A 236350-nucleotide genomic window follows, 5' to 3' on the forward strand; every position below is an offset into this window, starting at 1 on the left:
TCAAAAGATAGGCCTTGATCCTAATCAATGGAATGCTGGGCCTATCCACGTCGCCACAGTTCCCGTTGCACGACTTCCCACTGAAAATCGTGCAGCGTTTTTACTTGCTTGTTTTAGCGTTTAAGCACTGTTTTCACTAATTTCACTTTAATTAATCTAGTTTTTGTTCAATTTTTAATTTTCTCGCGCTTTTTTTGGTATAAAAAGCTAACACTTTTTCTTCAACTTTTGAATTTTCTCTCGGGAGCGGCGGTTTCTAGCGACACGGGTACGACTGTTTCTGAGCGGAGCGCGCGTAGGAATCGATGATGATGGTTTTTTTTTTATATGGCTCCCGTTATTGGGAGCCTCTCGTACCCCCTATCTGGTGTGGGACAGGGACTTTTTGTTTACATTTATTTTATTTTTTCACATACTTTTTTTTTCTTTCTCTTCTTTTATCGATGATGATGGTTTGCATGTCTTCGCCTCGGGGAATGTGTGTCAAGTTGAAGTTTAATGAACACTCCCACAAAATATGCTTACCACGATTGAGGCTAAGGAAAAAAATATCATGACGAGCACTACCAAAAGTTGAAGTAGCCAAATATTGTATGATTTGAGTTAATAATTTGGAAAAACGCTCCCCTACCTCCTACCCTCAACAACATTATTTTGTAACGACGGCTCGTTGACCTGGGATGATTTTGAGCTCGAGCGTGAACAAGCTATAGCTAGAGGTACGGAAATTTCGCAAAAAAAAACCACCAATTTCGCATTTATATTTTTCAAAATTTAAAAATTTCGCATAAATTTCGCATTTATATTTTTGAAATTGTAAAATTTGGGTAAATTAGGTATTTATTAAACAAAAATACTTGTTTAGTAATTTTTTACAAGTCATAACATAAAACAATTTTAATTAATTAAAAGATAACATTGTGGAAATTTCAACATTTGACTCCTTAAGCGTCGTTCTTCGGTCCGTTACGACGACATTGTATATGCTGTAGAAGCGTTCAGCGTCCACGCTGTTGGTTGGACTCCAAATACTCTGTAATGCTGCTTCAGCAAAGGACGGAAAGTTGCATTTGACAGCCAACAATATGTTCCTTATATTGGGGTTTTCATTTATATTAATAGACCGAAGAATTAACCTATGAAAGTGCGCATGCCCATCAATTAACTTATTTTGAGGAAATCCTTGGAAAAAAGGAATTTTCGAAAAGCTTTCCAGCAATACGTTTATATTTAATGTGGTTGAACTTGCAGCTGCAGATGGGGAAAACAATTGGCTAATGTGAAAGAAAGCCTCGTTCGTCTTATTTAATTTCATGTGAAGAGAAAGCTTACTGAAACTTTTGTCGCTTGCTGATTTCAACATAGTTTTCATTGTCTCATCAATTCCTTCATAGTCCTTAAGACAAACGAATGTTACAATATTGGCACATCAAAATATTTGTGTCGGACACATACAGACCATCTTTCTTAAATTCTAGTATTCTATCTGTCAAATCTTTCTTAGGGCGTCCCATTTTAAGAGCACAAAAAAAATATTTTTGTAAAACACTTGCGTGCCTAAAGCGTTACAAATGAACACTGCTCGAGTGCTCATAAGCAACATCCCCGACTCGAGCGATAGGCAACGAACAAGAGAGACTCAAAAGCTTTCGTTCTGTCGAGTCAGTTCGTGTCCAAAAAGTGCGTCGACCTTTTCGTCCAAAACGAACTTCACTCAAGTTCAATTGACGCGAGTCGCGACTCGGGCGATACGATAATAATTTAATAATCCATCATACGAACACTACCATATATTTCGCATTTATTCGCATTTATGTGTAATTTTCGCGTTTATTTGCATCTATTTCGTAAATACGAAATTTCCGTACCCCTAGCTATAGCCAATAATAACAAATCTTTGGAACTTTATTTACCACGATACCTATCCGAACCCGTGGACTCTGCAAATATCATTTGGCCAGCAGTGAGAGTCCGGTCAAAAACAGCGGTACCTGTTTCGTCACGAAGGTATGAAAATGTCGCCAAAATTCTGTAGTTTAATTTCTTCGCTTTATTTTTAATTGTCAGTGGAGATGAGAGTTAGCTCATTTATTTCTATTCTAAAACCCTGAAAGTTAATTGTGTGCATTTTATGTAAATAAAATTAAAAAATAATTGTGTTTCATGTTGTCGTTACACAGCTGCCGTTAACAAATGTGTTGATTCGTTTGCCATTAAAGTATTTATTCGTCTTATTTTGTTTTCAGAACTTACTATACATGTTATAGTATTACAGAGCTATTTAATGTTCCGATTTTCACGACTTGTGTGCTATATATAACAGTGTTCAAAATAACGACAAAAGACCAATGTGGATTATTCCTAGGGCTGGTATGTCTTTAGATAGTAGCAACACGAAGTTTGAATTAGAAGTGTGTATATTCATTCTATTCTATCTATTGTTTTGATGAAGTTAATGCTGCCAGGCCATTACAGCTTCATCGGATATGAGTTCACGGAGCGAAAGAGTCCGTCCCTACATTTGGCACTCTAATGGAGGATGAGGCAGCTAAGACGAGGATTACCTGGTATTATCAGTGTTAAGTATTGACGCAATGTTGCCTTTGCTCCAATATGGAAATCCAATTGATTCTATTGCTTTGTTACTAATAATTAACGCACCAACGTAACTTATTAATAGAATTCAATGCAATCAGTGTTATTCTTTTTCTTCTTTAAAGAGTACAAATCAGACAGTGTATGTAAGTTAAAAAAATTGTTATTTCTAGCTTTAAGTGAACTATATTGTAAACATTCTGAAATATATTGTTAACCTTCCTGTACCCGCGCTAAATAAAATAAAATCTAATCCTCTTGAGGTTCATTACTATAGCAATAAGAGCAAACCATAACCGCGTGTTCCAAACAAAAATATTTTTTGCAAGTAAGGCAGTTGTAACGCGTTTTATGGTATTTTTTCGAACTACAAAAGCTACAACGACCTTGGCCTAAGTTGTTAGCGGTACCTGATGATTCGGGTCCGTCTAGTTTGCAGATTTCAGCACACGTTTGTCGTATCATTCTCGGTAAAGAAGTAGTTCGCGATAAAGCGCGGACACTCCCGGCGAGTAATACGCGACCGAGAACTGGAGACACCAGAAAGCTTCCTGAGACTACCACACCCGTCTGTCCAAATTGGTGTGGAGTTCTCATGCCTGGGGGAAAACGCAGAAGACGTCCAACTTGCCACTGCGGCTACCGATCTGGCAATTTACACCGACGGCAGCCGCATAGATGACAAAGTGGGTGCGGCGTTCTGCGTCACGCGGGACGCCGTAGAGTTAAAGACCAAAAAACTCAAGTTGGGAAACTTCTGCACAGTATACCAGGCAGAGCTGCTGGCATTGATGTATGCGACAGGGCATGCAGCTAGCGGGCCGCAGAAAAGAGTAGCGATCTTCAGCGACTCATGGTCCGCCCTAGAAACGGTCGCAAAATCTGACACCCTCCATCCCTTAGCGTGCAGTATAAAAGAGAATGTGATGGATGCGAGAAAGAAAGGAAAGAAAGTGAAACTGTACTGGCTGAAAGCGCACGCAGGGACAGAGGGCAACGAGAGGGCGGACCAGCTGGCTAAGGATGCAGCCCTGAAAAGTAAAAAGAGACCAGAATACGAGAGATGCCCCATCTCATTTGGCAAGCGACAGCTTAGACTGGACACGCTTAGCGAATGGGATAGGAGGTATGCGCAAGGATGTACGGCTTCGACAACGCGGATATTTTTCCCTGACGTAAATGTATCGTATCGCGTTCTACGAGAGATTCAGATGGACACAGTCTTGGTCCAAATGTTCACGGGGCACGGGTGATTCTCCGAGTACCTGCACAGGTTCAAACTCAAAGAGAGTCCCTCCTGCCTTTGTGATCCCGCGGTGGACCAAACTGTGTTGCATCTGATCACCTGCTGTCCCATGTATGGAAGAACGAAGTTTGAATGCGAGATGGAGCTGGGGGTCGACATAAATAGGGACAACATCTCTTTTATAATAAACGACAAGCAGCGCCGTCCCATATTTTTAAGATTCGCATCAACAGTAATTAAAAATTCAATCAGTAGAAATAAGACTAAATAGAAATAAGCGGACTCAAAGCAGTTAAGTAGGATAAGTTATTATTGGATGTATAGATATAAGAGAAGTTAAGAATAAGTACGAGGGTAAATCAAAAAATTCTTGGAATCAATATTAAAAAATGCAAAGATTTAAATAATAATATTTTATTTTTCTACATAATCTCACTCCAATGCAATGCATTTAGAATAACGCGTTTCTAACTTCCTTATTCCTTGTGAAAAAAAATTATTTTCTTGACTCTCGAAATAGTCCTCTACGGCAGCTATAACCGCGTCATTATCGTAAAATTTTGTTCCACGAATTTCCTCTTTTAATTTTGGAAATAAGTGAAAATCACTTGGGGCTAAGTCCAGAGAATATGGTGGGTGGTCAAGGAGATTGAAGCCAGCACAGCGGAATGCGTTGAGCGCAACTTCCGATCGATGAGCAGGAGCGTTATCTTGAAGGAACAACACGCCTAACGACAGTTTTCCACGACGTTTTTCTTTAATCGCTTCACGCACTTTCGGGATTAAATTTGCATAATAGGGTCCAGTAATCGTCTGGCCTTTTGGCATGTAATCAATAAAAAGGATTCCTTCACTATCCCAGAACACAGAGGCCATAACTTTGTCAGCGGTAGGAGCAACTCGAAATTTCTTAATGGATGGAGAGGATGGTCGTTTCCAAGACATGCTTTGTCTTTTAGTTTCAGGATCAAAATGGTGGACCCACGTTTCATCCATGGTGACAAGACGACGGCAAAAATTATCCGAATCACGCTGGAACATTTCGAGATTACACTTGGAAATTTCCAAACGTCGCTTTTTGTATTTGTCGGTTAACATTCGTGGCACCCATCGTGCAGACACTTTTTTGAACCCCAGTGAATCAATTAAAATGGAATGAACGCTACCAAAAGATATCTTTAGGATCTCAGCTATATGTTTTATAGTCATTCTTCTGTCTTCCAAAACCAGATTCTCAACCTTTTTGACATTTTCTTCTGTAACGGAGGTTGAAGGCCGCCCAGAACGCGGGTCATCTTTACAGCTTGATCTACCTCTTTTAAATTCAGCCACCCAGTACGCAACCGTAGAATAGGGTACAGCATCACCCTCTAATGTCTGCTGAATGTCCAAAAAAATTTCCTTCGTAGACATTTTTTTCAAACTGAGATATTTTATCACCGCACGTAACTCACTTTTATCCATAATTTTGACTTTTTAGCAACTCGTTGCACAAAAAAATTATTACATGCGAACGAACTGACAAAAATAAGTGACAGTTTGCATAAATATAGTGTGATAGACACTCTTTACTTTGAATATCGAACTTGATCCAAAAAGATTTCATATATATGCACTTCTAAGAACTTTTTGATTCACCCCGGTTATAAGCACAAAGTTTTGTATTGTATAAGGATAGACAGATAAGAAATAGTATTAAGCGTAGAATTCATATATAAGAATAGAATAATAAAAACATGTAAATAGCTAAGTTAGCTTAAATAATAAGTGTAATATAAATTGGAATTAATACTATAAGCATATTAGGAAATAAGCAAAATAATTAGAAACTAATTGTAACAGAGCCGACGGTGGGGGGTTTTAGTCAGTAAAAGTCTGACACTGCCTGGGCCCTCCATTCCCAGGCGTCCGATAAGGATCCCCACCCCCCCCTCCTAGAAATTGTTAACTAGAATTAAAAAGGCTCTGACCATGTTAGAGGTACTTTTGTATTGTATAATTATAAAAAAAAAGAAGTAGTTGCCGCCCGTCTCCTCAACTGCGCGTCAATGAGTTCATACGACAGCTTTTCCAGTAAAATTCTTCTTTCAATTTTTTTGTCAGGATTATTTTTGTTATTATATTTGTGAAAATATAATATGTGTATTAATTCCTGTAACATTCATCAAGCTATAAAAAACGGAGTCACCTTGTTGTTCGGTATCAGTATTTCTTCTCTTACTTCAACGTGATCTTCCACCTCGCTGTCATTTTCATCTTCGTAATCTGTATCCTGTCCAGCTTCATCCAGCATTAGTCTTATCTGCTCCTCATTCATTATCACGCCCATAAACGAAGCTCTAAAACAAAAATATTTTTTTTTATATATAGCATAAATACTCTGAAATATCACAATAAAATTAAGGTAAAACTATGGTAAAAATGTATACGAGTAAACTTCTTTACAAAAAATATGCAAACTATAAAATAAATCTACGAAAATCATGAAAAATAAAAAATATTACTCACCAAAAATAATCTCATAAGGTCTCTGGCACCGAATGACGCTCAGTTCACCCAAATGTGGCCCCCACTCAAGGTCACACGTCACGTCAATTTCAAGGTCGTATCAAATTAGGCAAGTACTAGAAAGTTCATTAAACTAGCATTATTCGTTCTTTATTTAAAATCGAAAAATCATTCTGTCGGTCTATCAGAAATGCGCGGGTATAGGAAGGTATAGGAAGGGTATAGGAATAACAAAGTTTAACTTTTGAAGCAAAGATCATGTAACATTTGAGTTAATCAGTAGTTTTATCAACATCATTTCTGATGTAGGACGATACTCGACACGGGCTTTCAAATTTGACCATAACTTTTCAGATAGGACCTGTTGGAAGCGACCTTCTAATTTATAAATCTGCTGAGCTTTAATTGTCTGTTCATCTTGTAGCTGTTTAGTTCTTAGTTTTTGAAAGTTAACCTGCAGTTTTTACTAAGATTTGCTCACATTTTACGTTAATCATAATTATTTGTATGTATTTTTAATAATGTACACTGTCATTTAAGTGTTTTTTTTGTACCTGATAAACTATTTTTTAAGTGTAAGTCGAGAAGGGTAATAATTGTACATTAATATTATGTACGAATTAATTTTTTGCACAATTGCTGTCGCCACCATACATATTACACTGTATAACACACTACACTAAGACTACTGTCATATATAGTGTAATCTACAATCAATTTGCTTCGCATTTATACGGCATGAACTTTAGGTTCAAATAGAAAAACAATTTGGCGACAAAGGCACGTTGATGTATACCGAGAAATCGAGACCCAACACATGTAAACACATGTAACCGAACCCGCACTGGCACCCAGGAGTCACCAAACGGTGCACGGCCCCCACTGGACGGGCACGTCCGCTGCCAACTACGCTCCAGCTACTGATGTCTACCAATTCACATCACTACAGAGTAACACCGATAGCGAAACACGGTCCCAAGCATATCGGCCTCTACCTAGGACACCCAGTCCTACCCATGAGTCCCCGAAACTCGGGCACGGCTCCCGTGTAAATCAGGTAGGCCCGTCGTCCTAGGCTATCAGCAAAAAAAAAACGGCCGGATCACTGATCTGGAAGGGTCCTCCACACTCGCCCCTGCAGACCCGCCACAACCACCATCATCTCAACACGGTCTTTAATCTATCTCTCGATATACATCATCTCATAATACAATTCAATCTATCAATGGTTTGGCCAACTTACCCGGGTGATAGGTAAGCACTAACCAACCGTCATCGTGCAGGAATATTACCACGTGAGGTCTGTGACCGATTTACCAATCGATCATAGCACAACACGGCTCCACCTATGCACTTCTCACGCGCGCACTCCGTGCGCCAACACATCCTTCACCAACGCATGTTGGTTACTCCTTCACACGCGCACACTCCGTGCGCCCACACATGCCTCATCAGCGCATGTCTTATTGTCCTTTGCACGTGCGCACTTCGTGCGCCCACACATGCCTCACCAACGCATGTCGTCTTTATCCTGAAAAATACTCCCTCCGTCTTCCCGAATAAAATTCGGTCTGTCCAATAACATTTCGTCCTTCCAAATATAAATTTGGTCCTTCCCGAATAAAATCGGTCTCCCTCCTTTTTTACATCTTGACAATCTCCCCTATTAAAAAGAAGTAAAAATCGCATGGCGTTTATACATTGTCTGGGTGAGAAAAGAGGTTTAATACATTTAATTACACTAAACATGCGTCCGAAAAAATCGCGTATTTCGCGACAATTGCACAAAGAAATTATCAGACGGTGAAAATCATAAAAGTTATTTTTTTCGATCTCCATTCACATCGCATTATTACATACGGGAATATCTTACTACGTGTTAGTACACTTAAGTTTACTTTTCTTATAAAACTGAGATCTTAGCTAAGGAAATGTTTTTACATAGATTAATTGGTCAAATTCAACGAATAGCTAATTAAAGTTGAGACAAATGATTGATCATGGAAAAGTGTTCCGAATTTTCCATCGATTGTTCGCTAAATGTAGATGAATTGAAAAACTAGATCAAATTCTTGTTCGGTCGACAGAACATATAAAAGAATATAAAATTGTTAGTACTTTCGAAAATCAGAGGTACACCCGTATCAAATAATACTCGATGAATAGTCATGTGATGTACCACCCACGTCTTCATTGTATATTGATCGGGTAAGTGTAAAAATAACCGTACCTAGAAAGAAAGGTGCACTGGCTGGGCGCGGGCATGCGCTTTAAAGGCCTTACCCGAGCAGGTATCGTGCTGACGCAACATTGATTTATTGAGGAAAAATATAAATACATGTTATTATAGTATCAAATGTCTGTTCATATTCTAGGAATTCTACGCGATAACAATTAACACGTGAAGTCTTGGAATAATGTTATGCGATAATTATCTAATGCTAAGATCTAATTCTAATATGATTCGTGTAAAACCTAGCTGGGTATAGCTGGGTTTTAGACGCGGTTTGATTTATACAAAAATAGTAGAACTGTGAGATTTAGAAATAGAACTTATAGAAACTGCAACTAAGTTATTAATAAAAGTATAATTAAAATGCACCCTCCACACCCATAATTTTATTATATTACTTTCAATATATGTGGTCGTGGGTTCAGAGCAGTAGCTAATTTGGAGGGTAATTGTAGTTTGATTTAACATCAAAATTCAAGTTAAATAGATTGAAATATTTGAGATCCGCAGAAGAAATAATGTCACCGACGTAGCTCAAAGAAATGCTCAACTCTCAACCAGCTTCAACAATCACATCGATATCTAAAAGGTGTTGCAAAAGTAATGTCATAATGTGAACGTGATTTAATTTTTAAGTAGGGTCCAAATGTCAATGTAGCTTTGAAATTTATGATGTAGATATCAGAAGTTTTACGAATGACATCTTTTTGTTTTTTAATTAATTAATCATTGAGCTTTCGATACCATCGCGATAGACTAACAAAACAGTGGGCATGAGTATGGATCAAATAGTCTGTAGGAGTTTCCGTCATCGTCAGTGGCGCATTTGTTTTTTCGGTATAATCAAATTCCAATATTTAAAAATCAGTACGCGTCAATCGGAAAAATTAACTGTTAAGCTTCTTCTTGATCTGGACTAAATACAAGAGTTAATCGGCTTAAGGTATTATTTTTAATTTTTTTTTAACTATCATATTGTTTTCTTTCATTTTTACTTTCTTTTTACAACATTTATAGTTTTCTTTAGCAAGATTTCTGACTATGAAGCTTGGTTTGTTTTACGCTTGTATCTAAACACCATTCTGAAACTAAGTACAAAATGAAACAGTTAACTTATGCACAAGGTGGTTAGCGTATCCGCTTTGCTTTGAGGCACTTCTTTCGCAAAAAACTAACTTTGCTTCATTTTAATCTACCGGCTCAGCGGAAATAATATTTCTGATAAAATGTTAAAACATATTTATGTCGTTACAAATACCCATTTTAATAAGTTTATAATGAAAAAAGATAATGTAACGTACAGATCAAAAATCAAATGTAAAATAAAACTTTTCCGGCACTACGATATATATACCGTGAATTGCAATGTTTAAATAGCCAAGGCGTCGGCAGAAAGGTCACGCATCATGAGACCGCGACTTGTGCGCTTCGGGCTATATGGGTACTTTGCCCAGGGTTCCTCTAATACTGCGTACAATTTCTACTTACAAAGAGGTTATACTCGTAGGTTTGTCAAATCCAAGAGCAATGCGTTGAAAATTTCAACTATAAGAAGAATTATATTTGGAATTGTGATTGCATCATTACCGTATTTACCTATGATCTGACCAGATTTAGAAAGATAGATCGAAATGAGAACTATCGTCATCATCATATTAGGCATAAGCCTTTTTCAGGTTTATAGAAGCGGCGTCCAGCGTCTTACGGTATCTTTAATAATGTCGTCTGTACACCTCGAGGGTGGACGTTATTTTAAAATATCGATAGTGAACAAGATTAGATCCGATGAGAAACCTAACTCACTGACGTAGCGCGAAAAATTTTTCGTATGAAGTAGCAGTGGGGGACGGCCGTTGGGGTCGAAAGGTTATTGAGTGGCGATCAAGTGGGTAAGCCACCCACGTTGTGGACTGACGTTTTACTAAAGGTCTGAATTCGCTGGGTTCGGGCAGCCCAAGATCGGTCATCGCAGCGATCTTTGGGGGTTGCTTATGTCTTGCAGTGGGCGTGACCGTCTTTCGACTGATATTATGAAGAAATAATTTACTTCTTGTTAAAAGTTTTTTGTTATAATGGTAGTAGTTCCTTTAAATACAGTATAAGACAGTGTAGTTCCTTAATTAAAGACATGAGAAAATAAGCGTAAAATATTTTGTTATAAATCGCGAACTATTACCAAAGCGCTGTATCGTGGTATAATTTCCATCGCACGCATATATTATTTAGATGTAAGCGTCAGTTAAATTTAGGTCATGTAGAGGTGCATTATTATACAGATAGTGTCTAGGTTTAATAGGTAGGAAGGGAAGGGGTGTATGAGTGGGAGGAAGTGAGATGCAATATTTATTGCGCATGTTTCATCAGATATGATCGATAGCGCAAGGTTTCTCGGTATATTATATTCTCTATCTCTTTATTTTATCTGTGTATTTATATGCTTATGGCAGCTCTTTGTTCTAATGTATTCAAATTACTTAAAAAATTACGGAGGATATAATTTACGAGGCATGCTAGTTTTGATAAAAACCTAAAATTAAGTAGCAGAAAGAATCCGACGATTGTCATGGCCGCGAAAGTCGCTGAATGCGGGCAGCGCAAGATCGATCATCGTCGTGATCTTCGGGAGAAGTATGTGCGTTGCAGCAGGCGTCTATCGACTGACATGATGCTGATGATAAGGGAAGACAAATAAAAAATTGTTTATAGTTTTTCAAAATTATCCGTTCATCATCAGTATATCATACTGTAAAGTAGGTGACTCGAAAATGTCACACCTGCCATAGTCAAACATTCGGTTGATTCATTATTCGAGTGCTATGGCGCGTTGTCATGATGAAGGGGAATTCTGTTGCATAAGGTTCACCTTATTTTTGAATTTCCCTCAAAGGAACAGACAAATACGCGCTAGCGAACCACACTGTTTATACTTGCCTCCAAGAGCAGTTGTTGCATAGTAGGCTGGCCGACCAAAAAACTGCTTTCACACTTTTTGTCTACGTTTTTCCACTGGTAATTTTTGAAAGCTGTTTAAGGTAATAGTAGTAGTAATAGTACTTTGATGGTCTTATTTTATTTTCAGGATCATATATAATTACATATATAATTATATATATATATATATATATATATATATATATATATATAAATGTATATATATATATGCACACACACACACACATATACATATATAATGTCACGAAGGTCATATAATACAAGTTGAAATATCACGTCTGTCAACATGACGATCAATTTCAACTTGTTCGAACTGTGACGTCGGTCATAGTCTGAAGGTTTAAGTTCGGTAGTTACAACCAAAATATTTTGAAGAGTCATAGCAATTCCAGTAGTAGCTTTATCACCATAATGGTGATAAACTACAGGTGGAAACCCTGGTCTAGTCGAAAAATAATTAGCAGTCGTTTTACCGGTGCATTTATTCCCTGGGTTTACGTTTTTACAAAAATTATAGTTCTTAGTACGGACTCTTCCCTAAAAATATTTTTAACGCATAAACAGGATGATAGGTTACAGGCCTAAAAGTTTAAAAAGAGGTGGATGGCATATCTTATTTCATCATGAAAAAGCTTTAAAAACTTTTACCTATAAACTTAAACCGTACCTAAAAACTTTTACCTAAAAGCTTATACCTATTTTCAGTGATCGTGCATAAAGTTATCATTGAATTAAGATGCATTTTTTACTGGAATACGACAAATATTGACAGGAAGTTTTTAAAAAAATTCGTATTTCACATGTTTGGCGCCAAACATTTATTACACTGGTTCCCGCGGCTATTACAATCAGTGTTTTTTGCAAAATAGTGTCGGAAGATACAACGGAAGATTGTTTCTAAAAAAGATAAAAGGTAAGTGTAACATTTTCTTGTTATAATTTTGATAATAATTGTGTATTTTGCAAATTACTTGGCGTGTTTAATGTAGATATGCATCAACAATATTTTTGAAATAAAATATTATTTATATTATTATGATTTTTTTCTTTATTTTTCCCATAATCTTTATAAATTTTCCTATCCAATTTAATTTATTCGGAAGTAATAAAAAAATTCATGCATTTAAGGGTTAAATTGTTACAGATGTCATTTGTTACCGATGTTAAATTGTTACAGATGTCAAATTGTTACCGATGTTAAATTGTTACATATGTCAAATTGTCACCGATGTTAAATTTTTACAGATGTCAAATTGTTACTGATGTTAAATTGTTACAGATGTCAAATTGTTACAGATGTCAAATTGTTACAGATGTCAAATTGTTACAGATGTCAAATTGTTACCGGTGTTAAATTGTTACAGATGTCAAATTGTTACCGATGTTAAATTGTTACATATGTCAAATTGTCACCGATGTTAAATTTTTACAGATGTCAAATTGTTACTGATGTTAAATTGTTACAGATGTCAAATTGTTACAGATGTCAAATTGTTACAGATGTCAAATTGTTACAGATGTCAAATTGTTACCGGTGTTAAATTGTTACATATGTCAAATTGTCACCGATGTTAAATTTTTATAGATGTCAAATTGTTACCGATGTTAAATTGTTACAGATGTCAAATTGTTACCAGTGTTAAATTGCTACAGATGTCAAATTAATATAGAAGTTAAATTAGTACTTTTCTTTAAAATATGACGGGTGATGTGTCTATCGACCAAATGTGGTTCAAAATCATGTTCGGGCATGTTTCTGAACCTAAAAGCTTAACACAAAAATATCTATGAAATGTAATTTGTTTATTATGTCATTACTGTAATATTCTTTAAGTATTATGTCTTACCTATTATTACACACAAACTCCACGTACTCTGGACGTACATCAATGACGACAACCTGAAATAAATAATACATTTTCAAGTTATTACTTTAGATATGGCACCACTGATGTATTATGGCTAATATTTTTTTAAAAATTTGTGTTATTAGGAACACACTTATCGACCATATACAATATTAATGTTACAAATACAGGTAAAAGTCAAAACTATTGTTTATTTTTTATACGGTACTGTAACACTTTTTCCTTCATTTATTCATTCTTTTTGTATTTAATACAGCTCTACTGTATAGTGACTTGAAAGATGACAACAGCCAGAAATAATGTTTGCTAATATATATTTTCATAAATTGCAACCCCAAAAGCTTAACGTTTTATATAACTACCTTGTTACGCAGCAGTTTAAACATATATTATTATTATAATTATAATTCGAGCACTCAGTATTGCCAGTTGTTTGGGACGAAAATGCCCAAAAATCGTTATCGAAACGTTCATTAATGCCTCGGTGTTTTCATTATCAAAAATAATATTTCCTACAAAATTTTTAGAATGAAATTTTAGTAAAATTCATTTAATTTTCCATTGTCAAAATTATAATAATTTTATTAAAATTATTGCTTATTTAAGCAAAATATTATATATCAAAGAACTTTTAAAATTTGTTAAAACGTGATGATACCCACTACAATGTTTTGTCCCATTCACATACAGAAGTAAGATTTTAATCACGTTAACTTTGTCCGGCGATGTACTAATTTTATCATTGTAATAATAAACTACTTTTTGTGTTTATAAAAGGAAAACATGATATGATTGTTACTACTGGAATATTTTATTACGTTTCTGATATACGCAGACTTGTAAAAAAGCTTTTAAACCGAATTTAAAAAAAATATGTTTTGTATTAATCGACCAAAAAACTAATTGTAGGCAAAAATGAAATAGGTTATTGTTAGAATATTCATTGAACTAAAAAACGATCACGTATTTTTAAATTTACTAAGCAAATAAACATGTAGTAAAAATTATTTCTGAAGAGATCTTTTGAGTTATCGCTTTTGTTTAAATTCGTTTACAAAAACTCATAGGGACTTATTAAATAAAAAATTGCTAAAAGTTATGCTTACCTAATAATAAAATAAATACTTCCACAAAAATTGCAGCAACATACAAGTTGAAAACTTCGAAAAAAGGTTTTAAATATTTCGCATATAAGACTAAAAAAAAAAACAAATATATAATTTCATTTATTTATTTGTCACTAAATTTAAAACATTTAAAGTCGATTACAAATATTATTAGTAATTATTAATAAATCTCTATTTCAATAAACGCAATGCACGACAACTTTAGACTAAAAATAAATATTGTCATTAATATTTAAAAAGAAAAAAATGAAAATAATATCACAAACAGTAGTTGAGTATAAAGGCTAAAAACGAAAATTATGCTTATGATTTGTTCAATTAGAATTGCATTAAGGCGGAAAGCTCACAGATGCAAGTTCATGCATTCTCTAAGATAGTCATTGAGGATTTAAAATTGTCCAACATTAATATTGATATTAAACACAAAAGGGCACTTACAGTAAAGCTTATTAATGTACAGGCTGTCGATGGAAAATGGAAGAGTTGTTTGCTCGCGACTAAGAGATATCGCTTCGCACATACTCTGCCCAACAAGCGTGTACAGTATGTTCATGTGCAGTCAAAATATCTTAAAACGCAAATATATCTATCATTTAAAAGAAATTAAAATTAATTAGGGAGCATTACATTAACATTGCCCTAGCGCTAAAACAACAAAATAAATATTTGGTTTTTTACGCGCCACAGATAAAAAGGCTAAAATTTATAATTTAAAATAAAAATGAGTTTTTGTTCATTAAAAATGTATGAATTACATTAAACGTTCATAAAATTAAATCGAAATTTGTCATTTATTTAATTCTGAATGACAAGTGTTAAAAGATTAAAAGAAACAGCTGTTCAAATTTAAAAAGAATATTCGTAATTTCATTACGTACATATTCGAAGAGTAAGAGAGAGGGTAAAATTTGTTATCTACTAAAATTGATGTAGATGTAAATTATTTAGTTTAGTTTAAGAACTAAGGCGCGGATGTCGCTGCGCTACAATAAATGTTATTCATGTTTTTAATATTATTTGATAGAATCTATATAAATTATTCGTATGTCAATTACCATTACATATCGACGCGAGGATCTCAACAATATTAATGATTAGAAGGTCCATAACTAATAAGAGATCTTTATCTTTGTTAAGATAGTATCATTCTGGCGTTCAAGTAATATAATTTAGTAAATATTAATTTTGCGTAGCGCATGTTTTTTATTGACAATGTAGGCGAATACATTCTAATTGCGCGAACGTCGCTTTAGGAGAGGCGCGCGCAGGCTTTTGGGCGCGCGGATCTTGCGTCGAAGTTGGCATCAGTAGTCCTGACGCTGCAGAGCTACCGACGCCTTGTACAAACTCTCCATCATGAACGACAGGTTCTGCGAAAGCTCATTCACCGGCCGAGTGATGGCTACCATTTCTAAAACAAAAACAATTGCCTTTATTTAAAAGATACATGATCATTATGTGAGCCGATAGACGCCTATTACAAGGCACATTAAGATCATCACGATGTCAAAAAAGTGTTTAATAAGAATGACAGTTATCAAATTATATCTCATCTAATATTATCATGGCACTACACTAAAATTACATATTTCATTACTTTAATAGTAAATTAATTAACAGATTCGATTACATAGATATTTAATTTTATTAACTCAATATTATGATTACAATTGAAAGCTTCTCGAAATAGATATTAATGAAAATAATCAAGATTTAGCCGTAGGGCGTCCACAACCGGACACAGACATTTCCATAGTGTACATACCATACCCAATATATGGAAAGGATTTTATTATATGTTTGTGTTACATCGCCAGAAGTGTATTTAAGGAGAAAGTGAGTAAACTTTCTACAATCGCCCGTTTATGGCGTGTGTAGATGACAGAGTGCGTTGTTACCGGGATGAGACTGCGCGAGGCCCTTGCAGTAGACGTGCAGTAAGCTGGTCACGTCGTCTTCCGGCAGCTCGCCGCGCTCCAATATACGCTCGGCGTTGCGTTCGCGAACAAGCGCGAGCGCTGCGGCCCACCTACAAACAACACCAATGCATAAGCAAACACACTACACACTCAGGTTTACATTACATGATTTACAAAGAGATAGCGATTCAATTTTATAGTAAAAATATGTATGTGTCAAGCAAGCCATTAATCTAGAAAAAGGTCCTGCAAAATAGTCATCCCAAAAAAAAAACAACAAGCGTGTTCTGTAAAGATTGAATAAAAAGCTTGGGTTAAGTTAGATGGACGATATCTCCAATCATTGTGATAGCACCACGAAGGTTCTAGAGGTATCGTGAACAGCCCATATCTTGGGACGGGCTTAACTTGGAAATACCGGAGTCTATCGAATAAAAAAGGTTCCTAATGGAGATAACCGGAGTCACATCATACTGTTACAGCAACGCACAACGGTCGACCGCGGGGGTGGTTTTAGTGGGCAGGAATGTAAGAATGCCACATAACTCTGTCCTACCTCCAGAGGTAGGTAACCTGAACATTAAAATGTTCCTAAGAAACAAAAGAATGCGGGCGATGATTCGACGTGGTCTCGAAGAATTAAAAGGTTAATGGAGTTACTGGCGTTTCTCATGTATCGAAGGTGTTCACGGAAGTGGTTTTAGTGAAAAGAAAAGGAATCGGAATCTTGAACATTTAGATTTTCGCCCCTGAATTAAATATAGGCCAAGGATGGTTTGATGTGGTTTCGTAGTGGTCTAATAGTTACCGGAGTCGTAAAGTAGGACTTTTAGTATCCTAAATAGCCCAGTCTTCCTCCTGTTAGCAGGGTATATTTGGAAGTAGCTCCTTCCGACAATCCAAAAAATATAGATAAGTACCTCTGTCGCTGCATGAGATGTGCAAGGCGCGCGTCGTCATGCGGCGCCGGGGACTGATCGCAGACGTCTGCCCACGACTCCGGCACGCTCGCGGTGAGCGCGTTACGCACCGCGCACACCGCGCCGCTCATCTCCACGCCCTGACAACAAAAAGCACTTCATAAGCACCACCATACTTTTCGTATTTGAGCACGTACTGTTACGCTGCCTGTGATTTATATGTATAAGCGATTTACACGTATGGAATATAAAGAAATTCACCCTGTTATCGAGCGCGGCGTGGTAAACAGCAACAACCATTTTGTTGTTGGTCTCTAGCAGTAGCAGCAGCTGAAAAATTAGCTTATAGAGACTGCGAGCGGTCTCTTCTCCTCCGCGTGAAAGCTCTAGCATCTGCAAAATGCCCAAAATTATACATTTCATTACATTATACCTTAAACACGTGATGAAGTAAAAACACTATTGGTTTGTTAGTGTTACGTCGGCCCTAGCCTCTTGAAAAGTAGGTACAGACCGTACCTTACATGCTAATATATAATGTAAATGCACAGGAGACACATTCATAAAGTAAGCGGGATTATAAAGGTGTAAACGAATAGTTTTCATGAGCAGTGGCGATATTATATGAATATTCTTCCAACTTAAAAATTAACAAATCGCGGAGCTTATGGACAAATAGGCAACGGTTCCACCGAACGAGTTTATAGAAGTATTAGTGACGGACCTCGAGTGCGTGCTCGCGTCGGTCGAAGTAAGTCTCGAGGTGCTCGTTGATCTCGAGCGCGGCGAAGCGCACGGCGTCGCGCACGCGAGGGCAGTCGGCGGACGCGGGACCGGCCCACAGCAGCGGCGGCTCCTCCGCCGCCAGCCGTTCCACCACCGCGCACAGTTCGCCCGCGCCGCCGCCCGACAGCGCGCCCTCGCCGCACACCGTCACCGTCTTGCACGTCACCTCCTAGTGCACGGACGCATGCTCATTACAACTCTGAAGCTCAATCTTTTAAAGTAAAGAACAAGCGACCAGCGCACCTTGAGTACGGTGTGCAGCCGGTGTACGAGCGCCAGGGGCGGCAAGTGTGCAGCGTGACGCAGCAGCGCCGCGACGGAGCAGCGCCACGCGTCGCGTAGAGCTGCGCTCGCACCGCCCGACGCACTCGCCGCGCTCGCACTGCCCCCGCCGCCCGCACCGCTGGCCGGCACCGGCGTCACGTCCCCGCGTTCAGCTGCAATCGCACACATCGCCCTCGTTACATGCACTCCTATATACAATCACATGTTCATACAGCAGTCGGTATACAAGATCGGTCATAGGTTTGAAAGCCTTAAAGCTTTTACACGACCAGTCTGTATAGAACATGATTACACATAAATACCGGCAGATAGTAAACATTGATTAAAAAACAATTATTTGAAGAAGAAACCATAGATTTTAGGATTGGGTGTATTATATATTAAGTGACAACAAATGTCCTATACATTAACTCTTCTTAGAGTTTTTACACACGTAACCAATCAACTTGTACAAGCGCAATGCGGGATTACTCACTGATTGACATAGCCATGTCAAACATGTCTCTAAAAAATGAAAATAATTATAATTCTTATCTAAGATGTAATTTATTTAGTACATATGTAAGCTATGCACAGCATTTTTTTAACATTACAGTCTTATATTGTTATGAATTTTTAAACTTCATTCGTAATTTAGAATAAAATACACAATATCGCAAAGCAGATTAGAGGGGTTACATGTAATGTAATTTTAAAAGCAGCGCGCGTTGTAATGGGATCGTCGCCAGTTCGACCGTAATCATTGCCGGAGGTGTGAAGTGCAATTAAGTAAGAAAAAAAACAAACTGACCGTCGGGCTCGCCGCTCGAGGCGCTAGAGAACGAGTGAGCACGGGGGCGAAGCGCTAATTCGTGTGAGGGCCCAGAGTCGCCGTCGCCTCGGGCTCCGCTGGACTCCTCCCAACCGCCCTCTTCGTCCGATGAGTCGTCATGTCCCTGCCGAATTAATTTTGAAATACATCACTAAATGACTTAATTTTAGCAAGTAGCGTAAGTAAATGGTATAAATGTCAAATGTATTTTAATAAAACTATACTTGACAATAAAACACATTTTTTAAGCCGATAGACGCATACTACAAGCCATAGGTCAACAAGTAAAAATATTTTTGGAACATAAATTGTATTTACACTTTGTACAAAATACCGAGAAATGTTGGAATTGACTTTATTATGACCTATCTGTACTTTTTAACGAGAAAAATACTTGTGAAGTATAACTGCATAAAAAAGAAAAACCTAAACGTATTCAGCTTAATCAACAGTTAACGAGAAATTTGTAATAATGATTGAAAAGTTTATTTAATAAAAATACGGACATTTATTTAATGAAGTAATGAGGAATTTTCACATTTTATAAAGATTTTATTGAAAGATAGCAATATTAACTCTGCCCGGCGTCTAGTATCAACCTGACTTACGGAACAATCATAACCACCATCATTTCTGCCGTATAGGACGTTCACAAGTGAACATAGCCTCTCTCACTCCATCTCACGGCGAAACTTCGAGCATACACCTCTCTTGTTGTTCTCTGGGAGACTTTAGTCTTCACTGGGCTTCGTTAGCCTTTTCGCCAGTAGGCGGAGCATAACGCTTGCTATTCAATAATTGTTCATCTGAAGCAGTAGCCACTTCAAACGAGCAATTCTTCGTGCTTCGTAGTACAGAGTAAGTAAGACTGTTTTTATCTGCAACAACAATAATACATAAAGGTACACCGAAGTGAATGGTGATAACTGACCTGCTTATGGTGGTGATGGCGCGAGCGATGCGGGGGTGGGCTGCGTTCTGCGACGCCAGCCTCCGGGCAATCCTCGCTAGGGATGCGCCTACGCACGCCCCAGTTAAAGTTGTCCGAACTCTCGCCCTACACCCATCACATTTTTATATATTGATTGATTGAAAAACATAATTGATAAGATTTTCGATTATTCAGGGTATCTGGTATGGTTTATGTTTTCAAACCTAAATAATAAAATGGCATTTTTGATATTACTATAAAAGTACCGAATGATAAAATAGAAATACGGATTTAATTTTTAAAGAGAATGCTATCCAAATGTCTTCTTCTGTCGAGTTGCACACACTGTTCAAAACGAAGCCTTGTGGTCTGCGCCAAACGTTGCAGTCAACTTGGTTAAATTTAGGTAATTTCTCGACGGATATTTTCATTTCAATTCACAAGAGTTCGGATATTGTTATTGTAAACTCTCTCTTGAAGAAAGCCCCATAAATAAATCCTCTGGAGTTGGTTAAGTCGGGTGACCTCGGGTGGCAATGAAATATCCACAAAGCGACTGATCAATTTTTGAGGAAAAAGTTCCCGAAGCAAATTCATCGAAGCTCTGGTTGTATGTCGCACCATCCAGTTGGGATCGCGTGTGATGATTACAATAAATGAACTCGCAGGTTCCGCAAAAAAAAATCCGTAATCGTGCGTCGATAATTTTTAATCTAGTGGCCACGAGCATTTAAAAAAAATAATGGTCCAATGATCCTATTCGTGAATAGGGAAGACCAAACAGTTACTTTGTCGCAATAGGATTTGTTGTTTCAGTTGAGGATTGCGGGTTCTTGGAGACGGCAGATTTGCTTGTATACGTAGCCGTTTAAGTCAAAAGCTTTGTCGCTCTAAGAAACGGGTTTTACAGTGCAAAAACGCTCGTTTGATAAAAATTTCTACGAAAACGTTTTATGCAAAATTTTTAGTCACTTTCTTTCACTTCTTGCACAATTAGAATTTAATAAGTTCCATACTTCAGACCTTTTTTTGAAAGTTATGAATAGGTACTCTTGGAAGTCTCGGTGAAGCTGCTTTTTTCCGCATTGATAGCCGTAGATTTTCACGAAAACTGCTTTCAACTAATTCAATGTTTTCGGGAGGCTTTGAAGGTCAACTGAGCCCTGGCCGAGGGCTGTTCATAACCAAAGCAGTTATGAGGAATCTCTGCACCCAGAAACGAATGAATTTACATTCAGACCATTACTTATCCGTTAGTTACGTAAGAACCAAAATCTTTAAAAAAGCCTCGTCGTCGAACGTGCGATGCTCTCTCGGCCACTAAAACATAGTGACTGAGAAATCTAATTTCTTCCGATTTCATCACCCCCTTCCACACTGTTTATTACTATTTAAAATTTGAAACATAAATTTGCCACCAGACGCCCTATACAAACCAATGTATAGATTAAACATTAATTTTATAATAAATAATATACAAGGTTACTGGTTATAGGCTAAAAATCCTTAAAAGGTTGAATATATGACCCATTTGTTCTCAAAATAATTATGGTACACTCTACAGAAAATGAATGGTTTTAGAAAGCAAATAACGTAATAATAACATATTAGGAGCAATTGTCAACTCAAAGCTTTACCTCGATACTCTCGCTCTCGTATTCTAGAAAATCGAAATCCTTGAAGACGCCGAAATGGTCAGTGGGCGGGGCGCCACCCGACGGCTCGTTACCGGGTGTTCCAGAAACTTCCTCCAAAGACGACGCCATAGAAGACTCCCGCTCTAAAAGCTCCGAGCTCTGGCTGAATATTACCTGACGATTTCACAAACGCTATTTAAAATTGATTCACAGATATAAAATATAAATATATATTAAAATAGTAAGCGGTTTCGGATGCATTTCTATCAATTTTAACACAGGAATGATAAAACAATAACAACCAAACAACTTTAAGTCATTACGTTTTAATTGTTTTACAGTGTGCTAACAGTCGTGAAAATTAATAAGAAAATTAACTTTAATTTTAGTGAACATAAATCTAGAGATTTCTAATTTAAGTCTGTTTTAAGTTAAATCTTAAAATATATCTATTTAAAACAAAACTTTTTTAACATTTAAAGTTGCACCAGTAAGCGAGGGTGGGAAGGGTTGAGATGCAAGTAAAAGTGTGTCTAACTACGGTCTAGTGTAACACGTCACGTTGTCGACTGTGTTGAAATGGTTTTTAACTCTTGTGAAGAGTGCAATGTTTATAGATTGTTAACGATTCTCGAACAGTGAGGTGTGTATAACTAATGGCACGCAGCTCGAAAGTAACGGCTTACTATTCCATATGAGTATTTTTTTAGTTATATGTCATACAAGAATTTTTATTTTGAATCAATATATGGTATTAAAACAATAACCATTGCGCAATAATGGAAATAAATGAACAATGCATTCATCTGTTGAGTGTACAACAGTCAAGCCATAGGACATGAAGACAGACGTCAAAAAACATATGAAACACACTATGTAACACGAAACGAATCATGAGAAGCTTGTAAGCGACACAAAGTCCTATGGTATTCACGGTGAGAATGCAATGCGTTCTGAAACAAATCTCGTGACGATTAACGAATGTGACACTCGGGTAGACGCCAGTAGCGAACTCTCAAATATGTTTACTATTCGAGCACTGTTATAGCGTAGTGTTCGTGTGTGCGTAAAGCGATGCGACATAATACAGTATGTTGCGAGTTACCTTAGAACATAAAGTGGTTATTAAATCGTCCTATACGCAGCGATGGATAGAAATTTAACTTTAATTATTTTCTGTTTATGTGTTCACGTATGCATAGACGCACATGTAATATATGAATCTCTAATGCTTTTCACATATCTTATTTGAATATAATATTAAAATACAAGTCAAACTGAGAGGCATAGATGCATTTTACTTACAGATGGACTTTTGGGCAGACCCACTCTTTGGCCGCAAGTGGTTAAGAGGTTTACAAGGCACTCCCGAACACGACTCTGAAAATAATAGACAATTTTAATTATATTGTTGTATTTTATTAATGAAACTTTAAGCTAGGTACAAAAAGAGGTATTACAAGTTTCCGCCTTTGACTGCTTTTAGATTTGTGTGATATATCTATGTATTTTATTTTTCATATATAGGCATACAAAAAGATATAATAACATATAATACTATGAACAGACACAGAATAGTTACTCAATAAGACAATGTTTAACAAAGACTTAATTACAAACAAATAAAAAATCGATAAGCAAAGAAATCGTTCGATTGACACCAAAAATATAAAGTTCGAATTCTTTAATCAATTCATTAAATGTTCGCAGAGCACACAAAAAAAAATTAATTTATTTGTTCAATTAGTTTTATCGGAAAAACTATAACCCCACGAATAACACACTGTTACATACTTAGTTAAATAAGGTAATAATAATTAAGATATGTACCAGGCAGAGCATCATATTGACAGAATAAAGCAGACTAATTGTTATACCTGCGACATCCAGGGGCGTTTCCATCCGGAGGCGAGGGCGTCCGCGGGGGAGAGGGAGAGGGATCGGCGCGGGGATGCGGCGTTCTGCGGCTGCGTCGCGCCGCCGCTGCCACCGCGCTCCCCGCTCTCCGGTCCCACTACCGTCGACGCAGACCCCGAGCTCGACGACCCTACAAATACATCGCAGCTTTCAACAATGCTTTATACGTTAAGTTCCAATCCGGTGAAATTGTAGTCCATGAGCCTTGGTATTCTTAAAAAGGTTTTAGCATAAGCGCCTTGCACCCTCGTACCTGCGAAATCTGCACATGCTTCTGGAGCGACAGTATAAGCTAGAACAAAAAATGATTCCAGCTTCTATCAAAGTAGGCATTTTGATTGAATTTTGATTCGTCAATTATTTTTACTTTATCTGTAGCTACCAACGGCTTGATACTTAGTTCGGTTGCCAATTTTAAATAAAATTTGAAATAGTTTCATGTATACATAATAATAACAATCATGAAAATGAGTCAACAAACCAAAGCCAGTACATTTCGATCAATAAAGATTTTATAGCTATAATAAGATATATTTAATAGTATACTAACACATTCATTAGTAATAATGATGTAAGATTCGTTAAATAATATTATAATTTACAAATCGATTTTTATCACCATTGTCTTTAATCACACCCGTAACTTTGCAACGTGTTTACCTACCGTTATCAGAACTTTATGAACCCTACGAATGTTAAGGTGATGAAGGAGCACCTTTATCTTGCGTGGCCGTGGAGGCGTTGGACAATGAGCTTGGTCCCGTGGCCGGCTGGCTGCCACTTTTAGGTAAGTATTTGCGACCGATGACGGGCGTCTGCGAGAGGTCGAACGTGAAGTCCATGGTACGGCCGGGGAGCTCCTGCACAAACAAACGCCACACTCATCTTCATACTACTTTATAATACTTAACTACAGGCAAGAGATATCGTTTCTGTTGATTAACGAGAAAATCATCGTACGTGCTTCTGCTGAAATGATAAAGATTATAAAATGCGAAACCTAAGAAACGCTATAAATTAATTCGGCAGCTTACGTTTCCTAAACACAAATTATTACAAACAATTTCATTATTTCTATTCCTTGCGTTTTTAATTATGTATCAATATTCTATACCGAATTTATATGCACATAAATTACATAAATGTATATTAGAGGGAGCTCAGATCTAAATAAATTATAAAAAAACATATTGGTGTCTGAAAATTTGTTTATAATAATAAATAAAACTAAGGTTTTGACAAAGTTATATAAAAAAAGAAAACAATAAAGGCAATGTCATTTGTTAAATACTTTGTCACTAGGGTCTGTCTCTGTCTGTAGGGTTTGAACTAAAATCTTTGTAATAATTTAAAAAATCTTTTTTAAAAATTAAATTATATATTCATATAATAAGCCCAAAATTGAATAAAGAGTTTGGCCAATAAAAATTACTGTGGCAATTATAATAAATTTTATTAAAACCTAAGCTATTATATAAGTACATTGTTTGAATGTTAATGTTTTAACTTATTAAAGTATCTAATTACCTCCCGGGTTGGATTTTAAATCTCACATTTGTCGTCTAACTGTCTATTTGAGCTTTTCCTAATGCTCTACTCAGTAAAATTAACGCATTTAAGTTAAAAAAAAACGGTAGTTTTCACAAATGCTTCTGTAAGATAAAAAATGGCCATGATTGTTAAGTATGTTATTTTAATCACTTACCTTTTTGCCATGCAGTTCAGTATCGAGAATAGAAGAGGCATGGTTGTCCCAATGCGGTGGCACCACCAGCGTGGAACATCTCGTAACAACCAACTTCAAAATCTTCATCGCTTCCTTGTAGTTGTTTCCGTCTTGCTGTGTAAAAAAAGTGAAAATAAGTAATACTTACAAATATATTAGTTATGCTTATAAATAGTAATAAAAGTGAAAAAAATTATAATTTTTTAATTAATTATTTGTATTATTTTAATTAGGTGCAATTTATGAACAGTTATAAAAATGTTTATAATTCCTTAAAAATAGATTATAGTGAATCCTGTAAAATTTTTGTTGTAATATTTAAATAGTTTTAAAGAATATAGATTTAGACATATATAGATATAGACAAAATATTGTTTTGGAAATAACTTAAAACTTTATGGAGTCATTATTATTTTAAATTTACTTAGAGGTTTTGGTCTATTATTGTTGTTGTTTATCGTGATCTTCGTTTATAATAAGTCTTAGAGACTTGAAATTTTGTGATAATATTCCATAAATTAAGGGTCAGGTAAGGATGTATTTTCCCGTATGAGTTTTTTTGTACCAGCCTGCTACTACTCACTGGCTGACCACTTCTGTAAGTGTTCGCTGGGGGACGAAATAGTGGGAGAAACTCTAGCAAATTTTAATATAGTTTGATGGGGGGGTAGGCGTCCATTTTGTCTTAGGACCGAGTGGTGTTTGTATGTACCGGGTGTGATTGTATTGTATGTAGCGGTGCCTATAATCAGTGACTTAGTACATTGAGTGGCAGAGTCAAAGTAACGGAATTTTAAGGAACAGCCATGGTAGTTCAGTTCACGGCAGTTCCAGGTCGGCATACAGGGCTTCATTGCGCATGTGTCATGGTATGCCCGTGGTCTGCGGATGGCTCGAAGGACATCTAGTGTATGTATGTTTGAATGTATTAGGGTTTGTGACGTATGCATACGTCGATAAACTTGGCCACGGCGCGCAGTAGGTCCGCGTTGACCGGCTGCGCCGGCGGCGCATTGAGCTCCACGTAGTGCAGCATGCAGTGCAAGATCGAAAGCACCGCCGGCTGCAGGCTCGTCGCCCCCTGCACACAAATACAGACACAAAAATATTAAGTATTACAGAGATGAAACTTTTTATAGTATCATAATATACAAATACAACATTTGTTTTGCTATTCTTTATCTAATGTTCTCTTGAAATATAGAATGGCTAAAAAAATTGTAACTTTTTTGTTATGAGAAATATACAAACAAATGGAAGCGGAAGCAAAATTCTTTAATTAATCAACATATACGTTTTTGAAGACATTTACTATAGTAGACTATGTATGTAAATTGTGGTAGTTAAGGAGTACAAAATGATAGGACTTAAAAAAGTTGTATTTTAAATACAAGTAATTAATAATAAATTGACTAATAATTTAAGTTTCGCCATTTATGTATTAAAAATACCATTTAATAATTTGATATATAGCGAAATAGGGTTTCGGTAATGAATTAAATGTGAAAAAAATATATACGAAAGAAATATTTAAACTATAAAAATGAATCAGGGCTATATATACCTTTTCTAAGACCTCGACTAGGAAAGCGAGCATCTGAAGGGAGAGATGCGAGTAGGTGTCCCACAGGTATTTGACAACGCATTTGGTCCACTGGAAACTCTCCTTGCTAAACGTCCGTCTCGAATATAACGTCATCACCGTACCGAGGTTCTCTAATTTCTTGCTCTTTTCAGCTGTGAACTGTTTGGAAAACAATAATGGTATTTAAATACTAAAAATTAATAAAATAATTAATTAGGTCTACGTTTTTTGCTAAGTCTAACATTGACGTATTCTAGTTTCATTAATGTATGAAAATAGAAACTTTTACATGGTGATTGGTTATAGATGTAAAATCTTTAAAGGGGTGAATATATAGCGTCATCTGCTGCCAATTAATGTGTGGTATACTTTATCCAAAAATCATTAGTTTTAGGAGTAACAAATAAAGTAATGATAATATAGTACAAAAAGCATTTTCAATGTTCGGATTAGTTTAGATAAAAATAAACTGTCAATAATTTTCTTCAGATTTCGCATTGCCATAAGTCTTATGATTGTCGCAACTGAAAAAAAATTATAATGAAACATTTCTGAATGATCACTTGATATGATTTATATCATATATTGTATGATACACAAATACATCAATATATAAATCATCAATCTGGTCAATAAATGTTATAAATCATATATATATATATATATATATATATATATATATATATAGACATATGATTTATAACATATATTGACCAGAAATAGAGGTAAAAGCTTTATAGCTTTATGCTGACAAATGAGCTAAATATTTAAATCGTGATTTATGTTGATTTTTTTATGAAAAAAGTACATTGTTACCTGCGCGATATGACACGCAGCTCTCACGCAAAGTTCGTTGGCGTCCTCGTAATGGAGTAGCATATATGGCAGCAGCGCCACCACGGTCATGGGAAAGGCAAGCGACTGGGTGGGATCAATCACTGGGAGTTCAAGTAGAGGTATCATATCAGCAAGGACACCCACAACTGGCTCGTAAGTATTCGGATGAGTGCAACCCTGAAAAACAATAGAATTTATAATTCTTTATGGTGATTGTATAAATATTACAAAAAAGTAACACTGACTATTACGTGTACAAATAACGTTAAAGCTTTTTATGATATATGAGTGTAAATATCATAGACGGAATGTATCTTATACATTAAATAAATTCTTTATTTTAAGATCAATTGGCCACACCTACAGGATAGACCGACTATTTAGACAAGGTCTTGAGAAGTTGCTTGATGCGGGTAACGTAACACCGGTCATTTTGCTGATCTTTGAGGGAGGCTTCAGCCTTGCTGTTGACGTCTAACAGCTGACATGATGGTGGTGAAAAATGATACGATAGTGCCTACAAAGCATATACATATACGCCCGCAGCTGAACATGGACCACACCCCAGATTTCGAATAAGACCACTAGGAAGGAATCCGCATTCTGGGTCCTTAACAAAATCATCTGTCTATTTTGCTGGTTGTCAGCCATCCATATTATTTGAATTGTATTAACTAAGCGGCGAAGTCCTGAAGGCGACGTACCTTGAGCAACAGGGCGTGAAGCGAAGGTGCCGTGTGCGCCTGTGTGCGGTCGAGACGTTCCCGCGCGTCGGGTCTGTCGAGAGGCAAGCGTGCCATCACGCGAGATAGCAGCCGCACGCCCAGCAGGAACTCGTGCTCATAGTCCGACTCTAACAGCGATGCTCCCACCCAGAACAGTGTCGCGAGGATCGTCAGCTTGTCGTCCTGTGTTTAAAACGATAATATTATAAAAGCTTCCATGGAGCGTCGCGCTTAATCAATCTAAGAACCTTGCTTCCCAATCAGATGATATTTTAGTACGTAGGGAAGGTCCGAGTCGATGGAAGGCCAACTAGGAAGCCGAGCATGGCTACTTTGAGAGAGGTTTTAGGCTAAGCACCCACTAGGAATCAATATCTTCTTTCTTGTTGCTCACTTGTACCTCATTTCAGAAGATTGTGACTTTCCTTGGAAAGTTTGAGGTACAATATGTTCATTTTTCATCTCAACCGGTCTTCGGCGACGTGCATTGCTTTATCAGCCAATGCGGTGTTAGGCGTGGTTCGGACTTGATCCGACTAGGGCTGTATTCTCGTGGGTACTGTAAAAAGTTTTTCTATTGTAGCCGCTTCTACTGGATATGTTACCAAAACTAACAAATATCCGAATTAAACATATAGTGGAAAGGCGAACCAGACACTCTCGAGCCCTATCAATATATATGCGCTGCTTCTATGAGCAGTCCACAGAATAAGCAATAATGTAAGCTAGGTAAAATAACTCATACAGGCTTGATTTTTTACTAATTAATTTAAGTTGAGCATTTGCTTAGCTGTATACTCACTTGTGTTGCGCTGTCGCCGAGCAACTTAAGCGACTGCGCCGAACGAGAACGGCATAGATTGGAACAGCCTTTGGATGAGTCGCTACATGGCCGAGAACGGTCTGTTACAAAGAAGACAATTAATTAACTACTTATCATTATTTAGCGATACACAAGATTATCTTTCTATATATAGGAAATTTTGATATATGTCTCGTCACTACTATAACGACTCGTCACTGTATCTCTGGAACCATAATACTTAAAGTCTTGTAATAGGGTAGAAATTTTCTTTTTGCCGAGTAGAGGTCAGCTAAAAAATTCAACCCAAGGTTTTAAGGAGCCGTTTATTAAGTTTGCGGAGCAAGCAGGAGACAGCTGGTTATAATATAATATTTTAAGCCAAGTCAGGTATGTCGAATGCTCCTTCGTGGCCCGTATACCTAGTCCCTTAAAGCGAGCTAAGGGCTATTTAGAAGTTGTGAATACCATTGTCGATGATAAAAAAGAGATATTGAATGGAAACAGAATAATGCTTATACTGCTGTTTGGCACATGGATGCTTATTATTAGTTTTTTACGATTAGAGATAATTTTTTGTGAGATTATCCTTAATCGACAATAATACTGAAACAATTGGATAATGTAATGTTTTTTATGGTCCCTGTTGTTGGGAGTTCTCGTACTCCCTATTTTGTTGTGGGACAGGGTTTGATATTCTTTAATGATTTTTCACTTTCTTTCCCTTTTATTTCTGTGCTCTCCTATCATTCATTCTACAATTTTCTATCATTCTTTTTCATACTTATTTCCGTTCATCCATCGTGTCGTTACTCAAATATCACTGATCCAGGTTATAACACATTTCTTTATCTTAATTTATATTTATATTGGGCTATTGTACACTCCTATTTTATATGATTCTTTACGAATTATCACTATTTATCACAGTTACAGTTATTTTTATTTACAAAAATTTATTAAAATATAATGTTTGATAAGACGACAGTTGAGTTTACATGGTTCTAACGAGATATCGGATTTTAAAGTTTTTGTAATGTTTGTCAAATTATCATTATTATGTTGTTCACTGCTTGATATGGGCATCTCTCATAGATTTTTAACAGGACCGGGAAGGGGCGGATCCTACACAGCATGTTTAACAGAAAATAATGTTTAGGTTACTCCAGTTTCTTCTTAAACTATTTAGTAACGTAAAAATATTATAATGAATGTTGTTACTGACCGTGTGGTTGTTTCTCGGAGCCGGAAGGCGGCGCATTACTCTTGCGCATGCAATACGACACCGAATAGCTAGTGCTGCGTGTATGGTTATTCACGCAACCAACGCACACGCCCGGAGATCGCTTGCCTGCCATGAGCATTAAATACGATTTTAAATGCTATGTCTTGTCATAAAGGAAATAAATATTATCTTACGTAAAACACTACATCGTCAACAACATCCAACATAAGCACGTGGAGCTGAATTGCCTGGAATTTGTAGGTGACCTTCTCCTTAAAGGTGAGGTCCCCAATATAGCCTATAATCGAGTGGGGGTGAATTATCAGACAAGGATGATGATGGGTATGGTCAAAATGGTGTATATTTCTATTTTCTTTATATGCCCCCCCAAAATCGTTATTATTATCGGTTGTGCGCTGCCCACACTACAATTGGCGTTCGCTGTAGGTGATCATTGCAAACACACTCTGCACATATCATCACGAAAGCCTATGTAACACCCCATGACCGGTTCTACACAACCCGCATACAATGACTTCCGGCGACTAATTATGCCGCGTCTACCGGCTCATGATCGCCCATGGCTCACCCACTGCCACTTTAGACGAGAAATTTTTCGAGCTACATCGGAAATCTTGGTTCTTCTTCATATCACCTCACATTTAATTCGATCTCGCAGTGAACTACGAGTATAGTCGTCTCCCTTGCTCTGCTTGCTGGATGACCTTGAGCTTTCTTAAGAGGTCCACTCGTAAGCGACCACCTCTTTGATCCTTATCTTCACTGGCAATACACGTTGGTCAAAATCTTCGTCTTCAAACATTACAGCATATTTGCAGATTTTAATTCAAATTGGCGCAAGAATGATTTAACACAAAACTATCGTCATCGTAGTGGCCTGCATCACGGAGCGTGGACCTTATAATGAATTATAAAAAAGAAAAAAAAAAAACAACTCACCCGCAGCAAAAGGACTTCCATTAGGTTGTTGGACACCATCCTTGTTATTCAAATTAGGAGTAGATTTGAAAATGTCGCGCATGTAGTCAAGCGGTCTGAAGTTAGACTCGAGCGAGTCTACAGCGGCCTCTAGTGTAAGGAGGAGTTCGGTGACGTATCCTTGCATGTCTTCTCCTTGTTCTGCTACTGTTTCGACGAGGCGGGACAAAATGTCGGTTACCATACGTCCCGTCATTGCCACACCGATGAAACGGAATACCTAAAACATAACGATTAAATGGATTCATATCACATATTAATTTTTTACCATTTACATGATCTGTTGTGTATGACAAATGAAGAATATCAGAAGTGTCAAATGAATGTTGGTAGAAATTAGTGTTAAATTAATTACAGGCTAATATTCTATAAATAATAATAAAGATAAGAGGATCGAGGGAAGGAGGTCACTATTTTTATGACAAGTTTATATCAAAGTCACCGAAGTACCTCGGAGACGCGACTTGGGTAAGCCCTAAACTAGGTGGACTGACGACATAGGCACGGTCGCGGGAAGTAGCTGAATGCGGGTAGTGTAGAATCGGTCATTAGGTGTCGATAGGCTGTCATGATGTAATGTACAGTATGTTTGCATTGCCCACCTGCAGCGAACGCCCAGCGTAGTGTCTGGAGGGACATGAGAGGCCGAGTTGTAGAGCGGTCTGCGCCCAGCGCTCCGAAACCAGCGCATGCGGCAGAGATTCCCTGAACACGCGCAACGCGTGTCGAACTAGAGTTGCCATCTGCTGACAGCTGCGCAGCGTCCATACTGTTAATAAAATTTATTTAATTTAATCCATCACAAAAAGCAAGAAAGAGATTATATTCTTTTATCCAGAATGCTTGCTCGGAGATTGGGAATACCGCAGGACATCTATATTCATAATTAATATACGAGTAACTGTATGGTTTAAAATAAACGTATTCATAAAACTATTTCTAATATCAATATTTATGAATCAATAGGAAAGGCCTATTTCCATAGCAGTGGACGTTATATGATCAAAATGATAACATGATTACAAATTGTTTCCTTAACAAATTGCTCACGCGAATACATCTAGGATAATTTAAAACATTTCGATATGCGAGAACCGAATGGGCAATGCTTCGGCTATTTAAAATCTAGACAGGAGTAGTTGGATAGTCAAGAAAGTTGAATTAAGTATAAAATTAATATGTTGTATCTTTTCACCTTCTTATTAAAATCATCGGCAACATTTGTGACTGTACCTTATGCACCTTTAAACTTGAGTTACTATGTGTAAACCATTTTATTTTTCATTTTGTTCGAATACTTGCAACAGTTAGCTACTAACACATATGAGATTTTCTGCTACGAGACTAAGAATCCAAATTAAATTAAAACTTGAGTTTTTAAAACGAATTAGATGTGGAATAGGGCCTAGGGAATGAACGGTAACAGGTTATTAGTGAAATGAACGTACTTTGAGTTAATTTTTGTCCTAAGACGTCGTATAAAGTCGATCGTATAAGCATAAAGGTGATATGTAAAAGTTTTTAGTTGATCGAAATGTTCCATACATTTCGATCAACTAAAAACTTGCTTTGTTGAGTCATCAAAGTTTGTTAAATTTCATCTAAAAAGCGAGTTTCTTCGAACAGTGAGTTTCTGGCCGGCTCTTCTCAGCAGATTAGTACTTCAAGCCGGTGGTAGCAGTGACAACTTATAATGTTAAAATAATTTACAATTCAAAAATGCATGTACAAATAAAGATATTTTGAATTCATACCTTTAGCAGTGATATCTTCGTATTGCCATAGTGGCATATGTGTCGGCCTGTTAGCGAGATAGTGTACGAGCGACTTGATGACGTCAGCAACCGGCAGTTCTGCCGGTTCCGCTTCTGCAGGCTCGGCTTCGGTCTCGGCGTCTCCGGTGATGATTACTGGCAGCGAACGGTAGTTGTCTGTTTCTGCTAGTAATTATTCAAAAATTTCAGTAACAACTTTTCTTAATTTACTTCGTTTAGATCACTGTTTCCTGAAGTGGTACAAATGGATCCACAAGGGTCTAACGTAGACTGAACGGGGGTTTAAGTTTGCTTATCAAAAAAATCATAATTCCCATATTAAAATTTGTATGCGGAAGTTTACGAAAATTTATCTGTTTTTGATGGCGAATACATAAAATTTTTGTTTTTACTTTATCCATCAATGTAGGCAGATAATATTTAATGAAGCCCAGCGACTTGCATTTTCCATATTCAATACAAAGGCGCCGCAGCCGTGCGCAATGCTTTTTATAATTAATTAGTAACTAGCGAAACAATCAATTCCAACTTTTTTTTTGTTTGAAAACTAATTCGCGGTTGGGACTCAGGTACGATCGCAAATTTGACCAGTTAGATGATGATAATTTTAAAACTATTGTATCGAGTTTTGGGAGTATAGTAGAAATGTAGGTGCTATGTCTGGAAGAAAAAAAGTCTGGGAACCTCACGCTTTGTCAAATATATATAAAATTATATATTTCTTGTGATGCTTTATTAAGTTGCCAAATATTTTCATAATGTTATGAATAATATTAAAACATTGTCATTTTATAACGTGGAAATCGTATAAATACGAATACGAGGTTAATTATTATTGTATGAAACAATGTGAGTACGTTTATTTTTTACCTTCAGGTGTGACCTGTGGATCAGAGCTGAGGGAACGCACATGAGCACGAGGCGAATGCGCGCACTGCGCGGGCTTATCGAAAGTAGCGTCCGGTTCTGCAATAGGCACAAAGAGATTTTTCTATGGAAAGTTTGTTTTTAAATCAAAATTAAACAAAACACTGTTTGACAGTTGGAAGATAGCCTAGCCATGGAAGATCACCTTTGGACTGATTGCTTCCACGCTTTTTCAGAGTATATAAAAATTTATATTAATTTAAAATTATGTGACAGGTTTTTCATAGATCTGAGGCATTTATCACCTGAACAGGTTGTATATTTCACAAAAAAGGGATGTTATCTATTGTATGTTGAATAAATGTTTTTGAATTTGAATACGCCCAATCAAATGATATTGGTCAAACGTGCACCACGAACGGCGGACCAATGTATATATTCAATCATGTATACGTTGGATCTTTGATCAAAATTTTCAATCACAATATGTCAATTTGGAGAGTCAATTTTGTTACACAGTTTGCAGAATTTAAATTACAGGACTGCAATCTTTGACCGCTGATATATAAATTGTACCTTTAAAATAACCTTACAAAAATAACTACGGTTTTAAATCGCGATTGGACCTACCAGTTTTTTTTAACATTATTTTAATGCTCAGAATTAGATTCCAAGTGTTAAAATAGCAATAATAATCGGAAATTTTGCAAGAATTTTTTTCCAGTAGCTCTTGAGTATTTTATCGGAAACAAAATTCTAATTGCAAACTCCATAATATCAATTCAAAAACTTAACTCATATTCTGAGAGCTAGATTTTTCAGAAAAAAAAAGGTTAACTTCGCCTCCATTCGGATGATATAATTGTACTTTATTAAGCGATGCATTGCGGCAGAAATTTACGACAATCGATTGCAATAAAGGAAGGTATTGAAGTTCTATAGTCCCCATAAACCGCTGGATAGTGTTTTATTCTATTAAACGAGAAGATAATAGACCTATAGTGAAATATATATTGTCAACTTTTTTCATTATGATCACAATACTCCAATTATGGCATAATTTTTAAGGTTAAAGAAAATTATATATTATCATCAGCATTTCAGCTAAAGTACGTCCACGGTTGGAAATAGATGGTCTCGTAGATAGCCAATGGGACCCGTTGGAAGCATCCTGCATCCTTCGTCTTCTAACGACATTCAGGAAACTAATAAAAATGTGTATGTACGAGTAAATGATTTTTCGATAAAATCCTTTTGTTTTGTTATCCTTGGTCATTTTAAACTTTTTTTTTGTAACTATAAATATTATTTAGAAATCAATTTAATAGATAGAACCTTTTTAAATAAAACAGACGGTTAGTGGATGACAGTAATAGAAGTAATCAAACAAAACTTTATCCATATGTACCAGGGACTCGCAGGTCGTTGACTGCAGCTTGTCGATACTTTTTCATTAATTCATGTCTTTGAGTAGCCGTGCATTTAAAATTAAAGAAGAAAGTACTGCGACAATTTAACTACAATTTATTAACAGATTTAAAAATCCCTGACAATCTCATATTTAACCCTTATTCTATAAAATGAAACTAAAGTTTCCAAAAAATTACAGAATTGGACGATATTTCCCATAGTGATGATTGAGTCCGCCATAGCTACAAAAAGTGGACCGTAACGAAAATAAAACGATAGGAATATGTATGCCCTATTTTATTTATATATTTACATAATAAAAAATAATTGGTTTACAGTGGAAGTGTAAGCGTCAGTGATACCCGTCAGATTCAAAATTGCTAAAAGTTATATTTGCAATAAACACCTTTAGTACATCGATATGCAAGTTCCCAAAAGGAACATTGAGATATATGTTAGATAAATTTGTAAATATTTTATTATAATTTTATTGTATACCAAAACGTATAGGTTTGTATGTTTATCCGTATTAATATTTTGTATTTTTATATATCATATATTAAATCTCGTTCTACGTTTTTACTTATTCGCTTTGGCATACAATACATACTGTGAATGTCGTACACGCCTTTAATAAGCTGGTGCATCAGAATTTTTAAATTCTTGTAAAGGTTAATTGTATTTAATAAATCTGCGTTAGGTGTGTGTGTAATAAATGTAAATAAAAATAAATAAATATAAATGAAAAATGTAAATATAAATAAATAAATATAAATACTTATTTTATTTAATAAATTGTAAAATACGTGTGTTGCAAATAATTTTTCATGGAAATGTATTATATAAATTTTATAAATAAATTTAAAAATGTACAAAAACACATACGGGTTTATCAACGACAGACGTACATGGTTACAGACAAACGTGTCGAAGACAAAGATAATGTTTCTTAACTTTACAAGGAAATAAGGGATTCTTTCGGTTACTTTATAATTGAGGTACGCACATATAAATGAGTTAGTAATCTATATAACAATAAGATTGGCGGAATTTTAAACATATCTTTTTATACCTATTCCTTTAACGACACAACGCGAGACTAGGTTTGCGGTAGTAGCTTACGAGGGGAGTTTTAATAATAAACGGAAAAAGAATTTATTCAAGAACGAACCAACTCGATTAAGAGAGTGGACAAGTTAATATTTTATATGTAGCTATTAAACCTAAGTTTAGTTTAGTAATCTGCCTATAAGCGAATCAGTACGAATCGCTAATACCTCGCACTGATTAAGAGTTAAATTTTTACTTTTGGTGAACAGTTTTTGTAACGAATGTTGTTTCTCTAAACGCTTGTATACACCTCGGTAGTCAGATATATATGATTAAACTCCCTATTTTTTATTGATAGCCTCGTCAATTATGTTGAACATGATTGAATGTTTCCGACACCGCAGAAGAAATAATCACACCAAAGATCGCAGAAAGTAAGTCACTGGATACCGGCAGCGCAGGACTGGTTGTTTTAGCAATATTTGTGAGAGACCTATGCCTTGCAGTGGGCGCCTATCTGCTGATATGGTGATGATGACGACGATGAATTTAATGAAGATGCAAGTAATGACTGGATTCTTACATTATTATCACCGGCAGACAACTTAGAACAGCTAGATTCGATTGATTTAACTCGTCATTAGGTCAAAATATAGTAAGATAAACAATAAAAATTGACTTACCGGTAAAGTTGTGTTGTATAAGTGGTAACGGTGGTGCAGCGACAGTTAGACCTAACTGCGCAGATCGGCTGGCGAGCAGCGTACGAGCTACCGTCAGGTGGTCATGATGAGCTGCCACAGCCACCAGTAGATTCAGAAGTAGTTGACGGCAATGCTGGTGAACTATCCACCTGTATACAAATAACTACGTAAATAAACAAAGATTAAAAAGACAGAAGGGTTTAAAGGGACCTATCATTTAATTTCTATTACATAGGATATTTGCTTATAGATATAGTAATTTTAAAGTAATGAACGTATAACTTATTTGTTTTCAATAAATCTATGGTAGTGCCCATCCGAAAATAAATAATATATAATGTAATAATAATTAAGGAGGAAGAGACGTTTTCAAAATCCAGATTACTACGCAATAAAATAAGTTATTGTTTACTATCTCTTCCTTTAGATTTTGTAAAGTCAAAAGTTAAGGGTCTATCGCGTTCCGCATTGTGGCATAGAAAAGTTAAATTAATGTCATCATTCATTCAAAATTATACTTTATATAGGGAAGTAGGTGTAAAATAAAATAGAATAGGTCAGCACATCAGCAAGCAAACAGTTTCCAAAGCTTTTACATCTAAAATCAATCAACCAGTATGTTGTACCAGTGCTATACATATAAATATGTATATCTGCAAAATTACTCTTTTACTAAATATTTTTTTTTTGTAAATTACTTATTTGGCTTTTTATTTCACAGGAGGAATTAGCATATCATAAAAAAGGCAAAAGAAAAAGTACAAATGCCTTATTCATCATAAATAGTGATTTGTCCCATACTTCTCAAAGTATACTTATTTTAAAGTATAATTTTTGGATGGTTATCGTTAAAATGCGCTTTTAGCGGAAAAAATGTTATAATGACGTTTTTATTCATAATTTAATATTTTCAATAGCTATATATCGAAACGGTAACTGAAGAGTAGTTGCTTTGATCTTCTTTACCTATAATAACTTTTGTTCAATATATTTTTTCATGTTATTTATACTTGAATAAAACTTACTATATTATTAGGAAACATTTATTATTTTATTACCTTGTGTGATCCATTCCGAGAAAGACTATATGGAGCATGAGCGGTACGTGGATGGACCAGTCGATCTCTACACCATCGAGCACCACGTCACAGAGCAGCATCACAGCGACGTTGCATCTATTTACGAACAAATATTACGGAATCAACATTCCGCTCCTAGTAATGATGTATGAAAAAAATTTGGACTAATAATACATGCATAAATATACATTTATAATCCATTATATCTAAGTATTGACGTTTCCAAGATGAAAAATAAAGATTTTTTCATGGTTACATTGAAATAAAAAACGAATATTTTTGTATCAACATACTTAGATTAAGTGACGAACATTTAAAGAACTAGCTAGGGCATACGTTATGTAATTTAATAGTCCTATTTAGAAAAAACAGAAATTGGTTGACTAGTACTTTAGTTCTGCAAATAACATACTCAGTTCGCGGGTGCGTTTGTCCCAAATTATGTAACCTCAACCCCACTGTCAGGTGCAATTATAAAATCGTAGCCGAGTTCTATTTGGCGAAAAGAGCATTGCTACCAAATTTCATGCATCTAAGCCTTATAGTTTAAGAGATACCGTGATAAGTCAGTTTATAAGTAGTGAGGACAATACAAGTTCAAGTATTGCGAAGAACTTTCGCAGTTCGTGGGTTCAACATTGGGCAAGCTGTGTAAATTATATAATACTAGCTGTTCCTCTTCCGCTTTACTGAAGCAGCCAACGCCGCCCCAACCGCATTAAGAAAATGTGCAAAACTTTAGTTGTCCTCAACTCTTGATAATAATACTCCTATCAATGGCAAGTCTAACCCTCATGGTCCAAGAGATACAGTGCACTCATTAGCACATAGGTGGGAATATCTTATATAGATTACCACTCATAGTCACAGACGGCCAAAAAAAGCGCGCTCTGAGAAAAGACTTGTGCCTAAGTAATGAGAACAATACAAGCCTAATAATAGAATAAAGAAAAACTTTTTATAATATATTTTCTTAGGTTTAGAAAGTAACTAACCTGTGGAAACCTGATATAGGTTGGTTGCTGTCTGGCAAGTATTCCGTGAGCCGTGCGAAGTATCCCCCGTACTCAGGCATAGGAAGCGGCCGAGGTTGAGGGACATCCACTCTTGGCTCTAGAGGTGTCGCAGGCGCACTTCCGGTAGGTGTGGCGTGTATTTCCGGACCCAGCCCCGTCTATATTACCAAGTGTAGTTAAAATACAATTAGAAATAATACCTTAATGTATAACTAACTACTGCCTCGGAAGAAATACCATAAACGTACGATATATATGTGCAATAGAAAACACATAAGAGGGGTGAAAATTTATTATTATTTATGGAATCACAGTAAATAATTTCTTTTTCAAAAACATGAATTTTATAAAAAATGCTTGCCTATTTTTAAGAAACCCTCACGGTGCAAATTGTCTATGCAAATAAGATCTATGAACGCAAAATTTTTTTTTTTTGCTTATTCTAAGTAATGTATCTGTGTTGTATCGCGTAGAAGTGATTGTAAAGAAAAGATGACATAATTTGCAATGAAATAGAACAAATCTATGCGGGAGGCATACGTCCAGCACTGGTCGTCCTGCGGCTGGAATGTTGATGTTGACGATGAATTTGCAATAAATACACAATTTCACAAACAGCCATTATAATCTTTACTAATTTATCAAATTTGTTGTTAGCGAAAAAATAGGTTTGAAATCTTTGACATCATTTTTATAAAGAAAATTACAAAAAGATTATAAGATAAATGTGAAAGGAAAGTCTCCAATAACATGATTCCTTTTGATCATCCATTAAAATCGCCAATACTATTGAAGTGAAATAATGTAACGAAGAAAGTTACAGAAGAAACTCTTAACGAGATAATGGCTCAGATTGCTCTAAGCAGCATACCTATTTTAACTTTGTTCAATAACATTTCTCTCTCACCAGATTTAAGTTTATCTTTGTGTAAGTTGTTATTTTTACATAATAATCCTATAGATAAATCTCTATTTTATATTTATGTTTGAATCTTATAATAAATTTATTTATAAATGGTACAAAAATGTTACAACAGTAGATACTATTATGTAAAGTTTTCCGTTAAAATAAAGTAATATAAATGCCGACGGAGAATTGAAAATGGTCGACTAAAATCTAATTATGAATCTGCAATCCATTTCGAAATGGTCAACAAAGGCCCCCACAAATAATGAACTTACGTTCTGACGATTGGATTGAATAACTGGCAATATTTGTTATTAAACATTGTGTTAACGATGACTGAATAAAAACTGTCATTTTTACACATTTCTAATCTGAGACATGGCAACGCAACTACACGGTAAGGCGTGCTCTAGATGATCGTAACCGAACGACCTTTTTTTATGATTTGCAATCTCACGGACAGTAGGCTACTGGCACTAAATTTAAATTTGAAATCAAATGGGTTGAGTACATGGTTGCAGAGTTGTCGTTTGTGAATAACTACTTTCATATGTATGGGGTAAATAAGTGTTGTAACGCAACGAGTTAATAGAAGCGAAGAGTCAATTCGATGCTACTGCTCAGGTGGGAGATTTCGTTTAATATTTAACATGTGTTTGTGTCACGTCGAGTTGGAATAAATGATTTATTGATAAATAAAAACAATATGGGTTATTACATTGTTTGTCCGTAGGTTAGACAAAGCCTATTTATCCTAATAACTAGGAAATGCTATGCTAACTACAAAACAAAAATTAAGAAATTCTCTAAATATATTTTGGTTCTAGATTTTTACAATTTTAAAAAATGTTAATAGATGTCCCTCTATATATCACTTGGGAAGTATGTAGTAACAAAAAGACGAGCAGTAATGTTGAAATGACTATTTGCTGTTTGTAGAACACCAAAATTACTTAAACATTCCATAGAAATTTTTATTTAAACAATTGTTTATTAAAGATTTGTCAAGAACCGCATGAATGGATTTGAAAAAGTAATTAAGAAAGATCTCATAAAACTAGTTTGAGCTAACTAATTTTTAAGCCTAAATGGAGAAGCTTATGCTTCTGCAAAAACGTAACTATCTGTCCTTTTCCCAACCAAAGTCGAATACTGACGCATGTACATGCACATTGAATTAATATGAATTGAATTAAAATATATTAAGGAACTCTTCGTCAAACTGTATACATAAGAACTATCTTGTCAACGGGTTACCTACTCATATGATATTCAGAGCAAAAAGGTTCATTAAATCAGATACATCCCAGTTCGCATCAAGAACTGTATAATGCTTGCAGAATTAAGTGGAAAGTGTCCTCAAAATATCCTTGTCAATCACGAACTTCTTTCAAATTCAGGAATTAATCTTGCAACGACGCACTAGCGACGGAACAAGATGTTCACAGTCGAAGCATTTTTTAATATGATTATCTACATGTTTAAAACAGGTTAACTTCTTTTCAATTTTAACTCGAAGTCATCGAATAAAGTTGTTTATTTTGCACAAACTATTATTACCAGAAATATTTGTTTTATTGACAAAAGCACGAATAATTTTCGGAATTAACAAAACATTCTAAGCACACGATACGTTATAATAAAACAAGGAGAAAAGTTATTTACTTTCAAACGACATATATTGTCGTACTTTGCAAGAACAAATATAATTAAATGTATCGCATAAACACGGCAGTCACTACAATATTTTTAGCATCAAATAGTTTTACATCTTTAACAATACCTACTGTTACGTGACTTCAATAGTCGGATTACTAGGACTAGTATTTAATACTTTCGCATTAAAAACACTTCTGAATTAGATTGTTTTAACATAAGTTATTATTTAAATAGGTTTATTCATTAGGTATACTTTTCTATCAATATTAGTAATTTATTTAGAAAATCATAATTCATATTATTGAAACTGTCTTCCACGTCAGTTGCGAGCACGGTTAGTTTGATTTCAGGAACCTGTTGTAAAAGGCGCCCAGCTCACTAATTAGGAATACCTATTATTCCACTTTAACAGTTGCCTGACTTCGCCTATAATTGGTTAGCTTGTTATAATAGTATTGGCTTGTCAGGGATTGTTGCACCAGGGTTAATATTATTATTAGATAATATGTTATTCATTGAATATTATATTTTAATGCAACATATTTTTTTACAAAAATTTTAATACGGATACTACAGAACAAATACCTTTTTGGAACATGTAATGCTAACCTTTATGGACTTTAAATATCTTTTTGAAAAGTTATTATTACGAGGAACTCATTTACGCTTTACTAATTTTTTTTATAATTACGTAAACAATTAAATAAATTACTTTTATTTTTACTGTTCCTCTCCACTTCTTAAATCTTTAATCATTTATTAATATTTGGCAATTATTTAACAACAAGTAAATTATTAAACTTCATGAAAATGCAAAAGTTTTTTAAGGTAGGTTTTCTTTTCACAAGCGGGTTTTTTCGTAAAAAAAAACCAAAATCTTTCCCGTGCCCGTGCCCGAAACCATTAATTTTTGGATAGAACATACTATACATTAATTTTCACTTTTCTTGACTTTAGACGGTTTCTTAAACATCCTCTTTCTTTGTACGATGGATTGAAAGTACGACAAAAGAGCCTCATGGTTATTTACAATCAATTATACTTTAAATTTAAAACCTGCGAAAATATTTCTGGCATTATTGCAACTTTAAACAAAACAATTTTTTAATAATTAACACATAAAAAACCCGGCCGCCTATGACCTTCTAAATTTAAGACATTTTTAAGATAAACACCCAACATCAAAAGAGATAAATAATAATTGTACCAACTGTTCCGGAAGAATATGACTAAACGTACGGTCTTAAGAAAGAAAGCAGATTCGAAAAATTATTGCCTTTTAATAATTGATATTTGTCCGAAATGTACGAGTAAGTTAAGGACTAATGCATTTTTCCATACAAGACTAGATTGAAAATATACAAAATCACCGCCGAGGTGATTGAATGAATTGAATTAAATTTTGCATAATCTAATCGTCAAAGTACACAGAATTTTACTATACAAGGTAGCAACACGTAAGGACTCATCACCTTCGCAATTACTTCTCGTTTGCTCAGTAATTAGATTAATTACAGCGCCTCCCCTCAAATCACATCACCGCTTGCCTTGCATAGCGCTTGCCTTGCACACTAGTCTTTAGCAGGGTGCAGGTAAAGGGGTGTACCGTTATATATTTTAGATAGTTCATAGCTTAATACAGCTCTCAATTATACAATTTTATCTTAAATCATCACCGTCATATAGATATTGATAAAAGATCATTGCAAGGCATAGGCCTCTCTCAAAAATCGCCACAATGACTGGTGCTTTGCGTGATACAGCGTCTTCACGCGAGTTTGTCTATGTCGTCGGTTCACCTAGTGGGGTCCACATAAGCCGCATCAAACGGCCCCCGGATGGACAAGCGTTATGCCACACCGACTGCCATTTCAGACAAGCAATTTTTTAAATAGTTGTGTAGATGCCGTTCTACCGATCTCTTCATTACTGATTCCATCTTGCTGCTAAATTTCGAACATAGCCTTTCCGTTACTCTCTGGGTAATCTTGAGCCTTCTAATGAGGTCCGTAGTAAGCGACCGTGTCTCAGATCCGTCATAACTAGCAACATACTTTATTTGTCAAAGACCTTTGTCTACAAACATTAAGGTATTTGTTGATAAAAGATGTTTTTCAGCTTAAGTTTATTTACATTTATACAAATACTATATATAATTTAGACCCTACCGCAAAGACCCTTATTGTGAAGCCCATGATAAACGACATTGCAATATTTTGACGTGAAACTACGGAGCTCTCCATTGTTGCCAATCTGAGTTGGATTCGGCGGCTTTTTCTTGTAGTTCAACTTACCTAGTTGGACGGTTTGATCTAGTTGTAAACACAGTTTCGGGCACAGTACATCTTATGCTGGACATAGATATTTTAAATACTATACAATGAATGTTTGATTATAAATGTCATCTTACCGGAGTTGCATCGCCGTCGGAGGGTGGTGCGGGTTCCTCGTCGGCCGGCGGGGTAACGCAAGGCGGTGCGGACGTGCGTTTATCTTGTACTCTGCCGCATGAGTTTTCAGACACTTTCCCACCGCTACGACAAAAAGATACATAAAAATATTTATAATCGTTAAGATTAAAATACCAACCATGTTTAAAATATAATATATATCATTAGAAATCTAGGTACAATATATAACATAATTCGTTGTCGACTTGTAACTCTTTTTAGATGCCAACAATTTATATTGTTAACAATGTATCTTTACTGTTGATCTTTTCACTGAAATGGTGGTTTATATCGCGGAGTTTCGGGTGGTTACAATCACGTTTGCATAAGAGAGTTGCAATTCTAAAATTACGTTTACTTAGCAAACTTATGTTTTTTTTTAAAATTAGGTCTACTTTCAGGATTTAAATGTGTCATAAAAACATATTTACACGATATTTCCGCGATGAATGGTGTAACATGAAGAATAGCGATGTCATTTTTTTTGTTAAGAATTTTTGCATCTATCAATCGTAGCTAGGAGTTCCAAATTGTTACTGTTGTGATTTAAATCTCTCGGTGAGATTAGTATGAACAGGCTTGTCCAAAACATCGGTATTAGCACATGCTAGTTTCTCCCCGTTGTTTTTTTTGTACAGTTTATTAACTGATAGTGTTTTATTTTACGTAAAATAAAATTAAGGTCGAAGGGATTGACGGATTTCTGAGGATAAGTTTATTTATCTTGTTTACTTGTCAATTATTTATTATATATATCAATATTTATTAAGCTTTTGTACATTAAAATACGCCAACAAAATAGAAATCCATATAAAAAGGAATTCTTAATTTCCATGGTCACGACTAAAACTTAAGAACGGCTTTACAGATTTAATATTGTTTTATAAATTTCCTAATACATAGACGGTACTGATTAAAAATATATGTGGAATTTAAACTTTTTTTTTAAACCATTATTGAAATATAAACTGAAATATGTTACATTATTTAAGGCAATTACCTCGCAATAGAAAGTCGACTTCATGAAATAGAAAATATTTTTTTGACAAAGTTATTTCTGTGTCATAAATTGTTACATTAGGTAATCTATCAGTAAAATGTGAAAAGAGAAATCAGATTTCTATTGGAATTTTTATCGTACGTAAAATTGTAAGTAGATCAAATTTTTTGGTATTTTTTAAGGTTAAGTATGTATTTGGTATGGCGAAAGATCACACGAAACAATGTATGCAGCAAAGTATAAAACGTACAATTAATGAACTTTAACAATTTTTGAGTACATATCATGCACAATCTGCTAGATGGTTTTATGTGCAATATGCACACAGGCAGTTTACATAGCCGGTAAAAAAAAGAAAGTAATATAAAACAGCAGCAAATTTTTAAAAATGATTCATATCCATGAATCCATAGAGGGAGTTATAAAAATACCTAAAAAGTATCAACATCATTTCAAATGATTGGTAAAGAAGTAAGCAGCACGTACAAAATATCTTTTTATTTAGAGTTATAAACAGCAAAAAATATTTTTGCTTATACATTACAACTTCCACGACGTATTTAGTTTAATCAAATTACTCACCTAAGACGAAATAATTATAAGCGCTTCGTCTGGCGAGATCCGTAATATACATTACATCAATTCATTGATCCGCATTTCAGAAACGACGCCTTAACTACGGTCAACTTTTCAGACAAAACTTTAGCTAATACTCATTTTATTACTTGTAAACAAAGTCATTGATTACAGATGTAAGAGCTTACACATCTATTATAACCTATTACGCTGTTTAGTAAATATAATTACTAGTAGGTTTTAATTGTCTGTTAATATAATTAAAATGTAGAAAGAGATTATTTTGTATTTAAATTGCTGAGAAGGAAAATTTACTTACTATGGTATATATAACTTTTTCATGTTAAGTCAGTTCTAGACGTAAAATAAAAATAAAATAGTGTCTGAAGCATCCGTAGGATGTAAGACGTAAACAATTTTGTCTCACCGTGGCCGATGCACATTTAAAGGGATTTAAAAGTCGAATTTAAGGTAAGGTTGTTTACAACTTAGTAGTGCTGAGGCGAAAATTGAATTATTAATAGGAACGGATGCAACTCGCAAATAAAAATTCAGACAAGACACTGCAAGGTAAATTTTTAAAGTTTAAGGTAAAACATAAACGTTGTTGTAAAATAGACGTTGACAAGTGTTACACGAAATAACTTTAAATATTAGTGAAGCGTTTTTTTATGTATTTTAGGCAGCATATGACAGGTCTACGGAGAAAAATAATGCTATATTAGAACACTCCTGGTAATTTTATTTAAAAATTTTAGTATTCTATATTTTTTTATCATAAGACGTTTAAATTACTTAAAATATACCAAAAAATATAATGACGATTTTTGGTGCGGTGTAAGCCACGAAAAGGCGCGTCCCAGTCTGAATGTGGCCTGTTATGTGTAAATACTGAAGACATCGAAACCTAATAGAGTTTGTCACGTTAATTATATTTATCTATGAGCGCTGGATATTGTTCTATTATTTGAGTTACTCGCTATATTCAAGTATCGGCTGTCATGCCGTCTGGTAACCGCTTTAATGCCCGGCCACGAGCTGTGCCCACGTACAGAGAATTAAATAATTTGTATTATGAAGACAGTATTGTTACAGAATGTAATGTTTTATTATTAACGTCTCGAATCAACTTAATGTTTAACTTATGCAGGACATGTTTGTAATGGCCAGTGATATACAAAGATTTGTTATAGAAAATTTTACTTTACACAATATTTGAAGTCAATATCTTTAGAATAGTGTTGCTTCTCAGTGGTTGTGTAATTATATACATTGTCTGTACGTTGCTACCTGTAATACACGCTTTAATATTGGTGTAAAGTGACATCGCGACATTAAACTGAACTTTGAATTTATAAACAATCTTATATGCTAGTTAATTTTGTGGGTTATGCAAACATAAAATACTCAGTAATAAAATTAAGCTGGGAATAGTTTTGAAGCGTTTATATAACATCTTACAGACTAGTTTTAGATAAATCTGTATGACTGTTATCATTTTTTTATTAAGTGGTGTTATATATGAAATGAAAGGCTTCAGGTTTTCTTTAGCAACACAAAGCCGTTTCTTACAAATCGCGAGGAAACTTTAAGCACTAAGCCTCCGTGTTTCAAGGCCTCTATGACTGTATTATAATAGTAGGCGTGTTACGTGGTTTATACATTGCGTGAATCCGAATTTTCGTTATAAAATAATGTTCTTAAATGCGTGTCTCTCAGGTTGTCAGAGCAGATTTAATGTTTTCAGGATATAGTTGTTAAATAGTAAAATCGTTGTTTGTCCCAATAAGTTAGTTTTTTACTATGCCGATAATTTCAACAATGATAAATCATCAATACACAATGTGAAAATTCGTGCACGGAAAATATTTTAATTTTAATATATAATTTGAACAGAAACTAATTAAAAGAATTCTTTATATTTACTTACTTTTAACTAATAATAAAACTCTTATAGAGATCACATCCACTTTAATTACTCAATGGCAAGAAATAAATAAAAATGAAATAAAACATATTTTTAAACTACACCCCAGCTTACGTTTTTCTTTTAAAAAAAATAGTCAACAATTAACTTCTAAAAAATACAAGCATGAAAATGGCAACTGAAGTAATTGCGTCTTTAGAAAATATATCATAAAGAAGGATCATTATACAAGCGATTTCCAATGATATGTATAAGGGGAAAATTTATAACAAATTTCATTTGATCTACGAGTAAACACGATAGGTATTTCTAAAGTTAACTGCCATAATATTAGCTGGGCCCCGGCAACGATCTACTCTATCTACTCTTCATTGAAAACTTAATCCCCCTCTTGTGCATTTTTCTCCAGTAACGAAGTGATTTTATCCAATTAGACTTGCAATATTGAAATCTAGCATTAAAAACACGACATAAAATACGCATTTTACAACGTTGCTGCTAGGAAAGTATAAAAATATTTTGTCTGACTCATTTTAAAAGGTGTAACATATTGTAGAGTAATCAAATGATGAATTTGTTAGCAAACGTGCTTTACATTTTTCTTTTTAAAGCGTTTAAACATATATCCAAAAAAAAACGTACATAGGAATACCGATGTTGATGTTGAGGAGAGTTACCAACAAATTCAATTTTACACGCGCAAAAATGGATATGAAATTATTTATTGAAGTACGAAATCATTTTAAATGTAGAAACACCACTTAAGTCATTGTATAGTTATGATAATGGTATCGGTGATTTTAGATGCAAATATAAATTCGATAACAAATTAATTATCCTGCCAGTACAATATCTGATTCCCGTGGATTTGACTATTTATTCCGCGCCGTGTCGGTTAAAGCATCCACGACTAACCTAAACTCAATAATGTCTTTTTGAACCGTTTAGTAAATTTTTCGTTTGGTAATATTAATAATGTTCTGCCGTTATTGAACAATTCAAATAATAGTTTAGGAGTAAATTCGAATAATAAATTCACTAAATTGTATTTTAATTTATTGCATATAAATGTTGATGCCTTTAACAAACTAGAGCTTCTTTTTGCTTAACACTATTTACCATGAGTGTACTAAATTTAAAGTTGTTGTATTCAATTATTCTGACACAATATTAGGTCATAAAATATTTTAAATATGTATTAGTGAGCGATAGGTAACAGGTTTGGATAGATGTGCACTGATCGTGATCAAAGTAGAGCTCTTTGATGTAGCCCGCAGCTGAGCTTCGTGTTCCAAAGACGACATTTTCCAAGAATAAATCTAGTCTCAGCCGATTTAACCTATATTCAGATTTAAGTTAAACACAAACTAATACATTGTACGTTGTTTTATGTATACGTTACCTGTGAATTAACTTTTCTTTAACTATTTGACTAGGCATTTTATGATATTCGTTTAGTAGTAATTTCTTTTTTCATTTCCAACTTCATTAAAAATCTTGCGAAATCTTTCAAGGAATCTAGTTCATTATAAAAAAAAAAACTCGAAAAAGTGCATGAGCTTCATTGTTATTAAATTAAAACTGGATCGATCGTTTTCTTACGACAACTAATTTTAATAGACGTACCAAGCGATAAGCACTAAATGTTAAATGTAGGCACTAAATGTAAGATGTTAATTAATTTAGCGTCTGTTAGCCCTATGACGACTTCATTGTAACTGCAGCCTAGAGAGAACGCTTTGTAATTAATGTTGATAATTTCATAAGGAGGATAACATCCTGTTCTCGATATTTACATGCATCCACTGGGGGGCCACCGCGTGTATAATACTTATTTATGCCGGATATATTTTATACATGTTTAAAGCTAAATTTTTAAAAAGCTTTACTAAAATAAATTGTAGTTTTCTTAAATCTTGACTAACATATTTTAGGTACGGGTCTGTGAAAGCAGATTCCTAATTATAATTATAGGCTACAAACGAAAATAGCTCTTATCTATATAAAAATACCTAACAAATTGCAACTTTGTAAGTGAGTTTGATATTTCCGAGGGGATTTAATATCCATTCAATTGATCTGATGGAAATCTGTACAGAAATGAAAGTTATCATTTTAAAGTTTTAACGACCGCCTCGCTGGCTATCGTTTGATCTTTCTCTCACTCAATAATAGTAAGAACGATAATTTTAATATCATAAAACACATTCGACACATGACATCGTCTGTTTTGTAGAGTGAATTCGTCGTAATAATACTTTGGACTGGTGTGAAGTGTTAGATGGTACTAAAAAAGTTTAGCTACGGACAATTGAAACCAGTGTAGGTTAATTTTGTAAAACGTAATATAAATAAGATTTCACATGGAAGCTGATACATCGAGGACATTTCTAGCTGATGGTACTGGGGTTCAACTTTGCGAGGAACAGGAAGTTTCTTTTAAAAAATAATCTTTATAATAGCTGCCTGAAAACCAAGAAGGTGTAATATGGTTGTACCGCCCAAAGCTAACATGCAATACGAGAGGATAGAGTGGCACCGGGAGATATTTAAATTTAAGACGTACATGCGTATTAATTTATCTATTACGATGTACATACTGTTATCACGAAAAGTCTCTTTTGTAGGCTTTGTAGGGCCGCTAGTAATATTATTTAGGTAAATGTAATTCCACAATACTGTAAAGATAATATTCATACACTATACTTGTACAATAAAAGAGTAAAACTATTTATTGTGTCTTACGTGAACAGAAAAAATTAGACACAATTCATATCTAGTCCGGGAATTTTACAGCGTTGCCTAGTCTCTACTAGGCGAGTCTGTAAAAATTCCCACGGCAATAACGAAATGAAATATCAGACGTTAAACTACAGCATGTATTTGAACATCGACGGCTACTTCATTTGGCATTTTCGGTGATGTTATAATATAATAATCGCAACTGAATGCGATCTTTATACTCGTCTGCGATGTCCATAATCCACAATTTTGTTTCTTATTCACGAATAACCTAACCTCACGATGTTGAAGATAAAATTGCACATGGCAAAACTAATTATTATCCAATGATGACATTACGTCGAGAAATGGACGTATATGGCATAAATAATTAATAATGATGATGTTAATATCATTTCACCTCGGGTATGTCCTCAGCAACGATACTGGAATAATTAAATTTTCTTTAAATCTAAAACTAAATCCACAAGGTTCTAGAATTAGCAAGGTGGTAGGCGGAGGAGAAACGTCTAGGAGGGATGAAGAAATGTAACGTGATCTCTATTTGATGGAGTGACGATAGCAAAAATGCAGCCGACTGTGATTGAATGAAAACAGCAGAGAAATGCATGCATACAGAAAAAAAAATGTGTAAGCTTACATTCAGCAATGAATTCAATTAAGTTATTACATACTATATGTATATACACTAATAAGATATATAATTTTATAAAAATTGTAACATCTTTCAGAAGTGTATTTCGTATGTTGTATCTATCTACATGGCACAATGTAAACTAGGCAACTTAAATTTACACGAGAAGTATTTTTTTTCTAGAACAACTTACTTTTAACATAGCATATTAAAATGAATAGGATGAAAGAAATGTATTAAAAACGAAATCCAAAAGAAACGAAATTAATATAGACAGAGTTTTTTACTTTCGCTGTAATCGTTCAATAATTTATATGAGTTTCATGGTTTGCGGTCGCAAAAGACCCATAATTACGACAAAAGTAAATAATCTACATATACCACATAATTTGGACTTGGAACAGGTATATTATTTATTACAAAGATACTGTTTATTTGAATGAGTGTAAACTGTGAAAAACAAAGGTTTTAATAATGAAGTTATAGTTTATTAAAAATTGTGATGTTGAAGTGTGTACAAACAGAAGGTGATTATTTTAATGACACTACTCTAGATATCATCATCATTTCAGCTACAGGACGTTCACTGTTGGACTTATGTCCAAAGGCTTATATGCCTTTCCTGATAGATTTAGAATAGAGTTGTTGAAGGCGGCCCATGCATACATAGTCTTCAGGCAACCTAAATAATGTCGTCAGTCCACGACATGACTCCAGCGGCCATTCGTTCTACATGCTGTGGTGCGGTCACTGCCACTTCAAGTTGCAAATCTGCTGGACTAATTCAGTTACTTTAATTTCGTAAAGAAATCCCTGGCATAGCCATCTAGTTTAATTGAAAGTAGACATTTATCTTCCAGGCAATTTCAGTCAATCAAATTATTGCTGGCAGGGAATGCCTGTAAGGTATTAAGTCGGCCATTATGCAATGTATAATATATGTGTAAGATTTTATTGACACTAATATTGTCAGTGACAATTACCTGATATTAAATAGCGACCCATTGTTTACATTAACGCCCTTTATAATATTCGCAAAGATATTAAACTTATACTCTAGATGCAACCCGCCTCCAACTGGCCTAACTGAATTCATTAGGTAGGCCTGTGTACAGAATTGGACGTCATACGGCTGAATGCAGATTATGTTTTATAAATGAAAATAATAACAATCAGGGTGACTAGCGTAAGTAGGTCATTGATTCTTCGTGTAAATAATATATCACCGTTGCTGACAAACCTTTATGGATAGATTGAAGGTCTAATAAGGCTAACAAGTATAATAAATATCTTTCATTTTGATGTGTTTATCGTTTTTTTTCTTTATATTAGCAATTAACTTGATATGTAGAATATTTAAGTGTTGTCGTATTTCTTTATAATATGACGATGCAAGGATTAATATATTAATAAATTCTACAATCAAATTAATGATTTGTACAGGAGAGATACACAATTTTTGTTCCGTAAATCGTCGTTCGTTCGCACCCTTCGCATGTCCAGTGGAGCGGGTAACTGCAGATGGCTGAGAGGGTCTAGATATTGTCAGACACAATGAAGGCAAGTACAACGAATTATAACGCAATAACACGATGCACTTTGTACCGCTCAGGGTCCGTGTTACAACCATGTGTTTATAGCACGTATTTATTGATATATGAAATGTTTTTTTATAAAGTTACATTTTAATATTTTGAATATGAACAAAATGTTTGTCTATTATATAATAAAACTAAAACATATTTACAACGATTTTTAGAAAATATGTTTTAGTTCAATCCATACAATTATTTTGTTTCTAAAAATATGCAATTTATGCTACAAAAATTCCAGACAAACCTTATCTGCACTGCTCCTTATTGGCACTAAAACATTACAGCAAAACTAAGTACGTTTCACCGGTGTGAAAAACTATTAATAACCTATCAATTCGTTAGATATATGTCAAAAATAAGATAAGTCTCAGTTAATGTGCAACACTCCAGGTCTAATTTTCTCGTTTCGCTTATATTCACACGACATAGATATAAAAAACAAACATTTTAAGGCTACTCGCATTATTTGTGTCATAATAACTAACGCGCTATCTTTATACCCAAAGGCCTTTAATTATAACGGAGTACTCACCTGTTTTTAAACACATTATTTGCATTAAATCAAGATCACAAACTAAGACGCACTAGTCGCACGAAAAAGCGCTAAATAAGAACTGTTTATGTTAAGGGAGGAAAATAACTAGCTGTGTCAAGGAGCCACGCCCTATAGTTACATGCCCCACAATGTGGAAGGGGAAGTTGGAGGGAATTCTGTTGCAAGGAAATGCAGATTTGGGGTGTGATGCATGGGCTATTTATTGGGGAAACTAATAGTGTTATAAAACTATTTGACCATGGATCAATATAGATTGACGTCGTGAGCAAGGTTCTTTGAAAATATTGTTAGAGTATTAAGTTTATTATAAGCATATTTTATAATTTTTATCTTTAATTTAATATTCTTTATTGTAAACGCTAAGATACATTTAAATAGTTTCATAATAATAAATAAAAAAACACAACGGGTGATCTTATCATTAAAGGCAATCTCTTACTGACAACCATGGTATGGAAAAGGTAGAAGTATAATGTAGAATTGTTAATGAAGAGCGACCAGATGGGCGGGTGACGTGCTCGTATAATGTAGTTGCAAAATGTTTCAACATTAATCGATAAAAAATATTAAAAATGAAAATTAAAAAATGAGAGTTCATGAGTACACGCGTTTTTTGTGTGTTTGTGTATGTATATATCAGTATGTATTTATCGTAGGGATGCATGTAATAGAAAAGAAAAAGCAAGTACAAATGTCACAGTATGTGTTGTGGGAGAACCTGTATACTAATATAGTCATTAGTAGTAGTAATTAGTATTAATAGTAAGTATATAATAAGACACATAGTAAGTAGTATTAATAGCAATATAGACATATGGTGCAAAAACGACATGAAGGATATTATAATCCTTAAAGCCCATAAATTAATAAGGGGGGGGGGGGTGTATGTTTGAAGCTTAACACCTTTAATAATGTTCTTTGGACGCACTCTAGGCGAAACAAAAGATTTTTAAAGGCATTTACTACTAATAGTAATAACAAGTAGAATCAAGACAAATGCAGTAGTAAGAGGCGCTAGGCAAATATTTACTTACCACGCTTTAGATGGGTCCTCACCGCTGTGTCTCTTCGTATGAATGGTGCCTTTTTCAACCGGCGCAAGTTCTCCTGTTCGACCAGTGGCGTCCTAGTTGGAAAGACGATGTTCTTAATGTCATCTAAGTTAAGTTTAAGTCTAATCATCATTTACATATATACGCTACTGTTACAACGGTTACGGTACTTGGCCACTAGCAATTTGAATCTAGTAGCGATTTACGTACTACAAGTCTAAATAACATTGCGAGGTATTTGTTATGAAACTTTTGTTTACAGAATGTGTTTGTACCTGTGAGCCAGTACCAGGTCCATCGCTGTGACCAGAGGTGGCTTTTCTCATAGAGGTAAGTCGATAGAAGGGCGGCGTCTCAGTGCGCTCGATGAGGCAATTGAGCGTTTCCACGGTCTGCAATTCTGTCATCATCTCATCTAGAAGGCGTTCTGGTCGTGACCGTGCCAAGTACAGCACAACTCGCTTTGCCTACGGAGACATTGACAAATTAGAAATACCATAATGTTTTAATCTAAAGGACATTAAGAATTACGTTTACAACTGTTATTTGCGGGTAAATAAGTTTTTTTATGCTACTGCTTGTTACATTAAAAATCCAATGAAATAGTAACTGTTCTTCCTATAAAAATCATACAAATACTGGGTTATCACAATGAGTTGCGTAAAGCTGCAAAAGATATTTAAATAATTGCCAATAAACAACATCAGAGTTGTTAATAACCAAATTAATAAAACAAGTACTTTGAGAGGGGAAAAAAAGTTATTATTTTTTCAAAAGTTGATTATGCAGTGCAAAACAATTAATGTGAAACAAATACAAGTCGTACTCCGTCACGAAATTTGCGAATTTAAAAGTAGCCTTTTGGATCGTAAATAAAATCTTTTGTTAATTAAAACTGCTAATAACTTAACATAATAAGAAAAATTGATGACTTTTTAATTCCTAATACTTACATAGGGTAGAAGTTCGTTAGGAGCCATTCCAGAGACGATGATCAGGTACCGAATTATGACCTTCAAGTTGTTCGGCCAACAAGCACATAGTGTGGACCATAGTTCCTCGATCTCCTTTGGATGATTGTCAGAAAACTGTATCGACAAAAAACATGACGTGCGTTATTAGACTTATAAAAAGTTGTAATGCGACATCAATAAAATAACGGTATTGTATCCATATTGAATAACATTAAATAATCTTGGTATTGTCTAGTTGCTCTGTTTTTTAATAAGTTTTTTTTTTCATAACTTCCACTATGATGGTATCTATTGTGCATCTTTTGCATCTAACAGAAGCAGCAAAGTCAGAAGTAACTGAAATGCAACAAAAACTAAACTTTCTACAACATACTGCCACCATAAAAAATGTTTCACAAAATAGTTCAAAGAATTCGAAAAGTGCAAACATTAACAACAACTACGCAAAGTACTGTTTCGCGAAATATTATTTTGGCTATCATTTTATATATATATATTGTTGGTATCCATTTTGACCGTGAAGGTGGAAATTGGGGTGCGTCAGCCCTGCTACCCCTTTACACCCCGTCACGTACACGACCTTGAATCGACCCTCAAAACACAACCGGTAACCATTGTTAAAAAAACTTACCCTCCTAGCTGCGTATTAAAATCTACATCGACTTAAATTCATTACTATGCACCAAACTTCAAACTTTTAAATTTAAACGAGAAAATTATGGAGGGTTCAAATATATCTAAAATATAGATAGACAACTTAGCTTGATTAATATCCATCCGTAATGAAAAAGGGAGTAAACCCACTATTTCATAAATTTTATATTCAGTTTAGGTGGCATAATAATGTCAATGTGAATTATTTAAGATAAGTAAGGACGTATTTAATAGAAAATATGGTAAGCAGCAGTTTTTGTTGAGACATCGTTAAAAGTCGATCACGGTGTTTGAATCATCATATCAGCCGATAAACGCCCTAGATCCGCCCTAAGATCGCTACGATGACCGGTCTTGCGCTGACCGCATCTAGCGATTTCCCGTGACTTACTTGAATTTACTTAAAGAGTATAAATGTAGACATTTCCAATTACCTAAAATTGGATTAATAGAACAAAACATACGATTTTCAATTTTCAAAGGACTCTTCATTATAAAAAAAACGTCATTTCATAGAACTATGTACTTTAAAATAATTATTTTTAGAAATCCGTACAAGTTACTCTCTTGTAATACAGATTCAACTTAACGGAATTAAGTGTACCCATTCATCCGACGTTAAGTGCGTTGTAATACGCATTTATGTAAATTAATATCTCTTGGGATTATTGCAGGTACAGAGTTATCGCGTCGACTCGCTCGAATTCACATCTACAGACGGTTATGAAATAGAGTCCCCTATCCAGTTATATTATCTAGCTAATGGGTTAACATTGAAGAATTGATTAATGTTTTAAAATTAACTTCTTAGTTGCATTTATGTCACAATTACTTGTCTAATTATTAAAAAAAAAACTACATCAATGACTCGACCTGGACATGTTTTATTTAACTAATACTTTCGTCTTATAGAATCATTGAAATTGAAAAGTCCTATAGTCAGCTCTAAAAATGCTTAACTATACTTTGACGATGAGAATAATCCTATGAGGTGGGAAAGTTTCGTTAATATCAAACATTTATTGTAATATTTATTATATAGTACATACGATTCCTTAGACTTGATAATATATCCTTCTCTGTACATTTATTTATACGGTATTTAATTAGTTATATATCAATGAGATTTTAAGGACAGTAATATGAAATACCGTCAATTAAATTGCGTGTTGTGTGTGCCATCCAATAGGGAGAGTAGCAGATTTATGTCTCATGATGTAACATCAAACCGTCTAACACCTGCATGCACAGAGATGTAATCAGAGGTAACGCACTCCTGTGCCACTGTAAGAATAAAGATTAAATATTTCTTCGCATTTAGATAGCTTTTTGGAAGTCAATGAACAATAGAATCAATGTACAATCCCTCTGTCATTTTGTTGCCTGCTCAATATAATACGAAGGGTAAGTGTAGGTACTTCATGAATGAAATCAGGCCTGTTCATTGTGCATAAGAGGTGTCAATCATCTAGCTTTCGTCAGTCCAGTAAAATGAGCACTATGAGCATCTTCCATAGTGTCTAAAGCAGATTAATTCCTGATTAGCTATTAACTAACATAACCAAAACATTTTAGTTTCAGTGATGAAGAGCCCCTTGCTCAAGTCTTACGTTAAAAGTACAGCTTTCTTAATCTTCTCCATGCGTTATAGTGCATTGACTGCAGGCTCGAGCATTTAGCTGGTATTAGATAATAAGAGATGGCATATAAGAGCCTTCCATGTTGACGTGATTTTTTTACGGATAGGGGATAAAGTCAATTTGCAGTTGCCGTGGTTGTACGTGTTTGTGCACCTAGCAATGACTAGTTTATCTAGTGTGGGTGGGCCATCCACGCCACCGGAAAATTTTAGGCTAGCGGAATCTTACAATAGTTTTCCATTGTTATTTCACCTGCCAAGTTCTTGTTTTTCTATAATCGGACCCAGGATGGACAGCGTAGACGTGAGATGTTCAAAATATTTCAGGTTCAGCTAATGTGTTTCATCGATACTCATTCAAAATTATGGCCCGAAACCCTTTCCTTCTTATTTATGTACTTACATGTAATATTTTATTAAGAAATTTTAAATAAAATAAAAATATCCATTAATATTTAAATATTCTGTACTGTAAATCAAATCAATTGAACTTTGTTTCTGAAGTCTCAAACTAATTGTCGTCGTACTACGCCTTTGAAGATTGTTCCTTATCCTCTTTAGAAACGCTTCCATCGTGCATCTTGTGAGGAGGGATTTATATACGTAATATACATTTACATAAACTGTCGGCGTTTAACAAACACAGGAACGTTATTCGCATGGAAGGATCGAATTCACGAGATTTCAATGTGCAGCTGCGCTGTACGTGTAGTTTGATACCCACAACTCTCTTCGATAGAAATAAAAACTGCAGAATTTTCCGCTATCCGAGATTAATATTTCGCATCGAGGCAAAGTTTAATAAAAATATTTCGTGTAAAAAGAAATATATATTTATTTTGTACGATTGTTTAAACAACTCTTTTGAACTATTCCCCATGAGAAATAATTCGATTATTTTTCAAATTTGAAACGGAAAGGATAAGCTATATTGCCTCCAGACTTTGTTAAAAAAGAAAAAATCGTTCGACTTTTATATACACTTACATTATTTCAACCAAATCACATAGGAAAAAAAGTTCTTCGGAACGGTAATACAAATTGTTGTCAAAATAACCTTCTTTTGAATAAATGCAAAGCTTTTTTTTATATTTACATTCACGAATAGAAATAATATCATAATATCCAAACTAGTTGAGTACTTAAATCGGAAATATTGTGGATCGAATCGATCCCGTTAATATGGATCACTGTATTACTGTCCGTCGTAACAATGAACTGTTGTAAATATTGTTTTATGGATGGCGATGGGGTGTGGTGGGTCTAATACTATGTGCCGTTCGTCAGACGTCAGCCGCACGTATCGAGTAGTAACTAGAGGACATAGAGATAAGTTCAAATCCGATGAACGCAATGAAAACTTACAAGCACGTGTAAAATTCGTATTCAGTCTTTTTCTATTACCTCTTTTAGTTTCAAATCAAATAATTGTTATAATTCTTACTGTTCCAATACAGACGAGACGTACACATACGATTTCTGAAATCTCGTTTTATTGTTTATCATCTGTGTATACTAAGTATTTACACATCCGTTTCTGTTTAATAGCGATATTATAATAAAGTCGTATTATTATATCTGAATAAATATTTACGACGTTAGCTAATTGCTTCTCTATCATTTTTATTACGTGAATTGTGATTGTAGTCATTTGTGCAGTACAAAGTTTTATATTGGTTAACATATCTTTTTAAAAATTAAAATCCAGCCCAAATATATATATAAGTCCTAAGATGAGGTCAGGTCAGGTCTTAAGTCTATATTACTCGGCGCAAACTAAATGCTATGATCAACTAAGATCTTTATAAGTTAACCAATGTAATCAGGGAGCTGGTTTTGGCCAATTGTTTTGTGGAAGATTTATCTTTTTAAAAGTAATATATCTTATAGTCACTTTAGGAAGAAATTTGGAGCCCTGCAAATTTCATTCTAGCGTGTATGCTACCAAGGCTACTAAAAGTTTATATGTTAACTTATAGTAATGTGATTATTAATACATAAAAACCGTGTGTAGCTTTATTACATATTATAAATCAGTTTCGAGAACATGTTTTAGATATTTATTACATAAAACATTCAATTCTCTTGGTTCATTGTTTGCAGACATTATTTTATGTGTAAATAAATATGAAAACTAATAACGTTAGCTATACTCTGTATATACAAGATATTATGAAGAATGTTTGTTACTGCTTATAATAATATATGTTACTACCATAGTCTTATAATTACTCTTATATCTATGTAAAAGATCTAGAAGAAACGTTTCAACTTTATTCATATTCAAAATTAATCTCTAATTTCGCATGGTGTAATTAATTCAAATAATGGTAACTCTGAATATAATAAAACTGCACCATCTAATAAAAATCCTCACACTCTAAATACACTTTTCCGTGGTGTTATTTCGTTCATATCATGTTAAATAAAACTAGTCTTTTTAAGAATTTAATTATTTCAAACAGTCCAGTTAATTGGATTGGAAAAGCGAGAAATACATTTAAAAAAATTAAAATATTTATTTCCTCATCAAATATGCCATACGTAATAAAATCGTGTAGAGTCTTTTTTCATAATGCATTATGAGACTTACTTGAGCATAGTAGGAGTAATTGAATTGGTGTACGAGAATGTTTTCTAAGAAGAAATCGAATTGGGCGTATAATTTATTAAATGAAAACGTTACGAGACCTTTAGTTTTCTCACAAAGCGCTATCTCAAGACTACTTAAGTGCGCGAGACGGTTGTCAATGACGTCTTAGGTACACGATGAGCACCTATTTAATGACGTTTACATTACAAATGTCGTAGGTGAATCAGGTTATTGTGATACATTAATAAAAATTACTATATATTTTTAGTACGGCTTTTATCAAAAGGTCCGTCTTATTAAATCGATAGAAATCTTTTTATTCAACCTTAGTTATTTAATCCTTTCGCTGCGAACAGCGCCTTTTGGCGCTTGGCTATAGACGCTTTCTCTCAGCTAACAGCGTACATTTGTTATACATTATCGTGTTAATAATTGCAAGATCATGGTCATTAATTTGTTGGTTACCAAAGCGATACCTGCATACGCTTCCTGTGCGGATATTTTGTCACATAACCAAATACAAATAAAAAAAATCAATTTTTCCCCATCAGGGATAAATGGCTGAGAGAGTGATTCATTTTTAGGCGCTTCGCAGCGAAAGAGTTAACAGCCGCTAACACAATGACAGTATTATAAATTTAATTACATACATGACTTTTGTCAAAATGCCATCGGTAATTTGTACCTGAATTATTAAAAATCGCAACTTAATAAGCACAACAAATTGACGGCGCTGGTAGTTATTTTAGATTAAAAATAGGAGGGGGTGAACACATAACCTTAAGGTGCATCGTGACATGCCAACCCTTTTGCGGGGCGCAATTACGAGTACGTCCGAGCGAGTATGTTAGGTCGGTTTACTCTTTACTATCTTGCTTTTTATACATTATTGTTTGCTTTTCATACGGTAAAGTTGGAAAACCGTATATGATATCATAAGCTTTGAGAGTCGTTATTGCATGGGTTTTGTAATAAATAAATAAAAAACTTGTAATATTTGTGCCCGTGATATTAACTGAGCAGCCCGACTCAACTGAAAAAAAAATGGAAACAGTCGAAGGGAGGATGTAAACTTGCAATTAAAAGTTTCACGGACTTTACTCTTGAATGTTGCTAACACTTCTTCACATAAATTAAATCATCCAATCACTAAGTGCATATTAAAAAACAATAAAAAAAAAACTTCAAATCTTTTTCAAATATTCCTATTGTGAACTAAATTATTATCAACTATCATCATCACTACTCAATGAAGGCCTGCCTACATCACTTGGACGGTTAGAAGCGGTCTGCGCCCATATGAATTAATAGGACATGAAAAAAAAGCCCGTTTATCTTATTTGTTTAATGTACAAGTAAATCACAATTTTCTTCTTCTTTACGTTTATTTTAAACGACTTGGAATGTTAGTGGACCACATGAGATTTCTTATTAAGAATGACACGTATGAAACTTTAAAATCAATTATACCTTGTAATTTCATTCCATCGGAGAACATTGCATATAATACATAAATCTAAAGGTTTTGTTATGAAATTGCACGTACCTTAGCTGTGACGTAGAACAAGTTGTTGAGTACCATTTCTGTGGCTTCTGCGGAACCGAGACCTTCTCTCCTAACGCTTCTGCCGCCTTCCGCAGCGTAATACTGTCGAAACATTAAACTCGTTAAAGAGTTGATTAAAATTTAACAAAGCTTATAGATACAGAACTAGTAACAATATTTGACTCTTTATCACAAAATTATCAATACTACGTGGAGTAACCAACCTTATAATCGAAACATTAGTTCATTTACAATTTGGTAAAACAAAAAAGCACACCTACGTTATAACTACGTAACGGCTTATTTAATCAATAATAAAATTGAATAATTACATAGATTAATTTATTTTTTGGAAAAAAAGATTGGCCAGTAAATTTGGCATACCCACGCTTCGCACCAAATCTTCTCGTTGCTAATAAAACTCTTGGTAGGTAATATTTGTTACGTGTTTGATAAAATTCATTTAGACAATAATGTAATAAATACAAAGTCAATTATCGTTTTAGCTCTTTTGTTTTCTTTTCTGCAAAAGTATGTAAGATACATTTGTAATGACGAAATTGTATTCTTTACGCAACAATTAATTACTCGTAGAACGATTTCCGTTCTATTGTGTCTTTTTAATGCAATAAAAGTGCAGAACAATTAGGCCGATATTTTAAGAAATTGTGGATATATCAACAGTTTTCACGATTGCGACAATTTTCATTGTTCAATACAATTTTGAGTGTTATATATACATAAATATAGGAAAATATAAACGAGAGCTTAAATAATGAAAGACTAAAATAAATATTAATATTTATTTCAAAATTACAGTGAATTTTGTTCTTTAATTAACCATTTTAAAGGTTCATTATCTGTACACGCGTTACTTTAATCCTATTACTACGAATGCTTTTGATTAAGCTTAAAATCAGTGATGTGAAGTGAAATAACATTAATTACTAAAAACTTAAATATTTTTCTAGTCATTGAAAAGATTTTTTTTATGATAAGTATTGATTTCCAATCGAATTAACAGGTGCAAATTCAACAGTTGCTTGTACTTGCTTGTATTGTATCAGAATATTAAGAAACTTACAAAGTAAAAAATTAATAAACATCTTCCCATGGTCATAATAATATATAACAGCAAATTAATGCTGAAGTCTCTACGTTTTTAAGTGTAAGCTAATGTTATAAGGAACTGGTGTCAATACAATAACAACCTGTGAATATCTAGGCTCATAATTGTGAGGGATTCTAGAAAATGACTAGGATACCACGTAGTCATGATAATGAAAACAAAACCATAAGACAGGGGACTTGCCTTAATTAAAACAATCATAAACATACTTCTTAAATTAATCCTTAAAACATTTTGATTTTAAATTTTACAATAAATAAATGTAAAAATGGTTACATCACTAATTATATAAGCCATATCGGCAACGTATTGCACGGACACTCAATTATCAATCATACGATATGACAAACAGATACGAAGATCAAATAAAAATTAAATTCATCTCTGTGTGCATATTTCGGTATAGTTATATGTACATACCGATATGCTGTAGTTGTGTTTCCATTACCTTGATACTACACACAAAGGTGAATAGTTATACATATTTCGGATTCCCACAAACAGTATTTGCGCTGCTAAACATTAAGCGATTGAACGCAAGCCTCTCCCAAAAGGGGTACGAATCGAACCACCATAAACTTCATTAAGGTCGATTTTTATGGCAAGCTTGGGTTGTATTTGATACCAGTACACTATGTGGCACTTTTATTATTTTTGTTTTAACATTTAGATGTTATGGGATTTTTTCAAATTTAAGATGTCAATATATTTAACAATGGATCATAATAAAGAAATCAATTTGACTTAAATTATATTTCAAAAGTTTAATAATAATAACCCTGTTGAAATACATAAAAATATTATAAACAAAGTCCACTGGTTTCTCAATTATGGCATTAAGTATTTTGGAAACTAATTGCTGTTCTTTACAAATCCTATGCATAGATTTTCTATTAATAACTTCGCGGATCCAAGGGAAATTTTTGATGCCGATGATAATGAAAGATACATTACTATGTGTTCCATCAGATAATAGTGCAAGAATTTAGTAGCATCAATAATATCTATTTATTTCGTCATGTATGTATATTCATATCAAAAAGGAAAATATTTAAAAAAAATGTTGTTAATAGTTTGTTTTTCTATCTATATGTGGTATTTAAAAGGTCATCGTGACCAAAAATCATCTTAAAATTAATATATGCTCTAGTTTATCATCAACTTCTTAACTAATGAATAAACAGTTTGCCGATTCTATTAAATAATAGTATTTCTGATATAACCACAATAATTTTAGTTTAAAATTACTCAAATAGAACGAAAAAGTACAAAGGATTATTATAGAAAAATTAACATTACACATTTGGTAAGTATTTTAATAATTATATATACTTAATGAAGTATTTAACTGATTGTTAAATAATATATTGGAAGCATTGTATCGGAAAGAAAGAAAAGGTTAGCGCAGCCTTTGCTTGCTTATTCACCGATTGATTGTGTGAAAGACTTGTAACTTCGCATATAATTTAGTTCAAAAATGCGGTTGCTACTAGATAAAACTAAAACATCGCCATTTCATAGCATATCATGTAGATACAATAAATGAATAATAAGGAATAGGAACAAAATTAAAGTGAAATGTAGAAAAATTCTGAACACAGACATTATTGATCGGTTTCCTGAAAAGGGTACTTATTTCATTTCAGAGAATATCTAGAATTTCGTCTTCGCGCGAGTTCTTAATACGTATCTAAAATTAGATTTTTTTTAGTAGAAAAATATGATTTATGAATAGATTTTTTTTAAGCGTTTGTATTATTATTTTTAAGATATATCTGATATCGCGTTTGTATAAACCTTCAAGACTGTATTTGGTCATTGTAAGTGGTATTAGCTATTCTAGTCAAACGTCTTTCAATTACCCTGGTATTATTTGCTGCATGTTAGCTAACGGAAAAGGTCATTTACGGTACGGAAATTTTATAATATTAAGTTTTTAATAAAAAAAAACGAAGACCGAATGATATAATATTAGATTGTTTTGTACTTTTCTAAGACGTAATATAATCCTTATTCTTATAAATATCGTTTAAAATTTGTGAGGCTCTGGCTTCTGAACAAGTAAATTACGTTAGTTGATATATGTATAACCTAATCATTTAGAAGACTAACATGCCATCGTAATAAAAGAAGTCACGATCAAAGGATTAGGTAATGTACTCGTAAATCAAATGATGAAATATTCTATCTACATCTTCATAAAAAATATTTTATTTTACATAGAACGTATTGATAATATTCAGTCCTCTAACGAGAAATCGTTTTGAAGCTTTAGCACGGTATTACGCCGTAGCTATTATGTGTATTCGTAGAGCCTCTTGAAGTTCATTTGAGTTGAACTTACAAGTGTGAAATGTCTGTTAATAAAGAAAAATATGTATCGCTACGTGCTAAAAATTATTTTAACACATATCGTGATTGATACAAGTAGGTGATATGAATTAAATGAAAAAGATAGTAATAATTAAAACAGTTTTATAATTTAAGTTGGTTCTTTTAAAGTAAGTTATTTGTCGTTCGTTTTATGGCAGCATTTCATCATTACAATGTAAGTAAATATAAAATATAATTTAGGGCAAAATATTCTACGTTTATTATATTTTGTTACGTAAATGAAACCTTTGATCACAGTACTTTAACGATCCTTACGGCAAGAGTCGTACGTACTTTCACGAAAACGATTTAATATTTTATGCTACGACTAAGGAGCCATGCTTTGCAGTAAGAAAAGGGTTACTTCTCAATGTCTGCATGGACTTTTATGCGTATTTTCAAATTTATATTCATGCAGTACAAGTTTGAAGTGTCTGTCTACAAGAATCTCGCTTCTAGAATTCATTCGAATATTGGTTCTTTCCATGTAGCATGTTGTTTGCGAAGTCGAAGATGTTTTTAATATTAAGATCGCAGACGTGACGCATTATTATAATATTTATTTCTTTAAATTAAAAAGTGATTTAGTAACTGAGAGAACTGAATTCACGTTTAAATGGATTTTACAAAACTTTTGAGAATTTCAACTCGTCAATAATTTGATTTCTGTAATTTCATATGTTTCTTAGTTTTGTTTGGTTTAAGTAAGAAAAAATTATTACGCAACACAATATAAATAGTCCCCGTCAACGAAACGTGACGACCTCATACTGTGTTTATTGTTTCCCCAATTGATGCGATATTACGTTTTGTTACCAATTGGTCGTCATTAACGATTTATACAGTAAATAGGATATCTGCAATCTACCGATCATAGATACTTTTTAAGTCGTACAATTTAGAAGGAAATAGTAAAGAAAATATAGATGCTTAAAATGTTTACACAATTGACACACTGTTATTGTGAATTTCTATAGTTCAAGTCTCATTTGCGACGTTGATCTTATAAACCTTTAACAATAAAATAAAATGTGAACATATTGTTATAAATGTATATGTTCTTAAAAACTATTATACAGTAAACGAGTTTTTAGATTCTAGTATGGTTATGCTTATTATTTTTCTTTTCCTCGTCAGCTGCTCGTTTTCCTTCTTCGATTACGTTTCAAAGTAGGGCACATGCTACATGAGGAGTTTCTTTGTAATTACTGAGACGGCCATTTTTTTCATAATTATAGGAGGTTAATTAAAGGTATTAAATACTCCAAAAATTTTAGAGTTACGAAAATCTTATTTTTAATAAGGTTTAACAGAATTCGAAAATTTTACTGACTGATTGCATTTGACAAAAACATAAGTAAATAGATATTCATAAAATGTCGCCTACGACATTTAATAAATTTCTTATTATATTAGAATCTAAGCTCTAGAAACTCTAGACTCATTTAGAAAAATCAATATAGATTTCATAGCCCTAGTCCCCTCTGTCTTTACAGCATCGGAATGATATCAAACTACAGATGTAATTAAAATAGATGAGCCTTGGAATATGAACATCAGGTATCTGTTTGTCTTCAATCCCTCTTATCAACTTAACATTGTATGTCTTAGTTTTAACCGGGGCCTTAAAACGGTACATTTACAATACATATATTATAAAACATTTTTCAAAACTATTTTAAATTTCATGCATCTAAAAAAAGTTGTATTCTGGTTATATATAAGTATACAGTGAATTCTGGTTACATAACCAAAACTGGTTACTTTAAAATTACATTTGATTAAAAATAACAATGAATTAAATAGTAAACAAGTTGAGTTCCAAGTCTTACCTGAATGTAAGAAAGAGGGTTGGCAGGTGGCACGTTCGGATCCATTAGTTCTATATTTACTAGCCATGGTAGAAGATACTGTAGTAGGAGCTGACGGACTTCTGTTCTAGCTGTTTGAAAACGTGCTGTTATTTCTGTGAAAAAATAAAACCTTTTAACCGAATGTTGAAATATTAATAGACGTCATTTTAAGACTTTGTCTTTTTTGTTAGGTTCCGCAAATGATTTTTTCTATCGTTTTCTGTAATACCAATATATTACATTAATGCCTTATATAATTGATTTAATCGATCGGAAAAGATTCCTTTTAAAGTTAATGCAATAAAAAAATGTCTGTAAAGTAAATTTAAAATCTTGAAAATGGTCGGGTGTTATTACGAGTAAGCATCATTGCTGAAAAAACGTTCTCATTGGTAATACATAGACATTTCGCATTGGTGTAAATTGTGCAGAGCAATCAAAGTACCATAGATGTTATTGGTGTGTATGAAAGTAAAACCCATATCATATTGCGTCGTCTTTTCAGCTTTTACATAATTATCTGCTAGTTAAAGGTACAACCATACGTTTTGCTTTGCAATTGCTTTCTGATGTCCTGTAATAGGGAAATATTCTTCAACTACAGATTAAATTGCAATATAGCACATAAAACCATCAAATATAGGTTGCTATTTTAGTAAGTAATTATTAGTAATATTTTGAATGAATAATTTTTACTCAAATGAAGAATAAGTTGACCTCAATCCACAGAATTTAGAAAATGTATCTTAAGTTATTAGTTTAAGAGCGTAATCTTCTACTTCAGAGATAAAGATGAGATGAACATACCAATCAACTGAAACCTTAGACTTCGAATGTGAAAGACTTCGGGATTTACCCGTCTGCCGTAAGTCCAGTAGTCGTTTCTAGGCAAGAAATCGATTCTGACGCTCTAACTTGTGGCATAAAATCTAGTTCGAGTATTAAGCCTTCTCGTCATTAGTAAAAACAATATTATTAACTATATACACAGGAACTGAATTATTATTAATAATAAATTTGGACAATCGGTTATGCGTTTTAAATGAACGCATTAATGTTTAGGGTAATTTTATCGACTGGCTTAATACTGTACTGTGGCTGACAGCGTCCAGATGTTGCAAATTGAGCAATATTATATTTTATATATATTTAAAAAAAAAGTGTCAGCATTAATTAATCAATTGAAACACTGTGATCTACATTCAAAACACGATTTTAAATTGATGGCCTGTTTAATTCCGCTGCTCTTTGAGTTGTTGTCCATATGTAGCGTCCAAAGTGGATAATTTCGGTTAACATCGAGACTGGTGACAATTAATATTGTGAATATTTAGTAATAGTTATTTGATGAAGTGCGTGATTTATTTTAGAAATGAGTTGATTTTTACTTAATATTTTTTTATGTTACTTGCTTAACTAATTAAACTAAACTTGTATGCCTTATTAGGCATACAAGTTTACCTTATTAGGTAAGATTTCAAATTTAAAATGACAAGAAAATATTGACCTTTGAAAGTACTAAATTGAAAGACTACTTAGAGTAGTCTTTCAATTTAGTTGCCGACGGACGGACACAGATTAAATCTTTGCGTGAATTAAATAGGAAGTAATAGTGATAAATTATTTTAAAAATTTATGTATTGCGTAAACCCTTGAGAAGATACAAAACGAAAGAAATTAAAAGATTATAATAACATTGTTAAGATTATTAAAACCGTTTTTTATTTCTTGTTCAGTACTATATTTATTTTACACCAAATACGGCTAGAACGAAAAATACGCTCATATAAATAAAGCACTAAATAATGGTAATACAAATTTGATGCTTTATAAAAGGAATGAATTTCTTTCCAGAACTTAGAGGTGAAACTTGTAAGTTTTCGAGTTTAAAGTGATCGTACCGACATCTTTGATTGTAAAAAATTGTGGTCTTTGTAGTAAAAATTTTTAATGTTCGCTTGTTCTTGAGAAAAAAATTATTTAAATTTAAATTTTGTTATTAAAACAAAATGTTCCTTTAACATTTTTTTTATAAATTTAAACTCATTATTACATATTTTAAATAGAGGAAATGTTCAAATTGTATAATAAAGCTAGTACTGTAATTAATAGCTAAGATTTTCTTTTGACCTAGACGCTCGACTGTGCAATATCCAATAAAATTTTGTAAGCAATTTAGATCTGCCACTGGGGAGATATAAAACCAACATTAAAATATAAATTATAGAAAAAGTATATCTATTGAAGAATTAAAGATTGTCGATGATCACCCAGGAAGCTAATATTTTTGTCGATCACACTTTAAAAAATTGTATTTTAAAGAGCACCAGTTCTGAGTATCCCGGCTTTTTTAGCAGAATAGCCTTCCGAGCCGGTGGTAGGTTATTGTGAAAACAATATCGCCGACATTTTATTGTTGATTCGAAAGTGCTATTTGAACAAAAATTATTTTGCTGTATTGCTATACAAATACTTCATTGTAACGAGGCACATCTGATGAAAATAGTCTCTGAAGACTAAACTTAGAATTAGAATTAAAGCTAATTCATCCGTTTCTGTAACTTCGCTATGTACTATAATGACTACTGTGCTCAAATATCAAGGTAACAGTTGCATTTAAGGTCACGTTTATTAATAGGAAATTGGATTTCCGATATAAATATTACAGTATCGTTAATTATCCACTTGAGGTTGAAAGAAAAAAATCGATATCAACATTTTAAAATATTAATTACTGAACAGGAACGAGGGTAGCATTGAGACGATATTGTACGTCTAATTAATCTGGTAATCCTATCAACTGCGGTTCCCACAGAACTGGAATGCAACGATATTTCTACTCAACGATAGAAATAACCGCTGAGGCGGTACACTCACGGCAGTTCCCTATTGGCAAAATCACAGTGGTTCATGCAGAGTAATATGGCACCTTACCATAAGTATTTATAGCAAAAATTATTATTTTATGGATTGGTAAATCTGTTACTCCGAGTACAGCTCAGCCATTATTTGCTAATAAACTTATCGTTGCTGTGTCTCTTACTGAAAACCGTCTAAATAACGAGAGTAATAATCAACTTGTCTGCACCGCCGATGTGGCGCCTGTGTATTTTTTTTAATAATACGCTTCAAAAAATAGATAAATGCTCCGAAATAAGAAGCTGGGAATAATTACTTCCATTCTTAATTGTATGATTGCTAATTACAGTGTAACCTAGTCTCTATTTTTCTTTTAATTACATGTTGTTTTCACTCTGGGAAAGGCGTACACTTAGGTTACTTTCTTGGGTATATTTTATTTATTGTAATGTGTCATTGGCTATTTTAATGAACTAAATAATCAGTCGCAGAAGGCCCACTGCTGGAAATAATAGGCCTCCTATCGACCTTAAAAACTGTTTACCTTGTGGGTTAAAGTACCATGCTGGCCAGTCAGTAGTTGCTACTTTAAAACCTTAAGGCTCCAGCGCCTATCTATTCTGTGTGATATGAGGCCTCTCAGTTGTCACTTTACCTAGTCAATCCGCTTGGTCACACAGATGTAGGTAACTTCCGTTTGTCTACGGATCTCGTGATTTATGATTCGACCTAGTAGGGAAATTCTGAGTATAGATCTCTCATTGGCTCGTAGGAGACTGCGAGTTTGCCAATGACGTCTAATTTGAGAGGCCACGTTCAGTTTAGACTAAATACAACTTATATCATAGACTTTTTTTCCAATTGCATTCAACATTTCCTTATAAACAACACAAAGTTAATGGAAATTGATACTTAGACATAGACATCGATTTTTAAACAAACCTATGTAATTAAAATATTTTCAAATATTAAGAGGACGCCAAAGAAAATCTTTTTCAGTTGTATGATTTTATTATTCAGCCTTTTATTATGATATGGGGAGGAATTTAAAACAGTTTTTATTCTAATGTTAAATGATGATAATATCTTGCTAATACTTCTCTTCAACGCACCCACGTAATATTTGACCGGAAACGTTGAAACGGGAAAACTATTTTGCGCCTTTACTGTATATATTAATACCAAGGAACGAAGTGAACGATAAGAAAACATGTATAAGCGTCTCAACGTATGTAATGCATTGGCTTAATATTCTTTTAAATATTATAACAGTATCACAAGAACGTTATTTTTATAATTCTACAGAAGATTCCACATCAAACAATATTCAGCCGGTACTCCCTTGCAAATTTAATAAAATTTTATGGAATTTAATTTTTCTTTTTCACGGAGATTCAATGTCAATAATAGTGCACACAGAGATACACGTGTAAAGGCAATATTCAATAAGGTTCTTATTAAAATTGTTAATATTTTACATGATATTGTGTAAAGCATCTGTTTCAAAACTAATCGATCTAGTAGTATGCTATAGAAATATAGTATTAATATGACATAATGTAATGATATAATCTAACTAAATAATACTCTTATTTAGTTAGATTCGCTCAAGAATAATCTTATGTGTTTCAAGAAAATCAAAAAAATACCTTTAGAGTTACAAGACATTTTGAAAAAAGTAAATGTATCTTAAACTATTAATGATAGAACCTGTATAAAAAGCTAACAAGTTACTTTTTATTAAATGTTAACCTTATATTATTTTCATACACTCTTTAGTTCCATTTATGTGAACTTAAACATAAGTAGAGAAATAAATTGTTTTAAGGGTACTTTGTAGTTTTGGTGTAGACGAAGGCTTTGTTATTCTATTTATAATTTACATACTCTTCGTGTTTGTTTCTTCGTAAAATAATTGAATTGAGAAGCACTTTGCAGTGTATTTATTTACTTAAATTATACTTGTCTACCCTGCTTTACTTTCACTCAAGTCACTTAACACAAATTTCATCGTTACATTGTTTATCTATGTGTTGGATAATAGGCATAGTTTTTTTTTTGTTTCGAATTGTGCTAACGTTTAAATTAACTTGTCTCAAGATCTCGTGTTTAGTAGTACTTTTGACTAAACACATACTTATGCTATTTTTGTTTTGATTTTTTTTTGAAATGTAGCTTCTCTTGTACTATCGCTAATTAATTCGCAACAATAGCAGTGTAACTACAAGCGAGAATCACCAGTCGGGTACTTATTGAGCCATACTAGTTTTGTTATAAGAACTTGGGAAATTGTAAATTCTGGCGTATCATCTAATGTTGTCTATAGAGAGAAGTTGGCAAGCAGAAACACAGTTTGGAATAGTATTGTATGAAATTAAAAAAAATATGCGACTCAGTAAAGTAAAGCGTATCTTTTACAATTAGTTGTCTTCGTAGGTAGATATCATTGTTAAAACTAATAAACATACATAAAACTAACTTCATTGTTAACGGGCGTTTTTTCGAAAATGTGCACATTGATTTCTGTTTTCTTATATATACAAGGTTATAGTTAAGTCCGGGAAAAAAAAAAATTTTTAATATTTAAGGGATGAGTTACCAAACTCATTTTTCATTAAATTGTACCTCAGCGTATGTCACAAAAGAGCATTTATAGCTGGACATATCGATTTTAACATTCGAACAAATCCTGCCAAAATCAATTATAATTTATTGCCAATTAGGTTGAAAGCAATGCATGTAACGTGCGAAATAGTGAAGCCTGTTTTGTAAAATAAGCGCAGTAGAATTCTCTTTTGTAGATGTATTTGTAATTAACTGTATAATATATTTCTATGTAGGAGTTGCCATTGCAATTTATATAGTTTGTATCGCAAATTTAATTATAATGTAACATAACTAGGAAAGATTCTCGAGGCGTAAAGGGAAATCATAAAAGATAAGCGGGGCAGACGATTTTCTCTATTTAAAATGTAAGCCATTTATATTAATTAATTGCCATCTGTATAAATGGCATATACTATTACATATAACTCTCTTATTACTTAAATATTTGAAAATTTGTTCAGTGCATGCTTATTTTACCTCGTTATATTAAAAATCGCGTGCAGACTACTTCATACCAATCCTGTTGTAAATCTATGGGGTAGGCGTATATCCAGCAGTGGACGACTTATGTCTAAAATGTAGATGATGATGATAATTATTAATTGGGATAATTGACCTGAGAACATTGGCATGGTGAGCTCCGGATGCAGCTGCGATAGTTGCCGGGAGAGGTACAGCTGAGAACGGCAGTAGGTCGTGCAGAGCAACACGTCCAGAGTGCCTCTACCTTTCTCTGAGCCTGCTAAGAAAAAAAAAACAAATATTAAATATAACATTCCAGGTTTCAATTTGGAAGTATGACATATTAATTATATTAAACAACAGAGTGCTTGATAGGTGTGAAATTTATCCTTTCTTTAATAATTCAGATTATTGTAAACGTAATACGAAGATTAAATCAAGTTTACACATAAAATAGCAAAAAGAGATTATACTTCCCGTTTAGCATTATAGAAATCATGTTTTTTTTAACGCTATCTTATATAAAAATATCAAAATTGATATTATCATTGGTCTTTGGGAGACTTTTAACCTTATTATAAGGCATGTCGTTAACGACCACGTCTCGTATCCTTATGTCGTCACTGGTGTGGCAACCGTGTTACTGTGCTCCATCCAGTGGTGTTGCCACGAAGCGATTGCAGAGCGCAGAGCCGTGTGTGTAAGCGACGAGCAAACACTGGCAACACACATTGATCAAAGACTTTCTTTCTCAGACATTGCGGTATTTTAAAAGAGAAGATGTTACGGACTTCCCGAACGCCGCCTTTCCCAGTTGGATTCGACAAGTGATCTCTTTTTCGAAGTTGCATTTTCAAGCTGAACGGTTTGGTTTTCCCGTCTAAAATATAAACGTCTATAACTACGAGCGTAGCACCTCCGACTTGAGTAGGCATGGCATCAACTTAGTCTTGTCCATATTTATTTCAATGCCTACTTGTCTGGAGGCTTTACTGAGGTCATCGAACATTAAACTCAGGTCGTTGAGAGAGATTTGCGGACAAGAAACCCGACGCCTTCCTAGGTTAGATCGCTCTCCTGGACGTAGAAAGAACCAGAGTCCTGGATTTACCTGACTTATTCTGCCCTCTACCTCTTTGTGGACTATGCACAATCCTGAGATACCTCAGTGTCACCTGTTTAACACCTTTGCAACAGCTTCTCCTCAGACCGCAAAGTCCTCATGTTGCCAGGGCCAATCTTCGGTGAATATGGTAATTCTTAGCACCTCTTGCGCCGCTGTTGTTACCCTAGTTCCTACCGCCAGGAACAACGGATCCGCCGCGGACTGCAGGCTAATTCCTTTGGTGTGCGATTTATTAGGGGGATATCATAGTTTGGTGTTATGGTATGCACAGGACATTGATGCTTATCATATGGATACTGATTTCTCTGTCGCCCTATACGACACTCACGGCCAAAAATCGGATGGGCCTATTCTATGCCGGACCCACAGGGTAAATTAATTATTGTAATTTATGTAATTGTAATCATTTTACTTATCAAGTAAATTAAAATTGTTTATGGTATGCTACATTTATTTAAAAAACGTGTAATTTTAAGCGACTAAAAGCGTTTTGCATGTACATCACAAAGCTTATTTCATTTTATATGAAGTCTAAATTAAAATAAATGCTCTTTGTTGTGGGAAATAATTCGTTGAAAGCTATTTTAAACTTTATTTTTCAAAGAAATGGGAAAAAGATTGAAAATTCAAATGCACGTGTACAATGCGGCGGGAAAATCACATAGGGCGACATCAAAAGAGACTCTGGTATAAACTAAAATTTTTCCAACAAACGAAGACAAGAATTGAATTACGTGTAGTGTTCCTTAAATATTCATTGTATATTTTTAAGGCTCATGTCGAGAAAAAAAATTGGAATATATAATAATTTATATAATATTTGGTCTAATTAACACTTAAGCGACGTAGAATGGTCGACTAAATCCATATATATAAAACAAAGACTTTGGGTTTGTTACAACATTTATAACTCGAGATCTGCTGAACCAATTTTCATGGTTATAGATTCGTTGGATTTGTCTCCGCCCCGAATACAACTTTATATGTGTAATGAATACTTAATCATTTCAATAAATGCTCATATGTCAAACATTTGTTGTCCAATCCTGTTAAACTGTAACAACTATTCATGTGTGCGTTCAGAAATTTATTTTAGGTAAAATGTCTCGAAAGTTCAGGTACTGTTATATTTGTTTGTATTAGACATTAATTTGTGTAAATTATTTATTAATTTAATATTTTATTTTCGATAATAATACCTAAGATTTATTCTACGGGTTAATAAAAGTGTTAACGTCTTTTTACAGGTTGTCTATGATTTTTCTTGATAAGCTATTGTGTATGTCTCGGAAGTTCAGGCAGTTATTATATTTGGTTGTTTTATGAGGTTTTGTGCGAGTGCATATTCACTATTACTATTAATAACAATGCCGCGTCCTAGACGATCTAATCTTTCCCAGCGGAGCCGTAATGCAATTAGGCAACGGAATATCGCCCGTCAATTATCTGATCAAGAACGAGAAATTGCACGAGAAGAGCACCGCGTTAGTATGGAGCAAAGAAGGGCCTTAATTCGTGCTTCTCAAACACAAGAGCAAAGAGAAACCCTGAAACGGCTAGGTTAGAAACGAGAAATCGTCGAGCTTATCGTACAGATGAACAGAGGAATAATCTTTGACGTGCAAGAAGAAATGGTTCAAGAATTGATTTGAATCGAGCAGCGTTTCTATATGATGGCACCATCGACTACAGCTTGCATCGTTTAGTTTGCATTGGTCCAATGGATGTTGTTTGCCAGCATTGTGGTGCATTGAAGTTTGCTGGTAAAACGCCTGGTTTGTGCTGTCCCGCCATTGATGCCACCAGAGCCATTGCGTTCCCTGCTTTATGGCGAAATGCTAAAATCACGACAATTTCTAGCGAACACTCAAAAATACAATGTATGTTTCCAAATGATTTCATTTAGGACGGAAGTTAAAAAAGAACACGGATATAATCCGACATTTAAGGTAATTTACGTTAAAAACTTTATTTTCTTTGATTGTAAAAAAATCTGGAATGTAGTTTGTTAGATTTCTGTATTTGTCTCTAAAATAAAAATGGCATGTTATTATTTAAAAAAAAGTATTTGTAAATCTAACTATAACTATGGCTTTGGCTTTACAGATTCAATGCCAGATTTGCCATCGCTTTGGATCATTGCAACCTATTAAAGATGCACACCGTAAATTCTTGCAAATATACTTCATGAGCAATATGAACAACTTGACCGGCGTCAAGGGACCAACACAGCTACGAAAAAAGCAATTCTCCAAGATTTGCAGCAAATGCTTCATGGACATCATGCATTGGTCAGGCTTTTCAAGGCTGCTTTAGAGCTCATGCCAAGTGATGACTATAAAGTTGTGATCAGAGCAGATAAAAGACCAGCTGGAACACATGAACGCACATTTAATGCTCCAACAATCGATGAAGTGGCAAACCTGATTGTTGGTGAAAACTTGGAAACACGTACTTACAGGACGCACTATAATTTACTGAGCAACTATAAAGAATATATTAAACACACCGTTCATATGTGGCGTTACAATACCCGCTGATGTTTTGGCAAGGTGACGTTGGACATTTTAATATGAAAATGGATAATCCATTGCATTCAATAAGTAAGATCAATATCATTGTTTTCATTTTAACTTGATATATATTTTATTCTGTTTGCTTTTGGTACCCAAAAAAAGTTGTAATTCCTAATTTAGTAGAGAGTAGCTATAAGAGTCGTGTAAGAGTCTATTCATTACATTTACATGTAATCCGAAATGGATGAAAATTATTCAACTACTGCTTCCCGGACAAACATCAAGTGATCGATACGACATCATCGCACGTGTTTTCAAGCAATTTTAACGGCTAAAAATAAAGATGTAGATGACCTCAATTTTATAATTCAAAATCAAATCGTAGGTACTCTGTATTCATTCAAATCTATCGACTTACACAGTCGATAGTATATACAAACGAGGAAGAAGCTACTAATTATCCAACTGAATTTTTAAATTCCTTGGATGTGTCTGGTTTACCACCGCACAATTTACAACTGAAGATTGGCTCGGTAGTCATCATGCTTAGAAATTTAAACCAACTAAAACTGTGCAATGGAACGCGTTTGGTGATAAGAAAACTGATGAGCAATGTGATTCACGCGTCGATACTTAAAGGAAAATTTAAAGATGAGGAAGTTCTTATTCCAAGGATTCCGATGATCCAAATAGATATGCCCTTTGAGTTTAAACGAATTCAATTCCCAATCTGCACAACATAGTTTTCAATCATTTTTTTCCGACATGTGTTTGAAGTCTTTAATTATTATTATTTTGTAAATTTTATTTCTCATTCTGTATATATTCATCATCATTCATCATAATAAAATACTTTTATATTTCTATCTATATTAATATTACATTACATTGTATTACGTTCATCAAAGCCTAAATTAGTTCAGCTAAAAGATAACACGCCATTCATTGACTGTTAGGCGGTACGAAGTTCGCCGGGTCAGCTAGTATTGATATATACGCACACACTCTCGTTTCAGTGTATTTTCGAATTTAAGCCCTACCAATAAAAAAAACTCTTACAAGCGAGGAAATAGGAATTTAAAATATGGTTTTCCATAATCTCACAAGCGTGTTGTTAGTGAAAGTTTTCAAAAATATTTATTTTTTAATTTTAGAGTTTTTGCATTATTTAAAAATTGACAACATATTACATAGCCAGAATACGATGTTTTTCGAGAACATATTTTCATGTGATCTTAACATACTTGTTAATATTATTACTACGAAATCATCTTTAAAAATAATCTATTATTACATTTTGTGCGATTTTTTTTACATGAAAAGTAGCGACGATCACCTTATGTACGGGTATAGTGGACACAACAGCATGACTTCAAATAACTGATCCTTGAGACGCAAGATGGTACTGATTAGGTAAACTTATATCGCTACTTAGTAACTTGGTAACCCACTGTTGTTAAGCGAATATATAAAGAAGATAAAAAATATGAATAATATAAATAGTTCATTTTCAAAAACAAATATAAAATATTTTTAGGATGACCGGTAATAGAATTAAGTATGGCTTTTTTATTATTATTTAAGCATAGTTCTAGAACAGTGTTTAGCAGTTTTAAAGCTTGAATTGAATTTTAGAGCTAATGAATCAATGGGCTCGTAATTAGCATGGAAACAATAATCGTTACATGCTATGTAATTAATTCTAAATGTATAATAGTAATTTCAAAATAAACAGTGAAAATAAATAAATTCTCACCAAGTTCTTCCACAAAATCGATTTTGTTTTTATTTGTAAATTGCTTTTATTTCATATGAACTTATTTTAAGAAGTGGTATGATCGTTTCTGATAATTCTCTGACTTATTGCAAAAAAAAATTTCAAAAAGTACATTTAGTTTAATAAAACAAACATAAAATATAAAATTAAAGAGTTGTTACTTTTCACTAACTACCTATATCGTAATTGGTTAAAAGATATATTTATTATTCTAAGTTATATAATTAAGAAGTTTTCATTTCAGCCATAGGACGTCATATTAGACATAGGGCTTCCCCATTGATTTCCAATAAGACAAATTGGAAGCGGCCTAAATAAAATATACATGCCTAATGATTACAATTACAAAACATTTTAATGTATTATGTATAATTTATACTATTCCTTCCATAAATACAAAACCTACTTCTGATTGGAAATTTGCATATACGAATGAAATTTTATACCGGGTCGTCGACGTTTCCAGGATAATGAATAAATTTAAGAATAATATGATTCTGCTTATAGTTACGAAAATAAAAAACTACGCATACAACTGTATACAGAAATTATGTCTGTCTCTTTCTAAATCAAAATAAAGCCTTTACGTGAAAGTAGATGCGCACTACGCCGTAGTAACGGCCTTTACAACCTACGATCCAATCCGTGAAAATAGGCGGCGTTAAGACACCACTACAGATCAATCGTGTATACATTGTAAATTTGTTGAATAACTATTTACAAAAAGGAATTAAAACCTTGCCCTCATAAAGATATGGAAGAAAATTGAACATATTCGGGCGCGTTTCCTAGTGAGCGTTGCATTTGTGCATCGTGCAGGAGTGTGGAGGTTTGTGCGCCGACGAGACCCGCCGCCCTTATAAAACAGCCCTCGGCGTCACGGCGGCGGCAGTTGTCGGCGGGAAAGCGAGCCAGCGGGCGGGCTTCGAAATGACGACTTACCCGTTCAAAAATAATATGAATTTGGGGGCCGAGGAAACTTTGTCGGATTTAAATAATACATTGAAAACGGATCAAAATCTTTTCGATAGGGTAACGGAACAAGTTGCTAGTGCTCTCAACATATATTACATCCCGGTTCTAATCGCGCTTGGTGCTATCGGCAACCTTCTGTCGGTGTTTGTGTTCTACAGAAGCAAACTGCGCTTCCAGTCGACGAGTCAGTATTTATCGGCTTTAGCGGTCTCTGATACGGTCTTCTTGCTGCAACTTCTACCACCATGGCTGAACGTCGTGCATTTTTCGGGCCTGTTTCATCAAAGAGGGTTTTGCCAATTTTTTGTGTATATCTCATATGTGTCTTGTACTTTGAGCGCCTGGATTGTTGTTGCTTTTACTATCGAACGATTCGTAGCTGTTCTCTATCCACTCCAACGTAACTTCGTTTGCACTGTCCGACGCGCCCGATATGTGATTGCTGGAATTGTCCTCGGTTCTCTGCTCTTAAACATCCCTGTGCTCCGATTTGCGATTCCGACTTCGAATGACTGCAACATAGATTATGAATATCTTGTGCATGCCGCACGCTTCAACTTAGTTGACACTGCGGTATCGTTCACAGTCCCTCTTGCAGTCATAATCGTGCTGAATACGTGGATCATGATAGGGGTATGTCGCTTTGAACGGGCTCGGCAACAGCTCATGAATGCCGAACAAATCGTTGTGCTAGGGAATCGCATTCAACAACCCATACGCCAAGTCGGTTGCCCTCGGTCCCAACAGCGAGTTACGAGAATGCTCCTTATCGTGTCCTCCGTCTACGTCTGCTTGAACCTGCCCGCTTACACCTTACGAATCATCGCCTATGCTTACAACAAGGTGAGTACTACTTACATTTAACTTTTTTTTTAATTTCATACCTAGAATATTTTTCGCAAATATAAAAAATGTCAAGATAGCGATTGTAATTGTGTTTAAAATAAATAATGTTACTTTTTATTATATCGTGCATTTGAGTGAAATATTAAATTTCTATGTGGTTATAATATCAGATCGGGACCACGTTTAAAAACTTGTGCTAAGACTATCCTTAACAAAAGCTTTTTAATGACTCTGCGGGAAATGTAGAGAAATATTCCGGGTAAATATGTAGACAAGAATTAGGAGCCATGAATACGACATACGTTACCTAGGTAACGCATTACAAGAAAATATTGTGTGCGGATTAAGATGTATTTTTAAAAATGAACTGTTATATTGATAAAATTGTTAAATCTTAGATTCGAAGTACATTATTTGAAAAAATATCCTGTTAATATCAAGTTCGTGTTAAAATAAAATGTTAAAAGTTAAGTAATGCAGAATTACGCTTAATTGTTTCTTTGTTTAATACTTTAAAAGGTACAGTTAATATTGCGTTTCAATTACTTGCCCCGGCTTTGAAATAAATAACAATGAGCTAATTTTAAAATCTACAAAGATTCTATATCTATAACGGTTTTATTAAAAATTAAGATAAATGCTAACTATCATTATCCAATAATTATACATCCAATTTTACATTTAGAGGTATGTTTTACATTACTATACATTAAATTACGATTTAATTTTTCGCTTGCATTAAATTGTAATAAACTCAATTTTGTATTGTTAAAAATGAGATAAAAGAATAAGATAAAATGCAGTAAAAACACCGGCGATACATATTATTTCCAAATAATTATTATTTTCGCAAACGTGTAAAAAAAAATTTATGACAATTGATGATAAGAACCACACAATTTATTTGTCTCGTGCGGGTAATTTTCAGCAATACATTTAAGAAATTATCACTAGTGATAATAACGCATCTAAGCGTGAAAATAATCCATCTTGTAATAATAATAACGGATGTAATTATCACCAAATAACTATTTTCATTCTAATGTTTATAACTAGCAAGCAGTTATTACAAAAAAAGTATATTATAATAAATATTACACAACCAAAATCCGAAAGAAAGATAACTCAAAGCAGCTTTTATATAAAATGTTGTTATCCAACGTTTCCTCTTTTCCGTTTCAGTATTATATGCTTATATATATATAGAAGCGTTTCTGTCTAGGTACTAGGCAAGAGGTGACGAAGTTAATATAGAATCTGTGTACGCCATCTACGTTCGACATATTCTTATAAAATGTATTCGCCTTCAACTGTATTGCATTCAATAGCTACATATATATTCCGCGGTCATCAAGGACATTATTCCAAAGCCATTTGAGGTTAAAATAATTTCAGCATTTCTCTCGGGACGCTTGAAGTAGCTCAGTGTGTTAGCGAAATTGGTATGTTGATTGTATTTACTGGCCCTGGCCTATGTTTTTGCAAATATGTCCTTGATTGAAAGTGAAGGCAGGGGAAGATTATATAAATGATACCGGAGCTATTATAATAAATTTTTAATTATTCTAATATACTTGTGAGTTAAATAAACCTTATTTTTTAAGCGATATATAGTTCCAACTTGACCTCAGATTTAATTATAAATGTATATGCTTCATGGATTAATTCATATCCCGCGATTTAATTTGTCTTTTTTGATTAGAGCTGTAAACGGTATGCTGTTGATTTTATAAAAAAAATATAAATATAAAATTTATATAAAATCATATCATCATATAATATATATAAAATCTATATATGTAAATATATAAAATATAATTAATAATGTTACATAATATATAACAATTAATTATATAATTTAGTATATTCTCTATTTCTTTAATAAAGACAGTTTTTATTTAAAAAAGCTTGGCTCCAAGTCGAAGAAATATAATATTAGGGTTGTTTATTTAGATAAATTGCGCAAACCTTTTAATATACTACTTGTTTTTATCTATCGGACTATTTGACGTGAATATGAAATTATCCATTACAGGAGGAAAATAACATTGGTTACTTAAAATAGTATATTTTGTCATGTGAAATAAAAGCACTGTGAAGCCACCGGTAACTCTAATCTAAGGATTTAGCACTTAAACCAATGTCATAATCAATGGTTACGCCATTACTTTTACCGGCTAATTTTAAATTTAACAAAGCCTTGGCATCTTTTTCAATAAACACTAACTATTTACAAACATAGTCTACTCTATATGACGCATATATTACGTTATACATCTTTTTTTTTAAATCATAAACTAGTGTTGGAGAATCGGTTCGTGTATAAAATAAGTTTAAAGGAAATTAACGCTTGCCGACGGAAAAGTTGTTCAAATCAGGAAACTGTTGAATGGAACATTTCGATTTCAAACCTTGGGGGCGAGACACCTGTTGATCGCGCGCTACTGTACGCTACTCCAGACGCTACAACGGACTGTTTAGAGCGAAAAAATCAATCTCGTTCGCCTTTTTCTTAAGTTTAACTTTCCTCCAAGTATGATTTTTATTAAAATAACAAATAAAAATTTTAATTTATACATTAAAGTCAATGAAATGTAAAGTTTCGAAAGCAATTGTGTTTTTGTTTGCTGTTTTTGTGAATAAAACTTTCTCTTATATTGTTGTAAATATTTACAATAAATTGTTTTCCCCAAAACAAACGTTTATAAATATTATAAATGAAATGGGAAAATAATTTTTACTTGATGTAAGTTAGACAGCCTGCTATACGAGCTCTAGCGGCGTCACGCAGGATTAGGAGCAATTAATCTTGAACGAGATAAAGAATCTCTTGATTAATTTAGGAACCTTTATTATTAGGTGACAGATATTGGTAGAACCTACAAGCGTCCTCTTGGAAAATATATAAAACCTAATGACTTGATTCTATAATAATTAACTCTGAACTATAATTTATACTCTAAATTTTTAAGGACGAGTGAACGTTAAAATGGTTACAGAGTATAAAACAGTAAACAATTCCGGGAATATCATCAAGTATACGCGAGAGTTAACTTTTTATTAAATATTATCCTGGTAAAACGCAGAAAGATGATGCTGTAATAGAGTTATGTAAACTGAAAAACAAAACGAACTTTGTCTAAAGAGATGACTAAAACGCGTCTGAAGTCTCGTCTGTATAAGAAAAAACTTATCGCGCGATCCTTTTGTTAAAGCAAAACAATGGTCTGATTTATATATAAACGATAACGTAAATATATCTTGGAACATGAAACAATAAACCATCATAATGAGTTTTAAACATCATACCTGCATTTCGTAGCTCGTTTTAAGTAAGGATAACTTACTTTTGATTAGTCAGTTATTACACTACAAATTTGTATTTTTTTATGTGAAGCAGATTAACCTTGAGAAGACTTTTGCAAAAATTTATGAAGAACATCTTGTTGTCTTTGTAATTAGATAGTTACAATTATAAGGGGATATTGCTTTCGCGTCAATGTTGTAAAATGTAGCGCTTATCGATATTCTTATCGGAAAATATGGTGAAGAAACGACAATAGCCAACAAGATGAATTAGTGAATTTGATTTTTCATCGTGATTTGTGAATTAATGCATTTATCGTTTAAACTGGCAATCGTTTTTCAAATTATTCTAATTATAGCTCGACTAAATATTTTAAATGTGATATTATTCGTTTCAATTTCACTAATATTAATGAAAAGTAGATTTGTGATATAGTTTGTTCAAGGGCATAAGTTAAGCTTTGAAAAAAAAAACGTATTAACGTTGTCTCGAGTAGTTAAGATACGCAAGTACTATTCGATGTTTTATTACATTTAATTTCTTAATAAAATTAATGATAATAATCTAGTCATTGCATCACAATACGTCTATAAATCTATATAATATAATATCATTAGCAAAGGAGTTTTTGTTGTCGCAAAATTCATACTGGAACTAATTTTCCCATTTTATTTTTCTATGATCTTTTATTTTGATTTTAAAAAATGCAGAAATATGATTTTCTGGGCAACAGGGCGATGGCGAGAGCGGCGGTCGTTGGGCAACTTTACAACAAGTGGCGCTGATTTTCTTCAACACCAATTTCGGCATCAACTTCATCCTGTACTGCTTGAGCGGGCAAAACTTTCGACGCGCTCTCAAAAACACAATGCCGAGGTTCGGAATTAACGCCCGACGGGCCTACGCCGCGCGCCGAGCTCTATCATCTCACCCGGCCCGTGGAAGCAATGTAACAAGTAAGTAAAATAAAATAAATAAGTTTAATTCACATTGAAGTTAATAAATAAGCGTAATTTATGTGGTGGTTAACAATATTGGGCTTTAACCGCTACGGCGCTGCGGTGTTATTGCTTTGGAATTAGAGATAAGCGTTTCATTTCATTAACTTGTACTATATAAAAAAACTTTTTTTAATCCTATCATATAATGATGATATTTTATCTACAATATTAAATGCGTATAAACATTTCGCATTTATTGCTTTACGGCGACTTTTGACAGGGTTGAAAAGTTTATGTATGTATTTATATTTCGCTTGCGTGATTAACAAACTGCATATAAATTAAATGGATCTTCTTTCAAAATCGATAAAAATTATATGTGTTAAACTACAATCGCTTTTATTACATACTACTCAGGATTTTTTTATTATAAACTTTAACTTAGCAAATCAACATTGCGTTATGGATTTTCGTTTCCATAAACCGATATGTTTGGTTTGCTGCAAATGTTTAATTACTTAAAGGGCGGTGCTGGATTTTGTGAAGTAATGGCGGCATAATTTTTTTTTAAATATCCTCTTATTATTAACGTATATATATTGATATTTTATGTCACTAAAAAAATTATCCTTTTTAAAAATATTTAGATATGTTTTAAATTCGAATGATTTAAATAATTATTGGCTTTTAATGCTAGAAATAGCGTGATGGCTAGAAATACGTCTTTACTAACATTTACGTAGCACAGTGACAGGTCACGTAGCTGTACGAACAAAAATAATTTCTTAATTTAATCTTCTTTTCAATAATGACATTAAAGGCAAGCTCTACACAAATATAATGTAACATTATAAAGTTTATGCAAACTTTATAATGATGATCATCATTACTACAGGCAAAGGACGTCCACAGTTGGACAAAGGTCTTGCCCTTTGATTTTTAACAGGGCCGCGAAATTTATGCATTAGTAACTTCACAAAAAGGGACAAGGGAAATGAGAACTTCATTATCTTATACAGCAATTAACCGATACGTTAATAAACATCTTATATTAAATATTGTTTAAGAAATTCTTTTGAAATTGGGAACGAATTCTTCACTGACTAATAACAGTTCTCGGGATTTCATCAAAGAATTCCCTTTTCAATGCTTGTTATATTATGATATTGCCCACTAAAATCCGTGGCATCGTAATTGAGCATAGTCCTTAACTGAACTAAAATGAATATAATCGTTTGCAATGCGATTGGGTACATGTGCTTTGCATGCTTTGCATCTTATCATACAAAATGTCTATATTAAACATCTCTTCTATTCCTTACACTTGTTATTTAATTTTTTTTTTATTTTATGATTTTTTTTACATTATTGTCTTGATTTATTTTGTTTTATTTTATTATTTTTTCATTTCTAGACCGTAGATAATAACAATTCCGTGAAAGAACGCATAAAGAGGGAAAATCTCAACAATAACTTCATAAAACTCTACTAAATTAATTGCCAACGTCGTAATGCATGTACGCGGTGTTTGCAAAACCAACGGAGTTATGGTAAGTTGTCTGCCTACGATATTATACATTGACTAAATAAAATTATAAAATCAAATTGAAACATCAAAATAAAATGATAGGCTTACAATAATACTTTCTGTTTTGTTTCTTTTTTGTTTTGTTCAAAGCCATGTTTTCTTTTAATTATAGTTATTTTTATATAATATACACTGACATAAGCTATTGTAACTCGTGTGAAAAGCGCAATTTATTCAAGACTTATTTTAGTATATTACCGCAACGCAGTGATATGCGAGGTACATTAAACTTTCAAGAATATTTTAATGACCAAACTTGCCTGCGCTATACGTAGCTTATTAAAAAAAATACAATATTTCAGAAATCAATTTCAGTACACACCCGAGTCACTCTGGCCTGTAAAATTTTAAGTTACGATCAATGATTAATATTAGTGACGCTTATCGTATAAAAAGTATATTAGCAATGTGTTAGAGAGATATTAATTGGCAATTTTTTCTGACCCATCGACTCGGTGTCGTCTGATTTTCAGACACGTAATTTAACTGGTATTAAAGTAGCTTAAATTTTCCTTAATTTTTTAATTATAAATTGAACTTCGAGGTTCACGTTCGTCAAATATTTGCGTAGCGGCGACATAGTAGTATAATATTAAAATAACTCTTCTGTCAGTTATTCGCTTTTCACAGCAGTGTAAAGGATATTTTACGACGCGTCCTCCAGTGCCAACATTTGCATCCCGTCGCATTTAAGATTCCGACGAGAGTGAGGCCACGGCAAGCGTCTACGGAAGGCCAAGGCCATAATGTCGTCTGTGCCTACATGATCCCTCATGCATTACCTTTGCACACGTTACATTTTAACGAACGAATACTATTGGAAAAACTTAGTGTAACATAGCTTATATGACTTTTATGTAATACGAAAGTCTCTTAGGAATAATTGTAGATATATGATGGAGCGAAGTGTTCCTTGTACATTAATTATGACACCTGATTATTTGCTCAAATAAACATAAAAATAGGAGAAACATAATAATATTGACTAGTTTATTTTTAAGTTACTATAATTAATTCTAAATAAATTCTAGTCAAAGTTATCAAAAAATTTTAATAAATTATATTATTATTATATCGAGTATCGGAAAGACTACTAAAAAAACGCTACTTTATGGCAGTCGCATTTTTGAGACATGGGGAATGCGAAAAGCCAACCATTTAAATGCGTTTTGAAATAGTCTATTTACGTTGTAATAAGTATGAACTGAGAACAAACAAAGAGATAAAAGCAAAGGAAAACGACCTAACAATATTGCGATCACAAGAAATATACGCTTGAGATTTTCAGTGACTCTCGGAGCATACAATTTGTGTTGCAATCATAAGAATGGAGAGGAACTTACACAGTTCTACGAAATCATATTTTCTCCCTTTTTTTTAAAGAAGTGTTCGTATCGTATATATAAGTGTTTAATGAAAATTAGTATAGTTATTTAGTTATATTATAGTTATTATATAGTAATAGTTTATTATATTTTAATTTATTGTGTAATATAGTAATAAATATTGTCTTTTTGTTTTAATGTTTTTTTTTTTATTTGTAATTTTAAATTCCTTTTTTATTATAAATTAAGTACTTACACTTATTTCGTATCTACAGTTATGTATATAAGCAAAATATTACGTTTTCTACATACAGACATCATAAGTTACATCACGAATGAATAGTTTGAATATTTGCATGAGAAATGTTTTATTACGTATGTTTATTTATTTACCGGAAAACAACGGTTTAATGTAATTGTTAAATGTTATACTTTTATTTACTTCACTAATTAAGAGAGACGTAAAAACGTTTTCTTTATTTTATTATGCTCCGTTGTTGTTAACCAAATTATGTGAAAATGACTTTTGTTGCAAGTTTGTTTTCATTTCGCTTATATAGCTTATTAAGAACTCTGTTATCTATAGTTATAACATGTTAATGCATTTCAAAGCGAAGTTTATATCAAAAATCACCAAATAGTAAAAATAGTTCTCATAAAATTCGATTCATTTGTTTGTAAAAGCCAATCAATGGTTCATTTTACATGGTTTTATTTTAGCACATAGCGTTTCTATAAATTAAAGAGTTGAATTGAACAGTAACTGAAATTCTGGGCTAAATACATGATGAAGTCAATTAGAGTAGTTTATTTTATTTTTGTCAGTGGTATCCCAGCGGTAAAGACTAACACTTGAGATAGATTCACACTTTGTGCATTTGTTATATAGGATAGCCACTGTTTACAGACAAGTTTCCAGAGGATGGGCAGCAGCGTCCTCTGCTTACAATATTACTACAATGCAATTCCCAACCCGCCTGCCAAGCGCGTCGATTATGATTTATGTTATTATGGTGGGCGCGCCTATGGCATCTCATATATCATCATATAAAGATGAAAATTTTAATTTTGACCAGTCTAGTCGGTATAGAATTAATTAGTTTAGTTCTGGTATTTTTAAATATTTTAGGTGGATCAATTTTTTAAAAAAAGTATTCAGATTTCTGCCTAACGGTACTAATATGGCGACAATATGGACAGACCGTCTAGTTGGGCCATAGATACGGTTCTGAATACGAAATAAAAAAAGTTAAATTGGTGCTTAGGAAATAATTTTAGAATTATAGAACTGCAGCCGTAAACTATTATTGCGGTACATCATTTCATACATTATACTAAATTAGGAATTGGGTAATGACATGTTTATGATATCTGAGTCATAAGTATTTTTAACAGTGTTTCGCGATTGTTGAGACAGCTACTAGTTTATTAGAAAATCGATCTAATTGTATTGTTTTTTTATGTCATTTAGTAAATCCTGGATGTTTCTAATAATTTTCATTTCTTAGAATAACTGTTACAAAATGAAAATATTAAAAGTGTTGTTTTCCTGTATTATTTTTCTAAATTGTGTCTATTCCCAATGCAGCTAGTTACTTATTTTATACAGAGTGAATTGTTATAGGTGTAAAAATTTTAAAGGGACGAGTGCTCAGCTCACATGTTAAAAAAAAAACTTTTAGATCAATTTCCAATTACTCTGTATAAGGAAATCACTCGTAAATATATTACGTTATTTTTTTCGGCTAGTGACTTCAGGCAATACAAAGTCTACTGGGTCAGATAAGAAACAATAATTAATTTTATATAGTAATCCGAATTCAGAAAATCCTTTTTTACTTCATATATACCTTTAGCTTTTACACCTATAATCAGTGACCCTGTATAGAATTTTTTCTAAACTAGTTTAATGGTGTGAAACTTTAAATTTAACGATGAATATTCACCGTAACACTAACACAATACTTGGATTATTAAATATTGTCAATAGTTTACGCTAAGGTGTGACTTGCACAACTATTAGCGCTTTACCCGCTATTCGAATAACGCGTACTACAATAATGTTGATTGTTATGAAACTATTGTTTATTAGGTCTATTTCATGGAAAATTAAAACAGTGTTGGAGTAGTCTGAAAGTCCTTTTTCTGATGAAAATATAGACAAAAGATTCCGTTTATTGATCTAAGGACAATAAAGTCCACCCAGACTTTATTGTCTATAATAATAAAGTCATTTTTATCTTTTAGCTACATTCTTGATAAACTTACCGTTGACAGTGAATTCAAATAATTGTAAGAAAAATAGAAGCTAGTTTTCGTAAGCGACGATGATTTACATTACCATTTAAAATCAGACTCACGTAATAAAGCAATAACATTTATATGTGATGTTTAAACAAATAAATCGATATATTACTTGTTATTATATTTCTTTATACCTAAGTTTACATTCTGGATTACACCTGTCTGTTTAGATAAGGTTATGAACTGTAATAATTTACTAGCGTGCCGAAGATTAAAGATAATGCCATGTAATTACCGTAGTATACATTAGTATGAATTTATAGGTATTTCAAGTAATAATGAATTTATCAATTAAAAAACTTTGCGGTTTTGTAAAAACTTAAAAAAAAGCATTTGAAAATTTCAGTATGACCATTTGAGCTAAATGTATTATACTTCGCATATCAGTGATAAGATAATCGCTTACAGTCACACAGATTCGTACGTGAATGGATATTAAGCCATTTGTAGGATAATTAGTCTATGAGTGCAGCTAAGATATTTAACATTTTGTAGCAAAATAACAGATAAGGTAACAATAAAAATTTAAAATATATGGGCAAATGAGAAAGCTAAATATCTATGCATCAAATGAAATCGTTAACCACAACACATTGCAGTTAAATGTTTGTTTTTGTTGCGGTTCAAACAGATCTAATATCTATTTAAGAGAAGGGGGAAAGAATCGCAGAGAACAGAGGGTTTGTAGTCGCGTGTATTTGACATTTTAATTACAATACTTTTAGCCGAGATGTGTAAAAAGCAGTTGCCTTGTGTTTACTTTGATTTAGTAATGAAGTAGATTCCATTACACGATTTAAGAGTTAGCACCATCTAGGAATTTGTGGATTCTTTTTATAAATTTAAACCCAACTTATCACCCATTTCTTAATTTTAAATTTTATAACAATTTAAAAGAGATTCCTATCATCATTTTCCTTTGTCGTGATGTTAAAAAGACTTCGTTTTAAAGAGAAGTAAATCTTTGTAGTAGCCCTCAATAAGTATAAAGTGTTATTGACTCAGTTCACAAATTTGTGTACTCTTAATCGAATGTTTGCGAGAAGGGATATTGATCGACAATGTGAAACGTCTCTTTTTATTTGTCATAGAGAATGATCTGGCGATATACAGGATAATCCGTTATAGCTATTAAAACTTTGAAACAGTCAATGTATAGCTCAATTTCTGTCAATTAATAAATGGTGCACCATATTCAATAATCATTGATATTAGAAATAATAAATAATGTAATCTTATAATTCGAATAACTACGCATTAATTTTTTTTATTGTTTACTATTTGTTCCTACAGATTTTGTACCATCTGAAGTAAATGCCTGTCGCATTTCTATAGAAAAAATAATCAAACATGTTTCAGATTGATCACTTTACACGGAATGATTTGAAGAAGTAAAGACTTCAAGCTTTTTTCAAATATAAATTAATGCTTTGCCCCTTTAAAACTTTTACACGTACAACCAATCGCCTTGTACGAAGTGGCAACATTCACACTTAGAAAGAGATAAAATTATCACTTAGAACTAGGCCGCATACCATTATAGACGATTCAGAATTAGTGACTAAAAAAATTCGATGTTTCTTATTTAACATACATTTTGTATTGTTAATTTGCAACAACCTTATATAATTGCGCGCGCAAAAGTGCTAGTCATCTCTCAAAAATATGTGTACGTTGAGATGGCAGAAGTTGTTATTGACCGAACGTGGAACAGATAGCTTCTCGACTGCCCGACCCCATCCGGCCGCGTATTATTTCAAATGAGGTCTCTTTGTAAAATAGTATTTCATAAATAAATAAAAGGTTAAACACGGCTGTGTTTTATATAATTGAAAAAGAATTTTCATTTGTAACAGCAATATATTTGTATATATATACTACTACACACATATATACATATATATGTGTGTGTGGAGCTCTGCGGCAAATATAAAAGCTACAATAACGAACGATATACTCCCGATTTTGTAAATATTTTCTTTTATTATGATTGCTAGTTTCATAATGTATATTGTTGGACTATTTTTTAAAGTATTTACGCTTTTTATAATAAAAAATTTACAAGATACGCCTCTGCTAATTGGCTTAAATATCTGTTGGTACAAAATAAACGAGGGTTTTTGTACAAGTTATTATTCGAAATAATTGAGCATTAAGTTTCTTTTCACAGGAAAAAAAGGATTGATCGATTTTTTAATAAGAGAGGATTATAATTGAAGGTCAAATTTGTTCGGCGCCACTAGTTAAGTTGTACTCAAATTTTCAATATCTTTACTCTAGGCTCGGTAGACTGCTCCTCTGATCCCCTATTAAGTAACAGATAAGTTTGTTAATTGTCTTTCGCGAGCTCTTGATATTATGATCCCTCTATCAGAGAGATCAAATTGCAGCCGCCGGCAGCCAGGAGCTCTAATCGCCGTTATGAAATCCATTAACTTATTGAAAAACGGCTAGTATAAACCAATATAGACGTAGAGTATAAACCATGGTAGACTAGTTTAAGTCAGTTGATATTATGTACTGATGAATCATTAATAGGTAACTCTCCGGCCTATGTTCTAGTAGAAGTGCTTCATTGTTTTATCTCTGTCATAATTGAACTGTAATCTGACATCAGTTTTTAGGTTATCTTAATTGTTCTATTAAAATTTCTTCTTGGCGTATGATTTAAAACTACAAAACAATATGCTTCTATCACATGTCACTATACACAACCTGTAGACGATCGCTACGCGTTTTAACCTCCGGGAAAATAAAAGTAGATGTTAAATGTTGAAACTAGCGCTATATTTTTAGACAAGTCATAGATTATTACAAATCCGCGAATTTTCAAACATGTGTTGAAAATTTAAAGTAAACAGACTTTTCTAGATTTTATGTTCAAGTAATATAAATAATGTAACTTTACGTAGACAATGAATTGTGAATAAAACAAGGGTTTTGTCCGCAGCTTCCTTCATCAGTAACTGTACCGAAGCAACTAGCAACTGCGGCGCTCCAGCAGCGACCTCTACACTGCGCCGTCGTCACCCTCAGCGTTACATCTCGCGGTGGACTTTTGACAACAGTCGGCAGCGTCGCGCGCAGGGGTACAGCTGCGGCAGCCCCGAGTCGATTGAGCTTCGTGCAGTCGATCCAGGTCATCATCGGTTTCGAAATTTAGACCAGCCACCAGGTGACCGGTTACGTTTTCATCATAATCACAACCACCGGTTTGGTTATTCGGATCCACCAGTAGGCGATTATCGTTTTCGTAGTTCAGATCAGCCCGTAGATGATTATAGATATCATACTACAAATCCGTCACAAGGTCATCATCGTCTTCGATCCTTAAATCCGCAGTCAGATAATAGCCTGCACAGAAATGTGCCGGCGGAAGATGACCGTTTATATCCCTTAGATTCACCAATAGGTTACCGTCGCTCTCGTGCTACAGATCCGCCAAGAAGTAATAATCGTTTTCCCTCTGCCGATCCATCGCAAGCGAATTATCGTTTCCGATCTTTTGATGCACCTCCTCGGTGTATACGTCATCCTTGAATTTCTAAATCTTTTTTTTCCTACCTTGAGTAGAATAAACTTAATTTAATACGTAGATCTGTATAAAATATTTTATGTCACTGTAATAAATTGAAATTGTACTCTTTTACAACGTGGTTTAAGGCACTAGTTAATATTAACCTGTTTTAACAGTTTTCTGTAACAGGTAACCAACACTTTACAAAAAGTTTATAAAACTTTTTAAATTTGTGATAAAATTATAGTTGAGCTCCATAGAGTAATTGTAAATTTGGTGATCGTTTCAGTAAATTTAAATTAAGAAAACTAATGTAGCTACTAAGTCGATGTTATCTGTTAAAGTTCAATGAGAATCCTGTTAATAATAATGAGAAAAAATAAATCTATTAACTATTAGAATAGAATTCAAATGCTTCCTTTCTAGAAACACCGTTATTTAGAACATAAAACATACTACTCTATAACATTTTACTATGTTTTCATCCGTAATCAGTCACAAAACTATTATCAGATGTGTTAAGTGACATTTGGTTTAATAGAGCAGGGTAACAACCTTTTGACAACATTGACAAATAATCATATTTATGTTTAGGAAATTTAAATGTTGAAATCCGTAGAAAATACAAAACGTTATATTACTGACATTAAGTATAGTTGTAATTTTTTAACATTTTCATGTTTATTTGTATACATTAGAAATTATCGTAAAAAGCTGTTATAGCTAATCTGTCTCAACATCAGGTTTTTGAAAAAAAAGGCGCTTCACTGAACAAACCAGGATCTATGAAGCCTTAAGGCTTTATTCGGAGTATCAAATCTCATTAGACCGATTTCTGATCGCGAGTTTTTCGTATATTAACCAAAATTGTTACATTCTTGTTGTACACATATGCACCAATTACGTGATATTTACAAATTCACGTCAGAAGTCAAATAAGCGGGTGTCGCGTAATAAATATCTTCATAGCTTCTAATTTTTTTTTTTGAAAGAATCAATGTGTATACAAACATTTGCAGCTATTATTTAAACGGCATTAAATTTTGTTGACATGAAGTTATTTTTTTTAATAATTATTAACTAAATTTGATATAAAATTCGATTTAATAAATTGCCAGTGGGCTGATGAATCGTGACGCTATTCCAGAAGGGTTTCACTGGCAGCTCTATTTTATAGATAAAGACTGAGTATGGAAATATATTTAACATTATAGCATAAGGTGAAGAAATTTACGTTCCACCACCTAGTTTAAACAAAAACTCGAATAATAAATTAACTTTGTATATTATTGGATGACATATAAATTTGGAAAAAACGAAATAAAAAATAGTTGACAGGTTATATAAATCAAGTAGAGTTACTTTAAAGACAAGGAATCCATTTGATAAAACCTTTCTGTATTTCAGTCTTTTGTAGAAAATAGCTATTCAAAAAAATTTTTAAAAAATGTCTGTTCCGATTGGACTGTTATAAATTTTTCGGCCGTAAGTGCTCTACTATCTATCCACGGTAGAGTAAATATTTAGTCCATAGACAATCCGATAGATATAATGGGATGGAAAAAAGGGCGAGGTGTATAATATGTCACAAGAACCACTTCGTTTCATCGAAAGTAAACAATACCGTTCATTTTTAAATTCTTGCAGAACTCATTCTTATTATAACCAGCAAAATTATGATAAATATTTATTTCTACATAAATCATTTAACGTGATTTCATGAAATCAACGCGTTTTATTAAAGTAAATTGTACTCAGTGATATCCTGTACGGCTACAAGAAGTCAACATGTTATACGATAGGTTGCTTTCAATTTTTTTAAAAAAAAGAATTTTCACATCGATATGGGGGATTTCGATAGGTACATAAATATTACCGGTTTTATTTTTAAATATTTAATTTTCGAAAATTTCGTTCGAAAATTGTTTAAATTGTCTAATCGGGTGAATTCTTAAAATTTACGCTGTAAATCACTGCATTATTTGTCCCTCAACTTTATTTTTAACCTAATTTCTTAGAATATTTTTCTAGCCTATTATTATGTTCGGTTTTCGACATTTAATGGGTAAATATTAAGGTCATCTATAATCCGACAAGTAGCAAGAGGTGGGGGAACGGGGTGGGTAAAATAATATTACTGGTCCCACTTCTTTCTTTCGGATTTATATATTACTCAAGTTATTTTTGAAACTTTCGTTCAGATAGTATTTAAATTTTTAAATCTGGATAATTATTAAAAAGTTATGCTGTAAATTACTGCATTAATCGTTTTTTACATACCTTATTTTGCACAGTTTTTTAGAATACTCCGCTAGCCTATTACGTTTGATTTACGACAGTTAATGGGTAAATATTTAGGTCATCTATAATCCGACAAGTAGCAAGAGGTGGGGGAACGGGGTGGGTAAAATAATATTACTGGTCCCACTTCTTTCTTTCGGATTTATATATTACTCAAGTTATTTTTGAAACTTTCGTTCAGATAGTATTTTATTTTTAAATCTGGATAATTATTAAAAAGTTATGCTGTAAATTACTGCATTAATCGTTATTTACATACCTTATTTTGCATAGTTTTTTAGAGTACTTCGCTAGCCTATTACGTTTGATTTACGACAGTTATTGGGTAAATATTTAGGTCATCTATAATCCGACAAGTAGCAAGAGGTGGGGGAACGGGGTGGGTAAAATAATATTACTGGTCCCACTTCTTTCTTTCGGATTTATATATTACTCAAGTTATTTTTGAAACTTTCGTTCAGTTAGTATTTAAATTTTTAAATCTGGATAATTATTAAAAAGTTATGCTGTAAATTACTGCATTAATCGTTTTTTACATACCTTATTTTGCACAGTTTTTTAGAATACTTCGCTAGCCAATTACGTTTGATTTACGACAGTTAATGGGTAAATATTTAGGTCATCTATAATCCGACAAGTAGCAAGAGGTGGGGGAACGGGGTGGGTAAAATAATATTACTGGTTCCACTTCTTTCTTTCGGATTTAAATATTTTCCTCTTAATTTTCGAAACTTTCGTTCAAATATTGTTTAAATTTCAAATCTGGAAAATTTCTTAAATTTACGCTGTTTTACTAGCACTGCATTACTAGTTTTGCTATATATCTTATTTTACACTTCATGTCATAGAATACTTTGCTATTGTATTTATATTATAAGACCGTTATTCGGTAAATATTTAGCTCATTTTGTTATTATTCGATAAGTATGAGGAGGTGCGGGAATGGGAGAGGACGTAGCATATTACCGGCAGGTGGTAATTTTCGAAGGATTTATATTTTAATATTTTAAATTTAGTGTATTATATAAGCATGTTTGACAAATTATTTGGTTAGCTTACGTGCAATTTGTAAATATTCTAGTAAAACTGTAATTGATAAGTTATAAATTATCGCATTAGTAAACTTATCCTGATATGAATAATAATAAAATCAAATTTAATTAAAACACAACTTATAATAAACAAAATTCACATGATGTGTTTAAAAACCCGAGATGCAAAAATTTACATAACAATATCATTACGGGATTATTTGTTCATATCTACACAAATGCGATAGTTTGAAAAAATTATTGACATTGTTTACAAGTCACTAAAAGCCCGTCTATTTCTAAAAGTAGATTCTGATGTATAGGTATAAAATAATAATTATACTTAGGTTAAATAGTATATGGCAAAGTATTAGTATCTGTTAGATTGAGATTTGTTTAAAGGAGTAATTTACTATTAAGAGGATACATAAAAATTATCGGTGCGCTTAAAGATTAAGATGTAAATAAAAACTTATATCGAACGAGGGCTGTGGTTAAACTAAGTGTAGGATATGTGCGAATGTTTCGTACGATCTTCTTTCGGTATGTTTGAGAGTAAGTACAGAGATATATAAATTCTTTTAGTTCAAACCATAGTCACTGTGCAGTTACGATTGCCTAGCTAATCTTAGCTTCGCTTCAGAATAACAGTTTATTTTCATTAATATTATTATATTATGTTACTCATCTGACGAATGCCTGATCTGTAAATACAAATTTTGACATATCTTTTAGGTTGTCTTATATGTGTCAGGACTTTTTTTTAATATTAATAACACTATCGAATTATTTGGCTACCTTCCGCTTTTCTGCCTCATAACAATATGAGATAAATTACGTTATCTGTTATTTTAAATGCTCTCTACCATACTAAACAATCTGACGAAAACGTATGTATAAAAATTGAGTAAGGTTTCGTTTATCGTAAATCCGGTAAATTTCAAGCACAAGTGATAATGAGGTATGTTCATACTGTGTACTCATACTTATTTTTATTATGTACACTATTTTATCGTACAGTTGCTTTTAATTGTACTTCTTTGTATCATAATTATAAAAAAAGTTTTTCGTAAATATTCACATATATAATAGCAGTAAATGGCTTCACGGAGCTTAGTTAATGTAATTAAAAACTTAGAAAGCTACATGAAAAACAATGTATTTTAATAAAATGGCATGTACATACATCAAAGACTGGCACGACATTTGACAATACAAATAAAATCTCTTTTTGGGAATTATAAAACACCCATTGTGTATATAATAGTTTAGGATAAACGGTTGCAAGCTATCACGAGGTAGAAATTTGTACATTTTTTTATTGCCGAACTAAAACAGTTCAAAATAATTAGTAACGTTTTATTTATCACGTTTATTTAAAAAAAACCGTACAATACTAAGGACATTTGTGTTCAGGTTTAAAAATAGAATTATTTTTTAATTTATAACGTATTACATAATATTTGTTTAGCGACTAACCACTTGTACTATAGTAGAAGCGATTAGTCGCGATACATGCGATCACATTAGTAAAGAATTGATTGAATGAGTTTTCAATGTTATGAATGAATGATTAAAAAATACATTAGATTAAAAACTATGCAAGTTAGATGTAATTAAGATTAATTATTTAGGTATTCACAGTAAGGCATTGATCACTTGGTGGACGTTTGCAGGAAATAGAGGCCTGTTTTAAAAACGCACGATCACACATAACTTTATTTTAACCTATCGCTCTCAATTTATCAATGAATGTGTCGCCTTTGTGTAGTGTCCGTAATATTCCTGCTGTACAATACGATTAATACGCTTTTAGGTTTCATTAATAACGAAGTACCTTGTAGTAATAAAATTTTAAAATAGCAGGGTAGTTATACACCTATATAGTTATATACATATATATATATATATATATATATATATATATATATATACATATATATACTCACATATATATACACATATATAACTTAATATGATAACATGCAACAAATAAAACAGTAAAGGTATTCATTTAGTTTATTTATAATTTTTGTTTTCGAAATCATGCGGCGTTCACAGTGCCTTATTGTGATTAAGCAAATGAATGACTGAGTGTACAGAATGTGTATAAAAGACTTCATTCTAAATGAGATTAGATTATATAAATTTAAGGTAGTAGGTAGGTAGGTATTTTGTTCAGACATATTTTGTTTGTTTTTCAGCCCATAGAACATTGCAAAGCATAAACCTTTCTCAAAGATATCTAAGTTTTCCATGTGGGTTGGCGATCGTAGTGTGGAACGTGTTTGTGAGAAGTAGCAATCCTATGTAACTAATGCACAAAGTGTGAATTAAATAACATTGTAATCTGGGAATCAAAATCGGGACCTACGATCGTAACAAATCTCAGTCCCTACCGCCATTTACAAACATATTTATTCATATGAAATACTTTATTACATCGTGTCTGGCTATGTATTCAGAATCCAATTTAAATTTCCAAATATTGTAAAATTAAAGCATATTAATCGTTACTTTTCTGTGTTAGTTGAATGCAGATATGTAATATATTAACATTATTGGAAAAAATAAAGAATGCACCGTTACAGTACAATCATGGTTAGATGTAAAAATCTGTACATATTTAAGAACTTTTTGCCTTGCTACAAGAGGATACTGAAAATCTGTCCTATTCTTAAATGATTTGTTCTGTATACAACCTTTTAAAATTTCAGCACGCGTCAAAAGAAAACTATTAAAATTGACTTTCCAGAGACAAAAAAAAATCTGCTTTTCGTGCTATTTGCAAACAGACTAATAATTTTTTAACTATGGTTCCAAAAATAAACTTTAATCGTTAAGTAAATTATAAAAATAGTAATTTAAACTGAAAAAATAAAGATATAATCGAGTCAAATTAATACTTATTAAGTTAAATATAGGAAATCAATCAACTAGAAAGAGCATGCCCAGTACAGAAAAAAACTAGATTTTCCCAAGACTCTTTTTCCATCTCTCTTGTCTTTTCCTCACACAGATATCTATTTATGCATATAACAACACAATAGCTTACCCTTGTATTAACATATGTATCTATGAGAATGTTTGTGCGTTCCAAATGGCCCTATTGTAGGCTTTATTGTTCAATTCTCTATAATTTTTAGGTTTTACTCTGAATTAAAATTTTATTTCGTCGAAGCTTATAATTTTTTTTTTTAGGTTTTGTATATTTAAGTTATCAATGTTTTATGTCTCAATATTTTGCATAGTCTGCGCAGTTAGTATATGTAGTGTAAGTTAATTAAGAATTTTATTGATGTATTAATTTACATCTCGCAGTGTAGAGAATTCTGCGATACTAGATATAATGCATTTATAAAATAATACATTTATAAAATAAGTTGTACATTTGAAAAAAGAATGATACGCTTTATAAGTATAGTTCACGTTTGTCGTACGTTATCTCCACTTAGTCGTAGTAACTCAAAATATTTATTAATGTTTGTAAGTATTATAAAGGAATGATTATGAACTAAGGTCATTTATACCTAGTGATACGGTTTATATGCTCAAAAATTTTTACTACGTATCAATTATTTATTTGATATCAATCGATGTAGTCATGGAATGCTCTTCAAGCACTTTCGGCACAGCCGAGTATAATCTTTAACAAAACGTAAAAACATATATAATTAATATGAAATATGGTGTTTAAATCTGCTGATCTACAATATATTTCGCCTGTAAATATATTACGAAATAATACTAAATTTTGTCTGTACATATTGTCTGTATATATGAATAAGCAGGGTTCTTCACAATGAGCATATAATGCCTAAGCTTATTGAGTCTAATCGTAAGAATTATTTTAAAAAAAATGTGTCACTTCTCCATATGTCTTACTACATCACTGTTTTTATGTTTCGCAGTGAAATTTCCCATTGCAAGTTAAATTTTTTATTCTAAGTTAATACTTCAGTCTACAGTCATGACGAAGAATACAACTCTGGCAATCAGCAAAATACTTTTTTAACAAAGTTTTATTTATCATTATTACTGCTTTCCTCATAAATCCGTAAATAGTGTATCATCGTGTATAGGATATAAGATGTAAGCTTAGAATGTTGTAAATATCGATTTATTGTAAATATTTTTTTTTTATTAAAAATTTAAAATTCATAATTAGAAATTAGTAAAATATCGTCAATATTAAATATCAACCTATTTTAAAATATAATATATAAAACATTTATATGACTAAAGGTCTATAATTTACAATTAATATTAATTCTGTATGTAAGTAGTCGTATATAAGACATAATCGATTTTATTAGTGTGGTAATACATTACTAATATTCAAAATATTATAGTAAGTGTCTTTAGTATGACCTGTCAATAAATTACATCGAATCACACTAAAATAATTTTCAATTAATTTTGTAATTTTTAATTTGTTTTTAACCCATATTGAATTCTAAAAGAGTGATGTAATATTTTCTTTTTTTTTAGTTAGGATTGTAATGTGACTTATAGAACTATTATTACCATCAATATAGTTAATTATTTAAAAAAAACCTAATTATTCAATTTCTTATTTATTTTTTGATTCTCTCTTGAGTAATATAAGGAGAAACCCCATGCGCATTAAGTTTCTATTCTTCATTTCACTTGTAACGCCGATGATATTATGGAAATATTTTGTTAACAGTGGCACTTCAGTTCTATCATTTGAATTTTTCTTTATGGAGACCTATTTGTGTGAATCACCTTTTAATTGTAATGTTTATAAATATACGTGTAAATTGTAAAACTAAGACTAAACTCGAATGTTTATTTAGTGTAATTTTTGTATTTTACTATGATATATTTTGTTAGTATATAAGCACTTCAAAACTAAATACTGTAGCATATCATTGTTACGAAATAATTTTAAATAACTTTTGGAAAAAATTGGTTTGGAAAGTCTTTCATGGAAACAAAAAGTAAAATTAATTGAAATAGAAAATTTATTCACACACAAAACTGATGTGAATGTGTCAATTTGTGCAAAGGACCTCGGCAAAGTATACATAAAACGATACTTCGGTATTTTCCTGTTGGGATAAAATTAAAAACGTAAAATTAAGGAAAGTTTTGAACAATGTATTTAAAGTATTTTTAAGAACATATAGGCATAATTTAAAACAGCTAAAAAACCATCTTGGTATTTGTTATTATTGTACTCATTTCTTTTAATCTGTTAGTATATATCTATTTTTCATATTGTTATAATAACGTCTATGTCATTTTTTTAAAGGTATACACTAGTTTTGTTAAAATTATGTATCGTGTATTATGTATCATTATAGGTTATGCAGAATTTCAAATATATTAAGCATTTATATTTGGTTAATAATTGATATTATTTATTGTTTAATCGTAAAATTAAGTAATGACGGCATTGTTAAAAATGTTTTAATTTTAATTATATCATTTGCAATAGTACAAGTGTTGTTATTATTCATTTTACGTAATTAACTGTTGGGATATTTAACATGAAATAAAACATCATTTTAGCCGTAGGATGTTGAATGTTTTTTTTTTATTATTTTTAATGTCTCCTATTTTCGGGGACCCCTCGTTCATCCCTATCTTAGGAGAAACAGAGTCTTTTTAATTATTTGGATGTCCAATGCTGGACAAAGGTCTACACCATAGAGACCTTACAAATATTTGTATCACGTAAATTTCATAATTTTTTTTACTGAGCTATTCAACGCAAGCCTTAATCAGGCAAACCAAGCGCCCTTCACTTCTTATTACTTTACACTACTAAAAAGTAATTATTTATTATAATAATTTTCTAACTCTCGATCATATCGTATTTTCTACTTCAAAATTATGACTTGTAATTTTGTTTCTGCTTGATCTTATCGGGGAATATTTAGTTTAACCTATGTTCAAATAAAAAACTTTAATATAACTAATTCATTTGTCATGATGTGCGATAAAGAGTTTAATAAGAAATATTTGGGGTTCAGTAGCTCTCAGGAAAAATAGCGCAGTTATGTTATGGGTGTCGTCTTATATGATGATAATAATAAATTAGATAATTTTGAAATATGAAACAGAATACCTTTATGAAATTTTAAAACAATCTTTTCAAGTTATCTATGATTTAAATTTATGTTAATGGGCGGGAACAATATGCGCCGTTCCGCTGCAATCAGTTCACTTACTTGTGTTAGGCTTTATGTGCTATGACATCTATAAAATTTCTCAACGCTAAACAATAAATTACAGATTTTAAATAAAAAGGTATGATCAATAATGATGCACACTACGTAAGGTTAAATAATTGAAAAATATTTTTTTATTAATGAGTAAGTGTTAATTCGTAATCTTAATCGTATATGATTATATACCCTCATACATTTTAGGCTAATAAAGCATACTTAATATGGATAATACATGCTTCTAATATTATAGAGTAATAAACGTGTTAGTTATTTAAAAAAATAGATTATTCACTTATATACCTAATTTTGTTAATTGTTTTTATATTTTTTATAGACTTGAACTTACACTTTCCAGCACTACGCAAGTATGGATATCTCTATTACACGTCAAATAAAAAATTAAATGTCAATCACATATCAAATTTTATTATTACATATTAAAATTAAAGAAATAACATTAGTATCTTAAATGGCATTTTTCTATTGTTATTCTTATAGGGAACATTCGCTTGAATTGGAGAGGAAGGTAAATAATACAATTTTCAATGTTAGGAAATAATATCAAAGAGTGTAAAAATTGCTTGTGTTGCACAAGTCCCGGTGGAATCATAATGAAATTAGACCTCTAGTACTAGTGTCAATTGGCTATACAGTTTAAGCACAAGGACCTAAATTGTAATTCAGTTTTTATAATATGAGTACTAAGTTTTACATATATTTACATTAGTAACATTTACAACTACTTGCAATTGTTATTAGTTTTAGTAATAGCGTAAACACCAGTGTTTCCATGTGGTTTCCTCAAAATATAATAAATGAAACTAATAATAATATTTATAGAAAAAACGAGGTAATAAAAGCAGCCAAACTTTTTTAAAATAGGAAAAAAATCTACAAATACAATCGCTATTTGACAACGTATTTTAAGTCGTAAAGTTTTCTTTAAGTCTCAAAATGTTTTAGATATTGAGAAATCGCATTTACAATGGTTAACCTAGGTTAGTGCAAAAAGCTTTTGATGCACTATCACTCACCGGCATCATCGTCAGCTGGCAGAGGGCCCACGGTGCCAAAGAATCGCTTGTCGAGGAGCTGAAGTAATTGGAGCGCACTTTCATGGACTGGTGCTCGGGGGCATCCAGTGCACATTAACGTCACGTTAATGATGGCTGTATAGTGGTCGCACGGGTATTCCCTGTTCAAGAAAAACAAATATTAATACACAAATTCATAACTAAAACAATTATCTCGCATTCTCTAATCGCAACTGTAAAAGCTTTCGGCTATTTGCATCAAAATATTGGTCAATTATATTAAAGATTCACGTAACATTATGCGATGTGTAGATTGTTAACACCACGCATTCTCGGAAGTATATTTCGTTCGAAAATCGTTGAAATAAAAAAAAAATTCCATGAATATTTATTTCGATATTTATTTTACTCAGTATAGACACCTTAATATTTCGAGATATATTTCACATTCTTATGTAGTAGTTCTCAAGCTATAATAACAGGCATTCTTAGCATATCTCGAATAACTTTCATCTTTAATAGCTAACTATCTAATATACACTATATATAGCACAGCATAGCTCAATAAAGTCTAAAAAAGACACCAGTACCACACGTCATTCTGGACGTTACGAAGTAAACTAGCTGAATAATAATCTTTTTTATGATTTAAATTAAACTAATGAAAGGCTACAGTCCATCGTCGTGGTACATCGTCTTTTTAGTCTAACCTAATCCAAATATACATTTACAGAGGCGATATACCATAATCGCCTGGCTTTGAAGGCGAGTTGGTGATCGCGTTGTAGTACTAAGGTATACAGAGGACGCTGCTTTTTGTTTCTGATGGTTTTGTATATCACAATTTTGTTTATTGAATATCACAAAAAAGTTGCATTAGATATTATTTCTAAAATAATAGAAATTATTAAATTAATGAATTTTTGAATTCGATACTTATAATCATTATATAGGAAATTTAAATCATTTTAACTAAACGCAGTTCATTCTCGTTAGCGGATGTCAAGTTGACACAACTCCTGAAATGGGTCACAGCAACAGGCTATTATTTTACCGGGTTATTTTGCTAGCAAAATAACAGCAGCGACGGAGAGCTTAAAACTTTTTCTATATAAAATTATACATAAATACTTTAAAACAATAAAAACGTAAAGATTTTTATTGGTGACAAAACGAGCTTTATGTGCTGTCGTAAAATCGATAAGCTGTAACAATTTTTTTTCTGCGTATTTAGCTGTGAAAATTACATAACTTAAAATAAGTTCGTGCTCTTAATTACATTATACGGAAATATGTGAATATTTCTATATTATACTAGCTGATCCCGCAAACGTTGTTTTGCAAAAAATTTTTTTTTAATTTTCAATTAAAAATAAGTGTTGATCGTAGAGGGGTGAAAATTTAGGGTTGTATGTATTTTTGTATGTTGTATCATAAAAAAAATAAAAACAAAAAATTTCGTCAAAAAAATAAAAAAAAATTTAAGGGTGAACAACCCTTATCACTTAGGGGTATGAAAAATAGATAGTAGCCGATTTTGGACCTACTTAATACGCATATAAAATTTGGTAAAAATCGGTCAAGCCGTTTCAGAGGAGTTCAAGTTCGAACACCGTGACACGAGAATTTTATATATTAGATTAATGTATTAGAGGACGGTTGAAGTCCATGGATGGCGTTTATGGGGCCGGTGTGATGAAAAGTGTCAGAGATTTTTGTAATTTTTGTATTTTGGAGTCGAACTATGAGTCTCGTGACTAGCCTCGTAAATAAAATGCTAGTACTAAGTTTAATAATTACATAAATTAAAAATTAAACATTTAATAATGTGGCTGTTATCATTACTTGTCTTCATTGCAATTAGGATTTAAATTAAACAACGTGTCGGATACGTAAAATACACATGCGCTAGAAGCGCCACCATAAACGAGTGTTAATGACAGGTGTTAAATTTTGACACCAAAATTGAAAATGTGTCGTGTTTGAACGGAAAATTATGTTATAGTAAAAAAACGATTAAATAATAATGAAACTACAAGATAATATAAATAGTCGGGGTAACCGCGTTTTAAAATCGCGTAATTGTTCAAAATTAATGATTGTAGAGAAGATACATATTATTTAAACACTAGATAGTTAATAAGTAATTGTTGAAAGGAGTACGAATTAACCATTTCGCTTCGGATCACCTGAAAATGAATCGCTCTCTCAGCCGTTTGTTTATCCATGATACGGGCAAAATTGATGTTTTTGGTTTGTATCAAGTTATGTGACAAAATATCCGCACAGATAGCGTATGTAGCTATCGCGATGGTAACCTACAAATTAATGGCCATAAATGCATGATCATTTGCTGACACGGGAATATAAAACAAATGTACGCTGTTCGCCAAGAGAAAAGGTCGATAGCCGAACGCCAGAAGGCGCTGTTCGCTGAGAATAAAATATCTTTTGTCGAGCGTCAAAAAGCGCTGCTCGCGAAAGCGAAAGGGCTAAGGACAAGTATTGTATTGTTGCTAGGTATAAATAACACAAAGAAGAGAACTTTCTCGCTTGTGCCGCCGGAGGGTTCTGATCGCACAAGACATTGCTTCTCTGTTAGTCTAATATAAGAATATACTTCAAACACTGTGTTTTATTGGAAATTTGTTGTAATGGCCAAAATTATGTAACGTCAGAGCTTTAAAGAAGCTTTAGCGTGCACTTTTTTACATTGGCGTCGAAATCTATCTCAGGAGATTCGCTTCGGGCAGCGATATAATATGTTATGCCAGTTCGGGAGGACGACAAGTTCTTCAATGTCTAAGACTGTGAATCAGTGTCACTTATGTGAAAACCAATGACAAGATTGTTGAGTAAGAAATTTTGGCATCGTAAGTAAAAACTCAGATATAGATCGAAAGTCCATCTCAAAGTTCTAGTCTAAGTGACCTATGCATACTGACGATAAATGCATGTTTCGATCGTTTCCTCTTACATATTTTCACGTGTGTAGGTTTTTCTATCGCTTAGTGTGTCGTCTTATTTCAAAGGCATAGGTCTAGCTAAGAAAGTGAATTTTTGTATAATTACAAACAGACATTTCACGCGAATTAATTTTTAAAAATTTCAACGTTAACTGTTACGTTAGTAACATTAAAAGTTTCAAGAACTGGCCGGAATAATTAATATTTTAAAATTCAAAAATAGAACTCCAATAATTTTTACTGATTACAGTGACATCATTTTAAGAAATTGGCGGCAGCTTAAAAGTAACGTTTTAGTTGTCATTTCGTGAAAATTTGAATTTTCCGTTCTTTGGTATATACCCTTATTTTAAAAAAAAGGTAAAACATACTAGCATATTTGTTGCCCTGTTGTTTTCAATAAAAGTTTGTGAAAAATGTCGACGTAGCAGCACTCGGTCAAACGAACAACAAAGACAACGGCAGGTGTGAAAAACATTTAAAAAATACCTTGTGGAGTATGGTTTTATAAATACGGTGGCTGTGTTTGAAAATGCCGTGAAAAAACCCCCGCTAAGCCGGATAAGCTCATTTACTAACCATTGCGAGAAGCAGTGGGCCCAGTGGAATGAAAAGACGCGGAGATTGCCATAGGTATTATTTTTAATAAATATATATACGTATTAATTTTTTTAAGAAAAAACAACGAAATATTCATAAGTTGATATTTAGTTTAATTTATACTATTCTAAAAACTTTTAATATCATCTACTTCTGGTTTATACATATTTTTCCTGCAACAGCACAATGTATTTCTAAACTGGTTTGAGACGATTCTTTATATAGGGCAATAAAGTAAAAAAATTACGAACTGATTTTTTAACTGTGCATGCTAAATAAATAAAATTTTATGTAAACAGAAAACGATGTCAGAAGGTCATACTAAGTAATAATGTAAAGAGCTATGGCGACGACACTTGGGACAAGCGAGGCCATAAATCATTATTCATCTAGTGATGTCTTTGTAAATTTACTTGATTGTCTTGCGGCATTAATATAACCAATAAATCAGCAACGAAGAGGACTATTTAAAAACACGCACAAACTTTACATGAAAGAAACCAAATAAACAAAGTCACTGACTTTTACCAAACTCTCGATATACCTTTTGAGAAATATTAGTTCTAGTAACATACAGAACCAACCAAGTCATCAAATATTAATAAACTTTAACTTTATGAATCAATATTATAAGAAAAAGTGTATAACATGTGTTCTTAATATTTAAGGACACAACATTGGAAAAGCTTTTCTTAGTATCATCTTTCCACATTTGTAAAATGATGTTTCTTATGCAAGCAATCGATTTACCGAGTCCCAAAAACTTGGTAACAATCAGTTATGGGATATGGGAGACTGTCGTCACTTAGCAGATTGGTAGGGCACTCCTCGGGTAATATCAATATTAACACGCCTACACAGCTCAAGCGATCGGCTCACCAATAAAAGACAGGTGTGTACAAGTTCTCAAGACGAGTGTATACGAAAGGAGTTCAACTAAAGCTTTAAGTTTCTAACATTCTAATATAATGTTTGTTCCAAATATTTTAATATTGTACAAAATCTTTTTGTAATGTTGTAATGTTAAGATAAAAGTTAAATATAGGAAATTAATGACCCTGTGAAACACAAAGTGATATAACCTATCGGGAACGATCTAGATGTATATGATGGCAGTGTGACTATAACAGGTGTACTGAATCACAATTTTTATAACGGCGAGACAAAAATAATGTAATGTGAATTGTTCTCTAAATATCTACGTGTTAATTTTAAAATTAAATTGTGGTTTATAATTCTATAGTGCTTAAGGATTGCTAGTTGCGATAGTACAGAGCAAATTAGAATACCTAAAAGTACATTCTGCAACTAATATAGATGTGCCTAGAAATATTGTAGGATGATAGGAGACTTTTATCCCCAATAGTAATGTTCCCAACATTAAAATGCTAGTATAAATAATAATTAATAAAAATACATGTATGCCTTGCTAAAGGCGTAAGACCAATGTGTTTTTAATAAATATATAAATTATAACTACATAACCTCAAAAATCGACCTGCAGGATAACTAGCAATTATTCGGTAACAATGTAATAAACACTTGCTACTAGTTTGCTTTCCAAACTTCTTTACTAATAATTTGTTAAATACTGTAATCTATCCTATACTACGGCTGATAAGTTCATTAATTCCGCGCTATAGGAAAACGTGTTGCACGTACATTTCCTTATAATGCGCTCATGTTATCCCATGTTACTTGTTATGTACAAATGATACACGTTTAGCTCTATTAAAAGCAGACTTAAATAGAGCATTAAGAAAAAAGCTATGTTATGAACGAAATATATACGTTTTATTAAGATCAATCTAAGAGCATTATTTAGACGCGTACAAATCGTTATTAATATCACAACAAACATAAAACGTAAATATAAGCACTGTGTTAAAATGAGGGCTATTTTATAGTTCAGAATGTATACGTGGTAAATAACTACTACAATTAAATAACTCTCGTTGGTATATTGCGCTGGCTGAGATTTTGTACAGTCCTAAATCCCAGCAAACTGAATTCTACTTGGCGTGGGGTGAAAGACATGTAGTTTGCATTAAATTGTTGGGTGAAGCATGAGCGCCACATACAGACACGGGGCTTGTAAATTTGGGGAGCGCATAGAACTTTTATTAGATATTCGTTACCGAAAAACATCGTTCACGTCACTAAGAGGCTTCCGTCATACGTTATTTGAATTCTGATTTTTTATTCATATATTTATTTATTTGAATAGCTCACTTGCTGACAAATGAGCTGTTCTTTTTTGAAGGTAACATGCCACTAACTTCTGTCAGTTCGTAGTCTGCAATATTAAACAATAATTAATTTTAATATGTTGTAATTAGAATATTGAAAACTCTTTTTCTTACTATGACATCATTACGTTATTTATTATTTTTGAAACCATTAATTTTTTGATTCCATACATTAATTGAAAATATCCCTTAAACTTTGGTTTAATCTTGCGAATCTTCTAAAATTTAATAATGAACATTGATCGTCACACGACTTCGATTATTAAATAATTTCCGTTAAGTTATGGCTCGCGCAACTGTAATTTTATACACGAATATAAAAAATTCATTTAGCTTAAACATTGTGTATAGAACATTTTCAAGTTATCACATCTTGTTATCATTTAATAGGAAAGTTCAATAGCTTTCGGTTTGATTGAAAACGAAATCATATCAGTTTTAATTCTTTTCTTGAGGTTTGGTAATATAAAGTTAATGTATCAAAAAACACCTCCATAAACATAAATTATTTTGTGGTTTATAAGTAAAATTTTAAAGTACCAGGTACGTGATACAAAATTACCTTACAGCTGCTGGACGGATATGAATTAATATTTCATATTTTAAGTATAAAAAATTCATTTAAGTATAAAATTTCAAATAAATAAATAAACAAATAAAATAATCTTACAGTTAAAAATGATGTTCTAAAAAATTTTTATTTAGTTTCCAAAATGCTCCATTTTCTGTATTTCTTTGTGTCATTCGTTCATCATCAGTTCTCGTTTGGTTTTTAATACAACTTTTACCTGTAATGTATTATTTTATTTTATATGAGAGAACTAGAGAGAGAAGTAATTTATAAAACAATAAAAACAAGATTGCTACGAGATATGTTTGAAGAAGCTAATATTACGCGTTTAGATATACTACTAAGAACAAAAAGAAAAACGAAAGAAACAACATATTAATAATATATTTTCATTATACTGAGTTCTTTTTTTTTTCAAATAAACTTAATCGTAATTTGTTTATTGAATGTAAACAATAAATTATTAGATAATAATGATCGCTCACGTGAAGTTTCACGTTTGCCATCCAGCCTTTTTTCTAATTTAATTTGTAAATTGAACGAGTTAAATCTGAATGATTCGCAATGGTGAATAAATATATATAACTTATAGTATTTAATATTAATTGGACCGAAAAAGTAATGTCGTTTCTGTCGACATATTTTACAGAAACACCGATTGATTTTTACCACCCCGTCATTGTAAATTTGTACACTAGATGGCAAATGGTTGTTGATAACGAAGATGAATATATTGTTACCCCTCATAATATGTTATAATGTGTTCTATAACTGTACGATATAATGTATGCTCATGAAATAATGTAAACTACACAGTATGTTTATTTCTGAAAACGAACACGCGACTTTCACTCGACTTCCTTAACTAGAGTGCCCATACTAAATTTTACATTATTACTATGGTACAATAAACATTCAATAACTGAATATAACATTTTCATAATAAAGTTGTGGATATTTCAGTTTATGATCATATCGAATCATTCGATAGATAAAAAAAATTATGTATGATGTACGTCGCCATTATTAATAATTAAATGAGTAAGTTCCGCAATCCACCTTCCCAAGTTTAGATTTTCTGATATTGATTTTCTGATATTATTTATGATTCATCAACTAACACACGGTATTAGTTCTATAATGTTATTATGTATTTCTCTCTATTTACAACTAGATATATATTTAAACTGAATAGTATATTCATGACCTCAGCACCGTCAAAATAAATAATGTTAATATGATAAACATAACAATTCAAATAATATTTTTTTCGTTAAAGGATTACAAACTCTAATCAGAAATAATGCTTGTTAAAAAGTGAGAGTGAAAATAAGAAACAATATTTATCTCGTAATTTTTTTTTGATATTACATACTTAGATGTCTAAACAGGCAGTTGGTTATAGATGAAAAAACGTGTGAATGCAATGTGCTGATAATTATGTCGGAAGTTTTTATGTCTCGTCACTTTGAATGTATTCAAATCTCAATTCAACATATACATATTTTGTGTTTCTAACTTCTGTTGCTAATTATGATTGTTCATCTTTATTCGCTCGGTTTTATACAAAGCTTAGGCTGCAAAGTAAAATAAAACAAATGTCCTATACCAGGAAATTTATGAAAGTAAGGCAAAGTGAGGTAACAATGTGTAGAATAATCGATTACTTACTCTCCATGGTAATTAGTCATTATACTAAAATCGTACAGAAAACCGAGTAGAATGTAAGTTAAAAATATAGAGAATACATATATATATATATATATATATATATATATAGTGAGATGAGTTTTATTTCGAAAACTATAAGAAAAAGTTTACATAATTTTCGTAAACTCAATGGCATAGACCATTAGCCATAAGTATATTTACAGTTAAGGCCGCGGGAAGTCACTGGCTACGTGCAGCGCAAAATCTCTCATGGGAGACCTATGCATTGTAGTGGACGTCTGTCACCTGCATAATGATTTTAATAACATTAGATTTACCAAAAATACAGTTTGATTTTTAAAGGATTTTTTCGTCGAATTACGTTTTACCATTTGCCAGCTATTTATTATTTTATTTTAAACTATGTGACGTTGTAGTTAATAAAATGGATGGGCTAATAAATTTATTCGTTTTATTAAATAAACATGATGATGCGTATGATGCGTTATAGTGATTTGATCCATAACCTTTTACATGTCGTAATACTAACCATTAAGTGAATATCCTGCCGATACTGCCAATCTATTATTTTAATCTTTATGAAATACGAACTGACGTTAACGACTAGCAGATCCGATAGACGTCGTCTTGTCTCTGCTAGGATTAATCAATGCGAAATTTTGTGAAAAAAAAATCAAAATGTTTTTGATACACAACATTGTTAGGTTGATTTTCCGATGAGTATATAAACTTTGTTTAAGCTTTTTCAACAGGGGAACGGGTGACATACAAGTCGCCATGTGAAAACATTCAAGATTTTCGAAATTTTCCATCCAAGGTTTTTGTAGTGGGTATAATAATGACACCACACACAAAAGTTCAAAGTTTATTAGGGTTGCACAACACGAGTTAATATACATATTAGACAATAGACAAGCGGTAGCTGCACATGGCAAATTAGAGGCAAGTTAAAGCAGCGTGCGCTCCGTAGCAAAGTAAGTCTTAGACTGATGTGGCGAAGCGCGCGGGCGCATAACACGGCGTTCAGGTGTTATTACGTCAACCTTCGTCTCTAAAAGTAACCTTGCGCGATTCCGTTGCATCCGCGGCCATTTGATGAAATTTGTCACATTGTCACAAATACTTAACGACTGTCCTTGCGATTTATTTACGGGGATTACAAATGGGCGCCGCACTGGTATTGTTTTCTACAAAAGCCTTTTAGAAGTTATATTGAAACTTATAAAGAAGTTGAATGACAAGGGAAAATATGAAATTTTTTATGCGAGTGTATAGGAGATAGATGAAATGTGAAATGTATGATTTCGTGTTATCGTGTAAGTATCATTGGAATTACTTTTAAGTAAAATACAATTATGTATTGAAATAATTGTATTTTGATTACAAAATTCATTACATTTCATCAAAAAAATAAAGAGTATGATCGAAATAAATGTCATACAAATTACATTTTGACATAAAAAGTCCAAAGTTGTACTAAGTGTGACAGTTATTTTAAACAGATTATAATAGCTTACAACTAAACCATTGTATCTTAAGTGTGAAGTTAATTTTTCGCATCAAGTATTCGAAAACGCGAGATACTTTATATCGTAAAATTTCCAGTTTACGATATAAAGTATTGACGAACGAGCGCTCATTATCTCAAAGGTGAAGTTTTACATTACAAGTACAAACCAGGCATTTGTGACCTTGTTAGTTTCACATTGCGAAATGCACTTCCCAACGAAAACTTAGCAATAAATATATACTTAGCGCCGTGCTACGGTTTTACGTGGACGTAGTCGATTACTTTGGTGCACATTACAGCTTAACTTTGGCGTAACATAACCTAAGCGTCAAAAAACACATAAATTTTTTTATTGCTTTAAAAGAGCATTTAATAATATATATAGAACAAAAATAATTTATAATTCATAGAGATTCCTCTTTGGTAACAAGTTAAAATTACATAAAGCTTATTATAAAATTTATAGGTATAGATAAAATAGTGTTTTTGTTTTAATAGTAACATTGTGCATTACAATAAAATCAATGACTTGGAAAAGTCCAATAGCCTTTTCACTATTTAAAGCAATGTCGCCCCTATTACATGGAATTGAACCAATTGTACAATTCAATTGTCACGCCATCTCTACTTAATAACGACAAAAAAAACACTGCATCTGAATACTTTTTTTTATTTTATAAAAAAAGCGACAGATGCCTTGGGTCTTAACTTTTAAAAAGACGCGGTAGAATTTATTAAAAAAGAGGAATGCCTTAAATATTTTTTTGAGCATTTTTCGTCGATAGAGATTTTAAAAATATTATACTTGACCGATTTGAAGCGTAAGACTTTAAAATGGTCATCTCGACTAGACTTGCTATTAAGATAAGTCTATATAAGAGGATTTTTTTCGAAGCGGAAGTGTCGGAGTACCATATTCCTACCTATCTCCGATAAGGATTGATACGACAGCGGCTGAGATCAAGATAGACAAAGATTATATGCCGATCCAATGGTCTGGGTAGAACTTATATGTACTTTCACTGGTTCTTCATGGGTCGAAGATGAGACTTAATGAGATGCGGTGCTTGTTCTGGAGTACCTATAATGATATGTATGGCCTAAGTGCGTTTGTTCTAGAAAGTTCTTACGTCGCACTGTCTAGTTAGTGTTGAAGGAACAAAGACTTTTACGATTAGAGGACATAGCAACTAATAATTTTGTTGAAAAAAGCCGTGCGTATCAAGTCTCCAAATTACCAGCGGTTCGATGCTCATCTCGTTTTGCCTCAAACACAAAGATTTCATTTAAAATTTTCCATCCAGCAGAAATAAGACAGCAACTTATCAATTATCCCCACAAATTAAAACGTGATCTGAACAGAGCGCCAATTTTCCAAATTCGAGTCGAGAATTTGATCTCTTAAATAGACCACTTGATTACATTACTAGGAATTTATTTGCTTATTAAAATTTATAATTATTATTATATTTATTTTCATTTATAAGAGGTTTTTTTTTTTTCACTGAGAAACACACAAAATAGTTTTGGTAATCTAAATAAAGCTGTTTTAGAAAGCATCTTCTGTGGATTTTTTTGGATTCCTCAATTTAAGAATTCCAAGGGGTCTGCTGTTACGCCAGGTACTGACGTTTATGTGTCTATTGACTATTATTTGATCAATTCCGTATTGCTGTCTGAATACATAGCTCTTATAAATGCTCTATGTCATTTTTACTGTTAAGGCTTTATTTTAGGTAATGCAATTACGTTGCGTCACTCGCAAACATCACATGAGTTTACAAGAAGCACCTGGAGAACTTTTTACGTCAGTAGATAGAGATGTCGATTCCTTTCAGCGGCTTATCAGACCAATGTTAATTGACCACTTCCTTGCATTGCGCTAATTTAATCGTCCAGAAAAAGTACATTTGGCATCTAATCAGTTCCGTTTCTTTTAAGTCACGGAGAACTGTTTAGCTCCGATGATAACACAAAATTCAACAGAATAAAAATATGTTGGATCCAACCAAAATTCCTTATAATTTTCTTTAAAAATCACCGATTCGTAGGAAAAAATTAACAGTTATTATACACGATATTTTATTGCAATTATGGCAATTCTAACATCGACACCAGCGCAGGGTGAGGGTCAAAGGATATGGCGTGGGACGCAAATTAATTACGGACGTTCGGTATACGCTACAATAAATTTATAATTCAAGAGTCGTGTGGCAAAAACAGTTGCAAAAAATATTAAAAATAATTTGGAATCGAGTGTTCGATTTCCCATCATTCTCCGGACAGGAGGCAGAACCTTTAATAGAATTTTATATCCTACCAGTAATCGAAAATATTATCTAACGTAAATCACGTCTAAACAAACATTTTTAAGTTCCTAAAAGATTATGGCAGACGATGAATGATGTTTTGTTGAATAACTTTCATACGTATTATTTTAAAAATAAATCTGTTTTTGCGTTTCAACAAACTCAACGAATATAATTACATTGTGATAATAAAGATGATCTTGCTAAGGTCGTTGGAAGACGCTAGACGCAGACCGCTTCCTATAGGTCTTATTGCAAAATATATGGAGGATACTTATATCTTAGCCTAAAGTCATCCTTTAGTAGAAATGATAACATTCTGCATTTTGTTCATGGAAAACAATACAGTAACATTTGAAAAATTGTATTAGCGCCATCTATCGTAAAAAAATACAAACACAGTCCGATATGTTGATATAATATAAAAGAGAAAATAGAGGGAGTCGTAGTGACATTCCAACAACGTAATAATTGAACAGTATGGAATCACTTTAATTCCGAAAATTACAAATAAATCATTACTGTAAATAAGCTGTTCTCTCATTATTTTTTATTGACCTAAGAAATATTTACAAACATTTTAAGTAACGATACAGATCATATAATATTAAATGACAATAATTTTTGTAATATTATGCCTTACTTATAATTTAAATTATTATAGTAATTTATTAAGAATGTTATAAGAGGCTTTGTTCCTAATGAAAAATAAACACCGTGTACCTGATGGCAAGTGCACATAGCAAAACATATTACTCATTATTCAGGAAATTAATAATTAATTTTGTTCACGTTATGTTTTTAGTTCGATATTATTTATGTCTTGCTTTGCTGCCCAGACGGTATTTGCAGATTTCGTGGGTGCGAGGGGGCAGGAAGCTGAGGAGTTTTTTCGTCTAACACCTCTTTTAATGTAGCAAAGCACGAGGGCTCCCTAGGAACTCCCTAGGAACAGGATACTAAAATTTCACCGCGAGGCCACCGAGCTCTTAGATCGCTTCGGTGGACGCTCCATAGAGTGATTAGACTCAAGGGTACCCGCGACGGAAAATCAACTTGGGCTGTGACTCATGGATAATAACTGTGGAGAACTCCACACCAACTTGATCTGACGGATGTGGAAGTTGCAATGTATATAGATGTTAGGGCACTCGACTCAACAGGTTCATCGTTATCATTCCAGCCGTAAGACTGCTGCTTGACATATATCTCCTCCAAATGCAACAACCGATTGCGATGCGGCTTGGATCCAGCGTGTTCCGTGTTAAAAACATTCGAGGGTTCAACGACTTTCTATTATTGGATTTAATCAATGTTCACACAAATTCTTAATTGACACGTAATTCCTGCCGGTCTTTTTATACATAATACAAAAAACTCAGTTGTCATTATCATTATCTCTTACCTTGCGCTGAATATAGTTGCAAGTGCCATGAAGCAGCCATCTGCAACACGCGGTGTCCCCGTGAAACATTTGTCTACAGTCCAATCTAGTAGTGGACCAATGTCGGGGTTACAATCCAACAGCAAAACAATAGTCTCCCGTGCCAGTTCGTAGACCTATAAAAAATATTACAGTTAGAATCGAACATAATACTTACATAAATACAAATAAAATATAAGAGTAATTTCCACCTATGTCTATACTTATCACAATATCTCTGGCATTTAAGACACTTGAAATTTTGTAAGAATTATTTCTCTCGGGAAATAGAGATCAAAGATCATTTTTTGTTTAAAGAAATAATGGATGTGGCTTCGATGGATTACTATATACCGACCATAATCGCTGTATTGCGCGATATTACAAAAGGATAGGCAGGATTGTCGTCCCACTAGCATCTAAATACTTTTTGTAATAAACCTCCAACTTTAATAAAACTTGCAACTTTGAGTAAATATGAAAAGGAATTATTTAGTCCGGCTATACGTTTTTCAAAAATTCTTACTTCTGTTTAAAAAAACTATTATGAATATAAATACCTTATCGTTACTAGAAGAGAGCATTTCACTTAGCCATGGATAAAGAGAGCCGTCTTCAGCGAGCGTAGTCGGTGCGAAACACGGGCCGCAACATACCAGCGCACTCATCGCCTAAAAACAAAAATTAAATTTATATTGTAATTAGTTATCTGTAATAGTCTTGTTTTACATACTAGGACAATAATTTTTCCTTTGAATAAACAAATAAATATAATTAAATGAAAAACAGATGTCATAAATATTACCTTAAGAGCAGAGAGGTTCAGGCGGTCGTCCACTTCGAGCGGAGTTTGTTGTGGTTGTGTGAGTAATGATCCGAGGTATTTAGCTAGGGGACCGCACCAGCCGGCAAATAACGAAAATAAACCCTTGCACAGGTCTTTCTTCATTAGCGTTCCGTACATTTCCACTAAACAAAACAAAAATATGATTTTAAAAAGTACAAAATTAATGAGAGTATACAAGGTGCTGCGTAGTATTATGGTGGTACTGAAAGCACTGTATCGCAGCTTAGGAGTGTGAAATTGTGTATGTAGCGGCCCGCGCCGTGGCTCCCTGGGGCTCTTGAGCTTCGCTAAACAGAGGTTAAGGCTAAACGTCTTTTGCACCCCTGCCTCCTCTTACGGAATCTACAAATGCCACTTGGCATGTCACGCTTCGAGGAAGGTTGACTGAAGGAAAGAATCGCACCATACCATCTGCCTGGCTGCACGCATAGCTATGGCAAGTTACAAAAGGTTTCGCTAGCACTATGGCTGTTATAATCCTGTAATAGCAACCCAGAAGCTATTTTGGCACCTATGAATCGGAATGCTAAACGTATTTCGAGTAGTTTAGTATGTAATGTTACGACCCAAGTCGACACTCCCGGGGGAACCTTGTGGACAATTACTGCAAAGAGCCTCCATTTCTCACCAGGCGAGACCGTCGGTCATGGCGTACCATGAAAATTCAAGTGGTTGTCTTATTTATTCTAATAACTTTATTAAAGAAACAGAATATAAATATATATTACTCGGAAAACTTTTGACGAGTGCCGTTACGAAGTCGGCGAAAGCGAGACGTTGCTCCCGAGCGGCCGGTGCATCTTTCTCTGCTTCCACTTCAAGACACTGCCGCACGCCGTCCAAATATTCGGTTATTGATGAATGCAAGACTCCATTTTCAAGCGCGAACGGGCTACATAAAAAATAACAATTTATATAAAAAATTTCAATCAGCTGTTTTGGGACGCGGGCGTCTTGACTTTTTATACGCAGTAATAGTAGTAATCGGTTATGCCAACTACCTGACATCATTTTTCTTCGATCTTTGTGGAAAACACATTTACATGTACTACATTATATATGTTTTCCTAGTACATATTGGTTCAAGACAGAATCGCATATAAAGCTTAAATGCCAGTGTCTTTTTTTTACGAATTACTTGTAATAAAATATTGAAAATATTATTTATTTTTTCGAGAATTGCACTGCAAATTAATTGCATAATTTTTTGTTATATCCTAGACCACCGCCGCTACTCTTCAAATGCAAATCCATTTTTTCCATTATTATTATAATTATGAATTTTTCTATTGATATATTATAAATGGTTAGTACTGATGAACAACAGATTAAAACTAAAAATCACATTGTTAATTGGAGCATTGTGCAGTTTTCTTTTTAAAATCCCGCTGAGAGTTATATTAAGGTACGTTATAAAATTAGGGAAAAATGTGTCTGACTCCCGCTAAGTAGGTATTAAGCTACGCAATAAGTGAAACAGTGTTTATTTTATTACCTGCTAGAGAAGGTATTTCGCTGCGCTATAACAAGCAGCATCTTGTTGAGATGGAGGCGCAGGGCGTCCCTTCGACGACGACGACGCATGTTCTCCTGTTTGCGATCTACGGCTTCACGCAGTATCGGTATAAGCTCTTCGAATAAATCTCTGTAAAGAATGCAAATAATTACACTCTTGCAGTATGTAAAATAAATTTAATGAGACATTAGCTTTCGAAACTTTTGTTAGTTAAATGTTAATGTCTAATAACACAATCTCTGAGAATATAATTTTGATATTCATTAAATTTACAGTAAATCGACGACACTTTTGTGTATATAAATTAAAATTTGAACGTTAAAACTAGACCCTTACAGATAGTTTCACGGGTTTACCTCCCTTAATACATGGGCGTTCGCACATTTTTATCTGTGAATTCTGCTGTGAACACAGCATATGTAGCATTTAGGTTGAGGAAAGTAAAAATATTATTATTACAATGTAAGTTATCTATATCTCGATATAAAAGTTTCTTTGATCAATTTTTCTTTTTAGGACTCGAATTTTACTACTTTTTTTCTTAATCTTCGTTCCCGTATCTTAAATCTATGATAGGGACTTTTGTTTCAATCATTTTCAGTATATTTTTATTAGGAGTTCTCTTTCTGTCATCCTTCACAAGTTCTTACACTATATTTTCTTGTCATTCTTTACATTCTCTTTCATTCACAATCCTTTCGCACAACGCCTATTTTTCTTCGCTGTTTTTAGTATCACAATTCATTTTACAATTTTTTTTTGACCTTGTTTACTATTTCTTAACTATTTTTTTTTGTTACTCAACCTTCTATTTAATATTTGTTTATTTTTATTATTTACTTTTTTTATCTATAATTTTCTTTATTATTCTGTATCAATGTTTTAAATATTTGTAGCGGCGTTCTTTTTTTTCCATTATGGAGGCGATGGTTCCGCTTTCCATCCTTACTTCCAGTTCTAATTCGCATTCCTATTTTTGCAATGTTACCGCAGCCTACGTGGCATTTGCAGATTTTGCGGGTTCAAAGAGGTTGTAGAAAAAGAACGTCTGTTAAGGTAGAAAAGTTCCAGGGCTCCCGGAGGAGCCTCATTGCAGGCTTCTGCTTACTAATATTTCACTGGATTGAGTTAGCAGCCGAGCTTTTAAATTCTTTCGGTGGTCACTATTTTTCTGTCTTAAAAAATATACTATTTTTCTAAGTGATACGTTATATTGTTGGAATTATGATTTTAATGATTACTAATGTATAAAATAAGCTAAAAGTTGCCATAAAGTTATATAACAAATCTTACTTAAGAGCATCCGAGTTGATGTGTCCGCAAGCCGCCACCGCCGCGTCCCGTACTTCTGGAACTTCACAGCGAACCAAAGGCACGGCCAGCTTATGCAGGGATGTAGGAGCCGCCACTGCCCCGCGAGCTTCACCGCCACTGCGCTCGCTCAGAGAATCCGGGGACGAACTGCGACCATGGTTCGATATTAAATTACACTGTAAAACTTACAATATTAGAAATAATAACAAAAACACAATGTAAGGCATGATGGCGGGATCAAAAACAAAATTAAACTTTAATTTTCAACTTAAATTATATAAAACACATTTTAACATTTATTAGTTTCAAATGTGTTGCTTCATAACTATCATTTATAAATTTTACTTATAAAAAGGTATTCGAAATTATCAATTTGTAAACTATTTAATTTCATTGTTCTCTAACTTTTATGTAACAGAATTAACTCTTATTTTATTATAATTTGAGCTATTTAATGCGATTTAGATTAATTCGAAATAGGAATCAATAATTTATGATATTTAGCTGCAAATATTCAAACAATATCGTTACGACAAAACTTACTTTTTCATCAAAGCTGCTTTCACGTTTCGTTAAAATAAATACAGAACACATAATTTTTGAATGTGTGCATAGATGATCACTTTTTTTCAATTCATTACATGTTACAGATAATAATGCAATAAAGTTCGTATAGCAAATTGGTTATTTATTAAGATATTTTTTTTAAATAACACATATATTGCCTTATGTACATACAAACCTTTATATAGTAAAGCCCTTTTTCATCTACTGCTTTTCTACTTGGCGATTAGTTCATAAGAGGAATTAGAAAAGAAAAAAATTTTCTTACTCACACATAAAGGCAGACAATGGTAGTTTGATATAGGACAGCATTAAATTTTTAGGCAAACATTGTGATAAAATTAAACATAAAATGCAAAGAGAAGCTAAACACATAAATCAAGATAATAACTTCTATGTTAATTATAACCAATATTGTAAAGCAAAGATATGGAACAAATGTACAAGAAGCATTTTTATTTCCATATAAAAAACAAAAACCACTATGTATACTGAAAAACTGACTAGCGAACGACTCAAAATCTAAAGTTTTTACTATATGCAACTCTTTTAACAAGTGTTAATATCAAATTAATAATCTTAATAATCTTAGCGGTAGTTATATTCATCGTTTTTATTTATGTACTTAAAAAAATATACATATAAACATTCTTACATACACACTGTCATGAGTCCTTTCAAAGTTCTTGATAAAATCATTCAGAAATGAAGGATATACGTAGAGATGCGATAGTTGAAACTGCGACAGAATTTAAGAATTATTATGTCTTTATGATACTCCATGCGTTTTTAGTGAATACCTCTAACTACACATTCCAAAAATTAACACTAATTTTAATATTTTAATTTACGCGCAAAACAGTTCGAAATCGAAAGATTTCCCGGTGTTAAGATAAGCCCTTAATAAGTAGAGAAACGCAACAACCGGTGAATTAAGAATCTCCCGATTTTCAAACGGGTATAAACGATGACCCTTACTTCTCCCAATGTTTACCATACACTTTGTCATTCACAAACAATTAGAACAGGTAAATTAGGCGACTACGATGTGGGCGCTCACGTTAAATGGTTATGCTTTGACAACATGTTGACGTACACCAATTGGCCATCGGCAAAACGAATACACAGCCTGATCTAAGTGCGATTGCGAGTCACACCATTCTACTTAAAATTAAGAACACATGTTTAGCGTTCATGTTTATAAGATGGACACTAGCTGTGCAGTTTACCTTTGCGTGATATGATGAATGACAACGAAACAGTGACTCATATTGAAATATAAGCCACTGAACAACCAACAATGACATGTGCTATCGATTCCATCCAATAATGTCTTCGGACAACCTGACACGATAAATTAAAATGGCATGGTGCATGACTGATACACGTAAAAGGCGAAAAATGAAGGTAGATGAGATGGAACCGAAACACGACAGAGACAATGATGGAAATCAAATGCGACGTGCACATAGCGAGCGACGATTGGCCACCTCGTCCGTTTGTGATGCCTGTGCGCTCGGGCATAGCTCAAGGGCAGCGTGAAGAAGCCGCTGGGCGCGTTGAGGCTCTCGCTCGACGAACTGAGGGCGGCCACTCCTATCCATCCCTCCGGCTCCGTGTTACTGGACAGAGGTTCACATTGCGCCTTTTCGCCCTCACAACATCACCAAGACCAACTCCGCGATACGACACCATCGGCAACAGTCAGCAATTCACTCTTTTGCTTCCTATCTTATTACATGTTAAGCAGACACAATAAGTACAAAATGTAAGTCCGTTTAATAATAATTAGGCTCATATGTATCCATCAGTAAATACAAGTTTGCAATTTCATACGTACCATTGTTCATTTACAGCGTGATTAACGCCGTGAATATGTTATATAATAATGATAAACATTAAAAATCAAAGAGTTGTATAATTACAGTAATGCACAAAACTAATTAATAGTTTTGTGCTTTGTCTTAAGTATTAGGGTTCATCCAAGCATGAGTAAACAGTACATGCGACGTTAACCTTTAAGGTATATATGTAGTAGTAACGCAAATGCCTTAGATAACAGATAAGATTAACTTTTATCGAGAATAATTATTGGGATGTAATCAAAGATTAATTGTTAACACACAGACTCGTTCTCACACATTACAATAACAGCAACACAAGATCGCTACACGTTTCAGCACAACAAATCAGCGTCAGAATATTATTAAAAGAAATACTTTACTGCCAATTATAAATAATTGTATTGACGAGACTGATCAAGCCAAGTTCATTTCAATAATCAATAGTGAAAATTTTGATACACTAATTTCTATAGAATGTGACGGAATGCATTACAAAAAACGTACAAACTACCTATGTCAATTAAGATAAACAATTACTCCGTCTCACTCAAAGTATATGTTGTTACATTTTCTTTCCTTGTCTCTGTGTGTGTTTTTACCTGAGGCTCAGATCAGGACTGGCGCAGCGCATGACCGGGCTAGGTACAGCCGGCACCACTAGATAGGCCATCGTCATGTAGTATTTCCAAACCTGGTTACAACACGAATAAAATCAATGCATTGTTAAAAAATACTTAGAAGAAACTTTTTGCCAAGAACAAGGCCTCCCCCAAAGATCACCACAATGACAGCTCTTTTGCCGCCTGCATTGAGCGACTTCACGTGACATTAACTATGTCGTCTATCCACCTAGTGTGGAATCTGCCCATGACGCGTACGGGCGCGTGGTCACCACTATAGAACTTTTGGGCCTCAACGACCATCTGTTACACGAGCGATGTATATTGCTGATCCAACTGCCACTTCAGACGAGCAATTTTTTGAGCTACGTCGGTGACCTTGATTCTTCTGCGGATCTCTTAATTTCTGATTATATTTCATCAAACAAACTAACTAAATGTCAATATAATTACTACAAGTCATTCTTATTTTACTTTGGAAGACTGAAAATGTATTCAAATCAGTTAATAGATATTTACTTTTATAAAAAAGCGACAGTGGTACTCACTTGCATATATCCGTCTCTCTCCTTCTCTTTCTCTGGTTTTCTAGGTAAAGCTGGGGATCGCGACAGAAGCGATGCTCTATTATCATTGATGGGTCTGAAAATATTCATTAATTTTCTTAAAGAATTTGTAATAAGATCGTATAATTCCCAAGAATTCTAACTTGAATTTTTAAGTTTTTAGCAACACTATTAGGTTCATTTGAAATGACAAAAAATGAAAATTGTACCTATTTTAACAAACTCATTTCCAAATGTAAAGTTTATTTCTTGTTATTGGTACTTACGCAGGCTCTATGACCGTGTAGAGAGCATGTATTCTAGCGTGTAGAACAGGCCACGCTTGAAGAATAGTGGCGGGGCAGCGAGCAGGCACGCGGCTTCGTTCGAGAAGGCCGTATAATATCACCTAGAATCGATATATATGATTAATTTTAAAAAAAATCACAGCAGTGTTTATAAATTTATAACATTACTAGCATTACTTGCTGTCTTATTTTTCCAGTTTTTACGCTGCTGAGTCCTAGTTCATCATCATTATCATTTTAACTGTAGCAAAGCATTGGTGTTCACCTTCACCAATTAAACTACTCTTCCTCTATAACAAAATTCATCATCTTCTATATATATCTTTTATTAAATTAAGATGTTTTATAAATTACCTCCCAAGGATCGGCGCCATTAGTCGCACTTCCACTCCAGCTGTTCTTGGTGGATGTGTCGTCATGTTGGATACCTGTGATTTTTAGTTAATTTAACTTAATTGTTGATTAGATTACCCATTGGTGTGATAAATCAATATTTATAAAAAATGTACTAGGCCATTTAAAAAAAAATGGCATAAAAATCTGAAAGAACTACACAAATGACTATAAAAAATTCTTTACGCAATACGCTTGGCGCTTATATACATCTAGCCAAATTTTAAAAATAATATTTTTTTATGTGCCCCACCTGCAGTCCACACTGTATGGCTTCGTTCTGCAATCCAAACAAGGTCTGGCTGACCAGCAGCAAGGATGGCCTGCTTCTCAGTAGGAGGTAACAATGGCAGACATTTCTCAGCGAAATACGGCACGTGTTCATCGGCAACATCGATCAATGCTGGCTCGTCAAGTGTCAGTTGTAATTTTTCAAGAAGATATTTTATTTCTCTGTAAAATTACTTCATAATTGTATACCACAATTCTTACTCTTAAAAAAAAAATTTCATCTTGATATAAGACAGTTATAATGATGACGATAAGTTAAAATACGTTAGTTAATAGGGAAATTTAACTGAACTCATGTTGATCATCAACTTATTATTTATTTATTTTTGACTCTACTTTGCGTAGCAAGGTGTTATAATTGTGGAAGCAGGAAGAAACTTCACAATAACACAACTTTTATTAAAGTTTAACATAGATTTATATAAAATACACTTTATCAGATATAACCTAAATGAAATCAAAATAATCAGACAAAATCACTACCAAGAATTTTTAACATTCAAATATCAGTTCATTGAACAAGTTTTTTCCTTCAATTTATTTTTGATACGCGTTTTGAATTTTGTCAATGGTATTCCAAGAATGTTTTGCAGCATTTTATTTAAAAAAAATCTGAATCCGTTTATTACGAATGAATTATACAGCCAGGTTTTCATGGTGCCTTATAAATACACTATGGATGACCTCTATTTTTTCAAATTAATGATTGTTGTAAATATACAAAATATTATCTAATACATATTATTAGGCCACTGTAAGAATAATGACTTCTTTAAACAGATTTCTTGAAGAGATTTGCGGCCCTAAGCCGTATTTTTCATATTAATTTACTTTTTCAATAAGAATGCGACAGGCCAATGACTTCTGGTAGTACAAAGTCTGCAGTGACAGATAGTAAATAATAATTAATTTTAATATATAAACTGTATTTAGGAAAAGCTTTTCCTTACTTTATTATCATTACATTATTTATAGTTTCTAAAATCATTGATTTGTGAAGAGTGTGTACTATACATTAATTGACAGCAAATGACTTTGAACTACTCACTTACCCTTTTACATCTATTTATAGCCCAAACACCATAAATTAACTTTCAATTTTTTGTTTTAAAATTCTTTGATTAGTTTTAGCTATACATGCTGCTAAACATTTTTTTTAAAATCAGAGGATTACAAGTATTCTTTATCTATCATTAAAATCTCATCATACCATATCCATTAGTTTTGTATACATGAATTAATAGGTATGTGATCTTTCACTTCTTATTTGATTTCACTTTGATCTCAAAAACAATTGTATTTATGTATTTAATAAAATGTGTAGGCTTTTACCTCAGGATATGAACAGCAAGTCTCCGCGGATACGACTTGCACTGGCACAGCATCACCAAACCCAAGGCTTCTGCAGCTCTGATCACAGAAATCAATGGCTCAAGCTTCATCGGAACAGTTGTTACAGTGGTGCTAGGTTCACCATTCTTCCAGCTTGTTATTAGTTGGAGAAGCATTCTAAGACCATTCTCTACTAATTGAGGTGATGTATCCTAAAAGTATTTTCCAGAATTAATTTTTAACAGTTATTTACCTAACATAACATAGAATTTATAAAGATTAAAACAAGTACCATCGTAAAATTAACAAACAAACCTGTACTTCCTTTGCAAGGAACTGTGTGAAACCGGCCAACACATCTTGCCTCCATTCGGGGAAATCAACGATAAGGGTCTGGAGACTTTGGAATGAGAGGCCACGAAGTTCCTCGTCCATATGTACCGTCAAGCGGCATAAAAGATCAACCAGTTCATTGGGGCTCATTCCTTCCGGGATTAATCTGTGGAAAGGAGTGTCAAATTTTTGAATTTATTACAAAAACAGATTACGAATATTTCCTAACAGATACTGACCGTGGTATGGCAGCTACGCATGTTCTGAACAAATCGATCCTCGGTTTCCTCTCCCCAGTGTTAATCTCCTGTTCTTTGGTAACGTTTTGAGTGTTGGTTAACATAAGCGGCCTTCCGTAGTGTGCGTCTAAAGCCCTTAGAATTTCTACTAACACTCGCCGTACATAGGGGAAATACGCACTCATTCCAATCGACCTCGCTGTCTCGTCGGTCAACATCTTATTAAGGAAAGTTTTCTTAACTCTTAAAGTGTTACCAGAAGGTAAAGTGCCAGAAGTCCTAGGCATTGGCGGTTCGCCCTCCTTCTGTTGAAGACTGTCAGCAACAACCAGAAACGCACGGAGCCCGATAGACATTCTTTCAGGAGTCAATATTATCTTGATTGGCCTGCCAACCATTAGTAGATCAAATACTATTTCTCTCATTGCAAAATCCAGTCGTTCTTGTGCAATGAACTGAATGATTTTTACAAAAATATTTAGCGGCGTATCACGTGGGACTACACCTTTAGACCCTTTAGGGAATAAGGAGTTGACAATGCTTTGCAGTCGCGATTGAGTTGCTGAATTGCTCTCACATTTTATTCTTATCATGTAAACCCAGAGAAGACGATAAAGTGATTCTGTAAAACATGAATTTTATGTAATTTATTTGTGACTATTTTACTATCATAAGCATAAAAAATATTTCGTCATTATATTAACATAATGATAGTTTGATTAGAGAATAAAAATAGCAATTTCAACATTTAAAATAACATTCAACTGTTAATTTTTAAAAGACAGAGTAAAACAATTCACACTATTTACCTAGAGCTACTCTACACATTTTTGGATCCCTGTTCTTCAGATGCGACAAGCACATGGCTAGAAAACAATGCCAGTGGAGTAGAAAGAATTGTTTCTGCGAGACGCACAGTAAGCAAGTGACTAGGGGAAACAGCGCTAGACGATGCTTCGACTTCGTGCTTGCATCAAGAGTATGACTATACAGCATCTCTACAAAATTTTTGAGACATGGCACATTCACTTCATTTTTCACAGTCTGAAATTCAAAGAATATGCACTTTAGGCTGAAAAGAATACTGGTTAAAATATTGCTGCAGAATACCAAAAATTTTACTATTTAGTTTCAAATTTCTACAATTGTTTACTTTTTATGTTTTTCAAAATAGTCTCCTTGACTATTAACAGTATTCAATAAAAGTTGGGACTGTAAGGATGATAACTTAATTGTTACTCAATTGTATGTTTAGTTGAATATGTTGTTTTGTCTTAATTAAAGAAGAGTAATGCTTGAACATTGTTCCTGAATTTTTCCATAACAGCAGCGAACATACAATTGTGTACCAATCTGCTGTTAATGTGAAGAGTTCTACTATCTAATGTTAACATTAATTTTTTTTTTATATTTCTGGACCATTGTAAAAACTTACAGAAAAAAGTTATAGGTCAGGAGTGGCCAAGCTCCATTATAGTTCATACCATTGTTTGAAATTTGAAATTTTTCGCGAGCCGCAATTTAATACGCATTTAAAAAACGCAAAAGAATATTCTTTTACAAAAATTATATTTATTTAAATTATATGAGAAAAGTGCAAAATATGTGTATTGACGTTAGATATAATGGCACACATATGACAGCCCTCCTAATAATACTTAAGATGCCGTTTAGTTAATCATGATCAGTCTTTGGATTTCGCTAATTTTACGCAGAAATGGTAATTATTATTATTCATACAAGTAATTATGCTTTCCCAAGAGCTGACATAGATTATATAAATTTAAATAATGAAATATTTCGACAATCCATCGGAGCCAAAAATGAAGATTCAATGAGTTGCAGTTTGGCTACCCCTTTTATAGGTAATGATTTTATTGTAATTTGGGTATTGATATTATGTAATAATAAATAAGTGAATTATGAAACTAGTTATGAATTAAGTTTTAAAATTTTGCCTTTTACAACATCAAACTGAGTGTGGTGTGATTTTAAAATCATACCACTCACTTCATAACCAACTCATCATAAAAAGGTCACTAATTTGTAGTATTTAATACAATATGAAAATAAAATTTAATTACAGCTGCAACAGGCACTAAGATCTCAACGAAAAGTCCAGCGAGAGCATGTCGAATGTCCTTGTCTTTGACTTCGAGAAAGTACTGAGCACATTCTTGCAGAAATTGAAAGGATGCCTCGAACTCCTCAATTGGTACCATTTTGACTCGAAAGAACTTCATTCCCATCAGCAAAGATATTATGCTCTGAGTTGTGTGCGGTGAAGGCTCGCGGCTTTTCAGTTCCTGTTGAAATAACAAAAGGAAATAGTTAAATTTCATTGCAAAAATTTCATTTTCATGCAGTCCTTAAATCTTTGTTCTTGACATTAGAACATTCACATATGCCATATATATACAAACATACAATGAAGAACATTAAATTTTATACTTTCAAGCCATTATACAAGGTCTATAAGTCTATACTTAGAAACATGGTAATTTTTTTAATCAATATAAAATGTTCATTTTACTTCCATGATTTTAAATAAAAACTGACCTTTAGTTCTGCAGTGAAGCGTTTCCGTACAGAAGCAAAACGTGACTGTGCAAGTACCCCAATCACTTCAGCATAGAGGTCTGCTATGATGTGTACATTTGCCGCATTTGGATTAGATTGCAAACTAGAAATCAGAAATTTGATTAATTTAATATAAATGTATAATAATCTAAGAGATACCTAACACATAGCTATTTGTTGTATAACTATATTTAAAATGATTGCATACCCTTCTTTGTAATTAAACCTCTTAAAAGCCAGTGTTTCAATATAATGAACTAGATCTTCATGGCCTGGGTGAAATGGAAGTTGACGTAGGACTTCAATCAAGGCTAGGCAAAACAAGAACTCCACAGCAAGGTCACGTCTTTCAGCCTGTAACTCCTCACAACTACGTTCCACAGTTTCTGTACCGGCACCACTCCCTGATACTATGTATATAATGCTAGAAAGGAATTGAAAAGAATTTTATGTAGGAACATACATACCAGAAATAACTGTCTAAAATTGCTTTTTGTTTTGTTTAGGAGAAAGTACAAGTAAGCCACAGAAAATTTAGCAGCTATTTTGAGCAATAATGTAATGAAATGTGTTAGAGAGATACATTTATTCATGTCACAACAATATAGGTATTTTTTCACCTTTTGTTGCGAAGATCCTGATGAGGTTTCTTTGTCTGTTCATTTAGTTGTGGGGAATCGGCCATTTGACGCTCAAGCCATCCAAACAGGGCTCGCAACAAAGATGGTAAACAATGCTCAGCAACAGTCCCAAATGCGGTAAGAATTTGATCGAGCTGTGGATCTTCACCCCTTTGTAGAGTTTTGTTCAATGGCTTTTCCTGGAAAGCCATCATGGTATTAATTTAGCATTTTTAAAATATGGTTTTCTTTTGTTTGAAATCTATTCTGTTAGTGAGTTACCAGTGGTTCTGCCATAACAGCTTCCATTTTTCGCTCTGCTTGCACAGTAAATTCAGTAAACAAGAGTCTCATAACAAATTCTCCAGGTCGAAGATCAGAGTCTGATGGCAATAAAATAGGACTTTTGTGTGGACCCCAAGGCAGCATGGATCCTAAAAAAAAAAAATTTTTTTAAACAAATTGCTGTGTATCATTTGACAACTGGTTAAATTTGTCATTTGGATGCAATAAAGCGTGCAAAAAATGCCAACCTCTTGTTAAAACAATGGATGCCAAGGAATTACGCCAGTCATTAGTTGTCAAAGTAGGTGCAGAATGGTCAAGTACTGTTTGGGAATTATTCACACTGATGTCATTGCTATATGGTAACTGAGCTTCACCATCACGTCCTCTTGGTTCTGATATAATGCTACCTTCAGACTCTGCTTCACTAGACACCATTGAAGATGGAGGTTCTTCTGTTCCTAAAATAACAATTTCAAAAATAAAAACATAATTTTCATGATATCCTTAGTAATTATTACATTTTAATGTATGCAAATGACTTTTATTTTACCTGAACCATCTTCTGGATGGCCATCAGATGGTACAGTACTCAGCGAGTCGGTTTCCTCAGATGTATTCATTTTCACCTTTTATGTTTCTACATAAACATTAAACTGCAACCAAATAAATAATATTTTATAAAAATAAATGTGACAGGTTTAATTTTTTTTCCAGTTAAACCACCAGTAAAACAAAATAATATCTCAAAATTTAGGAGCAATACAAAAGGATGAGGAATTTAGTAATAGAGAATTCTGTAATATTTAATGAGAGCTTTTAGTATTGACAAATATTATCAAGAAAGTTTTCAAATTCAATTCAAATGCAAGCACTTAATCTATCATATTGTTTTTACGTTCGCTGGCCAAGAATTATTTAACATTAATTCAATTCGCATAAAATAAAACAAAATGTGTACACAAACCTAAATAAAAACAGAAGCAGAAGCAAATCAGGTGTGAATTGATAGAGCAAATAATTCTCTTAGTAGCAATATGCCTCCATGATTGTAGAAAATATTTATTGATCTCATTACATAAGTATGCATTGTTCATTATTTGTACAATAGCAATGGTTTTTTTTATATTAATTGCAATCATACAAATTGTTAATAGGTCACTCATAGGCTTGAGCCCAGCATCTGTTTCTGCTAGCTCATTATTGATGAAGCTGCACAAAGCCTGAGCCGTCTAGCATTCTAATGTCCATCACATCAATTGTAATCACTCACTAGGAGTAGAATAAAAGCATGAAAATTTTACAACAAACTTCTTTCAATAATATTTCATTCGTTTATTTTAATTATCTCATATTCACCTAAGGCAAATTAATGATTTGCAAAAATAGTAGCTTTATATTTAGAGAAAGTGTTTAACATTTAATACAAGGTAAAAAGCGCTGCAAGCACAGGCGTTTATATTTTCAAAACATTAACATGTCAAATATAGCAATAGATCGTATATTATTCAGAAGACATGAAAAAAATGTATACAATAAGAAAATAAAGGACATTAGTTACTACTACGTAGATACGCACTATTGTAAAACATTTATTATTAGATAAACAACGCCAGCAGTGCTAAAAGTAATCATTTTATTGTTAAAGCATTGAAGGCAATTATCGTATAAAATCTAAATTTGATAAATAAATTGGATGACATAGAGTTTACCTAGCTTTCTATTTCCTGGAAAATATTTCACAATTACGACTGCTCTTCATTTTTCGTTACGAATAGTGGTAAAGAGTGCTTTTAAAAAATAATACAAATATTTTTTCACTGTTACTCAGCTCTGTTTAACTAATAATTTGGTATAATCTCATTTGACATATTCAAAACTCAACCAAGTATGAATGTCATCTACAGTTGTTACCACATTCATGAACTACGGCAAATACATTTTGATCGATTAATACTGTCGAATGAATATGTTCCTTTACATGCAAAAATATACATTATATATAGAAATATCAAAAAGATCCTACGAATAAATTTAAAATTCATATTCGTATTAAAAAGAAAATTATCCCAAAAGTAATGAATTGGTAATACAGATTGAGAAGTATTTATAACTTTATTTATTCAATATTTTACTTTATTTGTTAATTTGATTCAGTAACAGAAGCAGTTAAAAAGTAAACTAAAATAAATTAAACAATAATATGATTTCGTTTAGTTTTAAGTTCTTTGTGTTGTGCCTAAAGTGTTTTGCTATAAAATATAAATAGCAAAAAAATCTCTGATATGTTACTATTTTGGTTCCTATTTTTTTTACAAATCTAATTGTTTTAAAATAATTAATCTTTAAAGACGCCCGTACCCAGTATTTGTACACAAAATGATTAATTTAATTTAGTGAGGATATAAAAATGAAAATCGAAGTTAAAAATTATGATTATATACAATTTATTCCACTACACGTACATTATTTAGGTACATATTTCATTAAGATTCTTGCACGTTAGGACATAATCTATGTGTATAATATGTTTTAAGTAGTAGAGCACAAAATTGTATACTCGCGGATCTTCGTCCCGCAAGCCCTGACACCAATATAGCCGTAACCACGTTGCACGGCTACCAGCACCAACTTCATTCAGAATAAAGAAGAATGTGTTTTATAGAATCGATACTAAGTTATAATGGAGACCATGTATTTTAGATTTTTGTTGCTTTAAAGGCACCAAAACTGGAGTTATAACATCGATTTCTTTATAATATACATAGCAAGATCACAAGTATTATTAATAATGCAAATTTTGTAATAATATTTTCGTACAGTATAGATTTAATTATAATTCACTTTCTTACTATATTTTTGAGTGAACTTTATTGTAACGAGACCAAAATGATTGCACTGTATGCCAGCATATTTCTGCCAAGATGTTTATAAAGATATAACGATGTTTGAGGTTAATTCATTTTTTTAAAATCTATTAATCATTTTATTCATGATAGTTTCATTCAAAGGACTATCTCTGAAAATTATATCTTCAATGGCTGTGTGAGATTCTCCCTAGAGCAGGAAGTAATAATATCACTAAGTAACGCGTATTATAAAGATGTAAATGAAAAATTTAACTTTTATTTCTTTGGATTTCGGTTGACGATGGCGCAGTGTTGCTCCTACAGCTATATTAAATTATTATCGATATCTAAGTATCGATATTAACTCAACTGTTAAATCAATGTTAAGTAAAAGCTGTAGTCATTTTAATATTTTTTCACTAAGTCACGTTAAATATCGCTATAATTATATATAAAAAAATTTTTCGGCAATATACTGAGTGGAAATAATTCATTAACATATTTAAAATCAATTTTAGAACTAAATTTTTGCTTTCACCTGTCAAAATACCGATTAATATTTGAAATTCTTCACTTCAGCACACAGTTTTTTGAGTATCTGTTGATTTATGATCTGCTGTCTGCTGGCTATGAATTTTGTTGACAATCTGCCGTTTGAGAGATTCGTAATGTTTAATTTTTAATATTATGAATCACTTGAGCTGATGACCTGCAAGCTAGTAACGCTGAATTATTGCACTAATTTGTTGAAATAGTGTATGAGAACTATTCGTAGTTCCTATACATTACTTCAGCGTGATTTGCTTGCTGATATGTCAATAATTAGCCGTATCAGCAAAAGCTGCTATTGATTGCATACTGTATTACTCCCAATAATGCCTCAATATCTTCACAATACTACGAAGTATACAACTTTATCTCGTTATAGTAGTAGTAAAATAACGTGTTTTCAAAATTTGGCCATTTGAAGATATGTTTTCTTACGCATTTGTAATGTCGGCAAGTCTTTGCGGATTATAGGTTAAGTTCAATTAAATGAGAGCGATCGATATTGTTCAGCGAGTAGGTTTTAATAAGCTTTTTAAGTGATAAAGAGTTGACATTTTAGTAACCATATCTCTTCACATTTTTTTTCTTATACTTATCACTTCTAACATCTTGTATGTAACAACTTGAAATGTGTTTTCGTGATATGCACCTACAATCATACGACTTGATTTTGTAGTTTCTCGGTGAGGTCCTAAGGTTAGGAAGGTTGGAAAAATAACGTAGTTAAAATGAGTTATGTTCTTTTCGTAAAAATAATTACTTTGTTATTTAAAATATATATTAGCATTATCGTATTGATTTTGATTGAAGTTTAACATTAAGTTCTGCATCTTGAATTGACCGTGATCATGTTGTATGAATCATTTTCATAGGGAGTTGATTAAACTCTATTTTCACGAAATGCGCATATAAGCTTAAACCATGTTGCAATAATTTTTTTTGTTGAAAAACTGGATGCTTTCATGATCGAAACTCGGTGTCGCGTTAATGGAGTATATTCCTAACTAAGAAAAGGACTAATATATAGCTACTTCCTCTATGTAGCAGTAGTCGTACAATAAACTATATAAAAATGTAATAACGGTGGTAGTTGTGTATTCGCATTGTTTGCCGCACGACCATTTATCAGCGGGCTGGCGGGCAGTGCACTTTATTGTACGACTACTGCTACATAGCGGAAGTAGCTATATATTTGTCCTTTTCTTACTTAGGATGGACTTCCGCAAGGTAACGCCTGAATCTATTAGATATATATTCCTAATCTCATCCATCTGAAGTGCAATAAAGATTGTTGTTGTAACCAGCTATGTACTTTACACTAATACAAAGACTCTTGGTACCAAAACTGTGGAGCTGGACCTTTTTGGAATACAACATCTGCCTCCAACAGATGATTGACTAAAGTGGATAATGTAAGTAATGAATTCTAGGATATCGTCCTCGAAAGCAAACTTGGCTTTACACCAAACGAGTTAGGGACAAGGCGGTTTTTGTAGATCCGTCTATCACTCCTGATTAACAAAAATAGTGAAGTGTTTCTTTTCTATATGATAATCGCTACAACTCGGTAGATTACCTGACAATAATATACATGCATGTGAATTCTTCTCCTCGTATCTTCCATAAAGTAGACAAAATAGATTCATGCGCTGGCAATCACAGCAACTTATCCTAAAGTGGCAGGTGCAACTACGTAGAATCCGTTCCAAAGACCAAACCTCTTTTCAGAGACCAAGACTCTTTTTCGAATAACGTAAATACTCTAGTGGGTTTATTAACGTCATAACACATATGAGACGTTCCCTGTTAAACAGGGGCCTCCTCGGGAGATATCTTATATGATACGTAAGAAGCGGTCTCCATCCAGCATCTTTCGACGACCGTAATAAAGTTGTCTGTCCGCCGTCTGGGTGGACGACCTTTGCTGCTCTTGCCCGTCCACGGTCTCCACTTCAGAACCTTGTGGCCCCAGCGGGCAATTAGTTCTGCATGATATGTGGCGTAAGGGAGTGCGGAGTCGAAAGTGCCGGAATAAATTGAGCAGATTTAGAATATCACGAAAACAGGAAGATATAGACAAACAATCATATTACATTCCGTAATGCCGACACACGCGGCCGCCATTTTAGTTGCATTAGCAACGCAGACCGAGTGGGAGTTGATGTTAGGTTCTTCCAGCGCCACATAGGTAAATATTTTCGTTTCGATACTTTTTGGTCGCAATATTTTGTGTTTTTAATATAGCAGTTTTAGTATTTATATTGATCATTTATCCTAGTTTGTTATTATACAGTTTAATTTTAATGTTTTGAACCGGGTGATTTTTATATGAGAGATAAAAAATCTCACTTTATAAACGGGATAAATATGCCGTTCGTGCGAGGCTGCCAGTCCCGCATAACCAACCCTTAAGCAACCTTAATCGTTTTATTTTTGCATTTAACGTTTATTTGTGTTTACGTGGGAATTTATGAATTTATGAAAATATCCTTTGACCTGATACTTTATACTGCGCTTGTTGTTGACACAATGAGGACATACAAGCGGATAATGCAAAGGAGAAACCAGTACTCAAGATATTTTGCAAAGGGCTGCTGATGCAGTCAGTGCTCTCAAGAGCCTATCCCTTGCTGATAACAACAGAATCAGCTGATAACAACAGAAGATAAACGTACAAAATTTTCCACACCATATCTAATAAGACCGCTGCCTAAAGCTCCTCCGATTAATTGAGCACAATAAAGGACGGAATAGACAGACAACTGTTAAAATGAATTATCCGGAAAAAATGGTAATAGAAAAAGAAAGAAAGTGAAACTACAAAGTTGAGAGGAAATGGAAAAAAAAAGATAATCAAATTAAAAAAAAAACACATTAAGAGAAGAGTTTTGGAAGACGACAACGATGACAAAGATGATGGAACATGAATGGTACTGCATCACATGTACATATTATACTTATTCAAACTCTGTACCTGAAGAAAAATGGTTTGTAGGCCGAGAACGTAACCAATAGGCCGATTTGAAATGTATAGAATACGAAGAAAGCTTGACATTTGTTTATTCTAATTTCCATCAGGGGAATAACTAGTTTCTTGATTTCAAAGAATTTCAAGAAACTGAGGAAGAAAATTTATTTCTAACAGTATGTTTAAAGAGGGATTTTTTTTCTATTATAGTCCTTAGAGACTGATATTTTTAGTAAATGTTCCCGTTTCCATTAACAATAAGTACAAAGTATTGATTAAAAATATGATTTAAAAGTATCAGATAAATTGATTATTATAAAATAAAAAAAAAACTTGTAAATTCTACATTAATTTTCATTCATCTAAAACTCCTAACATTATCAACAGTACAACCGACCTCAGCGACGTCACAACTTACCCCAAAGTGGGGTTGGTAGCGCCATACCGCCGCAGTATAAAAAAATACTTTCTCTTAAAAACTATTGAAAATATACAAAATCTGTAGATAAAAATATATCTGTAGATAAAGTTTGTATTAGTAAACAACGATGATATAAGCTGTTGCTAGATGCAACGGGCACTTGTCCTATATGCGGGTGCATCTAGTAAATCCAACAGGATATTGTTTGATGAAACTCGGTCATAGGCGCAAAGTGTCCATAGGTATACATGCGCCCATAATACTACAGGCGTCAGGTTGGAATTTTTCGCATTAGTTACGTGAAACAGATTGTGTACCTATATAAATCTATAATAAAGCTGGATTTCGCTTGTCGCTTCTGGAACTAGGTTAAAAAAATTAAGAGCGACAACTGTCCGCATGAATGGATCGTGAATAGGGCTGAACAAAATACCAATAAGCCGATAACAATGTTTAAAGGTACTATAGATGTAATTGAAAGACAGAAAAAGAACTGACAAGGCATACACTTAGTTCCAAGAAGAGATATCATTGTATCAATTAAATACTGTCCTAGAGCTCTGAATACGTAATATATTGCAATATCTTAATTTAAACTTCGAAAATGATGTTGTGAGTTCGTTAAAATGCATAGTATTTGATATTAGAGTAAATAATAACAAAGCAACTGAAACTGCATGATTTAAAACTTATAATATTACTTTTTTATGATATTTATTTCCTACATGTACGCTAAATGTTAATTCTATGATATCGTTATATCTCTTGAAACTCATAAATGTTAATCCATACTTATAATCTCTTAAAAAATAAGAAAATTACTGGTCGATAACAAATATTTTTTTATAAATTTAGTTCGTTACGTTAATTAATGAAAGAAACGCTTATAGCATATTTTAGTTATCGAATTCGGAGTACAACGATGTTTGTATCAAGTGAACAAGCCGGTGCGAAGACGGTTGACTAGAATTGTCAGCCAGTTTCGTGACGGACCGCGCCGAGAACGGGTGTGTGATACAGATCTTTTGCGCTTCAAAGACATGTAAGTTGAAGCCATACGAACCATTATACCTATTGATACGCTGGAGGTTCAGCCTCATCCGCGCCTTCAATCGAACTTTTTAGGGCCGCGGCGCACTCTGCTCTAAACCAGTTTTCGATAGGACCGGTCATTAAATTATTTCCGTTACAAAAAAAGATCGTATTTTAATACAGATACAACTTAGTGTCTGTAGACAATTTCTAGTAAAAGTTTATTATTTAAGCTAAGTTAATATTTGGAAGTAAACTTTTTTAGCATTCGGAAATTTCTTTGATTTGTCTAAATAATTATTTAGTTTTAAGTATTCAATTTTAATTCTTTATTTATTTTCTAACCAGTAAGTCGCAAGATGTCGAAGAAAAGTAACTTAGAATCTGCCACGAGCAGTACTTCAAAGGGTCCATCGGAGTCCACGCCACTTATCACTAAAGGGGTAAGTACAATTAATTTACTTACTTTTAAAGTTACCTCGTGGGTTTTGATGAAAATATTTGTTATTATTATATGTATTATTAATAATAAGATTGTTTAAGGTTTTATCTTACCAATATATAAAAAAACTTAAGGAACTTCATTTTTAAAGGTTGATAATAAATAGGTCAATAATAACATCGTTCAAACCTCTAGCCAAAAATTTATTCGTATACACGAATTTTGCGGGTGCCTGTAAAAAACTGCCCTTGCATCGTCTTTCTTCTTAATTAGCTGGGAAAATGGGAACCATTTTTGATGTGGTGTATATATATACCGAAACTATTTATAATTGTAATTGACTAAAAAACAAAAGCAGCTACCAACTCACTTCTAGTGTTTGAGTTCAAATCGGCGTTATAATTTGATTTTGAACGTGATATAATAAAATATATATAAAAAGTCTTGCGGTTATATTGGCCAGAAATATGAAGCGTTCTCACGTGGGAGATTAATACAGTTTAAACATATTATTTGTATATCAAACTGAAATTGAACTAAACGGAATATATTGAATTCTAAAAAAGAAATAAAAAGTTAAATCGTACTTGTTTTTTATTCCCATCGTTTTTTATAGTTTTAATTAAATCATTAAAAATATATAATGTATAATGTAACCGCGTGGAAATCAACTGGTTTTGTAGCAGCTATTCAACTTTCGTACAGCTCTGAATTGTAATTGCTTTGCTGTTACGTAAACATTTTGAATAAAGTTGACTGACCATTAAATAATAATAACACAACGGATATTATTCGTTCTTATCCATAATCCGCAAAAACTAAAGTGTCTCATGTAAAATTGACATGTTTATAACCCGATGGTGCATTAGATGAAGGTAGTGGAATAATGCAAAAATGATAAAAAATCGCGGATACACAAAAATTACGAATCCTTTAGCAACGAGCTTCCGAAGTGAAGTTTTATTCCGCTCATTTTGCGTCGAGATTAACTTTAATCTAGCCAGACTCGAGAAATCCCAGTAGACAATAGGTGTCGTCGGCGTTCTCGTGAAGGCAACCCGGTGAAGCGAATATTTCATGAGAAGTGATCTCTTCCGGGCATGTCCTGCACAGCTAACTGTCCGTAACTTTTAACGTAAACAGATATTTGTTAACAAGATTATCACTAATCAAGGTCCCTGTCACTAGAGGCGTTCGTGGTCACGTCCGCTGGAGGAAAGTTTTGGATAGCATGATATCCTAAGCATTGCCTCCTATGCTTAACGGCATTCCTCATGGCCTGTCCATAGTTCAATGTCTTGACTCCTAGTGAGCTCCGGTATGAGAGATTTGGCCTTATCGATCGGTAGTAAGGCTCTGGTCTGTGAAAAGTATAAACCCTAAACTTTAAAATATAATTTTAACTGCTTTAAATTACATAAAATTTTTGTATAACATATACGCGATATACAGGGTGATCGCTACGTATAAGCTATATACAGGTGTATAATTTTTAAACAAGTAAACATTAGCATTTGTATGCAAAAGTGTGTAATGTAATGCTGAAATATTTGTCGTTAATTTATTTTTCTTATTGGAATGCGACAGGAAGACTTTTGGCAGTAAAAAGTCTACAGGGACAAATAGTAATACAATAATTATTTTGGAAACTACCACCACATTTTCTTACTATTTTAATATATCATTCATTATCTCTGAAACCATTGATTTTTGAATAGGGTGAACCATATATTAATTGACAGCAAAGGGGCTTTACATTAACATCTTCTAAGGTTTTTTTTTATCTATAACCTACCATTCTATATACTCGCACTATTCTTATATATCGTTCTTAGATTACAATTGGTAATATTTTGTGATACCGTCGTTCCATAAAACATGACAATTTGGACGTATCCTTTATGTATTTTGCATAATTCGCGAACAGAAAAACAGATTCTTTACGTCAACAGTCTGGATCACAAAGTATAATTTATCGACACCCATGTCTGATGACTTTTTTCTTGACATAAAGGTACAAAACAGTCTTTTTTTGTATTTTCAATTGTCTGTCTTCGAATTATTATAGTTACTTAACTTTACCCTCGTTTACGATACAATAACATGGATGTTATGGTTTAATATGTATGACTTTTGTGTTTTTTTTTTATCAAAACCTGTGCCATGCTCGACATTTCTCTATAACAATGATTATACGAAACAAGGCGGTATGAGTTTTCTAAATATCAAAAACGGAATTAAAACCAATGTGGTGATTCCAAATAGGACTGACAGCACAGACACGTGGTTTCTCACATCGGGCCTCAATGGCAAGCTCACGTGGAGAGGATTTCACTGATTTAGTGGATTGCCAAGTTAAATGGTAGTGGACAGGCTACTTAGCGCGCACAATAGATGACCGTTGGGATCTTTAGAATACGGACTTAAGATCACAGACCAACAATCAATAGGACGTCTACCTACTAAGAGGAAACACAACATTTTTAAGGTGGAGGACGATCCTGGATGCAGTCCGCTTCCAAAGCGTTCCAATTGGAAATTTGTGAGGAAGGACTGACTAACGTTCAAATCATGTGAGAATTATACTCATAATTTATTTTCATACTTTTATAATTTTTTATAGAATCCACCTGAAGACAATGGTTCTGAAAAAGTTTCTGGTCTCTCGGTTAGACAAGCAACTCTGCTGGTGGCTGGCGAGATGGCCGGCAGTGGAGTACTGGCGCTTCCTCGTGCCTTAGTTAAAACTGGTACGTATTGGTATTTTTTTAACAATGTTAAATAAATTGTGCATAGATCGGAGAGAATAGTATTATTTTATATTTTTAAAATTAAAATAAAATGATTTATACGTACATTAAAGATTAACTTTAAAAATTTACTAAGGATTGTTCAATAGACTTAAAAAACAAAACATCCGTTCCAGAATGGAAATTCAGCTATAAACAGCGATTGCGTTCAAAAGCAGTTGTTTATGATATTAGTTTACAGAAAAGTATAATTGGACTCCTAAAGCGCAATGTTTTTTCAACACTCACGTTTTGCTAAGTAAGGGTAAGCTTTAGACATGAGAATAGCCCACACAAACATAATAACAAACGTTCAATACAAAGTTCAAGGTCCATTATTATTATTCCACCTTTTTACCTGAGAGTAGAATCCTTTATTTTACCAGGCTGCGTTTATTTTAAACAAATTATCTTTTATTACTAGTTAATTGAATTCATTTTTTTTTGAATATTATATGTGTTACACTTGTGGCGTATAATATATAATAACCCTAGATAAAATTATTGTAAATAAATTTCGAATTTTTACACTATTATTATTATTTCTTATAAGATTGTAATTTTATACATTTTTATATTAATCTGGCTCTAAATTAAAACGTAAACCAAGTGTGTGTCTTAACTAACAAATTATTCTTTAGTTTTATTTCAGTCTTCCATTTTTATTGTCTTCGATTGATAAATCAATATCTCTAATGATTTTCCAAGAAATGGTCATTCATTTTTCATCAATAATTACGAAAATCATTAACTAACATGAAGATATTATTTCAAATTAATTATTAACGATAAATTGTATTGATTTGGGTGTTTAATAAAATATTTACGAATTCTTTTTATTTAACTTAATTGAAATTAGCTAAGCTATAATGTTAAACATGCCTCAGCGAACTATTTTTGCTTTTAGCGAATAAACTTGTATTGATTTGGTTGACGTTTAATGTTTTTTAGGTTTTAGAATTACTTCGCGGTGTTTTTGTTTACACTTGAGGGCGGTTTTGGTTACCTGTTTATTTTGGTTACCTGTTTATCCAGCCTTATCAAAAATGTCTGTGGCATGCACTCTCTCGCCTGTCTTTTAGTATTATGCTGCCCACTCTTTGTTCATAAAAAAATATAACATGTAAGACACACAACTACATAAATACGTGTAACGATGGATTTATTCACAACGTAATTTATAAAATGACTTTAATTTGTAAACGGTTTGTATTACATTATTAATCAAACATAAGATTAACAGCCTGTTTGAAAGTTTTGATGGTTTTGTGACAGAATTATTTAATGAAAGATTTAAAATTTATAGAAAGCTCTGCCTCAAAGTGTTTGACATGCAAAAGGTTCTACTTTCTCTTGATTTTTAAGACACACTCTTCTACCTTGATTTTTAAACAATCGTTATTTAAATTCGATTACTTTTGTTGTATAGATTTTTGTTCTATTTAATAATAAGGTTTACTTTTTGGCTTTGCGTTTTGGTTTTCATGTAAAACAAAATATCGTTATCTGCCGCAGTCCCGATCTAGTACAATATAGTTTAGGTTTACGGACAACTTTATTTGTTATGAACACACACTGAGAAGAAATGTTAAAATTAATATTAATATTAAGGCGCATAAAAAATAAAAATGTAGTTGCACATAAGTCGGTTGAAAGAATGAAATAGTTTGTACACAAATCAACCTATGCGTAATATTACACCAAGTTTAGTATTACTTTACAGCGAGTTACTATATGTTGAAATTGTTTTACTTTTTCATATTTATAAATGCTGTTTCAATAATTTAAATTCAATCTCCCTTATTTTGCTATTCGAGAAAAATCTTAACGCCTAATATTTCTATGTCAAGTTTTATGATAACATTCTAATGATTTAAACATTAGTTATTTTTTATATTTTGTCTCAACTTCTTCAACAAGTTGGATAGAGATATTAGATTAAAACAAGTCCGACAGCACTGTTATGCTAAGTAGGTAGGTGTAGCTATATCGGCATAATGACAGTATCTATAAAAATATGCCTCTTATACGTTTCGCCTCGTTCAAGTTAATAATAAATTGTTTAGCAGAAGATATACTTCAGCAATCGCGAGTAATATAATAGATATCACTAACGTCGTATTGTATTAATAAACTCTCGGTCTAATAACAGATTACAATATAATAGTCCTTATTTGTTTCGGATTTCTTATTTACAATACTTTAACACAAAGATTACGAAGTTTGACAGAATATTAAATGAAAAATGTTATAATAAGTATAAATACATTAACGATTTCTCACACCAATAGATTTCTTTACGAGATCGATCAGGAATAAGGATCCGTAGGCAAATGAGAGTAACCGATATAGCCCAGCGGATTAGCAACTTGAAGCAGCAGTAGGCAGTCCACATAACTTACATAACAAATGCGCGCTAGGGCCTCGAAGTTCTGGTGGAAGCAACAGACCGGCAAACGTAGTGTAGGATTCTTATCCACAAGGTAGATAGAAGACCTTGTAAAGGTATTCGAAAAATGTCTAATGTAGGCTGCTTTCACCTGTTATTATTAAAAATTAACATGGGAGGCCAATATATCATTGGTCACGACCTACGGCTGAAGTGGGCCTACGGATGAAGCTAACCGAATCAAGTTGCATTTAAATATACATATTTTAATTGCGATAATCTCTGACTTAGCGGTTAATACATCGGACCGCAAAGCCTCAAATATAAGGTGTACAGGCTATCAATTTTCATGTTTGCGTAGGTGTACTTTTACTATCGTTTCAACAAAGTTTTACGTCAAAGTATTCATTTCCAGGTGAAATGATTGATTTGGTCACTGTTTTTTCTATAAAATGACACAATATTGTAACATAGTTCGTTGTAGTTGTAGTTGTAACGTAGTTAGTATTGTAATGATAGTTCGTTGAATTGTTACATAAACATTAAATTTTTAACGATATTTCCGGTTAAGGATTCATATTTAAAGAGAACACATTGACTGTGCAATAATTTTAGTTTAGATTAGAACATTCTAGAAGCAGAAGTATTCAATATTAATTTGATTAAAAAAAGTTGATAGAAGCCATCAGGATATTTCATAATAATGTTTAAGCTCTTTAAAACAATTTCGAAACTCTTTACATTATTAATAATTAAAATTTTACGTATATAGTGCTAAGGTGCTATCTACATACTTTTTTACCTGTAAAGATTATTAAATTGCGCTTACTTTCCATTTTTCACCTTGTTTACTTAAAATAGATATTTCCAAAACAACACAGATTTTTACCTATATATAACCTAATAGATTCTGTTCGAAAATCCATTTATATATAAACGTTTATATACATATGTTGGAAGTAAGGTAAAGCATTGGCTTGTATATTTTTTTTGGAATAAGGATTTATTCATTCGCTTTTATTATAAACAGCTTGTTAACCCATTCATGTATTCATTGTATAAATGAATGCCAAACCATGCCTAACGCAGTTTACATTATATATTTAAATCATTGTTTCTGCTTTAATAACAATTACAGATTTGATTTATTTACTGACATTAATATCTTACGTCTCTAAGCTGTTAGTAAATAATTAAAAAGAAAATTAACAGAAATCTACCTTCGAGTTAAAAAAGCAAGTCTTAAGTAAAACGTGTTAAGTCGCACCCGATGAAGCCCCAAAGTAATTTGAGTATAATATTGCATTTTGTCCTTCACTAACATCTATAATATTCATTCGTGGACGAAACCGGACAACCTTCGGCATAATGTTTCGGTCATGTGCACGCATGGTAGATAAGCTTTATTTAATAACATTAGACTAAGAGAAATTAAAATTATTCAACATAGGCATTTAAGAATTACATTGCTACGATTGCGAATAATTTTAGAGTTTTAACGTTAGCGTTACTTGCGAATTGTATAAAAATTAAATAAATAAACGATGGATGTCATAATACATTATAAAATGCAAGACTTAAATTTAAATTTATTAGTATTAGTAGAGAAAAAATATATTAACAATCATAACATAAATTAATATGTACCTCGTAACAAAATTTGTATTTATTTATTAACAAATAAATATTTGAGAATATAAATTGTAATGATTGTTAGCAGACCTAAATAAATAAATAAATTTAAAGAAACCAATACGCTGTACCGTTTTATTTAAAGATGCATCAATTTAATAAGTATAAACATAAAATCGAACATTATAAAGGCAGATATAGAAAAATCATAAACTTATTGCATCGCATATGTCAGAACATGAACGCTGTGCATGTATATTTATAAGAAATTTAAAAGTTTTTTTATTATCTAATAAATCATAAAAAATATGGCCATTTCGAAATAATAATAAATTGAAAAAAATCCATTTTAGGCTGGATTGGAGTTCCTATCATTGTCTTAATGGCAGCGATGGCTGCGTTCAGTGGAAAGCGACTGGGCGACTGCTGGTCCATTATTGAAGGTCGCGATCCCGAAATGAGAAGCAGGAAACGAAACCCTTACGCTATCATCGCCGACCAGGCTTTGGGAAAAACATGGAGGTGGTATTCCTTATCTGATTTCTTTTCTCCTTATACTTTTTTCTATATTAACATACATTTTAAATACTTGTAAACAAATACAATAATAAAATGTCTTTTTAAGAAAAATAGTCTCTTCGGAAAAAGTTGTTAAGATGCATTCGGAAGATTTATCGTCGTGATCCTCTAATTCACAAATAAAACAAGAGCATTAAAAATAATAGTGAATATAATAATGATCTTCAGTAAATTATTGAAGTGACATTGTTTTAGACCAAAAGGATTGCATGCAATGAATTCATTACCATATAGTATTCATTGCCATCATAGTGATGACAAGCTACGACAAGTGATCTAGATGACAGTGTGATTGTGTTTTATTAAAGATTGATACCCCCCTTACAAAGATTACAAGTAATAAATAACGTAATTACTCTATAGTAAGAATTATTTTCCAAATTCGGATCATTGCATAATACGAGTAAAATAATTATTGTTTACTATCTATCCCTGTAGGTTTTATACCGACAGAAGTTATTTAAGCTGTAATTCTGTATAGTTAACACGTAATTAATTTTCAGCGCGGCTGTGTCTTTAGCGATCATCGTTTCTTTATTCGGAGCAGCTGTGGTTTACTTGCTGCTGGCAGCTCAGATAATAGAGGAGGTGTTTCTATCTCTAGTGCCTACTGTTAGTTTTTGCATCTGGTATTTGATCGTTGCGGGAGCCATGACTCCTCTTATGCTTTTCGGCACACCTAAGGATTTCTCGTAAGTATTATATCTTTTATCTCCTTCTCGGCATACTTGTCATACACGTTAACTAGCGCAATTTTTATTTCAAAAATGTTCGGAATACTACGGTCCTCGGTCTTTGATTTTTTCTTAAAACCTGTTGGTGAAATGTTGGACAGTACAAAGAATGAAATATTTAACCTTTACTTACTTAATATTGAATAAACGATTGACATTATGACAGATTACGTAATTGTAAGTATTGAATTTGTTATAAAGTGATTATAGATATAGTTATACATTTATTCACTAACCGATGATTGTGGGAACTAAACTATGCGCCGGTACCGCTTCAGAATTTTTTTTTGATTCCTTAAGGGAGGACTGTGTTCAGTTAACCACGTCCTTCGATTGAAATGCGGAACGATGGTGATTGTTTCTTTTAAAGAAAGTGTCTAAGGACATAATAAACCACATTTTACAAAGTCCACATAAACGCTAGATGTTTTGTATCCAGAATATCCATTTAACTTTAAACTTAGACTAATTCATAAGGAATTACACGTATTAATAATCGTAATTAATATGTAATAGCTCAATTAAATAATAATTAATAAAATACTTTAATGAATGTTCAATTTGTAACTAAGTTTCGTCTCTTTATGTATAAAATTGCCTCCGTTCGCTTCGAGTGTCCTGGCACCGTCTTCTGAGGGTGTAATTTCATAACATCCAACAGGAATATTCCTACAGTTTGAAGTTAGCATTAGCTTAATGGTACTTAAGATAGCGCAATGGGTCAATACATAAGTGGAAATCTCTTGTTTGTGTATAGATAGATAGATTAGAAAAGAAGACCGCTTAACAAAGTTAACACAATGGCCCATATATTTGAATAAAGCAGACTATTATGGCAGAGATGGCATGGAAAGAAGTAATAAAATTAACGGTGGAATCTTGAATATATTTGTTACTCGTGGGAGTACACTTCTACATATTAAAATTTCCTAACATTTAGCTCCTTGTATGATAATATTTATAATACATAATCTTGTTCTTAATTTACTCTCGGATGAATAATTAAACATATGCGAATCTCGCATACTATTAAGATATAGAGAATATTGGATAAAACTGGTCCTCCAGGTAAAAAAATACATCCTAATATCAATTTATCAGAGTTTTTAAGTTATTGCTAAAGATATATTAATATTGAGATTTAAAAATAATAATATATTCACAGCTTTGTCTAAACCTATGATTTTATTAATAGATCTAAAATGTTAATTACGGTAAGGTAATAAATAGATTATTTTATTTTATTTTAATACCATGGAATTACGCAAAAGTCCACTTAAAAGATGAAAATGTCAGTTTTAAAAATATTTTTTCACACAAGTTTTTAAATCAGAACCCTAGAATTCATAACTAAAACTTGGCAAATACAAATGTGCTATACTTTCTACGCTTTTATATTTATTTTAAAAACGACGATTAGTCGTCTCTTGATACCTTATTTGAATATTTTTTTGCTGCTTCTTATTTTTATGTAATTAATAAATTATATAATGAATCAATTAAAACGAACAACTCAAAATGAATACTGTTAATACACTTTCATGTTTATTGGTTTTGTGGGTGTATGTAGATATGTTGGTGAATTAACTAAATTTTCATTGTGTTTGGTACAAAAAATGTTTGTTTATTCGTGTATATATACCGAAACGCATGGATTTTCACTTAATTTCTAGTTTTTGTCGATACTGTTTTTTAAATCAATTACTAGTTAATCAACGTAATTGCTTGTACAAATTTTTACCAGAACATGAATTTATAACCGATATAGTATCACAATTAGCGGCTCTATTTCTTTGCTTAAAATATTCAATTCGAAATCTACGATTAAAACGATATAAACAATTTCATTGCAGGTTTATAGGAGTGGTGGCATTCTTTTCGACCTTCATCGCGTGTATTCTCTACATCATCCAAATGATTAACGACTCAAAACCGTTTGTATTCCGCTGGGGTATCCACGGTTTCCAGGACTTCTTCCTTGCTTTCGGAACTATCATGTTTGCCTTTGGAGGCGCGTCCACTTTCCCTACTATCCAAAATGACATGGTTGACAAGAAGAAGTTTAGTAAAAGCGTTCACTACAGCTTCTTAGGTAAGAAAAATAGCGAAATAAAGTATTATTTGTGTTTTTTTCACTAATAAATCAAAAATTATCATGCGAAACGTTCAGTGGTAATACAAGATTGAATATTGGTGCCTTATACATATGTTACATAGCAATTGCGTTCGTCACCTTTGGATATTACATCTCTTAATAAATTAATATTTACGTGATTTTGAGGCTATGTATATATATATATATATATATATATATATATATATATATATATATATATATATATATAACTTAAAACTGAAATATAACCCTTTGTCCACTGTTTATTATTAATTTGGATGCATCAAGTGTAAAAGTAACATTTCATGTCAGGAGATAGGATACTATAAATTAATCTTTTATTAACATAAACTTAATCCATACTTAAAAAGACAGGACAATAAAGCGATTCAAATAGGCTGTTGTTTTTGTAACGTGATAAAAATGTTATATAAGTTAACACAATTATAGACGTTTTTTACTGTTTGCAGCTATCCTTGCTTTGTACCTGCCGATTGCGATAGCTGGGTATACTGTATACGGCGAGTCTGTGGCGCCCAACGTGGCCGGCTCTCTTTCTGCCACTCCACTAACTCTTGTAGGAAACATCTTCATGTCCATCCACCTTCTCTCCGCTTTCATTATTATCATCAATCCCGTTTGTCAAGAAATGGAGGAACTGTACAATATCCCTAGAGGTAAAAACACGTACGAACACGTTTGACATGCGAACTTTAAACTTAAATATATTTTTGTTTTAAAACTAATATATTTTCAGAATCTATTGGTTACCGCATGCTGGTTCGTGTATCCATAATGGCTGCGATCATGTTCCTTGGCGAAAGCGTACCTCGTTTCTACACCATTCTGGCACTGGTGGGCGGAACGACAATCGCATTACTGACTTTCGTGCTGCCTTCATACTGCTATCTTAGCCTTACTAACCAACCTCCTCAACAGGGACAGCCCGCTGTGTAAGTTGTACAAATTCATAAATACGAATACAAAAGCCTGCACGACGAATAAATACAAATATTTAATATATTTATAAAATTTTACTATTCGTAGTTTATTTAAAACAGTTCATCTGTGAAAATACTACTAAATTGCAACGACTTCAAATGCCTCGTACTGAAATTATTAAATCATATCCTATTAAGACAAGTTTCAAACCAAATTAAGTTGTTATTGGCTGGAAGTATCACTATTAGGTAAATGACATGTTCATTTGTCATATCACAGTATAGTTTTAAAAAATGATTAACTTGATTAACTGAAGTTTGTTGAAACAGGTTGTCCAAATAAGCCCAATTTATATAAAAGAGGTATTGAATTCTGGGAGATAATTACTAATGAATAATTAATAAACGATTTTTTAAAATTTCTTCATGTAATCTGAGTATATATTTGAAGAAAACAAAAGTTTTCGTCGTTGCGTAAGAACTTCAAGAGAAGAAAAGCTAAATAACAATAGTTTCCAAAAGATGGCGTTATTTGATATTTTACATTTGAAATAAATATATATAGACAATTGAAAAAAAAAATGGTTGATTTCTTTTTTAAAAATATAGTATACAGTGTTGTTACGAAATCATTATTAGGAAATGGATGTTGTGAATGTTACTTTTTATTTTCAATATATATATTTTTATTATGGAATATTTTTTAAGATGTATATGCCATTTTTATATTTTTGTTATGCTTACAGAGAGGCGGAAGGTTGGATGAAGTTGATATGTTGGGAGATAATAGTAATGGGGGTACTAGGTGGGGCCGCGGCTACGTTTTCTGCTATAAGCGCCATCTTCAGCACTTCTCAGGCAACTCCGTGTTATTTGAAGTAGATTTGTCTTATGCACGTTAGTTCATAATGCTTCCGCTTGGAGACTAAAGTATTATAAATTAATACTTTAAGTCTTTTGTTAGCTTTTTAGGCATTACTTTAATATTGTTAACATGTTAGTGTTTTAACAACTTTGCCATAATGTTATCATGTAATTTTTTTTTGGCTTTTTTAGCTATGAAAAGCCAAAAGGTAATTTAAGTTCTTAATTTTTAGAATAAGGTTTGATTTTAGCATTTAATTACACTTTGCTTTGACTTTTTTCTAAAGTCACTTGATTTATTTTAATAATAAAGCATTTATAATCTTTGATTGCAATAAAAGTAGATTCTTGTAATTATTTGTTTTATTTTACAACTTCTGATGCTATAAGGTTTGTATTTAATTTAAATACAATACATATATTCCTTAAATTTTAACTTGCTAAGACTGACGAAAGAAGCTGGTAGCAGGCCGCTTTCAACAGGTCTTGGAAATCTATGGAGGTTGAAGTGGATGTCCTGCCACTGAAAATAATTTTCTTATAATTTATTAATGATATAAATATAATAATATTTATATCATTAATAGTAATTTATGAATGATAATAATAATCACACTATAAACATATCGTAATTTACATTATAAAAGTAAAATGGTACGAGAAACGTGCTGAAAAAATTACTTTACAGAAAAATTCCATCCTAAGCCATTCAAATCGACATCTGCGTTTCTAATTTTCGATCAATGAAAAATTAAATTATTTATAGAAATTACAAGGCATATAATAGCCTAGCGGTGAAGAATAAACGTACGTTTTATGACTTTTGATGGTAGATTGATTCTTCGACGAAGTAAGTTAAGTAAGTACCTATACTCCTTTGGCAAGACCCTTTTAACTCAAAAAAATTCAAAAGAAGTAAGGGCTATGCGTTTTCAATTTATTTACAAATGATCAATGCAAACTTATAGTATAAAATCAAGTAATAATAATTATCGGTGACGCTTATGTACATGATGTAATTATCATTTAACTTATGCGCTTTAACATCATCCTGCTTAACATAACATTGCTTTGCGGGTGGCAACTTCGTAAATTATTAATAATAAACAGCACAGATAATATTATATTTAGAATTGTTTAATGTCATATGGGGGCAAATTAAAATATGATGTAGCTAATCGTGCGTCTTGGTCAGCTAGTCACGATTATGTTAATGAAAGCTATAATAATAAATTTAAGTAGCAAGACTGTACTAGTACTTTGCGTGAGAATTGAAACTACTCGAGCTGGTTCCGGCCATGTTGTGGACTGGAAGCTAAGCTGCCTTTGCTTGAATTTATAATAATGCAAGAAGAGGCCACATTGCCCGTTAGAGGTGAATGAAGACTACACTTTCTTTCGAAGCTATCAACTGATCATTATTCTCTCCAGTTGCTAAGCAATTTGTTGGGCTGTGTGGTAGGAAACCTTCCTTGCCTGAATTAAGTTTGATGGAGAAACCCAATACCAGATTTAAAACGGGTGGTAGACCCTCGTTTGATCTTTGCATAGAAAGTTTTAAAGACTTAGGGGAGCGGAAGGGGAGACTGTCTTTTTTTCTATTTGCTATTTTTCTATTTTCTAGTTTCAAATAAAAGTCATGAAAGAAGAATTTATTTGTTTAGAGCTATTCTAGCCTGATGTGATCGAAATAGATTGGTTAATAAAAAATAAAACAATTCAACCAATCGACACTGCCTTTCTCGTGTTGTGATTACCTTCTCATCATGAAACATGAAGCGAATGGAATATTTCTTCAATCCTGAGTCAATACTTAAGTTATATGAAACTTATATGCCTGATATCAAAGTACGCCAGACAATTACTCAGTACTGTCGAGATTTCAGTTTTCGGAATCCTGAAATAAACACTACTTCATAAAATGAAAACCTACTCGGTTTATATTTAATGTTGGCAATTACTTTTGGGCGGCGAACAGATCTTGTGTGAAAGATTATTTAGTAATCTGTCTAAAATGTGGAATAAATTATTAAAGACAACTTACTTATAAACTTATTATTAAATTTAAATAATTTATCTATTTATTTAAAATGTTTACATGAGCCGTCCACACATGTTCTTAAGAGATAATGTTGAATTAGAGTTCGTGTCACATCGAGTCATTGAATATTTGTTATCTATTGACTCTCGACGGTGGACGGGGACGGTAGGATATCTTTGGTAGTGTAAAACGTTTACGGACCTATCCACAGCTAATCAAAGAAATTAATGTAAGTTATTTATTCCGATTAGTTATTTATATCATTGTTTAATCGAAAAATAATTTAAGTAAAAACTATTTTAATTAATAATCGCATGAGTTTTTGATTTCCTTTAGATATGTTTGTTTTGGTGAATAATTGGTCACATTAACTTTCGGTAGCAAATATTAAAAATGGCGATGAACAGCGTTCTTCGTGTAGTAACAAGAGCCGGCCGTTCCAGACTTGCGTCTAGCTGTTGCAGACGAGCTCTGTACAGTACTGAATCTAAAGGTAATAAATTAATTCAAAATTGCTTCGCGAAGTAAAATAACTGTTCTTGTTAAAAATGATTTCATTCTTTAATTATGTTTATTAGTTTGTGTGGTCTTATAATTAATTAGTACTTATTTCTTCGAAAGAAATGTATGAAATGAATGCGCCATCTCTTCTGATGTTAGTCACTTCTTAACTGAGATGTTACGACTGAGTTGTATTGGATTAGAGTAACCCGAACCATTTAGATTTATCAATTGATAAAATGAAAAAAAAGCAGCCTTTTTATTTATATTACACACTCGAAACATGTAATAGTAGCCCTAAGATTTAATTTCTGAAATTATTTCCTGTTTGGAGAGGAGATATCTTTAAGATTTTACATCATTATAATATAAGTATTAATAAGATATTTGTTAAATTTTATAAATTTTAAATATAGGTTAATCGAATTAGGTGCTCGGAAAATAGTAAATCAGGGCATAAATCTTGCGCAGTAGTGCTTTGTTTTTATTAGCACATATACAGTTCGTTATATCATCATGATTACAGCCATAGAACATCCACGGTTGAACATAGGCCTCCCCTATAGATTTCCAATAGGATTGATTGGTGGCCTGCATACTGTCTTCCGAAGAGTGTAACAAGGTCGCCTGATATATGTTTTCGACTCATCGTCTTCACTGCAGATGCATGAAGCCGTCTTCTCTCCATTGAATAAATACTGAATATGTTCATCAATAACTAAAGTCAACTAAGCAAGATTATCTAAGTAATATTCGGTAGTGTCCTCACCGCATACGTGACGCATTTGGTTCGAGTATTTCGTTATACTGTTTATACGCAATACAATAATTATTCGCAAATGCTGCAATGCGATTGTTTGATAATAACACCATAATAATTAATGATGTTTTAATAACCATTTATTGATATATAATTAATTGATTAAGTAATTAAACCGTCCAATAACATAAGTAATGCTCATATCTCGATAAGCGTTATTACAGCAGAATTGTTTAGTATTCCATGGTTCTAAAACTTTTTTTTTCCAATTTTAAAAATTTTAACGGAGCCTATTATGTACATTTTCAATAACAAGAAATATAAAACTGTTAAGTTTCTATTAATAAAATAAATATAAGCATACATTAATTAAATATTTAAGGTTTTTTAACATTTTGGTTACAAGGTAGTTAAAATGTGTTTTTATGCTCGGATAAAACTCGTGCAATTTACACGTCGGCTGCCCGCTATTTGTTTTCATATGAAAGTTATTTGAAAGAATATAGTTACAAAAATATGCTTTTCTGTCTAATGTAAAATATAAAGTAAAATAACAAGTTATTAATTAAAACAAGTGGGTCAAAAGAAAGGGTAAGAAAATTATCAATTGTTGTAGTATTAGTATGTTACTATTGTTTGACAAGCCTACTTTTGTCGTGAGTGTATGGATTGTAAATTGTCTTGCGCGGGTTTACTGGAATTTGGTGGATGTTACATACATATAAAGAAACCGGATTTTTCCCACCAGTGAAATATAATCAAAAACCTAATTTACGGATTTTTGGCCATTGGCTATGGCTACTTAATGAAACTCCGGTGAGTTTCATTTAGTTTTTGAATCGCCATTTGTAAGCAATGGTTACATACATTACAGAATCCGCGACCCGTAATCGTGAGTAGCAGGTTTAAACAGGTTACCGCTGATTGAAATTTTTAAGTGACACGTTCATTTTAACAAGCGCTTTTAAATATTATGTATAACGATTTATAATTGCCTCGATTGTGTTATCACGGAACAGAAAATTCGGTACTGATTACAACTTGCGCAATGGTTGTCAGCTTCCATGCTCCGGGTTACGGTTTTATCAGAACGAAATAGTATTTTTATTATTACATATTTCATAAACATTAGCAATTGTTGCGCCATCGTTAATGATTTTGTTCTACAAAAACCCGCGGCTTCGTTGAAAGTTCAACAACCACATACAGTTTACATAGTAATACAATACAAATACGTATACGAAAAGTAACACAAATATGAAGTACTTAATTTTAATGTGTACACTATTCAGGCAACATTAAATAACTAAATTTAGTCCAAAAATTCTAAAGCCTATAACGGGGGTGGCCAAACAATCGCGAGCCACATTTGGCTCTATTAACAATTATTTTTGGCTCCGATTGATTGTCGAACTATTTTATTATTTAAATTAATATTACCTATGTCACCCCCAGGGGAATCAGACCAATTACTGGCGTGAGTAATAATAATTATTATTATTTCACCATAAAATTAGCGAAATCCAAACACCGATCATAATTAACTAACCGACATCTTAAGTATTATTCAGAGTGCTTTCATATATGTGTGCCAATGCTGATGTGTACGTCAAAATCTTCACCGACACTGACGCCGGTGACTACCGTGGTCATGTCACAGACTTCAATGCCGACGAATACACCGACGCCGAAGCCGTCGCCGTCGTCACTATCGATGCCGAATTAATTGCCGACGCCGACTTTAACTCCGCAATCAATGCTGATGTGTACGCCAAAACCTACACCGACGCCGACGCCGGTGACAACCGTGGTCCCGTCACAGACGTTAACGCCGACGAATACACTGACGCCGAAACCGCCGCCGTCGTCAATATCGATGCCTAATTAGTAGCCGACGCCGACGCTAACGTTGACTCAATACTGATGTGTACGTCAAAACCTTCACCGATGCCGACACCGGTGACTACCGTGGTCCCGTCACAGACGTCAACGCCGACGAATACACTGACGCCGAAACCGCCGCCGTCGTCAATATCGATGCCGAATTAGTTGCCGACGCCGACGCTAACGTTGACTCAATACTGATGTGTACGTCAAAACCTTCACCGATGCCGACACCGGTGACTACCGTGGTCCCGTCACAGACGTCAACGCCGACGAATACACCGACGTCGAAGCCGTCACCGTCGTCACTATCGATGCCTAATTAGTAGCCGACGCCGACGCTAACGTCAAAACAATGCTGATGTGTATGTCAAAACCTTCACCGATGCCGACACCGGTGACTACCGTGGTCCCGTCACAGACGTCAATGCCGACGAATACACCGACGCCGTAGCCGTCGCCGTCGTCAATATCGATGCCGAATTAGTAGCCGACGCCGACGCTAACGTTGACTCAGTACTGATATGTACGTCAAAACCTTCACCGATGCCGACACCGGTGACTACCGTGGTCCCGTCAGAAACGTCAACGCCGACGAATACACCGACGCCGAAGCCGTTACCGTCGTCACTATCGATGCCGAATTAATTGCCGACGCCGACCTTAACGCCGCAATCAATGCTGATGTGTACGTCAAAACCTACACCGACGCCAACGCCGGTGACTACCGTGGTCCCGTCACAGACGTCAACGCCGACGAATACACTGACGCCGAAACCGCCGCTGTCGTCAATATCGATGCCGAATTAGTAGCCGACGCCGACGCTAACGTTGACTCAGTACTGATATGTACGTCAAAACCTTCACCGATGCCGACACCGGTGACTACCGTGGTCCCGTCAGAAACGTCAACGCCGACGAATACACCGACGCCGAAGCCGTTACCGTCGTCACTATCGATGCCGAATTAGTTGCCGACGCCGACCTTAACGCCGCAATCAATGCTGATGTGTACGTCAAAACCTACACCGATGCCGACACAGGTGACTACCGTGGTCCCGTCTCAGACGTCAATGCCAACGAATACACCGACGCCGAAGCCGTCGCCGTCGTCACTATCGATGCCGAATTAATTGCCGACGCCGACCTTAACGCCGCAATTAATGCTGATGTGTACGTCAAAACCTACACCGACGCCAACGCCGGTGACTACCGTGGTCCCGTCACAGACGTCAACGCCGACGAATACACTGACGCCGAAACCGCCGCCGTCGTCAATATCGATGCCGAATTAGTAGCCGACGCCGACGCTAACGTTGACTCAGTACTGATATGTACGTCAAAACCTTCACCGATGCCGACACCGGTGACTACCGTGGTCCCGTCAGAAACGTCAACGCCGACGAATACACCGACGCCGAAGCCGTTACCGTCGTCAATATCGATGCCGAATTAGTTGCCGACGCCGACGCTAACGTTGACTCAATACTGATGTGTACGTCAAAACCTTCACCGATGCCGACACCGGTGACTACCGTGGTCCTGTCACAGACGTCAACGCCGACGAATTCACCGACGCCGAAGCCGTCACCGTCGTCACTATCGATGCCGAATTAGTTGCCGACGCCGACGCTAACGTTAAATCAATGCTGATGTGTACGTCAAAACCTTCACCGATGCCGACGCCGGTGACTACCGTGGTCCCGTCACAGACGTCAATGCCGACGAATACACCGACGCCGAAGCCGTCGCCGTCGTCAATATCGATGCCTAATTAGTAGCCGACGCCGACGCTAACGTTGACTCAATACTGATGTGTACGTCAAAACCTTCACCGATGCCGACACCGGTGACTACCGTGGTCCCGTCAGAAACGTCAACGCCGACGAATACACCGACGCCGAAGCCGTCGCCGTCGTCACTATCGATGCCGAATTAATTGCCGACGCCGACCTTAACTCCGCAATCAATGCTGATGTGTACGCCAAAACCTACACCGACGCCGACGCCGGTGACTACCGTGGTCCCGTCACAGACGTTAACGCCGACGAATACACTGACGCCGAAACCGCCGCCGTCGTCAATATCGATGCCTAATTAGTAGCCGACGCCGACGCTAACGTTGACTCAATACTGATGTGTACGTCAAAACCTTCACCGATGCCGACACCGGTGACTACCGTGGTCCCGTCACAGACGTCAACGCCGACGAATACACCGACGCCGAAACCGCCGCCGTCGTCAATATCGATGCCTAATTAGTAGCCGGCGCCGACGCTAACGTTGACTCAATACTGATGTGTACGTCAAAACCTTCACCGATGCCGACACCTGTGACTACCGTGGTCCCGTCACAGACGTTAACGCCGACGAATACACTGACGCCGAAACCGCCGCCGTCGTCAATATCGATGCCTAATTAGTAGCCGACGCCGACGCTAACGTTGACTCAATACTGATGTGTACGTCAAAACCTTCACCGATGCCGACACCGGTGACTACCGTGGTCCCGTCACAGACGTCAACGCCGACGAATACACTGACGCCGAAACCGCCGCCGTCGTCAATATCGATGCCGAATTAGTTGCCGACGCCGACGCTAACGTTGACTCAATACTGATGTGTACGTCAAAACCTTCACCGATGCCGACACCGGTGACTACCGTGGTCCCGTCACAGACGTCAACGCCGACGAATACACCGACGCCGAAGCCGTCACCGTCGTCACTATCGATGCCGAATTAGTTGCCGACGCCGACGCTAACGTTAAATCAATGCTGATGTGTACGTCAAAACCTTCACCAATGCCGATGCCGGTGACTACCGTGGTCCCGTCACAGACGTCAATGCCGACGAATACACCGACGCCGAAGCCGTCGCCGTCGTCAATATCGATGCCGAATTAGTTGCCGACGCCGACCTTAACGCCGCAATCAATGCTGATGTGTACGTCAAAACCTACACCGATGCCGACACCGGTGACTACCGTGGTCCCGTCACAGACGTCAACGCCGACGAATACACTGACGCCGAAACCGCCGCCGTCGTCAATATCGATGCCGAATTAGTAGCCGACGCCGACGCTAACGTTGACTCAGTACTGATATGTACGTCAAAACCTTCACCGATGCCGACACCGGTGACTACCGTGGTCCCGTCAGAAACGTCAACGCCGACGAATACACCGACGCCGAAGCCGTCGCCGTCGTCACTATCGATGCCGAATTAATTGCCGACGCCGACCTTAACTCCGCAATCAATGCTGATGTGTACGTCAAAACCTACACCGACGCCAACGCCGGTGACTACCGTGGTCCCGTCACAGACGTCAACGCCGACGAATATACTGACGCCGAAACCGCCGCCGTCGTCAATATCGATGCCGAATTAGTTGCCGACGCCGACGCTAACGTTGACTCAATACTGATGTGTACGTCAAAACCTTCACCGATGCCGACACCGGTGACTACCGTGGTCTCGTCACAGACGTCAACGCCGACGAATACACCGACGCCGAAGCCGTCACCGTCGTCACTATCGATGCCGAATTAGTTGCCGACGCCGACGCTAGCGTTGACTCAATACTGATGTGTACGTCAAAACCTTCACCGATGCCGACACCGGTGACTACCGTGGTCCCGTCACAGACGTCAACGCCGACGAATACACCGACGCCGAAGCCGTCACCGTCGTCACTATCGATGCCGAATTAGTTGCCGACGCCGACGCTAACGTTGAATCAATGCTGATGTGTACGTCAAAACCTTCACCGATGCCGACACCGGTGACTACCGTGGTCCCGTCACAAACGTCAACGCCGACGAATACACCGACGCCGAAGCCTTTGCCGTTATTACTATGGATGCCGAATTAATTGCCGACGCCGAAGGCAAGAACGTCCTCGAAACCGACGCCAATGGCGAGTCTTAAAAGGACGACTGTACACCGCTGAACTCTTCTGATGCCGACGCTGACAAAGTGTAGGACGCCGCAGCCGAAGCGGTCGCAAACGAAGACGCAGACACGGATCCAACGTTGACATAGCAACTCTGTCTGTCTGTCTCGAAATCTGTCCCGTTTCATCTCGACATCAGTGTCATTGTCAGTTATATTAGAAGAAACTATTATGCTGAAAGTTTAAACTAAATTAGTTTGATGTTCAATGAATAAAACTTGGTGAGAAAAACAAGTGCGATGAAATAAAAATCAGAGGTCGGTTTTGGTTTAACAAGGTCAAGGTGTGAACCCCCTTCGCTGGACTTTCTGATTCTCCATGTCCGTTAAAGTCGGTTACTTTCGTTCGTCTAATGATCTTCTCAATGTAATCGGGCGATATCCTTTATACTTAATTTAATGTTTATGGTATAGCAGATATAATTGTTTAAAGTTTTCGATTTAATAAACACGTTAGAAATATTTGTTACTAATAATGATCATTTTATGATATAAAAAACATAATTGAAGTTAGTCACAAGTAAATGTTAATCGTAATTTATCTTCTTATTGAATATGAATGCTAATTTTGAATAGTTGAGACTTTTTTTTTATTTTTTGTTAATTTTTGTAACTGATTTATGCAATTCATTGTTTTAGCGAAATACTACACAAAGAAACACGAATGGGTGGCCGTTAACGGAGACATCGGCACTATTGGCATTTCACACTATGCACAGGTTGGTAATTATTCATTGTGGTTTTTAGTAATCTCACTTGCTAAAAAGCACAATAAATCATATTTTATATTTTGAACTTGTTAAACTACTTTAATTGCTTATTTAAATGCAAATAATATCGTTAAATTATTTATTAAGAGGAATATAATATATATATAATATAATATATATATTTGCAATAGGCTTGCAGGCGCACATTTTAGACTTTTTAAGTAAAAAAATTTTTAAGTAAATACTTATATCCACCAGGGACCGTTACTAAAATATTAGAGTAACATTATTTTTCCTGTACATTAATTTAGTCATAAAAATAAAAAATAAATCCGATTCCATAGAAAATGTGAAACAAATTAAAATTTCAAATCAAATTTAATGTCAACTCAAAACTCAATCATACAATGCAAACACGATTCGTAATATTAATAACACAAGATCTGAAAATGAAATTTAAACGTGCATAAATTAAAAATTAAATTAATTAGATAAAATCAAAAAAAATTTAATGTTTTTTTTTTTTAATTTACCAATTATTTCAACATAAACAGTAAAAAAATTGCAGAAATTTAATTAAACCATCAACATTAACATGACATGAATACAATGTAAAATCGACCTTAACATAATGGTATCAAAGCTTACCTAAAAGAACTACCAGAAATGTCAATATGTCAACAAGTTTCAACTACACGATCAGTAAGATATTCAAAAAGCCTTGTTAATTTTAATACTCTGCTACTCAATAAGGGTATTAAATGCATCTGAAAACCCATTGTCGACCTACTGCAGCCTTCTATTTTTTATTGTAAATTTAAGTTATTTTTTTGTCTTAAATATGTGAATCGTAGGCCTGGTGTTTGGTTGAAATCATATTACATTCGGTTTTAATATTTGTACATGAATTCTTCACACAAATAGGATATTTTGTTGTAGTGTACGTATATATTTTAATATTTATTTTATTATTGACATTATAAACTGAAAGTATTAATCAAATCAGTATAAATTTATACGTAAAATTAAAAACATTTCTAGGTTCATAAATAAATTGATTATAACATAATTGGAAAATAAGATCAAAGCAGTTGTTTCAGTTTTTATATCTCATTTTAAGAATATGAAGATTTTTATTTTAAATTTTTTTTTAAATTATTTTTTGAGGTTATGTCAAGCTACAATAGCGTAAAATTTTTGAAAGCAATTGTTTTAACTTTCTATTGGTCAAATTAAATTTATTAACGATACAAACCAGGCTTATTTTTTTCTTAATTGTTGTATTTTATATCGTCTGTTGCTATTTAATTTATAGGACGCACTGGGCGAAGTCGTGTTTGCACAGTTACCTGATGTGGGCCGACAGGTGGCGTTGGGTGAAGAGTGCGGCGCTCTTGAAAGCGTGAAAGCAGCGAGCGAGATCTTTTCACCAATTTCCGGAACGGTAGGTTTAATTCCACATTTCTTTGTTACATTTTATGTTTATTTTGAACAAGAGATAGATTTAGCTTGGCATTCCAAAACAAAATGAATGTGTTAAAAAACTCTTAATTGTCATTAGCAGCGTATGTAAAAATATTCAAATGATTAATGAGTTTAATATTCTTTAATTAGCTTATATTAGCGATTCCTTTTGATATACCAGAGCATAGTTTTTACTTAAGAACCTCACTTTACTCAGCTCTGTTTTACTTTTAAACACCTTCTAAACTTCTACAATTATAATTCTGTCCTCCGTCACTTTCCTTACTCCTTTCCGACCTAATATTTATAGTATATATTATATATATATAATTATTATAATTTCTGTCAATTGCAAAATTTCAGATCACAGAAAAAAACGATCAAGTGGAATCAACACCGTCGTTAATCAACAAGTCGTGTTACGGAGATGGCTGGCTATTTCGCGTGAAACTCTCCAACATAGAAGAATTAAAGAAACTAATGGATCAAAGTTCCTATGAAAAATATTTACAAGAATCACACTGAGAGAAATATCAGTGCAAATTTGTACTAATTTTAGTGATATAACAAACCGGTAAACATTAACCATAATTACAATTGCTTTCCCACTTGTGGTATTGTTACTACGTGGTGATTTTCCAAGGCATAGATATCACCTATTTAAGAATGTATAAGTATAACACTGTATTAGCACAAATTTAAATTAGAATTGACAATCAAATTTCTACACTTAAAATTAATAGTTTGAATTGTTAATCGTACTACGGGATATTATTATTGATTTTTTTACTGTGCTTAAGAAACGGGAGTAAACTAATTGTAAACGGCGACTCTAAGAAGAATTAACCAGATATCATTTGCTACAAATTGGTACCTAAATATTGCTAAAAATAAAAATAAATTTGCTAACTCTTTTGACTATTTTTTAATTACTTAACTTTCATAGATACTGATGTAGCGATGAAAATATGGCTTTTACATAGATTAGCGTTTATTGACTCGACTACCGCTCCTAGGTATCCTCTTATAGTATTTTTTTTAAATCGTCGCTGTTCACGGACAGTGAAGAAAAACATAGGAATCAACTTATTCAATGACCGAAATTATGGCGCTGTAATACGTACCGGGCTAGGTTTGTAGTTTATATACTTGATGAGAAATTGAGCAAACAAAATATATTGATTTAATTAATAACTGGTATTACTCTAGTACATGTAATTTATTAATGTATTAAAATTGTTAACACATATAAAAATAAAACTAAAACATGTATGAACATTTATGTAATAATTACGACCTCCTTTGATAAGTAAAATAGTGAAGTTTTTGACAACGGATCAATCACATAGAACGGTACTAAAACCATGTTACTTAAGAGCTGCGGCGCCTGATATAATTTCAATTAGCTCTCTCGTGATGACAGCCTGCCGGGTTCTATTGTAGAGTAGTGACAGCTTCCTGATCATCTCTGTTGCGTTTTTGGTGGCGTTGTCCATGGCAGACATTCGAGAAGACTGCTCCGAAGCGGCGCCTTGCTTCAGTGCGTAGTATAACAACGCAGCGAGAGTCCATTCCGCGTAACTTTCTATTTGATCCTCCTCTACATCGTCGTACGCGTTCATGTTAGGCGCGTTCTGTATAATGTATTTATTTCCAATATTACATACCTTACATTAAAATGATTCAAAGTGATATTGAAGTTATAAAGGGCGATTGGTTATAGACGTAAATGTTTTCACGCCTTTTATTGACAAATGAGCAATACATTCACCACTTATTAGCTTTTATATCTACCTAATTAACTTGCACATTGTGATTTAAGATTATACCGTTAATTTTTAACTAAGTAGAATAGGAACTTTATCCGTCAGCTGGTAATTTTTGTACCTTTTTTTTTATTTTGATCTTATTTACAAAATTTGCTGTTATTTACAGAAGTTACTTGTTTTGTACTGTTTCTCCAAATTAGTGTTTCTTTGTATTATGTTTACTATCTGCATATTTACATTTATATTGATTATTGTAAACATAAACAACTAAATAATTTGCGCTTACTATTTTCGAAAAGGTATTTTGCGGTATAGGGATAATCAATTCACGCTAGTAAATACGTATGTTTTATAGAATCAAACAAGTGGATTGAACAAATGTTCCATTAATGTTTTAACCGAAAAGTTAAATGAATTAAAAATAACAATTTCATTAAAATATTTTTTCACAAAAGCTTTGATTTATTATTATCAAGCTCTTTCACGTTGGTAACAATACTTGTAGAGTGGTTTTAAAACTTTTATTAAGATGGGTATGATGTGTTTAGCATTAATATATATTAACATTAAAGTTATTAGTACAGTCCGTCGTAATAGTCTATAAGACTAAGGAGTCTAATAGAATATTGTTTTCAGAGGTGGCCATCGTTCATAATTAGTTTCAAATCTAGATTTACTTAATGTATGAACGTACTATTTTATTTTACTTATAAAGAACTAATTTTGTGTATCAGAAGGAATGTTTCTGGAAGATTTACACTATCGTGAGTAATGTCGTTTTCACATTTACTTACTTCAATTTTTTTTCTACTGAATACTGGTACAATCGACGTCACATATTTCACAGGAGTGTAGTATTTATTATAGTAGATTTCGGCCATGTCAAAAACGAATCCAGATTCAGTAATGGCCATTGCAACAGTGGAGGCATCTTTGAATATTGGACTTGTGCGACCAATCTGAAATTTTAGTAAAAATTTGTTTACAAATCATACAATCATTTGTAGTCTTAGTGAGCAGGCCACCTTGTACGCAGAAGTGATGGCCAGTGCGTCCTTTGTTCTGGAGTGGAGATCATGGAGCGACAAACGTAGCAAATGGGTATGTTCATCTACGAGATGAACAGAGTACCTTATTAAGTTTGTCTGTTCACATAAGAGATTGAAAGCAGGCCGCTCCCAACTGATCGCCTATTGGAAATCGATAAGGGATCCTGTCCACTGATATATTGTATGTCCAGCCAACGGTTGAAAAGTTGATGATGATGATGATGAAAAACTTTCAACAATTAATCAAGTAATAAGAAAAAAAATCCATGTCCATGTTTGGGGAAGTGAAACGCGAATATATTTCTGACTTTTCCTCGGGTTAGCATATATAACTATCAAAAAAATTGCTATTTTAATTTCGGCAAAGAGTTTTTTGATTTTGTAATTGTCTATCTATTGTATTGCCTTGATATGCCGTGCACATACTTTTTGTGGCAGTATTTGTGTATCAACAAAAAACTTTACTTTATTTTATGTACTATTATACTTCTAATATTTGCACCTAGATAGGACTTAATACATTGGGTTATGTTTTTGAAATCCTCGAAAGAAGATGTCATTAAAAAAACATGCAGTAATTAAAAACTGAAAAGATTCCAAACATACCTGTTTAAAGGATAGAAGCATGTGTTTCGCGTAACTAGACCTGAGCATCGATCGTGACTTGTCACCGATACATACAACTTTGTGGTGGTCGCCATCTGCGCCTCTTTCCACTAGAGTGCGCCTTATGTTGCGCGCCACGCCGCTGTGGACGCCTCCGCAAAGACCTGGACACATATGTCACAGTTTCTCATATTTTAATTAACTATATATCGTCATCATCATTTATACTGAATGACGTCTAATTTCGATATAGGTTTCCTCCATAAATTTCCAATGTGATTGGTTTGGAAGGGGCCTGCATCCAAATCTTCTGAAGATCATAACAAGTTCATCTGTCCTCCTAGTGGGTGATTGACATATAAATAAAGAAATGACGAAATGCCATACCCTTTCCTTGAAACGATTTGTACAGTTGTTTTGCAGGAAAAAAAGGCAATGAAAATTTATAATTTCACAATCTTTCATTACCCATGTCGCATGGCGAAATTTGTAAATGTACAAATGTTTAAAACTACTTAGAAGTTAAGCAAGGACTTTAAAACAAAATCAAAGGAAAAGTTTGTAAACTTTATGAAACGGCTTCGATTTCGAAACGTTTTAGGGAAGACTGTAAAATACTTTAAATGGCGTAGTTAGAACTTGTTACATTGCGATAACGAAAGAAGTTCTATCGCTTTCGCAAAAAATGTACTTTGATAACATGATACGCAGAAGCACAATATTAGTGTCTAATAATATAGGTCACTATTTACTCGTTGACACTCTGACCGAGTTCATTCTACGCATTAAGGAATGCTTTTTTACAAATGAGACGTCATTGAGTGGCGACGCAAACGATGTCAATAGAGATCAAGTCACCTTGTGATGAAACTGTCGAATTCATTGCGGCATGTTGTTACATTAACTCGGTATTGATGTTAATCGAAGCCTTATACGACGTAAACTACGCAGTTAAATTAGAACCCAATTACATTTATACATGACGCTTCCGCTTCAATGTGAAATTTTACTAGTGTTAAAGATTTGCGATCTCTCCACCGATCATGTTTTATATCTTAAAAATATAATTCTCACATGACACCTCGATATACACCACGGTATTGAAGTCTCACATTGTAACAAAATGCTTTCAATAACTTAAAGAGTTTTTGCAACAATGCTTCGCAATATGTATGTAAGTAAACAAGAACAGGGCATACATCAGTACTATGATTATATTTATTCACTAATAGATTTATTAATATGAACTATGTAAGCACGATACATATAGTACACGTTCATTTCTGTAAATCCTTTATAATAATATAATATAAAACATATTCTTTAACTAAAAACATGGATTATAAGAATTAGTTGAAATAATTAAATACGCGGAAGAGAATATGACGGTCAGTGTTATTTTTATGGTTTCAGTACTATAGGATGGGCCAGTATATCAAATGACGTCATCTTGTAGTAGCACAGAATACATGTATGTTTACTTTAAAGTGAAAGCAATTTATTTTACCGCCATATCTGTGCCCCTGATCCTTTGATAACCCGCCGCGAGCCGAGCAGTGCGCTTTGAACTTATTGTCGTAATAATAAATGAAACTAACTTAAAAAAACTGTGTTAATATAAATAGTTACAGAATGGAAATAACTATTTAATCTATTATAATATGACTATTTATGTCATTTACATTCGTTTCGTCCATGTAAAATGACATACAAATAAAAATACTCATTATACAATTGGACAATTAAGCCGTTTTGCGCATTAACATATATTGCTATTTGCATTGAAGACATAACTACCATTTACCGTTAAAGAAAAAATAGGTTATGATGCGAGTAAAAAGTTATTTAATTTGTTAAACTAACGATGTTTACATTTATCAACTTGTTGAACAATGTAAAAATTATACTTTGATTGCTTAAAAAAAGTACACATAGTTGTGATGAAAGAGACAAATAAATTCAATAATTTGAACGCCTGAACAAAGGAGTTTCATGTCTAATGAGGTGACAAACTATTATTTAGTTATATCATCACGTCTCTAATAATATCAGTGCTAATTTTTAAGTTTTGGTAAGATAAGTAATCGAGTTTGTACGTACTAAAACAATGTACCGATAGGCCGGGGAGCAATGAGATACCATTTGTGGAGAGAAGATTCTCGAATAATTTATGCACTTTGTAATAATATTTATTATTTTGTATATTTTTAAGCTTTTCGCAAATTTACACATTTTTTTTGTAAATTTACGCATTCATACATATAATAGGTATATACGTAATGATATTAAACGTATAAAGATAAAAAAACCAAACCGAATGACATGTCTGTTATGATATATATTTATCAAAAGTTCGCAAGTGACTTGTAAGGACGGGACTGGCTTTTTACCCGCGAACGAGGAAAATACGAGCAATTAATGAATGAAATGATATTATTAATCATGCATATCAAATATTTAACGAAACTACTTATCAATGAATCGGTGGTAATTGTTCTGGTAAGCCCAAGTTCAATGATAACACGCGCTAGATATCCGAAGCATCGAGAAGTAAATACAATACGTCACAGACACATGCCACGCGCGAATTTGACTCAAAAGATATGATTTGAAATCTTTACTTTGTCGAATTAAACAGAGAAAGAATATATTTTGTTTTCATTAAAATCATGAGAGAATAACATTCGGCTCAGATCATAGATAAAAGTTAATAAGGTTATATACCTCTGTCTGATGTCATTGCTATGTACACTCTTCGAATTTTTTCCTTTTCCCCCTCAGCCGGCTTTTTTTCCTCTACAGGTGGCGGCGAAGCTTCTGGAGCCTTTTCTTTTTTATCTTTTGTTTCGTCATCTAATGCTTCCTTCTGTAAGTGACTCGATACGTAAAATTTGCGAGGGCCGTAGCCAAATGCACGTGCTGCTTGTAATTCCCGCTCTGCTTTCGTGAATCTTGAACGAAAGCAACAAATTCTGGTTACTAATTATCAAATAAATATTTGGTGATGAATTCTCTTAACACGCTTATTGGTTTTTTCGAGAGCATTTACAACTTCACCACGTTCGAGGGTTCAAAGGCGTAATTAGGTATCAAGCCAAGTTTTAGATTGCTTGCCTATCCGTTTCATGATGTGCCCTGTCACATCAAGAGCCGTTGAGAGCGTTTTGGCCAGCAAATTATAAGATATTATAATACTATAGCAAATCTTCACCGTGAAACCAAAACACAAACATGAATACCTCTACGCATAGAAGAATAAGGAAGCAGAAAGAATACAAAATCTACGTCAATTCGTGCTCGACTTACTTTCCTTTTTCATCTGCTTAGGATCTACTACATAATTTAAAACCAAATATTAAGTCACTATAATAAAGTTATAGGAACAATAATAAATATAGAAATTTTTTCGTAACTAATAAGATATTACTGGAGGTCGATATGTATGTGAAAATATTTACTTGCTAGCTGATACCATCTTCATTGTTTTTGTAATCTTTTGTATGTTGTAAATAGATTTTAGTCGATTAGAGACCTGTTTTAACTGTACCATTATAAATATTTGAATGATACTCCTGCATCTGTAGAAAGAATCAAAAGGTATCACATTTATATAAGACTATTTGTCAATACTGTCAATATTTTGTTCATTTGAAATAGTATAATTGTATGTAACCTTCTTATTAAAGTATAATATAGTTTACACTTTAATACTAGTTTTGAATGTAATTACGTCTTTATACGAAGAGTAAGAAATTTATGAATATTTAAAAAAAAATACTTAACTAATAAATATTTCATCGTCATTATCATTTCAGCCGTATGACGTCAATGATGGATATAGACCTCCTTAGTGATTTTCAAAACCATTTGAAGCGGCCTGCGCTTAGTCTCCTCCGACTATTTTGACAAATTTTTCCAACTGAGGGTTGGGTAGATGACCACTTTGATTGCCGATCTGTGGTTTACACTCTAGAATTTTAAGGCGCTAGCGGCCATTTGCTCTAAGCGGTACGTAGTGTGCCCACTGCAGCTTCAATTTATTAATCCGCTGGGCTGTGACAGTTACTTTCGTACATCTATGAATATCCTCGTTCCTGAGTCGATCCCCTAGATAATTCTAATGTGTGCCCTTTTTAGCCATGGCTCCCTAAACGACAATGAACCTTCTCTGAAATACATTCTGTCAATTCATTACAAAGCAACAACAAACTCGATATAAATAGAGGCTATTGTAAGTAATCAATAAATTATAAGTAAGCAATGTTTATATAATGATTCAAATAAAGTAGCTTCTCCGGAAAAAAAAATACGACCTACGATGGCAAGTCCCTTAACCTTAAAACTGCTATATAATTACTAGATTGAAATGTACCTACATTTAAAAAATGTAAATAATATCCGTAATGTTTACACAAAGGAACGGAATCATCAAGTGTATGCCGCGCCTTCATTTCTCAACTTTTAAGCGCATTGACACACAACTATGCATTATATAATCCGGAAGACAAGAACGATAATGTTTACGTTGCGTTCAATTTTTTTAAACGTTTATACTGTTTATTATTATGTGAGATTTTAAAATTTTTCAGCTATAACCATTTACCGGAAGTTCAATAAACGCTTTCTAAACTTATTTACTTTATAAAAATAAATGTCCAAAGATTTCTTCTAAATTAAATTTCGTTAAGTCTTTGAATAGTAATTCAGTTTATTTATAGATCAAATATAATCTGTGGTGTCTGCAGCTTCGTTTAAATATTTATAACGGAGATCTACATATCATTAAGACATGTGTTTCCGCAACCATGTTGTAGAGGTCTTTGCATTCCTCTTTTATTACCTTAACGAGATATATAATTATGTTTCTAAAAGGCATGTATGTATGTGACGTATACGTGTCGCCAGATTTGGAATTTATTAAACCTGTGCAATTTTAAGGAGAGAGAATATTACTAGGTGTGTCTAGTCCAGAAGCGATCTAACAGTACGATGGCCTCACAACCTGTTGAAATAGAAGGAGATCGCGGCCCGAGTCAAGGCTCTTCCGAGCCCTCGAGCTTAGGTACCTTGAAAAAAGTTTTAGGCAAGGCGCTCTAAACCTCTCCCGCGAAACCTACACATGCCACTTGGACAAAGTGAAGGTCTTTAAAACAACTAAAAAAACCAAATCACTGATCATCACGTAAGAACGCTGTCCATTTCGTCAGCATGTGCGTCTCATTGGAACGATGTTTTGAAAATGTTTATTTCATGCTTACATCTATAAAGTGTTGTGAATCTATGAATTATTTTTATCTATATAATTAAATGACATCATAATTTTAAGAAACACTTTTAAATTGATTCAATTAATTTTTGTCTCTTTAATATTAGTGACGGTTTAATTTTTTTTATGGCATAACTAAAGTAATTTATTGAACTTGATTTTGATTATATCGAAATAATTCTGGATTTGCTACAAGTGTTTTATGTATAATTTTAGTTATTTTTCAATGGTAATCTACACCAGAGCAAAATATCAAAATTATTACTTATACATTGTCAATTATAATTAGCGTTGACTGTATGTTTGGGACAATAATGTTTTTTTTTTTTTTTTATAAAACAACTATTAATATTTTATGTACTGCTACATACAGTACAAAGGCAAATTAATATTAAGCTAACTTTAATACCATGCATAAAAATAGTTATAAAAGTTCTGTTTGTTTCCATAATTGTTTTTTAATTATTTAATTAAAATAAAAACTAGTCCGACCTTCGAATTCGCTAACGCTTATAAAAAACACAAACGCAACTCGAGCAATGTATTGCATCGAATGGGCTTTAATAAAGTTGCCAGATGTACGAAATTATTGGACATGGTAGTATAATTCATTTTAATGTATATATAATATTATATAGTTACAATAACAACACCTCGTACCTCTGCCAAACGACGGGCCTGCGCATCGTATTTCAAAAAATGCAGGGAGCCTTGAAAAAAAGGGACCTTAGCAATTTGTGAAGTTTCTAGAAAGATTAGTACAAATCAATTTTCGTTTGAAATAATAAACATTTAATATATTAAACAGTATTTAACATATCTTCTTAAATTTAGACCACCTTTTATTAAACATTATACCACGTTTTCACTCTTTGGTTATTGGTCAGCTTTAATAGAATTTCGATGTCATAAGTTGCAGTAATAAGTTATTGATTACTCCTTGAGATTCCTTACATAATAGTAATCATGATATATTTTCATAATACCATATCTACGGAAGATCATTGTTTTCGCCTATCTCAACGTCGCTGTTTTACATATAAGCGGGCACGAAACTACCCGCGCTTATAACTCAACAAGATTGCTCGCCACATCCACACGTCTCTTAATTATTACGAACACAAGATGATGCAAGTGAAACCCGCCAGAGTGGAAGAACAGGATATTTGTGGTTCGCCGCCTGATAAGGTAAATAAAAATTTGTTTTGTTTGAAATACTATTTTTTATCCTCAGGGCTATTCACTATTTTCTAAGTGTCGTTCTTAAATTATACACTAGAATGCCAATTTGCGAGTTTTATACCTCAGAATTTAAGTTTACGATAGCTAAATAACACTTGTTTTTGCAATTATTTTCCATCTACACATAACTGTTCAATAAAAAATATGAATGTTGTGGACGAAATTATGAAACGATTTAATTAGAACATTTCAAATTTCATTTCATTGCGTAAAATTATAATTGGCGTCTGCGAAATTTATTAAGTTAAATATATTACGTGTTACTAACCTTCTACCAGTTATCATCAACATTTTTTAAACATTTTACCTTACGTTAAGAGTTTGCTATGACTTTATATACATTGAATCATATAAGGTTTACCGTAGAGAACTATACATAGCAATGTGTTTAATAAGTATTGTATCAAACGAATAGTATCATTATTATTTACATCTCTATAAAAAAAGAATTTCAACCTGGTCAAGCGATTGCGGCTACTTTCGTTTACTGAAACTAATGATAAGTTTCATGTAAGTATATTGTATTTAATAACTACTTGTACTTAATAACTTCATCCTTCATTTATTATCAAAGTAAACAAATTAATTTTTTACTATACGAGTATAAGATTTTTTTAGACTTTATTATGTTTTTATTACTATAAAGTCGTTATAAAAGTATTTTTAGAATGATATAATTTTATTACGTGACTTTTTCTTAATATTACACGATTAATTAAAACAAACTTATTATAGCAACTGTTATGTTCAAAACAGCAATTAACAACTATGACAACGCACAACAAGTATAACTGATTATTAGGATAATGGCGTTATACATAATACTTGTGCACAAACGAAAAATATGAATTTTCGACGAAGTAAATACCTTTATTATAAGAGTATGAAATATATTATTTTTTAACTTATTTATATATTTACATAACATAAAGATATAATAGAAATCATTAGTTATCTTTGAAGTAAAATATGAATTCTCAGCAGTTCTGTTATAGGGAAAATTTTTGTTTTGTAGGTATTGAAACTAACTCACAATATATTTTAATTGAAACATTGTCAATGACGTATTTTATTTATACAATTGAAAGCATGTCACGATATGAAATATGAAATCCCGCCGTGTTATCAACCTCCAGGAATTTGTTCCAATCTTATTATAGAAGCAAAATAATTTTAATTCTTGTTTAACAATAAGTAATCCTGTAGTACAAACTGCTGATTGCGTTATATACTTCTTAATTTCTGACGCCTACTGCAAAGTATAGGCCTCTCCCAAAAAATATCTATGGGGGATATCCCCATTATAGGTAAAAAACCTATAATTTCCACGCTTGGCAGGCGAGGTGGTAATCGCAATGTTGTGCTGAGGACGCTGCTGCCTTGCCTCAGAAACTTGTTTGTGAACAATGGCAATCCTATAGTAATCCTATGGGCGGCCCCGGGAATCGAATCCACGACATACGATCCCAAGTCTTAGTCGTCGGCCGCTTTGTTAACACTGCTCTAAGTTATTAACATATAACATAAATTGTATTAGTTTTTACATCGAATTTAAAAATATGTTTTTTTATTAAGCCGAACTTAATAGTTCTATTTCACACAAGTATTGTGAAAAGTAATTGATATTATTATAAATAGTTTTCAAAAAGTAGCACAATATAAGATAAATATAAGCGAAGAGGAAGAAGCGAGAAACATAAGCACAATTAAGAGAAATATAAGCGCTAATAGTTCGTAAATACCAGTTGCTATGGTCCCATTTAAAAAAAAACCGAGATCTGGATTAATATTCGAACATTCGCAGTTTGATAGCTCGTATCGCAGAGGCGTCGACATCCGTGCGCACGCTGGGGTTATCTTGAAATTGTCTCCAACCTGGGCTTCCAGAGATAAGTAGGGCGCCTCTAATTCATCTCTGGAATAGATATGAAATAACTCATTAAATATCTATACATATTGCAATTTGTCGTTAACAGTCAAATCGTTTCATTAGGGGCACACAAACTTTATCCATAAAATATATTTATTAATTTGCTCCTATAATGGTTTTGTCTACGAATCATTAAATGTGACCACTTTAAATTATATTTACTTAACATTTGTATTTGTCTTGAAATAGTTTTTTATTGACAAACATTAAATAAGTAAGAAAACATTAACCGTTAATAAAATTTACCTCGTTTATTTTTATTTCAGCCGAAACTTATGCAGGGCGGTAATTACATTCGAGAAGGAAGAGATTCTTCAAAGTCTACTTGGCTGCTTTTTACACCTGAAAAAGACGAGACCGGTTCGCTTGCCAGGTTTCTTAATATTTTCTCTTCTCACGGAGTAAATCTTAGTCACATTGAATCAAGATCTTCGGCGCGTCGCCCAGGTTACGAGTTTATGGTTGAATGTGAACATGGAGCCGGCGACTTTGGAGCTGCTTTGGAAGACTTAAAGAAAAATGTCGGTTATTTGAACATCATATCAAGAAATTATAAAGACAACAGGTGTAAGTATTTTGTCGTAGTCTCTAATACTTTGAAATCAAATTACTTTTTCAATTTTTTGTACATAGAATATTTTTATATATTATCATAAAGATTTCTCGTTGACAGGTGCCGTTCCATGGTTTCCACGGCGTATACGCGACTTGGATAGATTCGCCAACCAAATCCTTTCATATGGAGCAGAACTAGATTCGGATCATCCAGGGTTTACAGACTCAGTTTACCGTGCGCGTAGAAAGTACTTTGCAGACATCGCATATAATTACAAACACGGTCAACCGCTTCCCCACGTGGATTACACCAAAGAAGAAATTGCAACATGGGGTGCTGTCTTCAAGCAGTTGGTTGAATTGTATCCTACCCATGCTTGTAAGGAACATAACCACGTTTTTCCCTTGTTAATTGAGAATTGTGGATATAGGGAAGACAATATTCCTCAGTTAGAAGATGTGTCCAACTTCTTAAAAGGTAAATAATAAAAACAATGTCTTAATAGCAAACGTAGTTTCATTGATAAGTATCATAGGTTATAGTAAATTTTGGAGTGTAATATAATTTTTAATTCATCTCTTCGTTATTTTCAGACTGTACCGGTTTTACGTTGCGGCCAGTAGCTGGTTTGTTATCTTCACGTGACTTCTTGGCAGGTCTTGCCTTCCGAGTATTCCACAGCACGCAGTACATCAGACATCACTCCAAGCCTTTGTACACACCAGAACCTGATGTCTGCCACGAACTTCTTGGACATGCTCCACTTTTCGCAGATCCTGCTTTCGCCCAATTTTCCCAGGAGATTGGTTTAGCCTCGCTCGGTGCACCAGATGACTACATTGAGAAACTTGCGACGGTAAAGTAACGTTTAAAAAATATGTGATTTTATTTCTTGCAATTCTGGTCTTTGTTTCGCTATAAAGATGATGGAGGCGTTATTAACCTAATGATACTTTCAATATCACTGGTAAATTTTGCTACTGTTTAATCCTTATAAAACAAACTATTGTCTTTTATTATCATAATATAAAGAAGACCTAACGCTAATTATTTAATTGTTCGTAAGTGAATGAATTCCTAGGAATATACATAAAAGTACATACTTAATATAATATAAGAACACATAGGAATAAATACATATAATTTAAAGTCTTTCATTATGTACAATGTTCTTACAGATAAAGAATATGTTTCAATGAAAATTGTCACGTTTTATTTTTTTTATCCACAGTGCTTTTGGTTCACCGTTGAGTTTGGATTATGTAGACAAGATGGAGTTTTAAAGGCTTTCGGAGCTGGGCTTTTATCGTCCTTTGGAGAACTGCAATATTGCCTCTCAGACACGCCCGAATTGAGAGCGTTTGAGCCAGAGATTACGGGAGAACAAAAGTATCCCATTACAGAGTACCAACCTATTTACTACGTAGCTGAAAGTTTCGAAAGTGCCAAGGAGAAGATGATGTATGTATTTTTATTAATAAGTTAAATATAATATAAATTACAAATAATACCAAATCATAGGCTTCGGAGCTTATTTCGTTTCCAGCTTTTTGTTAAATGTGTTTTTAGTCCGCAAAGGTTCATTTTATTTTGCTCATTTGGGATAAAACTTATTTGTCTCATTAAAAAAATTAATTAAAAAAAATATTTATATATACTTTAGTAAATAAATTGCAGTTTGAAGATTTTAAATAGTTATTGATTTTTTCCAGAAAATTCGCCCAAACCATACCACGTGACTTCGGTGTGAGGTACAATCCTTATACACAGAGCATTGACATTCTTGACTCGCCAAAACAAATGAAAGACTTACTCAAAGAAGTGCATCAGGAAATGGGCCTCCTGCTAAATACTATGGACAAATTGTAGATGTTTGTTTTGTACAACCCATTCGAATATAGCTTAAATATTTTAAACACAACGCTTCATTTGCTTTCTAACTAGCTGGTCTTAGTGGAAATAATTTATAAGTTAGACTTAAGTTTAGACTTAATTATGTATGATGATTATTAATGAAAATATCATTACAACGCATTAGGACACACAGTACAGAGTTAAAAAGATAGATGTACAGTAAACTCTGCTGAAAACTTGCGACGAATAAAATAAAAAATTAAAACTATAACATATTATGATAAATCGATAGTTATTGTGTTGACATTTTAATAACTTTAGATATAAGATTAGAATTAAGATTTTCAGAAGATTACTTAAGATTAAGTGTATTAGCTAAAGAATATTGTGTGCTAGTTGTGTTAATTTTTAAGGTTAAATATAGCATTATTGCAATTAAATATGTAATATGTTTAATTTCATATGAATAAAGAAAATTTGAATTCTAACCTGTAAAACGAATAATTTTCCTTTTCGTTATTCTTAGTTTTGTAAAATCCATAAGTCATTTTATCGTTAACTGGTTTCGGTGTATTGCAAAAATGACATTAAAAAATTTAATGTAAGTCAATAAAATACAATCTAACCGTAATTATTGACTACGACAAAGGCTACCGCTATTGTTGCGAATTTTCTATATGTTTATATCCGCGGCAACGGCTCACTACCTGAATTGTATATGGCTATGACCACTGCTATTTCAATATAGACATAGCGGTAGTCAAAGCTGAACTAACGACCAAACCAACGACGATGATGCCAATGACAATGACCTTGTTTAGGTCGGTGACGATGTCGAAAATTTGGTAATTATTTAACAATTATAAAATTTTTAAACTTTCAAGAATATACAATCTTTTTATACGATATTATAAAAAATATAAATTATGCCATTTATTTTAATAATAATTTTATATATGTATCTGTTATATAAAAAAGGAAGGCGGTATTAAAATATGAACAAAATGTCGACTGGAAACGATAGGCGATTGTGATAAAGTTGTCGGAAAGGATGACGTTGGCAAAGACGTCCACGACGATGATGACTGAGACAAGTATACATCAATATTATGATGATGAAATAATGAATGATGAAAGATAAATTAAAGGTCGTGAAAAGTAGTTCATAATCCCTCTTATATGTGGTGTTGCCACAGTTATTCGACATAACCAGGACAATTTAGTCATCACATATTATATTATTTTTACAAATATTTTACTTGACATTATCTTGTATAATCGTCTATATTGATGTACATGTTTTAAGAATATCGATTTAAAATAATAAATGGTGGTAAACTTTAATTTAAAATAATATAGATTTTTAATTCAATATAACTTGAAAGTAAAATAAAACCTCTAAACTATTAAATAAAAATAATCGTATCCTACACCATAAATTTAAAAAATTAGGTAATAATTTATTTGGTTTTTTGCTTCAATAACAAAAACGCGATAAATACAAATTAAACTAATCAATAACAAACTATACCGACCTATTTACCTTCAGTAAAGTCAAGTTAAGGGGCCAATGAAGGACTAATTAAAAAATTATTAAAATATTCACTGTAATGAAAAAATTTTTTTACTTAATTACTGTCTGCGTGGTGATTTTCCGACGTCTAATTTAAAAGCCCCTTTCATAGTAGTAACAAACCTTTTTTAGAAGAACAAAAAGGAAGACAATATATGTAGTTTAAAACTATTACTTCGCAATTTTTCTATTAAATTTAAGATGATATAGCAAAAATTACGAAGTAATAGTTATATAAAAATATTACTTTCTATACGGTTACAAGCCGAAATCTAAATTACTAATGGCTTTCATGAAACCCTGGTGATCATTTTTACAGAGGAGCCTTATTTATTCCAAGGATAAAATAATTTATATGTATATCAGCGCAAACATTGTCATTTCCTTAATTTAAGCTTAAAATTTATAATCAATATCATGACATATAATTTTAATGATTATAAACAATTACTCAGGTTTATGTGACGGTTAATTGGTAAAAATTGTTACGGGATAATTTTCAATCAATAAAACAAAGTTTTCGTTTTTGATTTCATTTTATCATATGCGATCGTTTTTTCTTTTAAACGAGCACACGATAATTGTTATTTAATGTTTCCAATAGATGGCGTTGCTTGACATGTACTAACAAGGATAAAACCGCTATTTAAAAAAACAAACAATCCGTTATATCACATGAAAAAAATATATTGTTTTGTTATTCTTGGGCTGCATCACCAACTTGAGCGTTCGCTTTAGCAGTTCCGCTATTGCGTACTGAAAAGTTTTGATGTGTGATGAATATAGCTTGGAAGGAAAAACAAGAGAAGTAAATTCTAACTTTCAGGAGGAGGTTTGATTTTGGCCTATGGAAGAACAGCTCATCGCTGTTCTTCCGCGGTCAATGGCAGAAGACGCAGACGTACACGCCGATACCGACATTTATTGTGTAACCCGAGGTAGACAAGAGGCAGATGCTGAAGCCGACACTATTGTGTAAGCCAAGGTAGACGCCGACGCCAATGCATACGAGGACTCTAAAACAGAGGATGAAGCCAACGCTAAAGCTAAGTTAGAGTAAGACGCTAATGTAGACGATGACGCACTATAAAGCGTTGCCGTCGATGCAGCCGAAGCCGACGCAAGCCAACGCAGGGGAAGACCTCGCCGATGCATGTACCGATTAGTGGTCGCACTGAATCCGAAGAGCCCTTCGTCGCCATAGACGAAGCCGATGCCGACGCATGACCCGTCGCCGAATCTTAAGCTAAAATTGATACCATCGCAAAAAATCATAAAAGTCGACGCTGGAGAGAAAGTCGACGCGGACGCTTATACTGCCGCTGTCTTCTACACCGACGCTAAATCGACTCGAACATAGATCCCATTGCAGAAGCCGAAACCAATGCGTAAGATAACGTGGACGCCGACGTCATCGCACGCTTTACAACCGACGACAAAACCGAAGTATTCTTCGGTTCCTATTGGCTGACGCCATCGACGATGCCGATTCTATTGTAACGCTGAAGCGGAACCGAAGCTTACGCGGACACGAACACGACCGCAGACGCAAAGACAGACACAGCAACTTCCTGAGGATTCTCTAGTTCCATGTCAACATTAGTGTAATTATTTATAATATCAGAAGCAACTATCACGTAGTTTTACGCTGTCAAAGGTTAAACTAAAACGTTTTGATGTGCGATGGATAAAGATTGCTGAAAAAAACAAGTGCCATGAAATAAAAGCTAAATATTTCGTTCTTATATTCCTTACGTATTTTATACTAACGTATAAAAATTTTTCGATTCGATCGATTATTTATCGAAGTTGTGTAAAAATTCGACTTCAGGTAAACCCCTAAAGGTTATATTTGTAATTCAATTATTTATTGTATAATAATAATTTTATTTTATAAAATCTTTTATTCGTTACTTTTATTCAAAATTTCCTATTATCTTGGTAATTATTCATTATTTGACATATATTTGTTTAACGCCGTAGACGGTGAAAATGATGACGTCAGATATACTGAAACCTTGAGGAGTTGGTCCTTATTTTTTTTGTCTTGTAATCTACAGTGGGTTCAATGTATGGCTACAAAGCTTTGACGGGAGCGCGACGCGATCGTTTTAATGTTTTTTCTCTTGTTTTTATTAAAGCTCGAATTTATACGAAATATGTCTACTAAATATGACGTCTACGACGCCTTTTGTTGGTGAGAATGGCGTCGAACACGGCCGTGACGTCGACGTTGCCAACAAGGACGACAACGACATAGATGGTGATATCGGTGAAGATGATGATATACGGTATTAACGCCGTGATTGTTAATATGATGACGTCTTTGTCGCAGACGTCAATAAAAACCTCGACGATGACGATGAAGCTGGACAACGACCAACTAAGAAGTACTTTTAAAGTTTCATTGATTCTTTAGATATTTGTAGTAACCAGATACTGTCTCTCATATAAGATCTACTCGTTAAACCATACGCTCAATTTGAGACAGCATCTACAGCTTCTTTTGACAGTTAGCATACTCTTCCTTACGTTTATGTTGCTTAAATATCGTAGACCAGAATGTCGCTGAAACGAAAAATTAGGATTTGTTGATAATACTTACCGACTATATAATATTATGTTTATATATCATGTGAACATAAGCATGTTAATGAGTAAATCTTAACATTAGATGATGTGCACTTATTTTATCTTATTTTCTTGCGTAAATAAAATAAGTTCGTTCACAAATTCGCTTAAGGATTGTTAATATTTCATTTCAAATACAATCTAAATAGCATATGAATATTTTCGTTCCATGCTTTTTAATAAATAATTGATCATTGAATACAAGTCTGCCACGGAGAGGCCATAACCGTCTCTGTTTACGATGGATGCTAAAGATCTTTTACGACTTAGGAACATTTAGATTTCTTGTCCATTAAACTATTGTTGCAGAATAAGAAAATATATCATGTTGAAAGATTAACGTTTAAATGGTTTTTATTTCACATAAAATTTCTTATTATTATTGCAAGTCGTATAAAATAAAGGTAGTATTTATTTACTAACAGGAATATTTAATTAAAATCAATTGTCTTTATTTCTACTAGGCGCAGAAATATTATTATATAGTTGTGCTTATGTGTGTGTCTAAAAGGTATAGTCAAAAAATAAAAACAGTATGGAAATATTACAAAAACAGGATGTGATTCTAATGTTATTGTGTTTATAAAAATATAAAATGCTTATACTTTTTTTACATGTATGGTTTCGTTTATAATAATGAAACATCAATGTTAATTAAACAACATATTTTATTTATCAATTTGTACAGATAAACTATGTACCTAGTACTCGATTAAATCTAATTATATCTATAGAATGACGAGATGTTGAAATAACACTTTACTAACATCATAAAGAGATGCACTGGAAATTGTACATAAGAACGAAATATATTAAATTTATTTACAATACTAAGTAGCAAGCTATGATACATTTAATGCTGCAGAATAAATTGATTTACAATTAATTTTCACTTTGTGATCCCTATTAGGGTTCTCGTAATATCTTTTAATAGACAGACTTAATTCATAATCGTATAATGATAAAATATAATTTCAGGTGAGCCTTCTGTCTTTGTATCTGAAGTGAGAATCGCCTAATATCAAATACTTCGCATTAATCTAACGTTATTTTCATTTATTTACACGTAATCTGGTGTGGTTATGACTGCTACAGATTTCAAAATGTGAATAGTAATTGTCGATTTGTGCTAGTAGATAATGGCACTATACAACATTTTACTTATTTAATAAATTACGTTAAAATTATTTTATATACTAAAGTGATTACTGATACGGATTTAAATTTCATTATGAACATTTTAAAATAATGTAAGTACCAAAACACGAGGCATTTTATCAGCGAAAATAATTTTATCACAGTTACTAGAAATAAATAAATAAATATATTTTTTACAATAACACTGAGAGTAAAACTTCTTAAATTAAGGTAATATTAGGTACATATTCTATATATTTTAATATACAAAATGAAATTATACAATACAAGAATAATGAAATATTCTAAGTAATCCTAATAGAACCAAAATTTTCTTTACAAGAATGTTTCTGGCTTAAAAATACGTAAATAAAAGAATCATACAGTAAAAGGAATGTGTAGGTATAAGAGCGTATTAAATTACTCTAGCCCGTTATTTAAATAATAATGTTATTAATATGACTATACAAAAAATGATTGCTTTGTTTTTATATTTTAATATTGATTAAAATATGAAAACATATCTCTCGGGCGGACAACTTATCGATATTTATTCTACAATTAAAACTAGATGTTTTAGGTTTAAGGATTGACTGTACATTAATATAATCAATCAATAAATATCGGTGACTGCGCTTTTAAGACGTTTTTATTTATATATAATGAATTTAATTTACGTGCAGCTATAATTATATTTAGTTTCTCGTCATGAATATATATTCATGAAATGAAATTTAATTCATCTTAAATTTTTCACTTATTTTATCTAATTGCTAAACTAATTATGATAAGGATGACAAAACTGAATTTAAAGCATGGCGTATTTACTCTATTGTATGCATAAGCTTATGTAACATAAATAATGTAATTTATATTATAGTGACTTTGAAAGTAAATACTTTGATGTAATATTATACAGTTCACAGCAGAACCTGAACGAAGTTATCGAAGCGAATTTAAAGTTACAGTTTCATACAAGGTTATGAGTCAAAATAGCAGAAATAGCGAAAGAAAATGAAGCAGGGAAAACATGGAGAAGTTTTAGAGCAAGGGACGATTGACTTTTAAGCGAAATTAGAAAAGAAAAACGTTAATGGCAATGAAATGATTTACCACAATCTACTTTAACTGTCGCTACGGACAATACGTTCTTTAAAAATAAGAAGAAATTATTTGATTTTATAATTAAACTACACACAAAGCTGGATTACAATTAATAGCATTAAATTTTTTTATGTTTCTACAAGGTGACTATCGGCAAGATTCGTTTGCATTTTACAATTAAACCAAATTAAACTTCGCTCTGCATACAGTGGATGGATGAATCCTCAGACAGCTCATCCATTGAAGAGTCCGTGAAAGAAGTGCCGTCTGAAATTCAGAAATAAAAAACATTAAAATTGAACTTGCTTATTTTTTCAAGAAATGAGTTGATTTGCTTAGAAAGTAATTTATTTCATATGCGCTTAATTGGTATATTTATAGGTAAAGGCTTCATCGCCATCATTTTAGCGATAGGACGTTCACTGCAGAAAAGAGGCTTCCTCTATATATTTCCAATATGACCAGTCGGAAGAGGCCTGCACCCAATATCTGCCAACAACCTTAACAAAGTCATCAGTCTGCCCTGTAAGTATAATATATACTATAAGAGGCGGAAGCTTATTGTCAGCAAATTTTATATTATAAAAATCCCAATAATTTGGACAATTGATGTAAGTAGACCTAAATATAAATATTTGAATAAAACCGTATATTTTATATTAAGATATTAAGAAAATAGAGTTATTCGATAGTCTCACGTTGAAAACAAAGATTGTCTACAATAAGAAACTTACCCATTGGGACAAAAGGCGGCTTGTTCTGGAAAGAATACGTGAGGTGGAGGTTGATGGGCCGCCCAAACCCCGCCGGATCGCTTTCCCGTGGCATCACTGTAATCAACACATGGCACTAATTTCACTATAAGTAATGTAACAATAAACAAAGTTCATTAAAATTCGCATAATATTACATTCGCCGCAAGCAAAAGTTTCATATACCTTTGAACACAAAATAGACAGTGGAATACGCAAGAAAAATATCTAAATATTTAAATAAACATACAATAAAAATTAATTTCGTGAATGACACGCATACTAACGTTGGTTTTGTTTTCCTTTGCCAGTGTGCTGATGCTTCTTCTGCCTTGCGCGGCTGTTCTGGAACCAAACCTGTGTAACCCTCTTGCTTAGTCCAGTAACTTGTGCAATACGTTCCAGATCTTGACCATCAGGATTTGAGTCAAGTTGAAAGTTAGCTTGGAGAACTTGTAATTGCTCCTCAGTGAATGTTGTCCGGACACGCTTTGCCTTGCTTTTATGGTAACCCTCGGAATCGCACCCATCTAAAAAAAGAATTTGAAATATTTTACCACGCTGCGAATTTGCAACCCCTACATAAGTACTGATTTGTGTTGTAGTAGGAGTAATGGTAAAATGATGCCTGACCACTTATAGCATTGTGATTAAAAACTTCGTTCGACGTATTCGTTTGTGCAAAAATTTGTAGAGAATAACAATCTGTTATATATAAACAACAATAATCTGTTATATATAATAACAATCTGTTATATATAGGACTTAAAATCTGAAAGATTGGTGACATTAATCAAACTTTATTAAACCTACGATTTTAATAAATAAATAAGCTCACACATCAGATTAAATTTCTTAGTAAATTATTTTCATGATTTACTCATTATCATCACCATTTCTGTCTATTCCCATAGATTTACAATAGGACCGATTGAAAATAAGATTCATCCAGAGTCTTCTGATGACCTTAAAAATATTGTCCGTTCATTTTGAGCGCTGACGTCCTACTGGGCCTTGCTAGAGTTTGGTCTCCATTTAAGAATCTTTAGGCTATCTGTTCAGCGCGCTATATGGCGAATACTAATAACAATTTTTAACATGTGGTATTTCATAGCGTAATTCACCTTAATGTAAGTGATGCGCCTTTTAAAACAATCTTATATTAACACAAAATTTTGAAACACAAAATCATAGGCAGCAATGCATTGAACTCATTAATAGTATTAAAAATTAATGTTCTCTTCCATAGGAAAATGTAAAGGAATTAGAAGCAACTTGAATTGTTACCTATGATCTGTTTAAATTTAGTAATAAATACAAAAATATTCACCATCAGAAGAAATGGAACCACCGTCCAGAGTCTCCAGATAATGAGGCTTGCATAAAACACGGTCTTCATGTAACGCAAACTGTTCGCCAGTCGAAAGTTGCCGTCCACACGCATCACAGGCAAAGCAGGCGAGGTGGTACACTTGCTCACGAGCTTTTCTCACCCAATCGGACGAAGAGATGCCGCGACAGCATTTTGAGCACTTGGCACCAAAACTCCTGAGGAAAATGAGCCTCCCGTTAAGTTAATAAAGGTATCGGAAACCTAGAAAATAATATGTTACAATTGTTACAAAGTTATCTATTACTACATGAGTAATTATATAAATAAATAAAAACAAATATGTAAAACGACATAAGCGTATTAACACGAATATTTTAAATAACAATCGCAAGGCCGACGTAAAACAAATAAAAATAAATTCGCTGTGCTTTTCGCATATACTTAATATGAATTTTTTAATACGTGTTTAATTAAAATGAAATCGAAATTTTTGTAAATGTTAGATTTAGTATAGTGGTACTAAAATTAGTGTACTGCAACTGAGAAATGCGAGGGGAGGTGGCGGCCAAGGAGCACCGCTGTGGCAATTCAACTCCGTTTCGCCGCACGCGTACATAAGACGCGGTATAGCGGTTTCGGTTGCAAAGTGTATCCGCAAATTAAATAAAACGGCGGTATCATGTAGTATCAATGTGATATTGAAACTTATATGGAAATTGACACAAAAAACATCTTCATACTTAAACTTTATACAAACAACTTGTTTAAAAACAGTATCTATTATAATTAAGAGTTCTCAAAACTTACGTTGTTTTTAAGTGGTCTTAACAAATTCTACATAATTTAATAACACATAATTTTTTTAATGTGTCTTTGCTTTTAATAAGGAAAGCATGTAAAAAGGTTTTTTTTTTTCAAATAAAGTGATCGTAACTTCTCGCATTCTTGCATGTGATCGCAACGTATAACTAAGAAATATCGGAAAAAGATTAGTATAAATATATATTAGCTTATTCAAAATTACGAGGAGCATGATATTTGATATTTGTTTAACACACAATTGATTTATGTAATCCTAAAAAAAAATTGATCTTTGAGCGAGACATTTCTATGCATTGCATTGGTGAAGTGGGCGTGTATCAGAGTTGACCTAATCCGTAAAAAACAATTATAAAAATGAGAGAAAAACACAACATTAAACCTTTTTTGTGCCTGTTTTGTGGACGAATTCATAATTATGTAGTGTATAATACTTTTAGATAAATGAATGAAAACATTTCGGGTCTGAATGTGTTCTTACATTATTATATATTAGTTAAGAGTAAAGATCAGTGTTTTCGAAAATCGAAAATTCGTGTGAACCATATAGCAACTATAATCGCGTTCAAACGAGCTTCTAAGCTGCAAACAATGGGGCGAGCCGCAAACTACTTATATGTAAAAAATAATCGCTTTATATGTGGATAAGCACTTTCGTAAAAGGATCGACCAGTCCAGTCTTTTTTATTATATTTCATTAAAGTACAAGAAAAGGATTTACGAATAGAAAGACATGGTAAAACAATACAATAAATTGACATTCTTCAATGCAAAATTCACTAGTTATTTTAAAGAGGATTTTTTAGTGAATAACCATGATTAAAAATCGATACGTCTTTTTCTCGGCAAATGTACACTTTTTTTTACAAGAGCGAATACTTTCGGGAATCATATTACCAAAATAAACATAATCAGAATGATGTTGGTATCTTAATTCTCGAGAGGTTCGTGACGGGAGCAGCGTGCTTTAGATTACGTCTTACAAAAACTTCAAGAAAGTAAAGTAACTTCATTTAGGTTCCAAATTTCACGTATAAACTTTTATGCCAATGAGATCAAGTTTTTGTTTTTCGCACATGCATCGATCTGCACATTTTTTATGGGTCTTGTTATTGGGGACCTCTTGCACATTCTCCTGTCTTAGGTACGAAAGTGTTCTAAATAAATTTTTCACTGTCTTTTTTATTTTCATTATTCATCATTTATCCTTTACGTTATCTTCCACACATCCTTATTTATTCGTCACATTCTCTTCCATTCCTTTCCATGGTTTATTTTCCTTTCTTACGTCACCTTCCTTACTTAGTCTTCTTCTCCAGAGTACTACTTTCCATTTTTTTATTTTTGTTTTTATTCTCTTGTTTATTAAATATTTACATTATATTTTTTAAATTTACGTTTTTTCTGCTTTGTTAACTGTCCTTAAGTGTAAACCTATGCAGGTACTTAGCGAAAAAACATCCGCATCAACGCAGCCGTCGTGCCTTCCGCATACTTCATATTCCATTCGCCAGGCGTGTCCAGCCTGAGCTGCCGCTTGGCGAATAAAACAGGGTATCTCTCGTGCTCTGGTTACTTCTTACTCCTTAGGGCCGCGTCCTTGGCTAGCTGCTGCACCCTCTCGTTCCACTCCCCGCGTTCGCTTTCTATCCCATATAACCTTACGTTCTTCGCTTTTTCTCTATTTGTCATGATATTTTCTTTCACTCCTAAAGCTAAGGAATGAAGGTTGTCTGATCATGAGACAGTTTCGAGGGCATATGCAAGTCGTTTAATATGGCGCGTACCCTGTCGCTTCCAATAATGCCAACAGCTCTGCACATTAGGCTTTTTAGTAATTTAACCACGGCGTGAATAAACAGATGCAAAATATTTACCACTCCAATATCAGTGAAAGCAATGATTTTGAGATAAAAAAAGGAATGTAAATTTAAGCCACTGTGGATAACGAAAATAAATTTAATTTGATTTACAATATTTTACTTCAATCTTAAAACCGCAACGATATTGCTATAAACAATTTAATTTCTTGTATTATATTTTCAATCGTAATAAAAAATCATGTTAAATAATACTTAAAAATGTGTGATGAACTATTTTTAACACCATTGTAATAATGATTTATTTTTTCGTAGAAATGGAGAACGTTATTTGAGAGATTGACCACAGTTCGAGTGTCGGTAGATACACACTGGGATATGTTCCATTAAAAAAGGTACACTGAATGCTTACAAGGTGCCGGTCCGGCGGCCGGCGGCGCATTTATCGCCACACTGCCTCATTACCATTTCGCGGACCCTTAATATTTAATTAATTAAATAAACTCGTGCAACACTCCATTAACACGCTATCATATCGCCACTGACGTTAAAACGGTGTGTTTGTTTTTGACTGCGAAATTCGAGAGCACGGTTACTTCCAACAGAGATATCCTTTATACTGAATAACCGTTACTCTCTTATATCAATAGCAGCTAATGTTATAAGTTAAAAGTGTTAAACAGTTAAATTAATGCAGAGGAGTGAAAAGTTTAAGAATTTATTAGCAAAAATTATTCAAATAGTATTTATAAATTTATCTTCGTCGTTTCAACGCACAGACGCCCAATGTATGGCATTGGCCTCCCCCAAAGATATCTATGGGGAGATATACGATAATCGCCACAGTTGCCAGGTGGGTTAGCGATCACAGTGTGGTATTAAGGTACGCAAAGGACGTTGCCCATCCTCTGGAAACTTGTTTGTGTGCAGTAGCAATCCTATATAATTATTGCAAAAATTTTGAATTATATAAAATGAATTATATCACATGATTTTTTGATTATATCACAGATGAATTCGCGACCTACCATCGCTAGTCTCAGTCCTCTACCGCTGCGCTAAAAATTGGCTTTCGACTTAATAAACGTGTGACTTATAAAAGTACGAAATACTATCTGGTATTCTTCCCAAAAATGATCCGACAATTCCACACCTGCACTATGGGAACAATAATTTGACTATTCAAATTCTGTTCGCTTAGGCGAGTACACTGACGCGTCGTCCTGATGAAAGAGGACTTCCGTAAAGGAGAACCTTTTTCTTATCATTGTTTATCTTTAGCATTGTCTTCGAAAGCAATAGTTGCTATTTTAATCCAGGTGAGTCCGTTCAAATATTGAGGAGATCATCTTTTCCCCCTGCTCCATGCTCTCTCAATTTTTATGATAAATTCTTGTACCAGAATAAATACCCACTGTGAAGATTGTATATTGAGTTTTATTGCTATAAAATAGATAGAACAGTATTAGAGGCGCTTCAATATCTTCTCACGGCACCAATCAATTCGACGGCGTTGCCAGTTGTAAATAAGTGCACGTGATGAAGCTTCTTAACGAAATATTACAAGCCGAGACAAATCGTGCCTTTGTCGTTGAGTAAAACCATAACAAAATATACATAATGAAACAGCAACGTAATATTAAAGAAGCCTCAAAATTTTTATAAGAAATTACTGAATGAAATGAATCCATGATGAAATCCATGTAAAAAGATTAGTAAAGAGTTTTATTTTCGATTTTATAACATCTTTTTAATATCATTTTCTAGCTGGCCAGTTCTAAAAACGATCACCAACGTCACCAAGGTCAAAGATATTGTTTTTACGTGTTAATATTCATACCGACTGACGCAGAACGGAATATTATTATAATTGTCGTTCACATACATTTAGGGATTTTAGTCCTTGATTATGCCAGTTCATACGACGACATCTATTCACTGACTTGAGTTATAAATATATTAGGTACAGGCATATGAAAAGGTTTACGCATGTGAAATATTGTGATTACGTTGTATAAATAGGTTTATACTTTTATATAATAGATAGAGGTTAGTTACAAGTTATAATAGCAAAAAATGTCCAAGGCTGTAAAAGTTGAAATGCTCATCATTCATTTGATTGCACCATATCTATATTTTTATTTCTGTACTCTTGAAGTATCTGACAAAATTTTAACAAATCTTTATGTTTATATTCATAGAAATAAAGAGTAAATTTGGAATTAATTATGTATTAGATATTATTATTAATTAACGTTATGATTATCTGGTCTGTGATGTAATTATTAAGAAGCTCGTGGTTCAGGCCGTCAGGTTTTCTCACATTCCAGATCTGACATAATATTAATTACCACAAGATTTTAGTTTAAAAAGAGTTAAGACAGTCGGTTTTTATACGAACAACTCTGAACTACGATTATACTAACAAATCTGAACTCCCATGTGTCAAAGTGACAAAACTCAAACTGTCAAACATATATTTATACACACAATCTTACTTTAATAAAATTAAATATGTTTTGAACTGTTTAAACATTAATTTAATCTTTTATTCATAATTCTTAACCAAAACGTCTATTTTTTATTTTTTGTTTAATATATTATTTCAAAAAGGGACTAATATATATCTACTTCCGCTATATATTAGTCCCTTTCTTAGTTAGAATGGACTTCCGCGAGGTAACGCCTAAATCTATTAGATAGGTAGGAATGATTAAAAATGAAAACGTGAGATTAGGATAAAAAGGTAAAAAAATGTTTGCAAGATTAATTACGTTACAATTATAAGGTGACATGATTAACAAGGCCTATATAATCCAAAATCCCATTGTATATTTCGCTAGCTCGGAATCCAAAATTATGCTCATCAATTTTATTAAATACGGTACTAAGTTGGGCATTGATTTAACATATAGTATAATTCTGTTTTCGATGTAGAAAAGCAAAAATAATTATTATGATTAGAAACTATTGACTTAACTGAATTGAATGTAAAATATTTGTTCTTTTAGCGCAAATGAATTAGTAGAGACTAATTTAGTTTAGATATTAATAAATTTCAGACGTTTAAAATTATAAAAATATATGACAAAAATGAAATGCGTCAACGCTGTATGTATCAATAATCCAAAACAACAGTTAACAAGCACAAGTATACAACCAAATATATTTAAAATTGTGATTAATTTATCTATTAAATTTAAATATACGATTTAATCGATAATACAAGTCATATAAATTTAATGCATTCTTAAAAAGAATCTAAACATCTACCGAGACTAACAGATGCACTTAATACCCGACAATTGTGTGAGCCGCCGCCACGAGATTTCTTGATTTTACACTATCGCCAGTAAGCCGCGTAGAGTTCAGAATTGCGTGCACATTAGATATTAATTTGCCTCGTACAGCTTATCGGCGTTATCCACACCAATGTTTCAAAAGCACAATTTGCATTTCAAAACCCCATACTAGTGGACGTAGTGCTACTGTCGCTCCGCGCCTGTTATCAGTACTTATTAACATTTTGTCGCCGCTTGAATCAATTAAAGGCGACCCTCGCATAGTAATTAACAAAGTGACATATCAACAAGTTTTAACACTCGGCGGTAATGAAGATGTCGCGTAGTGGCGAGAGATAAACAAAGGAGATGCTGTATGGACGGTGCCTCCATTTACTATTCTTCTTCCTTCAGAAACTGCATTGCAAATGTTACGTTTTTATACGAGAAACCTAATTAATAATTCTCTATGTACAAAATTTATTTACTGCAAGAACTTATCATAATTTTTTCTATATTATATACTTCATCTTTGCTACTTTTAATTGCATATATTATATAAAAACCATATGATGGTTTTTAATGCAAAAGGAAGGCAAAACTACATCCATCATTATCTTTTCAGCCACTGAGTGTTCACTGTTATATTTTGAACTCCCAACTCAAACAATATTAATAATAAATCTTTTTAGTAAGTAAATTGTATTAGTGTGTAAAAATGACGGACACTGGGACCTCAAATTTCTACAGTGGAGACCACGGTCCGGAACAACACAGGATGTGCAACATAAGACGTCTATTCTCAAAGTGTCCACCATTTTTTAAAAGACTTCATTAAACGTCAACGTTATTTAGCTTGTTGGAAGACGTTGGATAAAGGCCGCTTTCAACCCGTACTATTTAAAAACTAAAGGGAGATGTAAATGTGGAAGTTCTACAGCTAAAATGAAGATGAAGACGTTTTATTTATTCACACACTTCGTAAACATTACCATTATATATCACATATAGTGATCGGTAAGAGTTTGTTTCTATCTCATCTCATGTTTACTACCCGTAGTTTAATATGATTGTTTAGCTGTCAGAAGTGTGATTGACTGCCACTTGTGGTCGTTGACTCGACAAACATAGTTATATGTACCATTGGCACTCCAGTCTGTATGTTATTATAATGTATAAAAGACGATTTTTACTTTGAGTTGTTTGTTCTGTTGTCTGTTTCTTATGCAATAAAATATTTTTTCTTTATTTAATTAAAGCCGAATTTAAGCCTAAAACAAAGTTAGCTATTATAAATCTTGGCTATGATTGTCTTTAATCTCCAAGGGTAAGGGAGAGCGTGCCTTTAATTACAACATGCTTTAACTGTCTTTGTCTACTTAGGTTTTGTTATAGCCTAATCCATGAGCACATTGTTATATTAAGAAGTACGTAACATTTCATTTAATATTTGACTGTGATCCTTTGTTAAGCAAGAAACACCGGATACGAGAAAGTAATAAAGTTATGAAATAAGTCACGGCCAGTTCAAATCATCGTAATTAAACCCGAAACAAAAATTAAACAGCGATATCTTCTATTCTATTCTATTGTTTCTGAAGATATTAATGCTGTTAGCCCTAAGGCTTCTACAGCTTCATAGGTACTAAGTTCAAGGAGCGGAAGGGTCCGTGAACGATATCTTCTGAACTAGTCAAAGATATATATAGTCCTCTCTTTATTTTTTTCTAGCTTCGTCCCCCAACCCTGTCCAAGAGCCACGTTAGGATAATGTTACGTTTCCTTACATCCTGGCTGGCTGAGTGCAATGTTCTTCCTTCTTCGCAATATGGCAAGCCTTTGGTAACTACTTTTGGTCTACGGGCTATGAATTGTACAGAGTTCACCGCTAGAAGGCCTAAAAGACGCCTTTGGCCAGCTTTTTGTCTCAATTAGAAAAGAACCACTTAGTACACTAGGTGTGTCTAAAATTAGTACACTAGGTATGAAAAAATACCTTACTTTCATTGAAATACGTTTGTCTTAGAGCTAGTGGTAGATAACGAGGCGGAAGAGTCGTAACTCTTCACTTTTTTTTGTATTTGCCGAAAAATTTGCATCAACCTTTTTAATTTACTAGGTTTTTTACATCCCAACACACAAGAAATATTAACATAACATAAACATCGTTTAATCTAGACCCGTCTGTTCGTGTACTTAATTTTTAATGCAGACGTAACTTAGCATGGTTCTTTTTTTCGGTTCCAATATTGTCGAAACTTATGTTATTATCTATATAATAAATATGTTCATGTAACCGGTACAGCGATGATTATAAAATTAACATATTTTTATGTATCTATTTAAAATTACCGAAGTTTTCACTCTAGTATGTCTTTGGCAGCTGTATTAGTTATTAACTGTTTTACAGCTGACGGCGTCTTAAACTTTAAACAGCAAAACAAAGTGCACTAAATATAGATATCCAATTTCAAGTTAAAAATTGGGTAAACACATAAACAATTATTAATTAATTGTTCAATTGTGTGAAGTTTAATTGCAAATTTAAATGTATATCGATTTGCAAAGAATATAGTGTAATCATAAGGACTTAAGGGGCCAGTTTTATACTATTTGCTTACGCTTATTTATGGTAAATAGGTAAATATTTTTCACTACTTGTCTTGTTGTAAATTATATTTCTAATAAGGTACTATTTTTGACCGATAAGTGCTGTCTAATGAAGAATAATTATAAAAATTATTCATGTTACGTTAAACGGCGGTTTCATAGTGGTAATTACTTTGTGTTTTAAAAATATAGTATTTAGAATTAAAATCTGTAGAAATGAATAATAATTGGAAATTAAAAAAAAATAAAAGGATTTTTAATAATCAATAGGATTCTCCAACGAGAAACGAATCTGACGACGCAGTGTACGTGAATGAAGACCGGACGGCCGCAGGCGTAGCTCGTAAATCCACACTCGTTGATTATTCCTGCTTCCCCCACCTCCACTCATTTAAGTTCCATTCAGCCAGCCCATTAACTCGATGACATGATTTAAATTATTTGTTTTAGATACAAAACCCAATCTAAGATACGTTTAAATATTACGCACGCTTTTGTCTGTACGATTCCTTTGGCGTTTGTGAGCGCCCGCGGCGACGCGTGGACAAATCGAGTACACAGCCACAATGCCGATCTAATAACTTAAATCGAATGTCGATGACTGATAGCTCTACACATGAACTTTAATTACGTTATGCTTATTGAGTTATTTATATTATTGAGTTATACGTGAGCTTTTTTGCTGAAGATACCATGGTATCATTTGCAAAGAAAGGAAGCAATGGTGGTTAATAAATATATAAATATTTTAACCTTGCATTAAAAATCATAAAAAAAAATTAATTTACTTATAAATATCGATTGGTATGTAATAAGATAAATAAGAAGGTTCTTAAAATCTATATTTGATTATTGCAATTTCTACTTTTTTAATTCTAATTGAAGAGGTAATATGAACTCAAAATGTAAAAATTATAACATATTTTCAGACGACTTAAATAAAACAGGTATTAAAAAAATATAAACTATAATTATTCAACTGTATCCAATTTGAGAAACAATCATGTTCGACCCAAATGAAAACGATAAATCCAAAATGGATCTCTCGTGCCAGCGAAACGGAAAACAAAAATATGGGATTGGATTTAAGACATTTTTGTATTGATGTCAGTTTCTTTAAAGCAAATATGCAGAAACAAAATTGTGAAATTTTAATAAAAGAAGCATTTTTGAAATTAAACTCGTATGTAGCTGCGACACCGACCCATTTGCGTACAGACCTGGACTTCTGTTATGATTGCGGTTCGTATCGAATCCCCATTGTTTAATATTCAGAGTGAATCGATTAAAGGAAGGTTTATTTATGTGACTAGAGATTAATTAAACGCAGAGGCGACATGGTGCATTTACATAAGACATGGCGCGCGCATTTGCAGAGAGAGCAGTGTGGGCGCAACATCGCGTGAGAGGCGCTCGATTCGGATATCGACTCCAATTTCATACTTCAGCATTAAAATCAAGTATTCGTGAAAACGTAGAAGTCAGAATGAATTCAAAAATACGATTGGATATAAATACCCAATTTATTTTTTCTAAAATAAAAGTAATACATTGTAACATAAATTATTACAAAAAACCTTTTAATAACGCCATCGCTTTTTTATATACATTAATATTTTTGTACAACTCTTATGATGTTTAACCAAGGACAGTTGTTTTCAATTTACTTACTGGCAACATTTAAACATTCTGTTTAAAACAAAAGGGGCGGTCGCGTGGCGGCTCTTGGGCTCCCAGTCAAAACGACGCACTAAATAAACAATGAACAGATGATATATCAACAAAAGCAATTACGTACGACGCCGCCGGCGACTGCCGATTTACGTACCTGGCAACACCACTCGTTATGCACACCAAACAAACGTTATTCAGAATAAAGATTTGAGTCGGTTAATGACCTTCATACGTGTGTTTTTGAAATGGCAACATTATAAAACATATTTTTAAACCATAATATCCTAGGACTCTGTGATAACCAAAACAGCAAAAAAATTACAAAATGTTTAAGTACATCACGAGTGCTCGTCACCTTGAGGAGTAAGAAAAGTCTTTTTATTTCTGCGATTTTATGATTTAACTACGGTGTCTTTGAACCCGAACAACTTGTAGCTTTGGCATTAATGTTTCAGAAATAAATAGCATAGTATCTCATATGTATGTATGTATATATGCAGTTAAGAAATATGGAAACGTCAATAATATTTCACCTTAACTGTAAACAAAAAAAAATGCGTCTTAGGATGTAATGAAAATATAAACACTTTATCGTTAAAGTCTCGTATTGTATGAAGTAGAAGAGTAATTTTTTTAGTAATCTGTTCGGTTTTGGTAAGTTATTTATTCTGCGCGCTATGTGGCCTGTATATATATATATATATATATATATATATATATATATGTATATATGTAGCTATATTAGTTACTCTCGATCGTCTGCAGATCTCCACATTAGTGATAAGATAACAATTATTTGTTATGAAAATATAAATAGGAGACACAGAATTATTGACCAATTCTCTCTTAAATCTTTTTACATTCATCATCATAATCGTTTCAGCCGTAAAATGTCCACGGCTGGACATAGACACCCACTTTTTTTCGAATAAGTTTTATTTATATTACTTCACATTATTTATTATTATCAATTATTCGGCTAATCTTAGTACAATAAAATATAAAAATGACGTATAAACTATATGTGTTGTCCATTAATCAAATTTAATCGCAGTTGCAGCAAATTGTTATACAAGAAATATTTTATGCAGATTTGTCATCGGCAAACGATATTATATTCCGTTGTTTTACTACACACCGACAACGTTACTGAATGTCATTATTAACCATTTTGAGTTTCGTAATCTACACTATCTTCTAAAAATAGGTTTATTAGTAGTAAAGCTATTCGTATATCTATTTGCTTCTTTTAAAGAATTCTTTCTATCATTAGTTGTAAATTATGGATAAAACTAGGAATATCAAAGAAAGTACACATTATTATGCACCTAGCTAATGTCGAATGCAGTGGTTTTGATAAGACAATAAAAATTGTATTCGGTATCTACACGAACGCATGCAGATCATTTGACTAAATAGACACTAATTACGTCTAAGTGGTAGACATCTAGAAATCCATAAGTACGTAACATCATCGACATTTAATGTCAAGGATGAAGAAGGCAGAGGCCGCGGGGCATTCGCGTTTTATTCATAACACTTGACACACCGTGACCCGCCATAGTGCCTGCCGCCATATAGCCTTCGTTCGTATAGTTTGTTAGAAAAAAATTTAGTCGATTTTATACAAACTCTTTGAAAACCCTTCACTAATCATTACAATCTACATTTAGTTTTATATTTATCTTTATTTTATATTTTTATATATTATATTAACAGAAGCATTGGTAGTTCAGCAGTAGAGAACTACAACTTGTAAACATAGGTCGCAGGTTCGAATCCTGGGATACAGTCATATATATAACTCATACTTTGTGCATTCATTATATATAATATATGCCACTGCTCACAAACAGATACCATAATACCACACTGCGATCGCCAACTAGCCACCCAAGCGTGGCGATTATTGTACTTTATATTTATTTATCCAATGTTTTGACGTCTTGTAACTATATTCTAGGCAATTACATAAATATATTTAAGAATGAAGCAATAGCTTACATAGTATCATAAAATTCCATATTTACGTTACTAAAATGTATGTAATTAAGTTTTTGATATACATATTTGCCCGCTATTGCCCTTGCAGAGAAGCCGTTGATGAAAAGACAATTAAATAACTTCACAATAGTTTTGGTGAAACAGCCGCCGCCAAGGTAAGTGCAACCATCCATAGCTTTTGCGTAGCTCTATTCGGATTAAAACATATCGTCTCACGTCGCACTAAGTTATCACAATCAAAATAAATGACAAATGAAAACGTCGTTCTTGCAAGTCATGGCGGGCATACTGCTGGATATATTTTTTCCGTTGGCAACGTTCACCGTCCCTATATTATTGTACACTCGAGCAGAGGTTTTCAATAAAACAGCTTTCGGTACATTCTCTCCATTCTTATTTTAAATTCGACAGTCCAGTCCGTTTCTCACGCACCTGTTATTTACATCACTAAATTATTGATATGCTAATTAGGTGCTATAATTGTGTTGTAAATAAGATCGATTATAAATACGACTCGTGTCTCTATTTTGGATAACCATTAAATTCCATCATTATCGTGATTCACCTAACATTCCTGATTTAACGCGTGTTCTTATATATTTAGATTTATATTTGTATATTCTTCATACAATATAATATTTATAGCTATAATTCTCACGTTATCGAAATAAATTTGTCTATTAATAGTTTAAATACAGTTAATCCTGGGAACACTTTTTTAAATAAAGATTTGGTCATTATCATACAATGAAAACATTATCCGATTTGTTTCTAGATACAAATAAAGCGCCTTTAAAAAATATAAATGGTTAACAATTGCATAGCTTCTGAGGAATCTTTTCAAAATTTAAAACATATCTAATTTAAATTGGTTTTTGTCAATTACCGGAATACATGATTAAGTAAGAAATCAAATAATCTTATGAATTAACCTTTTGTTTATAGTATACAAGATTGCGGTAGAATGTATCATTGATTATCAATTTGAAGATTTCTTGTCGGTGTCTGCGTCGATTGAAACTGATCACTGCGATGACACAGATTGTGCTCTTTCCGGCCACACAGCGCGCGGGTCACGGGTCACCTGCACACCGGGCCGCCTACCCTGCCAACATTCTACCATACATACCAACCCATACCCGCCCAACACAAACACCGACTCTCACGTCCGAACCATACAGTCATATACATCACTCCTAAATTTGACCGTATAATACCACCACGAATGACTAGGAAAATGACTATGACTATGGATATTTCTAATACGTCGAAGGTTAATTGGACGCTGGCAGTCTATTGTAAAGGAATTAAGCGGACCGACTAAACGATTAAACGACGAGTGAATGTGAAATTGTTTATTATAAATATATATTTTTTTACGATCGAGAATAAACATTCCGATTGGAACTTTTGTTGGTGCATTCCTTTAATAGTTCTATCTGCTGTTTGATTCTTTGGTTTCTAATTAAATTATTCTCTCACGCTCACCGTATATGCTTTAAAATATTTAATTCTGATACGAAAATTAAAAATCAAAATATAGTGTGAATAAGTTAAGTTTTAATAATAAATATGGATTTCGAAAAAAAGAAAAAAAAGATACAAATTTCGGTAAAAAGCAAAAAAAAGGGGAGAATAAAGTTAGAATATAAAGTAAAGAATAAAGTCGTTCTAAAGTTATAAATTTATAAATACTAAACGGATGAATATTATTAACAGACAGGGCATTGGTTGAATTTATTTATTTGTTCACAGCTCTATGCTCTTTAAACTATTCACAGTTAAAAATGCCGGAAGCGATAATATTCATAAATTAAAAAATAAATCTAGCTCCCCGGTAATGGTATCTTTAAAATAGATAGCTACGAAAGTTCCAAACGAGCCTTGATCTGAGAAGAGATCACAAATGAATTCAGTTGATTTTTTTTTTATAATCGCTGCCATAAATTCTGTGTACAACAGTAGTAAGAGCACTTCATTTCCAAATTATCCGTCACTTAAAAAGTATTTACGCTTTACCCTAGTGACTTATAATGAATTACGATAATAACTTAGAAATACATTTTATCGCCAAGTGGATGGACCGCGACAAAAAGGCCGCAATCCCATACGCTGGGCATATCAGGTCCGAACCATATTCGACTGTCGAAGACAGGCGAAGGTGAAAACATAGAACGCGACAAAATTCCAAAAAAGGATCACAGACCTCAGTACTCATTATCAAAGGTTCGAATTCGATTCCAGCAGAAGTCCACTTTGGGAAATATAGACACTACTGAACTACTATATTTAAGAAAAGAAAAATTCTAAGATTTGTGATATTCGCAAACTGGCGTGGGTTTATAATGGGCCTTTCTCTCAGAAGCTTGAGTTTCAACAATGGCCCTTAAATTTAATATAAGTATTAAAATGGTCTAGATTATGATAACTTTATTAGTTTTTATGGTGGATGGTCATCTTTTCCTCGTTTACTTTTAAAAATTCCGCAAGTTTGAGAGGGCAGGTTGTAGATGGCACTTAACCAAAACCCTGATTTGTAGGTAACAAAATTCGAGATTTATACTTCTTTATAACCAGATTAGACTTACTATTCATATTTATTACATGATTAGTCATATATGAAGAGACTGTTTTCGTGTAATGTTTAAATACAAACCACATTTTAAGAATATCTGTTTGCTTCCTCTATTTTTTATAAAGTTAAATATCTTTTACTTTGTAGCATATATATGTATTTTATTACTTAGAAACCTTATATTTCAGCTAGTAACGGATGATTTAGAAAAGATTTTACGAAATAACACCCGTAAAGGGGGTTTTGAAAATATTCCTCCAGTAGGTATATAAAACTTGGTCTGAATATTTTAACATTTTTTGGTCATGTTAAAAATAACCAAGTATAGATTTTATGAATTTACGTTCTCATCAAGCAGTACGGATCATACCAAACGGGGTACAGCTAGTTTTTAGATATTTGTTTAAACTTCACTACAAGCTTAGTTAGACTATTTTGTTTTATAAATAAAGTGTGGAAATGATAGGTTATCGGTAATTCTGTAAATAGAATAAAAAAGACTTTTTCCACTTGTACCTATTCAATATTAATTTTTGTTGGTGTTATAGCGAGATTAGATTTATGACAAAGACATGTAAATTCGTATTTATTAGTACAAAGTTAGCAACTACGTGCAGATGCAGTAAAAAAAACAATGAAGCTATTCAGAATGTTAATAAGTAGAGATGTAGAGATAGACTTACTTTGCGTAGTCCTGCTTGCAGTAAACCTGCCGGTCGCGCAAGAAGCAGGATGGGTGGCGATCAAGCTGTACTGCGCATACGCAACAGCGCAAGCAAGCCGTGTGCCAAGCGGCGCCGCCCACCTCCAGCAAGAAGCGGTCCGAGATGGCCTCCCCACACGCGCAGCAAGTGCGGTGCTCCGTCTATAATATAATGTAAATACTAAAAATTAGACTTTTTCATTTATTTAATATTCTTTGTTGCACAGGTAACAAGTAATAATTACTAAAAACGTATTTGATGTTATCGCTCAAGTATATACTCCATACAGACAACCAAAAATGATAATATATATAATAAATGAATATAAGGAAGCGGATAGTCGATGCGTATTATGTATGAGATATTTCAGAATGGCATGGACATATAGTGTATTTAAATAGACACACATATTTACTTATAAGTGTCCATTTGTCTATTTAAACACATTTATTAACATTGCTAATAATACATTCATTAAAAGGCAGTGTACCACGCTGCTGTTAATGTTTCACTGTTTTAGAGCACAATTGTTTTATGATAGCTTGTCTAGCCAAAAACGGAGTATTCATATCTTTCTCTGCTCTTCTTCGACTGTTGTTATTTTTAGTCAATTTTTGTAATGAAAACACCCAACATAATGTACATACTCTTGATTTATAAATTAGAATAGTTTTATTGTCTGGTAATTAGAAATATGGCATTTAAGACACAACCTTGGAATTTCAATATATTTCCACAGCACCATTTCACGTGATGGCGTTTCTTTCGTTTCGATCACAATATAAGGTATCAATTAGGCACAAAGATTGAAATATTTTGAATTAGACTCATGCCAATATCTAAGTTTATTCTAAATATTCTCACTTTTCAAATCAAATCATGTTTCGCATAATTTCAACGTCTCAGTACTAGCAGGTAAAGGATTCTTACGCGTGTAAATAGTTTTATGAAATAGACGTGATGAGGTAGCCATCACCAAAAGTCGAGGTATCAACAAAATTTAAAAAAAAACAAGCAATTAAAATTTCCACGTGTTAAATCCATAACGACGCTGAAACGTGAAAATTAATTAAAAATATGTAATGTGCCTGCAAGATTAATAAAGAGTTCGCGACTTTAAATTTTTTTGAAGTTTTTAGAAAACTGCAATTTCTAAGCTTCCTATGTCACCAGCAAATTTTTTGTTCAGTAAGAGATCTTTCTGATTTCTGCGAATAATTTTCTAAATTGTAATTATATGGTGTGTGAAATTAACTGGCTAATAATTGTAATAAGTGATCATAAACCACAACCTAGATATAAGATGACATGAAGTCATGTATTCGCGTAAGAAAATTGAAGCGAGAAACAACAATGAACTATGACCATTTATAAAATAAATGACATCCACTAATAGACAATAAGGTTGAGTAACGGTTTACCGAATGACTGAATCTCTCGCTAAGGTGGCTTATGTTTCAGGAAGACTTACAATGAGACGATTCACTTTCGCTATTCAACTGAATTAAAAGGTCACTCACAAAAAAGGATATTCCATGGAAAGGAAATTTCTATTCATAAATGAGATATAAAAAACATAAAACATTTTAGCCATTATTTAAATGAGTAAACAACGTCACAAAATATTAGATAGGCTAATAATACTATACCATTAATATTAAAACCAGTTTATATAATTTAACAAGATAACAAACATTCCTTTGGTTATCTGTAAAATAGCACAGCGCGTAAACAATCTAAATTTATAGTCTTCTCTTAAATAAATGTTCACTAGGTTGCGCTAGAAAAGATTGATAGCTGTTTACTCCCTACAGCTCGTGCCGTCAATTATTTTGCGATTTACGATATTTATTTCATGTATTTTTAGAAATTAATTATCATTTAGAATTAATGTCATGATCATCATTTTTTTCGGAGGACTTTCTTAATGTTTATCATTGCAAAATGTCTCTGTACCAATTGTGTTACTATGTATATTATTATTAATTCATTACAAATAGAGCAAAAACGGATCTTTTACTATGTATGTATTTCGAAATAAAAAATAACAAATATCCCAATGGTTATACAGCTACATAGCCCATTAGATAAGAAAGGTTTCTGCCTTTATGATATAAACGGTATAGAAAAAATATATCTGAATAATTTTAAAATTCAAGCGACGTCACACTATAAAATTTTGAATAACCGCACTGCGAAATATAATTAGTATAACAATAATTCTGCATCGGTACATGTGTTTGCACGGACAAAGCCGGGGCGTGAGTCTGTTTATTTGATTTCATCGCCCGCACTCAAGGGGTGGGGGGATAGATAATCTAATAGAGCCATTGCACAAACACAACGCCCCCTTTGATTCGCGTGTCGCGATAATCAAACGTTGGCCAAATTGATTTAGTCAAATATTTGTGACGTGACTGAAATGAATTACAATTTTGTTTTTACAAATTTAACACATGGCGCTATCGAACGAAACTTCAATACTGGTCTGGTACCGCAAGAATTTATTAATATTTAATAAATTTTAGTAAAAAAAAATATTACTCATACTAATCAACTGTTATACTTGCTTTGTTTTTAACGTAAGGTGTTATTTCATAAAATCTGTACTTAATTTTTGAAACGCCAAAAAATCTGAACCCACTTTCAAATCAGTGTATATAGTAAAAGCCTATTCGCAACTAACATCTAATCTACAAAAGGAATATTCTTACGAAATTTCTAGAGAAAATCCCTTATGTATAAGTATTTAATAACAATATCATACTTCATTGGATGCACGCAATTAATTTTTAGTGTTTCATGATAGTCACTAATATTCATTTAACAAGACTTTATACAACGCGTGCAATATTATGCAAAAACTATTTTTCTATGTCATGTAAGTTCATCACTTAATTTAAGATCATTTTGTTATTTATTCTAGAATGTATCTACATCGTAATGTCGTTACAAGTAGTTTTACTGTATCATTGTCATTAAATTAAAAACTATTTATGCGCTTGTTGTATCAGGGCTTATCCCAGCTGAATTGAAGGGCCTAAGATATTGCTTCGTTCTCTGTATTATTTTATCACACAAATGGCACTCATTATTAAGTCAAACCCAAACCTGTAATAATTAAAATTTTACAATCAATTTATCTTAATATTATAATTTCAGCCCCGTTCACGGCTTGTCATAGGCATCCCCCAGAAATTTTCGATAAGACCGGAAGCGGACTGTATCCAACGTTTTCAGACGACCGTAACAAGGTTATCTGTTCACCTTTCATGGTCCGTCGTCTCCACTCCAGAACCTTAAGGCTCCAGCGGTCATCTATTCTGCTTCATGTTACCTGTTTCCTGCCACTTAAACTTATCAACCCACTAGCCTATGTCGGTAACTTTCGTTCGGTTTTCTTCGAGCCTTCACTTTCTTGAATCGTTTATGTAACAAATGTCATTTAATAATAAAAAATAATTCATGAATCACCGCAAATAACATAGGTTATAATGTAGCGCGTTTCTTAGGTACAAATAACAAAAATATGTATTTATACGTTTTTTTTAAACATGTGCAATACATGACTGTATCATTTGACGATCGAAAGCCCTCTAGTTCATAGTCGTACAATAAATCTCCGCTCAATCCCCATTACAACAACCATATCACATTGAGCCGAGATGCAACACCGGGCTAGAGCGCTCGAACAATGAGGGACAATATTAACGTCTGTACCAACACCCCAAAAACAAATTTACACCGTTTTGTAAGCAATAAATATACTGCGAACACCCGCCAAGTAACCGCACCGCTGTCACTGTATGCAACGCTCTGGTAGAACATCAACAGAGAAGGGACCGTTAGACGTATAATGTATTAATAAAATTATTATTTCCTAATATACATATTAATACAACCTTTTTAAATAAAAGAATTTTTACGAACATATGCATTACATTTTTACTTTATAAATTCTTAAAATTAATGTACTTCGAATGTCTCTACGACATCCAATAAGATGCACTAAACAACAATGAATTATTACACATCTTTACTTTTAATTTACATGTAAGTAAATAAAGTCAGCACCTACCGTAAGATATTTGGTACTAACAACACAACACATGATAATAACACATATTTATTTATAAAAGAAACATTATTTAAATAAAAAATAAATGTTATGAAAAAATTTAAAAATAAGGGCGGCGTTGTGTATTTTAGGACTTTTCATGTGGTGCATTAAGAATAAATATTGTCACTTTTGAATTTTATTTCTCGAGTTTCTTAGATTAAATTTAATAAGTTATGATCATAAAATATATGTATTTCTTATAAGAGACCAAAAAGATTAGTGAAATTAATGCCAATGCTGTATACCAGAGAAAATTATTACAAGACCTTTCAATAACGTAATCTTTGGCAAATCTATAAATTACAAACTCTTTTCAGTCATCCTAAAAAATTGTTGAACTAAACTAGACAAAGTTATTAATAACTTGACATATGTATGTTCATCTAAATCATCTAAAAATATTGCACCGGACTCGCGTGAAATATCATTGTTCTTCCTTTCTTTCCAAACAGAGGTCTGTGTTTCAAGAGACAAAACATTGAAATGTTAATAATAACAACAAAAATTTTACTATTCAATTATTTAAAATATAATGTATTCTCATTTAAATAGATTTTTATCAACAGTATTATAGGCATCATATTTTTTATTTTTTAAAATAATAAGTATTCGTATTTGTTATTTTATAAAATCAACGCATCGATAAAATCTGTTAGATTATTTTATTATTATTAAAATCTATTTTTATACACAATTTTTTTACCAAAATATGCTGCAAGATAGCGTTTTCGTAGAAATTGCGTTTTCTACTAATAATTCGCTGACATCGATATGGATAAAGTAAGTTAAGATATAGGGATCTGAACACATGGCCGCTGAGGCCTTCAGGTTCTTTGGAGTAGAAACCATAGAGCGGCATGCGCAACATTTGACGTCCACCCACAAGGTGAACAGATAACCGTACGCTCGACGGAAATCGCTGAACGCATGCCGCTTTCAAACGTTCTTATTGAATATCTATGTGGGAGGCAAATGTTCAGCAGCGGGCATCCTATAGCTGAAATGGTGATGATGACTCGAGATATACAGAGCCACCCACAGATAATATTGAAAAAAAATATTCACATACACTATTTTTCAATTAATGCAGTTTGTTATTATTTAAATACGGTGCACATAAATTTGTATGAAATATTTTATAAAATAATGCATTATTACGATAGAGTACCAGTATCATATGAAATATATAGGACATGTCCTGATTGCCATGACACCATATGGTACACTATTAAACATTTCGTTACAAATTTCTTAAGAGACACATTGAGGAGGCACATAATAGCGCCCCGGTGGCCGCTTTGTCCCTAACTTACCCTGACGTATGTCCTTTTTGTGACACATCTCGCACCCGGTGCCAGTAGAGCTACTCGACTATAATGACGTTGTTTGAGTGTATTTAACGCGTCATTTAAGAGGTTTTGTTTGTTTGGCTTTTTGCCTAAAATTATGCTAATGCACTGAACCTTTTTGTGCCAACAGGCTTAAAAACTCTTGAAGTAGCGACTACCTGACTGCTTTTAGTAACTGTAAAAAATGTTATACGTTTGCGTTACAAATGAATTGATGATCAAAAACAGTATTAATAAATCTATGCACTAAATTTTATTTGATTTTGTAATAAAAGTTTATGAAAAAAAAAATATTTTATTTATACACGAATTATTTGTGAGGATCCATAGGAAACTTACATAACTTTTAATTAGACAAAGTTTTCGTCTAGATGCAATAAAAAAAATTGATATTACAGAGAGGTACTAGAGGAGAAAAAAATCAACGACGACTGACTTTAATCAATAGTAGATTCCCACAATCGCAACCGCTTACAAACATGCAAGTTCAAAAGGTAGAAAATGATACATCGCCGCAAAATCCCTTCATGTGGCGTCATTGATATCTAATAAAGGTTGACAAAGCCGGCAACCGGTAACAATGACTACGTTGAATAGAGACGAACAGCGGCACGAAATGCGTATTGTGCGAAGATTTGGCGGGCGTGACCACTCCACGCATTTCGCTAGTCCTTTAGAACAACATCGAGGCATATCTAACACTCCCTGCCCTTAATATTATTTACATAGTCTATTATACTGACGGGTAAAATCAACTTAATTTTTTTCTAATTTTACTTGCTCTAATTTTATAGTTTTTGTGATTAACTAACAATGGTGATACTATTACATTTTAAATTCCAGAACACCAACGTTGATCAAAAATAATCAACTGACTAGTCTAGCGTCGCGTAGTCTTGCGTCGCCAAGCTTATTGTCACGATAGAAAACGTTACGTTGGGAGTTTTAATCGTAGCATGTCCACTAGTGAACATCGGCCTCTTCCATAGATTTCCAAATCCACTAGTCAGAAGTCACTTGCATCCAGTCTCTTCTAACGAACATAACAAAGTAATTAATCGCTAGATAGTCCGTGGTCTCCCCTTTACAATGTCAAAACAACAGCAGCCATCAGTTCTGAGCATTGTGGACTATCCATTGCCAAAGAGCCAATCCGCTGATCTATATCGGTAAACGTTTGTCAAAAATATATGTGTCAATATTCAATTTATTTTAGTATATTGTATCGTCATGTTTCGATGAAAAATCCTCTTTACTCGTACTACTCTATAAAAATAAAATAGTAATTAAAAATATATCGGTTCCTAGAAATCTATCTGTATTGATGTTTTATGATGTTAAAAATATACTCTCAACGATAATTTTCTACATAGATTAAACTGTTAATTTAAACCTGCTTTATATTTTAAGCACTTGTCCACTGTGAATACATTAAGAATAATTATTGTTTAATGCTTCTTTTTGCTTATCGTGATATAAATAATAATGTTCAAAGGTTAATGACTTGCATGTCTCGTCACGTTACGGTATAAAAGATCGTAACATAATTTTATTGCGTTGATTTCAATTTATTATTTTAATATGTAATACGTGTTATTTTAAATAATTTATTTATGTAAATTGTATGACAATTTTTGACTTCGTTTCCAAATATTTTTTCATTTGAACGATTTAAATAAATCATAAATTTAAATATCGATGATGCGTATTAACAAACGTAATATTGTATAGTATTTAGTATTTTTATTTTAATACTATTTCATAATAAATACGTAAATTATATAATTAAAAATTAGGGCAGCTAAATGTTAGATTTTAATAAATGATAGATTGATTTCTAATTCTTGACATAAAAGAGACAATATAAGAAAGTAGTAGACAATTACGAGCATATTTGTTTAAAGGTAACAGAAGGTAGAGTTGACATCTAATATAATAACATAGGGGCGTAGAGAAAGCATGACCCTGCTTCCGCATTGTGGGCAACTTAGACGGGCATTGTTCCCTACTATTATCAAGTGGGCACCGAAAGGTGGCATCACGGCGCCTGCCCACGTCATTGTCCCGGGCTTATGTTCGCAAATCCGATTTATATTTGAATATAATTGACTTTCGGCTTCATATCGGGTAAGGAGAGCTTGTATCTCATTGTTTGCGACGGATCTCAATGGCATTTTTATCGTTCGAACATGATAAATGTATTTGTGAGATTAAGTTCGTTGGGTGCGCACACCAAAGGCCCGATTCAAGATTACAAGGAAGCGAAGTTTAGTGCGCAACGTGACGGTTATGTACCATTCTCTGTTGAGTATTTAATTGTATCTACGATATTTAAAGGCCTCTGCAAAGAAAATCAAAATTAACATAATTAACTTGATGGTGTTTTCTTTATTTATAGCACAAAAATAAGTTATTGGAATTGTCATGTTTAATTTCATAATCGAAGACGGATTACGTTCAGCTTATAACAGCAGTTATTACTTTATTGGATACGAATTATCACGAGGTAAATTCACCGAAGTGTTTCTGTAGTGGATAGTCAACAGCTTCAATCATTTCCCGGTACAATACGAGACAAACGAGCGCCATTTTCCCCGTTAGATTACCATAACAGTCGGCAATCTTGACAATTGCGAGCTCCTTGCCCACTTTGTATTCGGCGATGCGGTGATTTTCGAATCGGGAAGGAATAAACTTGTGCTCCGAATGCGCGGTAACGTCAATCGATGGCAGCGCCGCTCTTGTTTGTTTTCGCGCAAACGCCCCTCAATCGAGTGTTTTAAGTTTTCAAAACCAACCGAACAACAAAGCGTTGGAGATAAATAACGTACGTGTCAGCAAGGTGAGCAGCGGGCCGGACGACACAAAGGCTCAGCGGGAGCCCAAGCGGCCGCAGGATATTGGAGAGAGCTTCGCACCATTCACACATCGCTCACGGGTTTTTTCACGGTGACGGGGGTCACGGCGACCATCCGTCAATTTGCGGTTGCCCACACTACAGGAGCGATTTGGGATTTTGCCGATAGTCTCTTGGAAATTTGCATTCGATGCAATTTTACAAGACGTCATAACGAAGCAGAATTCAAGTTATTCTTTTAAGTATTTGTTTTATTTAAGTTTTTCAACACGAATTAACGAGAGTACGTCACTACCATGTGACTATTGTGACTTCTACGATCTCAAAACTTGAGCACTTCTGTATAAAATAAATGGACCTGATATGACGGCTGAACTAATAATACTCGCACTGTTGTATACTTGTTATGTAATTTACTTATATAATAAATATAAATTCACTTATAAACATATAACTGTTTTATAGCGAATGTCATTCCAAAAAAAAATTTCTTTTACTACTTCGTTATAAATATATTTAGAGGAGCCAATTTTTGAGAAGATGGAATATTTCCTTCAAAGAGGTCCATTAGAACCATTGTTTATTCAAAACGCTATAACAATAACCAACAAAAGTTATTTTTTATTTTCACTTTTGTATATTGTACGTTCAATATTAATCCTTAAAAATAACTTTGTAGTCATTTTCTAAATGTTAAAATTTATATACTTATCGTCATTGTTTTGTAAAAATAAATATAAATTTAAATTTACATCGAACACATGCGCAGCCTGTAACTTATCACGCATAGAGAGAAGGTTACAATAGATATTTTCCATGTTTCCAGAAAACTTTAAACAAAGCAGGTAAGTAACATGATCATAAACTGTTTTATTCATAAACAGCATTTTCTATGCAAGAGATCGTTAACAATAAAATGTTAATATCCAATTTATTCCGCTTTTTTATTTTCAATAGCAAAAAGTTTGTTTTATGCATTGAACCAATGCACTTTTCAATAAGTGACAAGTATGCGGAACAATCATAGGCATTCGTTCGCTCCGGTTTAAGGAATGCCATTCACTCAGTAGAAATTATTTGATTATCGCCACGAGACTTAGAGGACACATTCCATTAAATACCTTTGGCTTCATAATAAAAAAAGGAACCACGACCTGTGTGATTTGCAATCCAGTGGAAGATACCTCTCATATTATTATGTTATGTGTCCGGACTTTGAACGTTGCACAAATATAACTTTAGTGCTTATAATTGTATACTGAATAACCCATGTATGAAAGAAACAAAGTTGTTTCAAATTAGTCATTTTCGTGATCAAAGATTAGTTATATATTTTTTGTAAATATATGTATTTGGACTTAAATTATGGGAGTGATCTATCTACGGACAAAACCCCTAATTAATAAATAAATAACGAATTAAAAAAACCAAAGATGAATTAACAAGTCCTATTTTTATGAGATTGATATTAATGTAAGATTTGGAGCCGGTGTCATCGACTGACGATAAAAAATAATACTAGATTTTAAAAACGTGATACTTTCAGTGTTAAGAGATTCACTATTTTTCTTTTACTTAAGGTCATTTATAAAAAAGACACTGCACAATCCGCAAAAATGTCGTTACGAAGTATTTCTATGCAATTAATTCTACTAAACATTTTTTAAACTAGACATATTATATTATGACCTCTTATATCTACTTTAGAAGGCAATCAATAATTGTTATTTATTACGTTTTTAAATTTTGTTTCATTCTATAGTTTCATAATCTTTGATCATATTGTTACAATTAAATTCTAAATAACCTCAAAAAAGTACTTTCATTTTTGTCGCCATAACATACGCGGTTACCTTAGTACAGTTTCAAAGTGAATTTAAGTTGTTGCTACTTCAATCTGACGTTAAATAAGCAAGCTATTTATAGAGTGAGCTAAATAAAATAAACCTTCAATCTGCTGAAAACGTGGCGGAGTGTCTTTAAGACGGCACATTGACATTTGCAACAAAAAGAAAAATAAACATAACGTTACATCGAAAAATACTACAAGAGATCGAGAGCAAATTCCATTTAGTGGATTTCAAGTTAAACTGGATTCTATGCTGTAAAACATAAAGTTGCATTTGATGAAGCATGATAAACTAGTCGTCGAGAGGGTGAACTGCTACGAGCGCCGGTGTCGAGGCGTGGCTGGGCGTGGCGGAGCCGGCGGTTGTTTACAGTGACGTCACTCACACCTAGTGCAAATGTGTGCGCGTGTTGACTTACGTCGACGTCACTTTGTTCAACTTTAGTGAGAACCGAAAAGGACTATGTCTTTAAAACATCGTATTTGCTACAAGAAAACTTTTTTGGATGTCTACGGAAAAAGAAAGCTCTACAAATAATTCAACATGTGTATAAAAAAGAAAGTAATACACTCAAAATTACACAATAGAAACCTGCAGTAACATTTGCAATTCATCTAATCTTGAAACCCGCTATTGATAATTTCTCTAATGAAAGACGGTCAAGTACGGATTTTATCAAATGTGATCAATTGTTAACACAGGCATCTTCAACGGTTTTAATCAACATTACCACTAGATATGGCTATGTAGCCATTAAATTAGGACTAATCACTATATCACATAACCATGAATAGGTTATCACCGGAGTATTTAGTGTAATACGTCTCTGGATAAATAAGCCTAAAAAGTGATCGAAAATTTTATTCTACAATTTCAAAAATCGAATTAAATTTAATGTAACTTATGATAACTCATGTTAATAAGATTTAAATCTTGAAGTAACAGGTTAACGACAGATATTAGCGTGGAACTGTAACTTCTGTCTGTAATATTTTAAACGAAACCTACAAATGTGTATTTGATGCCCATATAGCTAAAAAGTAAATTTTGTTCGTTCTTCATTCTTCTTGTTTTAAGCCGATAATCGCCTGCTACTAGGCATTGGCTGTTAATGCTGTATAAACACGCCTATATCGCTCCTAAACCCATATACAAAAGGAAAAACAGTGGACAAGAGGTACCATACCATACCTTTCGTAAAAGGTCAATGAACACGCCCCATGCGGTGGAAAATAACCTAACACCATGGTTACACTGCACTTATGTAGCGGTATCCAGTGATCGCGAGGACTAAACACTCTTAAAAAATAAGATACGAAAAGACATCCGAACCCACCGGTATTTTTTTAAATAAAATCCACTATTACTCTAGTCAGAAGTGTTCACGACATTCAGAATAAAGGAGAGCGATGCGAAGAGGAACATTAATGAATCTATAGAGAGACATAGCTATTGAAAGTTAGGAAGCTAAGCAGGTTACATATTATCTAAACCGAACCGAAAAGAGATGCACGGGTTTCCAGTCACAACTGGATAGTTATCCAGTATATATATACATCAAGGGAAGTTTCCCTTGATGTATTTTTAGCAAAAAAAAATAAATTAATAATTACTAAACTTACATCGTCGTTTTATTTTCTCAACGTCTTAGTCAAATTCTGACACCGATAGATATAAACAAATTACGCATAGGCTACAATAACTTATTGAAATTAATATTTGATTAAAAAGGCCAAGGATTATTGTTTTATAATGGCGTATCACTACTTCTACATACATTAAATTATTGGCATATATTATTTACTCACGTAAACGTAGGCTCGTAAAAGCTGTAAGAATGTACATAAGTATGAGATAATTATAGTTTGCGTATATAACAGTTTTAAAAGATAACCGTTGGCAGTAATCAATGAAATTAAAACCCGATAGTCAGTTAAAATTCCCGCTCAATACTACATTGTACGATTTAGTAATCACACATCTTGTTTGTTTACCGTTACGTAGATTTGAAATTCTACAATTAAAGTCAGAGATAAACTTTTCGTTTTCTATAAAGTCAACATAACTCATTAATGACGCAGAAAGTCTCACAAAATGCAAACATTAATTAACTTTTACAACGGACCCGGAAAACGGACTATATGAAAAATATACCAAATAAATAAACGAATACTCGTAATACTTTCTGTTATTGTAATTTGAGCCGAATGACTATTGTCTCACGCTTCATCCCGCATCAATTTGTATATCGTGTACGCGAGCGCACCGTGTCCATGCGCGTCGTATCAAAACAGTCTCTAATAGCCGGAGAATCTCTGTCGGCGCTCCACACGGCCATTACGTTCCTACAAAATAGACTTCTCAACATCGAGCCCGTCTCTCGCTGCATATTAAGCAATAAACAGTCAATAAACGCAAGCCGAGATCGTGCCTAATTACAAACAATTAAAGTCCCAACGGCGTCCCCCGCCGAGCGGCGCGCGCGCCCTCTTTATTGCCCTATTTATTGCATATTGGAAACAAAAACGATACAACTAGCTGACTGTTATAGTTTTGGGATGTCTGACCACGCTCGGTGCCTATTTTCCATAATAGGTTAGTTAAGTATTAATGGCCTGAGACCGATTCGTAAGCAGGTACAAAAATGAGAAATGTCGAAAATGATTGTATTTCATGTTAAAAGGTTAATCGAGTTGGCGATGCGGGGATCGATTAAATGGTAATCGCAATCGTACGAGACATTGAATTATCCGAACCGGGCGAGCCGTACAAGATAAATACGTTACGGTGCTTCGAACGAACTGAAAGATGTTTCTCTACGATATTTGGGAAAATTACCATTCAGATGCGATTTTTTTATCTATACCATTTAAATGGATGAAACAAATTACCATAAATTGTTGTTCAGCAATAAAAAAGAGGCGTAAATATCGTTTAGAGAAAATATCAATTTGTAATTGGCTCTATTAGAAATTAATATAGTGTTTAGCTAATATACGGAATGATTTAGGAATACGTAAGCAATAATTCTCTACTTATATCGTTTCAAATTTATCAGAAATAAATGTACAGCACTCTTATACATAGCTACAGGTATAATTGTACAAATAAGATGTATGCTCCACATATATCATACCCAATCACATAAAAAAACACACCGACTTTAACTAATCTTTAGGTTATTAGACATTCATCTATCCATATATAAAGATATTTATATTAATTGGTTTTAATCTTGGTGTGCTAATGTGGATATTAATTAAAATATAAATCGAATTTTTTTTTTAAATTGATCTAAAATTATTTTAAGATATAAAATGACAAAACATGAAAACAACGTTTACGTCATCAATGCACCTCGTAGACGTGTAGTAAAAGACATCAACGTTTGCAAAGTTCCTAACCTATTTGCCGGAGTAGAGAATAAGTTTTCAATTCTTATAAAAATGAAATAAGTACCCTCTAGTAAAATTTTCTAAATTGTTTCTAAAATGTAATGTTAATATAATTTTTATAATAAACGAAGCCGCTAATAAATTATTATTAAAAAAACGATCTGTTTTGTATCGTACTTCAGCATTCGTAAATACAGTACATGTATTATTTTTTTGTAATTTCAGAATACATTATGGGATCTATAAGGACAACTTAGATAATAATAGGCTAGCCTGCTAACAACGAATAATTGAAAATATACAAATTATAATATTTACCGTGTGGTTGTTAAACTGTCGTGACAGGTATGGTTAATGATTGAAGGGCCAAAGAACTCAATAATATAATCCCACTTATTATAAGTATTTGTTTTAATTAAGGTTAAATTTAATTGATTGTATGGAAATATTTGCTCTAGATAATTCCACGTCAAAATTATATTCTTAATTAACTTTTAACTGCTAGTACATACAGGAAGACATATCATTAAGCGAATATATATGACTATGATATGTATGCTAATGATAGTATTTATGTATGTCAAACAATATGAGAAATGACAGAGTATCGGTTCCCAGCATCACCGGTGCAAACGCGTCGTAGACAGAGATCGAACTGCATCACCGTCCGAAATACAACTGTCATATAACTCACACGCTAATGTGAGCGGCACGCCTTGTGCCCTCTATTAAATACTACACACGTTTTACGATAATGCCCAACAAACTCTTATTGACGTATAAATTCAAGTTTCTTTTTTCTTAACAGCCGAAGGCGCCAGTTGCTTCCCAATATTAATAACGCTATGCTAGTTCAGTTTGGGGTTTAATTGCGTCGAACGACGCCCGGGCGGGCGGCGTGGTCCGTACTAAATTAATCGGCCTCTTTTAATATTCATAGTGTTTTTAAACAAAAATTCTAAACTAATTAAAACTCGTATAATTCTGTAGGCTATAAACGCTCGCGGCCATGTGTGTTTGTTTGCATAAGTTAGTTGCTTACAAACTGGCTTACTTTTAAAAAGGCAATAATTGTTTTGAAATGTAGTTCTCTTACACGACGTCACCTGACAATGGCGATTCAAGTTATTTAATATACACATTTCATTTCAATTTAAAAATATAGATTGCAACATATTGCTTAAAATATACTTCGAAGACTGGAATATTCACGAAGGGTTTCAAGAAATATAATAAAATTGGCGATCGAATACTAAAATGTTGTAAAAATCATCAATATTTATTTATGACGAAAGTGTCATAAAACGAAGAATTTATTTTATAACTTAGTATTTCTTTTTTAAAACTATTCGTTCGTCGTTTAGGTTAGACAAAAACAACAGATCGTAAAAAAAATTATTTGTCGGCAGGTGTTGGTGTCTTATAAAAACCATTCTATATAGTGTTGAGCCTTCTTTAGATGTACCGTAACATCTTATGAATATTACAAAAAGATGTTTGGTTTTCATAAGAAAATTATATACCAATATCATTTATTCATATATAACTACGATACCATTTTATAATCATGGTGACGGAGTGGTTTCGTAGATCAGATACGTATTAAACCTAACGAATATTTTTAACTTTAATATTTACAACTTTGTATATATTCTTTGTTTACACTGTTCCCATATAGTCTACTCTTGCTCCTTTATAAGTAAAGCTTTATTGAGTAATTGCGTATTGTCTCCACTCGTCAATCATATTTACAGTAAGAAAACTTTTTTGATATTTTCTTTGAGGGCTTACTTTTTCTGGACCTATTACAGGATTTTATAGCCCTTTCTCCCAAGTAAATTTAACTCATTAAAATATCCTTTGTTTAAAAAACACTAATAACAAAATTAAAATAATAAATAGATATTTAATTCTATTACGTTTAAAACAGGTATTGTTGAAAGAAAATCATCATAAAATATTATATGAATGATAATATTTTCCTCTCCGCGCGAATATTCTAAGTCAACCGGTTACGATATAAAAGTCAATATGTCTCAGTCGGATGACAAAGTTGGCGCTTTATGACGGTCGGTTAAAAGTATTAATCGAGTGCGAAATCATCGACATCGATAAATTGTGTCGATAGCGGCGCTGCAATACACTACGGCGTGGTCTCAGCGGGGTGTCGACGCAGCTCGTGCGCCCAGACCCACCTGCGCTGTTGCTGGCGAATTCTCATACACCGATTATGGCCATAAGTTCTATTACATGTTAAATTCATATTTTTAACGTAAATAATACGATGACGACAAGAGTTAAGTGCACATGTTTATCGAATAATGCATTAAATTTTTTTAGCCAGAGAATATTAAGTCAACTTTCTTTAACCGTAGACGAACTAAAGTAACCGACTGGGCCCAGCGGATTGGCGATTTGAAATGGCATTGGACAGAATATATAGTGCGAAGAACACAATACAATATAACAGACAACCTTATTAGCTACGGTATACGGGTCTCTTTAAACCAGTCTAACTATAGAAATCTTTGGAATAGGCCCTTTTCCAGTAGTGGACATCCTTCGGCTGAAACGATGATCAAATGTAAACAAGACCGTTCATTTTACTTGGTGTAACAAATTCTTCTGTTATCCACATAATTGCGATAAGGACGCGTTCCTGATATCAAATAATTACTACTCTACACTAAACAAGTGCTTTGTGTTATATCTACTATATTTAACACATTTGAGATTCAAAGTACCCTATGTTTACAATTATATTATTATAAAATAATTTCTTTGAATGTGAACATGAATCCTAAAGTGAGCATTGTCCTTTCTTTTAAATAACTCTACCAGTTTTCTGCGTAAGAAGTTAACTGATATGGATGACAAGGAATTGCCTTTATATTCAATAGACTTGAATGAACTGAAGAAACAGACCATAGGTTGGGAGGAAGCAACTTCATTAAGGCCCTAGTCCTTATTACGGTTATAAAGATGGATAAAAGAGACAATATATCTCATCGTATCGTATCTGTAGTTACGTTACGTTTACGTTTTTGTAACCAACACAAAAACACAGATCCACAAATTAATATTTATAGTGGAAATCCCCTTTAAGTAGTAATTAGCCATAGATTTAAATTAGCAATAAAAGAAGAAAAAATTACCAATACTAATATTTTTAAAATGTGTAAGTTTTAAAATCACTAGTCTTAACTATTACTTTTCATATTTAAGGGTATGCGCTGCAGAACTATATCACCTTATCCCTGTTTCTCTACAGGATGTAAAAAGCCTTTCGGTTTCACGTTTTTGATTCGCACAGCCCGAGTGTGACACTATCCGCTGGCTTTTTTATTATATCTCTTCAAGGTCGGAGTGAACAGATACTTACTGAGTGCTTCATCTTCAGCTATATCGTCTCTTTCAAACAGACGTATTGGTGGTCAAAGACGGACTAAAATTCTAAAAAGTATGTTCCAAATGTCGGCAACTTGATCTATTATAATGAATACATTCCAAATTTGAATATTAAAACAGACCTTTTTATTTATGACCATAAAATATACATACGTCATGTAACTTAATTTTATCATTTTATAATTACATTTCGTGTCATTTGTTATTTTATAAGTAACGTTTAAATAAAGGAACGTATGGCTTGACGTAAAACCAAATGTAAATTGCTTGTAAAATATTTTACAGAAGTAGTAACTCTACTGATGACTTTTTTAGATAACCTATAGTTACCAAGCGTATAACTCTGTTTTTTACCATTAGTAAAATTATTAATGTCACGGTTTTGCATCATTGATGTAAAGGTTAATCCATCTAATGACAAATGCATGAAAGATTGACAATCATGTCATTTACACTATTTTTCCTTTGCTTTTCTTAATGAATGAACGCAATGAGGCCCGAAGTGAGAAAACCTGAGATTAGTATCAATATAAACTTAATATAAATAGTAGCAATTTATAAAGGCGTATATATACATGGGTAAATTTATCATAAAATTTATTATTAAAAAAATTCTAAAGATTCGTGATTCTTTCCCAGTGTTTTGTACAAATAAAATGGATATATGTGAGCTTCTACATTTATATATCTACAACAATTTTCCCAAAAAAAACATACATTGTTTGTACATCTATGTTTGCTCACGAAACAAGCGTTTTAAAGCAGACCGAGCAATTGACACAACTGGACCCGGCGCATTGCAAATAAAAGGACCTGTTATTTGTCTGCGATTTTGTATTAATTTAAGTCCTATTACATGACTAACAAGGTTGTAATTAACGCGCGATAGCGAGGTAATTACGCCTTTTCGCTACTTGATAATCTGTAATATAGATGTCAAAGGGCCGTAATAGTTAGTTTGCGTTTCACACGCAGCAGCTTCTGTAACACCGACACACATTCTTTTTGGAATCAGGTTATTGCTAGTCTAAAACCTGAATCAAATAAATTTTAAGAGTTTTATACACCTTCGTATTCACCTTTAAAATAGTTCGATATTAGCACATTAATAGCAATCAACACAATTCTTTACAATTTTTGGTCAATGGCCGCAGACACGACAACACAAATTACAATGAGATGTGACGAGCGAGAGTGAGGGAAAGAAAGTGAGACAGAAGGTGAGCGAGAGTGAGAAAGAAACAGAGTAATAGAGTGAAAGAGGAAAACCTGAAAAATATTCTATCTTGAACTAAATTCGCAATACAAAGATAATCATCGTGTTCATGATGTTAAAGCCTGGAGACTAAGAGCTATAGAGAATTGAACAAAACTGCTGTTAACACTAACTTGTATCGACATGTTTAAATCGTTTTAAAAAAATTAAGTTGTCCGATTTCGATACATCTTTTCACTGCCAAATAATAACTTAAGCTTTTTAAATAAATAAAAAATCGTTATTTGTACATTTTACAGTTCAGTATCAAATAATAAAATGCTAAATTTTTTCGAAGTATTCAAGTAAGAAGGACTTTTATAACACGGCAGTCTGACTTAAATAATTATTTACCGAGTTATAACTTCCCTATTTAGTGTATCGAAAAGAATTCTTAAATAATTATCTTTAAAAAGATATCTTAAATAATTCATCGCTTTCATCTGTTTTCAAACGTTCCTGCGCTATACTATTACGTGTTGCCCTTTGTCACGATATTTACGACAAGGAAATAGCGAATAGGCACTGTTAAAACGTTTTATTTTTAAATGTATCTAAATCGATATGATGATAGCGTGTCTAGGCGCGATATATGATAAAATTAAATGCTAATAATCTAAAACCATTTCCATCAACAAACAAGTCGTAGCGAGAGCAAAAAGAATCGGTTCGAAAAGGTCGAGAGCGCAGCGGTTGATCCACATTAAATGAACGGCTTGCAGATATTCATAAACATAACAAAGTAGATCCGCTAATAGCCTCCGACGTTATTTATATCTTTGGGTTATAAATCGGAGCGGGTGCCGCGTTTATCAATTAATTTTGAAGGTGAAGACGGGCGAGCAAAGAGACCTTTAAAATTACCAATCACTCGTATCTTTCGGTACGATTCGAATCAGTTTTACTTACTTAACATTGACTTTTTTTTATATTGCAATAATTTTGTAAAATTTATCAATATTATCGTAAAAAAACAATAAGACAAGATCTATGAACGCATTTATAAAAACCTCCACTATGTTAACATTATAAATTTAAGAAACTTGTTTTAAATTAGGCTAACTTTAAAAATATATAATATTACTACACTATACACTATACACTATACACTATACACTATACACTATACACTATACACTATACACTATACACTATACACTATACTATATAGACTAAATGTACCAAAAAATAAAAACAAATCTTATTTTTTACATTTCAACTCGCTAAATAAATGTCATAAATCAATACTTAAGAGATTACATACGATAAAACTTACTCAGTAACAATAAAAAAAGAATTTGTAGTTTAACTACAAACCTACTCTCAGTTTACTTCTTGGGATACTATCAAGGAAATACATTGTAGTGTACTCCCATACATGTTCCATATATCCTTTATGATTATTATGTCTAGAAGTTATAGAAGATATAACAATATTATTCATTGCCACGTTATCTAATGTAAAGAATGATTATTTAAACATTAGTCGCGATAAAATATTCACTTAATTTATAACCTGGCAGAATCGAAGTTAAAAAAATAAAAGGTGAAAAAAACGTTTCTGGCATAAAAGCTTCTTTAATTAAATCACATCTTCAGCTCCATACACTTCGAGATAGCGGTCACGCAGCGCTGATACCTAACACGGGTTCAAACGAATCGATAATTTATACGAACACCATTACATTACGTTTCTATAAGCTCTTTTAAAATATCGCCATACATCGGGAGGCACAAATTGATAAATTATATCGTACAGGACACGTTTAATCCCTACGAAATGAGCTCTTACCCGGGGATTACAGGACTGGTGGCGGGTAAAGGTGCGAGCCGGCCGCGAAGTGGTCCGACCCAGCGTAAGATGATGAATGCCGTGTATTGTGTACGATATCACTGCCACCTTCATATATCGTGGTCCACAAGTTTAAGTAACTAATTTAACTGACGATATGGACATTTATTGAAAGATAATAAACAGTATTTTATGAGAAGATATTAATAAAGAAATTAATTCCTTATGTCACATAACATTAGCTTAGATAAGTTTATCAATTCATAATAAAATCAAATATATTAAAATTCGTAGATACTTTAAATAATAAGGAAAATTATAGAAAAGTATCCATCGCTGCAAGAGAAAGAAGATTATATAGATGCAAAAAATTCTTATTAATATGTTGCCAACGTAAAAAGACAACACATCTTCTAAATTTATTTTCCTGGTTACATTTATTAATAACATTTATACAACATTTATACTTATAACGAAAGTATTATAACAATAAAAAACCACAAACCTTTTTTTTATTTTGTCAACTTGAACGTCATAAATTGGAATGTTATTTATTTTTAACATACTAGTAACAAATCGCCATCGTTATTATTACTACGAATTCATACATTTTGATATTTCTTTAATTGTCACAAAAGGTCTTAATACTCGATATCGTCTTCTCACTACTGTTATAGAAGTTCGAAATAAATAATGCAATTTTCTGGTTTAAAATCATTTTTTCTACAAGGCTTCGCGTCACAAGTCACAGGGTTCCAAGTTGACAATCGTCTTGATCAAAGAGTTTAAATGATATTTAAAATCTATCGATGAATTTTATAATTATTTAATCTATGGATCAACAACATTCTGATACTTCGTTGTACACAAGCAAAGAAAATAGTGTTAGTTAATAATTATATGTTTATAATATTATAACAAAATTAATCAACCAGGCAAGCCAAGCTATTTTTTTTCTGTAAAATTTTCTAGAACCAACATTGAATTGGACAACTTTAGATTCTAGAATTTAAGTTGCTCATAGACCGTTGTAACAGCTTGGTGTGGCGTCTGTATGTACCCCATGGACATAAGGAAGATGTTTATACTATTTATATACTTATACTTCCATTCGTTACTATCTGCGATCAAAGGACCAAATTGAAACTTACTCTATATTGTGTAACGGATTAAGAAAAGAACTTTTAAAATATGGAATGCACCAAACTCAAATCTTTCTGTCTACAAGACTGAAGTTTGTCTGGAATTAAAATAAAAATGTATAAATTAAAAAGGAATACTATTTTGTCGAGAGATGGCAAGGGACGGGGAAGAATAGTAACTTGCATGACTACCGTGAAAAATTTTTACATGTAAGAAATGCTCCACTGAGCAATCTATCTCTATTCGGTTGGTAAATATATGGTATAATATAATAATGATGTAAAAGGAGACGCGAAGTTTAACTATCTGTTTTTTAACGAAAAACATGCCAAATCCAACATTAAACAAAGCAATGGTTTTATACATATCTAAAGATTAAAGATTTTAAAAAAATTCACCTTAAAAATTATTGAGAAATTACATTTTTTAACAATTTATTACAAAGTTCTCTGACACGTTGTTTATTTAAAACGCTACAGCCTATGAATTGAGCTTCTCGCAGAACTCATTGGAACCTTAGGTGCTAAATCATCGCATACAATAAAACACGAGTATTGTCGTTGTGTCTACCGTCTTAAATTTATGATCGACCGCATACGGAATGCTTCCCGTTTCATTCCTCTTAAGGTAAGAACTGTTATATACATTGCGTATTTAAAACAATGATTTTAACACGCACAATTAAATGAAACGAAAGAACAAGATTTATATAGAATACTAATCGAGAGCATAAATTTGTTGAACTTTTGTTTTTACTTTATCGTCACCTCAAAGATGTTTTTCCAATCAGCACACCATATAACCCGCTTTCAAATCAGATTATAATACAGATTTAAAGCTCGAAGAATGTTTAAGAAGAGTAAATATATTAGAGCGATTAACTTATACCATTTTAAGCGGCGATGAGATATTTCTACATTCATTTTTTTCTAATATATCTGGTATAGCGTTAACACAAGGAAGCTCATCAATTCACAATTCCAACAAAGCGTCCAGCCATCGACAAGTTAACGCGTTACAAACCTATAACGCGTCATGCTAATTCAAAGCCGTCGCCAAGCACAAGAGGGCCGCGGCACAAAGTGAAATATGTGATGTTTTCACTCCTAAACCATCAACATACGTTTTTTGTGGACCGACGAACCCTTTGTGCACTCGATCGTTCCTCATCGAGAGCGCTATTAATATTGGGCGTCTCACATCAGTTTGATGATATATTAATGGGATGAGATTCCTGCACACTGTGGATCGGCGAGCCATAGTGCACTCGATGACCATACTCTTATTAATCATACCGGCACGCACCTAATTGTATTATACTTGTACCGTCCACCGCGCGGTTCCTAAGTGAATATCTCACACGCTTCGGCCATTGTAGTCCTTATACGATAGTGACAGGCGATGTTTTAGCTTGGACTTTTTACAAGGCACGTCTGGAACTATGGCGCGGTCTACGACTAAGGTGAATAACGCGCCGCTGGCAAGCGGACGGAGGTGTCAAATGTTTACAAGGCTAGATGTCTGTCCATCTATCTCTGTCATAATAACATTATAGTAGTAAAACGTTTAATTCCTCAAGTAAAATTCTGCTTGGGCAATTTATTTGTAGCTATACTCATTGCACGCGATATTAACCAGTAATTTATGGATATTGGTTTATTTATTAGGTACAATAAATAATGAACAGTGATAATGATTATCGAATAAGTTCAAAATGGTCGGTCAATAAGAAATTATATTTTATTTTAACCTTATATTAATAAGATTAAGGACATTCGAGCACTCCAAATGCATTCACTAGCTGCATATTAGTGGATAATCAAAATACATTACAAAATATATAACTAGACTTACAAATTTGCGTTTTTAATTATACATCACGGAATGGTATACACACAGCAGTTTTTAATTTATGGTAAATGATACAACTCCGTGGGCTTTATAAAAAAATATCTAAACTAACGCTTCCTCAAATATGCAAATATTATCATGAGATTTAGAATATATATTTTAATAGCTTATAAAATGTACTCCCTACAGTTTTCACAAACGAAATCACACTGTTTGATCTTCGGGACAGTCGAGAGTACTTTTTTTTCCGGTTGGCAAGCGAGCACGGAATAGGAAATATTTATGTAAGCCTTCTAACATGTTTACCAGTGATTTTTTCTATTTAATCCATTGCAATTTGTTCTTTGGACGTTATTTGACCAGATACCAATTGACTAATAACTAAACTACAATCAGTTTCATTAAGAAACCAGTTAGCTATCCAACTGTCCATCACTATAATATATGTTGTTGTGGCAAGACATATACAATATGTTGAAAATAAGTTAATTTTTCGGACTACAAATTAATGACAAATCTATCAATACAGACAGAATGTTAGGTTATATTGTAATTTGTTTTTTTTTAAATGTGCAGATGAAAAGAATGTTTTACTGTTGTTATTTTATCAATAGTAATTTGTTAGAATAACAATAATAGTACACTCTAGTTTTTTAAATTGCTTATGAAGGATAGTCGTCATTGCTCTATTGGCACCTCAAACTGAATTGTCACTAAAAACGTTTTTAGTAATCCCACTCTAGGGCGCCAGAGAAAGCCAAACTAACAGACGGTAGCTTTTGCTTGGCTAAGATCACTAACACTTCGGAAATGTTGTCGTCCCCTGTAGTTAAGCCGACGTTGCTGACGTGAGCGGCTTGTTTTTGACTGGCGCATGGCTAATTCTTTTGTCTTATTGTTCTCTCATCGTCTGGAACGTTAGGAGGTGCTTGAAGCTATAGTGTTTTAAGCTGCTGCCTCTACATATATGTAGAAATAATACAATATAGAAGTACAATTGGTGGTCTCAATAATCCTCCGATTCATGGAATTTTTACCACTATTAAATATAAGTCCGCTTTGTAAAATAATTTGTTAAATTCTAGATACAAATATTTATAATAGATTTTTTTGGCGCACAATCGATAAAAACGAGCCTCATTCTTGTTCAACAGCTGAATTATATATAAACATAAACAGTAAATCGAGTGGGTTCTGTAGATACACAGACTAATCACATTAAAAAGCCTATAAGATAAGCGGTTGTAAGAAGTGACATAAATTGTACATACAAATTTAAAAATTACATATAGTCAAAAGTCACTTCTTGGCATCAATATCGATTTTTTTGTAAAGAATGGCGTTTTTTTAACTTTGTGATATTGTTTTCATTTTCTTCTTTTTTCGTTTATCTGGTATTATCAAAAAATTGTCATAATATAAAAAAGTAAAATAGACTTAATAACATTTACAATGGAGAAATATTTAAATAATCTTTTCTAAACGAAAACTAAGAAAATAAAAAAGAGAACTTGAATTGAAAATTATTATCAAACACATAAGAAAAAACAGACAATCATATATTTTGTTAGTGAACTATTTTTTTGAAATGTCAGGATATCAGAAACAAGAAAACAGATTAAAAATAAACTTAAGAAGTTTAAAATATAAATAACCGTGGTTTTAAAAGCCTACATGCGGTACCCTGTAAGAATGACTAAAAAAGGATCGAGTCATCGAAATACAAAGCCCGTCTGCGTTGCATTTCTAGCTCCACGCCGTCCTATTGCTCTTGTTTATATAATAAACACACAAATCCTTCTCCGGCCACAGACGGCCCCTGTCGCTTAGCTGACATTTCTTGTCGTTTTAATGATGACACTTTATACAGTAGCACGAACACATCAAAAAATCTAAATCCATTCGTTTGCTATACAGATAAATTATTTTTACTATTATTTTAAGCCAAAAAATGGTATATTAGATTCATTTTAATATTTTCACTTTGTTGATAAGATGTTCGACAAGATGACTTTAAATTAGTCATTCATGAATATTTTTGTAAAAAATTTTAAAATTCGAAGTGATTAGGAGTAAGGCGTTGTTAGTAAGGTTTGAAATACATAACAACGCCATAATACTCGCTATCTCGAAATATTAGGAATTTTGCCGCATTTGCTTGAAATTTTTTTGTCTTTTTCCCGCATTTGCATCGGTGCCTTTATTTGTTTTAATAACAATTATTATGTTTCTTTTTTCCTCTTGTTTGCTCATATTTTGGATTTTTCAAAACACAAGTGTCACAGTGTTTACCCATGATAGTGCTTAAATTACTTAGTCTCTTCTTAAAATATTTAGCAATATTAACGTTACTTCATTTTTTTCTTATTCTTCTACAGTTTGGCTAGACAGTCTCACGCAAAATAATAAAACCTTCTGTATTTTTATTACAGATAGTGATGAAATTATTGATCTATCTTAGTTATATCTATTTATACGTAATAAATACTATGACATTCGCTGTAAAGTTATAAATTACTCAAGACTTAGTCGACACTATTTATTATCTTCATTACTAGAAGGCAAAGTTTTATTGCTAACACAAAATTAGATTGTAAACATTTGTTATTTATTTACTTCACAACCACGCCTAGAGTGACACAAAAGTCAATAGTTATGCAAAAACCAACCTGTGATAACTAAAACGTGAACACAACGGTTTGTTGTATACAGCGACGCTGCCTCATCGATATTACCATATTATGACTTTTAATTGCCTACTTCTAAACTTCCATCCTAGCCGACCGTGAAATAATTGGTATTGGAATCAAATTATAAAACTAAATTTCATCGTTTCGTTAGTTTCGAAATTAGAGTTCTAAATCAACCTCTTTACATGCCCGACGCTTTATTATGGAGTTTGTCTAATATATGGGAAAAGGTCAATTCGGCTCTTAAATAATTTTGTTGTTTATATCGGAAGAAATATTCAAAAATTGATCATAAAATTTAAAATTTCATTTGACTTTCGTGGATGTTCAAAGTAATTTCCATGTATTAATTAGTTAAGAGATGTGTGATGGGATTGTTGCTGAACGAAAGGTGTTGTGCGCTTGTTGTCGAGGCGGGTGGGCACGAGGCAGCAAATGGAGCCGCCTGTTAACCCGTCAAGCGATCGGTGCAGGATCGAAGAAGACATTCGCACCGGGCCTTGAAGATCGGTGATACATTCCGATCATTAATATCGGCATTGAGAAGGTGGCAGCGCCGCGGGGCTCCACGCCGGCTTGCCCGCTTTAAATAACATATTAGTCTCCAAAGCAGCCGCCGCCATATTTCTCGATGTATCGAATAAGTTTTTCGGTAAACCGGCACGTAACGAATCGCCGCCGACGACAGCCGATGCGGGCAACGATTTATCGTGTGCACCCGATTCCATACTAATCGGATTTGAGGCAGCTTCACGAGAAGGAATTACAAGAGGACTCCCTGTGTCCCCGCCATCGAGGAGTCGATCACGGAACGAACTTCCTTTCATTTTACGAAACCTTTATTGATGTACGTGCTCATTTTGTTTACATTAATTGTATAATATTTACGAATGTAACATAGATTAGTAAAGAAATAAATTAAAGTACATATGGTAAATTGAAAAATGAAATAACAATCTAGTAAAGATTTATTGGTGTAGACTTACTGACACTACACACTGATGCCTATATACCTAAAAATTAAGTAGTATCAGTAAAAACGTACGCCTACAAGGCAGACAGATATAGACAGATGACTTCGTTAAGGTCGAAAGATACTGGGTGCAGTTCGTTTCTAAACTGTCTTATTGGGATTATAAGAAACAGGCCTCTGCCCAACTGTGGACCAACAGCTAAAATGATAGTGATGGTGACCGGTTAAAAGTTTAAATAATGTAATTTTTCTATGAAATCAAAAAACAATTAATCGACAAAGAAATCCGCTCAGAATTATTTTGTAAACGTATTAAATGTCAAATTGTGTGTAAAAATGTCAAATAGATGCACACATCCATGGATAAGTGTTAAAAAATTGAACGGCTGTGTGAAATAAGCTTTTTGTCAATTTAATATGAACATACAAGACGCGCTGTACCAATAAACCGCATGTTAAAAAATTAATGATCTAGATTATTTTCCTTCCAACACTTCTCAATCAGAAAGGCAAACATTTCCCTTTTTTGAATGACGCATGATCTTTGTCCTTATATTCCTGAAGCAGATACATGAAAGGTTAACTTAAATATGGATGAAAATAGATCATATTTGTTGATTATTTGACACAAATAATAAAAACCACGATAGACATGTATTTTCGGCAAATAATTTAGATGTAACTAAATTATACTTGCGCTAGGGAAAATCTCGACTTCTTACATGAAATAATAAAACACTTATATTAACAATAAATTCTAATATCATATCCGATTTATTTTATACCCCTTTGCTATAAAAATCTATATCTTTACAAATTATCCTGAGGCTTTACTAAATATATAGATAAAGTTGAAAGTCGCACAATATCCAATTATAAATAAATTGTGCCTCCGTCAATAATTTATAACATTTTTAAACCAGTAAAGACGTAATACGAACTTGAAGACAAGTGCTTATACCTATTCAGGGTTACAATACAATAAACCGTTTTGGAACTAATCGTACATAAGTATGTTTCCTTTTTATTACTATACTGTAAATGACTTTATTGAAGATAGCACACCTGGGGAATGAAATGTTCGCCTCAAGTTTTTAACAATACTTATTAAAAAAATAATTTTATATTCTTTTAAAAATATATAATGCCGCTGTCAATAATGCCGTTTTCTATCTTTTAAAAATATATAATGATTTTTATTTCACTTGTTCGTCACAGGTCTAAGACATTTGTTATCCGAACAGGTGATAGACTCATGTTGATGTCAATAAGTGATGTTATCCATCCTGTGTTGAATAAAGAATTTTTGAATTTGCATTTGATACGCCTTTCTTACTACGGTGCATTTAAAATCCTAAGCTGGTGTCTCGCGTACATAACCAATTCACAAAAACAGATATCACCTCTACAATGTAACTAAGAAGAGTTACCAATTAATAATATATAAATAATTTTGTTACCTTAATTAAAAAAATGTATATATATACCCATTGTAAAGCATTTGTCTAGAGAATATTCTGGACTTTTGGTATATAACAATGTCAAGTAGCTGTCGCTATCGGTTGGGTTCCGTTATTTGCTGTATCGCAACACTAATTGCTTCACTATTACCTTCATCTTCTTCAATATCTGGTCTAACCGATAATAAGGATTTCGGTCTCCAGTCTCCTTTCTTCCATTTTTTAGGCCACTATCTTGTGTTCCATGCATTTGCCATTATTACGAGAAATGTACCCAAATGTAACAATATAAAGATGATTATAGATAGAAGATGTATTATTTTATATATCTCTGTTTGTTATTGCTAATATTTTCAATATCAAGACGTTTGCATGTAATTCCACGTAATTGTCGTAATACTCCGGTTGCTACCATTGTGTATTCAATATTTATTTATTTGGTTTAAACTAGTACGAATTTTAATAATTCATGATGTATTTCTTCCTTCTTAAAGTCTATATGGACATACGGCATTCAAACTTGGGGAGTCGTCAGCTAAAGTAATCTTGCACGCTAAAAGATTCAGAATATCATACTAATGAACATTGCAAATCCTTCATACTTCTAGAGGCACAAAAAACTCAAGAAGACATCAAGTGCTACACAACATGTGAAACATCTTAAAACAGTCGCTTATACCCCTAAACTCTTGCTTCCGGATTAATTTGATGACGCTATTGTGATTGAAAGGTTGAAGAAAAATCACGTGCTCTAATTAGATGGTCTGTCGTTCTCTTGCCTTACTTAAACTTGCGATCACATAAGACATCTGATTTCCATGATTGATTACAAATGATAACTTATCTAAATAAGTCAGTCTGCGACATTTGTGTCCGCATAAAAAGATGATGCAAGTAAAATTCGCCTTAGCGAGTTTCATGTCATATTTTTGTTGACGTAACATATATTGGTTCAATTACCTCTGCAGTAACAAAGCGCTTATACACGATTGTATAATTTTTAATCGTTGAAAAGCGACGGAATGTGCGAACGACCTACGTTGTTCTATTATTCATGGATACGTTTATTTTGCTAAATATATTCGGAGGAAAAACGTCCACAAATGTAAGTATATATGTAACAAAATATTATTGTCAACTGGTTCTATTGTTTCGTGGCAAAACATGTGTTAGCAGACACTGCTTTGCTTGAATTGATATTGGATATTTTGACCTAAATAAAAGTAACCGATAAATTTATAAATGCATAGAACTGTACATGTGTACATAATAGTAAGATTATAACATTAAAAAATTTCATCAAATAGTAAACACTTACATATGTATTATATCAATGCATTTATTCACAGGACTTTTGTAACCGAACGAAAAATGTCTTAGTTTTAAAAAACAAACAAATAAAATATTATTTGAAGACATAACATTTTATACCTCATCAGAGCACTAATATAGTGTGTTAATAGGTTAACTTTAATGCCAAAATTCATGAAATTTTATAAAAAGAATATTACATTTTAAACTAATGAACATAAAAATATAATTACCGTGAACTTATCACGGTGTTACAATGAAATTAAATAAAGATATGGCAATAAAAATATATATTAAATTTTATGTCCGTCTGTCTCCTGGGTTAATCGCTTATATTACTTTCACTGCTTCTCTCGTGATGTGCGCTATAAACTGTCAAAAACACTAGAAGACACCAGAAAGTCATAAGAAATCATTAAACAAATATGATTGAATATAATATACGTAAACGAATAATTAACAAATAAAAACTATTTATTTATATATTCTTTCAAATATTAGAGATAACGCGTTTATACAAAAAATAATGTGAATATATTTTTGAAGCGGTTAACTACGAGTATTTAAATTCTGAACAACTAACAATATATCATCACTACTGCGTTTATTTTATGAATGCACAATTTTAACACATAACGTTTTGATGTTATTCTTTTATTACTAGCAATAGGTAAATAATCGAAATATTATGTAACAACAGTTCGTTGCACTATCAATAATTAAAAAAAAGGATAAATCTAATAGCTATTAAGAGACCTCTGTATTTGAGGTATAAGGATTCAGTAGGATTTTTTTGAGATAGTACCAGTTCATATACTCAAAGTTTTGCCAATATATATGTATATCTATATATATATATATATAAATATAATTATATATATATATATATATATAATTATATATATATATATATATATATATATATATATAACTCGGGTAACTTAGGTTTTAGTTTTGAAGCATTATTATTTAAAATAAAAAAAAATGTATTTATTTTAAATTGAAACATTTGCTATTAAATTTGTACTAGCGTTACGTAACCATCGCATGTCCATAGAAAAATGGTTCTGCATCGGAAACATAATCTTGCTATAATATTTTACGACTTCAAGTCCAACTTGAAACTTGATGAACCGTTTAATCGACTTTAATTAGCTTTTATAGACAAGGCGCCTTCTATTATAAACGTGTACCGTTGGTATAACGCTTTTAAACGTTGTCGTTTAAATTTGAAAAAAAAAAATTACCATTGTTCCTTGACTGCTGTTACAGAAGAAAACGGATGGAAAAATAAAAAATTAGTTTCATCACAATCAAGGAACAAAGTCGTTGGTTTTCAACAAAGTGACTTGATTTTGTTCATTACCTAAGAACCCAAAAGACTAGCAAATTTAAATCTAACATGAAGGTAAACAGTTATCAGTAAAATTGGTTCAAGAGAAAGAAAAATTCAAAAATATTTTATATCTCGGAAGAGTCTATGCATTTCCAGTATACAGTTTTTACTGTACCGTTATATAACGATGTAATAAGCGCCACCAAACCGTTTTTTGTTGAAGTTGTCAAATGAAGCGTCAGAGTGGTCCTGTTGGAAATTTATGGGCTGTGGGGGTGACCTAGAGAAGTTGATATCCCACGGCTTAGACGATACATAACAAATAGACTATTTTTTATTTGTAAATCTTGTCCCAGCTCCCTGTAGTTAAAATCATAAATGCGAAATTAATTTTCGAAAAAGTGCGACTTTGTTATTTAGTCAATAACACACGATTAAAACACAAAAAAACCTTACTTTGATAACAAGTCATACATTCTACGTATAAAATTTCAGCTTTACCGAGGCTATAAGATTTGTCCTTATTCTACGGCATATTTCAAATTAATTTGTATTTGGATAAACAGTAGTACTTGTTTTATATTATTATTAGGCAGCAGTTCCTTTCTAAGATTTAACAACGTTTTGCAAGAAAGATCTAATACCGTGTTGTATTTGTCGCTATAATCGATACGGTGTAACTGAATTGGATTTTAATATTTATTATTATGTACGGTAGACCAGCGGAATGGCAAGTTGGAGTAGCAAGGTGAAGTGGCAGATGATATAACAAGTAGACCAGATGGCAACTGAAGGTTCTGGGTGGATACCGAGGATCGCCAACTGATCACACTTAAGTTGCACAGATAAGCTTCTTGATGTCGTTGGTTGCACGCCACTTCGAACCAGTCCTTTTGGAAATATATGGGGAATTAAAATGTCCACCAGTGCGGACACTACGGCTAAAATGATGATAATGTATGATTGTATTTTATCAATTTGAACACAGAATATTTTATTAAAATTAGTTGTGTGAATTCTTCCTGGTTTTATAATAAAACAATAAAAATAACTTTGTGAATGTTTCACTGTTTAATAAGAGGATTAACATTTTTCTAACCCTTTTGCGGCACTTATAGCTTTTTCAAGTATGTGATAGTAGACCCGTAACGTATATCTCTCTCTTAGAAGTAAGAAAAGGACTAATAAATAGCTACTTTCGCTACATATACTAGTCTATAAATTAGTCCTTTTCTTACTTAGGATGGACTTTCGCAAAGTAACGCCTGAATCCATTAGATATCTCTCTTAGAAACCTGCAACAAACTCTTAGCTCACTTCTACGGACGCTTCATGGAATGAATGGACTCAATGGCCATCAAGAAGGGGGCTTGGTTTAGGCTGTTACTCAAATCAGGTTTAGCATTCCTCTTCTCTATAATCTGATTATGAATGGAACTTCTTCTACTTCAGAAATCATTATCTTTGAGTGAATTAGCGGAAGAAACTCCTGTCACGCTTCTATCGTCAACAGACAAAAACCGTTTCAAGTCGAAACAAAAAAACATAACGAGACTATTTGTAACTAATCCTCGTCTCGGCAAACTAAGATGAAAAGACATATTTCTGGACTTTACAGATTAATAAACGGGAAAGGAGATGGGCCAATGTCTGTCAATAGCGCAATAATTTTATGTATTGTAATATTAAAATAATCATAGCTGAATTAAGAAGAAAGAAATTATTAGGAATAACAATCAGGAGCAAAAACAAATTTTGTATATTTATGAGCTCAGGGCAACAACACTGCATACTTCATAAAGTACATAGTGCACCTTAAGAATAATATGTTCACATCAAAGTTATTTCAATATTAATACATTTTATTTTCTTTTAAATATGTAAATATATATGGATAAAAAATTACTTGTATTATATTAGTATGATTCTCATTTAAATAATATGATGTTATCTTTATAAACGAAGGTGCGCCAATTATCCAGGTCCTATATACTCTGATTCCAAAGCAGTACTTGCTCATGCCATCAAGCAACGGTTTTGGTTGAGAAGACAACGGACCATAACACCGGTTTTATTCTTATGTCTTTGTAAACATATTATTCTTATAAAATTTACCGTCTAAAGACATCTCTACACTTCTTCTCTTTTTATATTACATTACACAGAAAAAAATTCAATACGTAATTCTAAATAGAATAAAGTTGTCTATGGAAAGTGCAATTTTTTTATTAAAATGATCTATTATTATAACACGTAGATATTCAAGGAAGTAAATGTAAATCGTTGAGTCCTATTGACCTACGTTGTAATGTTTTGAACATATGCATTTAAATGTGTATTTCTTACATATTTCATAGTGTATCAACATGTAAAAGCATCAATAAAAAAATGTTCATAATAATTTTTTTCACGATGTTTCTAAACTAATCACAATTTACCAGTAAATAGATCACGTATTCAAAAAGTAAAAGTTGTAAATGAAAAATTTTATTTAAAATAATATAAGCACCACTTAGTGGTATAATATCACTATTTTAGAAAAACTAATCAAATATATTAGCATTAATAATAATGAGACGTAAATATAAGATGCGTCCATTTAAAATGTGCCTACGGGTGGTCGACTTATGATGTTCACTCGTGTGTAAAATAAATATAGGAATAATCTACGCACGTAACGTCATTTTATTTTGAAAATATCTGATTAAAATGTAATTTCAATATTAATACAAAATAAAAACGGTGTAATATGAAATACGTTAACTAAGATAAAATTTAAAGAAAGTAAAAATGAATTTTAATAAGGTTTATAACAATTTATAAGAGAGACATAATTTTTTTGACGTAAATAAACACTTAGTTTTCCACAGATTAAAAATATTTGTTAATCTGTTGATTTTTGATTCTTGACGATAGTCTCTATGTTGAAGCGTTCGAACAAAATAGCGGACTAACCTTCATCTCTAGTTTTACGCCCAACACTTTGACGAGGTGTTGTTGCCACTAAATAAAACAAACAAACATCAACGGCGGTCCGTCGTGCCGTCATCCAGCCGTCTAAGCATCGCACAAGGATTTCAGCGGGTTCAGGGCACTGGGAGCAGGTCGGACGCCGGTCACGCGGCCACGCGGCGCGGTCGTTACGTACGAACTAAGTTTCGACGGCAGCGAGGCGGCGTCAGCGTGGACCCCACGGACCCAACAGCCCGCTATTGGACGCTGCATCAGCGCTGGGGCGGGGTCGGAAATGCCTCGCGTTACACAGTAGTTCTCGCCTATGTAAAGGTGTAGCGTACTGTTGAGCCCCCTGAACTATTAGTACGTGTGTGTTTAAATATTAAACGAGTCGGCCTTTTTTCGTTAGGTCTCCAGTTTCAATTGCTCTTGTTCATTGACGTTTGAAATTTTTTTTTGGTCATTTCCGAGGCCGTGTGTTCATGTTGGTTGTGTGATATTTTCGAACGTTGGAGTAAAGTAACGATGTGTATAACGGCATACCTACGGCATGAATGCTGAGGTCTGTGTATGACAAAGAGCAATTCTGGGCAAAGTTCAGATTGTGGCCAATACCTTGTTACTATTGTAAATTAAAAGTCTCTCAATAACCAACAAATAGATTTATTTAAAAATCTATGAACCGCAAAATTATTATAAAAAAATGATAAAGGTTAACCTATATAAGTAAACATATTTTTTAATAATATTAAAATAAACAGGTTATAAAAATTTTTGCCAGTCCCGCACCGCGTACATCGTGTACGTTAAAAAAAAGCTTCTACGTATGATCATAAATATTTCAGCGTCGATTTTTTAATGTTTTTAAGAATGTTACAATACCGAAATTTCGGAATTAAATCCTATTATGTGATTGAAACAGTTTTATTCATAAGAATAATATTTTATTTTGTATTTAGTTATTTTGCCTTAGTTATTACAGGACCATAAATACAAATGCCATATCTACTTCTTTTCATGTTAAGTGAAATTTATTTGAATCACTCGTTTCTCGGTTTAATTGATAATACTTTACCACATAACCACCTTACAACGTAGTGTGGGATTTTGCACCTAAAACCAGATTAATAGTTCTATCCTCAAATTATCAACTGTCGGTGAGTTTCTAAACTCGACAAGACTTGATAAAGTCAGCTCGTCTGAATTCTAAATCAATAAAATTAAATTAATTAATCTTAAATTATAAAAAAGTAAAATTCGGATACAACTTTTCTATCCAAATCAACAAATTAAACGTTTAAGACGTTAGTTCGGCTTGGAAACGTCAAAAAAAATCTTAAAAATTAAATGCCCAAAGTGAAATTATGATTATGAAATTATGCATAAAAATTTTTCTGAATTTCCTCTTTGCCCGTTTACGGGCGTGATAAATTCATAAAATGTATGAACTATGCACAAACCACCTAACGACTAAAAAACTTCAGCTAAGCTACCTATTTTGTAATCCCTGTATGACTGTCATGATAATGCTTACAATATACTGAACTTTTATACTAATTAAACTCCATTGTTAATTATTTGTGACGAATCAATTATTACTAAGTATATCATTGCCTAAAACGTTGAGAAACACTGTATTTGTTTTCAATGTACTTCG

At 33.1% G+C, this 236350-nt stretch overlaps 7 protein-coding genes across 12 annotated transcripts; 4 read left to right on the forward strand and 3 right to left on the reverse strand.

The window, feature by feature from the left end:
• Positions 1–14652: 14652 nt before the first annotated feature.
• Positions 14653–132893, reverse strand: fry (Protein furry). 5 transcript variants are annotated; one of them, XM_068763882.1, is made up of 57 exons: positions 132753–132893; positions 131594–131696; positions 131289–131501; positions 131038–131189; positions 130756–130955; positions 130344–130559; positions 130115–130238; positions 129640–129861; positions 128365–128599; positions 127556–128177; positions 127299–127482; positions 126984–127195; positions 125614–125813; positions 125322–125395; positions 124947–125068; positions 124663–124756; positions 124094–124185; positions 121066–121233; positions 119752–119901; positions 118985–119148; positions 118215–118378; positions 117970–118080; positions 117392–117546; positions 104111–104271; positions 73477–73599; positions 67374–67507; positions 62040–62141; positions 55587–55721; positions 54909–55100; positions 54616–54707; positions 44512–44635; positions 39515–39693; positions 38499–38615; positions 37420–37589; positions 34280–34375; positions 33389–33574; positions 32237–32403; positions 31596–31854; positions 30636–30761; positions 29411–29511; positions 28588–28791; positions 27863–28060; positions 27026–27205; positions 26414–26542; positions 25441–25575; positions 24451–24595; positions 23696–23865; positions 23124–23198; positions 21819–21992; positions 20182–20307; positions 19230–19374; positions 18398–18591; positions 18093–18323; positions 17630–17761; positions 17369–17508; positions 16428–16558; positions 14653–15940 (listed from the first exon to the last, which is right to left on the reverse strand). In XM_068763882.1, the coding sequence occupies exons 2-57, from the start codon at positions 131661–131663 to the stop codon at positions 15834–15836; spliced, it is 9024 nt and encodes a 3007-aa protein (XP_068619983.1). In that variant the 5' UTR covers positions 131664–131696; positions 132753–132893; the 3' UTR covers positions 14653–15833. The 5 variants fall into 5 exon arrangements, with proteins under 5 accessions (XP_068619983.1, XP_068619984.1, XP_068619982.1 ...); XM_068763883.1 differs by having other exon boundaries at positions 33389–33571; positions 73477–73602; XM_068763881.1 differs by having other exon boundaries at positions 73477–73602.
• CNMaR (CNMamide Receptor) lies at positions 74468–93737 on the forward strand. Its single transcript, XM_068763888.1, has 7 exons — positions 74468–74818; positions 76555–76739; positions 77350–77497; positions 79561–80559; positions 84603–84825; positions 92978–93209; positions 93734–93737. Exons 1-7 carry the CDS (start codon positions 74468–74470, stop codon positions 93735–93737), a joined length of 2142 nt encoding a protein of 713 aa, XP_068619989.1.
• A 5923-nt stretch (positions 132894–138816) lies between the features above and the next one.
• On the forward strand, positions 138817–151650 carry LOC137918895 (uncharacterized). Its single transcript, XM_068761830.1, has 9 exons — positions 138817–138869; positions 139208–139302; positions 141925–142051; positions 146465–146633; positions 147194–147382; positions 149278–149516; positions 150011–150217; positions 150298–150493; positions 151228–151650. Exons 2-9 carry the CDS (start codon positions 139219–139221, stop codon positions 151361–151363), a joined length of 1347 nt encoding a protein of 448 aa, XP_068617931.1. The 5' UTR covers positions 138817–138869; positions 139208–139218; the 3' UTR covers positions 151364–151650.
• A 1881-nt stretch (positions 151651–153531) lies between these two features.
• On the forward strand, positions 153532–163897 carry LOC137933654 (glycine cleavage system H protein-like). Its single transcript, XM_068777666.1, has 5 exons — positions 153532–153615; positions 153768–153879; positions 161125–161204; positions 162511–162639; positions 163023–163897. The coding sequence occupies exons 2-5, from the start codon at positions 153780–153782 to the stop codon at positions 163182–163184; spliced, it is 471 nt and encodes a 156-aa protein (XP_068633767.1). The 5' UTR covers positions 153532–153615; positions 153768–153779; the 3' UTR covers positions 163185–163897.
• Positions 163898–163958: 61 nt separating this feature from the next.
• On the reverse strand, positions 163959–169633 carry LOC137933638 (ATP synthase subunit gamma, mitochondrial-like). The gene is made up of 5 exons (XM_068777665.1): positions 169542–169633; positions 168808–169034; positions 166084–166247; positions 165223–165387; positions 163959–164293 (listed from the first exon to the last, which is right to left on the reverse strand). The coding sequence occupies exons 1-5, from the start codon at positions 169631–169633 to the stop codon at positions 164027–164029; spliced, it is 915 nt and encodes a 304-aa protein (XP_068633766.1). The 3' UTR covers positions 163959–164026.
• Positions 169634–172434: 2801 nt separating this feature from the next.
• Positions 172435–177415, forward strand: Hn (phenylalanine-4-hydroxylase). 2 transcript variants are annotated; one of them, XM_068764535.1, is made up of 6 exons: positions 172435–172537; positions 174788–175088; positions 175180–175554; positions 175671–175933; positions 176309–176538; positions 176790–177415. In XM_068764535.1, the coding sequence occupies exons 1-6, from the start codon at positions 172475–172477 to the stop codon at positions 176944–176946; spliced, it is 1389 nt and encodes a 462-aa protein (XP_068620636.1). In that variant the 5' UTR covers positions 172435–172474; the 3' UTR covers positions 176947–177415. The 2 variants fall into 2 exon arrangements, with proteins under 2 accessions (XP_068620636.1, XP_068620643.1); XM_068764542.1 differs by having other exon boundaries at positions 175195–175554; positions 176790–177413.
• A 6065-nt stretch (positions 177416–183480) lies between these two features.
• Awh (Arrowhead) lies at positions 183481–234718 on the reverse strand. The gene is made up of 6 exons (XM_068763907.1): positions 234694–234718; positions 200928–201109; positions 185459–185676; positions 184416–184658; positions 184111–184206; positions 183481–183643 (listed from the first exon to the last, which is right to left on the reverse strand). The coding sequence occupies exons 1-6, from the start codon at positions 234697–234699 to the stop codon at positions 183564–183566; spliced, it is 825 nt and encodes a 274-aa protein (XP_068620008.1). The 5' UTR covers positions 234700–234718; the 3' UTR covers positions 183481–183563.
• Positions 234719–236350: the final 1632 nt, after the last annotated feature.

This window comes from Battus philenor, unplaced genomic scaffold, assembly GCF_028537555.1.
Source record: "Battus philenor isolate CCGP_79_NKW_IND1 unplaced genomic scaffold, ilBatPhil1.0.hap1 SCAF_1, whole genome shotgun sequence".
Classification (NCBI taxonomy): Eukaryota; Metazoa; Arthropoda; class Insecta; order Lepidoptera; family Papilionidae; genus Battus; species Battus philenor.

What these genes read in the sequence shown, in the direction of transcription:
- CNMaR (XM_068763888.1), top strand. Translation starts at nt 74,468, where the DNA reads ATGCACAATCCTGAGATACCTCAGTGTCACCTGTTTAACACCTTTGCA. An exon ending in TTCATGGACATCATGCATTG is followed by an intron (nt 76,740 to 77,349) that starts GTCAGGCTTTTC and finishes ATCAAATCGTAG; the next exon opens with GTACTCTGTATTCATTCAAA. An exon ending in CCGTGGAAGCAATGTAACAA is followed by an intron (nt 84,826 to 92,977) that starts GTAAGTAAAATA and finishes TTTTGTCCGCAG; the next exon opens with CTTCCTTCATCAGTAACTGT.
- Hn (XM_068764535.1), top strand. Translation starts at nt 172,475, where the DNA reads ATGATGCAAGTGAAACCCGCCAGAGTGGAAGAACAGGATATTTGTGGT. An exon ending in ACATTGAGAAACTTGCGACG is followed by an intron (nt 175,934 to 176,308) that starts GTAAAGTAACGT and finishes TTTTATCCACAG; the next exon opens with TGCTTTTGGTTCACCGTTGA. An exon ending in AGTGCCAAGGAGAAGATGAT is followed by an intron (nt 176,539 to 176,789) that starts GTATGTATTTTT and finishes GATTTTTTCCAG; the next exon opens with AAAATTCGCCCAAACCATAC.
- LOC137918895 (XM_068761830.1), top strand. Translation starts at nt 139,219, where the DNA reads ATGTCGAAGAAAAGTAACTTAGAATCTGCCACGAGCAGTACTTCAAAG. An exon ending in CGTTCACTACAGCTTCTTAG is followed by an intron (nt 149,517 to 150,010) that starts GTAAGAAAAATA and finishes TACTGTTTGCAG; the next exon opens with CTATCCTTGCTTTGTACCTG. An exon ending in CAACAGGGACAGCCCGCTGT is followed by an intron (nt 150,494 to 151,227) that starts GTAAGTTGTACA and finishes TTATGCTTACAG; the next exon opens with AGAGGCGGAAGGTTGGATGA.
- LOC137933654 (XM_068777666.1), top strand. Translation starts at nt 153,780, where the DNA reads ATGGCGATGAACAGCGTTCTTCGTGTAGTAACAAGAGCCGGCCGTTCC. An exon ending in GTACAGTACTGAATCTAAAG is followed by an intron (nt 153,880 to 161,124) that starts GTAATAAATTAA and finishes TCATTGTTTTAG; the next exon opens with CGAAATACTACACAAAGAAA. An exon ending in GCATTTCACACTATGCACAG is followed by an intron (nt 161,205 to 162,510) that starts GTTGGTAATTAT and finishes TTTAATTTATAG; the next exon opens with GACGCACTGGGCGAAGTCGT.
- fry (XM_068763881.1), bottom strand. Translation starts at nt 131,663, where the DNA reads ATGAATACATCTGAGGAAACCGACTCGCTGAGTACTGTACCATCTGAT. An exon ending in GCAACTATATTCAGCGCAAG is followed by an intron (nt 104,272 to 117,391) that starts GTAAGAGATAAT and finishes TTTCTTGAACAG; the next exon opens with GGAATACCCGTGCGACCACT. An exon ending in ACGCTGGGCGTTCGCTGCAG is followed by an intron (nt 31,855 to 32,236) that starts GTGGGCAATGCA and finishes GTTATGTTTTAG; the next exon opens with GTATTCCGTTTCATCGGTGT.
- Awh (XM_068763907.1), bottom strand. An exon ending in TGCAAGCAGGACTACGCAAA is followed by an intron (nt 185,677 to 200,927) that starts GTAAGTCTATCT and finishes CATTTTCCTCAG; the next exon opens with GAGTTTTGGTGCCAAGTGCT. An exon ending in GCCGCCTTTTGTCCCAATGG is followed by an intron (nt 183,644 to 184,110) that starts GTAAGTTTCTTA and finishes TCTGAATTTCAG; the next exon opens with ACGGCACTTCTTTCACGGAC.
- LOC137933638 (XM_068777665.1), bottom strand. Translation starts at nt 169,633, where the DNA reads ATGGTACAGTTAAAACAGGTCTCTAATCGACTAAAATCTATTTACAAC. An exon ending in AAGATGGTATCAGCTAGCAA is followed by an intron (nt 169,035 to 169,541) that starts GTAAATATTTTC and finishes CTTTCGTTCAAG; the next exon opens with ATTCACGAAAGCAGAGCGGG. An exon ending in TGCTTCTATCCTTTAAACAG is followed by an intron (nt 165,388 to 166,083) that starts GTATGTTTGGAA and finishes CTAAAATTTCAG; the next exon opens with ATTGGTCGCACAAGTCCAAT.